At 42.7% G+C, this 288,358-nt stretch overlaps 1 protein-coding gene across 4 annotated transcripts; it reads right to left on the reverse strand.

The window, feature by feature from the left end:
• Positions 1 to 47,813: 47,813 nt before the first annotated feature.
• Positions 47,814 to 174,412, reverse strand: CPLX1 (complexin 1). Of its 4 annotated transcripts, XM_075021657.1 has the most exons (5): positions 174,233 to 174,412; positions 173,210 to 173,312; positions 97,029 to 97,204; positions 60,859 to 61,028; positions 52,459 to 52,641 (listed from the first exon to the last, which is right to left on the reverse strand). In XM_075021657.1, the coding sequence occupies exons 2-5, from the start codon at positions 173,238 to 173,240 to the stop codon at positions 52,632 to 52,634; spliced, it is 387 nt and encodes a 128-aa protein (XP_074877758.1). In that variant the 5' UTR covers positions 173,241 to 173,312; positions 174,233 to 174,412; the 3' UTR covers positions 52,459 to 52,631. The 4 variants fall into 4 exon arrangements, with proteins under 4 accessions (XP_074877756.1, XP_074877757.1, XP_074877759.1 ...); XM_075021655.1 differs by lacking the exon at positions 60,859 to 61,028 and having other exon boundaries at positions 47,814 to 52,641; XM_075021656.1 differs by lacking the exon at positions 60,859 to 61,028 and having other exon boundaries at positions 47,814 to 52,641; positions 174,168 to 174,412.
• Positions 174,413 to 288,358: the final 113,946 nt, after the last annotated feature.

A 288,358-nucleotide genomic window follows, 5' to 3' on the forward strand; every position in this document is an offset into this window, starting at 1 on the left:
AATAATCTCTGTCCCGGTTACAGAACTCAGGAGAGGGTGGGAGGCAATGAGTGTTTCCCCAGCTCGCTTTGGAACCAGTTTTCAACAAAACCAGTGTGCTTTGCCACCTATTCCCACTACATCTGCCTCGACTGCTTTTACTTTTTGGTCTTGTGAGAGGGAGATACAAAGATTATAATGCTGTGGAGGCATGAATTTGGTCTCTACTGTTGTAACACAGTGACCAGTGGTAACATCTGGCTTCTCCAAATCTCATCTTCTCTCCCCTTTGCAATGCCTGCAGCTCCCCTCCCTTCTTGTCTGCCTGCTCCTCACCTCTCCTTCAGTGTCCTTTCCACACATCACCTCGGTATCTCCCTGTAGCTCACTCATGTCCTCTCTTTATTGAGAAATGAGGCTGAGAAAGGAGCAGAGTGGAAGTGGAGAACACCACAGGGCAGATGCTGGACTTAAAATGATTTGGTGATCTCTTCAAAATAGCAAACAGGAGGTGAATTGCTGAATGTTTATTAACAAAAGGAAAGATATTCCTTTTCCATCCAAGTGTTGTTGTGTTTAGGCCTCAGTGTCGTGAATTTCTTTACCAGTGTTGCTGTAAATGCACAACTGCAAATTCACAATTTAATTAACTTTAATCACAATTGTAAATGTACAGTTGTGATCTTCAGTGCTGCTGTAAATGTTTCTGGTGAAGCATGTCCTGTGGCATTTCTTTCCTTACAGGATTTTGGTTCTGTTTGGAGGATTACAATGACACTTGTGCTTTAGGAGATACTGTCCAATTTATTACTCCAGTGACCACATGCTTTTTCCAGTTCTCATAGGAACAGCTGGATGTTTGTATTAGCTGCCAGGGTAAAACTAGTGGGCTGTGTGATCATCTCCTTCTTTTGCATATGCTTTTAACTACTTAACTTCCAGTCCTAATTTATTTGCACAACACTGAATCACATTTGTTCTGATTCACTGTAAAGAGTAGAGCTATTTGACTTTTCTCTCATACCTTATGGGAGCTGGACTGTACTGCCATCAGATCTCACCTCCTCTCTGTCCTTGAATTTGAGCCTCTACAGTATTGTATTTTTTGGCACATCTAAAACAAAAGATCAATGTGTTGATGCACTGACTTCTAATCAGAATGTTGACAGCAGCCAACTCTGATCTATTCATACCTGATATGTTTTTGTCCACCTGCAGGTACTGGATGAAGAGAGATCCTAAGGTTGTGAGATGGGCAGTATAGATGGTAATGTTCCTGCCTTCCTGGTTTTTGATGGACTTGAGAAACTGTTGTGTATACAGTGCTGTTTTGATACACCTATAATCTGTTCTAGTCATTCCTTTTCAGTCAAGACATGCCTGTAACGTGCAAGAGAAGTTCTTGTTTTTCTATATGCACTCACAGACACTTGGAGTTTGCAATGTCCAGAGAGGCATCACCTATCTCAAAATATGTAACAAAAGTCACTCCTTAATTTATCCTAGTGGGTAATGACCACCTCTGGCTTCTGGTGTCATTAATTGTTTATTCCTTCTCATTATGTTAATTCCATCTAAAAATGCTCTGTCCTCTGTCACTGGTCCTGACCAGTCTGGAAATCTAGATTTTGCCATTTTTATGGAACCTATCTCTAACTGTGGACTCTTCTATTTTCTGTTGCTCTTTTGTGGGTAGATACCAGTTGTTGCATTGTATAGGCTTGATTGTTCCCTGCATTCTCCCTCAGTCATTAGTTATCTCAGGATATTTACAATTTCTCCCTGAAAAATATTTTATTTCCATGCTAATATTTGTCTGGGGAAAGAAAATAGTTCAGGCAGCCTGCCTGGATCTTTTTTTAGCCTGCTTCAGTGAAATCTGTTATGCCCTGTGGATTCGCTGGGTTTTTTTGTGCAAACACATGGTAGAAAACAAGCAGGACCTGGTTTGATGGTTAGGCCATTACTTTTCTCAGGCTTCTCTCTCAAGCTTGGCTCCTGAGCTTTCTACAGTATTTCTGTTTTCATATTCCGAGAGCAGAAGAATTTTTGTGGCAATCTTTATTTTGCTGAATGACTAAAGTGACTCCACACCAACACTTTATCCAGCAGCTCATCAGAGAAACAAGACCTAGTATCTTTTAGTGACTTTCTGTGAGATCCTCAGCACTGATCCAACTGTACATGGCTCAGATACCCTGGGTGTGCAAGGCCAGAGTGGGGAAGTTGCAGAAGAGCTACGCAAGTCTAACATACATGTGTTGTGCAGTCAGCAGAAAGCAGAGTTTAAAATTCTACTTTGCTTCTTTCTTATTTTTGATCTGTGGGTTTGTTTGTTTTTTTAATTTATTATGGTCAGTATGATTCCCAGTGCAACAATAACCCTTTTGAGAGTAAGAGCCTCCCTCCACGGCAAGAAATAAGCTTCTGCTGAAAATTATGATAAAACCAAAACTGCTAATGATGTTTTATTTAAACACCCTGAAGGCATATTTACAAGATGCTTCATAAAGCAATGACTTGGTTTTTACCAAACAAAATCCAAGCAGTTTGTTTATGTGCTAGAGGTAATTTCTAGAGAACAAAGTAAACATGAGTGAAACTAGGGTACCAGCTTGTACAGCCAAACTTACTACAGTGATTGCATAAAACACCTTCAGAACAATGGCATGCCCCTCCCAGGGCAGGAAGCACTTACAGGGGGCTCTTTTTACATGCACCAGCTCTTGCTTTGCTAGCTACCTCAAGTGCAGTTCCCACTAGTCAAAAGCATTTAAAATGCACACAACAAAACCAGGTCTGCTCTAGTGGCTAGTTAAGATTCAGGACTGAACTAATGGCATCAAATTAGTGATAGGTAGTTGTGAAATTAGGTTTTCACACTGCTGGTGCCTAGTAGAAATCTTATAGCAGAGGTAAAGGACCCCATGTCAAAGGCAATGATTCTATTCTGGCACATAATCAGCTTGCAAAGAAGATATTGCTTGCTGCAGAAGCTTGTGAACCAAATATAAGATACAAAGCATAAGGTGGGAAAAGATGGAAGGAGAAGGGTAAGTACTGATAGTACTTATAAGCACAGTGGTGAGAAAGTCTGCTTCTAGAGGGGCCCTGCCATGATTGTGATCAGGAGACCATTGTACATTGAGGAGTTAGTGATCCACAATACAGTTAACCTCAGCACACCCAAGCCTATGCTGTGCTCTGCTGCACTATGCTGCATATACAGCTTGGCCTTCATGCTTATGTTGTGCTGCACAATCCCTTGGCTGCAGGATAAACTCAACCAGCTCATTGTAACTGCAGGCAGCTTCCACTTGGCACCAGTAATTACTATACCTGCATAGCCTTGCCTTATCTAATAGAGCAGCAAGAAGTTCTCATGAGAACCTCCATTCTGGTTGACATAAATGGTGAATAGAGCTGTTTTCCTGTGACCAAAATGGAGGAATCTTTCTCTACAGATGAAATCAGCACAGCATGCCATGTGAAAATCCATCCAGGGTCTGCTCCATGCTGCACAACCATGACATTCCCATCATCTGAAGTGACATAAGATTTACTTGTTATTTATATTCCTCTTTTTATTCTCTCCTATTAAAACAGCTACTTTACTAAGCCATTTTTTGTCAGACCTTTCCTACTGAGACCCAGAAAGAGCCCTGCACCATCTCACTCTCTCACCTCACCCCTTTGCTGCTTGCCCTCAGCCTCTCACTGGTGCAAAACAGGCCAAAACCCAGCCTACAGTGGAGAAGGCCCCTTGGGTTTGGCTCACAGTGCCTAAATACTTGGATGGGAGTGAAGGGATGATAAAGATTTGCCTCTCTATAGGGGGTGGTATGAATGGAGAAAGGAGAATCTGTCAAGTGGTGAGGGGGCTATGTGAACATGAACCAGGAGGCCATGCACAGGCAGATAGAAAAGCTATGGAAGAAAAGCAGCTGTCAAAGGTTGCATTATATAGATTGGGGATGTGAGTGATAGTGAAAGCTCTGGTTACTGATCCAATGTTAGATATGGAGCTGAAATGTCAGCCCAGTCTGTTCTGTGCTATTATTTTTGCCAGCCTCTGTCAGAGGGAGTGGGGGGAAATCCCAGCATTAAATCTTTTAACCTTTTGTCAAAGACAGAAAAAGAAGTGAACCAAGATGAAGTGCTTGCACATTATAGCACGTGGCTTTCATTCAACATTATCCCTTGTTCCTTTCTATGTAGCTGCTGAAAGCCTTTTATATGGAAAAGCCATATCTGGCAATCCTATAGACAGTATTAAAGAGAGAGGGTGGAAGGCAAGAAGAAAAGATTTGTTTAGATGTCTGGAGCTGCTGTTGTCAGTCAGTCATCTGTTTTCCTTCAGGCATGCACACAAAAGTGTACAAAGACAGCAAAGATAACTGGGGATCTGCCAGTGGTACTGACTAATTTGCAGCCTCACTGCTGGAGGTGCAGAGCCATTCCATGTGACCAGCCACTCCACTAAGCAAGAGATCAGACTGCATTGCCTTCTCCTGAAACATTGCTTTTGACTTGCCTTTAGATCACAGCCTTAAAGCAGGGATGGATAAGGTAAGATTACCATGGCTAAACCAAACCTTTATGGATCAGAAGCAACAGGAGAAAATGTGCCATAAACAGCAGGTGGCAGCACTGGAAATCTAAGGATCCCTCACATAACCATGCTTAGGAATGGGAAACATCATCTGATTTCTTTTTGCTGGTGGCCTGGAGGTGCAGAGAAGATTTGTGTAGGAAGGGAGAAATGGAAGTGGGGACAAGCTGCTTGCAGAAGCATTTCCTATTTATGCATGCGTGAAGGTTCTGTTTTGTCAGCTGGTCGTGACTTTGAAAGTGTGTGTAAGACCACTTTCTCTGTGTCTGCTGAAATCTCTGAGCGCTGCTGAGCTGGAGCTAGGGCTTGTGGACATCATATTAGATTCTGGGCTCACAAAGATCAGGGGGAGACTCCTTCACAGCCTCCTTTAGGTTGTCTATTTCTTTCACAGGCTGGGCTAAGTAACCTCTGAGTGAACAGTGTTCAGGTGGCCTGGTGGTCTCTTCATGCATTTGTCAGCCCCAAACCCACCATATTCTCCCATCAGCTTCTCCTCCCAGCTGTTCTGCTCAGTTAACATTCCAATTCATGCCTTTATAGCAGCATCCACAAGAACCCCTTTAGTGCCATTCCTTTAAATCTAAGCAGCTCCAGCTTTGGCCCAGCCATCCTGCCTCTAGCTTTTGTTAATCCTCATAAAGAATTTTATAGAACAGGCTGAGCTGGCTTTTTGTTGCTATGGAAAATGTAATCAGGCAGGTCTTTTCACAGTAGGGGTCAAATGAAGCTTTTGAGAACAACTTCAATTTCTGCACCACTCATCTTTGCAATCCTTAATATTTGTTTGTTTCACAGAGGAGGTAGGAGTGGGTTTCCTCTGTGTAAACTTATATTATGATTTAGGAAGGAAATGAAGTATGCTTATGAATATGCAGCAGCCTGCCTAATGGTGGGCCATACAATGTGTCAAGAATGCAAAATGGCTTGCTGTATGCAACCTTATTTTGTGTTTGAATGCAAGCAACCTTCCTCTGATTGCAACTGAGAAACAAATGCATTTGTCACCCTGTTAGAGGTTACCAGCCTGTCTAGCACAGCGGTGTTGTGGCAGATGGAAATTGCTGCCATATCTGGGATTCTGGAAGTGGTCACTGAGAGGTTTGGTCTCTGGCAGTCCCAGGGAAGTAGCAGGACCTAAACCAGTAAAAGTTGAAGTGCTGCATAGCATGTTCAGGGACAAAAGACCCTCAAAGAACAACTTTCTTCTGCAGGTGGGTATATCCATGAAAAAGCTTTCTCTGTGACTGTTCTAGGAGTCAGGCAGCTCAAAACAGCATTCTCTGCTGCATGCAAGAGTGCTGGAAGAAATTATTTTTTAAGTCAGACAGCAGTAATCATATAGGTGTTCCTCAGCCTGCTACTGATCTCAAGTCACTTTCTCCCCAGGGCCCCAGTTTCCTGCTTTATAAACAGAATAAACTCTCAGGTTCCTCTGTGAGGTGCTTTCAGCTCTACTGGTATATATCTTATAAAATAGCAATCCCTAGTTGTCCTTCCTTAACAAATGGATTAGTGGGCTGTTTCACTCATGCCAGACCTGTTACTGAGGCAGAGGATTTATTACAGGTGATAATAAAATGCCTGTCAGGAGGGAGCTCTCCTCGTGGACAGTGAGCCTGGGGCAGAACCAGGAAGAGCTCTGTAACAACTCTTTCTTAAAGGAGCCACCTCGTTGTGTGATGGCCTGTGAGAGGAGAGACTCTGGCTGTGTATCCATTCACTCTTCCCTTTCCATTTCCAGTTTACTCAGGAAAGGGTTTGGTTAGATCACTGTTATGCTGCCCAAGGCTTATTCAGGTAGTCAGGGAATGGCTCTCAAAAGCTATAGACTTAAATGCATTCTCGGAGCAAAACTCACGCTTTGAATGTGGTGGGCTTTTTAGCAAGTCTTGCATATTTTTCTTTTTTCTTTAAGCACACCGTTCTCAGTGTCCTGGTTTCAGCTGGGATAGAGTTAACGGTCATCCCAGTAGCTGGTACAGTGCTATGTTTTGAGTTCAGTATGTGAAGAATGTTGATAACACTGATTTTCAGTTGTTGCTCAGTAGTGTTTAGACTATAGTCAAGGATTTTTCAGCTTCTCATGCCCAGCCAGGGCACAAGAAGTTGGCACAGGACACAGCCAGGGCACCTGACCCAAACTGGCCAAAGGTGTATTCCATACCATGGGACGTCCCATCTAGTATTGGAACTGGGAAGTGGGGGCAGGGAATCGTGGCTCAGGGACTGGCTGGGTGTCGTTCGGCAGGTGGTGAGCAATTGCCCTGCGCATCATTTGTACATTCCAATCCTTTTATTACTACTGTTGGCATTTTATTAGTGTTATCATTATCATTATTAGTTTCTTCTTTTCTGTTCTATTAAACTGTTCTTATCTCAACCCATGAGTTTTACTTCTTTTTCCCGATTTTCTCCCCCATCCCACTGGATGGGGGGGAGTGAGTGAGTGGCTGCGTGGTGCTTAGTTGCTGGCTGGGGTTAAACCACGACACTCTGTAACAATCTTTTATTTTTGTCATCAACCTTAAGCCTATTTTTAGCTCTTTCTATATGCATGCAGGCTCATGAATATCTTATATGTCACATATGAATGGAGGACTCTTACCCATCATACTGATCACACACAATCATTGCAGCTTCAAGCTAGCGAAGGTCAGCATAGTTAAAAATTCTACCAAGGATGAGTTTATCAAAGAAAGATTCATGGCAACAAAGTTTTGCAGAGACTAGAGATCATGGGACCTCCTGTGAATTTTTGTTTATTGGAGTGGAGTCTTCATGTCTATTAATTCTGATTTTGATATCCATTTCCTGTCTGTGCTACTTTCTTATAGTCTATCCCCAAATTTTTCAACTATCCTGATGTTTCTTTGCAGAATTAGCGTGCTAACTCCCCTAAATTAAAGTCAAATAGTCTGTGGCAAACAGAATGAGCATAGTTAGGAGATGTTTACTAGCAGTATTCAATATTTGCTTTCATATGTGATCTTTGCTGTGTTTGTCTCTCCTTGTGGAATACGATTTTCCATAGCTCCTGAAGCACTCTTCAGCATGATACAGCACAATATAACAGGACTTGCTGTAATTAAAAACCCACAAGTCTGAAGTCAAACCTGTTGCAGAAAGATTGCCTCCCACTTCTAGAGGCTTATTAAACACCCACAACAGCGAGCAGTCTGTTGGCTAGTACAGCTTGCTAGGAGAGGGCTTTAATCCTAAACCCATGACTGCCTCAGACTAAGGGTCTTTAACATGTCAATGACTTAGCTGGCTTTGCTGAGATGCTGAGAGAGGAACCACATCTGTGGGAAGGGCATGTAGATTACTAGATGAGGATCTGATTCAAAGTAACTTCATAGCTGGAAATGAAACATGGTAGTATATGGATGCTGGGGTCAAAAGACAGACAGGGGAGAGAAGCAAGAGCACTCAATGCTTTTTCTTCTGCTACAATGTGAGCAGATGTGTTGATATTCTTAATAGCCTTTCTGGGAAAACACTGTCTGCTCCCTAAGCACAAAGAGACCACAGAGGCCACAATCTCAAGATTGCTGTTCTTTTCCCTTGAAAATCTGAGCTTGATGAGAAGAGCCTCTGAAGCTGTTTTCCCACCACAAAACGCCTCACAGGTTAAAAATATGAGTAAGCGAGAGGTAAGAGAACTAATACTTCACTGCATCTCTTCTCCTCATGCTGTACAGCTGGGGTCTTCTGGGCGGCACACAGAAACCTCCTCTTCTCCCAAAGCTTTTGGGATAAGACACTGTTGCCCAGTGTCCTGGGTTATGGACAGACATATTAAACTAGCCCAATCAGTGGGCTCTTCCTCTTTGGAGAGTGTCCTGACTTGCCATTCAGGGCAGCATAAGTTACAGATGCTAAGGAAAGCACCCTTTCATGAGAGGAAATAACCTGATGGGAAAGGATCCACAGGCTGGAAACTACTTAATATGGTCTGTGGTCTACTGTAAGATGAGACAAGAGGTAAGTTGATGACTGTTCACTGTTTTGACTTAGTTCTCCCTAGTGTCTTGTTTGATCTGCTAGTAAATTGGCTTCCTCAAGAAGATGGCTGTAGAAATGAGAAGATCTAGGTCTCCCTTGCATGCTGCCTAAGGGTTGGAACAGAGATTACTTCTAGCAATAACAGTTCTGCTTTTCTCTCTGACCATTTGGCCAAAGATCCCTTTGCCCACACAGGTAGCTGAAGCCTGGTGTAATCAAGCTAAGTACACACAAACACAATTTGGGGGAGAGAGGCAGAAACAGCTCCTGCAATGTCAACTGAATGGATTAGGTAACAGCAAGATTCCCATACTATCTGAGGATTTCTGATTCAGAGTGGGCTGGAAGGAGGTAAGAATTTTCATGGTTTCCAGAGGAGATTTGGTCACCCAGATTAAATCACTGAGAAAACTGGTAAAATACATGTGTGTCAGGATCAGTGGGTGGTAGTGCTGGGGGTCATATTGTGATCTGGGGTAGAGGGGTCTTGGTATACATCCTGGCGTGTTGGAAGAGGACAGCCTTTGGTGAGAAGCCACTTTGCCTCATGCACAGCGACATCAAACTCTGATGCCAGGTGCCAGTGTCATGGTTTAACCCCAGCCAGCAACTAAGCACCACGCAGCCGCTCACTCACTGCCCCCCATCCAGTGGGATGGGGGAGAAAATTGGGAAAAAGAAGTAAAACTCGTGGGTTGAGATAAGAACAGTTTAATAGAACAGAAAAGAAGAAACTAATAATGATAATGATAACACTAATAAAATGCCAACAGTAGTAATAAAAGGATTGGAATGTACAAATGATGCGCAGGGCAATTGCTCACCACCCACTGACCTACACCCAGCTAGTCCCTGAGCCGCAATTCCCTGCCCCCACTTCCCAGTTCCGATACTAGATGGGACGTCCCATAGTGTGGAATACACCGTTGGCCAGTTTGGGTCAGGTGCCCTGGCTGTGTCCTGTGCCAACTTCTTGTGCCCCTCCAGCTTTCTCGCTGGCTGGGCATGAGAAGCTGAAAAATCCTTGACTATAGTCTAAACACTACTGAGCAACAACTGAAAATCAGTGTTATCAACATTCTTCACATACTGAACTCAAAACATAGCACTGTACCAGCTACTAGGAAGACAGTTAACTCTATGGCAGCTGAAACCAGGACAGCCAGCAATGCAAGTCACATCTGTGGTCAAGCAAGGACTCAAACCCAGTGTACAAAGACTACCAGAGCAGGTTTCTTCTCTGCAAGCTTTACCATGTAGTCAGGGGACTGAGTTTGGTAAGTGACGTTAGGAGTATGACCATCTCCTCTAGCAGCCCAAGAGTCCTTACTGCCTGGCTGCTGGAGTCCAGCCCGGTGCCCAGGGACCCAGAGTCTCTGCCCAGGATGAGGCATGTGGCTGCTGCTTTGGTGTTTTAACTGTAGTGTATACGTATGGACTGAAAACCTCAGTAGATGTGCTCAATTTGTAGAAATCTTCCACCTTGCACCTTGCACAGAATAAAGCAATATTTCCTCTCTAAACATAATTTTTGTGTTTTGGGAGTTACCTTCTGATCAGGTAACAGTAGTTAGGAACAGACAGGACAGACCCTGCTGATCAGGCGCAGGGCTCAGCCAGACAAGTGTACTGACCAGCTACAGTTTAGAGATGACTGGCCCCTTTTGTACCCTTGTCTCTCTACCCCCCTCCCCCCGCTTTGTTCCTCCCTGCTCCCTCTTCCCCTGCATATTGCCTCCTCAGCTGGCATAGTCCCACTGACCCCTCCATCCTGGACCCTCAGGTTTGCATTCTTAACCCTTGTAAAGTTCCAAGTTTGTCTGCGGTTTCTTGATAGCCCATCACCTGGTGTGACTGACCAGGTTTGTTTCTGGTTATTGTCTTTAGTAATGCTAATTGCTGAGATTTTATGACTCTGATTGTCTCCCTCCCTTTCCTTACTGTCACAGCTGAGAAAATAAACATTCTCACATTCCACATATCCACACATGACTGTCTTGTTTATAAGCTTTTCTGTCTAACCTCCTCTTCTGCCCCTTGCCCCTGCATGTCCCTTATGTGTCTGTACAACTCTATTGATTCCCACACTCCACCAGTTTGGTGTCTGCCAGCTGATTCACAAGCTTATCAGTTGCAAAGGCCAAGATTCTAGTGCTATGCATTGTGCCAGTAACTGCTAGATAGCCCATCAATTAGTGAAACTGACAAGGTTTGTTTCTTAACTTATTGTTTCGGTTCTTTTTCAGATCTATGCCACAGCATGTTTGCTAATTGTCTCTCTTTTCTTTATCATCCCAGTTAGAAGTCCTCAGTCAGATGCCTTGCTGATATAAACATTCTGAGCTCCACTTCTTTCCTCATCAATTAATTAGTGCAACCGAGCAGGTTTCTTTCAGGTCATTGTCTTTGGTAACACCAATTGATCAGGATTTCTGTCTGTAACTGTTTGTTCTCTTCCCTGTCCTGGCATCTCAATTTTGCAAAGCCTCTTGTCAGACAGTCGTACTTCAAGCAATAAACATTTTCACACTTCATATGTTCTTTCAGTGTTGTGTAGCAGTTGTCTCTAACAGAGTTGTCAGGTGAATGGAAAAATTCAAAAGTAGATATTCCAGCCTGCCAGGTAGGTTAAGTTGCTGCTTAGCTTGCCCAGCTCCCAGATTTCCAGTCTTCCCAGCTACCTGACTTCCCATGTAGCATCTAGCTTGAGCTGTATTGACAGAAATAGTAACAGAAAGTTTTTTTTTTCTTTTCAAAAATACTTATATAGTTTTGGGGTTTTTTTCCTGCAGATGAAATTATTAAACAAATTCAATCCCACTGCAAATGTTGCTTATCTATATTTTCATTCTAATTCAGCATGGAATAAATTTATATTTGAAAACTTGCTATTTTTCCAGTGGGTGAAATGTCCATTTGCTAGCCTTGTCTTTATGTTGATCTCCTTCATAGACACTTGGAAAAGCAATAACTGCACTATCTGGAGCCACATACTAAGGAATTAATTACTTTTTTTGAATTCATTTTGAAAGCTCTGACTCTTTTGGGGTGCACCACAGAGCTTTATAAAGCTTCTAAGTGGCTGATTTAAGTTAATAAGTAATACAGTTGTAGAATATAATACATTTGTATAGAATGAGGAGAGGGTTTTGCTGAGTAACCCAGTAAAAACATTTGCACAAAATTGGGCAGGTGAGCCCTGATTCGTTATGTCTTTCTGTCATTTCATTTTATGAAGAAATATCCAGTAGTTTCTCCTTAGAATTGTTTAAAACAATGTATCAAGAAAACAGAATAGATCAGACAGGAACTTGTAAAAATCCTTTGAGTATAACATATGATGTGACCTGGAAAAGATTAGATCGAACCACACCTTGGAATGAGCAAGGACTTAAATTTTTCATTTTCCATAAAGTCATTCCTCAATTTGAGGAGGTATTTTACTGAAAATAAGAAGTGGCTGACAGCAAAATATCAATAGAAGCTGCGCAAAGGAGGGCTGTTTGGGGATTTGTCTTTGAACTGCATGCCAAAACACAATAGTTCTTACAAAAATTGTATGCATTTTTGTCACAGATAAATCTCACAACTATCAGAAAACTCAAGACTTTTCTGTGTAACCTCACTGAAAATATGCAGATGAAAATTACGCAGGAAAATAGCAATCAAGGAGAGGAAAACTAGCTGTGTATTGTCACACATGACAGACCGATGGCTGGAGGAATTAGTATTCAAAGTAAGCACCTTAATAAATTGAGCTGAATTAGATGAAAAATGCTTAATTGTTAAATATCATGACACTTCTAATGCAGTAAAATATTAAACACAGGAAAAATAATTCTATATTCTTCTGTTATCTGTCACAGTAATGATCAGAAACTCATTGAGAGAAGTGGGAATGATCGTTTTAGCAGAAGTTGTCAAGGGGCTTCTAGTACACATATTAGTCTTTCTGGTAGTAGAAATCTCTGAATGATTTAAGTAATACTTTAACAGCTCTGGGATGAAGACTACTTCTTTCTGTGGGCGTCCAATAACTTGTATGGAATTTGGTTAATTAGTGGCCACTCAATTCATATTTTTCCCTCCCCCACTTCAACATCCTTCTCTTTACTGCATAACTGCAGTCTTCCTGCAGCTTTTATAGGAACACCCATTGGACAGTCTCTGGCAGGAACACCATTTCTAATTTGTGTATGATTAATCCTTGTTAAAGGAACTCTGATGGCAATGCCAGGCCTTCATAAAAGACACATGAAGATGCTTTCTAAACTCCTGGTGCTCTTCTGCCCAGCCTTGGCTCTCATAACCACAGTAACAGGGTCCGCTCAGTCTCCTTGGAAAATGATGATTTTTCTGTTAAAAATCACAGAATCATAGACTGGCTGAGGTTGGACAGGACCTCTGGAGGTCATCTTGTCCAAACCTCCTGCTCAAGCAGGGCCACCTACAGTCAGTTGCCCAGGACCATGACCAGGCAGCTGCTGAAGATCTCCAAGGAGGGAGACTCCACCATGTCTCTGGGTAACCTGTGTCAGTGCTCAGTCACCCTCACAGTGAAAAAGTGCTTCCTGATGGTTGGAGGGAACCTCCTGTGTTTCATTTTGTGCCTGTTGCCTCTTGTCCTGTTGCTGGGCATCACTGAAAAGAGCCTGGCTCTGATGTCTTTGCAGCCTCCCTTCAGGTTTCTGTGTGCATTGATGAGATCCCTCCTGAGCCTTCTCTTCTCCAGGCTGAACAGTCCCAGCTCTCTCAGACTTTCCTCATATGCAAGATTCTTTAGTACTTTAATCATCTTCATGGCTCTTTGTTGGACTTTTGCCAGTATGTCCATATCTCCCTTGTACTAGTGTTTTGGGGTCGTGTGGTGGGGTTTTGGTAGTGGAGAAGGGGTTACAGGGGTGGCTCCTGTGAGAAGCTGCCAGAAGCTTCCCTCGCTCCAAGTCAGACCTGCATCTGGCCAAGGCCAACCCAATCAGCAACGATGGTAGTGCCTCTGGGGTAACATATTTAAGAAGGGGAACCTGCAACAGAGAGGGGAGTGGTATGTGAGAGAAACCCCTCTGCAGACAGCAAGGTCAGTGAAGAAGGAGGGGGAGGAGGTGTTCTGGAAGAGGGGATGCCCCTGCAGCCTGTGGTGAGATGACAGGCTGTCGCCCTGCATCCCATGGAGGTGAGCGGTGGAGCAGATGCCCACCTGCAGCCTGTGGAGGACCCCACGCTGGAGCAGGGGACTGCCCCCAAAGATGGCCGTGACTCCATGGGAAAGCCTGCACTGGAGCAGCCTGTGCCTGAAGGACTGCAGCCCATGGGAAGCACCCATGCTGGAACAGTTTGTGGAGAACTGTCTCCTATGGAAGGGACCCCATGCTGGAGCAGGGGACGAGTGAGGAGTCCTCCCCCTGAGGAGGAAGGACCAGCAGAGACAATGTGTGATGAGCTGATCCCAACCCCCATTCCCAGTCCCCTTACACCACTGTAGGGGGAGGAGGTAGAGAAAATCAGGAGCGGAGTTGAGCCAGGAAGGAGGCAGGGGTGGGGAGAAGGTGTTTTAAGGTTTGGGTTTACTTCTCATTATCCTAATTTTGATTTGATTGGTAGAAAATTAAATTGATTTTGGTTTTTCCCCAAGTTGACCATAATTGGTGAGTGATCCCTCCCTGTCCTTTTCTCGACCCATGAGCTTTTCTCTATATTTTCTCCTCCTCATCCCACCAGCAGGGGGAAGGATTGAGCAAGCAGCTTCGTGGTGCTTTGTTACTGGCTGGGCTTAAACCAACTGTGGAGCCCAGAACTGGATCTAGCATTCCAATGTGACCTCACCAGCACTAAGGAGAGGGGAAGGATCCCCTCCCTCGACCTGCAGGCAACAGTCCCCCTATTGAAGCCCAGGACACCATTAGCCTTCTTTGTGGCAAGGGCACATTGCTGGCTGATGTTCAACTTGGTGTCCACCAGGACCACCAGTTCCTTTTCTGCCAAGCTGCTTTCCAGCTGGGCAGCCCCCAGCATATACTGGTATATAGGATTGTTTCTCTCCTTGCTGCAGGACTTTGCACTTCTTTTTGAACTGCATGAGGTTCCTGTCAGCCCATTTCTCCATCCTGTTGATGTCCCTCTGGATGCCAGCACAACCCACTGATGTATCAGTCACTCATCACAGTTTTGTGTCATCAGCAAGCTTGCTGAAGGTATACCTTCATCCCAATCATCAATGAAGAGTTCAAATAGGATTGGAACCCATATTGACAACCGGGGTATACTGCTAGTGGCTAGCCTCCCACTCAGCCTTGTTCCACTGATCACCACCTTCCAGGCCTGGCCATTCAGTCAGTTTTCAGTCCACCTCATTGTTTGCTCCTCCAGCCTATGCTTCATCAGCTTCTCTATGAAGATCTCGTAGGAGACAGTGTCAAACGCCTTAAGGTCAAAAGTCAAGGTAGACAATATCCACAGCTCTCCCCTCATCTACCAAGCCAGTCATTTCATCATAGAAGCTTATCAAGTTGGTCAAGCATGACTTCTCCTTGGTGAATCCATGCTGACTTCCATGGATACCCAGGTGGAATGAAGATTTGAGCATAGGACCTGGCTCCCTACACTGCGTTTCTTCAAGGTGTCTTGGAACAATATATAGAGTGCCTCATGTGACCTCTCTGCCAATCCCATCTCTGCATACAGAAGTGCAAGTATAAAACCTGGCTTCCCCTGCGAGCGAGTGTGAGGATGTGGTCATTCATTGCGCACAGTTGCAATGTGGACCCACAGAGTGTAATGAGGACTCAGATGGCAAAGCTTTAGTTTGGGAAATCACAGGAGCTCTGTATCCAAACACTTTGAATCAACCCAAGCCGTAGAGCCAAAGTCAGCTTCTAAACATTCACAGACTAGCTGTTCCCTTCCCTAGTAGAGTCACACTGCTTCTTTCCAGCCCTCACAGTTTAATAGGTAGCTTGTGGAAAACACAGACTTTAAAAATACCTGTCAGCAGAGACTTTTCTTCAGCACAAGGCATCTGTATTTTGAATGATCCTTTTATCCTGATTTGTCTTCTTCAGGCATATCTACAATGACCAGTGTAATAAAGATGTCTCTTGGTCTCTGCATTGTAATTTGTCTCTCTCTGTTTATCCCCAAACAGCGCAGACCTTCAGAACAGATCTGGACAGCATTTCACGGATCAAAAAATGGCTTCTACCTTCCCCAAATATTTTTTTTTTCTCTGAGTTTTTCCTTCATTTCTTTCATTTTTCTTCTCTTCTGAGTGGCAGAATGAAAACTGAAGAAAGCAGTGACAGAATTCCTGACAAAGAAAAATGCCACTAATGCTCAAAGCCCCTAATCAAAATATTAATGAAATTTCTGAAATACTTCACTTAAGAAATTGTTTGCATTTTCCAAGGGGCTTTCAGTACAGAAGGAGCACTGACAGGTAGCTGGGAATCTTTGTACGGCACACCACATAACAGGTCCTCTGCGCACCTGACACATTTCAGGTGATGCCCATTCTTGTTCTCTCTCTGTCTCTCCTATTTACATGTAGCAGTGTTTTTCCTCCTGTGTTTTCTGTCCAAATCATGTTTTAGACCTTCCAAATCCATCTGCTTTTTTGCCTCCAGGCACTGACCTATGGAGTGCTATCATTGTGCCATGTGATATGGACAACATTATGATCTCCAGTAGCTGACTGGCACTAGACCAATTCAATCAGCTTTTGAACTGATTTTATTAAAATGAACTGATACAGAGAATTGTATTTAGATTTCCAAATCATGCCTAGATGAAGCCTTCTGTGGAATCTCTCTGGTGCTAGTGTTTTCACAACAGCTTCTGTCAGCTTGCCAGAACAACCCTTCCTGTTAAATTTCTGCCTTTTTAATGACATTTAGTTTTGTTTTCAAGACTTATTCTTTTTTTTTCAGACATTCCAATTGTACTGCCTTTCATTTTAATGGACTAATGAAAATAACAGCACCTGGTGTCATTGTGCCCTATATTTATGAGCACTTAGAGTGTCCTTCGGGATTTTCTTGTTGTAAATGACAATCTTTTCTTTAGTTGGCTTTTATTGCTCAGTTTCTTCCTGATGAAATGAACCTTTTTTTTACTGCTTTGGGATACTCTTTAGCATTTTTCTCTAAAGGTTAGCCAGCTGACCTGAGGAAAAATAATAATTTATGATTCTGTGGCTGATTCAGAAAAATGGAGGAAAAATCCAGAGTGAGCCTAATTGAACAGGTGTTTTCTCTTCTAAATGAGAACCCAGATCCATTTAACGTCAGCCTGTTTTGTACAGATTTTTGATGTTACATAAAAAAATTGAGTTATGTAAACCTTTCTCTAAAGCACTATTTCTCCTATTAATTGAAGATAGGTCAAAAATGCCATTTGTAAATGAAGGGTGCCTTTAACTTGCACAAAAACCACCCAGAAGAACATTTTTATTGACTGAAAGCAAAGAATAACTTAGAAAACAGCAACAGAGATAGTTTGATATATTAAAAAAAAATAAATCTTTATTTTTGACCAAAGCATTTTTTAAAATATGACTTGCTTTTTGTCCTTTTTTTCTAATCACATTCTCTGTTCATCCCATATGCTTTGCCTAGTTCTAGTTACACTCTGTCCTATATCCATTTCTCATATACAGTGGTATCTTTCTGCTGGCATGTGCAGATTCACAAAGTATTCATTACTCACATGAAGGTGCTTTCCCATGTCTACCCTATGCAGTGTGCTTTTCCCCTCAGTTTTTCATATATTTGCAGTAGCCAGTGAGTTAGAAAGCCATTCCTGGGGCATTCTGGCACAGTGAAATTGATGGAGGGCACAGAGCTTGTTTCATGCACTTATCCTGAGTCTAGAGAGGCTGAGGGACAAAGTGTCTCTTCACTACACTACTTGTAGTGAAGTAGTTGTCGAGCCAGAGCTTGGAGCCCTCCATAGAGGGAAGAAAGTATTGTGAGATTAGCTGGGTAAAGCACAAACCTCCCAAGGTCTGAGAAAAGGGAGTAAACCTGTTGCAGACACTCCAGTCAGTGATCACTTCTGAAGGGAGGAGAAAGCTAGAGAATTGCACTGAGCAAAGGATGTGAGGTGTCAGTTCCTGGTGAGCAGTGCTAGGGACCTGCTTGGCTGTGTGGGATGGTGTGGGTCTTTAGGTGGGCTTAGACTGGATTTCAGGAAGAGTTGGGTCAGAAAATGAATACTCTGAAACAGTATGGGGAGCCAGTCTATGTGGGAGAATCAGTCTTCCATGCCTGGATTAGAGATCAATGGGTGGTTCTTACATGGCAATCTGGGACAAGGGCTTCATGTCATGCAACATGGAAAATGGGTGAAATCATTGCAACCTTAAGCACACTGCCCATGTAATTTCCACTGCCATGTGCTTATGCATGTTTTGGCTTCCTGTACTTCTTACCACAAAGAGGTATTTCACTGACACCCAGTCTTTCCTGTTGAGAAGAACCAAAAGTGTCCTTTAATCTGTGACCTGGCTTAGTACTGACTCTATCAGTGGTTGCCCTTCCTAATATTGCAGCAGTGATGTCTTCCTCTTCCCCATATAGGTGTTTGGTGGATGCAGCATGGTGAGTGCCACATGGACAACATTCAGCCATGTGTGTTGCTCGAGAAAATCAGCAATATTTAATTCCTACACAGACAGGTTCAATTAGTTGTGTCCTGAGACAGAAATATACTTTTTCTTTTGTTTGCCCTGGGATTTGGTTTATAATTATCCTTTTAATACAACTCATACTGCAGGAATTTTTCTTTTCTCTATTATTTTGAAATATTACGTATAAGCAATCAGCAATTAAACATTTTTCCTTTCCTTTAACAGATGGCATCAAGATCTTCTTTTTATCTGTTAGAACCACATCACTACCTGTCAACAAAAGTCTATAACTCCTTTTTTTTTTTTTCCTTTAAGAAAGGAAAGGCTTTTTTTGCTTCCTTAACACACTATGGATTACAGATATTCAAACAGTCCTATTGTTTTAGAAATCTTACTGTTGACATTTACATTTGGAAATGAAGATCTTTTCTGGTCACTGTGAAGGCAGCCCAGAGAGCTAATATGATACGGTAAAACAAAGGAGATGATAGAAAGAATGGCTTTTCAATATCAGAAAGAATGTCTGGGGAGGAGGAGGCATGAAAAGAGAACTATAAAAATTCACATCTAGGCAGAGAAGACTGAAAATGACAAAAGACCCTACTGTGTCTAAGGCTGAGCAGTTCTAAATGGAAGTAACAGCAAAGAATTGTGTCCACTTTTTTACAAATTATGCCAATGCCATTTTATTCCCTTTAGTGCTAGGTGTATCTCAGGAAGTTAACTGTTAACAAACACTTGCAAATGTAATGTGCCACTGAAAGCTGATCTGAATGAAAATGCTCACTTCCTGTCCATCCCTCCAGCATGGTTCTCATCAGGCATGGGTGTTCCTAGAAAACTGGGTGCTAGGATGACTGTGTAGGGAGGGATGATTTACAAGCAGCAGTCATCTCGCTTCCTCTCCCTCCCATGGTTCTCAAGAGAGCTGCTTGCCTGAATCCTTTGTAAACCACATCAGTCACGATAGCATGGTTCTGCAGGAGAGGCAAAACTGAGTTCCTGGACATGGTACCTCCTTCACTGGCAGACCTGTGTCTAGAAGGTGATATCTGGGTTACAGCCTTGTAGGTGACAACACAGCCTTCTAGCAGTCCTCATAGAAGTGGCCTGTTTGATATGGAAAGAGGCTGCTACAGTCCAAGGTCTACCTGCGGTGACTTGGCTTGCAATTATTAATATGAATCCCTCAAGTCACAGGGCAGCGAAGAGCCTGGAAAGATTCTTAGCAGGCAGACCATTTCCATCCTCCCATTAAAGGTATTCACCACTCTCTGATGACTGGGCGATTCTTTTCCTATCACTGGAGAGCAGGTCCCTCTGTTATTTGCAGAAGATGATTAGCACTGTGGTCCAACAGGCCCTTCAGTGTGACATTTAAAGCCTTCCTTGCAACCTCAGTGTCCCTGAAAGAGCTTCGTTCCAACTCACTACCAGTGATGCGAATCTCCTAGGTATATTTGCTTGCCCACTGGTATCCAGAGGTCATTTGATTGCACCTCCCTCAGACTGCTATTTTGAGATTCTGTCTCTCTACAAAAGGAGTTTAAGTGGGTAATTTTGAGCAGATACCTGACTTTCAGATGGCTGTATTTGAACCAATAGAATCTTCACCTTAGATCTATAGCCAGCTACTGTGCAAAGAGCATCAGTATCTCTCTCTTATTCATGGAATAGGTTGAACACTGACTTTCTTCTGAAATGACTGCCTCTACACTTTGCCATGGTGTTGTCACAGAATAAAACAGCTTATATCTCCATTCCCTATGGGTAATTGCTGTGTCAATGGAATAATTGCTTATGGATGTTCTCTGCATCTGCAAAGAGAAAAAAACAACCCATCACCCAGGATCTTCAGATCCATGTTTGAGACACATTTGACCCACTTCAGGTAAATAAGACAGGAATAACCAATGGTTCCAAGTTGTTTGAAAGAGAAGTCTGGCTTCTATAATTATCTTCACAAGGAACACACAGTTTCTGAAGATCTCCCATAGTTATGAAGGATTATTAAGAAGAGACATACCAGAATGTATCACAATTCCATGGCAGCTGGAAATACAAATGAATTAAAAGAACTTGGGAACATCATTCTAATGCACTATAGTGTTTGCAATGGTGACTGTTGCCAATGGGATGATAAAGATCATTGACTAAAACAGTTAATTCTAGTTGTGGACCTTGTCCTGGGAGTTGAGAGGCACATCTCTCTTCCATGTTGATGGGTATGAATGAGGCTGTATCTAGCACTTGCCACCGTTCTTGTGCTAGCATGGCTCCACTGTGCAGAACTACCCCAAACAAGTTGGAGCACGAATCAGTAAGCACAATTGGCTCAGTGCAGCACCATGGATCAGGTTAAGTTTCATGATAAGCGCTCATGCCAGTACGATTTTTCTCCTATCCCTTAGCAGCCCAAGGATGGGTGGCTGATCAAGCTTCTTGAAAAAGAGACAATATTACTGATGGCAAGCCCCGAAACTCCTGTGAAGCAGCAAGTAGGTAAAATTTGCCATTGACAATTTTTCTTTTCTTTGCACCAAATGGTCTATTTTACTGCCTTTATCCAAATGCTATACTTCAGTTAGAGATGTAGCTGGTGTACAGGATGCTATACCAGTACTTAGCCAAGGTTTTCTGCAGCATACATCATATAAGAACAAAATTAAGCCTCATATATAAAGTGTTTTATTACAAGTCTTGTTAAGACCTAGCTAGAAATAACGATAGCAAGAAATTATAATACACATGCGTCTGAATTCCAGCCATTACTGGACTTTTTGCTAAGTCATCAATATGCAGGTAGAATGTATGGTTATGAATAGATGGGACAAAGTTTGTCTCAGAAAAATCCCTAGGACTAAATCTTCTGTGGTAACGAAAGACAAGGACGGAAGGGACGTGTGAAAATTTGCAAATTTCACCAATTTGCATTTGTGAAAACTGCTGAGTAAGAAGGTGCTCCATTACCAGCAGTTCCTACAGTTCTGAAAAACTGAACAGAGGCTTGGCTTCTTGGAGCCTGTTTCCATGTTTTTTCTCAGCATGGGAGAAGACTATATTTCAGTGGTTACATTTGGTACTTGAGTGTGTCTCTAGCATTAACTGTAGCTGTATATCTTCCACATGATGTTGTTTCAGATTAATTAGATTTCTGAAAATAAAGCACAGTAGGAAACAGGTGTGCAAATATTGAACTCTATCCAAAGTGCAGCTGGTCTGGGTAACAAAAGCTGTCTTATGCTGGACTCTCTGGTAAAACCTCCAAAGTTGTTCAAAGACCTCACATTTCTTGGTGGGAATGTAAGATTTTTGCTTTCTGTGATTGGGCATGGGGTGGGGGAAGAATTAAAAAGAACACCACCACCACCACCACCACCACCCCAAAAAGTAGACACTTTCTGAGAATCCAGTTCTTCTGCCCCAAGGAAAATTTGTCTGTGAGCATGCTCAACTCCTGGGAAACAATAACAAAACAAAATTATGATGTGCTATTAAGAGGAAAAAAATAATCCTAGAAAGAAATGACAACTTTCTCTGTCTAGCAAGGACAAAGAAAGGCAGTGTCCCTGACCAACAGGTGGAGTGGCTTTGGGCTGCCATTGAATTTCTTGCTTCTACAAAGAAGGCAACCGTACACTGGAAATGAAATGAAAGAAAGTGGAGCAGTGGAATTGTTTTTTAAAAAGAAGTCACAAAAAGCACAGCAGTAGCCTTTGTTCAAGAGCTATTTGTGCATCCATGTGTAGGGAAGAAGGGCTTAGCCTCTTGAACATGTTTGAAGCACAGGACATATTTGTCTTAGGCAGACAGAAAATGCATGTTGCCTGTCATGTGGCAAGCAAGGAGTAGAGTTTTGCAGTGACCTTCCTAGGACAAGGCAATACTGTGAGGGAGGGAGGGAGGCAGGGTTGCAGGGTTTGGAAAAATTTCTTGTTTTCTGAAGCTTGGAACCTAATGTCATCCTTATCCTAGCTGCAAGACTAAAATGATCAATGATATTAAAAACATGTCCAAAGAAGTACAATCTAGGGAAACTGAAGTCTTGTATCTTGCTATGTCTTCTGCCACTGGATTGCTATATGGCTTGAGCTGGAGGCAAGTGGGGGCCACAAGGTCTTCTAACTTCTCTTAAATCCTATTTGCAGACAGGAAATAATCCAGAAAATAATTCATTGGTCCTACAGTATAGAGCTCCATGCTGGACACAGTATTGCAGCTGAAACCTTTTCCTGTCCCCTAGAATGTATATTCAATATTCCTATTAACAACAAGAGAGGTGCAGTAGCGTCCTGCTGCTATTTGTGAGCTAGTTTCACCCTCAAACCCCCTAACACTGTACTAGCCATCTGGCTACCTTTTTTGTGATGACACATTTGTTTTTCCCCCTCAAAATGTATCACTTGTCTCTGTGGCATTTCATTTTGTTGACCGCAGGGCATCTTTCCAATTTGTAAAAATAATTTTGACTTTTGATCCAGCCCTCCTCAGTGCCCCTCTCCATTCTGTGTCATCTGCAAATACTGTAAGAACACTTACTCTTCATCTTCCTGGTCATTAATGAAACAATTGAATAACACAAGGCACAGGATGGACACCCATGGGAACCAATTTGCATCTCTGTCCACAAATGACAGTGAATCATCAATAACTATTCTGACTGTATTCTAAAAAACAGACCACCCCCCAGCCATCTGTCTGTTCCCTGAATAGCTCATCAGAGCCATAGGTTCATTGTTTGCTAACAAGGAAATTATGTGCAGGTTTACTGAACCTGATATGTATTGCACCCACTCAGTACTCTTATAAGCGAGGCGAGTTACTCGATCCTTGACAAATGCCTGCTACCTGTTCTTGTCTGCTTTTCCTCTACAGTGAGCTTCATTTAGTCCCAAATACTGTGGTTCCTGGAGCTGAAGTTAGAGTGATCACTTCAGAGCTCTCTAGGATCTCTTTTTCCCTTTTACAAAAGTAGGTGTTTATTTGCCCTGCACTTTTATGGGCCTTCACCTTTCCTCTACTAGTTCTCAGAAACAGTAGTCTTTAAGATTAATTTGGCTGTTTCCTTCAGCACTCAACTATGAATTTCTCCAGACTTGGCCAACTTGCCCAGTATTTTTATCCTGTTTTTTTCCTTACTCTAGCCAGTGTTTTTCTTGCCCTGTAACATTGTCTGGTCACAGTTTTGTGAAGATTAAAGAGAGGGGAAAAAAAGTAGAATATTTCTTTGTATCACCCATTGTTTTCTCTCTTTTCCCAAGAAGTCACAAACCTATACGTTGCTTTGAACTGTTCTGTTGTACTTGAAGAATGTTTTCTCATTGCTTTTTCCAGTGTCTCATACCTATTCCTCCCTTTTTATATCCTGGTATTGCAGCCTTTGAGCCTCTGGAGTAACATTTGGAGTATGCATTTGCACTTTTTGCCACAGCTGTGAGGATTTCCATCTGTGGAAAGGAAATTTGATGAAAACTACACTACTCCTGGAGATGGGATACTAATAAAAATGCAGATGTGATGCCATGTAATGCCAAACTGTGAGGAACTAATGGGGTAAATGCTAAGTATGGTTGGTAAGGTCATAATTGAGTGTCTGGTAGACTAATAGGACAGATCTCTGAGAGGTAAGACTAGAACATGCCCTCACCATTTAGCATTCACTTCGTGTTGCTGTATTACTTACTTCCCCCTGATTAGGATGTGGCCTGGTCTAATCAGGGAGTAGGTGGGAAAATAAGAGAACTTGGGGAATTTGGACAGGACACTTATTTTTCTCATGTTGTTCCTCTTCCAGCATCTTGTTTGTAGGCTACAAACTCAAGCTCAACCAGTTCACTAGGAATAATCATATATTGATTCTCTCTAAAGACAGCTGAATATCTTAAATGGCTTGATGATATAAGCATTTTATATGTCTGTCTGAATGACAATGTTTGAGGCTAATATTGCAGACTGGAGCATAAATTTTTAAGCAGAGTAACTGGAAGCAGTTTGGGACTGTGACATTAATGGAGAAGTAATATCTGCAGTTTGTGGGATGAATTTAATCAGATCAAAGACCAATCTTGTTGGTGGCCCAATGTTAAAAAGTAAACACCCACACAGTGAAAGTGCAGATGGCTCACAAGTCTTGTCTGAGAGGACTGGCATTAATTGCAAGGCTGAGCTGGAGAAACAGTCTAAGACGCCTACTATTTAGCAGGGATTTCTCACTGCATGATTACTCATTACACATCTTACTGGATGTGGAATAAATTTCCATTGCCTTGGTACCCACGGGGCAGAGGTGTAAGTGATACTACCTGACCACTACAGTGCTAATTTCACAGCTGTCATCAGGTCTGCAGATGCTACAGATCCATCAAACACTAGAAAACTGGTTTTTTTCTTAGTGCAGGTGACTGGCACAGCTTCCTGTGCCATGTGCTTCCGTATTTGGGAATGCTGACCTAATGGCCTTGCTCAGCACATACTCTGCGGTGTTGAGCGGGAATGATTGCATTTGAGAAGGCTTCTTCAATCAGGTCAATTTCTGTTCGTGCGAATAAGAATATAGAGATAATTGTTGTCATGTTCAGCAGGGTCATGTCTGCTTGTTTACAGAGCTGGTAAACTGACCTTTTCGTTTCTTGGGGATAAGTATGGGGTTTAGCCCAGATACCTCCCTTGTGGTTTTTTTATTGAAATTACGGGCTTCAGATATCTGTGTTGAGTAAGCAATAGGCAGCAGATGTGTGTATGTATTTAGCTGCCTGTTGTGGTGTGGTTTAGTTGATTTAAGAATTACTATTTGTTTTTCTTGTAAGAAAATACTTCTCTGAAGAATGAAATTCTTTGTAGACAAGATGAGAAACTAGTCATAACTGACATTCCAGTAACAGTCAGGCATTAGTTCAGAAGTAAGTGTAACTAACTGATCTACGTTACTACAGATATCATTAAATTTTACGTTCTGCTACAATGCTCCTTGCTGTGAAGTGATGTTATGCATGGGATATCTTTTGCTGTCATTGCAATTTGTTAGGCATATACAGCACGTTTGCTTGTTAAAAATACTCTTAAGTATGAATTAGAAGAGTCCTTCCCCATTTGACAGCATTGTTTTGAACACTGTTTATATCCCTGTATTGTAGCTTTTGAACCTCTAGGGTAACATTTGGAGTATACATTTGCACTTTTCGCCACAGCTGTGAGGATTTCCATCTGTGGAAAGGAAATTTGACGAAAACTACGCTACTCCTGAAGATGGGATACCAATAAAAATGCAGATGTGATGCTATATAATGCCAAACTGTGAGGAACTAATGGGGTAAATGCTAAGTATGGTTGGTAAAGTCATAACGCAGTTTTGAAGCCAAATCCCACTTGTTTAATGGCATCTGGATTGTGCGCACAGGAATTTGAGCTAGAGGCAAGACGTGAACCCATTCAGCTTTGCCTCAAGTTTCTGTGTAAAGCTTCACATCTCCTCTATTAGAAGTTCCTCTCCATTGGAATAGGCAGTCTGCAGTCAGGAGGAATCCCTCTATTTCCTCCAGCATGCCTCACCCCTGACAGCTGGTGCATCAACTTTTAACAAGTTCCAGAACATCTGGTTGTAGTCTGGAGGGTACTATGAAGAATTATAGCCTGTAACTTCTGGTTTTTCCTGCTTAGTGAATAGGCACCTTCTTTTGTCCCTTCTGTCAAAGAAATAGGCAACCTGAGTGTCTGGTCCTGACTTTGTCTTTAGGCAGTCATGATTTTTCTGCAGTTGTTCGGGGCAAGACCAAGGACAGAGTGAAGCAAGACTGAGGAAAACATTGTTTTTTCATGCTTGCTGTCAATAGGACTATCCTCTTCCTCCAGTCTACAGCACTGAAGGGTTCATGCTCTTCCTTTTTTTTCTCTTTTCTTTTTTTTCTGTTTCTCCTCCTTTTCTTCCATCAAGCCCTTAGTTATTACCAAGGCTTTATACAGAGGAACTGCAGTCCCATTCACTCCAAAGCAATTGGATGGGAAAGTGCCAAGAAGGAAAAATAGTTCTTGATGACAATATCATAACAGAAGAAAAAGAAGTTATTCTGGAAATGTTCCCTTTTCATTGTGTTTCTTCATAATATCCATGAAGACAATCTTCATTCCTGATTCCCCAAGGACAAATTTACCAAATATGCTTCAACAGCAAGAGAAGAAATTGAGAAGTGAATTTTGGAATTACAGAGTCCTGCCTTGCGGATTAGGTCCATGTGGGACTATGAGAATGTCTTTAGCGTCAAACTAGAAGTGAGATGTTGTTATTACTGGTGAAAAATAAGTCCTATTTGAAGAAAAGTGCAGTTTCCAAGGAAGAAAAACATCTTCATTAATTTGCATTTAATTAACAGATATCATTGTTTAGAACAAAAAAAAAAAAAAAAAAAAAAAGAGAAAGGGTATAAGACAGGAAACATTATATTTAAGCTTTGGGGTTTTTTTGAAGTTTGACTTTAATGTCAAAAGGTTGCAAAATAGAACAAAACATTAAACCCATTTATTTCTTTGTCAGGCTCCCCACATATCAAAAACCCAGCCATCTTTTGCCATAAAGGGTAGAAAAATTAAGGGGAGTGGAATAGTCCTGAAGTTCTCCCCCATTTGCTTCTGCAACTGAACTAATACAATGAGAAGGAAGGCTTGCACATCTCTGCCCAAGTGCATTACACCAACATATGCAGAAGTCCAGCACTTCCTGCTTGTGTATGCTTTACCTTTCACAACAGCTTGCCTCTTTGTACACAGTTTGGCAGAGTTCAGATTATATTGGGCTATTTATGTTTAGTATTACGAAGGCACTTCAGAGCACTGATGTGGCTAGGGAGTGATTCTAATGTATGATGAGTAGAGAACACGATGCTGCAGATGCTTTCTAGGAAAGAAGGTGAAATGGCAGGACTCTGGGGACAGCTTTGGACAGTGATGAAGGAAGTCACAGGGAAAAAGAGCTGATGAAAGGCTTAAAATACCATGTTCTGTGGAGGACAGGGCTAGAAGAATAAGCATTTCCTATGGAATGTGTTGACCTAGTCATGAAAACTTCATTAATTTTACAGCTGTTCACTTATTAGTGCTAATGAAATGCATCCATAAATAAGTAAAATTAAAAGGGAGTTTGGGGATATCCTTAGGAAGATATTAACAAGAAGGTAGTTAAACCACGTCTAACTCAAGGCTGTGCTTCAGCTAACACACAGAAAAAAATAACAGCTTCACAGCTTTGCCATGAGATGGGATGAAGTATCAGCATTTTTGAGATGGAAGAATTTGGAAACTTCAGACATTTTAGGAATTCAGTTTTGCAGCAGCAGTGGTTATATTTCCTAAGGAAAATTGGTTTTGAATGAAAAACAGGTTTTCTTTTATGGCAAACATTTCTTTTGACAACTTCAGAAATTTTTCTCCCTTTATTTGAGGAAGAAATATGTCATCGAAAAATTCCTGACCAGGCATAGTTAAAAAATAGTGAGATTGATTTCTTCTTCTCTTGCATAATATTAAGTTAAAATGGTATTCATGTAACTGTCTCTTTTGAATATTGTGCTCCTCCTGCTGACACTATAAATCCCATGTCTGCCAAAGGTACAGAAACAGTGAAAAGGAGAAGTCAACCAGGCAGCATGTTAGTAAAATCACATCAAGACATAGCAAAGAAACCTGTTTTCCAGCCAAAATATTTGGTCCAAGAGAGTGAAGAGTTGACATATCTTTAATCAGGGAACAATGCAAAGTCCAGGTTATATAAAGAGGTTGGGGTATATTAGATATACAGTTGAGTCTTCCTATCTTGTTGCGATAATAATGGATAAAAATTGTGTCAATTAAACAGCCATAATCACCAATTTTAAGGTAGCTGCTGGTATCAAGAGTAAGAAATAACTGATCACAGCTCTGCAACCAGTATCTTATTTTCTGGAAGTGAGTGAAACAAAAGGTATGAAAATGAACTTGGAGCAGGTTGACGCCTCTGTAAGGTGTGCTGTGAAACACTATACCAGTTGATGTATTGTGTATCAGAACAGCTGGATAGCTTTCAAAAAATGACAAATTGTCTTCCTTTTTCTCCCTCATGGGAGATGGTAGGCTCTGGCCTTTGGATCATTTGCCTTATGAGACATTGTAAGGGTCATTTCTGTTTTGGTGTTTGCTGTTAACTTTCCCTGTTAACGGAGCTCCCTGGAAGAAAAGTATTTTCTTCTCAACAGTAAAGAATTAAATAGTGGGTTGTTTTGTAATAATGTCTTGATGAAATTAGTTGGGGTTTTCCCCCCTGTCAGTTTCCAGAGAGGAATTTCATTTTGCTCCAGCTTATGGAAAAAAGAAACTTCTGACTGGCAAGTTTCCTCATTAAAGAGGACACAAAACACCCTCAAATGGCATGAAATATTTACCAAAATAAAGCTGAAATATTTACCAAAAGAACAAACCCACTTTTGATGCTGTTACTGAAATAGTGCAACAAGCACGTTCCTTTTTCATATTTTTTCATCTTGTCAGAAAACTGAGAAGGGAATGAGAAGTATTTTTAAAGAATTCTTACTGTCTCTGATAAGTTTCCTTCTACTTGAAAATTGAGAAGATTCTTTCACTCTGAAGTCAGCATTTTTAACAAGTTCAGAGCATTGCAAAGATATTGTTATTTCTGGGATAAATCTGCCAAAGTGAAAGAACCTCCACTGGGGTTTACTTTGTTGAGCTAAACCAAACTACCTGTGGTGTTAAACCAATAATGCATGTACTCAACAGTCTTGCATCTGATTTTTTGAAAGAGTGCAGGCCCCAGTGTATGAAGAATGAAGTCTGAGGAGAATATCCATCATTTGAAAAGATGACTCTACCTGTAGATGCCACAGGAGAGTTCAGGAAATAATCTCTGGGCACCTGCAGCTCATCATGTAGTTCTCTGACTTGTCCCAACTTCATAGAGGCTGGTTGAAGGAGACCTGGAAGTATTTAGATCAACATGCCTTTGCCACGAGGAGACTTCTCTTGTCCCCAGGGTCAAGCTTCACTTAGGAAAATGTATGTGGTTGTAGAGTGCTTCCATATCTGGAGAGAACCCTCCAAGGTCTTGCTTCTTGTGCTTGGTATTGCACATAGCACATGCCTTTATACTGGAATCTGGGAGATGGCCTATTCAGATGCCTTTGATGTTTCAGGTTTATAAGGTCCAGAAGTATGCTGTGGAGGATAATTACCTACTGCTTCTTCTTGCCTGCATGAAAATTAATGCCTAGAGTGTTATCATTCAACATGGGCTCACCAAATCCATCTTCTTCCACTTTGGAATTGGAAAATGAAAACAGGCTACCCAGGATTGAAGGAGTTTTTTTCCAAGCCACGTCTCCTTGCTCACAGATCTGCTTTAAGCAGAAGCCTCTGCAAGAAGGAAGCCTGAACTGAAGCAGTGGGAGTAACTTCGAACTGGGGAGCAGACATCCCACTTGGCCTGCAGTACCCTGTTGAGCATTGCAGCATCCCTGAGATGGCTTATTATCCATTGCAGCTGGGATTTACAAGAATAAATATCTGATGGAGTCTTTTTGTGTGAGCTAATTTGATTAATTCATTTGGTTCCATATTAAGCCTGCCACAGGCACTCTGAGAGGAATGTCTTAGAGACCTCTTTCCTGGGAAATTATGTGATGGTGAGTCACTTGGGAACCTAGCAGGAATAGGTGGGGACAGCAGTTTCTTACCTTCAGCTGTGCTTCCAGAATATTTTTGTTTAACATTACTTTGATGTAGCGGGGGCGGGGGGAGGGGGAGGGGAAGTCTATTAATTTTAAGAAATATTAGGCAAGCTTAACCTGCTGAGTGCTTTCAGAAGCCTCATACATGAGCAGTTCCAGCTCAGAAATTGAAATTGCAGGAAATACTTGGGTTTGAAGGAAAAAGTACCCATTTAGATTACAGTCACAACCTTGGTGGATTGTGACAGACTGACACTTGTACATACCCTTGGAAACAACAGTATTGCAAACAGGAAGGTGTCAGACTTCCCAAGCTGACATGGAAATGATTAAAGCCCTAAAGCATGTCAGAGCTCTGACTCCAGAACCTGAAATGTCTGGCACTGTGCTCACATTCTGCTGTCAGCTCAGTGCTGGGGGCAAGCCAGCATGGGTATCAGTGGCAACATGACCAGATGTGTTCCCTGCTCCTGAGAGACTGATGTGAAGTTGACTAGGAGCTGTTCACACTGAGTGTCCTTCCTATACAGCTCCAGGAGGTCTGTGCTTCAGCAGGCATTGTGGAAAGGAGCTAGGGGACTGTCTGTACTCAAAACATTTTCCTACTACTTCTGCTGTGGGACTGTGCTCCTAAAAAAAATCATAGTTGCAGTCCCCTGCTCAATTCATATGGGCCTAAACCAATTCCAGAATAAGGTCAATAATTTTTTTGTGTCGGCAAGAACTTCCAGTTAGCTTGACAGGCTGAGCTAACTGGCCGCCACAAACAAACAATATCTGGACAAGCTCCCCCTTTGAGCAGATAAACTCAATGATGCCTTATGCCAACTGTTTTGTTTTGTTTGCAATTTCGTCAAAATAGTCTGTTTTCCTTAATTTATCACTGACTCCACCTTAATGTTTCCAGAGAACAAAGCAGGTAACGTTTGCTCAAGGAAGGAATCTGCCTTCAGCTACAACTCTGCTATCCTGTACTGAAAGATGAGGACAAGCCACAATGATATTGATGTGAAAAAAATGCTGTCAGCAAGTGTTCTCACTCACTACTGAGTATAGACTTATAGTTCGGTGCCTCTGCCAGGTCTGTGTCTGGTACGTGTAATGCTGTGAGGGTCAAAGGATTAATTATATACTGTACAAGATGAACTAAGCAATGGATTTCCTATGAGTGTTTTCTAAGTACCAATTATTATAAAAGCTAGTATTTTAAAATTATTTTTGCAATTCTATTTCCTGTGCAGTGATTAATCTGCCTGCTCTGTACCACCACTAAAATCATGTGCAAAAACTGCACTCTTGCATCAGGCTTTGGTTGTGATGTTGTTCATCCTTATTAATCAAAAAGAGACCAATTTAATGAAAGGGGATAAAGAATGGCAGCAGGAGGACCAGAGACCTCTGCATGAAAAGGAAGAGACTTCAGCTGCCTGAAGAAGCTGGCCTGGTTAGTAGCCAGTGTTAAACTAAGACTAAGGAAACTGTTTGCCCTAGCTGTCAGCTGTGAAGTTCCATGTTCTGTAATCCTACCAACAGCATTATTAAGTGTGGGCTGAATCCTTATACTGGGGAAAACATATGACTTGAAGCAAAAGAGGGATTTGTGGCAACCCCTGTGTTGAAAACACAGAGCTGGCCCAACTCTAGTGTCTCACCAATTCCTTACAGCCCTGGTAGTGGTTACAGCAACAGAATCACCCTGCCCTGAGGAGTAAAACGCAGACTGAGGAGGTGTGGATAAGCTGAGGTGTCCCTCTCCATGCTCTGTGACCCCCCGGGCTCCAGCATGTAATCTGTGCACGTCGTTATTTTCCCTGTCTGGTTTTTATTCCTGAAATTTTGCTTTCATCTACGATTTCTTCTCCCCTGTGCTGTGCACCGTCAAACTCTCTGCACGCTCTGACCACACCACAGAGTTCTCAATGACATCTGTAGCATGCACCCTTGTCTTCCTGTCTCCCAAGAAAATTCCTTATGATTTTCTTCTACCTTTACCAGTTGCTCTTGCTCACTCATCCACTGCTAATCTTGCATGCTCTTTCCTTTTCTCCTCTTTTCTTCCCAACATTCTGGTGCATCATTCACAACCTTTTTTCCAACAGCAATAATTTGTTACATTTCTCTTCCCTTCCTCCCTCCCTCCCTTTCTCCTTCTCTTCCTTCCTTTCTTCCTTCCATTCAGTAGGTTTACTCAAAATAAAGTATCTTTTTCTGTCCTTATGGTGCAACAATGATTTATCATTCCAGTGACTTGATATGAAAGTTTTCTGAATCTCCTAAACTTCCCCAAACACAGGTTATATAAACAGGTCATGGTATATTGGATATGCATTTTCCTGTTCAGGTTTTCCAAGAGTGCTGGTTGAAATTATCTTATGTTTCTCACCAGGCGATGTCTGACCCCAATATTTTTATCTTATAGAAGAATACAAACCCTTTGTTCTCATTCTAGTTTTCCTTCTGAGTATGGCATAGTGACTCAGGAGAGCCCTACACACATCTAGAACAATCAATATCGACATCCCTCAGTAGAGTTCATCAGGGAAATTGTTTGTGAAAGCTCCTGTTTTGCATGAAAATGGCAAAATCAACTGATTCAGTTGACAGCTGCAATTTCAAAATATCCAACAGGCTTTGCCCTGGTATCAAAGAAGATACTGAGTGCTTCATCTCAGACAGCAGCAATCTTGCAATGAGCTGTGCTCTGCCTATGTGCAGACCAGGGTCCTCACTCCGAGTTTGTGGATATGGGATCTGTCACCAGTCACGATTTCTTCTGATTTCCTGCTCAAATCTGGAATTACCTCTTCACTGTGGACAGTATGGCATTACTATCTCTTCCATAGCTAGGTGTATTGTTCGTATTACAAAGAATACAGAGGACTGGGGGGAGGGAGTTGATGGGTGGGCATATGGAAGATCCAAGACATCCCTTGATTAGCAGCTGTACTATGAGAATATGTGCTTTCAAAATGGTGTCAGGAGGAATTTGGCAAAGCTCAGATAAATCAGAAGGAATGCCTTGATTTTCAGGCCATGTCACAAGGACCTTTGTCTTTGTCTAGATCTGCATCACATGAACAAGAGTTTTGATTTTACTATCCCCATAAATAATATTCCTCCCAGCATGCTGGCCTAGGAATTATGTGGGTGTCTTTTTTAACTCTAGTCTCTGTGGCTGTGCTTACCTGCGAAAAGAGTTCACCTTCAGTCTCTGGGCAATACAGTCAGCTTTTCGTCACAACCTTCTTGCAGCCTGCCTGTTTGTGGTTTTACTTGTTAAGCTGCTGATGGGTCAAAGCATCTGTCTCTCCTAAGAAGCTCCCAGTCTCACAGGAATACAAGCATCCATATTAACAGGAAGAAAGACAATTCATAGCCAACATAGAAATGCACTGTGGTCATCACTTTCGATGTCCCAAAAAGAGGGCCTGCCACATCCAGCACTCACAAAGGGTTTGTCCCTCATCTGAAGCTTGTCAGAGCTTCTCCCCATCTTGGGAAGATCACACTGTCTGTGGCTCAACATCTGCCACTACAGAATGGTTTCCTTCAGCAGAATTTTCTCCTCAGAAGCTTTTCATGGTGTGCTTGAAAAGAGATTTCAGTGCTAAAAAAGTTTGTCAGTGTCTGTGCTTGAGGGGACATGGGTTCAGGCCAGACCTTACTATTTGATTTTTTATTTGACCATGTAACTTTGACAAATTACAAAGCTTAAAAGTTCAAGACTACTGAAGACCCTGTTGTGACTCAAATGTGACCATATAATTTTGGGCTCCCTGGTGACTAGAGATGCTGCAGTTCTTGGACAGCATCAAGACCCATTCTCCATGTTCCACGTCCAAACTATTTGCATGCAGGGTTGTCTAGCCTTGCTCATGAACTTCTTTTTCTGAATTCTCTCCCCCATCCCACTGGGCAAGGAGTGAGCAGTTGTGTGGTGCTTATCTGCCCACCAGTAATACCGAAAAAGCCGGTCGAAGAAAATCTCTAAGACTCGTTTTGGAGTTTTAGAAAGCAGGCATTCTTTATTGCAGTGCTGGATGCATGGGGGATAGTTCCACCTAGCGTGCATACCACAGCTTTAGCACTAACAGGTTATATGGAATAACTAATTGCATATTAAACAGATTAGTATACATATACATAAAAATAATTGCAACTGATTATCATAGTACTGCCTACATCCGATCATGCACAATAAAGGATCCATTTGAGTCAAAGGGCTGCTTTTGTGACCACCAAGCCATTTGAAGTTCTTGTTGGCTGTCCTTGAAGTCTTTATTCCTGTCCTTGTTCTTTGATCTTGAAGCTTAACGCAGCTTCAATCACATGTGGTCAGTTTCAACATTGTTCTCATCTAGCGTACAGGAACATCTAGTCATAAGAGCAAAGAACTGCAAAACTTATGAGTAACTACCTCTACTAGTTAATTGCTTGGCTATACTTTTGTCTATTGTTTCAATCATAATATTAGTATAAGACTTCTAATAATTATTTACCAAATCTTACTTTTACAGTCACCTACCAGCAAACCAGTTTCCACAGCTGGTACAAAATATTAAAACCATCAAAATATTTAGACATATCATACAGAATGTATGGAAATATGCTATCACCAGGGCTAAACCACCTTCGTTGATCTTGTGCAGTAGGTAAGAGTTCCTGACTTGATTCACTGTTATGCTGCTCAGCCACGCCAGGAGTTGAGTTAAGAACCAACTGAATCTGTTCACTACAACCTTTCTGAAAGATGACTGGAGACTTCCTTGGGGAAGAAAAAGAAAGATGCTCAAAAAATTAGGCAGCATGCAATGAGACAAACTGTACCTTTATTCCACAAGGAACAAGTATCTTTTATGCCTAAGCCTTGTGAGGGGCAGCAGAGATCAGGAAAAAGCCAAAGACTTGTAAACAGTCCAAAGAAATGGGAAACAGCACACAGCAGTCCTGAATACTTAAAGCTAATAGTTGTTTACAACCTCCTGTTGAATGCACTTGTCCTTTGAGTGCCAACTGTTCCTTGTGTTGAAGGAATGCAGTTCCCACTAATACAACTGGTGCTCCAAGGTACTGGAAAGAGTGCCAGCTCTTCATGTTACTATCTATAAAAATACCTGGAGGCAGTAAAGTCCATTCAGAATGGCATTTCAAGGCTGTAATTTTCAAAGCTGTCTAAGAATTTCTGAAGCTTTTTTCCTGATTACTTGGCCTGAAAAATCCGTTAAGCTTCGATCAAAATCTCAGTGCTGTCATTCAGATAAAAGATATGAAACAAGGTGAAAATGAAACTGAACACCACTGTAAGACAAAGGTGGATTGTCACTCTCCACATATGTAAATAGGAAGCAGAGTGTCATATGAAAGTGTGAGAGAAGGAATAAAAGTTTCTTCTTGTAATGGAAAGAAAGAATGTAGAACAAGGAAATCCAAAGCAAGAAAAATCTTTTTCACAATGTGTTGAGGATTTCTTGGCTGGGCAAAGGCATTTGAGCAATCCAGCTGTTATGTGGGAACGAAGCATAAGTTTACAAAATACTGGAGCAGACAAGGACGCTGTGTCCTTGTACGCTGGGAAAAAGGAAGATAAGAAGAGCCTGACAAACAACACCTGGATGCTGAAGAATGAGATAAGTAACTGCTGGACGCCTCATGAAGAAGCTTGCACAGCCAATAGAGAATAAGATAGTGTCACATGAAATGGGGTATTGTACCAATTAGAGTATTGTATAAGGCGCGTGGACAAGTCAGTCTTGTATAAATGTCAAGACGTCTGAACAGTAAACGAGCAAGATGTTAACTCATATTGAGTGTGATTCTTGACTACGGCCGTTCTTCCCGACAACAATGGAGTAGCTAGACCAGTGGTTTTTTACATGCAGTCCATGGAGGGCAAGTTAACAGTTATACAATATGCAGTAGACCCCACTTTTCAGAAGACAAGTGACTAACCATGGGGAACAGTTTTTCAGAGTTCTTGGGCAAGCCATTCCATAATGGCTACTGAACTCCTTCCAAAACTCATCCTGGATTGCTTTTCTCTTTCTGGCTGCAGGAGTCTGAGACCAAGACCCTGGAAAGCAAAGTGGTCCATCCATTGTTCTGACAATTATGTAGATTCAGTGGATTTTGGAGCACAACTATGAAGCCAGCTCTTCTTAAGCACTGTTTTGGCTTCTGTAAAACTATCAGGAGAGGAGTGGGAGAGGCAGGATAGATAAGCCAAGAATGGGGACTTTGTCAAGCAGTGAACAAAGTAAGGATCTTCTAAGCTCAATCCTGTTTGTCTCAGTTCCAAAGCACAGAACATGGTTTCAGCTCTGATTTTACCAAGCATAGGGTTTGTCAATAGCTGGGTGCACGTTATAAACTTAAGCTAGAACAGATCATGCTCAAGTCTTCTGGGCATAGGCTCTTTGTCAGCGCTAATCAAAGCCTTCACTAGGCTTTTCTAAAATAAAAAAAGAATTACCTTTATCAGACAATGAAAATATCCTTCCCTTTGATGGTGTTAAGACACTTTAAATTGCTTTTTACCTTTAAATTTTGCCCTTACTATAGCTCAGGTGGAGGATTAATGCAGTGTATACTGCAGAAAAACATTTAGGCCTGCATACCCCTCCTGGGAGAATGCTGTCCCTGCTGTGCCTTCTGCAGCCTGCTTTCTCCTGGCAGGCCCATTCAGATGATTGATTGAAAATGAGTCATTCTAAAAATATATTGGTTTTAATATTTTCTTGCAAATTCAAGATGATTTAATAATGCAAATACACCAATGTGACAAATTTAATTAAAAAAGAAAAAAAGACAGATTAAACCAATGTCTTTCCTAAATGATAGGAAGTTACTATACAGTCATTATACAATTAAATGAGGTCAGCTTTTGCTAACCATTATCTTCAGAAGAAGTACAATTAGAAAAAAGGCCCCTCCAAAGATAGCTCAGAACCTGCAGAAAATGTTCTCATCTGTGCTGAAACAAAACCCTTTAAACTCCAATTTAAAGCTTTTGTTTTTAGAGTACCAGATGACTGATGCTGCCTCTTTGTGGGACTGCCACTGCAAAAATACATTCAGCTTTCTAAGACCTAAATGGCGCAGCCTGAATTTTCACATGCTTAGAGTGTAGTGATTCATTGTATCCTCAGAAAGTTGTCTCAGGTATAGGTGAGATTAACTTGGGCAGGATGCTTGTCTGACCTTGGCAGCATGCTGTATTGGTTTGCTTTACAAGAGCTTGCTCTTCACCCTTCTATTGTAGGATGAGAACTGAGCACAGGTACTGTCTGAGACAGAATTGGCTTAGTCTCCACTACTTAGCCCAGCATGATCCCAAAGCAACAACAAATCGCCAGCAAACTAGGGCTGGAGGAGGGGAAGACCAGCAAATGACAAAAACTGGACTTTCAGTAAACCGTCAGGCTTTATCCCATGAGGAAGCAGGGCTGAAAAGGGTTTCAGAAAGAGCACATAGCGGACCTGAAGGCAGCAGGGTGAGAGTTGTTGAGGCAGGAGATGTGGTGCCCAGTTATCTGCTGGAAGTGCTGGGATTAACAGTTCAGACCAGTGAAGCCAAGATAAGGCATGCAAGATTGGTATCACATGAACCTCCAATAAATTTTCTTGCAGAAAGGAAGCTCTGAAAAGTGATGAACAATTATAATTATTTAATTGATTAGAAGTTTACAGCAAGCACTTACCAGCAGCAGACAGTAATAGTATTCTTAACCCCTATAAACTTGTTCATATTTTTAATTCAGTTAATGCTTGGAGAGACATGGAAAAATACTCTTCTACTAAACTCCTCCATGGAATATGTTAATACCATAAGTCAAGTTTAGAAATACTATAGAAGTGAATTTATTCAAGGATTACAAAGTTTGGAGATGGTTTCAGTTTTATATAATTTTGCCTTGGTGCCATATGCATAATTTTGTAAATTATTTCACATCCTTGAAATTAGTATTTAACACAAAAATTAAATAGAAATTGATTAGTAAGAGGAAAACTTCAGTAAGCTACTGTCTATCTGCACCATTAGATATGCAAAAGCTTTTCTATTTCTGTTTTCTCACCCCATACTCTACAGGCTGTTAGCTCACGATCCTGTCTTTGCTTTGCTGCACTTCAGCTATGTAACTCTTTCTTTATTCTGGTATTGTCACCAATTTAAAATAGCACTGTCATTTCTCAATATGCATCACTTTATAATGCACAGTAAGCATGTGGTTAAAAATCAGTATTGCCTAAGTTTTAGCAGTGAAGTTTTTTACTGTCTGTGAATCTCTCTTTTTAAAATAGTGCTGTTGACTAAAGACCTAAATTTCATGCTTATTCTTTTGTACAAATCCTGTCTTCCAGCATGTAACATAAAGATGAGAGAACATTTCTCTAGAATTGGAAGCATACCCTTGAACATTTTGCTAGCGCTAAAAGTTTGAAACCCTCATTTATTTTGCATTTATAATTAATGCAAATTTCATATTTAAGTCTGAAATCTATAAACAGCCTCTTCCTGATAGCTCCTGCAGAAGGAAAACTCGTTGGAGTCTCAGATGGTTGGGTTTTCTTGCAAGAAGAATCTAATAATTAATCCATGCCATAGGATTTAAACACCCAATTTCTATGGTTTTAAGTTGTTATATTTTTAAATCAAGTTCAGCTCTGTCTTGGCAGTTTGCTTCTTCAATGTAAATATACATCTATATCATGTTTTATATTCTGGGAGCATCTCATGGTCTCAGGCATCTGAAGCCATAGTGGCACTCAGCACTTGAACAAAACATCAGTGTGAAATTTCTTGCTTCCAGGTGGAAGGTAACAAAAAGAAGAGGCAGAGAAAAGCCACCTTAAATCCTAATCTGGTGACCTAGCTCCTGGTCCAGCTGTTTCTCTCCAAGCCAGTGACACTCCAGCATCCTTCCTCCAGGATCCGGTTCATCACCACTGGAACAAGCCAGTTCTTCCCCAGGGCATGAAAAAGAGAGCATTGTTCTTCTTTCACTCTTGTGTTCACTCAGTTTGGTTTAGTCTCAGCCATGTAGTATTCTGAGAGCTGGATGACAGAGCGAATGCTGAATCTTTGCCTTATTCTAATCATACTTTTTGTCAGCCAGATCTCAAAGCCAAGAAAATATTAGTGGAAAAATAAGCACTCATCTCAAGTTTGCTACTGTGAAAGGAGACTTTTGTAAGCCAAGAACACAGTGTTTGTGACATAACTTTATGGGGTTTTTTTGTGCTGGGATGTTGTGTCTGGGGTGTGTGTGTGTGCGTGTGTGTGTGTGTGTGTGTGTTTAACTGATTGCACATCCTATAGCAGCCTTTTTTCCCATATGCATTGTGGATGTGCTGGGCAATTTTAATAGGTCAAACTCACTCATAGCTCTGACAATTGCTTTCATCTGCAGCTTCCTATTAACTCTCCAGCATTCAGGTTTTCTTGTCCTTGTAATGGAGGGAGGTTTTGAAGGCTGTGTTTATTGCTGTGGGATTAGTTCCTCCACTGCTCCCATCAGCTGTAACTGTTAGTTTCATGCAGTCATTTGACAGTGACAAAACCACGCTTGCCTACAGGTTTTCATCTACAAAGCTGTGATTATGATTAAAACTAGACCTTGTTTGTTGATCTGTGCTGCTTTTTTTTTTTCCCTGAACAGCTTAACTTTTGCCCAGCCTCTGAAGTAACTGTTGAGGTTTTTTTAAAGCCCTGATGAGCTGTAAGGCTGCACTTCAAAGTAATGCCTACTTTGAATGGAGTGGCCCTATCGGACTCTTTTCTGTGGTGATTGGTATTAAAATACAAGTGCTTGGTAGTGGCTATTGCATTTGTGAGTTATTTTAAAGTAGGGTGGACAAGGTTTGATTATCGTGTATTACCAAACACTCTCACTGTGAGCAAACGTTGTTTTTGTACTGTGGGTTTGTATGTGGGTGAAATCTAAGGCAGAAGTTAAACAAACTGACTATTAGTTCAATTTTTACAGTTTTGCATGTAATGTTATTAGAAAGCAGCCTGTGCTTTTAGTTAAGTCTGAATTTAAGAGAAAGCTGGTAATTGTGAAGTAGACTGATAGATCTAGTCTTTGGGGAGATGGCAGGGGAAGCATTGCTAACTGGGGCTTGAGTTTGTCACTTCTTAGCTTTAGAGGATGTGTTCACAGAAAATGTGCAGGACTTTAATGATAGAAGTAATCTTGTTCTCTTGAATGTCCTTGTCCTCTGCTCTATCCCATCTCATATTCCCTTGGAAGACATTTGCTACTCCAAATGAGGAGGTTTGGTTTCTCTGCTTCCTCAGGCTTTTTGTGTCAAAAAAGACCCAGGATGCACCTGGTGCATTCTTTTCCTAAAAAGACATTTCCACAGCAAGCCTAACCACAAGGGGAGATTAAGAGCAGGGAGCTATGGAGGGACACGTACTGTGTGGAGTCAAGTCTCAGTGGTGTACCATAGCCATTCATCTTCTGCCTTAACCTTTCACACAAGCTCATCCTGCTGCATGTTGACATGACATAGCTTGAGTACGTTCACTGGCAACATGTCCTTGGAAGTCAATTTGTCCTTACCAGTCAGCCTGCAAAAGCTAGTAGTCTCCCAGCGCTGTCTGGTCCTCCCTTTTCTTGCCTAGTCACACTGTCATTTGTACCACATTCTTCCCCATGCACCTGCTGCCATAGGATGGGAGGAGTTCAGCCACAGATCTTGGTTGGATTACAGCTTCTATTTGGCACAAGAGTATGCTACAGTCACATGGCACCCATGGTCCAGTAGGAATGGGTTTCTCCATAAACACAGGGAGACAGTGAAGATAGGAAGCTTTTGAGAATCAGGCTGATCCTCACACAAGTACTTCTGTTCTGCTCATGTAAACATCTGGCGTGATGGCTACCACTCACGGGGAAACTGTTGTGCATGCAGTTTGGAGTTATGTTAAGCACCCAGCAGAGACTTTCAGTCCCAGAGAAGATAAAGGGAGATTTTCCAGAACTGTCTTACACCAAACTATTTGTCAGCCAAAGGTATGACATCTTATATTACATTAACATTTAACAGTACTGCTAGGTCTTAGTAGTGCCCCTGAGATGGCATGCCAGTTGCTCCAACAGTAACAAAAGGTGCTCCTGCATAATTGGGCAGGGCAGTCCTAGAGCTGCTGTTGCAAGACATGATGAGAGCGAGAGTTTTCTTCCATGATCAGCAGTAAGGACATCACTCTGGCCTCCACCGAGACCATAGCAGGGAGGTGTGACACATTTTAATTAAATCCTGCTGAAGGAGGGCTTATGTGAGAGGGTGAGAGAGTAACATAGTCATGTTGAGATGATTCCTGCTCACATGACCCCAGTGCTGCTCAGAGGTGCTTTGAACCTAAAGACCTGGCTTTGGATGTAGTGCATTTTTGTTTAGACAAATCAAAGTTCTAGGCATTGGAGGGTTTTGTCAGATCAGTATCTCTTCCAACCCACTGAGAAATGGTCGGGAGAGACCAATCTTTGATGAATCAATTAAAATTAATTTTCCAGCAGCCAAGACAACTTCAGGCTCATTAATATGAGTAAATTTCTTGTTGGTCTGTCATGTTTCATCATATTTTTATAACACCATCCCAATAGCATGGACAGGGTAGGTATAATTAATTCTCTTGCAGAAGAGAGTTGTTGCTTTTTTTCCATCCCTTGATCATGGAGGTCCTCCTCGGAGAAGCATGAATAGAATTTCTTCACTGTCACCTGCCAATGTCTATTGGCAATAGCAAGACAGTCTGTGAAAGATGTAAGCTTAAGTGACCATCAATTAATGAACCAGAGTGGTGTTAAATGCCTGCAGAGACTTACAGTGGACCAGAGCCAGATGTTCTCTGCCAAACAGCAACACAGTGAGGAAAAGTTGTTGTGTATTATCTACAAATACAAGCTTACAGATGTTCCTTGTATTTTTCTTATTTGAATACTCTGTGGTGACTGCATGTTAAAATGCTCCATAAGCCTGGGTGAGGTACTAACTCTTGGGAAAGAATTGGAGCCAGCCTGGCTGGGAAATAAGTTTCTTAAGCCTACCACTCAGGAGAAGCAAGTGCTAGGCCCCTAGTCACATTTTTGCCCAACAACATGGAAGCTCAGTGAGAGCTCAGGTGTCATACCTATGAGCAAGGAATTCAAATCTCCCTTCCTGGCACTCTGATTGCCGGAAGTTGGAGAAGGCCCCAGGTTCTCACCAAACATGTTGGTAACCAGTCAGGGTGCTGCTAGGCAGACCATTGAAGGAGATGTGGAAGGGTAGTAGGGAAGGAGGTATGGAAGCAGGAAGAAAAGTATGAAGGTCCTGTATGCTGTCACTGACCTTCTGTGTTCCAGTAACATTTGGAGAACCTGCTGGTGCAGTGTGCAGTTTCTGGGGTGGTCTTTCAGAACAAATTTGGACATCAGCTTGCAAAGCTGCCAGTGAAGGCCAAGCAGAGCTGTCTGCTCCACTGCCTGAAACTCATTCTTCACCAGCTTCTCTGGGAAAAGCTTCTCTACAAGTCTGAGATGGCTGACAAAAGGGACAAGGGAACAAAGAAGCTACTAATCTTATAAACTGACCGCTGTGGGTGTAGGGGTCCCAGCTCTACATCAGCAGAGAAGCACAGAGAAGGAATGAACCCTGCAAACAATATGGCAATGGAGATATAAGAGCCATTTTAATGCAAGGATGGAGCTAGTCCAAAATGTTTTCACCTGGAAATGCCTCATCCTTTCACTTTCCATGTAAAAAGGAGAGAGGTTTGAAAAGGCAAATATGTGGGGTCTAGAGGCTAGGTATTAGAGAAGGCCATGTGTTGCTTTGCAGTCACTAGGTAGAGCTGGGAATGGGCCTTCTATGCTGGGCAAGGAAGGCAGATGGGTTTTCTGGCAGAATTTATTTGACACAAGAAAAGAACGCATAATGATTTAGCTCTGGTCAGCACTTCTGATATGACTACAGTCAAGCCCTGAGCTTTCCAGGCTTATGAAACACTTCCGTCCATGATGGCAAGTCCTTCACTGCTCAGCAAAATGGAGCACTGTCAAGAATGACTCTGCAGAGACTCACAAACTGTGGAAAGACAGATGAATATTTACCCCAGGCTTACGTCTCCAGAGCACCTCAAGGGTCCCTCAGGCTTGCTGAGCAGCCATTCCCTGTCCCATCATGTGCCATACCACTATGAATGTGTGTTTGTACCCTTTCTCAAATCTTTTGGTTTTATTTTAGTCATAAAATCTGGGTACTCTCTTTGCGTAGAACCAAACCAAGAATTTACAAGCCAGGACAGACAGGGTTTTAGAAGCCTTTTACAGTCATCAGTGGAAAAATGTGTTTTAGCACAGTAACTCACTTTCTCAGTGCAATGCTCTCTCTCCCCTTTCTGGTCTTTTGACCAGACAGTAGTGTTCTGGCACAGGAGATCTGCTGGGAAGTAGGCCCCTACCGACAAGCCTGTGTTTTTCCCTGACAGCAGCTTGTACCATATCTGAGACCTTGGGTGTAGCCCAGCCTGCTTCCATGGGGAATCCGGTCTTCATTGGAGACTTCCAGTCACCTGACAGACAGTGACTACTACCAGGCATGGAACTATGGGACATCACTCACAATGAACTCTGCATTTGTTCAGCCCTAAGCATTGCTTTCCATGTTGACTACAACCTCTCCTGAGCCCTCACTCAGAGCTACTCGTGGGAGAGAGGTAGGAAGAGGACTTGCAAAATTTTTTCTCTTCATTAATCTCTTACATTACTTATTAATATGTAAAATCTTGAGAAATTTAATGCTTTAACTGTTTTTTTAAACAAGCCAAGAATTTTGTCTTCATTGCTTTTCCTGGAGGATCCTTGGTCTGGGGTGGCTATGACAATCACAAGTGAGTAGAATACTAGAGTAAATACTTTTATTTCAGAAAACTTCCTGACTTGGAACAAAAGCTCATGTGAGATGCTTGCCATTCCACTTCTGCTGAGAGTTAATTTAACACCCATGCAACACCTACTGAATGCCTTGAGTGAGGCAGGACTGTCTTGTCTCAGCATTTGAGAAAGGAAGTGAGGGCAGAAAGGAATTTTTTGAGTGGAAAACACTTGCAGTCTCTGAGAAACAAAAAATAACATTAAGTGAATAATGGCCACTTTATGGTGAGCTTTAAAGAGGCTTAGAACAGTTAATGCAGGAAAAAAAGTCAACAGCAGGTAAGTTTTATCCTCAACAAGCATTTAATTGTAATGAACTGACTATGTCTCTCCTGTTTGCTAAACTGCTTATGAATCACAGTCAGCTCTTCAAGGGGACACTCCATGTGCTCCACTTATAGTGGACTTTACAGCAGGTAAATAAATTTTCATCTGAAAAATACATACATTTAAATATCTGACTATCACTTAGGCTGCTCTAACTTAGTTGGTGTCATAGCCTACAGTAACATTTGGTAACTCATGTCTTTTTCATTTGTTTCATGTCATCAATTCCCGAGAGTCTTTCTGACATACATTCCTTGGATATTGTTGACATCTGAGTTGCAGGAGTCCTCGGAGAAGGCTGCTTATATAAAGGGCAGTGCATCTCACTGGGACATCTCGAAGAGGGGTCATTATCATTATCCTCACTTCACCAGTGGGGGAAAACAAGGGGCTCTGTAGCTCTAGCTTTTTCTCAGGAAAGTGAACTAGACTTTAATAACTGCGCAGTGTTCTCCCTTGTGCTTTGCATGGGGATGGCTGTCCACTGCGTGCTCTTGTGCATGACTGTAGTGTTTCTGCTGAGCTATCCCTCACAACCTCAGTGAATAAGAGAACTTGTGTAGACTGACTAGGAAAATTGCACTAAAAAGCTCTATTCAAATTTTTCTCCCCCTGAATGTAGTGCAGACCTGTGTTAAGCTGACCTAAAAGCCCCATGAGCAATTGCCATCTGCCAGCCCATGATTCTAACTGTGTAGTGGACGTTTTATTTTTCCTCTCTTTGTCATAGCATATTAAACTAATCAGGCTCATCTGCACACTAAAAGTGGCTGCAATCCCACAGAGGATGAAGGATCTATTTTTTTTTAGGTAAACCAGAGATCATTAGGAGCTTCCTAATGCTATACTGTAACACAATGTGAAAAACCTCCAAATGCCTTGCATCTTGTCCCCATTTAGTACTATGAAACCCAATTCTTTATTTAATCATCTAAATAAGAAGGGCTTTCAATCTGTAACCTGATTGCTAACAGTTGGCAATAGATGTGTTGGAATTTCTTCAAAATATTACTTAGAAAGAAATAATAGTTGTGGGTTTTGTCCCCAAGTTTCCCAGATGAGTTTCAGTACCAAGTTATTTTTTCAGAGTCAATTTCTATTGATCTATTTATTTGTAAATGCATTCACCTTAAAATGTTCACATTTAAACTGAGATTCACCATGCTCAGTCTTCACAAAAAAGAGGATTCTTTGTGGCTGAGGGGTGAATATCTGATGAGCATCTGTTCAGCTGTTGATAAGATAGGGAAACCTGGAAAGGTGTCTCATTTTCAACAGTTTAAAAGCCAGCTGCTATGTATTGGGTTCATGTATGCAGCAAATTCACAGCTGATCAGGCTGGAATGGTGGAGTCCTATCTCAACCATGCGTGGGCTTCAGGATGATGGCTTGCTTAACCAAATTTGAAGAGATTGTACACATACTTTGGCTATTTTCAGCACCAATAGGTGAAAATTGAAACAAAATATGAAGTCTTAATATCTTAATTCCATTTCAGTACACATTTTCCAGTCTCATGCAGACTGGCTTTTGCTGGGGTTTGACTTCTTCTTTGACCAGTAGCTGACAAATTGGAAAGATCATGTTCCATTTTGTGTAAATTTTAAATGTTTTTTTATTAAAAATGAAAAGGAACTGAATTACATTTTAGTGAGGCTGTTGTTGCTTGCCATGGTCTAAACCTCTCTCAGCCCAGCTGCAATGTTCACCACACAAGTTTTAAAGATGTCCTTCTCTGACTCAAAACACCCTCAGCTGCTGCAGCTTGAGCTTGCCAAATACACTATTATATCTGACCCTCTAGTATAAAAATAGGGTTTAGGAGAAAAGCAAATCTCAGATGAAAAAACTGTTTCCATCCCACAGCCCTAGCAGAATTCTGCTTCCCTCTAAATACTGAAGGCTCAAGAAAGCACAGGTGTTTGACATCACATGCTCCAGCCACTTGTCTTTCTCAGTTGTGCTTTCAGCACCTACATAAAACCACCTGTAAAATCACCAGAGACAGGGTGTAGTAGAGGTATCTTCAACAAGGAATATCCCAATGCAATTGTAACCTTGTTTTTCCCGAAGAGAGAAGGGACAGTTGGAGAGGGAAAATAAAAAAACTTGGTTGAGATTTTTTAACTGGGGCTATTGATGCTTGCCACAAACCTCCTGGGATGCCAATACACAGGACGGCATTGTGCCAGCATTGTCCAGTAGAATTCATTCAAGTCCCATTTTCAAAGTATGCTTTACGAGGCCTAGATCGTCCATAGTACTTCAGGAAGAAATGAAATGAAGCCATTAAAATGGACTTACTCAGGACAAACTATGGTGAGTATCATTGCACCCAGCTTTTCATTTAGATGTTTAATATCTGCCCCAAGCACGTAGTCTGTGCCTCCATTGCTGTAAGTGAAGGTTGAAAGCTTGCAGTAGGGCTAATCATTGCATTCCAGGACCAGTGTCTAAGAAGTAGATCACTAATGCACATCCATAACTGGAGTGATTTTTCACCAGAACCACTCATGATGAGCCTGCTGATTTCTTTTTCCCTTGTTCTCCTCTGGAGAATGTTTTACCTGACAAAGTGTACTTTTAAAGTGGGAAAATGTAGATTGCACCAGCCTAGCCACTGGAATTACCCTTCTGTATCTTTTTGATAAGAAGGCAGAAGCTGGTTCCAAAGAATAATTTACCTCCATTGTAAAATGAAACCTGTCAAAGTCAACTGCTTTCCTTCTTTGATATCTGAACCCTCTCCCCTGACCACACTGGTCTGACACGATTATTCTGGTTCCCTTGAGCTGGCTGTTTCTTACAGGAACCAGTGAAAAATACTTTCTTGTCCTGTTACCTTCCTCAAACACAGATCTTGCCTGGAACTCGGAGTAAATGAAGAGCCTGCCCTTGAACTCATAGGCTGCAGTAGCATTAGTGTATGTTAGCCTTAGCAGTGCTGGGTTCATAGTCTGAGTAGGTATTATGGGATGTAAATAATATGGGTTGACTTCCTGTGACAGTCTTGTGGCTGCTTCTGTTAATAAAAAACCTCAACACATCACCATGCAATGGTCCTAAGGAAGAGCTTTCCTAGAGGAAAGGGTATCAGCATTTCCTATGAGATGTATCATTATTTCTCTTTCTTTTTCTAACATGATGCAATGCTTTTATGCTGAACATAACAACTACTGATTTGTACCTGAGCGAGTAAAATGATGCTTAGCTGTGTGCAACTTGCCACCCAAAGAGTTTTGTATATAACCCAAATTCTGGATCCAGAGATACATTTGATGTCATTGTAAAACAGATTTTTACCTTTTTTCTTTTAAGGGCCAAACATATTGTCACTAAACCATAGTTAGATGCCTGTGTTTCTTTCAAAGGAATGTTGTTTCGCTCTTCCTAAGGAAAACTAATTCCTAATAGCAAAACTTATTTAAAATTTGATAATCACCCATAGATGTCAAACCTCATCAGTGTTTTTGACAAATGAAAAAATAAACATATCCATTCAAATAATATCCATGTTTCTCCTTGATTCTGTTACCATTCTATTTGAATATCAGCATCCATACTTCCATTCCAAGTATAGCCTGGTAAGAATTTCACAGGAAAGCATTGCAAAAAATGTATGAAATCACTGGGTTTTTTTATTGGCTGTGATTCCATTTTAAAGGAGCATCATACCATTTACCCACATCATGCAGAAAAATTAGCAGGCAAATAACAAATGAAATTCACATTCACAAAGTCTCTAAATCATCTTCTAGTTGCTTGGAGACTACTGCATGCATCTGAAAGAAAGCTGGGGAGCATTTCTACTAAAAAATGCATGGCTAAGTTCAATTTTGCTCTGTGTGTGTGAGAGAGAAAGACAGAAAACAAGCAATTTTTTAATGACAGTACTGAAACATTTTACTAACTCAGTGCATGAAGAAACAGTTAATTTGATATTCAGAACAGATACAGACAACTTTCAGATACATAAGACATTACGTTGAGGTCACAACAGCTAATTTCTAACAATGCTTATTCTAGCATAGTAAACTTGCCAAAACGATGTATTCAGCAGCATTGGCATGATCTTTCTTGACGAAGGAGAGGGGCTGGGAGGGACCTAAGCCAATGTACAGTACTAGAAACATAGACAGAGGAACTCCAAAGTGATTTAGCACATTATCTTATATTTTGTTTTATTTATTTTAAACACAAGAGTAGCATTCATAATTAATATTGCAGTCTGATTTCATATGGCTTTCTCTAAATATAAATATGAGTTTACAAGGTCAATGGCAAACTAAATCATTTACCCTCCAAATGTGGAGGCCCTTTGACTTTTTTTTTACTAACAAGTAAGGTCTTGGAGCTGTGAAGGAAAATGGCTGCAGTGTCTAGCCACCAACCTTTCTGTGTAAATAAAAACTAGTTAAAAAACCAAAAGACCTCATTTACCTGAGATTGAACAGACCGGTGATGCAAATAAAACAATGGCATGGAAAGACAAAGAGATATTCAGAATCCAAACAATGAACCATGCTTCTCTTTGGTCTTGTGTAAGTGCTTCAACACCTGCTTGGCTGCTGAGGGGGAAAGTATCTGGGACAATGCTTCTCACATTCATACATGAGCCAAAGATGTCTGTGTCCCATGTTGCCAGTTCAGAGTGGGAAGGGAAAAGGATGGGCAGAAGGGAGGGGACAGTGCCTGCTCTCAAGTCTGTTCAGCATGGCTTAGGCACTTTGGGGACAGTGGAATGACTTGAGGAGAGGTCCAGAACTCATGCAAGGTGCCAAAAGTTATGTGAGGCAAAAACCTGTCTAGTATCTGTGGTAGATCTTCTGTCATGTTTCTTTATTGAAAGAAAAGGAAAATTAAAATGGGAACTACCAGCTCACACTTGGCTGAACTCTTTGCTGTACATGGAAGAAGAGCTGCTGTGGGTGTGGAGAGCTGAGGTACAGAACTGATAACATGACTGGGCTGGGAAGCTCCCACAATAAAAAAGACTCAGTAAAGAGTATTTAATAAACCACCTTCCCTTTTTCTTCTGCTCTGTGAGCCTGGCATGAAGCCTAACAAACTCAGCACAGAGTTCTTATGGACCTCTTCAGGGCTTGGATCCAGATGTTCACACATCTCAGGAGCTCAGCTCACAAAACAAGTTTTTTTAATGCTCTGAGCCCAGCAATAGTACTACCTGCTTAAGAAATTTGAGCACAGACCACACAAGATCCTGACTTAGACCAGTCATTCAATGGTACAGCTGCTGAGGCACAGTTAGAAAAAATAATATCAAACAATCTTCCCTTCTGTCTCTTCTCCCATTCTTCTTCTTTTTCGTCATCTTCCACACATATGTGCACACACATACACATCAAGCTGCCAGTGAGACTGTGAAAACAAACAATTGGCAGTACCATTCTGCAAGTAGGACACCAGGCTTAAAATTCTGATTCTATGTCAGGAGTAGTATTTGGCTGGATGAGGAATTGAGTCCATGGTAGGGGCTAGGGAAAGGTCAACAAGCAAGTGGTAGAGAAAGGCCAATGCAAAGCGGAATGAGCTCATCCTCTTTGTTTGCAGAGTTCTCTAGCACAAAGCCAAGGGAAAATATGAATGGATGTGTTCCTTTTAGCAGGGGGACATTTCTGCTGGTTATGCTTATGCATTAGAGTATGCAGGCCACAGAGATTGTGTTGATGTCTGTGTCAGTGTGATCTGAGCTAGAAGATTTCACTACCAATGAGTGGCTGAAGCAAAGAGCCAGCCTCTGCCTTTTAGCTTTCAGGGGTGTTGGATTTAGTTCCCTCTGTGGCAGAGCATCAAAACCAGCTGCTGCCTTTGTGACAGGAGTTTTCGGTTCTTTGAGGTTCACTTAAACAGGCTCAAATTACTAGTTGCTGAATTTGCATGGGGTGAGTAGGACACTCTCACTAAAAAATGGTAAATTGTTCGACACTGCTATGCTATACCCAAGCATTGATTCAGAGAAAAGGAATGCTCTGGGTTCATTAAAGTTTAGTGGGGAGACACTCATCTTGCTTTAAATGAAAGTTAGGGCAAAAAATCACTGACATTATCTGAAAGAGTAAAACCTGCCTTGTCTTTCCTCTGGGAAGCCCCTGGCAGCTTGTACTTGAATGAAATTGTCTTGTTTGTAGATCCAGCCTGAAATAAGTTGCATCTTTATCAGCTGGTTCTGACTTGTAGATCAGTAAAACTTGCTCAGCCTCCACCTTGGATTCAGTAGAAACTTACTGTTGAAGTTATTTGTGAAGAAGCAAGGACTATCATACCTGAATAAGAATTGGGTGAGGAGGGCAAAATAAATATATTTCTTCTCTTTCATAGTATTTTTTTCCTATTATGAGAGATGCTGCTAAGAGGCATAGAGTTCACAAGCTCACTGCCTTAACCATGATGCAGATTTCTTCTGCTTACCTGAAAAGATTCTAAATATCTTTTCAAATTTATTATTCAGGAAAGTACTGAGATGTTTGCCTAAACTCAGTCCCACTGAAGAAGTGCATCAAAGTTCCACTGAAGTAAAATGCTTAATTCAGCTACATAATGAAGTGTTTGAGATTACTTCCTTTTTGTTGTCAGTAGAAAGCACATATTTGCTTCCAAATGTCTTCTATGTACTTAGGAGACTTTTGTTGTTCCCATGACATGGACAAGCAATGCTAGTTCTGCCAGACAAACCCTGATTCTCTTACAAGATTGTGAGACTGAGATGGCATGATGGTCTCACAACAGCAACTACAGAGACCTAGCCAACTGCAAAAACTCCAGGATTGGTTCTTCAGATGACAAGCCACATACCTGGTCATGAGAGTCTGTGTTCAAAATAAGTCTGTCTAGGTATGTAAGTGTGTGTATGTGCTAGCCAGTCAACAGCTCCTGCAGAATTTGGCTTATCCTATGCAGTTACTCAATACCTACAGCTGTATTGAGAAGCCCTCTGTATGTGTGTCTGGGAAAGGCAAAAAGATAATGGTGAGAGAGAGATTTACTCCCACCCCACTAGAATCAAGGGATGCCACACTCTGTTATAATATTAATTAGCTCCTGCACAGTACTACAGAAGCATCCTCACTTTATGCCTTTATAGTAGGTAGAGACTGAAACCTACATTTTACAGCTGGAGAAGCTGGATGGCGCAGAAAAAGAAGTGACCTCACCAAGGCAACACAGTAATTTGCACGATACATAGTAGGCATACTCAGGATCTCTGGATCTCCAGCTAATATTCAGGCCACCACACTCTCCCACACACTGTAGGAAGGGGTGGGCAGGACACAGCTGCAACAATATACTGGAAACCAAATGTCCATCCTGCAAGCACTGCTGGGCATGGGACAGCTGAATATGGCACTGGGCAGAAAGAGGAAGGTTAGTTAATCAGAGAGGCCTATGTACTTGTTCAGTGGCTTCAAAGTGGTTGGGTAGGTCCTCTACCAGAGTACCATGCACTCTCCTGTGGTTTCAGCTCTCTGTAGGGCAATTGTCTGACCAAATCTTCTCTTTCAAGTTAAGTGTATGGCTAATTCCCAAAGTAACATGACTCTTGCTTAGATTCTGAGGCATTTAGCTTCTACCAGCATGTGAGGGAAGATGACTCACATCTTCCACAGTTCTGAGTGATGTCAGCTGTGTAAGTCAGGCATGATTTACCTTCCAAATGATCTCTTATTTATGCCAATGATGGAATTAAAACGGAAAAGCTCTGCTTCCACGGGAGAACTGATACCCCTTCCAAGGGCAGATGTGCTCAACAACAAATGGCTAGCATGAGCCAATCAACAAGAATATTAATAGTAATGACTAATAATTATTATAAATAATAATAAAAAGATAATTAAAGAAAATTAAAGAGGTCACTGTTCACACTTAGTGAACACTCCTTCCTGCTTTGGATGGAAATACACATGAGGTTGTTCCTTTTCTATGCTTAATGTACAGTTGCCTTATTGAACATACATAGTACTATGGCTTATAATAAAAGTTGTGTAGTCTGCAGCTTTTTAATCTTTACATCCATTCAGAGGCATCTACTGGATGTGACTATGTACAAAAAAGGAATGGATGAGTCTTGGGGTGGAAGGAGGGGAAAGAGGCAGTCAGAAGGGAATGGGACGCGAAAGGACTCCTAGTGAGCAGTAGAGGGCAGAGGTGGGGAAGGCTGCATGATGGATGGCAAGATTGTAAATCCCCATTGGGCAAAAGAGAAATCCTTTGCAGTACTGTTTATGCCCATCTAACAGTCTGCAGCTATTACTTCTTGAACATGTCCTGCAGGGGCCCTGGTAGGTATTTGATGACTGTGTCTAGAATGCTCTCTTCTTCCTCCTCCTCCTCATCCCCACAACCAGGAGGGATCGCCTTCTTTGGGCGCGTCAGGCTCCCTTCAACATTAGCTTCCAGTGCAGCCTGGGCCTCTGCTTCCTTTTCTTCCTTCTTCTTTATCCCATACTGCAGGGGAGAGATAACACATTGTCAGTGACCCACTGAATAGGATGACTGATGAAGCCAGCCATCATACATGGTACCTCATATTCTGCAGCATGAACATCAGTGTTAATATTCTGCTTTTGCTCTTTTACACAGACACCCAAATTACCCATCCTAACAACTCCCCCCAAAGTACAGCCCAGGGGATAGACAGCTCTCACAGGACAAGATGATCAGATGCTCAGATCACTGAGAAACAAGCACAGGAGAGAATTTGGGACTATACAGCCGTGAGCCTAGCAAAGACAGTACAAGCTCTGTGTTAGCAAAGTTCTGGGTTAGTATTCTACTGGTGTTGATCCTCTTCTTTACTGTTAACAAATCTGATGCTCAAGTCCATCATCCACAATAATTTTTAAATTCCATCTGCAGCATTTTATAGTAAAAGTTTATAGATGTGGCAAAAATTCAGGAAAAATTTAATTATCAACAAAAGAAAGCAAACAGGACAGGACAGACAGGCAGACGGCACTGAAAATGCCAGTTTTAGATATTCTCATGTGGGAGATATCCTACACAACCTCATCCCTGTTCTTTTTGTATAAATGGGACAGAAAGACCTCTTAGTGAAAATAAACCTTCATGAGAAACTCTCTCTGTATTTGCACACTCAACTCTGCACTTCTGGGGGTAAAGCTGACTCATACTGTCTGAAGAGAAACATCCTTATACCTGAGAGTAGAATGGTTACCTGCAATTTGCTACTCCCATTAAGAATTAAAGGCACACCACTATGACCTTACATGAGTAACCAAACTCTCATTTTATGATTTTATATTCAAAATGTTAGATTTAATAGAGAAGTAAAGATATGCATGAGTGAATCAGACTAGAAGTGCTGTAGTATCTCAGCTTCCATAGTGACTAGGACTTTCTTTCCAACTGCTAGTTTGAAGGCATGTCCAAGGAAAACAATTTTTGCACCACCAACCCCCATCACCCCTCAGCCTTCATACATTTCAGTAATTCTCAGGTTCTCCTGCTATTTCCTTAAGTATTTGCACAGAAATTTTTGTCATTATGGTGACGTGACCAAAAAAAATCAGCTCAAACTGTCACATGCAAATCTACAGCAACAGGGATACCTGCAAGCTACCCTCTTCATTATAGAATAATACAACAAGGATACCTGTAAGCTACCCTCTTTATTATAGAATCATAGAATTATTTGGGTTGGAATGGACCTTTAAAGGTCATCTAGTCCAACTGCCCTGCAATAAGCAGGGACATCTTCAACTAGATCAGGTTGCTCGGAGATCTGCTCTGTTTATTCAGATGAATTTAAATTTCCCAGACTGTTTCCACTTTTTCTGATGATACATGGAGGTTAAACTTGGTTTTATGATCATCAGTGCAATCTCAGGAGGTGTCCCATTTCTTGGTGCCCAGCTGTGCTTCAAAGAGGCTAGCTGCACATTTCAAGGATGCTTCTGGTCCCCAGGCTCACAGCTCCCAGGCTGGCAGGAACATTCTCTTGCTCAGTCATTTCCCCTTCTAACCAGCCACCTTTATGGCTGCTCACGCTTGTCTGCTCCTGCCCCATCAGCTCCTCAGCCATCAGTGACCTCACAAGCACCTCTACAATTACTTACAATCATTTCACTCCAGCTACATTAGGGAGGCATTTGACCTTTGTGAGGAAGAGGAAAGGCATTCAGGTTTGCTGTAGCAGCTATCAGCTTCAAAATTATTGCTCTGTAAAAGCCATTCCTTTACTTATGCCTAGATTTTAATTAAAGTACCAAATGGAATTAAGGTTGCTCTTAGTACATCAGAACCACAAAGTAACTTAAATCCATCCAAAGGCCAGTAAAATATTTTGCATGTATAAGCTGGAAAAGAACTTTGAAAAGAAAATTAGATATGATTTCAAAAACATCAAAGAACTATGTTGGTACAAAGAACTCAGTATTTTCTAGTATCAATAGTATGGTACTGCTGAACAGACATTAAGTAGATGATCTTTTCATTATTTTCTCTTTTCATTTTTCCATTAAGACTAGACCAAATTGTTTACCAGTAAAGCAAAAAATGCATTGCTGCTGTCATAACTTTCTGATTTCAAAGGGCTCTTGGGTTTGACAAGAAATTCCTAAACATTTCTGAGCAAAGGCAATATTTTTGCTTCCTTTCTTCATCATCCTTAAGATTTAGGATGACAGACTGCAAGGTGAAAACCAGTAACTTCAAAACCCCCTAGTTCATTAAGGACATTTGTCTTACGATTTTCATATCTAGTGGATGCAGGTTACACCAGATTTCATGGGAGAGATGTTTAAGACAAATGATGTCTCCATTCACATCTGAGGTAAACAAAGCATTTGATCAACTTGTAGTTACAGGGCTGAACACCACAAACAAGATCCAACTCAGGACCAGCAACCACTGCAGGGGGAAAGTCGTACACTCCTAGACTGTGGACAATCTGTATGGCTGGCTGATACTCACTCTCCCTTTCAAGTCACAGGTAGATGTCTCTAGGTGATTTTCAGCATAATTTATCTACTGACTTTACCTTCCTTTGCCAGCTAAAGGGGAAGAGCAGTAGCAGAGACAACACAAATCATAGTAGCACACAGGTCACCTCGTGCTCTCAAGTCCTCCATCTCAAAACAAGTATCAGCTCGTGGCAGGTTGATCCTCTAGCTCATGAACTTGTTGAACAAACATCCAGGCCACAGGAAAATTGGAACAAAAACAACAACTCAAGTGCTGCTGTGTGCTAGGACAGAGGGAAGCTCAAAGATTATATGAAGGAATTAGCACTGTACTTGGCAGACTGTGCTGACACATTTCCTTAGGAAGCCTCTACTGGTTGACCTCAGAGAACTGCACAGTGATAGACAGACCTTAGCTCTTACAAGTTATGGCCAGTCTTATGGGGCAGCTGCAGAATGGGGTAATATATGGCCTGGAAAGAGATTTTTCACCATAGAAGGGCATTAAGGAAAACCAGATTATATTATTCCACCTCACTGACACAAATGCCAAGTACAGAAATTAATTTTTCTTGGTTCCTACCCATACTGATACTACAACATGTAGAAACAAGCCATTTCCTCATAGTACCTACGTAACACTCAAATACAAATTTATTTTGGACAAAAGTATACTTCTCTTGGAGAAAGATGACATTGCATCAAAAACAATTATTATAGGAAAGAATCAGTTTTGAGAATTCAGTGTTATCATTTGAACTCGCTGCTATTTTGTAATGCTTTACATTAATCAAAACGTAATGCTGTGATGATTCATAGGTGAATAAAATGGCATTTTTCAGGTCTGAAATCGTTTCAGAGGAAATCAAATTATAGAAAGTATTAATATGAGCAAAATTTTTAAAAAGCATCTCATCTTCACATGAAATCTTCTAGGTGGAGTCAACAAATAATTTTTAAAAATATAACTAAAAATAATGAATCTTTTTGGTGCTCTGGCTTTCCTGAGGATGGGAAATATTGCATTATCTCAAAAAAATTTGAAGGATGAGAATAATTTCATTTTTTTTCAAGGTCCAACCCCACACAATTTAATATCAGAGGCTGTATGTGTATCATTATCTGCTTGGCTTTCACTCATGCCACCATCTAGTTAATAGTGTAGAATTATGGACCTAACCCAGCAAGACACAGAAACATTTTAAGTATGTGAACCACCTTACTGCTTCTAAAGTCATTACTATGCTGTCACATAAGGATTGTTTTCATTGGGTCACATGTTGGTGAAATATTGGCAGGCTGGAGTCCACAGTCATCAGGTGGAAAGAGTAGGGAAAAAACACCATGGCTCTTTCACTTACTAACTGCATGTCGGGAAACGACCAGACTAACAATGCTGCCATCAACTTCCTCTCCATCTCTTTCCTTCTGTACTCCTTCTGCTTTCCACAGGAAGCCAAAGTAAGTGCATGCACTAGAAACATGTTGAATATTTGATCTAATTCTAATGGCAGAAAGGGTGTCAATGAACAGGGGGCCTGCTGAACCAAGGTCGACCTGAAGCTAAAACGTCAACCCACCACAAATATAGTTACTATCTCTTATGACAAGCTAACCATTGCTTACTAAAAAGGAACATATCTATCTAGAAAATACCTAGGCCACAGAATGAATAAAGCAGTAACATCACAGTCAAGACACTTGCAGAAGTAACTGCTTATCTCTGTGTCAGTTATGGAACTGACCCTCCAGTAAGACAATCAAGGTGCAAGTGAGTGGTTATCTTTGGATTAGATTTGGAACTGACTCTTTAGGAACAACAAGTGATTTATCTGGAGAAGCTAAGGAAATAGAGAAGGACTTTTGTGGGGGATACAAAGACAACTCAAAGACTGCATGGTGGGACCAGCAGAAGATTATCAGTGCAGAGGATCCTGGAGTCTGAGAATAAACTGCTGCCAAGATGAATGTCTTTCCCATTGGCATGCCAGGCAGGATGCCCTGGATGGGGATCCAAGAGACCAACAGAGTGGTCTTGCTGATGTTAGCAAGTTGGGTTAACCATAATACAATAACCATAACATTATGCTACTAATATTTACCATGATTGTATGTTGCTAAGATTATTACAGTTACTCACTAATATTATTATAGTTACTCACATAACTGTATCTACTATTGACATGGTTGAACTATCATGTTTTACAGTCTCTATAAACTATTAAATATCACTATGTATATACTTCGTATAGTCACAGCTTCTTTCACCCCTGTGTATTTTCACTGCATGTGGTTCTTCCCTCCTTATACCTGGATAAACAGGGAATGGGGACTGGTGCTCTTGGCACTACACACCTGTCCTGCAGCCCAGACTTGTAGCATCAGCTGCTGCGCATGTAAAGAAGATAAACAAAGGCATGTTTCAGTCCTTGGAGCACAGAAAGGAACCATGTTCCCTTGGCTAGCTTGCCATGTTCACAAGTCCAACTAACACAAGGTTCAGCTGACTCAGGGTGTGCGTGTGAAGCCTACAGCAGGCAGTGGGATGCAAGTAAATGTTGTAATGCCTTGATAAGATAAACACATGCAGGTCTGGATAGCAGGAATTTTGTAATGGAACAGCATGTCCTAGGTGGACCTGTCTGGCCAGCACTTTTTTTGGCTGGTAGCAGTTGTCATCCAAGATTCCTCCACTGTGGCTGCATCTGGGTGATTGAAATCTGGAGGTATGCATACGGGAACCCTGCAACACAGCTGTGCACAATGTGTGAGGAATTGTTCATGGCTGGTTGTTTTCACTATGGACAACTGACAACATTGCTCTTCTTTTACTCAGGAAACACCTCTTCCTTGCAAGGTGCTCTGAGAGCCTGAAATTTGTCTTCAGTCTACATCCCAAGAAATAATACTGCATATCAGCTAACACTGAGTTTTAGTTTCTGGGAAAAGGTTGGCATATGAATGATACTGGTTACATTTCTCTTCAGGGAGTTTTTCTCTTCAGTGGTTTTGTGTAGCTGCAGATGGTGCTGAATCTATGTCTGAACAGATGTGGCAGATACACCCATCTCTGGAATTACTATTTTATTTACCAGATGAGCTTTTAAAAGCTACCAAGATATTTCAATGCTTGTTCCTTTTCTTGCTTCATATACAAATTAGGGGAGACCTTGTCTCTTCTTACACAGCCCTCTTAAATTTCATTCACATTCCAACCCACAACACAAGAAAAAAGAACAAAATTATCAGTCAGACTTGAAAGCATATGGTTAGAGAAGATACTGAGAGGGCAACTTGCCCACCCTTCCGCCTCAAGGGTTAACTTGAGCTGAACTCATCTTTTTCTTAGAGACCTCAGCTGGTGAAGAACTCTCACATGCTCTGGAACTTAACTACCCTTTACAATGAAAATATTTCTCCTCATGTCTAACCTGATTCTTTCTGAAATGCCTTCTTAAAAGAAAAAAAATCTGGAAAACTGAAAAGACACAGCTACTGCAAAAGGATTTATCTTTCATCTGTCCTTTTGGGCTTCATTTATTGTGTGCCAAGTTATTTTTTTCACTTCCATTACTAAAGAGAACACCAGCCCAATTAAGACCTTCCCATCATTACCTCATGGAACATTCTGCCAGGACTATATGTAGGACTGAAATAAATTGAGAGCAATAGGGAGGGTTTAGCACTGACCTTTAACTCCACAACTGTGAGAGTCAGGGGTACAGAAAAAGACTCCATGTGTATTTCATTTATATAAGCCTGAATTCTTTCTACACTATTTCTTTGATCTCTCTGTGAGTGAACAGGCTGATAAGCATATATTTGGCTTTAAGTTTCAGGTGAAGATGAGGCAGTTTTCAGTCAGAGGCTTAGGAAAATATCTGCCATTGTGATGGGCTATGGTCTGGTTTGTGTTTTTATTAATGCTACAGTATTGCTTACAGATCTTCCTACAGTAAGAGTTCCAGCTGTGGTAAAGAATGAAAGGTACGAGCAAGAGTATTGGGTGTCTCAGTCCCTGCCACTCTCTGCGGGGCTCTGTGTGTGTGTGTGTCTTGAGTCTTCTTGTCACTGCATGCTGCTGCATAGCTCTGCTGACCATGACCCTGTGTTAGTGGAAGAGGACTGATTAATAATGGAAAAGAACAAGGCAAAGTCTGGAAACTGCAGTCCTACATTACATTGTTCAATTGTGTGTGAGCCAAACAGGAGCACAACTCAGGAGAGAGGTGGCACATAGAGAGAAAGGAGGACAATAAAACTTCGGGAAGAGGGCTCTTAAGATGCAAAGGCAGAGCTGTGGGTATATGAGCAGTTTCTGCTTCATGCCTCATCTCTCCTGGAACAGACCTTCCCCAAGCCATTTTCCTGGGGGCCATCAGAGTTCTTCAGCCAGCTTTCTAGCAGAGGTTATTTGTACACATGGCTTCTGTCCTTTGAGTTCTTTACCTCATCCAAGGCTCCATCTCCCCACAAGTTCCTTGTGGCTGCATGTGCCTCGCTCCTCTCTGCTAGCTCAGGTTTTCAGCTCTGTCAAAATCACAGCAGCTTTTCATTCATCACCTATCTTGGTTCAGGTCTTCCAGTATGCGTTTCAGTCTTATCACCTGTTTCCCTCAGGGGGCTCCCATGGCAGGTACACAGTGGCCTGTAGTTTTCCACTTGCACCACAAGTACAGATCAGATGCAGATGTGGATTACAAAGGTCTCATCTGATTTTCTTCTGCCTCCCATCAATATCTTCTGATAGCACTGGGGGAATCTGACATTCACTTCCTTCTCCCCCATGGCAACATTGCTGCCTGAGAACCCCACACCTGTTTTCTTCTCTAATTAGCTACGGGATTACAACACATTCCTATGAGAATACCCATTGCCCCCAGCATCCAAGAGTAGTGCTGCCCAAATCAATAGATATAAAAGTTGTTTTTCTGCTGCCCCATAGTGGAGACAGTGGAAGATAAAGCACTGCTCTCCTGAGCAGGTCTGATCTGTACTCAACAAGCCTTGCTACTTTACCTTAATTGGAAGCAACATCACATCTGTCTAATGCTTGCTGTTTGCATAACTGTAAGTGAAAAACAGAGATGTATCTGGATCCTGGTTGCAGAGGACACAGTGAATATGCTGCAAACTCGGATCAAAGGGAATGTTTCCATTGGCCTCAGTGGAGGTGAGACCAGGTGTACATTAGAGACATAAGACAGACATGGGAAACATGTCTTGGCTTGATCCACTATGCTGACTCTATGCTGAAGCAAACTGGGCCTTCTGCTTACTGCTCAACTGCCTGGATTATGTTACGTTGTCCCAGTCAAAATGCTTCTTTCCCGTTACCACATTCAGGTGGTGTGAACTACAATTTGTGAACAAATTTACTCCTCTCTGAGAAGCAAGAATCTATGAAAAAGAACAGGCAGAGATATTACATATCATGAATTTTTCGGAATACTCAGCAGAAAACATGTTTTCCTTTCCTCTGTGTTTGTAAGTATGTTAATTTACTTCCTCTTGTGTACGCAGCATCCATATTAAAACAATGCCTTACTGCATAATGGTCAGCCTCAGTGAGAGGGAATGAGGTTTAGAAAGTTTCAGGAGTGGAGGTGATTAAATTACTGCTGAATAGCAAAGACTTCCATCTTGTAATCAGAGAAGAAATCTCCAGAGTAAGCAGAGAATATCTGACTCATGAAGAAAAGCATAGGATCAAAGGCTCTGAAATACTGATTTTAGGTACCTGGAGGATTGAGTGAAATCATCACAGTGATTCATGACCACAGGGCCCAAGATAAGTACTGTACATATGGTAGTCCTAAGTCTGGTAGGTCCTTTGGTAAGTCTCTCCCCCAGAATCCAACTTGCAGCTTCAATTAGGAAAATCTGGGTCAATTCTATTCTTCGAAGCAGCTGAGACAGGATAATAAGAAACAAAAGTTACATATTCCACATGAACAATTACAGTTTAATTGCTTATATGTTACAGTGAAAATTTGGTTCTGCTCCATGATCACCAGGATGGGGTCAAGCTGCAGAAGGTTCCCATGAGAACAGAGGCATTTTCCAGTGATGCAGAGAGCAGGTGTGCTCCTAGCCAAAGTGGGATATGATTTCTTGTGTTTCCAATGACTACATTTAGTTTTTTACAAGAAAAACTTCCCAGAAGCCAACAGCAGGGACCCTGGAAAAGCACAAATGCAGTCACTTGTGTAAGTTTAGAATAATTTATGTTATGGCTATGTATCTGACAGCGTAAATAAATGCATAGGATATATCTGTGTTTATGTGTGCACTTTGCAAGGTCAGAACATGGAGTATAAGCTGCTTGTCCTACTTCCTGCCTCCTGCAATTTTTTGCTTTGCCTAATGACTTCCTTTTAGTACAAGTCTGGTAAAAATTAATTCCCCAAGTTGCTGCAGTAATTTAGATTAGATAGAGCTATTTATTTTCCACAGCCTCTGTTTACCATACATGAAAATATCTTTTTTTCTTTTTTTTTCTTTTTTTTTAATTTTTATTTTTGCATTATTTAATCCTATTTTGAAAGCTCTGGTTCAGTCAGTGTACATCTGGGCTTGTGTTTCTACAAGAACCTAATACAAATGCTCCAGTGGATAAGGAGTTGTTCACTGCAGGATGAGGAGTCAACTTTGTCTTATGGTACAAAGCATCGTAAATATTGTTTGTCCTCTCCAGGGGGATAGGGAACTCATTGACTGCTCACGAGGCTTAGAAATTATTATCATCCTGCATTGCTAGGTTTGTGCTTGCTAGGGTTCATCATTTCATTGCCTTATTGATCACAAGCACTTTAGCAGACTGGAGGTTGAATCGAGCTGAAATTCAGAGGCTGAACCTTAAATGACTGATTCATTTCAAGTTCAGCTCTTAGTAGATGAACTACATGAGCTCTCTGCATCTGATCTCTTTGCAAATCTCTAGGATTCTGAGTACCAGTTTTGTTTCTAGATGTTGCATGCATTTCTTTGTGCATATGTCAGCTCTTGCTATTAGTAACTTTAGGTTGTCCTTGGCATTTTGTAGTACATATAGGAGTGCGTTACCAGCAAAGAAAAGGGGCAGGTAACAGAGGTCATCACGGCAGAAGGAAGGAACTTAGAAAGCATTCTGGAAGTGATATCATTGTACATGATTGAAAGTACACTACAACTAAATTTCTGTCCCCTACTGTAGGTCAGCACTGTGGGGATCAGTTGCATTCAGTTGTACTCTTCTCTTAGCAGATTTGAGGGAAATGAGGAAGACAAAAATCTATCTAAACAAAGACAACAGATCATAAACAGCTTAATAGTTACAGAAGCAAAATAGAAATATATTCCAAAATACTAGAAGATATAACAGTCCCAGATATAAATAGAGCACGCATCACCACTGCTGAGAATCCTGGGGACTAACCTGGAAGGAAAATAGTCTCCTGGACTGACATTTAGGTATGCATTTGCATTTTTTCCCAGCTTTCTGTGTGACCTGTATGGGATAGAATTCATTTCTTCTTGGTGGACAGAGAGCTTAAGTAAGATCTACCCTGCCAAAGGTGCTGCAGTGAGTCTGCTCTGAAACACAGTCATTGCTTATGACTCCACACTGAAATACAAGTTGCTTCCACACCATTCTCATAAGGTTATTTTGTCCTGAGTAACTTCCCTGGATTGACAGGATGAGTTTGACAGGACATTAAGCTCCATCAAACTTTTTGCTTAGAATTTTTTTTTCCTTCAGTAACCTCCACCAATGTTTTCAATGATGACTTTGCTGACAGCACAAGACAATGTAATTTTGCAATAGTAAGAGCTCAGGAAAGATTAGTTAGGTGATTATCTTTAGTCCTTGCTGTGAGACTATTTAATTTTTGTCATTAACTCCTTGGGGATTCTTCTGTGTGGAATAAATCCTGCCATACCCCATTGTGGCTAGGATCTAATTAGCACCCCCACCCTGACAGTACATCTGTGAAGACCAAGGCATTGCCATAAGCTCAGAGACAAAACTAAGTAAAATCAAAGGTAGTTAACCAATTAGTTTCAAACCTTTGACATACATTTCCCTCTGAAGTACAACAAGTACTTCTCAATCCCGTCAGCTGGCAACAAAGAGGAGAATTCTGACATCAAAATGCTTTAAAAATGGGAAGAACAATTTTGACACCCAAAAAGATCAAGTAAGAAAGTATGAGTGTTTATTCACATACTGCAGCCCTCCACAGGGACATGAAAAAGTGAAGGGCAAGACACTTACCTTTCTCTAGCCCCTTCTGATCTGGCACACCAGCCTCTCCTTTTTGTAATTCAAGGCAGTTTTGTTACTCCCCAAGAGGCTGTGGAAGTCATGGTTGTAGCAAATGAAAGTTGGTAAGGGAGACTATCCGGTGCATCTTAACAATACCACTGAATAGTATTAATAGTGTTACAGTGCTAGAGGGACACACTCAGGGTCTGTAGTGCTGTAAGGTTGGGTTGCTGTTATAAATTTGGAGAACTTCTGTCACCTGTGAACAGCCCCTGCATAATAAAGCTCCCACCATTGCAACAGCCTGTAACCAGCTTGGGCTGATAGCTAAAAGCCCATAGTAGAGATGAGGTGCATGTTTTGCATTTCTTCCAGGTGGAATCAGCTGTTGAACTTTTCTCATCCTTTTTGTTGACTGGCTGTGGTCAGAGAACAGGTGTTTGGCATTTTCAGTGATATGTGAGCCGGGGCAGATCCCGTGAAGCTCACAACCTACATCAAGCTAAGAGCTCTACAGCTAAAGGGAGAGACAAACCTTGTATAGAAGAGCTTGCTGACTCTACTGTACATTTCCCATAGGCATGCCTTTGCTTTATGGCAACAAGACAAAGGAGTTTCATATCACTCCTACCAGCTTCTATTTACTAAAGTAAGGAAAAGAGCCTTTTCAAGGGATAGCAGTTACTATAACCATTTCAAAGGTTCTTGAGCTCTTGGTTGTTACCTGCAGTTTTTCTTGCCCTCTCCATGTATGCAGGAGCTCATAGCAATTCATATCAGAGGGAATGGAACAGGTGAAATGGTAACCTCTTGTGGGGTGGAGGCATTCATCCTACAGACAGTGAGTCAGGACAAAGTCACAAGCCCATTTTCTTTCTCTTTCTCAATCTGATTGGGTCCTTTTTTCTGACACAGCAATAAATGGGATCTTTTGCAGTTGCATGTTGGCTTTTTGTTGTGTCCACTTCAAAAAGCAGCAGCTCTAAGTACTCACTTATGGGTTAAGTGTTACCCAGCCATGCTCATGTTATCCTCCTCAAGCTAGGCAAATGAAGGCTGGCTCTCTTTTTTATACTGTCTGAACACTTTGTCATCATTAATGAGACTTCCAGTTCTCTTGGGGTGGGGGAGCAGGGGTGAGTGAGAGACCTTACAATCACACTGAAATTGAGCCTTGGGTGACATGAAATGGTAGGGAGTTTTGGAAGGAAACACATCAGTAACTGAGCCTGCACACGCCTGTGACCATGCACACCAAAAACATGCTCAGCTGATCATGCTGTTCCATGCCCCTGACCACACTGACCTTGCCTTAATTTTCCCTTCATAAAATATCTGTGCATGCCTAACAGAGCCATGAACCAGGAGAATGCTATGACTTCAGAAATTTCCATCTCTTCAGGCTACTAATGAACAGTTATACTTCAAATGTAAAAAGAGTAATTAAAAAGAACAGCTAAGAAAACACTTCACTGAAACACACATGGGCTTTTTTGGATCAGGTGGGGTGGTTTTTTTGGCCAACACCTCAGCACATTTCGGTAAAGGCCCTAGCTATCCAAACTGCTGCTAAAACCTGGAATCTTTTCATGTAATAGCTTTTGCTGAGAAGCAGGGAGAAAACTTTCAAATCTCAGTGTCTGCTGCCACAAAAGAAGTCCTGTGTTAGTGAGTCTCTTTTACTAATAGTATTTAAAAATGACTACCATGCAAGTGCCCACAGAAGAAGCTAGCAGAAATGCGGTGAGGAAAACAGAAACTCTGATACTGGCAGAAGGAATATTATTGCCTCTGAGAAGTGCTAGAAAGAAAGGTCTGTCTGTGTGCAAAACAGAGAAGCCAGTAACCACCTCAGTCAAACTGAGAGCCAGGGCAGGACAAGCAAAAAGAACAAGTAGAAATGATGCTCTGTGTCTGAGCTGGCTGGGTTGCAGGACTTAAAGGAGATGTTGTGTTATGCCTAGCGATGGGCAGCTCCTTGCACCATGTCAACAGGTCAGGCAGGTGTATTACCCTGTGACTACCTTTCAGATCTTGCCTAGCAGATGATGAGGTTTGTGTTTGAGTTCTGGCACTTGTTGCGCTTGACCTGATGTGCTCTGAGGGTAGAAATCCCCCATCTGCAGGATTTCTGCCAAAGGGGCTTGTAGAATGTGGGAGGATAGGAAGTTTCCATATTGGCAAAAAACTTTTGTGCAGATTTTTAAGATGGGCACAAGCTTCTAATTCTGGAGCTCCTTCAAGGAGAGTGGGAAACATGGTGTGTATTTTCTTGCTGATAGAAAATTTCCCTCTTATTTACGTATTCATACATTCTGGGCAACCTTACTGGTAACAGCTTGCCTGTCACTTTCCCAATGTGGCAGGTTCCTCAGCCCCAGTTCCAGCTCTTTTTTGAGTTGGTTCTCTCCCCAGAAAGAAACCAGCCCCTCGCACAGTTGTGTCAGGAGAAAAAAAATGGGAGCCTTAGAGACACACAGTCTCTGATTGTCTGAAGACAGAACAACTCACTGACAGCATGATTGTAGCTGGCTCTAAAAGCATCCACTTGCTCTCTAGATTACCCATCAATATTCCATCACACACCTGCTTCCCAGCACAGCACAGCAAGCCTGAGGACACTGTTCTTATTCAGTAATGCTGTGTGGAAATGTTATTTGCCTGGCTGTTCAGGTTTGTGTTTGGAAAGTGACTTTTCTGGGTTGCTAACTTCATCAGCCTTTATCAGAGCAGGTGTGAGGCTCCCAAGACAAGAAGGTGCCAGCTTATGCTGGAGGAGGGACAGCTACGCTACAGACAATGAAGAACATAGGAAGCAGGAAGCTGCTTTGTTTCAATGAATTTAATCAGAATACATTAACAATATTTTCCCCACTTTGCCCTGTGGCTTTTCGTGCTGGTATATCACCTGGAAAGTACATTAAAAACAAAAAGCAAAAACGCCAGACACTAGAGCAATTCCCCTCTGCACTATGCTTTAACAATGCAGGGCACTTCTACAGCACGAAGGACAAAGCCTGGGAAGCCACACTGCATTGGGTTTATGTGTCCAGGTGCTGGCAGCAGGGATCTACAGGGGTGGCCTCTGGGAGAAGAGGCTAGGGGCTGCCCTGTGCCAGACACAGCCAGTTCCAGCTCCAGAGAGAGAAACATGGACCGCAAGCTGGTAGTTGGTTTAAGGCCATGATCAAGATGAACTAAGCCAATTATTTAGCAAAATGTTCTCCCATTTCGGGCACACCTCCCCACAAAGGCTTTGCAATAAATCTGGTAATAGAAGAATAGGCTGCCCATGAGCACGTTGCTCAGTTTGACACCTAGAAGTTAAGCATCTGTTCTGTGCTTTCCTAGACAGTGGGGAGAGACATACACTGTGGACAGCAATACATCGTGTCCTAAGGCAGGCACCAAGGACATCATCCTTTGAGGTACGCATTTCTCCCTGTTGAGTACTCAGGAAGAATTGATCAGCAGCTCAGGTGGAGACAATGAACAGTTTGATCGTTAAAGCTTAATAAGGCAAACCCACTTCATGAACTTGGTTATCCCTAAAATGATAGCAAATATTCCCAGGGCTCCCTCCTCAGCTGAATTCATCACCCTCTCACTCTGAACTCTGTCCATTGTGAAGTTCTTTATTTTTTTAAAAATAGATAATTACCTGTTCTCATTCTGACCGATTCACTAAAATTAGAGAGCAGCAAAGTTCCTCCTCCTTTTCCTCCTCTCTCTCAACCTCCCTTCCCTCATGTGTAATCATTCCTTCTGCAGAAATGGAAACAGCCTGGCTTCTGCTAATGAAAGCTGGCAATAGCTGTGAGATTCACCATAGTATGTCCCAACTAGTTCCAACGTATACTGTGTCACACACACTATCATTTCACAGCTAACAGCTAGCACAAAGAAAGAGTCTTTTCAAATGAAGGCCAAACTACCTTCATGTGGTGCTGACTGAATATACTTCTTGACTTATTTGAATATACTTCTTGGCTTATTCATACATGGATTCAATTTAGATGTCTTCCTGCCATTCTCATTTCCTTACAACAAGACTTTTTGTTGCATGCCAGATCTTTCACTTTTTAAATGCAGGACCTATCCCTTTGAGGAATCAAAGGTCAGCTTCACTAGGTCCTGTTCTTGCCCTCTTTGGGAAAAGGAAGATATGTCTCCCCTGACTAATATGAAAGACCTTCCACAGAGTTAATGGCTTCCCAGTCAGGATGATAATACTCGTTACATGCCCCTCAACTGAGAGATCATGCACAAAATTATCACTTCAGCTGGGGATTGTGCAGCAGGAATAGATGAGCTCTTGAGATGTCAAGGCTGATGCCCCACCTCACTAACTATCCGTGTTTCCCTCAGTGACCTGTGGACCTTTTTCAGTGATGATGTTAAGCTGGAGAGTTCCTGCAGGAAAAATTTCAGGGAACAAGTTTTGGCTGTTTTTCTCTGCACATTCTGAGCCACAGTGTAGTAGGTTCATCTCCCAGCAGCCTTTTCTTTGGGTACTGGTCTGCCACCACTACTGTCCTGCAATCTGAGGCCCTTCCAGACTGACTCCTTGAAGGAAGCTAGGGGGCTGCAGTTCGAATGGCTGCAGGGTACTTAAATGTCATTGGCCAGAGTTCTGGAGAACATTTTCAGTTTCTGGGGAGAATTAAGATTTTGCTACAAGAATGACATTTCATCAGGTATCACTTGATGACAGTCCAGAGAAATGATGCCAGTAGTTGTGTGTTGGGACAATCTGTGAAACTGAACACCGCATGTTTCTTGCAGCAGAGATGGGGAAATAGCAGGTAGGGGGACAAGACTGGAAAAGAAAGGAGCCTTGGGCAGAGTGTGGAGGTCCATAGTTGGTGGAATCAGGTGCAAAAGGATAGAGCACAATGCTGTGTAAATATTTCATCCCCATAGTATTTTTCTGGTATGTAGTATCTAGAAAACTACAGTGACTTTGTCCTCCAGCTAATACCTTCAAGTTTCCAGAGCCCTATCCCAGTGTCCCAGGTTCTTCCCAGCCCTGTCACTCCTCTAGCAAAAGCTTCCTTCACTGCAGAAGATTAAAATAGTCTTCTGCTGAGCTTTAGGCAGAATAATTGTGCTATGGTTTGAATAATGGACCCTGTTCAGGCTCTTTTCTTTCTGCCTCCCAGTATGACACAAGACCCAGACATATCACTTAGAGACAGGATGAATCAGGATGAATTTTGAAGCAGAAAATGTGGATTTTGGTAGAGTAATTTCTGTGCCCACCAAAAGCTGAACTGCTTTTGTCTTTGAGTTTTATCCTAAACAAACTCAAACATATTTTGGGGAAAACTTCTGATAAGGATGATGAAAAATGTTAGGAGTCCATATCCCAGACTAAGATGTCCCATGCTTAATACAATCCAGGACAGAGAGGAAAGCAGAGGAGAGGAGAGGAGAAAGACACAGTCATCAGTACTAACAGCCCGGACATGCTCTCGTCTTTATATGTAGTAGAGATGAGTCACAGTCTGGGCTTATAAGAAAGAAAAGGAAAAGAAAGGAAAAAAAAGAACCCACAGCGCAAAATGAGTAGCAGGAATGCAATGGTACGGGGTCCAGTTAGCTGGCCAGAAGTTGCTGCTTTGAGGAGGATTGTAAGAATTAGGGTAATATTAAGTGATCCTGTCTCTGGCATCAACTACTTGTTATAAATTGAGACCACAACGGACTATAATCCAATTAAAATTTATTAATTGTAGCAAGTAGGATAGGAGCAAAGAACAGCGCTGGACGGCAGGGGAGTCTGCGCTCCGCCGACTGCCGTCCAGCGCTGTTCTTTGCTCCTATCCTACTTGCTACAATTAATAAATTTTAATTGGATTATAGTCCGTTGTGGTCTCAATTTATAACAATTCTGGTGCCGTGACTCGGATAAGGAACGGTGGGCTTTGGTCCTCCGGGGAGGCGCCCCGCAATACTCCGCGGCCCCGCGACCAACAGCTTACTTCAACCTTACCGACGAACCTAAATTCTAGGATAGTGAGCAAAGGGAGAACCGGTAAAATCCCATAAAAATTCTGTGCACGGGAGTCCGGACGAAGACGCAGGGACGCGTGAGTATATTGCGAATTTGTTCGCGGGTTAGCCGTTCGGGCAGGATTGGGTTTCCTGGAATATAACGAGCGAGAGGTTCGACATACTGAACCAAGCGAGTGTGGACCCTTAAGTACTGCGTTTCCCAACTCCCGCGAGGGACTGGGCCAGGAACAAGGGGAGCGACTGAGTGTGTGTTTGTGGATATTCCAGAAGATGGGGGCGAAGGGCAGCAAGCCTTTGACTCCCATGGGAAGGGTACCCACAGTACCTAAGAATACCCCTCTGGCATATCTCTTAGACAATTGGAGATATCTCCCTGGAACTCTAGGAAAAGATAAGCAGAAAATGATAAAATATTGTACTAAGATATGGGGAGGGAAGAAGATTTCTAAAGAAATCTTTTGGCCGGTCTACGGGTCAAAAGAAGATTGGGTAAGACAGCAGCTAAACCTCTGGGTCAATAATAAAAGACCCAGGTCATAGAACTCATATGCAAGACTTGCGAACTATAGTAATCCAAGGGATTAGAAAAGCAGTACCCCGTGGTCAAAACATCAATAAGGCATTTAATGAAATGCAAAAGAAGGATGAAAGTCCAACCGAGTGGTTGGAACGCTTAAGGAAAGCACTTCAATTATATTCTGGGGTAAATCCAGATGATCCTGTTGGACAGGCACTTCTTAAAACTCAGTTTGTGGCAAAATCATGGGAGGATATTAGACAGAAACTTAAAAAGTTAAAAGACTGGCAAAATAAGGGATTGGATGAATTATTAAGGGAGGCTCAGAAAGTTTATGTAAGGCGGGAAGAAGAAAGTAGTAAACGGCAAGTAAGAATGATGGTAGCGACAGTAAGAGAAGGTCGCAGGGATCGAGGCGGGGGATATAGGTTTTCTGGAGCAAGACAGGAAAATGGGACAACGAAGAGGGAACAAAGACGGTGTTTTTATTGTAACAAGATGGGACATTTGAAAAAGAATTGTAGAGAAAGGATTAGGGATGAGGGAATATCAAAAATGGAATAGGAAAGTCAGGGGCTCTACATTTTGGGGGACCGGAGTCATCGTGAGCCCTTGATAAAATTAAAAATAAGTCCCCATAAACAAGAGTTCACCTTTTTTAGTAGACACTGGAGCTGAAAAATCAACTATTAGACAAATACCTGAGGGATGTAAGGTTTCCCCTGAAAAAGTACAAGTAATTGGGGTAAAAAGGGGAACCCTTTAAAGTAAATAAAATCAAAAATGTGATATTTAAAACAGAAAATAAATTTGGAATGGGTGAACTCTTGCTCGTCCCTGAAGCAGAATTTAATCTGCTAGGACGAGATTTAATTGTTGAATTGCAATTGGAAATTAAAGTAAAAAATCAAGAGCTAATGGTGTCTACTTATCCTTTAACCGTAAATGATCAAGAACAAATTGATCCAGATGTGTGGTATTCTCCGGACACAATAAGTAAACTGGAAATACCACCAATTAAAATTCAAATTTCCGAACCCCACATACCCGTGAGGGTGAGACAATATCCTATATCTCTAGAAGGACGGAAAGGATTAAAACCAGAGATCGATCGATTACTAGCACAAGGGATTTTGGAACCCTGTATGTCACCTTTTAATACTACCATCTTGCCTATAAAAAAAAAGCAAATGGAAAATATCAGCTTGTGCATGATTTAAGAGAAATAAATAAAAGAACAATTACACGGTTTCCAGTGGTAGCTAATCCTTATACGTTGCTAAGTAAATTGGGCCCCCATAACTCATGGTATAGTGTAATTGATTTAAAAGATGCGTTTTGGGCCTGTCCCTTAGCTGAAGAGAGTCGTGATTATTTTGCATTTGAATGGGAGGACATAGAAACAGGTCGCAAGATAATATAGCTAAGACAGTCACGGTAGCTTGTGAGACCTGTCAAAAGGTTAACCGAAACAACATGAGACAAAAACCTCTTGGAGGACGTTCCCCAGCATATAGACCCTTTTCACACATACAAGTGGATTTTACTGAACTACCCAGGATAGGGCGTTATAAATATTTATTAGTAATGGTGGATCATTTAACACATTATGTTGAGGCTTTTCCTACTTCCAAAGCAACTGCTAACCAAGTCACTAAAGTATTACTTGAACATATTATACCTCGATATGGGGTACCTGATGTAATCGACTCAGACAGAGGAACACACTTTGTGTCAAAAATTGTTAAAGATCTAACAGAAAGCTTGGGTATTAAGTGGGAATACCATACACCATGGCATCCACAAAGTTCGGGAAAAGTTGAAAGGATGAATGGAGAAATCAAAACTATTTTGACCAAATTAATGATAGAAACCAAATTATCATGGATTAAATGCCTACCCATGGCACTATTAATCCTCAGGACTAGACCCCAGGCAGATGTAGGAATATCAGCATTTGAAATGGTGTATGGTATGTCCTATAGAATTGAAAGTCCGCAGACGAATGTTTTAATTCGAGATCGTGTAATTAATGAATATGTTTTGCAATTAGCAGAACATCGGAACAAGCTTTGGGAACAAGGACTGATTGTGCAACGACCCCCGTTGGACTTAAAAATTCATAATTTTAAACCTGGGGACTGGATACTGGTTAAAACGTGAAAAAAGAAAACCCTAAAACCTAATTGGGAAGGACCTTATCTTGTTTTACTTACTACAGAAACTGCCGTTCGGACTGCTGAACGTGGATAGACTCATGCTAGTCGCATTAAAGGTCCAGTAACCCGACCCCACTGGAAAATAATCAGTACTCCAGGTGACACCAAGATAATCATGAAAAAATAAACCATGATAGAAACTCTGTTTGATCATTATGAAGCATTACCTTTTAGTGTAAAAAGTGTTATAGTTTTTGTTGTTGCTTTTTAATTTGTCTCTTATTGTGTATTATATTTAGAAGTTTACAAAGTGTACCAAGGGAGTTTGTTAAGCCTATGCAGCCCCATAACATAGAATATAAAAGACATACGGATGAAAGTAAGGTGCGTATCTTTGATGTTCGAATTAAGGGTAATGATCCAAACTGTAATTGCTTTCCATTTGCTTGTTTCAGGTACAAAGTTTGTCGAGAAAATTGATGGAAGCACTGTGAGTATGGTTATCCTCCGATAGGAGTTTGTATACAGTGCTGGAAAACTCAAAGAAATTTTACCAATCAGAAACTAAGACAATTGGTAGCAGAACAAAAAAGATTCTTTACGAATCCCGGGAATGGTGGGAGATTTTTTACTAAAGGCATAAATCCCCAATATTATTGTTACCATTCCAACAAACCAGTCCCCTTTATGGCTGAAATTTCAGCTATAAAGTGTAGAAGGTAAATACTAACCGTGTCTTGCTTTGCCCCATTTGTTAAAGCCGCAAAGTGGGAGGCCTATATAAATAGGTAGGAGACCCGAAGCGGCTATTCTCCTGAAGAATTCCCTTGCTGCCGAGAAGATGGTACACCCCGTGACTCGAAGCAACCGGGTCGACGGGCGAGGCAGAGGAGGAACAAACAGTGGAGAAAAGAACCAGAACAATGGGACCCAAGAACAATCGTGACTGAACTTCCCCAGGACTGGTAGGAGTATTCCAAAAACAATACAACCAAACTATTCTCTGCTCCTCGGTATACTTCTGTTAATGAAATCAGCAAATGGAAATCCCCCTGAGCCCGGCAACTGGCCATAGGAAAAAGCCCAAAAGAAACACACTGAAATAATGGGGGGAATTTATTGTGATTGTGGGACAAAGTGTGATAACTGTAAAAAAAGGATTGCGTATAAATATGAAGATGAAGATACGCTTTAATAAACAATTGGATTATAAAAAAAAAAAAAAGGGGGGATTGTGATAAATGTGGGGCAAAGATTGTTTATCAAAGCTAAGAATGAGTAATTGGAAAATACGTTTTGTTACTGAAACCAGTTAATTTTAATTCATCTTTATATTGTAACAATTAACCGTTAATTAAACCCTCAGGTTAAGCAATAAGGATGTACTAACGATTTTACTGATATGTGTGGGGATGTACTGATTATTGTGAAGAATGTGAAGAAAATGTTCCTAACACTTGAAACAAAGATAGGTCAAACAGGAATTGTGCCTGCAAGAAGAACAAGATAAAGATTGGGAAAGGAGATATGAGCAATTTCCCGACACTTGAAACAAAGATAGGTCAAACAAGAACTGTGCCTGCGAAAAGAACAAGATAAAGATTGAAAAAGAAGATATGAGAAACTGAAGAATGCGCACGTTGCAGGAAGATTGCAAGCACCAACCAGGAGCTCAAGTTTTGTAATATATATGAGATAATTAAAAACCTAAGGACTAAAACTATAAAAACAAGAGGTGTGAATGTGCTAGTTACGGCAGTCGGCAGAGCGCAGACTCCCCTGCCGTCCAGCGCTGTTCTTTGCTCCTATCCTACTTGCTACAATTAATAAATTTTAATTGGATTATAGTCCGTTGTGGTCTCAATTTATAACATACTTTTGACTATCAGCAGTTTAGGGACATTATGAAACCAAGCTTGCATTTGGGCTGTCCTATTTAGCTCTTCTCCATGAATGGTTGTACTGTTTCTTCTTTTTTAATCCTGTCATATTTTTGCATTTCCAATTCTGGTGAAAGACTTCAGACATGATGCTTGAAAGTGGATGCAGCCTGCTGGGACAAGGATTTCATAATGCCTGCAAAATCCTACATCCCTCCTCTTTCTTTGATGAGTTGCTAGGGTGACTTGCCAAATCCCACCCTCCCTGGACATGTCTGTGAGAATTTGCTGAGATGGGTGCAAGTGTTGTACATTCTTCTGAGCACCCGTGTTGCAGCATCACACCTCAGGTGCTCTTTCAATCACAGCTAGAGACTGAACTATTGCATTAAGATTGAATTCCAGAGACCATGTGTTTTGGTTTTGTGTGGCAAGGTTTTTGGTAGTGGGGCAGGGGCTGCATGGGTGGCTCCTGTGAGAAGCTGCCAGAACCTTCCCCAGCTCCAAGTCAGACCCACCTCTGGCCAAGGCCAACCCAATCAGCAACAGTGGCAGCACCTCTGGGATAACAGATTTAAGAAGGGGAAACCCGCAGTGGAGAGGGGAGTGGTATGTGAGAGAAAACCCTCTGCAGACAGCAAGGTCAGTGAAGAAGGAGAGGGAAGATGTGCACTGGAGGAGGTGATGCCCCTGCAGCCCGTGGTGAGATGGCAGGCTGTCACCCCTGCAGCCCATGGAGGTCCACGGTGGAGCAGATGCCCACCTGCAGCCCACGGAGGACCCCATGCTGGAGCAGGGGGATGCCCCTGAAGATGGCCATGACTCCATGGGAAAGCCCACGCTGGAGCAGCCTGTGCCTGAAGGACTGCAGCCCATGGAAAGGACCCATGCTGGAACAGTTCATGGAGGACTGTCTCCTGTGGGAGGGACCCCATGCTGAAGCAGGGGATGAGTGAGGAATCCTCCCCCTGAGGAGGAAGGAGCAGCAGAGACAATGTGTGACCAACTGACCACAAGCCCCATTCCCCGTCCCCCTGCACTGCTGTGGGGAGGAGGTAGAGAAGAACGGGAGTGGAGTTGAGCCAGGAACAAGGGAGAGGTGGAAGGAAGGTGTTTTAAGGTTTGGTTTTAATTCTCATTATCCTTATTGTTATTTGATTGGTAGTAAATTAAATTGATTTTTTTTTTCCCCAAGTTGAGCCTGTTTTTTGCCTGTGGCCATAAGTGGTGAGTGATCACCCCCTGCCCTTGTCTCAACCCATGATCTTTTCTTTATATTTTCTCCTCATCCCACCGGGGCCAGGGCAGGGGAGTGAGCAAGCAGCTTCATGGTGCTTTGTTACTGGCTGGGCTCAAACCACAACAGCATGGAAGACTGAGTGTTGTGGGTGGATGTGACTATTCTTCAGTATGAAGGAGCACTTTTTCACTAAAAAAGTTATTATTCAACCAAATGTAGCACAGTTAGATACTCTGCTAATTGTTCATTATTTATATCTAAAGACTTATGCATACAGCTAACTCTACAGCCACATGGAAATGAGAGGTGTAACTTTATTTGGACTCAGAAAAAAAGTTTGAGTCCTGGAGGACATGCCTGCTAACTGGCTTCTCTTGTTCAAAGCTGTAGTGCAGAGTTGGGACAGCATACACTTAGAGGAAGACTTTTGTGCATGATCTTCCCATTCTGTGTGTTTTCAATTCTCAAGGCTTTTTAAAAAATCAAGTGACTCTTCAATGTTCAGTGAAATCAGTTCTTTACAATCCCTTGTTTGGCTTCTGTGTCTCTTTTCTAGGCAAAACTGAAATGTGCTATGAATGATTTTACTCTTGTAATTTACAACTGGTAAACAAAAAGCTCAGAAATCTGTCAGCTCTTTGTTATGTCTTGGAAGGGTATAATTAGAGAATAAAAAAAAAGATCTTGACACTTCATGAATACATACCAGATAAACATAAAATACATCCTATATTTTACCATGCTGGTCTTTATGATTGAGTTAAATGTTGTTGTCATAATGAGACTTCACTGAGCTTACTTAGCTGGTACTTACACTGGTCTGAAGATACAGGTCAGAGATGACTTTCTAATTTTCCATTCTGTGAAGGTACCAGATGTACGTATTTCTAATTGCTATGCTTACTTCTTTCTGAGTTAACCACATCCATGCCCTTTACCAATTTATATTTTATAAATCTTAAAGGCACTGGGGCCATATTTATTACTTTGTGTCCTCTGATCATAATACAAACTTACATTTCTTAATGTAAGATTGCATTTTCAACTGTGATTTCAAGCTAACTTAATGCTTATAAGAAGATCAATCCATTCCAATTAACAGTAGTGGAAGTCTCTCGATTCTCTGAGCAGGGTATCAGGCTTGGGACTGTCTTATTTCTCCTCATCATCCCTATTAAACTGAATAAATTTTACAAATATTACTCTGCAAATCACTTCAGAGCATTTGCACAAGGGAGTCTGTTTTGCCTAGTCTGCCAGGGTCTAAAGTACGAGTGCTTTGCATTTCTCCACACCACATGAATAGTGTCTCAATCAGATTTCTTTTCTTCTTACAATATTGGAAATCAGTGGGATTACCTTCTCATGCTGAAAAGCCATAGAGTTAAGCAGATACAGGAATTCAAGGAACATGCATTTTTTTCAGTTTTGCCACTAAAGTGCTGTGTCATCCTACTGATGTCACTTAACCCATTTTGCCTCCTTCTTCTTTGTCTTTGCTGTCCTGAGCTCTTTATGACCAGCTATTTAGACCTGAACTTGCACCACAGAAGTCAATGGTAGTTTTGCTAGTGTCTTTAACAAAAACTCATAGGCACACTACTTTTGCTGTTTTGGAAGAAACTTGCTATGTTTGATTTTTTTCTCCCTCACTGAAATTGTTCTTTCTTTAAAAAAAAAAAAAAAATAAAGCTATACTACATGAAAATTAGTTCCAAACAGAGGCTGAATTCTGAATTGATCTGTTTTCCTAAAATTAAGACATTCCACTTACACTGTTCTTTTCACTCGCTCTCAACAATGAATCCTCATTTGAAGAGCTATTTCAACATTAAAGAAAAATATTTCTTGAGATAGTGCTGTTCCATCAGGCCAGAAACATTTAGTTCTTCTGTTACTAGATGAAATCTCTTTCAAATTGATGTATTTTCATCAAAGGTTTTCAACATCAGTGTCTTCAGGAACATTTTCTTCTCCGACAATTGGTTGACAGGACTTTCAGTGCTACCTACAGCACAGATTCTGCTCGCTTAACAGTGTGCTTCATGTCCATAATGCTCCATTGACCAAAACAGAGATATGCTTTAGGCAGTCAGCATAAATTTGTCTAAAATTCATCCTGCAGCTGTCAGTTCTTCTGGGAGAGGGAATAGTTTGGTCCAGGGGGTTGCAAACTTTTATTCCCCTCCCTCTCCTCCTGCCAGGAAAGGGGAAAGAAAGCAACCTGAAATCCATTCAGATTTCAGGTGACTCGGTGATTCAATTCTGGCAACTTCAATGGCTTAGGTTGAGTCATTAGCCAGCAGAGCTGTGCTCCCACCCTAAGATCATCCAAAGCACAATTAAGTGTTTCATTCTTGCCTTTAATTGACTGAGATAATGCAAAGCAATTTCCAACTGTAGGAGACATTTTTATCATCAAATGCCTTTTTCCACCTTTTCTTTCTTTTTAAAATAATTTATTAATTTAATAAGTTTCAAAAATGCTTCTGAGTAAAGCTGCAATTTTTCAAAGAATTGGATCTGCCTTTATTTCCATCACCAAACCACAGGCTTGGTGACTGAAATGAACTCTTTACACAGCATTGTTATTGTCACATGATGATTCACATGAGTTTTTCATGGGATGTTATTTCTTGCTCTTAATCTGGCTTGCAGAAAAGGAAATAGATTTTCTGTTCTTTCTGTACACAACTGTCTTTATCTCCTTAATAAAAACATTCACTAGGTCTAAGGCCAAGGAGTAATCATTCACGAGACTTAGAAGCTACCTATTTGACAAGGATTCTGTTTGCAAAACCTTTACCCATTTAATATGTATTTAAGGCTAACAATTCAGAAGAGATATCGTGGTAAGCCTAAGAATGTCCTGTTATATTATGAACTGAACTTCTAACTGCACGCAAGAATCAATTCTGTCTTCCTACCTCAGATTGTCAAATGCAGGCTCACTGGTATTATCTTATCTCTATTTCTTTTTCTGATGTATCCACCTAACTGGCCCAGTCTGTAGTATCTACAGCAGAAGTCATCTAAGTTTGGTCTTTTCACTTCAGAGCTGTTATCTAGCATCACCTTTGGCTGTGAACGACTTTTAAAAATTTTCATCTCATATGCATTGTTTGTATCTCCTATACCAGGAAAAAAATTTTCAGCATTATTAACAGTTGTGCAGAATTCATTTAATAGCAGATCAATATTATTGGAAGTATTCTTTCTTGGTGCATTTTTTTTTAAATCATTTTATTGCCTTTAATTCTGCCAGTTCTAAAGTTTTACTTCTGCTCTTTTTTTTTCCTTTATAAGTTTTGGTTCTTTTTACCATCTTGATAGTGTTATTGTTCCACAATGTCTTCATTCCAGTGTGTTTTCTATTTTTAATGCTGACTTTGTTAGACTATCAGGACTTTTTCTATAATGTGGGCGTGCATCTGATAAAATTTCTTCAACTGTTTCAAATTATTAATTATGTTTTCCTGATTAAATATGATCTTCTAGCTTGTTTAGGGCATTATTGATTTGAACGTTCCTAACCCACCCATCAGAAGTACCAAATAGTTGTTATCTGCTCATTTAAATTTAGCTTTGCAAATATGTTCAGACCATGATCAGTTGCATCTAAGAATCATCCACCCTTAAATATTGAGATTGAGTCCTACTTAACTGTCAAGATGAGGTCTAATATAGCACTCCCCTGTGGAAACAAAACCTCTTGAGCTAGGAAAAATATTTCCAAGGATGCTTTTAGTACTGGCAGTAGCAGCTATGCAGCATACTTCATTTCAGTTGAAGTCTCCCATGATAAAGACTTTTTCTATACTTTCTAGGTAAGTATTTAGGACCCTTGGAAGAGCTGGCTGTGCAGTTCTGTGTTGCAACACAGTTAGCCATAGCAGACACCAATTTACAGCCCATCTTGTACATGAAGCATGAGTGTATCAGTTCAGAAATATTTGGGATCTTCTGCCTCAGAGCTGCCTCAGAAAGCACAAGCATGTCAGAGGAAGGGTGGGGAATTCAGCACAGGGCTGACTAAGTTTTAACTTTACAGACTTTCCACCCACTAGTAGAGAACATTTCTGTTCCTAGATGGTCTAGATCACAGGCACAGCAAGTTGGTGGCATATTGTCCAAGCTGCTTCCTTGCACGAGAGCAGTGTGGACACTGGTATGTACAGAGCTCTGGGCAGGGGGCAAGCAAGGTGGAAATACTGTGACTAGTCAGGGACAAAGCTGTTTGGCAGAGCACTGTTTTTACATTAGTTTATAAGCACTGTTACTGGTTCTGTACAGAGCACAAAGGAGAGCCAGGAACTGCTCACTAGCAGCCAGGAGACTGCAGAGACATGGAATTAGCTCATGGTCCTAACTTTACATGGAGTACAGGAGACCATGGTATCATGCCCATGGTCTAAAGTACAACTACAGGATACTTTACATCACAAGATTGTAAGGCTGAGCCACATCACCGGAGCCTCTGTTGTGTTTAAACTCTGCCAAAAGCACTCCACTCCTGCACCTGACAGAATCCAGCAGCTCATGTCAGTCACAAGCCTGCTGTCCAGAAAGGTGCTGAGGACTAGGAGTGACCAGCAGCTGCACAACTGGTCTTGGGGACAGGTGGCTGAGATCTACTACCATTTGCACACACATTTAAGTACCTTATTTATGGAGAGAATGTCTTTAAATCTTGGATTGACTTTTGCATTTTGATCCTTTAGTTTGCATAAATTAATGACCTAAGTTAAGCAAAATTTAAGTTATGACTTAAAGAGTCAAAGGACAGAGAAAATACTGTCAACTCCATTTCATACATAGTGAACATTTCTAATCATGTAAGAAGATATTACATACAATATCAGGTTCTGACATTTTCTTATCATTGAACAGAAGAAAGGCTGATATCTTGGGTCAGATAAACCATAAACAACCATCCCATGCACACATACCCAAACAAAACAAATTTAACTGTCCACACAAAAAGCATTGAAAAGTTTCCTCCTTTAAAGTATGTGCCATATCCATGGCGAAACAACCCACATTTTTCCTGAAAAAATGCTTTCATAGGTTCAGAACACAGAATCAGAGCACACCAGCTCTCAGAGAAGCAAAAGAAAGTGAAAATCAGCCTTTAGTGGAAAAGATGAAAAATGTTGTGATTAGCATAACGATATCATTGTTCCTGTATTAATCTGTAAATTTGCATATAAACAAGTTAAATAATGTAGGACATTTCTCTGCAGTTTAAGAGTTCTAAATAAAACTGTCAGTTACTTTAATTTGTCTGTAATATTTTGGGTGGTTTTTTAAGTGGAAAAAAAAATCCATTCATATGTTATCTTGTTTAAGCTTATGATCAGCAGCCTACTGTGACTTTGCATTAATTTTGTTTCTTTTTTTTCTTCTCTGGGGGTGGGAGGCCAAGAGTGGTGTGGAATCCAAATTTGATAAGGGATATCGACTCAAAAAAAACTTGTACCTCTTCTTGCTATGCTCTGTGATGGTCTTCACAGTGGGATGGCTCCTTAAATGAACAGTGTAGCAGAAGTGATAGGAAGCATGACAAATTTAAATTCTACTGTCATCATTAGGATAGCAGAATCATTAACAACACTTCTCTACCACAGGGTATTTTTCTCTAAGCTGTGGTATCATCTTCCTAAAATATTCTGCTTCCCAGGTAAAGGCAACTGGTTGAGCGAAGTAGCCAGACAAGGCCCTGTAGTATCATAAACCAATTTTTCAAGCAGGATGGAGGAAACCACCCACCAAGCTGTGACCCAGGCCCTGTCATATACCTAGCCCACACCACACACCCCCTCTGCATCTGCTTTTTTCTTTCACTTTGGCACATCTATCTAGCAGTGTCCTCAGGTCAGGGATAACCCTGACACCAAGTGCATGCTGCCCTTCCTATGCAGGACTGTGGCAACCAAAGGAACCATCTTATAGCCCTAATTCAGACGATTGCTGGAAACAGAAGCCAGGGTGCTTCTTGAGACTGAGATCCTCTTCTCCAGGCTGCACTGGAAGTGAATTTATCCCTGTCCTTATGTGTTGCTTCACCTTTCATCCTGTCACAAAAGCACCACTATAATTTCTGTTTTAGAAAGCATGAGGCTGCTTATTGGGGTGGTACTTACTGTATTTTGTGGATTATAAAGCCACTGCAACTCTTGAATTTTCCCAAGCGCTACCCATAACTACAAATGAGGTTCTTGCCTTTGAGTTCTACTTTTCTAAACCAGGAACCATGAGAATTTTTAGCCACTGTGATCAGGACTATATTGAATACAAGACTGGAGGTTTTTACACAAGGGGAGCTGCATTTAAGAGCATGATCACTGGAAAGTGCATAGATTACCTGATTTAATCAGACTTGTAAAGAAAATATTGTGTTTTATTAACCAAAATCATGATAAATTGATCCAATGTAGCCTATTGTTAGCTCTGTACCAACTTAAAAATGAGTCTGTTTCCACAGGCATCCCATTGTGCAGCTTCCAGTTTGATTTTTCATTCATATTGTCAAGTTGTTCAGCGTGCCCTTGAGTACAGTAAAGCCAGAGAGACCTGGCATCTCCCAGCAAGAGCCACGTGCTTTAATAACTGTCACTCCACTAGCCAACACTTTAGAGCTTTCAGGTTTGATTTTAATTTGAGGAGCTGTGACATTTTTAGTATCTTTTAAGCAACCGCCTTACTTCACAGTCACGATGCTCTGATTACAAAAGACTAGGGGAACAGGAACTGTGCAATGCTGTTGCAAGACAGTTGCAGTAGGAAGAGCCATAGTTTTGTCCTGTGGGGTTGTTAACAAATTCCTTCAAAGCTGTGCTTACCTAGCGTTGAAGCTTTGAACTTTTTATTTCAGGCTTCTTTGTCAGAATTTTGTACAAACTTATATGTGCACAACAGTGCAGGGCTTCTTACCACATTGCTTCCGAGTAACCGCAGAGCAAATGGCAAGAAATTCTCCTAAAAAAGCAGAGTTACATTTTGTGTTAAAAGCTTGCAGGGTGTATGTGTGAGATATGAGAATGGATTTCATGCTGTTTGGTGCTATCAGGACAGACAAAGCACTTTGCGTCGTCTTTCTGCACCTGAATTACTCCCACCCTTCAGTAAATCCATAGCTGGTTTCTCAACTCTATTTCATATCAGACTTGGGAGAAATTGATGAATTTTTACATTTAGTTTTTGAACCAAAAATTCAAATTTCTTTCTAAACTATTTCAGGCCACTAGAGGAAAAGAATCCATGTCAGTCAAATAATTCACTTCACTAAGCCTGAAATATACTTTTTTCATTTCTGGGCATCCTTACTAAAAGCAGACAACAAATCACAATCTTTCATACCGCTACTGTGTTATGCTGGTGCTCTTATTCACACTGCTCTGTGGTTAAGACACCAAGATATATGTTATAGAAATAGCCAGGGAGGAGGTTTAAATTACCACCTCCTGCCAGGATTTCAAATATTGTCTCTGCCTGCCTTAATAATATATACAAACAATACAGGAAAAACACAAGGGGTGCCCCAATCACTGGGACTGGAAACAAAGGTGTCTCAAAACTGCCCAAGTGGTGAGACTTCTTAAAAATTGTAATGTCACTGAGCCTAAAACCTGTCACCAAAGGAGTTTTATCAAGAGTACAGTTTCATAATTGTGTTAAGCAGATTTAAATTATTTTAATGGGTTCAAACTCTATGTTACTGTTGGATATTTGCTCATTACCTGTCATGTGGTACCTCTAATATTCATGTGTTCATTTGGATCATTAAATTGAAGAGACAGAAAGATTTTAGGCAGGTCAGTTCCCAGTTCTGCCACAGTGTGGGAGAGCTGAATCTAAGGCAAAGGACCCTGCCTTCTCTCCTTTGCCTGATGCCTCTGTGAGTGCTCTCAGTATTCAAAAATCCCAGGCTTGCTCTTGAGAAGTAGCTGTATTTTTCAGGGAGAAGCTGCCTTTTGGAAACTTGGGACCAGTCAGTGGAAGGAAAAGAACACAGCCTTGTTTCTTTGTTTGTTTTAAAATCTGATTTTGCATTTGCGAGGCAAGCACAGACAAAAAGCAGTGCTGGGAACATGAATTGACCATTTTATGTGAACAGCCAGAAGGCAGAAGAGAATAATCAATACAAATGTTAGTGTGTTGAGTTCTCCCATAATCTGTGATTGCATTTGCCCCATCACTATGATTGCTTTGCCAACCAAATTCACTCAGAGATTCTTGCCAAAAATGTCGGTGAACAGATCTGTGACTCCAGCTTCTGGAAGGGCCTGGAGGGTGCAGAGTGCCTTTCACACAGGCTCTAATATGACATATCAGCATGAAAGGCAGATTATGACTAGTGTAAGTGACAGGCCTTTCTCCTTGACACTCACTGAGCCTGTCAAACAAGGCTGAGTGATAAATCTCTGAGAAAATGGAAGCTTAAACAAGGGACCACTCACACCTGTCAAGGGAAAGAGCCTCCAGAGCAGTTCTGATACAGTTAGATTCCTGCTCCTTCCCTCACAGTGTTAGATGCCCTGCAGGAGCAAGGATATCCCTATCTCTGGGCACCGTTGGCAGTTTCTCATTTGAGATTCACCCACTACCTGTCAAAAGTGAAGCCCTGAAACATCCCCTACCTCCCTCCACCTCCAAATCCGTACCTAAAGCATGCAGCAGCACAGAATCAAGTTAAACCACTTGCTAAACATCCAGTCTGAATGACAGAAGAGTAGCCATTCACCCAAAAGCACAGCCAGACCAGTGCTTTTCCATGTGTTTCTGTTTGCGGATTACCCTTCCTTAGCAAATCTCTTGGAAGAGGAAGGTACTCTTTCACCATGCATTGGAATTTAACAACAGTATATTACTTTCCTTTGCAACAACCTGTAAGAAATAGAACACATACCCTCACCCTATCCCTATACTGAAAACTGTTGATTTGGGGATGGGACAACCACTTTTCAAATGCCTGTAGAGATATCAGTCCACAGCCCTGTCACTGTCCAAGTCAGACTTTCCCAGCAAGAATTCAACATAAAGCCACCCTTGCAGCTCTCAGCTTGATCTGTGGTCCTCAGTTCCTCCTCTGGGAATCTGCCTCCTTTCTCAATATATGGGAGAAAGACATATGAAGAGCAAAAGCACACATCAAGACTGAGAGACTATTTCGAGAGCACATACAAGCTATTGCCTCTTTTATTGAAGGAGACAGCATAGTTAGGAGTGAAAGCTGGCTCTCTAAATTAGAAGGGACAGATTTGTAAAGGCTGGAAGGCTAGCTGGCACATGGATAGAAGGCATTGGTGTTGTACTTCCTGACTTATAAAGCACTGTCAAACTTTTAGGAGTTAACCAAAGTAGGCCTACTTCTGTTAAATAGCATCAAACTGACAGGGCCCTGTGTGAAGTCAGGGAACTGTTCTCTCAGATTTCCAGAAGGCTCTGCATCATGTCCAAGGCTTTGTGGAGATCTGAGCATGCCTCAGAAACATCTTCTTCTGTTTCTGCTTTAAATTTTCTCATTCATGTCTACTATCAGAGCTGGCCAGTAGCAAAAACACTGTAGAGTTGTAGTAGTAGCAATGAGGTATGAATAGAGAATATCCCAGAAGCCTTGCTCTTCTAAAACTCCCAGCCTCAACTCCAGATAAAAATTCAGTTAAAATCAAGCTACAGATTTGAATTCCCACCTCGAGCTAAAAAGACACGTTATATGAAACTAACTTGAAGTGGGCAGGGGCAGAAAAGTCTTCCGTGTCATTCAACTAGAGACTGACTGCAGAAAGTGGAGATGCTGTCTTGCACCTCACTGAAGGCAGTTTACTAGCTTCTTCTCTTCTAACCAAACCTAATACCCTCTGCAAATTACAGTGCATGGAAATCTGTGAGCACAGGAAATCACCAGAGCACAGGAAATGTGAAGATAACAAGCAAGAAGTTTCTAGCCAGATATGCAGCTGGCCCAAGCACACAGACATGATGAAGCTGATCCTCTGCTTCTCTGCAATACTGTTTTGCCACTTCTGCCTTTGCTGCCCAGGTTTATAGTTTAAATTGGTAGGTTCTGCTTATAGCATCTTGAGTGGTAGAAGCTACTCATTACAGACAGGAACGACCCACTAGTCAACAACCAGGGATTCATCAGAAACATCAGAATGTGACAAAACATTCTAGGGATTTTCAAGAATGGTACACTGGGATGTCTCTATCCTCAAAACTCATCGGTAGCAGCTGAAATAAACTTCCAAAAAAGGAAATCAGTCATACAAGTCCTGAATAAAAACCACCTACAAGCACCATTGTGCTTTCTGCATTTGAGTGGACGAAGAGTTCTGTTCAAGGGGCAATTTGTCAGCTGCCTTTCCCACATCAGGCCTTTGCTTGGACTATATCTGTGTCAATCTCTGGCTGAAGAATCCTTCCTCTAATTTAGGGACAGCATGTTTAATAAGGAGACAGAATTTACATTCCTATTACTGAGCATGACAGAAATAATCCAGCAGCTGTAAAATGACTAGTGAGATCCTACAGACCTATATGGTGCCCGTTTTAAAAGTTGTCTCAGCCCTATTATGATCCTAAATTTCTAATGGGCTGCTTGGAAGTCTGGCTGGGACCAAGAGCATAAAAGCACTGTACCTGCTCCATAGTACTTGTTTTAGGCTGATGGTCTTGTGAAGACCATGCCAACAGTTCCAGGAAATGTGGGGGAATTTGAATGTGGTGGCATTGAGCTGACAGGCTGCATTCTTTCTCCCTTCTTCCTAACTGAGGAAAAACAGTTCCTCCATGAAGTCTCCCTCTCAGCAGATATTGAATAACCTGAGCCTGTGCTTCGAGGCAGGAGTAGGCAGACTTATGTGCTGTTTTGGCAAAGGAGGAGGCCTACAGCAGGGACAGGACTCAAGGTTGCATTGAAGAAGGGTATCCCAGAAAACCACATCCACTGGAAATGATGAAAGGGCAAACGTTTCCCCAGATACCCTACTTCTCCCCCAGCAGCAGCCAGTCTGCCTTCCTTAAACTCCAACATGGTCAAAAAAGGCGGCCACAGCCCTCCTCCTGCATCAGCAAGAGGGCTTCCCAGGCCTGGATCCCCAGACAGGGTGTCTTGCACTGGAGTCTGGTGAGATTAAATCAGCTCTACTCATGGCTGCCTCAAAGCTGGCCAGTGAGGAAGGGAAGAAAACTCCTGAGGCCTGTCTCAGACCCTCAGGAAGGCCATATAAATTGGCACTCACTAGGCATGGGGCATGCAAACCCTCCCTTCTTTTCCCAGCTTAACCAAAAGCAACAAGCATACATGGGGAATGAAGACACACAGCAGGCAAAGGCTACACAACTACCACAAGTAAAGCACACCCTAAACTTTATCAGCCTGACCCATGCATGAACTCAGATCTGGCCTTGTGTCAGCCCTTCTTCTTTCAGGCATGTGGGGTGACTAATTCTCCCTGACAGTCTTAAATCCCAGCCTGATGAAACCGAAAGCAATGTCAGAACAGATGCAGAGCTTTGTGGTGAGGCCAGCACAAAGTCACATCTTGCTCTAAGGAACCAGCAGCGTTTCAGAGGCTGAGTCCAGCTCTGATGACTTTTAACAGAAAAGAATGATGCATCAGTTAGCTGAGCCATGAAGGCATGAGGCTACACTCTCAAGCAGGCATAATTCCACTGGTCTCATAAAGTCCTGGTGAGTTATCTGATAGTTCAAGGCTCAGATAACAAACTGGCAGTATGAGACATACTGTGGTTAATGCCTGGTTTAAAGCAGTAACAGGAGCTCTTTGGCTGCAGCAAAAAGGGAACAGACCTTTAAATCCTGTTTGGTAATCTTCACAGTCCTTCAGTTAGCTGACACAAAAAAGAACCAACAACTGTACAAGCCCTTCCCCTTGCATCTAATTTGTAAGCTAGGGATAAAAAAAAGAAGTTACATGAAAAAAAAATGGTGTAGCTGTACTTACTACAGGCAATGGTACTGATCAAATCACTCTCATGCCATTGTCTGCATTTTCAGGCTGACACAAGCAGCATGATCCAGAACAGAACTGTCTACATTTAGAGATGAGATGAATCTAAAGAGTTGGAGAGGGTGTGTTGGAAAAAACTCAGAGCTCCTCCAGCCACTTAGCTAAATTTTATATGATCCTGACTAAGGGGTTTTTCCATTGAGGAAAGAATATCTTATTCCCCAAAGCAGCAGAGCAGCAAATAAGCTGTTCTGCCTCTTGATGCAAAGGGATGCATTCATGCCCTTGTTGGAATTTGGCCAATAAATTGTTCCATGTGGTCTTGGTTCTACTGGCTAAAGAAATTCCAAGTGGAAGGGTGTGGGTGTGGCAGTCACTTCTACAGACCAGTAGCAATGGGAACGCGGGTCATACAGGCTCTGGGATGGTCTTCACTTCCAAGTCCTAAACTTCTGTCATGGACTGCTGCCTGTGGAGGTGCCCAGGTTTTTGGAAGGAGAAAAAATCTCATTTACACAAGGGTCAGGCTATCCCTAGGCCTCCAGCTCAGGAAATCAATTCTCTACTCAACTACTGCATGATTTTGGGCAAGTAGCTCAATTTCTCCACCTGTAAATCACAAGCAGTAATGCTAAGTAAAAATTAATTATAATAAAATTATTAATTAAACTATATAATTGATATAGAATATATTATATAATATATATAATATGTTATTTAAGTTATATAATTAATATATGAATTAGATTTTGGAGATGTCCTGGGAAAAAGCCCTTCCTCTGTGCAGCTTGGTCTTGCTGGCTGATGTGAACAAGACACATCATTTGGCCACACTTACAATCACAAAGAAGCATCAAAAAGGCAGAAACAGAGCTAACTGGTATTTCAGAGGTGAATGCATACTGTTACCTTTATGTTTCTCATAGGGAGTCCAGGCAGAAATCCACTGAAAAGACCTGCTGTTGTTTTCTTCATACAGGTTCATAGTTCCTTTTGTACAGACTTGGGCAGTTCCTGTTCTGGAGAGCCAGCGTGAATGACTCCAGCCAAAATTCAGGTAGACAGTGAGCTGTGCCTGCTCTTCTGGGGATGTAGGCTAAGACAAGTCTGCAGCCTTTGCAAAAAGAGAACTCTGGATGCAGCATGCATGTAGGTAGCTTTCCTTCCTTCTTTCTTCGTGTAGTGGATTTGACCTATTGGTGTAGGGATGACTGTGAATGCTACTACTTAATAAGCTATAACTCAATAGCCTCTTTATGCAGGTGTTAATCATTGCTACTCCCCCTGAAGAAGGGCAGGTCCCTCACAGAATTCCTCAAGCTGTGGACTAGACATTGTGAAGAGTGACTGCAGACTGCCACTGAAACTGGAATGAAGTAAGGCTTTGTCCATGATGCAGCCATTCCCTTTGCATTCATCTTCTGCTATATGCAAAGAAAAAAATCTTTCTGATTACAGAAGATCTGTTCAGACTCTCTCTATATACATTTCTCTGTGTGTACATATGTACAAACTTGGCAATATACAGTCGCTGTGTATATTGTTTCCCTATAGTAATCATGTTCTGTAGAAGTAAAGCAGTGCTTCATAGATAACACATTCTTGCTCTGCAATGTAGTCAGTCTGCCCTGGCTCTGAAAAAAAGGAAAGCTCCTAAAACAGCAGTTCAACCAGGATAAAAAGGCAGAAGGGAAAGAGAGGAAGGAGGGTTTACTGTGAGATCAGACAATAAATTACAGATAGTTACTGCCTTCCCACCTTTCTTGTCCTCTGGGTGGTAACATAAACAAATAACTGATGGGGTGAGGGAGGGCTGTACTGAAGGGTTCCTTATTATGAATGCAGAATAATTTGTCAGTTAAAATTGTTGGATGTTAGTTTCCAAACAGATCTTCTGCTAATGGGGCACCCTGGTATGAGGGCCAGAATTGTAGATTGGGACTGTGAGGTGGTAGAACAGCACCTCTGGCTGAGAAGTAATGTGTGGCTGTTCAAACACAAATGCTTAGTTGCAATGGTACTAGAGAAGAACTTGGAAAAGGCCATTTGTTTGGGTCCAGATTTCTTGTCTTTCCAAGTAGGTGAGCCAAATGCTTAGAGTTTCAATAAGTCACAGCCAAGAAGGCTTAAGACACCATTCAGATGTCCTTCCTAGTTACATTCCAGCACTAATCACTGTATGTCATCTGCTTGGGCTTATTTTGCACCCAGTCCTGAGTGGGTGAATCTGCTCTGCCCCATGCCAGCAATGTGCACAGGTTTTGCCAGCCAGCTCAGTGAGACAAAAGTTGTTTAAGTGAGGATTTCAGCTGAATGACTCTACAAGACACTCTAGTCAATGCATAACAGTAAAAAAGGCTGCATTTCAAGAGTCATTTCAGTAACTCCAGAAGCCTTACCCAGTGGGTTCTAGTATTGCTAGCAAGTATCCAAAGTGACATTTACTGGTGTAGATTTGAATTAGTGTGAGACATAGAAACAAAGTTAGAGCAAGGCAGAGCTGCACAAAGCAGCTGACTAATGAGCCCCAAAAGGTATTAGTGGGGGAATCAGCAGCTGGAAGCTGAACCTGCTGAGTTCTGTTAAGTAACCAAACCTCTATTACCGAAGCAGATGAAAAAGATGTCAGTATGCTTCCAAGCTCCAATGGTTTGCTAATGGTGCCTCTCTTTTCTGAATTTTAAAAATGGCCTAAAGCTACAGTGCAGGAAGGAATCCATGTAGCTTTTCCCATCAGGGAAGCTCTGTTAGTTTTAATGCCAAGAGATAAGACCTGGCTCACAGACCTTCATTCAGACCACCTAGAGAATTCTATACATGTAGGTAGCTGGATTCCCAAAGGCCAAGACATGTTGTATATCCTGGTACTTCCAAGTGAATATAAAGATGAAACCACCTAGGGGTTAGGTAGGAACAGATTCCCTAAAATCACTGTGAAGATGAATATGTTTAATAATGGCCTTAGAGGTCCTTATCAGGTACATCAGTCCCTGTACCGTTCTGAAAAGCACATCTGGGAAGGCACTGTTCTCTCTCTCAACTTTCAAGAGAGACTGCTTAACTTAGGTATACCAAGATAACCTTGTTAACTTTTGGCTTTCTAATTGTGCTTCCTATTACTGGAGGAGACCAGTTTGTTCACCTTTTCACAAAAGGCACTTACTGCCTCGCAGACAAGGGGACTTTTTTGGATATACAAAGCAGAAAATTAAATCTGGCTGGAATTTCCAAAGGTTAAAAGTGTTAGAAAAGAGAAGTGGGTGATTCAGTAAAATTGCAAAGGGTCGTAGTCCAGAAATAAGTTTGATGCTAAAGATTTGTACTCTAAGCTATGGAGAAAACTGATAGAGAAACTAAAGAATCTGGCTGAGGCAACACAGGCCAGTCAGTGCATCATGCATACAACTGGTTAGGGGACAAATCCTGGCAGGAGGTCAGAAGTCTAGTCCAGGTCAAATCACTTTATCCCTTTGGATGCCTCCAAATGCCAATATGAAAACTATCTGAGGGGTTATGGTGCTCTTCAATCACCCTGCAAATGTCCTTTCCTTCTTCCGACTCTGCTTGGGCTTACTCCAGCTTCCACTGTCCTCAAAAACCAATGAATCCAATGTGTCCAGAACACAGTAAACACCACAGGACATTGCCCTTGCAGCCTTCTTCACCCAGAACAGCCCATGATTTAAGTGCTGCAGAAAGTGCAATTCTTCTCAGTTGTCATTGTTACTGGCATTACAACTGTTCCCACCCAACCCAGAGCACACTTCTTGGAAGGCACAATATAATCCCTGTCTTGCAAAGTATCACACTGGGAGTGTCATAGCCAGGCCTATTGCTTTCTCACAGCCACAGGGCCTGTGACCCAGGTGTAAACACCTGGTCTACAGCACAAAGAGTATCTGCACTGAGCTAAACTAAACAAAGAAATTTTTTCTGTTTGTTTTTTTTGTCCTGAATTATCAAAAGCCACTGTGGAAGCAGGAGAAGAGTCAAGTTAATGATACCTCTCCATCTGCGCCATACATATTTATCTCTGAAAATACATTTTAAGGCCCACACACTGAACAGTAGCTACAGCTTCATTAGATCACAAGTGCTAGATAAAAAAATCGCATCACTAGTTTAATATCAATGATTTAAAAGGGAAGAGATCAGGCAAAATGTTTCTGTTCATTGAGATATGAATTTTATCATTTGAATTACAGAACATGATTCATTGCTGAGGAAAATCTCTTCTTTGTTTAAGACCCTTCACCTTTTGACGTGCAAAGAATACAATTTCTGCACTTTTTTCAGTTGTCGATAGTCTCCAGTGAAAAATGTCCTATATATTTCTTCCTCAAAAGGAAGATTGCACATTCAAAATTGCATTTTCAGGCAGTAAAATTTCATTCCTTTGTACAGGAATTTTTAAAGCCCTTGGCAATATCTACATCTGAAGTTAGACAAGAATGAAACATCCCATAGATGTACTGACACCAAAGTGTTTAGCTAATATTGTGAAGTTGTTTTATAGCAACAAAGTTTTACCAAAGTTAACTTTGAGCTTGTAGCTTAGTTTCAAAGGTCTGATACTGCTGGAGAACAGAGTCAATTTACATTCTAGTACTTTTCCTGCCCTGAGACAGAATTTTCACAGCTATGCACCAATTACATATGGAAATATACACATTAAATATTAAAAGTAAGTAATTATATGATGTTGCATGTTGATTATCTCACACAAGAATCTTGGACTGCAGCTATAAATCCTGATTGCCTTTTTGTCTGAGTGATTTAGTGCCAAAAGTGACTTCAGCAATCAGATTTTAAAAAAAAAAAAAAAAAGGAAAAAAAGCAGCATTATGAGAACACTTTCCTACTGGAGAGACCAAAGGCCCTAACTTAGGACTTGTCACATTGCCAGCAATCCAAATGTTCTCACTTTTCTAGAAGTAAACTCCAATACCACCTACCTTAAACCATGGAAGATCTGGAAATTACAACTTAAATACCTACAAAGAACTGAGTAGTTTTCATGGTTTTCCTGGAACATGGACAATACCAAATACTGTAGAGAATCTTACTGCCTAACCTAACTAACTGAGAGCATTTAAAGGCCCAGTAAGAAAAACGGGAAGAATTAATGGCACATATCTAGAGACAGAAGGACTCACACTTAAACAGAACAAGGACTGCACATTCTCTTGCTGTGTGATATGCTGCCTGCAGGAACAAATATCAAATGCCAGACTTCACCATTTCCCTATTGCCAGCAAAGGGATAAGGAAGTCCTGAGCATTTCTGCCTGTGCCATAGAGGCTCACTGATGCAACAAGATGATAACATTCTTTTGCCACCAAGGCTTTCATGACATAATGACCCTTCTGCTTTTGTACTTTGCAAACAGAAAAACCTCAACAAAACTCTTTGTCCCCCACCCAAATAAATCTCAGAAGAAACCATGCTTGCATTGAACTCACCAACTATGTCAGTGAAAGCATAATAATAATAGCAACAAAGAATTAAACCCTCAAATGAGGAAATGCATTATGTTGCCATCAGAATTTGGATACTGCATAGTAAATGAGCTTGAGAATACACATTGTAAGGCATGGCAGAGATGGAATACTGAATATGTGCTTAATAAGAAAACAGTTGACCTTGTCTTGTGCAACAGGAGAGCTGAGATTCCTAGAAGCATAAACGTATGGCCATGCAATTAAGCACTGTGCCACAATCTTTACACGGCACCCAGAAGGGTCAATTATAATTTCCTAACTTCCTTTTATAAACTTCCTAATTCTTCCAGCATTTGAATTTCCCATTTGCTACCTTTCCATACTTCTCATGCAGATTTCATGCTCAATTTGGAGGGCAAGAATCCTTATCAATATAACTGAACTTCTGTTTTATTCCCCACAGCACATAAGGCTGGTCAAAGTCAAGCTGGGCCAGAGACACTTCACCCTTTCACACTGAGAACTGAGCATAGAATAGCTAGTGAAGCAGTTCATGCTCCATCTCAAGCATGGTCTAAATTCAAAGCTAAATTCTGTCTTGATGCCAAGCCATTTGGACAGAGGACTATGCTCACATACATCTTGGTTGGAACCCACCAAGGTCTTACTACTTTTCAGTATGGGCTCAGCAATACTGACTCTCTAAAGCATGTGTAAGATTTTCAGGAAGCCAAACTACAGGCATTGTCTCACTAGCAGCCAAGACAGGTAGAGTGTTAATTACAGAGCATGGACTAGGGCACTCTCAGGCCTGGGTTCTACCAGAGTGGTGGAAATAATTAATTATGTAAATTAGTAATTATGGATCATTACATGAAGAAAGTAATTAGCTTTCACTGCTGAGGTGTGCAGGTATATAATACAAACAAGGTCATCTGTTTACAGAATGCAGTATTCCACCCAAGAGCACTGGAAACAAGATGGCTTCTCTACCACAGCAAGATGATAGTACTTGGTGTTACCAAGGTAACAGGGATATTAGCTATCCACAGTCTTACCACCAGGGCACTGGCAACAGCCTTGACCTACCAGGCACAAGGGCACTACTGAAGGCCTCTTGGAAGTCTTGCCTGTCTTGGACAGGTGTGGCACCTCTCCCCAGAGACTGCTGTGGTAGGGCCCAGAAGATCTGTGAGGCATTAGTGTTGAGATCAAGCCCAGATCAGATCAGAAAGCAAGCTGCATACACACACCTTGGGGTAGAAGGAAGCTGGAGTATACCTGTTATGTTCTTTACATTCTTTCCATCCATTTTCAGTATCAGATGCTGGACTTTAATGTTGGGTAGGAGCTGGCAGTTACTTCAAAATGTCATGTCCAAATGTCATCTTTAAAAATTCATTTCCAAATGAAAATGCTACATATTTTTTATGAAAAAAATATTTAATCGCTGCATAATTCATTCTACCCTTTCCCTAAGTAATTTCTGCGCCCAGCTGCCATGCTGGGCTGAGGACATATGTATCTCAGTTTAACAGATTGGATTTAAAATCTGAAGTTAGCACATGCTGGAACATATCTGTGGTATCTGTCATCATTCCTTTCAAGCTCTGCTATAGCTCCCACATTTCCTGAAGCCTGAAACAAAAAAATGCATTCATCATACTCGTTGAAGAGCCAAGGCAAAAAGCCAAAACAACAAACATAAGTCTGTCCTTTCTGTAGGCCTTATCAACTAACTGATGAAGTCATGATTGCCTGGCTTGTTTCCCTGACATCCTGCAGCTGCACTAAGGGAGGAACTTTGTGACTGTGAGTTCATGACCTAGGACACACACTTTCAAACTTGTATTCTGCATAAATAACCTGTTCCTACCCACTCATTCAACTCACATGCTCATTCTTTACTCTTTTATGTGAGAAATGAGCAAATATCATGGGGGAGACCTCTAATACTTAAATACTTCCTAGATTTAATTCATACCTGCTAACAACAACTTCTGTATGTATACATACCAGACAGAATCTCTGTTTCAGTTCTCTCTTTCTCTATATTTCTGCTTTTACTGGAGCTGGAGAAGAAATTAAGGTAATTTCTAAATACGTAATAGAGGAAATAATCCAGTCCCTTCTTCTGTTCTTTCAACATTTGTTTCACATTTCCAGCGACCAATTCACAACAGTTGGAGACAGTCTTGTATATCATCAAATCCATCTCTGTGTCAGGACAAAGTAATCTCTCTCTTTCACGGAACTCTCAAACTTCCAAAAAAAACCCCAAACCAACAGCTTCTTTCTACAGCTTTATCCATCTTTTCAGATTCTGCAGAAAACAGCTTCATCTTTCAAATGCATGCTACCTGGGATTATCCCCAGGAGAAAGAAAACCACAGGGAACTGAGCTCCTGTGTTTTCACAAGCCAGGTGCACTCCCCAAAGCACAACTTCCTGTTCCTAATCTCAAAGGTAACCCACCACATCACTAGAAAAGCTGCAATCCAGAGTTTTGACTCAGGTCAAATAACATTCCTGCAAGTATCCCCATTTACTCTCCCTGCAGAGCCAACTGTTTGCCATATCACTCAGGAGCCAATGCATTTCCAAGAGACTTCATCACACAGTACTCAGCAAAGTCTGGATAGCTGACAGTACCCCAGGGAAATCCCTGTTGGCTGCATGTCTTATCCAAGCTCAGGCTGTACACATCCTACTCGTGGATGTGTGAATTCTAGTCTAGATCACCTTGGATTTGTAACAGAAGGTATCTCAGATTTATTAAATGCTTTACAGCAGTTTGCCCAACAGCAAGAAAAATGCAATTTCCATCTAATTCTGGGAACACTTCAATGGTCTATCAAAAGAGGCAGAGACCAGTGAAAAAAAGGGCATTAGTCCATCTGCCTGCAACTCAGAAATTCATTACTCTTTCTTTTCCCTCATGCCTAATGCAGATCTGTGTCATTGCTTAGAAATAGTTCCACCTATAAACATACATTAAACATATACTGCACACATTGATATGTTTATATTAATATATTACACTATCTAGATATATATTTATTAAATGCATTATAAAACCAATAAATTTTGACCAGGTAGGTGTCCTGAATCTGTCTGGTAACTAATGCCCTCTTTTAAATGATCATATAAATACCTTTCTCTGGCAGTGTCACAGGTAGACAATTCCCTGTAAGTACTTTCTTTTCTTTGAAGCATAATCCCAATTTCTTTATTTGCAGAACAATTCTTGATACCTCTTTACAAGATGCACTATGCCACCAGAGCAATTCATCCTTACCTGTGCTTCCCTCCTGAATCATAAGGATTGAGTCAGACATTTGGCCCAGTGCAGACATACTTTTGTTTATGGACAGCACTCTCAGCTCTGTCATGAGACTTTGAAGATTTCTCCCAGACTTGTTCTTAGGGCACTGTAACCTGCACAGAGCTAGGCACTGCACAGGGAACATCTCTTATACTGAGCAGCACCTCCTCATTCTGTCTACAGGTATTTTATATTGGTTTTTGGCATGTGATATAAGTCAACACACAGGCCTTCATCATCAGAAATGCCTCCTCCAAACTTTACCCACATTTCTTTCCAAGTTATCTAAGCTCCGGGACCTCTTCCTGTAAAGCTAAGTTATTCTAAAGAGACAATTTTGACCCAGTCTTGAGGGTGAGGCAGCAAAACTGCCTTCTCCCTCCACACATCAATCTCTAAAAGTTCATGTATGGTAACAATGGGTTCAGCTACCTTAAATTAAGTTTATTTCTCTAGTAAATGTTTGTTTTGTACATTTCTTTTCAATCTCATTCTGAATCCTCACAATTATTTGTTTCCTTCTCACACCAAATTGTATCATTACAAGAACCAACTTAAGTAGAAGAGAGTGCTTCCCAATGGTTAAGTCCCTCAGATAAATGAAAATCTCTTTCTTTCAGATTAATCCCCTGTGAGTAGTGGAAGCCTAAATATGAAAAGTAGAGTACATTTGTCCCATTTCACCTGTCAACACAAAGAAAGCCTTGGAAGCAATACAGAAGATACTTGGACTGTATCTCTCAGAAACACACTGAAGTATGATACTTTTCACAAACAACGAATGCAAGCTTGGAAAGCACCCCCATAGGGACAGAGAAGCCTCTAACATTTAAAATAATGTGAGCATTTAACAGGTGATGAGAAAAATACACATTTTTCTTGCCTCATTTTCACTCTCTATTTCAACTTTGCAGGGCTTTTCTGTGTGGGAGGTGTATTTAAACAGGGACAGAGCTCAAAGGACAGTGCACAAGTTTAGAAAGTTCAGTGTGGCAAAGTGTGGCTCTACCCAGGTGCTCAGGGAACTGGTCACAAATCAGCTGAAAACAGTAGTTCTCCACTGAGCATTATGAGTTACCCATTGTGCGCTGAAAGCTAGATTCCTACCTTGTCTCGAATCCCTTGTCTCATAACTTCTCTTTCAGCCTCCATCTTGGCATATTTGGCTTTCCTCTCTTCTTCTTCTTGCCTGAGGGCTTCCTGTCGTTCCTCTTCTTTCTTGGCAGCATCTGGGTCTTTCTCCTCATCCCCGCCCAGCATCTTCCCCATGTCTTTGGTAGCCCCTAGAGAAAGCACAAGAGAAAGTCAGTCCTGTGAGAATGTGGGAAAACCACCATGACACCAGCTCCCTCCTTCCCCACACTCAGGACCTCCTTCTACTCCCTCTGCATCTGAAAAGGTTTCTCCTTCCACTGAAGAGGAGGCACACTCCCCACAGAGGCAGGACGTGGGCAAAGCACCCAGCCTCATTAGCTGCATTACCTGGTGGGAGAAGCATGGCAGTAAGAGGAAGAGACTACATCTGCAGACTTGCATGATGGCAACACAATTGGTTTGCAGTCCTGAAGGGGGCAAGCTGCCATCCACATGATTTTTTCATTCCATCAGCTCAGTCAAATGACTGAAGATTGATTTTGGAAGGTCTTTAATGTAACAGGCAGGTGATACCTCCAGAAAGAAATGACACCAGGTCTAGGAAAGGAATTTGAAATCTTGATTGCAGGGATGAGTAATCAGAGTCTTAACTGTTGCCAGAAATTACATATCCTGTGGCAGGTAGGAGCACACAGCATTAGTAAACATTTGGAGTTATTGATGATTTCTAGGCTCCTACCATGGATCAGAAAGAAGCAGCGTCTTTGCATGTGTCTTAGCTACCCTTGGACAACACTGCCTCTAATGCTTAGTATGTAGGTGGGATCCTGGCTCTGCCTGGCCCTCTTTCTACCCCTGCATGCACATTGGTCCCAAATTCAGCTCCTGTGTGCTTCTGAGCCAGCTCTTTGTTATTGTGCAAAGCTCTTGCACAACCATCCCAATGGGGAGGCTTCTTGTATACCCCTCTGCCCCCACAGGGCTGCATAAAGGCATTTAGCCTGTATTTCAGAGGCATTTTTATTATCAAATAACTGGCAATCATCCACCTGGGGAGGAAGGCGGGTGCTGGGGAAAGGGGGAGGGCATTTACAGTGATACTTCATCATCAGAGCACTGGAGGGCTGCAGCAGGATCAAGCCTGGTTACATGGATGAAGTGAAGACACACATACTTTGGGAGTTGTGTTAGACTTTGCCTGGAGCAGGAAAACAGCTGGCATCATTTACTAAAAAAGGCACCTTCACCCTGGAAGAACACTGTAAGTGGCTGGTTACTGTCCTCTGTTCCTGGGTCAGGACAGGTCCAGATTGGCTTACTTGCTGGCTGAGACTTAACCGAGTTAATCTGAGACAGCCTTGTTGTAACACACAGTCACTTGCATGTATGTGTATACACACTTAACATCTCTTGCTGTGCATAAGACAAAGTTATCTGGCCTTTTCAGAGGCTTAGGCTGGAAGGAGACACTGTCAAAGTCCTTCCAAATAATTGTTTGTTGGCATTATTAGAGACTAAGTGAAGGGAAGAGGTTTTTACAACCCCTTATTCCTCCCTTATAAATTACCTCTTCAGTGTGTCAACAGTGCTGAGGACCGTGTTTGCTCTTGTTTTCCATGTCAGTTTTTGGAATGGTGATGGTGGAACCTTGGTTCTTACAGGGAGAAACATCTGCAACCTGTCAAGATGATTCCTCCTGAATTGTCCCAGAGATGACAGTTATCAGATTAACTACTGCCTCTAACAACTACCAAGGAATTTGTTGAGACATGAGAAGATCCTGTGGCTTTTCCCCTCTACATTTCTTTTCCAGGTCGTGTTTTCCCAGAGCCCTAAGTTGAAAGCAGCCCTGAAACAAAAGCAACCCTCCTATCCCCCAAAGTGTGACAGAGAAATGGCCCCTTTACATCTCCAATAGAGAAGCATGGGGAAACTGATAATTTTAAGCCTGACAAGATCTGGTTGTTACAGACTTTTTTTTCCAGGTGAGTAATAATAACTGTAAACATGGCTGTCTCCATTTAGCTAGGTAACCACAAGTCTCCTAGCAACACTTCCATCCTGTTGGGAAACCTATGGATAAAAAGAGGAAGACACCCAGGGACTGCAAACAAACCCCAGCTGGATTATTCATGGACCCTAGCTACTGTCAGCCTTCCTCTACTCTCATTTTGCATCCTCCTCTGCAGGGTCAGAGTAATAGAAGAACTCTTGCATTTTGAGGGCAAATTGACTCAGACCATCTGATGATTTCTTTCCTGGGCTGCAAGGAAGGCTAACTGAAATTGCAAGCAAGCTACAATTTCATAGCAAGTAGAAAGGTGATGCAGATTAGTTGGGTCACAAATCCCTATTGCAGAGACCTCCCCAAGCAGCCTTACTGTGCATAAAAATCACTGATGACCAATGCCAGTAAAACCTTTAATTTCTGGATTCCCCTCAACAAATAATTCTGCTGATGATCAAACTGATTTTGGTTCAATAATCTATCAAGTTTATCTCTTTTTAGCTTCTCTCCACTTAGAGCTACCCAGACAGTGTATTCCACTAGTTACTTATGAAACAGAATTCAGCAGCAGTAAGAGATTATTTTTTTCCCTCTAAGCACTGCTTCTAGGCTATCATTAAGTTATAAAGTCAGCTCAGCTCATCATGTAAAGAATAAAACTGCACAGACTTTCTTTTGCCTCTTAGACAAGACCAATATTTTGAATACTTTAGGCATTTGATTTTGCAGTTATTCAGAACACAGGACATCTACAAGAAAAAGAATGTAGTTTCACGATCCTCACAAACTCTCTTAATTCACCTCTGATTTCAAAGTCACCTTCTAAATGTGCAGAATGTTGGACTGTGCTATCACTGTTAACTAATTGGAAGGAAATGTACTAGGAGAAGAAAAATTTTACACTACATTTTAACTCCAATCTTTTGCGTTACTTTTGGTATAGAAAAGCTTTTTTTCTGTCTCATTTTTTCTTCATCCTAAACTTTAGTCTTTGTTGTTAACATTCCCTGGATAACAGCTTCTGTTTTGAGCAGTTCAGCAGTGGAGGCTCCAAAGAATTCATTTGCATGCAACTGGGATGCTGCAGTTACAGGCACAAGCAAAAGGAAAGAGCAGAAGTTCCGTACTCAAGCCTACTTTTGAAGCTTTCAAGAAAACAGAGGGGAAGGACACACTTACTGAATCTGTTCACATGATAAGCCTGGGTCTTTTTGACTTCTTTCACATGCCAACCATAACATCTACCTTGCCATAAGGAGAAGACAAAGAATGCCAAAATAATCACTAATCAGTAAGGAGCTTCAATCAACATTATTTCCAACATCTCTAGACAAGTCCACAGGAAGAACACAGATATGGCTAAAGCTCCAGGACATGCGCAAACTGTCACTTTTCTGGCTATAATAAACAGCCCTGCCCCAGAAGGATGAAAAACTTCCATGAGGGAAAGCATCTCAGAGGTCATTTGTTTAGAAGACAAGTGGCATGGCAGGCATTCCAAACTAATAGTCATTCCCTTGATCTATATAGGCTAAAGAACTAGGCAATCAGATATTAAGCCAAATACTATGAGTGCACTCAGATACACTTTCATGTGAGATTTGCTGGTTTAAGTTATCATCAGTCATCTGAAAAACAGTAATTCAGTTGTTAGGGCACATGTGGGAAACATTCCCCAGTGAAACAGCTGGAAAGCACATCAGCTGTCTGGAAAACAGTTTTGCATTAAAGGCCTTGGGGTCATTGTGGACAGCAAGCTGACCGTGAGCCGGCAATGTGTCCTTGCAGCAAAGAAAGTCAACAGCCTCCTAGGCTGCATTAGGAGGAGTGTTGCCAGCAGGTTGAGGGATCCTTCCCTTCTACTCAGCCCTGGCAAGACCAAATTTGGAGTGATGTGCCCAGTTCTGGGCTCCCACATACAAAAGACATATGGAGCTACTGTAGTGAGCCAGCAAAGGGCCATGAAGATGATTAGGGGAGTCGAAGATTCTTATACACTGAGAGGCTAAGAGAGCTGGGACAGTTTAGCCTGGAGAAGAGAAGGTTCAGGGCGGGTCTCAGTAGTGTGTGTAAATACCTGATGAAAGGGAATGAATAAGAGGGAGCCAGACTCTTCTCACTGGTGCCCAGTGACAGGAGAAGAAATAATGTATACAAACCAAAATACAGAGAATCCCATTTAAACATAAGAAAAAAAAATTGTGTTGCAGAAAGAGGCTATGGAGTCTCCGTCTGTGGAGCAATTCAAAACTTCAGAGGTCACAGCCCTGAGCAACCTGCTGTAGGTCACCCTGTTTGAGAATGGGATTGGACTAGACAACCCCTGTGGATCCCTGCCAACTTCAGATATTCTGTGACTCTGTGAGACCGCACAAGTAAGTGGTTTAAATGGCAACTGAAAGTGACTGAAATTAATATTGCAAGGAAAGGGGTGAAGAGCACGTACCCAAACAGATCCTGCACCTGAACTGAGGGAAAGTAAATTCTTAAACTGCCTGACCTCTGCCACAGGAGCACCATCTTCTATGAGCTAACCTTTCAATAGCTGACTGACACCAATCCAGCTTTTACACAGAAAACACAAACTCACAGAACCAACTTGCAGGAGCAGTGCTCAATTTGTTACTTGTTAAAAAAAAAAAAGAAAAGAAAAAAATTCTCCTAAATATTGACATGCAAAGTTAGTTGCTTCAAAAGCTATATGGAACAGGATTAGGATAAGGATGATTTACAGAGAAAGAGATTAATAGGAACATCTTGGGCATTCTTAATTAAGCAAAGGGTGATGGGAATTTGCACACAACATTGCTTCAGGTAAGGTAATTAAGTGAAATCAGAAGAATTTCTTTTGCACAAATCTCATTTCATATTGCAGACTGTCGTGGTTTAACCCCAGCCAGCAACTAAGCACCACGCAGCCGCTCACTCACTCCCCACCATCCAGTGGGATGGGGGAGAATATCAGGAAAAAGAAGTAAAACTCCTGGGTTGAGATAAGAATGGTTTAATAGAACAGAAAAGAAGAAACTAATAATGATAATGATAACACTAATAAAATGACAGCAGTAGTAATAAAAGGATTGAAATGTACAAATGATGCGCAGGGCAATTGCTCACCACCCGCCGACTGACACCCCGCCAGTCCCCGAGCGGTGATTCCCTGCCCCCCCCTTCCCAGTTCCTAAACTAGATGGGACGTCACATGGTATGGAATACACCGTTGGCCAGTTTGGGTCAGGTGCCCTGGCTGGGCATGAGAAGCTGAAAAATCCTTGACTATAGTCTAAACACTACTGAGCAACAACTGAAAACATCAGTGTTATCAACATTCTTCACATACTGAACTCAAAACATAGCACTGCACCAGCTACTAGGAAGACAGTTAACTCTATCCCAGCTGAAAGCAGGACACAGACAAATAGCACACCATACCTGTCTTTCAAGAGGGCTGCATATGTGTGTGCTTAGATCTCAGAGGATTTTGCAGAAGTTCCCCCTCTCAGTGTGTCTGAGGAAGCAGTGAGAGGTTCATCTGAAATAGACATGCCCTGAGGCAATTTTGCAGGTGTTTTTTTGGTAGTACTATTTGTGGCTGAGTTATATTTAGATCAAACAGACAGGACAACTGATGCCTCCAAGTTTCTAAATCACAGCATGATTTTTATCACATCATCCAAACATCTGGAGCTATTCACAGAGTACTGTCCTGGAGCAGGAATGGGTCACTCATTTTTGCAGCACCACTTCAGAACCAGAACTAAGAATGTTCTGTTGATATCAGCTGGAAAGAGACCTTTTTTATCAAGGCCATAATACAAAGCTTGTATCTGGTATACAAGAAGACCTTTTCCAATTTTAAGGCTCATGAAAAAGATTAATTTGCTGTGGGATAATTAGAAAAATAGACACATAGTGAATAAGAGACACGATGGGGCTGTTCAATCTGAGCCAGAGGCACCTGCAAGCAGCAGGCCTCAAGGACGCAGCGAAGGCTAACTGTTGCTACAAAGTTTGATGAAATAAGCACAAAAAGCTAAACAAGATGGGCCTACGTGACCGAAAGCAGGACACCAGGCAAGACAAAGACAGGAGGAATCATTCGCGTGATCAGAAGACCTTATCCAATCGAACTATTGCTTTAGGCGCGTGGACAGCACATGTTAACCAATCGGTAGATGGCTTGCGCATGGCTATCGTATATAACCAAGTGTTACGCAGCAAATAAATGGAGAAATCGCTTGATCCACAGTATCTGTGCTGGTCCGTTTCTCCCCAGGGCAAGACCCTGGCGATGCGTCATTTCTCCTAGATTGTCGCGACAGGAAAGCGTGGCAATTTGCCATTAAGAAAAAAGCCTTATAGCAATCATTATGGGACTCCTTACTCTGTTCAGAAGTCAAGATACTTAATCATTAATTTGTCAGGAAAAGCTAGGCTGGCATTTATATGAAGACATCACTGAACAAAGACATTTCATATGCAAATTTTTCCCCAATATCAAACATATCTAAAAGAATCAGATCTTGTCCAAGTATTTTTCTCCAAATCCCTTAGATTTTACAGAGATGCTTTCAAATTATTCCCCTTGGATGCTGTGACATAAGCTTCGTTGTCTCTTGCAGCCAAAATACACACCAGTAGGTAAGATTCTTTTAGACAAAATACAAACTGCTCCTCTGTTCCCCCGCCCTCAAAATATGGTGCTATATTTCCAACCTGTTTACCTTCCTCCAGCAAAGTCATTACATCTGCTGATTACACCTGGATGAAGTAGACTGGCTGAGAGAGCAGTTCTCACCACCAGGGTGAAATCCAGTTCCCGACAGGGGTGGCTAGATTCAAGTTTCTGCTCAGAGATGCGTCCATGTGTGCTGGATATCTGGCTTCCTGTTAGAGTAAATGGAAGCCCACTGTGACCTTTAGTTGCCTCTGTCTACCACTTAAAATTGAGGTTTCCTACAGACCCTGAATCACAGCCCAGGAAATGGAGTCGAAAGCTGCATCAAGCTTCAAGTAAAGCACAATCCCACCTTTGGTGAGTTTAGGTACCTATTTGTCATGTCAATACCTCAGGTAGACTCCTTGGCCTATGTGTCTTACACAGCAGGATGCATCTCCACCTATTCTGATCTAGTAAACAGACAGCTAAGCATCATGCTGAGATCCAGATTTCTCTACATATCTTAGTCAGAGATAGAGTTAAAACCCCAAAACTACAGCCTACAGGAGCAGAAGGCGAGGGGAGGTGTGTGAGTGTAACTTCTTTCTAGCGTAAAATGTAGAAAAGAAACAGCAGGCTCCCAAGCATGTTATGTTTGGACAGCATTTCCATTTTAAGGCACTTCCTTTCACCCTCAAAGAAGAAAGAGGTGTTTCCAGCATATCACCAAGCTCCCCTGCATCTAAGACAAAGTGATAGGTGAATGATCACTAAACAGCATTTTATGAAGAAGCTAGTTCAGTCTCAAAATAAAATGGAAAGTAAGGAATATGCATTCTACAGCCAGACCTAACCCACTGATCTCTAGAGGTTGTCTGGATTTTTTCATTGCTACTGCAACACACTTTCATTCTACAATGCCTTGCAAAATCAAATGAATCATCCATGAGCTTTTCTGACTCCCCAAAATGAAACAGCCCTAAACTTACTACTCATAGTTCATTATCTTGTACACAAATAACTCCTGCAATTTTGTTTAAACCCAACAGAAATGTATATTTTCCCTCTTAGGACTGGGTGAAAACAAAACAATGGCCTTGGGACTCCTGGAAACCAGATGGGCCAAGCAGGAAGGAATAAAAAGCAGTCAATGATGGATGGGCTGCACAACCTCATTTTTGTCTTTTACTCTGAGAGTTCTTGACACTACAAGATGGTTTTGCTGACTTGCACTTTCCTGTAGTTTTTTGTCTCACTCTTCTTTGAAAATGAGACTGGGAAAGAATGTACGAATTGAGCTCTTCAGGATCTCTGCCTAGTAAGATTTCCTGTGCTCCCTTCTGGGTTCTCTTCCATGACTTATGGTCTGTATATTGTGAGCTTTTTGGACATGTGTTGCTGCATCTCCTTCCTTCAGTCTTCCCATCAGTAAAGCAGAAATGAACCTAGATGCCAGTATCACTCCAAGACTTTGTGTTCTGCAAAGATGCACAGTGTAAGGCAGTTCCTGATTTCTTACTTTTTTTGAGTCAGCTTCCACCAGGTGATGCCTGTTTCCACGCAGAAGCAACCCAAAAGAGAGTTATTGGAGTTCACATGAGCAAAAAAGGTTACAAACTATGTAATCCAGAATCACTGTATTCAGACTAGGGCCAGTTCAAGAACCCTTAATTGCATGGACAGGTTTTTTCTTGTCAAGGATGACATCTAAAGAACTCATCCACAAAGAACCAGTACATACTGTCAGCTGGTCAGAATAGTGTCTTTGACTTTTCCACACCACTGGGGCAACCAGGTTGTTTGCCTGGTCTTTCTGTCCCATTGATTAAAAGCAGAAGGGCAGAGAGGGGCCTGGCACACAGGGATCCAGGTCCAGGCCATCACACCTGTTTTGGAAACAAAAATCTTCCTCATATCAATACAATAAGACAATAGCCAGGAAAGATTTTGTTGCCTGTGTCCACATTAACCTGTTGCTCTTTGCAAGTACAAAAAGTAGTCCTGCCTCTGCTCTTCATCCATTTAGGAGCAGAGCAAAACAATGCTTTCAGAAATGTTTTGGCAACAAAAGAGTACAGCTCCATGCTTGCTGCAGAAAGTCATTTTCCTGCATGTTTGCACATTTCTTCAGTGATAAGAACAAAGATGCCTCTACTATCTGCCTCCTACTCCTTCAAATGGGAGATAAAGGAGAAGGGTCTGTTCCTTCTGCAGTTTTATTAGCCACCAGGTTACTGTTTTCCATCAGAAAAGTAAATGCCACACCAATCCTTTCAGCAAAAAAAAACCCCTGACTTCCTTCTGTTGAAGTTTCAGTAAAAATGTAACAGCTTTTCAGGAGGGCATCGCATGATATTCCAAAGTGGTACCTGCATGAACAAAATACTGTGTTTATACATCAGTACTGAAGAGTTCCAAAGGAACCATCACAATTTATTAAGTAACTATAATACACCTACTGAAAAGCATTAGTGATTCTTCTTTCATAAACAAAGAACTGATGCCAAGTTTACCTGAGGAGCTCACTTTAAGAATCATAGTATCTCTGAAAATGCCATTTTCTGGTCTTTTTGGTACAGTGGGGATCTCTGATAAGGATCATTAACATTGTATTAAATGAAGAAATTCTGATGAAATTGAAAGCTCAGAGCGGACATGGAATTCTTTCTCTGTTTACTTTTCCAGGTCCACTCGGCACAAGAGTCTTACACAACTGAGAAGGGGCATGTTTATATGCATTACTGCTCCCTGGGCCAATCTATGGTTTTAGGCTTATTTCCAGGTCAGTGAGATGCCTATCCATTTCAGCATTAAGTTTTCTGAGATATCACAGAAAAATAATATTGGAAGGATCCTAGTGAGGTCCAACTGAACATATCAAGTGGGGGGCCATGGATCATGGGCACTGTGCAAGTTATATAGTGGCAGAACACAAATGGGCATGAGGAAGGAGTAGAAAAGGAACACTAAGCTTCAGTTTACTTTTTTATAAATGAACACTATTGAGAAAAAGCTGCACAGGAAGGTATGGATTTGTTTTGTTTTGTTCTGTTCTGTTCTCCCCCCCCCCAAAGTGGTGAGATTACCTTCCAAATAAATGAGAATGCAAGACACCAGTCCAGACTATCCCTTGCCCCAGGCATCAGCCTTATGTTATTCCTGCCAGCCCTTTGTCTGACCTGCTATCAAAGGACTGTAGACTTGAAGGCAAAACAGTGAATAAGGCTGTGGCCAACAGCTAGCTGGCCACTGAAGTGCTCATCACACTGCAATACAGACTTGGTCTGCTTTTAGTCCTTCCATTTTTCCTCCATTTCTATTTTCCAGGTTGCTGGTTGGCTTGTTATGTTCTCAGCATTTGTAGCAATTCTCATTTCTCAATGGAATGTGGAAGTCACTGACTTGTTCAACAGTCCTTTCTGTTCTCTGAGTGCTCATGCTGGGATCTAAAATATTCCCTACCATCAGCTAACTGGAAAAAATATGGTCTGAGGATATCCAACACCTAGAAGAAAAGCTTCACTGAGACCCGTCCCATGTAATGGGTACCAAGACAAACAGATAGAGGTAATAGTAAGAAGTTATTCACAGAATCAGCACTGTGACAAGACACTAGGTGATCAAGACATTAGGATGATCATCAGCACAATATCTATTGTCCAGCTTTCCTTCTTGGATTTTGGGAGTCCTGGGATTTTTTTACCACACCTTTGTCTGTGTTCATGGTATAACACCAAAAACTCTCAAACCTTCCCATTCCCTGTGCCTTCTTCAGAAAAAGGTCCTGAACAAGTAGGCATTTTCTCTGACTGTCCATGCTTAGACAGAGAAGCCTTTATTTTACTGTCCCTGGGAACCTTTGCTTCAGCCATTTACCCCCCTCCAGACTCAGCTTTCTCTGTGCGTGGTATTTTAATTCAGTCTTTCTCTCTCTCCCTCTGTATCCAGCCAGACAAACTGCACTGCTCAGAGGTCTTCCTCTTGTGAAACAAGCTGGTAAGTTGAGCAAACTCTGTGTAAAGGTGCTTGAAATATTTAAGGATACTTGGAGGTATTTGGAATTCCAGCTATTTGGAGACAAATGCCTCTTCTCACCACTATGGTAATGTTTCATTTCCCTTACACACCCCAAGGCAGACTTTAAAGACTCATATTGAACAGCCTTTTTTAACTTGGTACAAATCCATGTGGAGGCACATAGAACTTTCCAGGAATGATTTTTCCTACATTTTTCTGAGATAGCAGTAGGTTATAACATGTGCAAGAGCAATGTTTCACTCTGCAGATGGGTACTGAAATCCAAAACTGAATGAGGTAGATAGCCATGTTAACAGAACATAATGATTTTCCTACTTTACAATCTGCTGGAGAGTCTCCTTTGGCAGACAACAGAAAGTATTCTTTTTAGAGCAAGACCCTGCCAGCCCCATCAGCATAGTTTTTTTGGCTAAATTCTTAGTCTATGTTTTTTCTTCTGCGAAGTCTCCATCTTTGCACAGTGACAGTTTCTCTCTAGCTGTGGAAAGCAGTAAGGTACTTGCACACACACCAACATCTAACCTCAATGGTATTTGTGCAACAAATGGATGTTATAAGTCCCTATTCTATCTTCTCTTTCTATCTTACAACTATCAATTCATATATTTAAGTGAATTCTTCAGTTACTTTATGATTTATTCCTCTGCACTGGTAATAAGTCCTTTTCATTCTGATTTAAATAAAATAATAAAGTTGCTTGCACAACGTATGTGGAGAAATCATTTTCAGGTGACTTTCATCTGATCTGACCTCAGACCCACAGTGATACTATGTGGACATATGGGGCTCTCTCTTCTTTTTCATAGAATCATAGAATCGTTTAGGTAGGTTGGTGTCCTGGGTTCAGTTGGGATAGAGTTAATTTTTTACAGGAACCTGGGCGGGGAGGGGGGGGGGCATAGCCGGGGCAGCTGACCTGAACTAGCCAAGGAGCTATTCCATACCATGTGACATCATGCTCAGTATATAAATGGGGAGCGGGCCGGGGGGTGGGCTCGACTGTCGGTGAGGGAAGTGATGGAGCGTCAGGTCCCGGGTGGTGAGCAGTTGCACTGTGCATCACTCGTTTTGTATACTCGTTCATTAGTACCATCGTTGTTGTTGTAATTTTTTTGTGTTGTTCTAGTAAACTGCCTTTATCTCAACCCTCTAGGTTCCAGGTTTTGTTTTGTTTTTTTTTTTCTTTTCTCTCCTCCGTCTTCCCCCCATCCCACAGGAGGGGAGCGGCAGGAGTGAGCGAGTGGCTGCGTGGTCCTTTGTTACCGGCTGGGCTGAAACCACGACAGTCCTTTTTGGCGCCCAACGTGGGGCACGAAGGGTTGAGATAACGACAGATCTGGCCGGAGCGTGTTTGAAACAAATTTGTCATACGCATTTCTTATACTAGATAAATAGATGTTAGTCACAATGTTGATTCATTTGTTTACATGGTGGCGTTTTGTAAGTTCTTATATGCTCTATGTATTGCCTGTAGTTAAGTTTCTCACCTCTGGGAGAGTGATTGGGATTATCATTTTGCTGTACTGGGCAATGTCGATTTGTGAAATGATTACATCACTGGTCATGAGGTTAAGCTGGTATCTGTATGAGGCAGTGATATCATTTCCATACTTCGGGCACCTTCTATCGGATTTTATTGGTAATTACACCCGATCCATGAGGAAGTTGTGGGGGGATACTTCCCCCCGTCCGTTCGCCTCCCTTTTCTCCTTCCGACTAATTGCAACAGCTTTTGAGAATTTTTAATATCCTTGGGATGCGCAAGCCAGTGTGCTGTTAGTGCTATGCCTCCTGAATATGTTTCAGGTCTCGTTTAGGGCTACAAAAGGCTCTTTAAGAGTACCACCCAGAGATCTGCCCCAAAGCTGGATATTCATGGGTGGCACGGCGTGTGGGAGGATATGGGCAGGTAACTAGAGAACTTCTCACCTCCAGTGGCTTGGAAGTTCACTCCCGAACAACTACAGAACCCTCATGAAGTAGGTAGAATATTTGAAAGAAAAAATGCTGTGGCTATTCCAAAGACGTACAACTCACTGCACTGTGCTGGGCCCTGGCCAGTATCTACCAAACACTGCTTGACATTATGCAGCACCCTCAGGGGGAAAAAGGTTAAAAGATGGAAAACAAGGCAACAGGCACCATGGCTACCCCAGCCCCGACAACAGACAGCATGGCTACCCCAACCCCGGTGACAGATACTGCAGCTAAACCAGAGAACCAACCTGTGCCAGTATCAGTCGCCCCTGTACAGAAAAAGAAACACACAAAGAAATCAGTTCGCTTAGTGAGAGATGAAAGTGAACCAGGGTCATCGCGAGAACAGGAGGAAGAGGCAGAACCTGAAATAATTACCCGATCTCTATCCCTGAGTGAGTTGCGTGACATGCGAAAAGATTTTAGCTGCCACCCAGGTGAGCACATTGTTACCTGGCTGCTCCGCTGCTGGGATAGTGGGGCTAGTAGTGTGGAATTAGAGGGTAAGGAAGCCAAGCAGTTGGGATCTCTGTCTAGGGAAGGGGGCATCGACAAGGCAATTGGGAGAAAAACACAAGTCCTCAGCCTCTGGAGGCGACTTCTGTTAGGTGTAAAGGAAAGATACCCCTTCAGGGATGAAGTTACATGTCACCAAGGTAAGCGGACCTCCATGGAGAGACGTATCCAGTACCTGCGGGAATTAGCCGTGCTGGAGGTGATTTATAATGATCCAGAAAATGTGCAGTCACCCACAGATCCAGATGAAGTCCAATGCACACAACCGATGTGGCGGAAGTTTCTACAAAGTGCACCACCAACCTATGCCAACTCATTGGCAGTAATGTCCTGGAAAGAAGGCTATGGACAAACGGTGGATGAATTGGCTGTCCAACTCCGGCAATATGAAGGAATTCTCTTTTCCTCCCTACGGGCCTGTGTCTCGGCTGTAGAGGAATTGTCCCGAGAGTTCCAGCAATTCAAAGTGGATATGTCCTCCTCCTCACCTGTACAGGCCCGCATCGAAGCTATTGGGAGTAAGTATTCCTCTGCCCAAGAGAGAGGAGAGAGAAAGTACACATGATGACCTAACCTGTGGTTTTATCTGCATGACCATGGAGAGGACATGAGGAAGTGGGATGCAGAACCTACCTCAGTCCTGCATGCACGGGTACGGGAGTTGCAAGAAAAAGCAATCAGAAAAGAGGATTCTTCTTGGAAAACTGCTGCTCCAGTTTTCCGTGAGCAGTCCCCTGGACACAGTAGATGGGCTGATCTCATTTCTGATCCTCTTGAAGGGAAAAGTGAGTAATTGATATTCTAACCAGGATAAGAGGAGCCCTGCCTCCAGCCAGGTGGAGGAGAGGGACAACCGAGTCTACTGGACAGTGTGGATTCGATGGCCTGGCACATCAGACCCACAGGAATATAAGGCTCTAGTAGACACTGGTGCACAATGCACCCTAATGCCATCAAGTTATAAAGGGGCAGAACCCATCTGTATCTCTGGTGTGACAGGGGGATCCCAAGAGCTAACTATATTGGAAGCTGAAATGAGTCTAACCGGGAATGAGTGGCATAAACACCCCATTGTGACTGGCCCAGAGGCCCCGTGCATCCTTGGTAGACATTATCTCAGGAGGGGATATTTCAAGGACCCAAAAGGGTACTGTTGGGCCTTTGGTATAGCTGCATTGGAGATGGAGGAGATTGAACAGCTGTCTACCCTGCCTGGTCTCTCCCAAGACCCCTCAGTTGTGGGGTTGCTGAAGGTTGAAGAACAACAGGTGCCAATTGCTACCACGACGGTGCACCGGCGGCAATATTGCACCAACCAAGACTCCCTGATCCCCATCCATAAGCTGATTTGCCAATTGGAGAGCCAAGGAGTGATCAGCAAGACTCGTTCACCCTTTAATAGTCCCATATGGCCCGTGAGGAAATCTAATGGGGAATGGAGACTAACAGTAGATTATCGTGGGCTGAATGAAGTCATGCCACCACTGAGTGCTGCTGTGCCAGATATGTTAGAGCTTCAATATGAACTGGAATCAAAGGCAGCTAAGTGGTATGCCACAATTGACATTGCTAATGCATTTTTCTCCATTCCTTTGGCAGTGGAGTGCAGGCCACAGTTTGCTTTCACTTGGAGGGGCATCCAGTACACCTGGAATCGACTGCCCCAGGGGTGGAAACACAGCCCCACCATTTGCCATGGACTGATCCAGGCTGCACTGGAAAAAGGTGAAGCTCCAGAGCACCTGCAATACATTGATGACATCATCGTATAGGGCAACACGGCAGAAGAAGTTTTTGAGAAAGGGAAGAAAATAATCCAAATCCTTTTGAAGGCTGGTTTTGCCATAAAAGAAAGTAAGGTCAAAGAACCTGCACAGGACATCCAGTTCTTAGGAGTAAAATGGCAAGACGGGTGTTGTCAGATCCCTATGGATGTGATCAACAAAATAGCACCTATGTCTCCACCGACTAATAAAAAGGAAACACAGGCTTTCTTAAGTTTTGTGGGTTTTTGGAGAATGCATATTCCAAATTACAGTCTGATTGTAAGTCCTCTCTACCAAGTTACCTGGAAGAAGAATGATTTTAAATGGGGGCCTGAGCAACGACAAGCCTTTGAACAAATTAAGCGGGAGATTGTTCATGCAGTAGCTCTTGGGCCAGTCTGGGCAGGAGAAGATGTTAAAAATGTGCTCTACACTGCAGCTGGAGAGAATGGCCCTACCTGGAGCCTCTGGCAGAAAGCACCTGGGGAGACCCGAGGCCGACCCCTGGGGTTTTGGAGTCGGGGATACAGAGGATCCGAGGCTTGCTATACTCCAACTGAAAAAGAGATATTGGCAGCATATGAAGGAGTTCGAGCTGCTTCAGAAGTGGTTGGTACTGAAACACAGCTCTTCTTAGCACCCCGACTGCCAGTGCTGGGCTGGATGTTCAAAGGGAAAGTTTCCTCTACACATCACGCGACTGATGCCACATGGAGTAAGTGGATTGCACTGATCACACAACGAGCTCACATAGGAAACCCCAGTCGCCCAGGAATTTTTGGAAGTGATCACAGACTGGCCAGAAGGCAAAGATTTTGGAATGTCGCCAGAGGAGGAGGTGACACGGGCTGAAGAGGCCCCGCTGTATAATAAACTGCCAGAAAATGAGAGGCAATATGCCCTGTTCACTGACGGATCCTGTCGCATTGTGGGAAAACATTGGAGGTGGAAGGCTGCTATATGGAGTCCTACACGACTAGTCGCAGAAACTGCTGAAGGAGAAAGTGAATCGAGTCAGTTTGCAGAGGTGAAAGCCATCCAGCTAGCGTTAGACACTGCTGAAAGAGAGAAATGTCCAGTGCTCTATCTCTATACTGACTCATGGATGGTGGCAAATGCCCTATGGGGGTGGTTACAGCAATGGAAGAAGAGCAACTGGCAGCGCAGAGGTAAACCCATCTGGGCTGCCGCACTGTGGCAAGATATTGCTGTTTGGATAGAGAAGCTAGTGGTAAAAGTATGTCAAGTAGATGCTCACGTACTCAAGGGTCGGGCCACTGAAGAACATCGAAACAACCAACAGGTGGATCAGGCCGCCAAGATTGAAGTGGCTCAGGTGGACCAGGACTGGCAACCTAGGGGTGAACTATTTATGGCTCAATGGGCCCACGATACCTCAGGCCATCAGGGAAGAGATGCAACATATAGATGGGCTCATGATCGAGGGGTGGACTTGACCATGGACACTATCGCACAGGTTATCCATGAATGTGAAACATGTGCTGCAATTAAGCAAGCCAAGCGGTTAAAGCCCCTGTCGTATGGAGGGCAATGGCTGAAATAAACAGTGGGAGGCCTGGCAGATTGACTATATCACACTCCCACGAACACGCCAAGGCAAGTGCCATGTGCTTACAATGGTGGAAGCAACCACTGGATGGCTGGAAACATATCCTGTATCCCTTGCCACTGCCCAGAACACTATCCTGGGCCTTGAGAAGCAGGTCTTGTGGCGACATGGCACCCCAGAAAGAATTGAGTCGGACAACAAGACTCATTTCCGAAACAACCTCATAGACACCTGGGCCAAAGAGCATGGCATTGAGTGGGTATATCACATCCCTTATCACACACCGGCCTCCAGAAAAATCGAACGATACAATGGACTGCTGAAAACTACATTGAGAGCAATGGGCGGTGGAACTTTCAAACACTGGGATACACATTTAACAAAAGCCGCCTGGTTAGTTAATACTAGAGGATCCACTAATAGGGCTGGCCCACCCAACCAAGACTTCCACATACTATAGAAGGGGATAAAGTCCCTGTAGTGCGCATGAGGAGTATGTTAGGAAAGACAGTCTGGGTTAGTCCTCCCTCAAGCAGAGACAAACCCATCCAAGGGGTTGTTTTTGCTCAGGGACCTGGGTACACTTAGTGGGTGATGCAGAAGGATGGGGAAGTTCCATGTGTACCTCAGGGAGATTTGATTTTGGGAGAGAATAGCCAGTGAATTAGGCTGTATGATATTTAAATGCTAAATAACCTGCCAATGTATGTCATTGTATCTATAGTGTTTATATGCCATATGAAGGGTATTGGTGTAAGAATTACCCAAATGACTGAAGGATGGACTTTGAAACAGAGCCAAGTACAATAGTGATAGAACTTGAACTGGTGCCTAGCAATTTGCTCAAGATCAACATCTTCGACCTGCAGGCCAAGGGTGTGGGTTGCACCAAATGTACCAGCCACAAGTTCCAGAGGCACCATACAACAACCTAACACCTCACACCATCTCTATTATCCTGAAGAACTGTTACAACAGATGGATCCCCAAAGTCATTGACTAAATAAAATTGATGGACACATTGGAGGGATAGCCCATTGACTAAGGGAACACTGTTTCGGGGGGGGGGTGTCCATATACGAGTATATATATATATATATATATATAAGACAAGGAAAGTGGTAGTGGTTGATTGGAAGATGTAAGATCTGGGCATGATGTAGATGGTATAGAATAAGGGGTGGATAATGTCCTGGGTTCAGCAGGGATAGAGTTAATTTTTTATAGGAACCTGGGAGGTGGGGGGGAGCATAGCTGGGGCAGCTGACCTGAACTAGCCAAGGAGCTATTCCATACCATGTGACATCATGCTCAGTATATAAATGGGGAGCAGGCCGGGGGGAGCTCTCTCAACTTTCAGTGGGGGAAGTGGCGGAGCGTCGGGTTCCAGGTGGTGAGCAGTTGCACTGTGCATCAGTCTTTTTGTATACTCTTTCATTAGTACTGTTGTTGTTGTTGTAACCTTTTTTTTTTGTGTTGTCCCAGTAAACTGCCTTTATCTCAACCCTCGAGGTTCCAGGTTTTTTTCTTTTCTCTCCTCTGTCTCCTCCCCATCCCACCGGAAGGGGGCAGGAGGAGTGAGCGAGTGGCTGCGTGGTCCTTTGTTACTGGCTGGGCTGAAACCACGACAGTTGGAAAAGACCTTTAAGATCATCAAGTCTAAATGTAAACCTAACATTGCCAAGTCCACCACAAAACCATGTCCCTAAGTAAGTGCCACATTTACACATTTTTTTTTTTAATACCTCCAGGGATGGTGACTCAACCACCTCCCTGGGCACCCTGTTCCAACGCTTGATAACCCTTCTGGTGAAGAAATTTTTCCTAATATCCAATCTCAACCTCCACTGGTGCAACTTGAGGCCACTTCCTCTTGACCTATTGCTTGTTACTTGGGAGAAGAGACTGACACCCACCTCGCTACAACCTCCTTTCAGGTAGCTGTAGAGAGCGGTAAGGTCTCCCCTCAGCCTGGGGACAGGCTAAACAACCCCAGTTCCGTCAGCTGTTCCTCATAAGATTTGTTCTCTAGACCCTTCCCCAGCTTTGTTGCCCTTCTTTGGATGCACTCTAGCACCTCCATGTCTTTCTTGTAGTGAGGGGCCCAAAACTGAACACAGTATTTGAGATGCAGCCTCACGAGTGCTGAGTACAAAGCGACAATTCCCTAGTCCTGCTGGCCACACTATTTCTGATACAAGGATGCTATTGGCCTTCTTGACCACCTGGGCACACTGCTGGCTCATATTCAGTTGGCTGTGGACCAACACCCCCAGGTCCTTTTCCACCACTCTTCCCTAAGCCTGTAGCATTACCTGGGGCTGTTGTGATCGAAGTGCAAGACCCCGCATTTAGCGTTGTTTGGTTTTAGTTTTGTTCGGGTTTTTTAATAGCCAATCACAATTTCCATTTCATGACAAACTAGAAACAGCCACTAGGCTACCACGTACCTGTTATTCAGAATGACCCAATAGGGCTTTTTCCACGTTGAAGAAGGAACTACATTTTATAATCAATTTGTGAAAGATGTCAAACACTATTGATGGCCTGTCAGTGGCATCTCATTTGTATGCATCAGACTCAGTGTTCTTCTTACCTCTTATTGTGCCATGCACATTTGATTTAGTATACTTAATATCTCTGAGCAGTGAAATGTTCACTTCAGTTGATTCATTGGCTTGTAAACCTCCTCTGCTGTAAAAAATAAGTGCAATTCCTAGTTGAAATAGTTTATATTCCTTGATGGACTTTCATTCATTCTCTTTCTGCTCTGTGACGTCTCATGAAGCCTACAAGGCAGTATGAACAATTATTTTCTGATATATATGTGTATTGTATGCCAAACAGCTATTAATATCATAAGATGACACCATTTCATGTTGGGAACTACAAGATGATGGTACATGATGAGATGATTGAGATGAATGCACAACACAAATGTGGGAAGACAGAAGCTGTGGGAAGGTAACCATCTACCTCTGACCTGGGGGTAAGGTTTTGCAGCAGAAAGAAATCTCAGTTCCACACATATACACCTCACATTCTGCAGGAGATGATTGGTAACCTTTTCATCTGAGTGCATCATTCTACAATACTCAAACCACAATGAAGGACTTCTACCATTGTCTTTGTAGACAGAGAGTCCTTTAGGAAAGGCTGATTACTTCAGTCACTGGTAAAAGTAATACTCCTGTTGATTGCAAATTGACTGTCTGGAAAAGTGGTGAGCTCACCTAAGCAGGTCCTATTGAAGATGAGACCAGAAAACTGGCTCAAAGAGTAGTTTTTGTGCAATAATTTATATTCTAGTGTTGTTACAAAAGGCTTTACTTCGGTGTGCATATGTCTTGAAGTAGCACACCTGTAACTCCAACCTTGTCATACAAGGGAACATGTGATGATGCACATGCAAAGCCCAGGGTGAGCAGAGCCAATGATGTGTCTGGGTCAGCCTACCGCAAAAAGATGCCTTGGGTTGGGGACACACCATCAGATAAACTGAATTTATCACCTTACTGGCCCAGATCCCTCCACAGGTAAAAGTTAGGCTTTCAGTCCCACATACTTTACGCAGTCACTTTTACAAACAGGTATCTTGAAGGAAGATTCTCCCTTCCCCATCCCACACTGATGCCTGTATCCACTGCTGAAGGGCACCAGATCATGAGCCTTCAAGGTCCTGCAGCTGTACAATGAGGGGCCAGCAGGAGGTATCTTTATCCCTGAGATCAACACACACAGCAGGCAGGTTCCTGAGCCGCCTTTTACCTAACTCCTGCCAGTTACATCCTGCTACAGGGCAGCAGGAGGAAAAATCAAAAAAACTGGAAACGAAAGCAATCATCAGCTTTCAGCACCCAGCACTAAGAGGATATTCAACAACTGCACCCCTGCTGGGTACAGGCAGCTTCCACAGGAACAGAAATGAAAACGATGCAGACATGATGGGAAGTGATCCTGATATACCAGACTGAGCTGCCAGCTGAAGACTGCAAACCTGAGTGCTCTTTTCGAGATACATTACGGCGTTGTCCTGGTTTCAGCTGGGATAGAGTTAACTGTCTTCCTAGTAGCTGGTACAGTGCTATGTTTTGAGTTCAGTATGCGAAGAACGTTGATAACACTGATGTTTTCAGTTGTTGCTCAGTAGTGTTTAGACTATAGTCAAGGATTTTTCAGCTTCTCATGCCCAGCCAGCGAGAAAGCTGGAGGGGCACAAGAAGTTGGCACAGGACACAGCCAGGGCACCTGACCCAAACTGGCCAACGGTGTATTCCATACCATGTGACGTCACATCTAGTATAGGAACTGGGAAGCGGGGGCAGGGAATCACAGCTCGGGGTCTAGCTGGGTGTTGGTCGGCGGGTGGTGAGCAATTGCCCTGCGCATCATTTGTACATTCCAATCCTTTTATTACTACTGTTGGCATTTTATTAGTGTCATCATTACCATTATTAGTTTCTTCTTTTCTGTTCTATTAAACCGTTCTTATCTCAACCCACCAGTTTTACTTCTTTTTCCTGATTTTCTCCCCCATCCCACTGGATGGGGGGGAGTGAGTGAGCGGCTGCGTGGCGCTTAGTTGCTGGCTGGGATTAAACCACGACAGCCGTGATACCTGGAAGGCCACAGACCTTTACTTATGCTGCAAAGTGTGTGCAATCCTAGTTAAAAAACACTCTGCTTGCCTTCAGATGCATTGTATTAGTAATGGTTTCAGCTGCATTACACCAAAATAACAAGTCATTTACTGTGTGAACTGTTCTTTTAAACTATTGTACAACTCTTTCCCCTAAAAGAAATGATGGTGCCTTTTATGACTGGGTAAGGGATTAAGAGACAGTTTAAGATTAACGGAATTAACAGAGATTACGATAACAGGATGTTCTGTTGCCTCCTCTGTTCCAGAGCTGCTGTATGCAACTTGGGAGGTACCCCCATGTCTCCTTCTCAGGAATTTTGTTCATCTTCACTGTCTGCATTGTAAACTCTCTGGAGGCAGGCATTTTTGAGCCACATCTCTGTAACTACACCTGGAAGGGTGCAGTCCCATTCTCAGGGGGACACTCCATGCAACCCCACAAACAAAAAGCAGGGACAACTTCCTCTATACCATAAACGTAGTGGCTTCCGTTCCTGTCCTGATCCATAAACCCTGGCAAAGGCTCGTCTTGTCCTCCTGAACCCTATGACCCAGCTAGGGTGCAGCTATAAATAACCTCTGCTAACCAGATGCCACAAGCCAGCTGCCCAGGTTCCCTTCCTAGTCCATGGAGATCTACTCCAGATAGTCACAGAGCTTGGGATGAGATTCTTCTGGCCAAGTGGAAGCATCTACTTTAGGAGGGGAATTCTCCTCTAGACTTGTTGGCTGGATATCTACTGATGGAGAATTGACCTAGACATCTTGTTTACATGAGCCCACCTGCACTGCAGCATCCTGGCATTAGTCATATGCAGCTTGTAGTTCCAACAGAAAGAAGAACTTGAAAGCAGGTCTGCTTGCCACAGTATTTATTTGCCTGGGATTTATGACTGTGTCAGTCCCCTTTCCCTGCTTCACAGAAATTATTCACTTTGGCACAGAAAGAACAGCTGAATCAAAAAAACCTTGCTAAGTGTGCAAATCTCTGGTGCTCTAATAGATTTCCTAAATTCATGCTGGTGACAGACTCCATACCTTCTCTGTTGTCTTGGAAAATGACAGTCTACCCTATGGTTTCTGACTGATGACTATGATGAGCCTATCCAGGAAGCCCAGACAAGATCAGCCTGTCAGACAATCCTGCTGACTGGAATCTCCCTGTTGTTTTAAAGAAAAGCTAACAGAGACTGGAGCAACACCATACAACAGTAACTTTGGTGGCATGTTTAATACACACACATACAGTGTTTCACAATTGGCAGCAGGCTCAAACCCATCTAAAGAGAGCAGTGAGATTGAAGAAGTCAGAACAACATGAATTCTCCCTCTGGTGGGAGGGAAGTCACCTATCTCTGCTGCCAAGGAGGGGCACTAAATACTGCTCCCTATGTGGACTTCTGTGTTCCAAGGTACTCAGATTATACCAGTTAGCTTCAAAATATCATGCTAGCACCGAAGACAGATGATTTTGTTTAATTGTATTGAACAAGAAAACAAAACAAAATGAATTTATTTAAAAACCAAAAGAAAACAAAACAAAACCAGAAGACCAGACATTTTAGGAAGATGTTATGGCTGCCTCAGTTGCTTCCTCAGTGGCTGGGTGGGAGATTGCAGACTGTTCCCCCTACCCCAGCAGACTTCCCAGGAAGGCACATCTCCTTGAAGGAAACCCCTGTAGGAGCCTATTGGCAGGAAGAAATTATACTGCATAAGGGCACTGTGACTGGCCATGTGCTAAACCATCACTGAAACACAGCATCCTCCCACAGCAAAGTTTTAAAGGGACTGCAATCAAATCTTCAACAATCATTATGAGCCTTTCCCACGCAGTTGAGTTCTTCTGATGAGATATCATCATGAACCTCTTCAGAGCAGCAAGATAGCTGTAATATACACTAGCTGGTGAAATTACCTCCCTATCAGAAAAGGTAGAAACTCTAAAAATAATTAATGCACCTTCACTTATTTTCTTAATACACTTCAAGAAATGTGGATGCTTGGTAACAGCGGCATAGCAATACACTAGTGCTGTGATGCTTCTTGGCAGCTACAGTGATATCAGTGGGGTGGTACTATACCAGACAGAGAAAAATGTTCTTTGGTATGGGCTGTTACTCAAATTATGTGCTTGTAAACCTCAGCTTATTGCATACAATCAAGTTTTGCTTGAAGAAATGTTAACATATTTTCTGTCAGTGATTTATCATGTTTTCTCTAGCCTGAAAGTCAGTAGATAGGCTGTGAATAGAGGAGACAGAGCTTTCATGAGAAGCTGTGGAACTTCCTTAGTCAAGAAACAACAGTGATTGCAGACACACCACGCCCAGAAAGAAGCTCCTTAAATTTGGTTTGCTCTCAGCAGTTTCTTCATACACCCACAGACAGAATCATAATATATTACACTAACACACACACAAACACGGTATCTGCTAGCCAGACTAGTTCTCTCTTCACTCTGCAGCTTGGGCTATTTCACTTATATGTGGGAGGTTCATCTAGGATGAAGCACTGATGGTACATAAATAAAACCCCAAGCAGACAAATATATCTGGAAGGAAAAATTCAGACAGAAAAAGGCAAAGTGTGCCTCCAGGACTTTCAGAAGAGAAGCTATGAAAAGCTGTTACCTTCCCTCAATTTAAAAAAAAAAAAAATTACTTTAGAAATGTGACTTCTTCTGAAATCATCCATGTCATAATCCCAACAGGCTTATTAAGAGATTTGATATCATTTGAGGTGACAGGATTCTTTGTCAATGCCTGGAAAGTTTCCTTGATGAAACGTGTCAATGCCTGAAAAGTTTCCTTGTCAATGCCTGAAAAGTTTCCTTGACAAAGGGCACATTTCACAATCCCTATCCTTGCAGAACACTGCCAAAGCTGGCCCAGAGTCAGTGAAGGGGTACACACAGATATCTCTGTAGAACAAGAACAGTGTAATTTGCAATGTCTTTTGCATGGAGATGCCAATTAGGAGTCCCAGGCTGCAAGGGCTTCCTTGGTGAAATGGAGCCAGAGGAGTGTGGTTTTGGCTTCACATGAGAGGTGCTACAAAGCACTGCACCTGCACTGAGTGACTTCTCACCCAGGATTCTATGTGACCTGCTGCAGACCACTAGGCCATTCCTTCCTCTGGGTCACTTCAGAGGCAGTCCTGCCTGCATCCCTCCAGCAGCCATGCCCAGTCTGACCCTTCCCAGCCACTCATCCATGGGCTTGCCGATCACTCTGGCTTGAGAGACTGTATTGGGTTTGTGTAGTGGGGTTCTGGTAGTGGGGCAGGGGCTGCATGGGTGGCTCCTGTGAGAAGCTGCCAGAACCTTCCCCAGCTCCAGGTCAGACCCACCTCTGGCCAAGGCCAACCCAATCAGCAACAGTGGCAGCACCTCTGGGATAACAGATTTAAGAAGGGGAAACCTGCAGCAGAGAGGGGAGTGGTATGTGAGAGAAACCCCTCTGCAGACAGCAAGGTCATTGAAGAAGGAGGGGGAGGATGTGCTCTGGAGGAGGTGATGCCCCTGCAGCCTGTGGTGAGATGGCAGGCTGTCCTCCTGCAGCCCATGGAGGTCCCCACGCTGGAGTAGGTGGATGGCCCCAAAGATGGCCATAAGTCCATGGGAAAGCCCACGCTGGAGCAGCCTGTGCCTGAAGGACTGCAGCTTGTGGAAAGGACCCATGCTAGAGTGGTTCATGAAGGACCACAGCCCATGGGAAGGACTCATGCTGGAGAAGTTCATGGACAACTGACTCCCGTGGGAGGGACCCCACACTGGAGCAGGGAAAGAATGAGGAGTCCTCCCCCTGAGGAGAAAGAAGTGGCAGAGAGATTGTGTGATGAACTGACCACAACCCCCATTCCCCATCCCCTGCGCCACTGCTGGGAGAAGGTAGAGAAAATTGGGAGTGGAGTTGAGCCAAGGAAGAAGGGAGAGGTGGGGGGGTGTTTTAAGGTTTGGTTTTACTTTCCATTATCCTTGTTTTGATTTGATTGGTAACAAATTAAATTGATTTTTTTTTCCCCAAGTCAAGTCTGTTTGCCTGTGACTATAACTGGTGAGTGATCCCTCCCTGTCCTTGTCTCGACTCACAAGCTTTTCATTATATTTTCTCCTCCCAAACCCACCATGAGGGGAGAAGTGAGCAAGCGGCCTCACGGTGCTTTGTTGCCAGCTGGGCTTAAACCGTGACAGGGAGCCACCTCCATACTACAATTAGGCTATGCTGTCCTGGCAAAGAAGTCCTGCAGATGCTCCCAGCCCATTCTCACCTCCTGCTTTGCACTGTCTTTGATTCACACAAAAGTTACAGAGCATGAACAGTCTCCTGTCTCCCCCCACATACACACACACCTTGCAGCATTTTCACTGAGGCAACAGTGAAACTTTAGGACAAGGATTTCCTGAAACGAGTTGACCATGTGCTGTTACCTGAAGGCAAGCTTAGAATGCAGCAGAGCATCCCAATCTGCTGAAACAGCAATTCTGGCTACCTGTCTCCATAATTTAGAGCTATTAGCAACTGTAGACAGAATCAGTTCATGAAAGAACTAGCATATTCTGCCCAGTGTTTTCTAAACACTGTTGCCTGTCCAGTGGCCTCGGGTCTGGTTGCTGTTATGGAACTTAGCAAGATGGTTGCCTGGCCTTTTAAAGGATTCCATGCAAGTCACTAAATGGACTATTTTCAGAAAGCTGAAAAAATGACAAATATCCCCAAAAGGTGGAGATGAAGCAGTGCTGGAGCAGTTGGACCTTGCGGAGTTCAAAGCTTTCAAAGAGATCTGAGATGCCAAAACTCTGTCTTGAGAAACAAAGGACTGAAGTCTCTTTCAGCCTGAGACATACAGCTTTATCTGTAAAAAAGTAATAAAAAAATCACAATGACAAGGCACTCATTACCATATTACATTGTTTCATATTCTAAGAGACTGGAAGTGCAAATGGAAGGCTGAAAATGCATTTCAGAAAGCTAAAGAATAAAAAAAAACCAAACAAGAGAAATAATCGTCTTACTGTCTAACTTAAAGGAAAAGTTTCCTGAACAATTGTTCATGCTTCAAGTCTGATAATTAGGTAAGATGTGTGATGTTATTTTCAAAACTGTTATTGTTGGGTTATTCTGTGATGATTATATCTCTCCTAGAAACCTTAAAATCTTTGTCCCGGCAAGAAGCAGATTCAGTATGAAATGTTTGATGTGCAAATCCTTTGAAGCCTGTATCCATAGAAGAGAGACCTGAAGAAGTTGCCTTCACAAGCATCTATCCAGAGGGTATCAGAATCTGGATCCCTATGCCGCCTTATTCAGTAAACACAGCTCCTGCATTTGGCCTGGCTATTGTTTCTTTTCTGATGCACCACACTATGGTTTAGCCTTTCATGTTGATTAACACAACTCTGAACTCCAGATCACTATCTTCCCTTCTACCAAGGTGACTTTACACTTTTGTCACTCTCTGCAAATGCTTTTCAAGAACCTTATCACACAGTCTGCAACTCAGGCCTTTGAACACCTCAACAAAAAAACTTTGCCATTTTTTCCTCATTGACTTTGAGCAGTAAATCTACTCTGACATCCAGAACACCATCTCTCAGGACTAAGAACATCCCAAGGTAGGCCCATTTTCTTCAAATATCTGGAAAGAACAAGAAATATCTTCTACTCCAAACCAACAAATGTAGCATTTCTGTTGCACACGTTCCAACCCTGGAGGTAGGCCTTCTCTTTCACCCCAACATTTGTGATTCTGGGTCCTGCAGATCCAAATGGGCAACACCCTCAAAACAAAGGCTGCTCTTTCTTTTTATATTGACAGAAACAGATTTGTGAGACAGCTTCTAAGGTAGGTTCTATCATTTGCTGACAAATCTAAGGTCATTCCAGCAATCTGACACTACTGAAGTTTATATTGTAGGCTGTTCTGAGGATGTCAAGGTGACATATATTCAAAAGAACCTTCATTTATAATTTAATCTAAACAGTTATCTCATCTGAAAGCAAGAACAAGGCAGGATTTCTTTCCTGTGAGGCAGAACATCAAAGGACTCACTGAACTATCCCAAGGAAAGGCTATCAGGACGAGAGGCCACAATGGCTGCCCAGCCTGCCATCAACTTCTGTGGGCCTTCCCTCAAGACCAGGCCACATAACCCTGTCACATATAATGTAGCCAGGCTGCATAACCCTGAATCATATAAAATCCTGATTCAGCAGCACTCTTCAGGCATCACTCAGAAGAGAACCCCCACACAAAGAGAACAGATGACAAGAGTCTAAATAGCTTTGTTCTTGATGCCTCTTTCATACCCTGGTATTTTTTTCAGTCTCCATCGTAGTGAGACGTGCACAACCCTTCTCAAACATGCAGATCTCAGCACAAATGTTCTTAAAAGAAGGAAGGTAAAGTTTCTTGCAGAATTACAGTAATTTACTTCAGGAGACAAAAGCCCCACAGTACTGTTAAACACCAAGCAAGCAAAGACGTCTTGCAAGTCACCTTACAGCCTTGATTGTACAAGATGTTCTATTTTCAGTCTTCCATCAGTAGCTCTTTCTCTTACCCTTTTTAATATATAGGCCATACCTGCTATTGATCCCTGCATTTTTTCAGCATGCTATGGAGTTACCTCAGTCTATAGAATTACTCAGAAAAGCTCAAGGGATCAGGAGATAATTGGGCAAGAAAAATAATTGATGTAATTTCTGTACTTTCTTTTTACTGCAGAAGAGTCAAAAGAAAATTGAAGTGCACTTTTGAAACTGAAAAAAAATGGGGTTTGGAATCTTTTCTATAGACAATTTTTAAACGTTGCCCAATTTGAGATTTCACATACTCATGTAAGGATGAAATATGAGGAAAGCAAGATTTAATGGCTCACAGCTCTAGATAAACCTCAACTCACAGAAATATTACATAAATGAAAGAGCCAACAATGCAATCCTAAAACAAAACGTATATTTATAAATGCCTATCTAGTGAAAAAGATAAGGAAACAGTTGTGTCAGATTGTCGCTCTGACTCCTTTAATTCATTCTTGAATTCATCTGGGTTTACATGGGAACAGCTTTCTATCCAAGCAACACAGCTTCATTCACCCTGCATTCATTACTTGCATGAATGTTACCTTCTCTTGCACTCTAGACCAAGTATTGTAAATGGTGGTCAGGATTGCTCAGATACCAACTATAACTCATGGAAATGTATTTTTTCCTTTGGGAACTACTGTCTATTGATGTAAGTCTACTAAGCCTGTTCTCCAGAGACACTCTGTCCCTCCAGCTGTCCGGCAGAATGGAGGGTACAGCAGAAGGCTACAAAGCAGCCCTCCACAAGTATTTCTTTAAGAGCCACAGCCGCATCTGTTGCCTCATCTGAGCAACAGAAAGGTCAGGGTTTGAAAGAGACTCTGAGTGGACAGCCATGCCCAAAAACTTGATTACTACACTATGGTACAGGTTTGCCCTAGGCAAGTTGTATAGCTTACGGTTCTAAATACCCTAGCAGCAAATCCAGCACAACCAATTGGGATTGCATTCTGCTCTTCTTTGAGCATTTTAAGGTGGGGTGAGCAGTATCACTTATAGCTGTGAAGAAAGGACCACCATATTCACTTGGTGTATAAAATGGCTACTTCATAATCTGAGATTCCAATATCATGCTAAAAAGCTGCATTTTTTTTCTTATGGTAAATAGATATTCTATGCAGGCACAGTCTTTTCATTGGACACTTGAATTCACAGATCTGCATCTGAATTATTACCAAACTGATTGTTTCACATTAGAAGTGTGCAATATTCAACTGCTTGTCAAGTAGCTTAATCCTGTCACGGAAGCATCACAATGAGGCCTCTTACCTAGAGGAAAGATGACTATTAAATTCTCTCATTCCATTTTTTTCCCCAGTCCATCCCCTATGGACTGTGCTGAATGCAAATATGACTCGGTATGTCATTACTGCCGAAATGGAACCAGAAATAGTATGATGCAGACTTAAGAACGGAGTAATTGGAAGATAACATGAGACTTTGGCAATAGCTGCCTTTGAATGGAAAATTCTGCAGCTCTGAGTTTGGTCCTGGTGTTCCTGTCTCCTCTCCTCTAGATTTAGGGAGAATCCACACACAGCTCATTAGCTACACTGACTTCTCTGCTGTGAACCTGAGCACTGCAGTATTTGCAGTAGGTAAGAGGAGAGAATATTGTTGTCAGATGTCAGACCAGTATTTTTGTTGGCAGCAGAGCCCCTGTACCTGCCTAGATGTGTGCTTGTAATAGTTGCTGATGCACCTGGATGAACCCAACTGGGAGGTATCCAAGGCAGGTCCTCCACCACACTCCTTTCCAAGCTCTGGGTGATGTTAGCAGTACTGCTGAATCCAGGTAGTTCCCAGCCAGTTGGGAGCCCTCTCGCCACCCAAGCTATCCAAAAGAGAGCAGGAGAATTCCTAAGAGCATCTCAACACACCTGTGGCTATCTACAAAAGGTCATCAGGATTCAGAACCAGAGTGTTTACCGTACGCTGAGAGTGCTATCTTTCCCTACCCCAGGCCAAGAGAGAAAATAACTGTTTTTTTACTACCTAGTTTCTATGGTAGAATGTGGAATTAGCATCTCATACAAAACCCTTATCCCTGGAGGGAGTACTGCTATTACACCACTTTGCCATTCCACATGCCCACAAGCCCTGAGACCCAAGGGAGCTTAAGGACCAAATATAAAGCTTTCAGTATGAAACAAGAAAATCTGATACATAGAGACCCCAAGCCCTCAAGCTTCAACTGGGATAAGCTAGCACTGGAGAAAGACACCGGTTTTAACTCCACTGTCACCAATGCAGTAAAGACTTACTTCTCCAGTGCAACCCAGTGCTGACAAGCATGTACATCATTTGCTAGGGACAAACTAGTTCAGGCTAAGTCTTTTCTACCCTTAGTACTTGCTCTGGAATTAACAGTCACTGAAGCAAGGCTGACATGACAGCACAAACAGCATCCTTTCAAGGCTATAGCTTGCTTGCTGTTAAAGACATAATCCAATGTGTGGCCTGCTCTACTTGGCCCTGTTCTTCCTGACCTGTAATGCTGTAGTCATACACAGAGACTACAGGGAAAGAAGGGAAAGGCACAATTAGAAGCTTTATATAGAGAAACAAACACTGTTGACTTCAACAGCCAATTAAATACATTTAGGATCCTCATTTACAACCCAGAATTGCAGGCATAAGGAAAGACATCAAAAGGACAGTTTCAGCATTGAGATGTTTAGCAAATGAACTCCAGAAGAATTAGTAGGAGGGACTGTTATTTTCAATCCAACTGCAACCTCAACTGCAACTGGATTCAGTCTCATTTTTGCAGACAGATGGGCTGCAATACTTAGAAGCTGCCCATATTTTCCTGTGAAAAGCATGGAGCTAACCATTCACTCTATGCATGGGAAAACAAAAGATAAAAAAAAGATTTAAAGAGACCATATTCTCAGCTATAGGAAGTGAACATCTTTTAAATTAAACTTGCTAATCAAAGGTTAGAAAGATCTTCTAGCAGTGAAACAAAGTTTATCAATGTCCACTAACAGAAGTAGTCGGAAATAGTAACCTGAAAGAAGCACAGTGCATTTTGTGGTGTGTGCATGGAGTCAGCATCTGTCATGAATAGGTGTTGGTTCACATAAATGTTTAATTTAGACTCTGTCTGCACTGCAGGAAAGGTCTGTGCATCTTGTCAAGGTAAGTGAGATGACATGAAAGTAGCTTACCAAGGATGGTAGGTATGGGGCAGCTTTGATGCAAGAAACTATTAATAGAGTGGAACCTTCCAGTCAGGGAAAAAGACACGTTGCTGGAGCTCTACAGAACTGGGAATGACTGGGACAAGGAATGACTCTTCACTGCCTCTTAAATATAAGAGCTAAGCAGGAACTAAGGAGGAAGCAAGTTTCAAAGTAAGTTAGTCTGAGGAAAACTCCAAAGAAACAGAAGAATGTGGTTATTCATGAAGCAAATAACTGACCTGTGAAACTCCTCGCCACAGGATATTGCAAATCCTATGAATTCCCATGGCATGGAGAGGAGAACAGAGAAGATCAAGAAGAAAAACAGGGCTGCTAAATATAAAGAAACTGTTCTGTTCAAGAAGTTCCTGAACCAGCATTGCTGGAAGCTGGAAAATATTCAGGGAAACATGATTCTAAACTTCCTTTATTCTTATAGCCTTCACTATGAGCAGCAACAGGATGAGGGGGCTCAAGTGACCTGTGCTCTTATCCTGTTGGACTGCTGTTCCAGCAGTGTGTGATATTGAGCCTAGATTAGGACTAAGGTAAAATCAGAGTTTATACCCATAGATTATTAGGTTTCAGCACTAGGCTGGGGGCAGGGGAATGAATGGAAACTGAGGACTTTGTGCAAGAGTCCTTTAAAAAAAGAAAACAAAATGTGACATTACAAATTCTATTACAGCTTCTGGAAGCTGAGGCACATCATCTTCCCTGATGACCCATCAAGACATGATTTCCTTTGTTGCCTTTTATTCACTGCAGTGAAAGCAGTGTGTGAGTATTTGTGTGTGTCTTTTACAACATTACTACATGGTATGGATAATTTCTTTCATGTTTGGAAGTTTAAAAAAAGCTGTTACCATTAAAAGATTTACACACACCAAGTCTGTTCTACCAGCAAGACCCTTTAGTAACTAAAATGAGATATCACTAAATATACATTCTAAATTATTGCACTTGCTTCCATTTCTTTACTAGCTGGGGAAGAATTCCTTCAGGCCACAGGAACGGACTCTGTCAAGGGAAGGGTGCCTGAGCTCATGCTGACATCACTTTCACAGATGAACCAAGTGCTCTGACAAAAGTCTCTTGCTAAAAGTTGAACTAACCCTCCTTGCCCCTCAAATACACCCACTACTAATGGAACGATTTTGTGCTTCCTGTCCAGGAAGCAACTGTAAACCAACACTAAGGATGGAATGTGAGGAAGATGTATCGACAGCCTGACTTTACATAGCTAAGATGGACCTTGTCTTTTCAGCATGATGAGAATAACCTTCCAGCTTTCTTTTTTCTCTTTCACACAAATGAATAGCATGAGTGGATGACTAAGTAGAAAAACAGGCTGTAAACTATGTAATAGTCACATAACCATTAGTGAAGGAGAAAACAGAGCTAGACCGAAAAGAATATCATCCTTTAACATGTGGAGCATGTCTAAGTATTGGTTTATGAGTTTAATAAGATACAGCAATCTGCTCAAGGTCAACAGCTCTTTGGTTACAGACATTCAAATTAAGCATTCAGATATTTATTTCTGCTAGTAATTTAAGGGTACAAGCAACATATTCACTCAGGGAAGGTGTTTGGGAAATAATATCCCCAAAGCCAAATAGAGCCATTTTACAAGTTCACATAATTTTGTTTTGCTTTGGGAATTAACACATTGTCTCTCTCTGCTACACGATGAATGTGCTTCTATCAGACTAGGAGCTTTGAAATAACTAGATCAACTAGATATCCAAGTATGCTTCAGGCTTTTAGAGATCAGTACACAGACTAACACTGCACTTCAGTGCAAAATTGGAGGTCACAACAGAAATTAAAAATGCCATCAGACTTTGCAGCAGGACAAGGAGATCCTTCCAAGCCCCATCATCAAACACTTTCTTTATCCATAAATAGAGACTTTATACTTGAACAGAGAAAAGATAAGTTGCTTATTCAGTACAACTTCATTCTTTTGCAAGAACATAATTGTATCCTGTTTAATCCCAAGAAGTCCAGAATTTTGAAACCAGTTCCATTTTTAAAAAAAAGTAAGCCTACTGTTTTGATAGGCTACATTTTACTTCATCAGTACTTTACCATTAGCAGTTGTCAAACTTCAGCTGTGAGGGTTCATCTGTGATGTGTAATGTGCTGTCTATATGAAATACAGCAAGCAATAATCCTTCACCTCCCCATCTGCTCAGTGACAGAATTACAGGGCACCCCACTGGTCATGCTTTGTCAAAAACTGACACAAGTACTTTTCACTTGAATTGCAAATTTGGTGGAGCTATTTATCTAATACAAATTCTCTTCAAAGAGGCATTTACAGGTAGTGGACTCTTCCTTGGAAAGGGAAGAAGGGAAATATGTGTACTCGAGAATTTCATATTTTATTTAAGCATCCACTTAAGTCACAGGTTCTATCCATGTGCATGTGTGTGACATGACTGCAGATCATGCTGTTGTACTGAATGCTGCACTGCAGTGTAGCTGAGATATATGGATGCAGAAGCACTTGCCGTGACAGGGCCTGGTGCCCAGAACCTTCATTCTGTTCTGGGAGTAGGTAAAGAGTCCCCTGCCAGACTAAAAATTTCTGTTGTTACTCCTCAAATTATACACAAAGACTGAGATTTTGCTTTCAATCACAGAGTCGGATTAAGCGTTTTCGTCCTCGCACTTCATTCCTCTTACTCTTGTCCTCACACTGTAACCCCAAATGTCCCTGTGCAAATCTTTGCAGGGCTTCTCTGAAAATGGATGGGAACCTATGACAGAAGGAATTGCTGTGTTGAGGACTGCCACCATCTACTATTCCTGGAATGACAGCTTGCACTATTTGCTTCACAACACATGAGGCTGAACATAAAACCAGATCATTTTTCAAAAGCCTCAAGAATCCTACAGCCAGTTAGCCCTTGGTGTCTTTTCAAAAAGCAGGCCTCTTCACTGGATACAGACAACATAATATTGCTAGGACTTACTATGTTCAGCCATTCATTCCCCTCCCTTCTTTTTCCTACCAGAAATTATCTTCCTAAGCTCTTCAATTCCAGCCATGTGGCTGTGATCCAAGGTGAATCTGTGAAACCAAACTGGCCAATTTGATTGGTCTGGGAGGCCTCAAGTGTCAATGAAGCAGCCCCAGCAACACCTTTCTGAGCCTTCAATATATTCAGCTGTCCAAGGAATCTCACCATGAAAACAGACACTACTACAAAGATGTTTCCAATCCACTGTTGCTCAATCCCAGGCCAGGAAAAGAGCAAGTTAAAAGAGTATAAGGCACCTCTATACAAAGGCTGACTGTGTCTTTGAGTGTAGTTGTAATACCAGCATAACTGTACAAACATATAATTAGGTAATTAGACTGGTGTCCTCCCATACTCCTAAATCAATTTTTATTTGACACCACAACCGCCAAGAGTGTTAAGACTATACAAAATACAGTTCACTAATAACAGACTTTGAGTTACCTTTATTGTACAGTCCAGGCTACAAGAACAAGAGACTCTAGCCTAGTATTAAGTGACTATTCTCAAGAATGGTTACTGTTGCTAGATACAGTGACTTACTGCTGCCCCAGGCACCACAAACAGCATTAACAGCCACAAAAGGATGCCAAATTATTCCAGAAGACTGCTCCTGTAATACACAGTGGAGCATCCAGTCCTGTTGCCAGTACCACCACAGACCATTCCTGGCAGTATATTCCTCCCAGTTCCACCTAGATCATTAAGGACTATCAAGCAAAGATTTTTCACAACTAGCTGTGTCCTTATCACTGCCAGGCCAACCAAGGGGAAAACATGTAATCCGCTCCAACATGGAAATATTAATAGCACAACATTTAAACCTGTCTGTACAATGGTAGGGTTTGTACAGATAGTCTCTCCCAGAGGACCTTTGTTTACAGAAACTGGGGGAACAGACATCAGAAGGAAAAGGATTTTTTGTGATGTACTGGGACAATCTTCAGAAATGCAGCTTGGTAACCGATGCTGGCCAGAGTGTGGATTCAGGCTAGTGAAACTCTGAATCATGCTGAAGCAAAAGTTGTACTGAAAACAGTAAAGAGACACTCACTGACTTCAGTGCGTGGCGGAGCAGGTTGCATAGGTGAGCACTATTAAAAGTGCAGACTTCCTAATCACAGGAAGCCTGGTGCTTATGATGTCTTAAGAGCTGAATGGTTTTCTGGGGGGAAACAAAAGTGAAGCCACGACCCTGGTGGCTCTGCAGTCTGAAGTGCCACCTATTTAGACCTCTGCTCCATTTAGATCACTGCACTTTCATTTGTTGTCTTCTCCTGCCACCATTTTTGGGTTTGACTACATAATTTTTCCAGTCCAGAAGCTGCCACTATTGCACTTCTCCTCTAACCCTTTGGACACATCAGTGTTTCTTGCCTTGGAAACACTGTACCTTGACAGGTCCCCCAGACCTCTAATAATGCACCAGAGGGTGAGACAATCTTCAAACAGATGTGTAACATAGAGCTTTACTTGGAGAAAGAGTTTCTTCGGACTGGCTTCTAGGTTACCATGGCATGCATGCCTTGTACTGTTCTGGCTTTTGCTTGTCGTAGAATCACAGAATACCAGCTTGGAAGGGACCTCAGGGATACCTCTGGTCCAACTTTTCTTGGCAAAAGCACTGTCTAGACAACATGGCCCAGCACACTGTCCAGCTGAATGCTAGAAGTGTCCAATGTTGGGGAATCCACTGCTTCCCTGGGGAGATTATTCCAATGGCTGATTGTTCTCACTGTGAAAAACTTTCCTCTTGTGTCCAACTGGAATCTCCCCAGGAGTAACTTGTACCCATCACCCTATGTGACTCCTTGTAAAAAGGAAATCTCCATCTTCTTTGTAGCCAGCCTTTAAATACTGGAACATGGTAATAAGGTCTCCCCTAAGCCTTCTTTTCTCAAGGCTGAACAAACCCAGTTCTCTCAGCCTTTCCTCATATGGCAGGCTTCCCAGTCCTTTCATCATCTGTGTGGCCCTTCTCTGGACCCTCCCCAGCCTGTCTACATCTTTTTTTGCATAGAAACATAGAATCAATTAGGTTGGAAAAGATCTTTAAGATCATCAAGTCTAAATGTAAACCTAACATTGCCAAGTCCACCACAAAACCATGTCCCTAAGTAAGTGCCACATTTACACATTTTTTTTTTTAATACCTCCAGGGATGGTGACTCAACCACCTCCCTGGGCACCCTGTTCCAACGCTTGATAACCCTTCTGGTGAAGAAATTTTTCCTAATATCCAATCTCAACCTCCACTGGTGCAACTTGAGGCCACTTCCTCTTGACCTATTGCTTGTTACTTGGGAGAAGAGACTGACACCCACCTCGCTACAACCTCCTTTCAGGTAGCTGTAGAGAGCGGTAAGGTCTCCCCTCAGCCTGGGGACAGGCTAAACAACCCCAGTTCCGTCAGCCGTTCCTCATAAGATTTGTTCTCTAGACGCTTCCCCAGCTTTGTTGCCCTTCTTTGGATGCACTCTAGCACCTCCATGTCTTTCTTGTAGTGAGGGGCCCAAAACTGAACACAGTATTTGAGATGCAGCCTCACGAGTGCTGAGTACAAAGCAACAATTCCCTAGTCCTGCTGGCCACACTATTTCTGATACAAGGATGCTATTGGCCTTCTTGACCACCTGGGCACACTGCTGGCTCATATTCAGTTGGCTGTGGACCAACACCCCCAGGTCCTTTTCCACCACCCCAAGGTCCTTTTCCACCACTCTTCCCTAAGCCTGTAGTATTACCTGGGGTTGTTGTGATCAAAATGCAGGACCCCGCACTTAGCCTTATGTGAGAGACTGTAAGAGTTAATGTGTCAAACATTGTGGTGGGGCAAGTTCCACTTAAAGACAAACTCTGTATAACAACAAAACCCGCACAGCAAGGAACCACAGGTGAAAAGCCCATCAGCACAGACATCAGCAACAGGGTGGGGAGGTCATGCTGGAGGGTACTCAGCTCCCGGTTCTGATAAGCTGTTCTGATACAAAATGCAAACAATGGCCAAGTCTGCAGGGAAGGAGAAGTTACTCCACAAACCGCACCCAAGTCCAAAGGCTCACAAACTGCTCATTAGCCTAATGAGTTTGAGTGCCCACCTAAAGGAGGGGCAAGTATGATAAAAGGACGCAAACTGAAGCCCCAGGTGCACAAGCCTGCTGGAACTGGACTCCTCCGCTGACTGGACCCCTCGGCTGACTGAACCAACACTGGACCCAGGACCAGTGAAATCTTTTTCTTCCTTTTTCTTTCTCTGTCCTGTTCTCTCTTTCCTTTTCCACAATCCCTACACCTCATCCCCTTAAGACATAAAACCATTGACCAAGTCTGGGACTAGAAGTGGATCCAGCCACCCCTAGGCTCCTTTCTGAGGAGGAGTCTAGAAAGCAAGGGGGTCTGCTCTGAACCTCGTGACCCAATGGGAGGGCTCTCCTTCTGCCTTAAATTGATGTATATGGTTACCATGGGTTACATGGGTTACTGAGGTAGTTCCATGCCAACTCCTGTTGTGAGAAACTCTGCCACCTACTATTTTGCCTCCCAAGTTCAGTTTGCTTCTGTCATGAATAAAATGTTTAACTGATAGTTTGGCGTCTTTTCACCTTAGTTTAGCCCAAGGGAATTCCAAATTCAACAGGACTCCCTGGTCTGTCCAGTCCAAGTCATGACACCGTGTTGAAGCTCATACAATTGGCCTCAGCCCATCGACCCAGCCTCTCCAGATTCCTCTGTAGAGCCTTTCTGCCCTCAAGCATATCAACACTTTCCTTCTGTTTCATCATGTTTCCTGCTGCCAAAATACACATAGCCTTGAACATCTTCTGGGCTTGACATACAGGCTCTTTTTGTTATTCCCTCACACATCTCAAAACATATTCTTACTAAAATCAGCAAAAATCACAAACTTCCTTCTTGCCCAATCTATGTAATGAAGGGATTGCCACTGATATGCCCCAGCAGTTTTTTTTACTAAATAAACATGATTTCGGGATCATTTCATTTAGGTGACAAGCTCCATCAAGCTTTCTGCTGATGTCCCTGCATTGTCAGCTTTCTTTTTCTCCTTCCGTCATAAGAGTTTGAATTTTTCTTGTGCATAACATAAAACATGATTAAGGTCTCAGAGTGTCTTGACAGCAGCTTTATTTACAGTGTAGGTAATATGGTATGTAGCCATCAGATAAATCTACTCTGAATATTAATCTTATGTTGCTACAACAACTTATATATTACTCTCAAAACTTGTCAACTTTTATTACTGTAAATTAACTGTCAGAATAGTTCTAAACATAATCCTCTTGTTGGGTTTTAGCTGCATTCAAGGCATCAATCAACAAACTACAGTGGCCTGGCGCAGCCTGGTCTATCACTAGCCAGGCTGTAGCTCACAATGTGCAAAGGCCCAGCTTCTTTTCACAGATTCCCTAGCTTCCACCAGTATTTATAGCCTTTCTTGTATACTCCTTCAGGTGCCTTGAAAAATATCAGCCAACAATGCTGGTCTGAGTTTTATGTTGATTGTGATGTAGTATCAGGCAAAAGCAAGGAACGGAGATCCCTTCTTACACACTTGCATGGACTCTCCCATCTTACTGCTAGCTCAAAGCATAGGAAGCTGCCAATATTTACTGTGATACTGGTCAAGAACACATTTTCATCCTAATATTGCACAGAAGTGAGCAAGGAGGTAGAGAGGATGGGCAAAGCTTAACTACTGTCCTATCCTGAACTTGCTTATCCTGAACACGCTGAAAGTACATTCTGAGTCTAAATGAGGTTCATGAAATTCTTGGCTTAAATCTGAGTACAGAATTAGTTGTTTCCACCACAAAGCACAGACAGGCCCTTGGCTACAGTTCTACCCTTGGGAAGAATGCTAGGCCTGTTTAAGCTGTCATTATCAAGTACATAGTCCATACTGAACCATCTCCAGAGAGTGATCATTTTGGTGCCTCTCTGAAATCTCAAAGCAGCCATTGGGAGGTACCTTCTTTTCTAGGCTGGGCAAACACTCCACTCCGACAACAGCAAGATGAACCTGTGAATATGGACACAGAATCTGAGCCTTCTGTTATGGACTCCACTATGCACACTCCCAAGTCTTGTCCCTTTGCACGTCCAACACCCTAGCAAAGCTGCACAAATTTTCCTGGCTAAATGACTCACTGAAAAGACTGGTTAAAAAGCAATTTGGTACCATGCATGTGGAAAGGATATTGCCTTTAACATGGGCAGAGTCTTGGCAAATCCACATACAAGCAGCCTTAATTGTCTCTGAAAGCCATTACTTAGTACCTGGCATTAGTGTGCCACCAGAATAATGCAGACATCCTTGTGGTCTCTGTGGCACTTTGCTGGGTCATGGGGCCAGCTGGACACCAGCAGCATGGTGATCTGGACCACAGCATCTACTTCCCATCAGTTCAGCATAGGCTTACCAGCCCTTGCCTTGCCAGCCACGTAACAGCACACATCGTAAGCCCATGGTTTTTGTTTAAAAGGACACTCTGAGCCTGACTTAAGACTCAGCTTTAATCCATTCAGTATGTTGTTTGTCGATAACGTAATGTATTCAATGCCAGCAGGCAATGCCTACCTTCACACTTTCCAGAACTCAGCAATACTGCAACTCTGTCTGGCATGTCATCTCATTTCCAGAAGGAACTGGCTTAGTGTAACATGATATACTTTTAAGAAAATGTAAATTAAGTGGCATCAATTGAGTCAGGCACACTGAAGTATGCATTTACCTTCCCTGTGTCAGACATTTTCTTGATTTTTTCAACATACAGATGAAGCTGGGTCATCCCCCTTTCAACATTTAACTGTTGAAGCAACATCAATTTTCTTCTGGACTTCCCACAGTATTCAAACAACTTACTGGGAAAAAACAATCTTACTTTTTCAGAGAGTTCCCTGGGCAGCAATTTTGAAATTTTGCAAAAGCTCTCATCCTCTTGGGGTGGAAAGATTTCACCAGTTTTATACAACCTGGCTGTACCATTTGTCCCAGTAGAAATACTTACTGAATGCATCCCTTCTTGTGCAGAACACTGCACACTCAGCTGTCATTAAAAAAACTAAATCTAAGCCTTTGGCCACTTGCTAATTCTTCATGCCTCCCTTGACATTGGAGTAGAGTTTCCCATTCAACGCGAGCTTGCTCCATTTTGCTTATACACCCACATAATTCAGCTAATTTATTGCCAAATACGGCTTCATTGGAAGTTTTTGCTCAATGATACTTAAAGCACAGACATACCATTTGTTAAAATGAGGATGAATAGTGATCAGGCTAGAAATGTGAAGCTGACATGAAGAGAAGGGTTTTTTCCAAGGGAAAATATTTGCTGAACTGCTTTGCGTGACTGTTTTTACAGTTTTATCAATATTTAGATAGTTGTTTGCACAGGGGCTACTTTAAAAATATTTTAATTATAATTTAAAATTTAATTTAATTTAATTTAAAATTAAAATTATTACACTTCCATCACTAACAAGGACTGGTTCTATTAAAACAAAAATCATAAACCCACAGTAGCAAAATCTATTACCTTCATATTCAATAGCTAATTCTGATGACAGCCAAGAACAGTTCTTTCTTTAACAGGCAAGAATTGTGTGCTAGCATAACAGTCCTACAAAATGCAACTCACTGTGTGGGATATTTCTCCCACAATTTCCTTCAGGTTAAGGGAAATGGAAAGTTTCAAGTGCAACACCTTTAAAAGGGAATTAAGCTACTCTGGACTGCAAATGATTCTGCAACAGGCATGTCCAGACATGCAGCTATTCCCAGATGAGCTGTTCTTGAAAAGGGAACATGCAGATAAATCTTAAGATAAATGCATTTGATTGTATTTCTTTTTGATAATTTGTAGAGTTTGCTTTAAGACAGAGTGGCCTGAATGCTAACACCTACTGAAAATATCAGTGGAGCTGCAAAACCCAGGTCTAAATGTCCAGCAGTGAAACGACAACAATTCTAAACAATGTCAGGAGCTGGAAGCAAAAGGAACTTGTATGTCTCTGGTCTTAATGCAAGCCTACGATCACCCGGAAATACAAGGCTGTCTCAAATCTATTCTACAGAAATGCTTCATCACAGATTGAAAACATATGTCCACCTGGACATTTGAATCAAGAATTAAAAGCTTGCCCCCAAAAGAGGAAAGACTGGAGCCTTTACAATCCCTGCTCCTATTGTGACATCCTTGACAATAAATCAACAGAAAGTCTCCTGAGTGATATTTCAGAAGTAGACAAGGGCTATCACTATACTCTGACCAATAGAAGAACAAGACTTGGGACTGAGCGAGGAGGGTTGGCAAAGACAGATGGAAATGAAGCCTGCAGGACTGATGTAAAATGTGTATTGAAGCAGTGCCAGACCTTGCTGTCTGAAGATGATTTTGACTATCACCTTTCATCTTCCTTCTTTACTCGCCTTCCTCTTCCCCCATAGATAGAGGAGGAAAAGGGCAGCAGGCTACTGGAAAACATCTAGCACTAAAGTAGGATTTTGGTGACAAGGGCTTTGGTAGTAATTCCACGACCAGCTTTCCCATGGACACTGCCTGCTCAGGATTCATTTCTGATCTGTCCTACCTTCGTGTTATACTCACAATGCACAGGGTGGGCTTGTAAAGCTCAGGTCTGGATCACTAGCTCAGGGAATTAGGTCTGAAGCACTTAAAGCATTAGTCTAGCATCTTTTGGGTGTGGGTGCAGAGTGTTGTGCTGAACATTTGGGAGCTCTAGAGGGGATTATGCTGCATGCATGGACAGAATCACACAGGCTTTAAAAAGGTCTTGTTGGCCTCCCAGAACTGCTTTTAACTGCACTATTTCTCATCTATATCCCAGCTCAACCATTTTTCTTCACACATCTCAAAAACAGACAGAGGCTGAGATTTCAGAGTCAGTACTCAGCAGGAGATAATACAGAAGACAGCAGTAGAAAATCTCATCATGTCCCAGAACTTTTTAATGGTATTGGGGCTTTTGGAAAGCCCAGCTAAAGACTGATACCTCCAGTTTGTAAGTTCAAGCATCCAGCCTCTGACAGATCAGACCATCAAGGTTTTTCAGTTTGGTACTGATAAACATCTGTGTTCCCTTGACTTTCTGCTGCCTTTTGAGAAGTGAATCTTTCTCAAAACATAAATCCAAATCCATGTTCTATGTCTCTGCCTTCCTTACGTGGTAACATGTTGATGACAACTCACTAAATGTAGACCTTTCTTCTCAAACAATCCCGGTTTACTTCTTTGGTCTGAGGTACTCTAGGCATTCTTGGCAGTCCATGAATTTCTGGGGAGCAAGGAGGAAAGTGTCTGCACACCTTATCCTGGCTCTGTGTACTGGATCCACAAGACCACATCCCTCAGTTTCTCCCCAGGATCATCTAACAAAAGAGGGTAGTGTCTAGTTTGTAGCATGATATAGGCAGTAGGAGATGCAACCACATGCAACCAAGCTCTGCAGTGATAGAAAGAGATTTTCACAAGTAGGAGGGGAAAGTGTAAAATGTTTTCAGCAATATAACAGAGAATTGATTTAGACTGAAACCCAGGCTTGAGAGACAACACATCTCATAAGGACAGAGGCAGGGGAAAGGTATTTAAAATGGTTTTTATTACCTATTCATTTTAAGAAGTGGTTTTTAAAATTTGTTCATTCAAGAGTTGGTAGCCATCTATTTTTAAGTCTTGTGGTCCACATTTGAAATTAAAAAAACCTACGTGCTCTCTGTCCTACATTCGAAGTCATCATGTCAACCCTGCGTGGCTGACAAACATTCTCCAAAGGAGAATTTAAGCTTCAGTCTCCTGCTTTTGTGGCTGTTAAACCACCTGAGGGTGATCTCAGCTCCTGATGAATTCAGGGCTGTGCTTCCATCAGAATAAAGTAGCATCTACCCAGTGTTTACAGTCAGAAGAGTAAATGACTGACAAAATTAGGGCTCCAGAAAAATAAGTGTTCCTGATTCATGTTTTCAACTAGAGAGCAATATTCACACTTTACAATATACATAGCTTTTGTCATCTCCAAAATGCTTTACATTTTAGAAGCCTCCTATGCCCAGTTCATTAAGCATAAGATAACACTGTAATTTAAAAACATTAGAAGCAAAAATTCAACACAATCTAAGTTTCTCTGACAACCCTGTTTTAGCACAAGTGAATCACTGCTGTGCTTAACATTAGTCTTCTGCATTAGCCTTGTAATTACCTCTGAACATGGACCTTGCTACCCCATACCCTGAGAGTATCAGTTTTCCACCATAGATAAAGGTACAGTTTGTACAATGAACCCCAGTGCTCTGCAACCTGTCTCTTTTCTCTGTGTTGAATATTTCAGCTCAGTTGTGTTTTGAGAGGAACTGCTCTTCAGTATTCCTCTATTACACTTTGGTAGCCTCACAACCCATTCCTTTGCAGTCCCAGTGATTCATTCTGTTTTAAAATTTGAGAAGGATATCCATGAGACAGCCAGGGACTTCCAAGCATGGCATCTAGGAGTAAGAGACACAGGAAAAAGTCCAGAATACCTTCCAATGGCTCTGACCAACACCCCTCTTAACTAGCTAAATCACAGAACACTTTAAGCTGGAAGGGATCTCTGGAAGTCTTTAGCAGAGCCTTCTTCTCTAAGCAAGGCTAACTACAAAGTTAAATCAGGCTGCTCAGAGCCTTGTCCACTCACATTTTGGAAATCTCCAAGCAGAGGGATATCACTGCCTCTACATTTAAAGTGATTTTCTAACTGAAGAAGAGCAAGAATCATAAAAGCTTTCAGAGTGTGCTTGCCCACCCAAAATAACTGGAGGGCAAGGCCTCTTCCTCATCCAGATGTCTGGTATTCTTCAGCATCAAGGCCCCTAACTTCCATGACCAAAACACATAATCACATCAAGATCCTCAATAATGATTTGAGAGGCTCAGATCTGCCAGCTTTGTATCATGTCCCCCAGAACCTTGCTCATCTTTGACTCCCTTCGGGGAAGTAGTATGAAGCTCTGTTTTGAAATTACAACAGACTGGCTGACTCTTAATCTTGGTTTATCTCCAGGTCTTCAGCCTTCTGTGGAGCACTGTGCTGGTGCTGTCTCTCATAACTTAATGACATTACTTGCCTCCAGTTTGCTTTTATGCTATACAGCTGCCTATCATACTTAAGAAACTACTATCATCCAACATGCCCCCCAACTCTGCCTCTGATGCTGTTGTTTTTTTCTCTTTATGCTTTGCACATAAATTATGGACTTCAAAGGAAGAGCTAGGAAAGGGATGGGGCTCTTTCTTTTCAGCTTTTCCTCCTATTGCTGTCAGACCTGGTTTGATGCTGGCATATGCAGTCTGCCATCCCAGAAACATAATAAACAACAGCACATCACTAGCAGCACTGTGTTGCTCACAGATTCACTTAACTGCTTAATGCCTCAGAAGCAATACTTGTTCGGAAACTGACAAAAAGCCTCAGCCCTGCAAGAGGGCTTCCCACTCCTTCTCCAGGATCCTGGCTTCTTTACAGGCTTTTCCTTTCATCCTTGCATAAATACTGCTAATCCACTAACATACAGTCTACCTGAACTCCAGTTTCATGTTTAAGTATTAACAGAACTGCCAGATTTGCTTCCCATTTTAAGATTCAGTGTACCCTTGAAGGATAAAGTAAGATTATTTGACTTGATTCTGTTTAAATAAATAGGAGAAATTCTTAGCTACTAACAAGGTGGTTTGGGTTTTTTTTCTGTCATAGCATAAAGGCATGAGCTCTAGAAACAAAAATCATACCTGGCATTGAAGAACTAACCCTTAAAAACCCAGAAATCTGTTAGTCTCTTGTCTCTTTGTCTGAAATTTGCTTAAGTTTTACTAGGTTAAAATGTGTACTGTGCTCTCATTATTTCATGGTCCACACAAGAGTGATTCTGTCCACTATCTAAGTCTCCTTCCCTGGGAGTTGGTGGGTGGAAATACATTTTCTTGTGTGGTTTCCAAGAAAGAATGTTAATGAACAAGGAGTTAACGTCACATTGTATCATACTGGTCATGAAGAGGTAAGCTCTCACTGCAGGTCTTCCATCATACTCATGCTATTTCTAAAGTATTCCTCCATTCAGGTGATGGGAGATGGAACTTTTTTTTGTGTGTGTGTACTGGGAAAAAGATATTTCAAGTAGCTCTTTAATGGCTCGGTAACTACTAAGCACAGTGAATCAAAAATGACCTAGCATGACTTCTACACTCCCCTCACAAAATACACTGAGCCATACGGACTCAGCTCTCTGCAATCGTAAACTGCCTGCTGGAGTGACTTGGCTCTGGAGATCAGAAGTCACCCGCCCTGCTGCTGCACAGCTTATTCCACAGCTTTGGCGGGATTCTAGGAGAGGACTAAGCTTTTAAAGTCCTGGGGAGGCAGCAGCAGGCAAAACTGCTACCTTCCACCCCTCACACATACCTCCTTCCTGCTGCAGACCAGGCCCAGCTAACATAGAGGACAGCAAACCACTTCTGACACAGCTAGAGTCAAGCGTAATATAAGGACTTCTGCTATGTATGAGGAGCCATCCAGAAATCTTTGGGGCGGGGGGGGGTGTATCAGGCCAACCACATCTCATATCCTTACAGCATTCAGTCTTCTGCACAGATTGCTTTGCAGCCAGGTATAACCCATGCAAAGGTGCATCTAAGATCTGGCAGTACAGAAAATCTACTGATGAGGCCAGTGCAACACTCTCTGGCCTCTTGAATTTGGTCACAAGCAATAAAGCACCAAAACCAAGTCTTGAAGCCCCCAGGGTTCATCCAGTGAAGAGAGCCCTGCCTAAGCAGAAGAGCTTTTATCTCAAGTCATTCATGTCCACCTATTTCCCTTCTGTTACTTTTATTTATTCTTTATCTTGCACCTTCCTGGGGCATGACTTGAGGCTATGCAGGCTTTGCTACATAAATAATAACAGAACGGCCTTCAGCAGGGAGAAAATGCAAAGGTGAGGATATCTGAGGTCCAAGCTTTGGCATCCAGTCTGCAAGCTGGGCCTGTGTCAATGTCTCACATACCTATACACTAAGTAAGCTGAGTGGATCACTCAGGCCTGCACATGGCTTAAGGTATAAGTCAGCACAGTCAACTTACCCATACTTGCACCATTTAGTCTTCTAAACACATGGAATTTACATCCTAGCTGTGAAATCCTAGATAGATGCAGGGTCAGAATGAAGAACAAGTTGCTTTTTTATCAATAGCAGATCTCATGGGAGGTTTGGTTTGGAGAAAAAGGCTTTCCAGAAAAAGGCTGCCTCTAAGTTGATCAAAAAGATGGCAAGAGAAGCTGAGCATTTGCACTAGCATTTTGCAGCAAGAACCTAGGTGTTCCCTTAGCTGCCAAGCAAGCAGGCTTATAACAGCTCGGTTCTCACTCAGCACACCTCCCTTCAAAATCAGAAGAAAGATTCCCTGTATTTTGCAAAAGGGTAGGAAATGTTGGGAAGGTATGACTCATTTGAGTCCTCAGCTTTGGCAGAGGTCACCTGGGCGCTAGAGGGCAGCACAAGGGGGTGAGCAGAGCAGTGCACATACTAGGGCTGAATACAAATGAAGGGAGACACACTTCTACCCCACAGAAAAGTCCAGACTACTAATTCCTTCTAGTTCAAAACACAATAAAGTGACCTGGCCCTGACACTATTAGGTCTGTTTGACTTTAGGTCTTATGGCTCATTGCAGAAACCAGCCTTAAGGGTTTGAGCCAGTGCTGTCTCTGGAGGTTGCAACAAGAACCTTCTGCAAGTTTCCCAGCACAGGAGGCTAATAAGGACTTGCAAAGTAAATTGCCATTCTATATATGAAGAGACACACACACAAAACAAACATGAAAGTGGAAGGCAGGCTACTATTTTTGTAGAATCTTGTTTGTTCATTAGGGCAGAACATAGGACAGAACAGACTTTGATGTTGTTTTGACATGTAAGTGGATGACCAGGGAGCCTACAGCTCATCTGTTTCCACCCCGCCTGGCTTCATATCTGCCAGTCCTGCTCTCTGGCTTATTAGCTGGGCAACACAACTGGCACTTTTTGGTTTTCTGCCTCCACTTGACAGAAGTCACACATGCCTCTCAAATGAGGCATCCATCCTCCCCACCTTCTACACCTTGAGCACAAAAGTGTGCTCAAGTGGCTGTTTTTCTAATGGCATGTGTTGATCTTCAACCACAAGCAAGTACGTGTTAGGCAGAAGATCTTCTCTTTCCCACCAACAGACAAATGACCTTCAACCCAGGTCTTCAGAGGATTTGGGAGTAAAACCTAGCAGTGGAAGAATTTATCAACCAAAGTGCCAATTTTGTGCCCCTGGAAGGGACCAGGAAGATAGGAGCACAGCATCATGCACAATAACGAATCCAGTCCTGTCTTGGGAGCTCATTTTTCCACAGTCAGCTGTCTCTTAACTTCTGTGACAGAAAAACCCAAACCATTGAGAAATGAAACTCTGCAAGCATTATGGCTGGCAAAAATAATTCTTTATTTCCCTGATCATGCAGGCTAGGAACCTGGACTTTGCATGAAACTTAGTCTCTCTTTGAACTTTGGAAAAAAAGAAATGATACATGATAGTCTGGCAGCGTCCTTAAATTTCTCCATGGCAGGAAGGGTAGGATTCAGTGAACCTACTGCCTAAGCTTGAAGTTTTGAGCAAGCTCAGTTGATTTCCTGGTTAGGCCCTGAGCCTCTGAAGCACTTTTCTCATTATCTTCCCACTTTGATTTCAGTGTCTCCCACCATGGAAATCAGATCTGAGCAGGCCAGGAAGAAAACTAACTTCATTCAAACCATCAGAGACAATTTCTCTTTTCCTGCTTAAAATGAGAAGAAGTTGGAAAGAGAGCAGCAAGACTAATAAAGAAAACTTTGCAATCTAATCATAAAATATTTCTGTATATCCAGATGTTCAAAGAACTGCGGCAAGGGCCCTGGCTACTAAAATACAGCAAACCCCGCAAAAAATAATAATATTTCCATCAAGTGTTTCTTAACAAGACATTCACAAACCAGCTGGTCGATTCATCTAAAGGCTTTTTCCTACATCTTCAAGTGATTACTTGCTACAACAACATTACTTTCTGGGGGAATCCTGAAAAAACAGCCAAAACCCAGTACATATTCAATAAAAATCTCTGGAATAGTTGGAGCATTGTCAAACTTCTTTGAAAGACCTCCCTTGGCAGGACTGGATAGGACGTCTTCATCTCCTCAGAAAAATACCAACTATATTACCTACTGCATCTTTTAGTTTGGGGTTTTTTTCCTGATTTTTAAGCTTTCTTCCTTGGAAGATTATTTATATGCCATCACACTGTGGTATGTAAATATGCCACACTGACCCTCTCTGTGCTATCCCACTGACATGGGGACATGCACAGTATCAGCCCTGTTTTCCAGTTGCCCAAAGGTTAGATGGAGCAGGCCAGTTTGAAAGCTCTTGACATGTTATATAAAAAGCAAAAGATAGGGGAAGATTGATGAACTGAAATTAGCACCCACAGGGACAGAGATGATAACCCTCCCTTTCCCAAGGGGCAGTGATCAGAAGATCAGCCAGCATTTCTTTAGCCACCAATGCTGGCCATACAGATGGGCAGTATAGGAAAAAGAAAAGAGAACTGTGGAGCAGGAGCAAAGAGGATACGAGAGGTAGCTGGGTACTCTTAGAAAACTAGTGCCCAAGGTGGTGAACTGAGGGGACCGCAAGAAAGCAGAGATAGGTTAGCTATAAACATGAGTTCACAGGAGGTGAGGCTTTATTCTGCTGATTCCCAAGCCATTTTGGTGACCACATACACTCAAAAGGCACTGGACTTTGCATATTATTTGATTAGCTTTGCATCCCTTCAGAATGACCAACAGATCTTGGGAGTGCCACTGGTTTTCCTGAAGTGGGCAGAAGCCCCTCCAAACCTGCAAGGAGGTTCTAGCATTGCAGAATTTGTTGGGGTAGGAGTGACTCAGTCTGTGGAGTAAAGTCTTTTCATTATCCAGTCTTCAGCATTTTGTAAGTGCAATAAAAGAAAAGAAAATCACTGAAGATGAATTGAAGTCTATTATTCCCCCCAATCACCTTTATGTCACACTTAAGTGGGGATATTTTTTTACTCCAGCAAGCAAATGGCTTGATTATTGAAATAAATTACATGCTCCCCCCTTTTTTTTTTTCAAAGAGATAATACAGGTGACCAAGATCCCCTTGTCTCTACAGGCTCCAGTGTGGTTATGTTTTAGCCTCTGTTATAGTAAGGAGCTGGGGCATAACATAAACCTGAAAAGAAACCAAAGCAGACAGGAAATTTGTTCCAGGTAAGTCAGACTCTGCCCAAGGCCAGGATGCAGTCTTGCTCAGGCAGTCTTTGTGGGCTGGCTATAGCTTTACCTTCCTACAGAAAGCCACAGATCTGCTACCCACAGTTGTTAAGTGCAAGAGAAAGATTTACACTGAAAGAGAAGTTCAGAGTGAGCATCCCTATCAATATTTTCAAAAGAAGGAACGATCCCTGAATCATCTATGAATCAACACCTCTCCATAATCTGCTTCCAGTAGAAAGTGTTTGCAGTCCAACTCACTCCCTCGCAAATCTCTGCAGGGACCTTAAATATTCTTGAAGATGCAAGCAGTTACATACCCATTGTTCTCCCCAGTGCTCACTGTTGGCTCATGCTCCCTTGCAATTGGTTCAGACAGGAAAGACCTGAGGGGTAACTCATGTTACATCTTCTAAACTTAAAAATGACATAATTGAGCTATATAACTATAACACATGGAGGCCTTGTTTTGAACAATTTTACTTTCATCAGCAAGTCCTTCCTAAGAATGACAAGGAATTATGTGCTAGGTATTACCCTCCCATCTAGAAATAAGGCAATATGAAATCTATCCAGCAGTGGAGCCAGGAAGTATTTCCACTCCCCTCATAATCAGCAGAGCTATGCACCTGGTGCAGACTTCACTCACTTCTACAGAAACAACTATGGTAGGAGCCAAGCTGGAGTCCTAATTTCACATCATGACAACTTCACTGAATAACCCTGGCCATGCATCTACATAGTGGGCACTCAAAAGCCTTGGAGATACCATGCCAAATCAATTTACAGAACACCGCAACCATTCCAGCAGAATAGCAGTCTACCGGAGAAAAAAAAAAATAACACCACCAGCTCCACTCTCCCCAAATCCTAAACCACTCCTTAAATATGTGTAAAGATAACAAAAAACCATGCAACAGCAGGTGCATTGTAAGGCAGGACTCAGGCTAGCTCTATAGTCAGGGTGAGACATCTCCCATTCGTAAGGCTCTTAAAGCAATGTTTGGAAGCCATTCCTCATTTTTACAGTCAGTCCATCATAGATCCGTACTCCTTCTTGCCCCCATGACCTGTCTTATCACAAACAAAAGGGCTGGGGGAAGGAACTGAGAGTAACTTGAACATAACAGGTGAAAATGCATCATCCAAACTGCACAGTGAGAATAAGAAACACATCTGAAGGAACAAAATCAATAGCAAACAAACAACTGGAAAAAAAGAAGTTCTATAATTCCCAAAGAACATGTTAATTGTTACTAATAAAGTAATTAATATTTTTTAAAACCTCTGAAAAATTCAACTGGCTATGCAAGTTCTAATTAGTACTATAATAATTTATCATAACCTAAAATGAGAAATCTTTGCTCTTCATTAAAGCAATAATTCAGTAAAATTTTATCAGGGAACAACCACATTGGGAAATAGGGCTGGAAAGATCCCAAAGAAATCACACACTCCATCCTACGACTATGACTAGGAAGCTGGTTTTGTATCACTTTATCTGATGGATTGTTTTCTCACCTATTACTAACTCTTCAGAGGAAGAAACTCAACCCCAGCCCACCCCCAAGAAGGAATTTAATTTTTTCTCTGCCAGATATCTGGACCCTGGCCACTTTCCATTCCCCCCTCCTTAAGTCAGTATAAACCAGTACTTTGTCATCATGACATGCATGGAGAACTGTTTCTCTCTTCCTCCAAGAGTATATACGGACATATTCCAAACCTAACTGTAAACAGTCCTGGGGGCAGTTCAGGCTGACCCTGCTTGAGCAGGGGAGATGGAGCAGAAAATCTCAAGAGGTCCCCTTCAATTTCAGCTATTCTGTGCCTCTGAGAGAACTCCTGCTAAGTGCAGGAATTAAGATCCAAACCAGCAGGCACTATCCTTCAGGTAAAGGTTTGGTCCAAGACATAGCATTGTGCTTTTCTGGGGTGGAAAGAAGCTACTGAAGGCTTCATTACTACTCATTCTCTGATATTCATGATAAATTCCGTCAGACAGATCTGTCTCTATGTATTCATAGACACCTCATCCAGGAATCTGCCAAGATAATGTGTTGGCATGTGAGCAAAAACCGAGCTGTAAAAGGCAACCATCATCTCCATGTCCACTTTGCTCAGCAAGGGACTGTGCTGTCATTGCTATGACACCCCACCTCACAAAATGAACATAGCACATGACCCAGATGACAACTATGCTCAGAGCTGAAAAGGTAAGAGCCACAGAAGGACAAAGAAAGATTCACAAAGCCTTTTCCTGAGTGCTAAGGAAATTCTAGACTGTTGGTTGTCTCAAAAATGCCAGTTTGCTGTGTGCCTGCAGTAACAACTAAAGCTTCCAAGCCATCCATTCTCCCAGTTGTTTTCCTGATTTCAGGAGCACTTTAAGACAGATTAGTTACCATGAAAAAGTAAAAAGCAAAAGAAAAGCACTATTTCTCTTTTCTATTACTATCTTATTCCTTGCCTTCCTTGCCTCATCACAGTGAATTATGAGCAAGTTCATTGTCTAAATGTGAGAAAGGGATGTAGGGGTCGGCGTTCGGAAGATCTCGCGATGTCACGGAAAGTTAGAGGGTTAGTCGCAGCCTTGTGATGTACCTGTAACCCCACCTCCCCTTGTTAGTATAAAAGGAACTAACTGCGCAATAAAAGGGGGAAGTTGGCACTCACACTGCGTGTGTTATCTGTCTCTTTCCCTGGTCCGGGCCGACCAGTGATCTAAGCGTGGCACCTTGATATGTAGCGAACGCTACAAAGGGATTCCAATTTTCTGCATGTGCAAAATTTTGTCAGGGATGACACATGAAAAGCTGCAGGTTAGGATAACTTGTATTGTACAAGGCAGCCATGAAAAGTTGGATACCTAAGTTTCCTCAAATCTCTTACCCTCTTCATGACCCCACTCAGTCCTGCTGAACATCAAATCTAACTGGTGTTTTCTTTCCCTTGCACCCTGGTAATTGAACTGTAAACTGACACTTTTGCATCCAATCAAGTCATCCTACCAAATGTGCTATAGCACCATGTCAGGAGAGAGAAACTCAGGGTTCTCCACCAAAACTACTCAGATGAGGGAAATAGGTAGAAGAGTGCTGCCAACAGTATCATCTGCCAGAACTCATATGCACAGGCAAAATATTAAGGCAAAAGCTGGAACTTCTCTGCTTCAAAAGAACCAGAAGCCACATTAGTAGTATTCCCCACAGAAATTACTTTTTGGCTGTGACATGCATACTCACAAAAATAAGCCTTTAGTAAGGACACTGTGGCCTGCAGAACAATGTGTCAGTAATGGGATTTTCTCCAGGGGAGAATACCAATTCGAAAGGCACGGCCAACACAGTCCCCCTGAGACTTTCCAACAGTTTGACAAGGACAAGTGTGGGCTACAGACTGTGGCTGTTTTATAGGCAAACACCATCTGTGCTTACCCCACAGAAGCATGCTAGCACCTCTAATGAACTAAATTTGACCTCGCAACATCTTCTCCATGGAACACATCTCACATCTGGTGAATTTAAATCCATGAAATTCATTTACACTGAAATATTTCTGTTCCCAATAGCACAATGTACTACCAACCTGGAAAACCCTTTCTAACATACCTTGGCTAGAGGAAGACAAGAGAAGCCAGTTCAATAACCTGCACAGAATACAGATTTTGGCAGGGGCGGAAGGGGGAAGTACATGTGCATTACACTTACAGACAAATTTTCCATTTCTAATGTCAGAAGTATTCTTACAGGTAGCTTAGGCAAAAAGCCAACACTTGGCATGTCCCAAACCCCATTCTTATACCCACTGCTTTACAAAGATCCTGCACTAAAATTGTTATACTGAGTTGGAGAAGAGAGGAAGTCTGAATTCCCAGCCCATTAAAGTGTTTAGTGGCTTAAGGTATGATTTCACCAACTGGAGAGTCTCTTGGAACTTCTTTAGGTCTCATGGCCACCCACATTCCGTATTGATATTTGTGCATACTCATGAGTCTGGTTTTACCAGCTGAGGCAGGGGGTTATGAATAAATCTGTGCTGGCAAAGGTGGGGGGTTACTAATTCTGGGTGGTGAGCAGTTGCACTGTGCATCATTCGTTTTCAGTCACAATCCCAATGTTAATATACAAAGCGAGTGATGCAACTGCTCACCACCCGGAACCCGACACTCCCCCACTTGCCCCACAGAGAGAGAGAACATCCCCCAGCCTGCTCCCCAGTTATATACTGAGCATGACGTCACATGGCATGGAATAGTCCCTTGGCTACTTCAGGTCAGTTGTCCCGGCTGTGCCCCCTCTCAGCTTTCTGTGAAAATTAACTTTATCCCAGCTGAACCCAGGACATGGAGTACAATAGGAATTGAATCTTGAGGGAATTTCAGTGATAGTAGGCACAAAGTAGCTGCTAGGAACTAACAGGAGCTAGGGCACAAAAACAGACTTTGCAGTATTAAGATTTGCCTGCCTGGTGCTTATTCCAGTTGGATTTGCAGTGAAGATTTTCAGCTTACATGATTGCAGCTGTGTTGGTTTCAATGATGCAGGCCAATCCCACTGCATACTGAGCAGCATTGAGTGCCACAAGGCAGTATCTTGCTCAGCACTTTTTCAGTTCCTATCAGGATCTCTTCTGTGTTCATCCTGGGTTTATTTATAACAAATGCTTTCCTATAGGCCTGCTATGCCAAATACCAAAAATTGTTCCAACTCACTGCAAGGCAGAAATTCGGTCCCTGTGTCATTTATTCTGTCTTTACATTTCTAACCTAAAGTACAGGGCAGATTCAAACCATTTGCAACCTTTCATCATTTTCAGATACAATGTGTGTACCACACTAATCTTCTCCAACATACATCAGTCAGCTTGCATCACCCGTAAGACTGTAAGGGGGACACAGAAGCTGCTGCTTCTGAGAGCTACAGGTAAAAGCTGAGTTCTTACATTCTCTGAACTAGGCTGCAATTCTGTGAAGTCAACATCAATGGAGAATATGCCCTGGTGATTAGAGACCTGCTATCTATTTTGGTACACGTCAGAAGAAGTACAGGACAGGTAACCTACATGCACAGTGAAAGTCAAAATTGTAGCTCATCCTCAGCAGTTTTTTCGATGACCAAGTGGCTATAGCTAATTCGTCTTACTCTTCCTTATCTTTCTACAGTAAAATATTTTTTTAAAAAGACAGTAGAAGCAGGCAGTTATTCTATGTAGTTGTATCTATGACTCTAGCCTAATTTGGCATAGTTTACTATAAAACATATAGCAGGGGCCTTGAGAAGTGGAGACACAGGATGCTGTAAAAAAGAGCTGATGTGAGCAGCCATAAAGGTGACCAAGTAAACCTACTGACAAAGATGATATCTACTTAGCTAGGGCCCCCCCACTCCACCCTGAGGCCTCCCTGATGAGCTCAGCACTCTGGTGAACTCAGCAGGAGTCCCAGATATTCCCAATGACCTCAGCAAGAGCCCAGAATATCTCTAAGTTCTCCAGGAGCCAAGACACACTTGATAAGGTACCACTGGCAGAACAAAGAAACCGTAATGATGACAAAAGCTGGGAACTACATCCTATGCCCCATTATGTGTCTACACCAAAACTGTATAAAAATTAACTGGCTATCTACCCAAGATGAGCTTCTCTGTAGGAGCTTCTCTGCATGAACTTCTCTGAGAAAACTTCTCTGCATACATCTCCCAGACTGGACCCTCACTGGGGATGCCTGGCTGACTCCAAACTCTGTGACATGGATCATCTATGTAGAGACACTTTTCCAGCACGGATTACCCACACTCCTGGGAACGGTTTGGTCAGTGTTGTACTGGTAAGACCTCTCATAATATACACAGGTAAGCATAAAGGTAAATGATCATAAGGAAATATATACTTCCCTGTGGTAATTCTGTAATAACAACAGGTTGCCCAGAGAAGTTGTGGGTTCATTAGAAGTGTTGCATGGGGCTTTGATCAGCCCTACCTAGTAGAAGGCAGACAGGTTGGAAATAGATGACCCTTGAAGCTTCCTTCAAACACAAACCTTTCTATGACTCTAAGAACTTGTTTTATATATATATATATATACACATATATATATGTGTGTGTGTGTATGTGTATATATATATATTTACTAGTGGTCATTTTGTAGTAACCTGTAATATATACTTGCTTTACTAGTGGTAATTTGTAGTGATCTATAAATCTAGAAATCCAAACCCCTGCGTCCTTGTGTGTTACAGAATCCTGAGCACCCCATAGTCACAATCTTACATACCCGCAGGGCGAGTAAACCCTTGTAGGTCATGTCTTTGACTGCTACAGGACCATGGGATAGAAGATGGATTGGATTGGGATAGGACTGGAGATCCTGCAACTCACCAACAGTCAGTTAAAGAAATGCAGACCTGAAGATGGACAAAAACAGTTGCAGAGATAACAGAAGAAAGAATATACATGTATGACATCATACGTAGTTTATCTGAATATAGACTAAAAGAATGAGCAACGTGTAAAAGCATGCTAAGAAACATAAATCCAACTGGATCCTTGAGTGAGGAAGAAAAAATCATTAACATCATCATGTTTCTCCTGATGAAGGAATCCCCAAACTGATGACTCAAACCCACCCTCAACCAGATTGAAGCTACCCTCCTTAGGACCTCAGGAAGCAGTGGAACAACAAGCATACCATCACAATACGGGGTAGGAAGATAGATACTAGAACGTGTGTATGACAATTTTAACTGTATTGTTATTACAACTGAGAATTTTTTTGTATAGCAGTACTCATTTCTGGTTTTCTTTTTCTGTAAGAGCTAAATCAGAACTAATAATACATCTTTGATTAGACAGTTAAGTTTTTAATTCTACTAATAATACATTCTTGGCTTTAGATATGTAACATATGTTGCCCTTTTGCCCGTAACAGGATTTTGAGATTAACAGAATGGCATGCTGGTTTTCTACTCAGGCTGTAAAATAGCACATCCAACAAGAGACAAGTTTTTATCTCTAGTTTGTCTTCACTGAGTGCTCTCTCCAGGAGGACTAACATGAACCAGCACAGAGAAGACTTCACACATCACAGGAGCATAGAACCACTTGAGTGGGAAGGGACTTTGAGACCTCTCTAATCCAACCTTTGCCAAAAGCAGGTCTGAATTCAGACCTGCATCCTCTTTAAAGCATATTTGCTTAATTTGAGTTTCTAGCCAGGGAAACTGCAGAATATCTCCATTCTTGTCTCCTTCCCTCACACGATGTTCCCATTTCCTTCCCCACTCCTTTTTGCTTGCTGCAGACTCTCCTCTCATATCACAGGGACACTACCCCATGTACCTTAATGACTGAGTTCTTTTCAAAGCCAGTCAGTCTGCCAACTGCTGTTTCAAAGGCTAATACCTGGGGCTGAAGATAGGAGAAGAAGAAAACCATCTTCCACACATGTGTCAGCCCTCTATCACTCCACACATACAACTGGACAGATGAGCACTGGGGACACAGCTAGTTCTTAGTCAGGATGGCAAGTTCACCCTACTCCCATCCAAGTGAGTGGGCTTTACCTCTGAGCCTTAGCTCTCTCTTCTGTGAAAAGCAGCAAAGACCTTCCCATCCTTTGGAAAATACCTTTCAGTCGAGTGAGTTCTAAAGAAGTAGGGTCCATCGTTATTACTGAAGAGGTGTCCAGGTGCACACACCAATGCCAAACCTAGCGAAGGAGCTACACATATGCTTAAATTTTAGCCCATGCTTTTTACCTAACTGATGATAAGGGTGAACTTTTGAAATGCTTCTTTCAGCTAGGGTCCTGGATAGAGTCTGATGGACCATAATTTAAAGCATCTCCAGATTAAAGCCACAAATCATCAGCCAGGATCACAGGAATCCCATTGATCTTCATCCTCTTATACTAAACATCCCAATTATTCAGCTTGCAAACTCATGCCTTAACATTGAGTTAAAACTTACACTGTTAAGGCAAGAATCAACACAACTGCTAAAAGCTGATGCTTTTTTTCCCCCGTTTAAGTCTGTGGCAAGGCTGACAGACAGTGACTTAGAGACAGACGGAGAGATGGGGGGAGCTGGGGAACAGATAGCAGCACCAAAATAGCTCTTTTGAAGTGTTGTTTCAGCTTAGAGCCAAAAACAAAGCCCCAGCCTCAAACAGGAAAAAAGAGAGAAGACCACTAATAGAGAACAATTTGAATGCTCTTGAGGTAAACCTTTGTTGAGTACCATGCCACAACTATGACCACCACTGCAGATAGGACAATCTGATTAATCCTTGACTCACTTCCACTCTGTTTCTTCCTTTTGTGAACAACACCAACAAATTTCCAGTTATCCAATTTTAAAAGAGCAGAACAGCTTCACTTGTTTTGTGAACTCAGCGCACTGTTCTCCAGTACAGAAAGAACTCTTCTCTCACCACCATGTAGGCAGCCTACACACACGGAGACACTATGTTGGTCACAACTGCTGGGAAATCACACCTCCTCCTAACAGCTGGCCTGAAAAAAAAGAGACTAAATGCCAAACGTGCTAGAAGAAAACTCAAATGTGGTCCCAAATCAGCACACACCTGAAGACTCCCATGGGTTTAGATGCTTTTGCAGAATGGAAGACAGAATTAAGAAGAGCTGCCTGCCTCTTTAGGCTGGAAACTTGAAGTACTGTTAGACTGGTGGGCATATTCACAATGAATGTGTCACTTAGAAGTTTATGCCAGTTATTCCTCTTCAAGGAAAGTGCAACTGTGATGGATAGTCAGAAAGATGGGCAGCATCTTATTCACAGCAGCTTCAGGCAACTGTTCAAGGAACCTACTCCCACTGTACTCTTTTTTTCAGCTGCTGTAAACCATATTTCTCTTCTTGTGAACATGGCATCTCAGATACTTCTCCCCATATCCTCAACTCTCATCTTCATTATGTTATCCCTGTATAAGATCAGCCCCTTCTTGGTTGTGACAGGAGTTCTGAATTTGTCTCAGAAGCACAACTGATGATCAAGTTGGGAAGGACAAAGCAAAAACAGGACTGTCACCATTGTTGCTCCCACAGACCAGCTACAGGTACATCCATCCTCTGCTTGTCTTGTCAGATAACTTGCCTTTGCAGTCACACAGCTGAGAGAACCAAAAGAATTCCACCATATGACATATTATTTTCATTCCTGCCCTGGGGGGGAGTTTCTAGTTGTGTTGCACTGTCTCCTTGTGTGGCCACACTCTATGGGAAGGTGTAAGTACACAGAAAGGGCAGTGGGGATAACGAAAACATAAACAGACTCATAGGAAACATATCCTTGAACTGCTTTCAGTTTAACAGCTCCAGTTCTAACTCCAGTGTGGGCCTCTTGGACACATTATGGAGCAGAAAGTCTGCTGCATCTCTGTGCTTTCAGCTTATCACTGATTTGCCAAAATAGTATGGCTGTGGAAGACAATTCCCACAAGAGAGTCTAGAGGGAATTTGTCTGGTATCTGGCTGACATTCTGAAGACTTCCTTCTAGCTGTGGAAGTGACAGCTATGTGAGTGGTCTTTTCCTCCCACTTCACCTACCTCAACTTAAGATGTCTCCAGTGCAGAAACACTCCCTGCACTGCTTCAGAAAAAAACTCTCCTGCTTGTTGCTATAATTTCTCCAGGTGACTGGTATACATATGCAACACTGAAAAAGTTAAAGGGAGCCACAGCACATAGAAATGGCTCATGATGGTTATGTCTTCCTTTCTATCAAAATACAAAGCAATGTCCCTGAAATATGTGAGACCACATCCATGTTGCCTCTTGCATACTGAATCAAGGCTCAGATGCCTCCTGCTTTAAATGCTACACTTTATGAACACAGTTCTCCTTTGAGAGGACTTCCATACTGATAGAAGTCTTTAGTTTGCTCAAGAAAAGAAGACCAACATCCATCAAACCAGACTGAAGACCACACCGAGGGAGGTAACATGCAATAACCTGTTCCTTGCACCTATAAAGGGTGCAACACATTAGAAGACTTAACACAGATATTAACTTGGTTTATTGACTTGAGCATAACACCAATCACAAACTTTATGGATGCTTTGCCAGCTTTATTGTCTAAATTCTAGAAATTAGGGACGTGTCTCGGTTCCAGGAAACCCACAGCTCCAAGGCAGCTAACAATACAAAACCAGTCAGATTCCAAATTCTGCTGGCAGGATACCTCCTTGTTCCTCTCAAAACCTTCTCCAGTCTCACAGCACCTCTCCTTGTTCCATTTGTCTACCAAGTTTTAACAGGGGCAAACAAAGGAATAAGAGAGTAAACTGTTGCAATGAAGCTATAAAGTGGACTGCTGGGTAGCAGACATGAAAGCAAGAACAGACCTTCTTTTTGCAAACATTCCAAGCCAACCTAAATCAGGTCTGTAGCTGTGACCATTTAGGGCCTTCTCCCAGGAAGACAAACCTAATGGGATCCATCTCAGCTAATATGGACATCTAGCAGATGTGGTAAAGGAACATTGCCTGTGCTCTCTCCATTCTCCTGAAGGGAAGCCAGTGCCTCTGGGAGGTTCCTTAGAAGCTCAGCTAATATTGCTTCTTTGAGGGGACCTCAGAATCTGTTAGTTAGGTGTGTTAGTTGTATCCATCAGTGTGTTTGCAGAAGCAAGAATAAAAAGCCTCCTGGATTCTACTTGTATTGCTTTGTTAAGTCTGGAATCTGATGCACAATTGATTTGCTGTCAGGCTGGAGGGATGTGCTGCAGGAGGGTGTTCTGCAAGGTGTAGTCCCCATTTTAATTAATCACTTGAATGACAACATGGACACTTAACCCATTGTTGCAGTAGTGTAAGTGTAAACTGGGTAATGTAAGGAAGTAAGAGATGCACGTCTTGTTAGGAGACAGAATAATACTTTGCATTACCAGGCAAAAAAACAGAGCAGCTTTCAAGCACACCAGCCTTTCTGGAGTTCTTTATCTGGATGATGACAAGCTAAAATGGGCTGCCACACAGGCCAAAATTAGCATCACAAATGCTCTCAAATAATGGCATGAAACAGACAGGGTGCAAAACCAAAGTTGTTTACCAAAAGAGGAATATTCAAGTGCACAAGTACAAGTACACTCCCTGCAAGGGAGTGGGGACTCACTGGCAGTTCTGCTGAAAAGGAAACGATAGCGATCGAAACTACTGTCACAGCTAAAGCATGGAAGACACTAGAAAAATGAGACTAGATTAGGTTTTGTCCTGCCTCTACCATTATTACAAGATCATGATGAGATAGAAATCAATGCAATGTGCCAGGAAATAGCTCAAATTGCAGATAAAGAGAAAAGCTACTAAATACAGCTCTCCCTCATCCTGACATAGTATGAGTGTATCAGGCAGCAAATCATCCCGAAGTTCTGAGTGATTGTGTTCTGCTAAAAATGTTTAAATGACCTTTACCCTGTTCCTTTTACTGGTGGCCAGAATATATGCCAATGCTGTATCTCATCCTTAACTAGCAAAGAACTACCACATATCCTTTTAAAGACCTCATTATCAACTTTTGAGCCAGAGAAGGAACACAAGCTTACTCAGAGGACAAAGTTGTAAATGTCCCCCAGAGGTGCTGAGATCTGCTTGACAAAAGCACATTTTTAAAATGTTACATAATGAAACAATCTGTAGTTAAAATGATTTGTGTTACTTTCCATTGTCAAGCTGGTCTATCTAGTAGAGCACTGTAATGAGCTTGTTCAGGAACTTCAATGCTTCAGCTGGAAAGTTACACAGATGAGTCTGTCACAAGTTAATTAAGCTGAAGTTTACATAATGATGAACAGCTTTTCATGACAAATATATTCTTCCACCAAAACCAGTTCAACTCTCTGCCTCCTTCGCTGTTGTGGTGGCTTACTGGTTTGCAACACACAGCCATATGTCTGTGGTTGTCCTTATCTGTCTGACAGAGATCGCACAGCAGTGAAACCATAGCACCATTGTTTTTCAGATAGGTCGTCACAGCTGAAGTCCAGCCTACTTCTGCCTTGACACTGCACTGGAAAACTAAAGGCCATGCCCCAAAAAGCAGTAACAGCACCACTGGCTGTCCAATCGGTTTCCTCTCACACTTTGTGGCTACAGGCACAATCTTGGAAGAAAGGCATGTTGGGTTCAGGCATAAACTCTGCACTCATCAAATGACTAAATATAATCATACTGATACACATAAATGTCAGTGTAGGTATAAGCCAGATTGAGCTTGTTAAAACCCAGAGGCCTGCTGACAGTACATGGACAGTGTTGAGAAAATGTCTAACAATTCACTGCCATTTGAGACCAGAAGTCAATGACATGTCAGGAATGAGAGCTAAAGAAAAAGTAGCTCTTCTTCTGATAGCAGGCTAAGATGATGGTGGACAGTAAGAAGAAAGCTCTTTGCTCACAGCTTCTGTTCCGCAATATCCCCTCTGGTTCCCAGAATATGCTGTGAAACAGATAGGACTTCCCATATTGCCTGTGAAAAATTATGTAAACCAACAGGCCAGAAAGGGAGAAAAATCCCTGCATAGGCAATTCTCCCTCATTTACCAAATTGGCATATGCTCATGACCACAGAGTCAGCCAAAAGTCAGCCAGGTCTGTGAGTGACTGATTACATGTGTTGTGCTCTCTATTCTTGAGCAGCAAAGGTTGCAAGGGTAGGCCACTTTCTCGAAGGAGAAGACAAATTATGCCAGTACTCCCCTCTCCTCTCACTGTCCCAGTATGTGCTCCTTGGTTTGTTTTCAAGGGCATGGGAGTGGATTTGAATGAGAGAGAAAGAAAAAAAAAACAAACAAAAAACACAACAAACCCTGCTCTGCTCAACACAACTAATTCCTTATTTTTTAAAGAGCAGTTACTGCCAGTTTTAATACATGTATTAAAGACTGACTCATGAGTTGGCCCCCTTACAAATGCTTTGTAGTTAAAGAGAATGGGAATAGGGACCTTGCTAAAGTGAAAGCTCTGTTGACCATTTTGCATTTTAAGCCAGCCACCTCTTATCACTTTCTCTATTTGGTTCTCTAACTAAAAGGTTAGCAAACATGAACAGTGAGCATTTGCCAGAACACGAGGAATCTCAGGTCTCTCTGCTTGAACCTTGAACTGAATTTAACTACTCAGAGACTGTCAGTGATATAATCATGGCAAGTCTTTTCGATTTCCTGGTACAAACTTGCACATGCAATGAAAATTATGGGAAATGGTGCATGACAGGGATTGTTCTCCTACCTCTCAGCCTACTGTTCTCATATAATGAATATAGTCAAGGAAGGGTTCCTTCTTACTCATATTCAATGCCCTGTACAGCAATGGTACTCTGCAGTTACTGTGGACACACACTAGTAGGAGGCACAGAGAGGTCACCTTCTCAGCAAGGCTAGCAGTTTATCAAAGCCAGCCTGGTGGTTTTTCAGTGTGGCAATGAACATATCTAACAGATGGAGAGGGAGAGAAAACGCCCTCTCAGCACAGAATGGCTCTTCAAAGGGTGCCATGGGCTTTCTGGGAGGAGAAATCTGCTGGAATTGAGGTTGTGAGCAGGCTTCATCCACTGTGGTCTGTGGTGCAGTACACCCAGCAGCAGTACAGAGTACCCTACTTGCACCATATGAACAAGGTCCTGCGCTTACTGCTGGAAGCTCCAAAGCATGCCCCATGCATAAAGGAGCTCATTGTCTCCCCATCCTAGGTCACATTTCTGCCAAAGGTCACCATGGTTTCTCATTGAAGCCAAGGCCAGGTCTTTCTCAGGGAGAGCTGAACATACATTGCCCCAATATAAATAGCTACAATTCTGCTGTGAGTCCAGTTCATCACAAAATTACCACGTCAACCATGTCATCATGAGCAGAGATAGAACCAAAGCTGACTGGATGAAAGTCTCTGATAGCATTAACCCCTATATGTATGCTCCACTGACAGTTCACCCCAGGTCCTTCAGCAGCACCATGTGAATATTAGCCCTGTAATCCAGACTGCTGAGCTGTGTAAATTAACAGGGTATCATTTATTTGTCCTCATCCTCACTGCTGGGCCCAAGAAGCACCTGGCTTAATGGCAAGTACCAGAACTAAGGCACACAGCTGCAGGGAAGTAGTCGCAGCAGTCTAAAGAAGGGTAACAGGTTTATTGGTGGATAACTGGAGTGCTGAGCCCCCAAACAAGATTTGTTGTTTCATTTCCACACTTCCATCATTGTCCTGATAAGAGGTCACCAGGAAGAATAGACCTTAGCATTTCTATGAAACACAGACAGCAGCTCTGGCCTTACCAAATAGCATTAGCAAAATATCAGTAGATTCATGTTGTTACCCCCTACCAGCTGCACCATTAAAAATGTCTGCTCCTAAGGAATACATGAGAAAGGGATCCCCAACAGTGTCACGTAGGCAGACAAGGGTGATTTACTGCTCTGTGCAGGGTGATAACATGGGCATGAATCACCAGGTGCCTTCAGAGAGCAGCTAGACAGGAGCTTGCATGACAAGGAGGACAGGCAAGAAAGCATTATAAGGGCCAAGCCTACCTGCCCTTCTCACATGGACTAAGTAAAGCATTCCTGATCCTATGGAAGTGACTAAACAAAACAGATCCTCTCTGTGCCTCCTCATGGCACTGCAGCAGTCCTGAAGTAACTGAGACAAGTGATGCCAATGAGATTCTTCTGCTAAGCACTGTGTATTAGACTAGGAATACCACACAGATAGTCTGATCCTGGTGGATACATCTCAAGAAACAGTGCCTAAGCTCTCCTGCTAAGTGGTTTTAGTGCTATCTTAGCACCAAAGTGAAACAAAGAGAGCTAACACCCTGATGGGGCGTTCATGAAATGAGGAAAATAAGACGACTGTAAGAAAGCCCAACGTCCATGATAGCTATTGAGAGAGGATGGAAAATTAACCATGAAAGTCAATATAAAAGCACAACATCGAGGAGATGCTGAAAAACATCTGAAATCATGTGTAAGTGTGTCTCAGACGCTTTCAAATTTCAAATGGCACTCAGATCATTTGAAATCAAGTGTGGCCTTCCCTTTGATGTCAGTCATCTTTAAGTCAAGGCCTTCTAGAGCCTTCAAGGCCCTCAAATCACATGACTGGCTTTTAGCTTCTGTGGTATCTTTGATGAATCATTCCCAATGGAGGAAAACTTCCCTACAAAGATGAACAGCACTTCATTCTTACAAACTGTTTGAAGAGAGAAGAGTGTGATCTTTCTCTTTTGCTCAAAGTGAGCTGCACTTGGAACAGACCTGGTCCTTGCCATAACCAGTGAACTCAGCCATCAGCCTGGTATAGTGTCTCCCAGAATATTTGCACAGTGCTTTCTTACCAGCCCACTCCTCCCCAACACAGGGAAGTTCAGCACAAATACAAGAAAGAGGATTTTCCCAGGCCCTTCTCCCTGAGCTCTTTTCTGATCCCTGAGGAACTTCTTTAAGCCCCAAAGCATCAAAGGCAGATTTTGGCACACATGGATACTTCTTTCATGTGTTGCTGAAGACAAATGGAAATCCAGGCAGGTAAGGAGAGCATTCATCTCACACTTTATAGAACAGACTTTGCAGGTCTGAGACCACTTTCAGAGACTAAAGTAGTAAGTGAGCAGCAAGACAGCACACTACAGCTGAACTTCGGTAATGGGACTTTCCAGAGGAGGAATGGGTAGGCTTCCTCTGTCCTGCCATCAGGAAATGTATTTACAGCATCAGGTTTCCACACCATCAGAGACAGAAATAAGAGCAGAATGCCAGCTGCCTTTTCACCTGGCAAAGTTGTCATGCTTGAATGTGAAGATGGAAACAGCGTGAAGGCACACTGCTCAGCTGCAGGTGATGCGATAATACAGCAAGAAGTCATGCTAGGCATCCAGCCCAGAGACAGAAGGTACTCCTCGCACCACTTGGAGTCCATGCATAAATCTGGTACTGGGTTCCATCCACAGCTTCATCCCTGCTGCGGAAATCTACCTAGAGATATCTACCTAGGAGTGCAATTTGACTGTCAATGTCTTCAGGGATTAAGAGCTCTCATTGGATCCTTTCCCTCCTTGAACTTCATGGGAAGAGGAATTTTAATTTCCAGGTTGTCCTGCACTGAACAGATTTGCTTTTGTTCTGTTCCCTGAGCTTTAAGTGAGAGAAGAAAATAGATGAGGAAATGAACACAACACTGAGACAATGACAGTTTCCATTAAATACAGTATTCTTTAGCACGGACCACGTGTTAGCTGGCTGTCATGTCCTTAACCTAAAGGATAATTCTGTTACCAAAGACCATGTAGGATGGGTTGTTTTCAGCTGGAGTTTGGTCACCTCCTGTGCAAACTCTACCTGGATGACTTATTTAGCCTCCTGATGCCTATGATGATTTGTTAGAGAATTTGCAGGTGCATTAAAATTATAAATAATGTACAAGTGTCAACATGTTTTATATATTCACTTCAAACAAAATGTGAACTGTGCTGTGACTGCATTTGCTGACTTTGGGCTTAATTTGGATTTAAAGCTTATTTCAAATCTTTTATAAATTAGACCATTACCCTTTTTTCTTGCCACAAAATGCACAACTTTTCATTGAATCATTTTTGCATTCCTTACTGCCAGCCAAGGCTATTCTGTGATGCCTGTCACCCAAAAGCTACTAAAACTAATGCTTGTCAACTAATCCCAACCATAATTTCCAGGTAACCAACAAGGCAAAAAATAAATTTCTTTATCAACTCCAGTCTCTTTACATCTGCTTTATTCCCAACTGTACCACAACCAGTTATAACTGAGCTGCAGTTTAATCAACTAAGTGGGCCACCCCGTGAGGAAATAGGAAAAAAAAAAAGAAAAAAGGAAAAGAGAAAGAAGAGAGAATCTAGGTCACTCTGTTCTTAAGACAACAAAATAGATAATTGCTTCACTCCAAAGCATCCATGCTGCACTTGGAGTATGTTTGACACCTTATGTAACTAATACCATCTCTAGGTTAGCCAGCCACTTCCTAATAATGTGTCACAAATGCCTCTTCCATGCACATCCAGTAATGGAGATGGTATATCTGACCCATCCTTTTCAGACTGTGTGGAAGCAAGAAATACTGCAACCCATGAGATTTTGAGGGGATTTTTGTGAGCTTTTGAGGAGAAGGGGAAGAAAAACTCTGTGATTATTTTACTTGCATCTGGAAGAAATTAGCAGAAATGCTGGTCTTCAGCTGCTGTAGACTGACAGATCTCTGTCAAAAAAGACATGTTTAGAACAGCTGAAAACTGTAAATTACATTATGCTGTACCAGAGCAGTGCCTGTGAAGGCTCAGGATCCTATTGTGCAGAATCAGGCCCTGGGTTTCACTGGTCATCCAGAGCTTGTCTCTGTTGGGCTAGATTAGCTCAATTGATTTCTTTTAATTTGGACTAATTTTTTAAGCACATAAAAAGGACCTAATCTTCTACAATACCAAGCAAAATACACACTAAAGTGAGCCCTGAATAAATATCAGACAAATAACCACATAAGAACCAGTAATAAGACAGCATGTCTACAACTGAGAGAAAAAATAACGGGTGTTCTTAACTCAGGGTGGCTAATTCACAATAGTTGGCTGGAGTTAAAACAGCATGGAGGCTGACATACCCTGCCTTTAACCCGGGGAGAGGATTCAAGATGGAAAGCAGAGTTAAAACTGTAGCAGCTTTGTCTTCACTTTAGCTGATGTGGAAGCAGAACACTCTTGTCTGTGGTGATGATCAAGAGGATGTGTTTTACCCACCTATTTTAAGCAACTGTTAGCGCAGCTGCCAGCATAGCAGGAACACGTATACCGTCTTGGAGGAGAGAAACTGAGGTCAAAGCAGAAGCAGTACCACCTGAAAAGTTTTACCAGATGACAGTTAAAAAGCAAAACCAGAAATCCCAATCAAGTGTCTTAGCCAGGAGGCAAGTCATTGTCTGCCTGACAGGAGAACTCAGGCCACATGACCAGAAAAGGGAGCACGTTGACATGGTGTTCAGAGAGATATGAATTGCACTGGGATCTCTGCCTGGCAGAGTGCTCACTGGCAATACAACAAGATGCACAGTCAGCAGAAAGGGATGGCACATTCCTCTTCTCTTCCAGAAGCCAACAGCTTGTTAAGGCAGTGATCTGGTGTCCTACCATCTGTGTGTGTGCCCCTGTTGAAGGTTTCCTTTGGGTAGGCACTCCTGAAGTTATCAGGCAGTTTTAAGGAGACTTGGGTGGAAAGTTATCAGCTGTGGGGACAGAGCCTCACAATACTACAGGAGACATTTGAGCCCGAGGGATTCAGTCCTGCATGTAAAACATGCCTCTTTTCCGGGTGCTACGCCAGCATAAGGCACTCTCCTGAAGTGCCTAGCTCGGTACAGATCTAAGTCATATTAGAATGTGAGCCTGAGTCCAGGATATTTCCAGGGTAGAGAGCAGGAGCATAAAGTGAGGAGCACAAACTGAGTCTAAAAATCTGCCATCACAAGTAAAATAGTAAATATTGGTGCTGAGAAAGAATAGCTTGTTCTCAGACAACTGTTCAAAACTGGGAGGAGATTCCAGGGAACTATATAGTTCTGAAATTATTTATTTCTGAACTGTAGCGTAAAACAAATGAACAAATGTATTGAAAACAGCTGCTTCCATGTGAACTGCAAGCAGAAGTTCCCATGGAGGGAATTTCAAGCTATGCTTGTCATGTGAAACTCAAAACCTCTGCCTGGCAGAAACACCACAGTTGGAAAAATATCCAGTGTAGCTGTGAGCTTGCTTTACTCAGAAGCAACCTGACCAGCTATTCTAGAAATTACTTTGTAAATCCACCAAGTCCTTTGAAAAAAAATCACTTTCAATCTGAATCTGGTAGTTGATTTCAAATCATCCTTGGAGCAGTGAGATGATATAGCTGGCAGACCTCTCCTCCTCTCATACAGACACAACAGGGCTAAAAAGTTTTCAGAAAAGGGAAAATTAATCACAGCTCTGTGACAACCTTCTCCAGAGCGGCACACTGCTCATTCCCACTGAGCTGGGCCAGACCCCTGGACCCCATCAGAGACTATCACATATTGTAACAACATAAAAATTGAGTGTAAATACTAAACCTCCTTTAAAGACAATTTTGTTATTATGGACAGTCTTACAGTGAAGAGTCAAAGGTGTTGTGTGCTTTCTATAGAGGTACTCAGGACAGAAAATTATTCCTGCCTCACTGGCCCTATCTCTCTGGGCATGTACAACCACACTGATAAATTATTTGAAACCCATCTGAGACCCAGCTTCCACTTCTTCCTGCTTCCCCCAGCAGCAAGCTCCCCCAGGACCTCTGTGCTTTTCCACTATTCAGAAACACTCTTCTGATTCCTGATTCAAGTATGTTCATGGCCAATTTATTCACATGTCCTTTACTTTAAGTAGCTCTTCCTTCACTACAGTGTTTACCTCTCTCATGTATTTAGAGAGAGCAGTTGTGTCCCTTCTTAACCTTTTTCCTCAGCATTTTAATGCATCTCCATGTAATTATAAATTTACTCTTTCATGCTCCTTTTAATCTGTCCCTGTGCAGCTTGGCTGACATGGAACAGGATCTGCTGATATTTAAACTGTGTAGTAAGAAAAATGCAGAGGAGAAAGCTGCAATTGTCACAAGTATTTTAAATATACAAAATGAAACAGAAAAAAAATCAAAAAAGACTTGTCTATTTCTAATGGGGACTGGTGTTTTTCTAAACACTCTCCCAAGTAGTTTCACTCCCAGCTAGAACTGTGCCAAGGAGTTGCTACATTGATATGCTGGCAGTTACCAAAACCTCTGAATATTTTCTCTTTCTCCTCAATTTTTTGTTTGTATTTTGTTTGTTTGGGTTTTTAAAATAAAACTTCTTTTATTTAATGAAAAATTAAATCTCAAGGAAATTGCAAAGAGAAATTGGTTCATTCATAAAGAACAAAGCATTTCACTCAGTAAGAGCCACACATTGATTCAGGGAAGAGTGGCATGCATACGCTTTACTCCAGCATAAAGGAAATGGCTGTCACAGGTTAAAAATATATCTGTTTGGATATAATGTCTTAGTCCCATGCAGTCTTTCAGGTTTGTGATGAGTCTTTCTCTTCTTGGTTGCTGAGAAAATACAAACTGTGTTTAAAAGCTTTTCATGAAAAAAACATGTTTTAGTAAAACCCTTCCAAAGTCCTCTTGCAAATTAAAATTTTAATTAATACATGCATTTTCAAGGAATTTAATGGACACGTACACTTGGGACAGGCACTGGAACAGAGACCAGGCAGTCCCACACAGTTTCTGCCCCTTCAGGGGACATGCAGAAAGTCTCACACTACATGCAATAACATGGTGGGAGGGAGGCAGAATGAACAAATCATGCTGCAAAACCTTAAGTAGCTGCTAAGAAGCTTCATTCTTGTAGGTACTGACAGATTCAAATTGTAAAAAGATACACGCCAAAGTCCGCAGATTAAATTTATTGTTTGTATTAATACATTTCTGCAGTGACAGCACCCACCCAATTTGAATCAGCTCATTTAAAACTGCAGAGCAGGGGGAGGAATCAATTCTCAAATTGCACAGTGTGATCGATTTCTCCCTAGTAGAGAGACACAATTTGTTTATGGTATTTTGTTTCTAATGCACTGTGATTTGTACCAGTGATAGAAAGGTCACTAGTAACCTTTGCCATGTCTGTAATTGCAGCTGTTAGCCTTTAGCAAACCACATGATCATCTGCTCAGCAACCTGTGGAACTTTTCAGCCAAGGTTTACATCATTTGAGACCCATAGTCCATCCACTAAAGACAACCTGCAAGAAACAGAACTGACTATATGTGACACTCTCACAGTCAAGCTGTAGGTGAGAAAATAAGACAGCAACCAACATAGTTCTCAAAGCCATAACTTAGCAAATGTTTAAGGTTCTGTGTAGCGTTGAGCAAGCACTTCTTTTCAGCACATGGAATGACTATACAAAGACAGTGCAGAGTTGCGGCCTCCCAAAGAGGAGCGTCCAAGGCTAAGGAAGAGAGCCCTCTGCCCCACCACTGAAAGAGGAGAGTCAAAGAACTTGGAAGAGCCTCAGCATGCTGCATCTGCAGCTGTTGGAAGTGAGAGTTGAAATTCTGCAGCTTTGAGGGACTAATGTCCCAGAGTCCTTAGCCGTTCCTGACAGGACTTTCCTTCCAGCCCTTTCACGAGCTCTGTTGCCCTCCTCTGGATGCATTCAAGTACCTTAACATCCTTTTTAAATTGCAGGGCCCAGAATTGCACACAATATAGGCAGAAGTTATCTGAGAACAAAGGTGGATGGTCCCCCAACATCTACCACTTGCTACAGTGGGCTGGAGATGTCCTGTGTCATCTCAGATTCTCCAGTCTGTGATTTGGAAGCACCTGCCTGCAAAATTAAAGACCTTGTGTGTCACAGGTTTCAAGATTACAGGCAAAATAGATCCCAGAAGTAAATACCAGCACTACCTGCTGGCACTACAACTTGCAGTTCTGCATTACAGTTTCTCTCCTGCTCCAGGACTTCATAAATTAACATAAGCAGTGGAGAACAGTCTAGCTGATGCATGAGGTCCCAGAGCAGGAGGGAGGCTCAGCAGAGAACTGCAAATGTGAGAAACAAGTGGCTGAGCTGGGGGAGGAGAAGGCAGGAACCACTGTGTTTATTTCAATGTCTCTTCCATCCTGGACAGGTCTGCATTGCCTCTAACTGCACTCAGTCTCACTGACTTCTCCAGGGAAAATCAAGGACTTAACCCCCACATCACAAGCAAATAAAGTGAGCAAATGCAGCAGCAAACTACACACTTCATAAGCCACACAGAAGGCCACTGCTAAGATGTTGCTAAACACTAGTACAGTTCCTATTCAGACTCATCTGGTATTCACACACCGTCACATTTTCACTAATGTAAGCTTAGCACAGGGGCTGCTTTTTCAGAGCTTATGTACAGTGACTTAAATCCCATTATCTTCAGGAGGGTTTAAATCTCTGCCTACCTTCGAGAACAAGGGGACTCCCTCTGGACTGTTTTGTGGTGTACCTAGCTGAACCAAAACTGACAGTAATGGACGTGAAGTAGGCAATCCCCCCCGCTGGCATATACCAGGTGGCAATCTGGTCACATTTGTCTTCTGCCTACAGTATTTTAAGAATCTGTATGAACCAAAACAAGTCTCCACTGAATCTTGACAGATAGAATGAATGCCAAGCAGCAGTCCTCACTCTAAGCTGCTGCCAATAAAACAGAAAATCATGTCTGTAACATAGCTCAGTGAATACATATCCAGAAACTCAAATGTACCCTTCCTCCTGATGAGGCTTGCATTGCACAATGAATTCAAGGGGTACTGGTAGCATGAAGAAGAAATTTAGACAGTACCATTCATATGCATCATTATTTATGAAATGAGTTACATGACCTATCCACAGGCTGACACTAGAAAAAGTCACTATTTAAGGCAGGCATCCCAGCTAGACATTTCTCCTATCCATGGCAATAAAAGGAGCACATCAAAAAGGGCCCTGCACAACACCATATAACAGAGTTAGAGCTGTTGTATGTTCCATATATCCATACCTTCACAGCATTCTGGTCTGCACAATGCTAGTTTCTGCTGTAAGAAATCTCTCTCCTCAACCACACCATGATCCCACCTCAAACAAATCCTCCTCACCTTCCCATGAGCTTTTCCCTTCTCTTTTTCTATATGAAAATGTCTAAGACCCTTGGCCCTTGAGGCCCTCCCAGTAATAGGATGACAGCCAATAGCGCTTCATGAAGTTTATTGTCTTCTACTTCAGCCCAGTTTCCCTATTTGTCCAAGCCACCAGTGACAGTGGAAGTGAGACAGTGTAGTATGAGAGGTGTTAATGCACCCTTTGCTTTCACAGAAACCTATGGAGAAATAAACATTCCTCTAGCGAATTCCTCAATTCCTCTAGGGACCATTTCGGGTCCTCCACTTCCAGCTTTTTCCTGGGAAGTCATACACCTCAGTCATGATGACAGTGCTCCAGAGCTCTGTCCTGGCTTGGTAAAGAGCACTCCTAATGTAAAATGCAATCATGAAATCACTCTGGTTGTCTTCATTTAGCAAACTGTCACAGGAACAGCAGAGTGACCAATCACCCTAGCTACACACACACCTATGTCAATGTCTGCTGGTGTGGCAAGGTCAGAGGTACAAATTATCCCTTTGCTGTCTCTTACTTCTACGGAAGAAGCAGCAATTTTAAGCCTCTAGGCTTCCTCTTGCAATTTTCTTCTTGTTGTCCTACACAGCTAATCAACATTATGACTGCATTTCATCTCTATGGCTTCTGTCACTGTCAGACAATAAACAGAGTGGCTTTCACACAGGGTGCTGAAAGGTGTCAGGAGCACAAAAAAAGCCACAGAAGCAAATTGGCCAAATAAGCTAATATTTTGTACGGCTTTTCCTGGACCACAGTCCCCACTGCTAAAGAAAGGGTCAAGGATTTTACCTTGAAGATGCCAGGGATTTGCAAAGACACATTTCGAACTTGTCAAACACCAGGCAAAGACTCTGCTGTCAACACCAGCAGCAAAATCCCAGTGCTGGCAGCACAGCAGAGGACGGCCTTCTACTGCACAGAAATAGCAGGCTTCTGCAGGCTGCCTTTAACAAGTAAGGGAAAGAACACATTCTACTTCAGCAATACAATAACCTGCTAAACTGATTTCACAAAACCTAAATCCCCTAGTCACACAGACTTCCAAACAAAGCAACTCTACACAACATAACCGCCTTTCCTTGCTTGCTAACTTAGCTCACCTACCTTTCAAAACACCTCATTGCTTTCTTCCCATCTGACTGGCAAAACTCCAAGGAAAAACAAATCTGATTGTCCTATGCCACTAGGGACAAAGGAAATGTCTTCAAGGATTGCTTCAAAGGCAACGGGAAAACTCCCACAGGAACATTCTGCTAAGGCTACTGTTTATTGTTAATTACGCAGAGTGTGAGACATCCTCTTCCTCAATAAGGTGAGTGAGGAGGTGGGAGAACAATGCTGTTTTCTGTCCAGTACCTCCTCTGATCACCCCAGTATGAAGAAACCTGGTCCCAAAGTTCTTGTATGCTTCACAGCCCTGCAAAGCCCTGTCCAGCAGGAAAAGGGTAAAAGCACCCCACCTGCAAACTGTTTTCAAATCCAGGCTCTTAGCTACCACAAGCTCTGGCCTAAGCCCCACTTTGGTGCTGGATGCTGGAAAGAGGAAATACCATGCCTATAATGCTCAGGCAAGGAAACCAAATTGGCCCTCGGCCTTTGTGAGGTATCCCCAGCTGAGATAGTGAAAGGGTTAAGCTATCATAGCTGTAGGTGGTCTGCAAGCAATATCTATAGCAAGTCTGATTCTCTGTAAATTGGAGGCGACCTTACTGACAAAATTGCAATTTTTTTTTTTCTTTCTTCCAGGAGTGCCAGAAGAGATTTTGAGGATGGGATAAGAAATTTTGCACCATTCAAAAAATCCCAAGCAGATAGCAAAATGAATTCAGACGTGTTCTGGGAAAAGCCACATTAAACTAAAATCACAGAGCCATGAAATCCACAGGAAGATCTCCCTGAAAGTGGGGATAATGTATCCTAGCCAAAGCAAGCTTGTCATCCAACAGAGGTTTGGTGCTTTGCTCAGTTCAGGCATCTCCCTCTGGATGTTGGAACTGGAAGACAAAAAGGGTTCTGGCCCCATATTAAGGAAACAAAATGTAACCTTTGGTCCTTGGCTTGCTGTGCCAGTGCGGCCAGATTGCATGCTCACATCAGCTTGGTCTTTAACTCCAGTGGGAAACAAGTGTCTAAAACCACTTTTACTATCCATGCTACATTTGCCCTGAGAGATCTTGTTTTTCCTCTTTGAAACTATTTCTAATTTAAAAATAGATCTCTGCTTAATAAATGAACATTTCCTGGATTTTACCATTCTGGAGAGACTTCTCCTTTATTGAATAAGTGGGCAAGTTCCAGACACATTTTGCTAACACATTAAGTCATCTGGCAGAAGAGCTGGTGCCCTGGGCAGCATCTTGACAGACATCAGAAACTCAGGCTTCACCAAAAGATGCTTTTTTGAATTTGCCTTCTTTTGACCAAGCACCTCCTATTATAATGCAAATTCTGATCCTGGCATGCAACATTATGTTAGAATGAATGTCTGCCCAGAATAAATGCTGTTAAACACAGGCAGACACTGCTTCCAACTCAGGTTAGTCTCTAAGCTGCAAGAAAAGGCATGCATCTCAGCTATTACTCCTTTGCTGCAACCCTCCTCCCCCTGCCTTTAACTGCAGTCTCTAAGCAGTTATTTCCCTTTAGTAGATTCACAGATCTCCAGCTGCAGTAGCTACATCTCCAGCTTGCAGGTACACTTGTTCATTTCTGTGCAAGCAACCTTATTTACACCATAGTGAACAGTGCAAAATTTGCTCTTCTCAAAACTATTTCTCCTTCAAAACAGGCACTGAAGAATAATGAAATGTAACACTGCTTCCATATGAACTGCTATCTTCTCAGATAGGTATCTTCATATCTTGCTATTTTGTGCCATCAAATTAGACACTTTCTTCTCCAGTTTGATCTTCCCATTCAAAACACTCCAAATAAAACTTGGGTTGCTTGCTCTATTCTTGACTGTGAGAATTTTGCTTTCTTGGTGAATAAAAAAAAATACAGTTCCTTTGCTTTCAAAGATGAAAATCATGTTTCCATGCCATGGAGAGTGTCCTGCAGTAAATGTTGAAGCTGCATATGACATCAATAACACCATGCATGAAACATTCCCACAGTCCCATGACTCTATAGTTTCTCCAAAGGAAAATGAATGGAAAATGCACACATGAGATGAGATACAGTACAAAAGAGAATGATCAGAACCACCTCATCGACTTCCTCTGAGGACAACTATTCCAGTTCTCAGGAGCAGCCAGCAGAGCAGCCAGCATTCACCATTGTCTCAGTGACAGCCTTGTTTTGACTGAATGTTCAGGCCAAGCAGCCCAGAAAGGCAGCATAACTGTGGCAGAACAAAGGAATCTTATTCCCAAATACTTCCGTGTTGTTTGCAATTTCTCCCCCACACACCACTGCCTTTTCTATTTCCCACCATTAGGTTAAAACAATTCATCACACATGGAAGGAAATATACTGAAACCATAAAAGAGGTTGGCTTCAAATCCAGGTGGCATGTGTGGGGGATACTTTATTACTGTTTCCCTGCTTATTGTGGCAATATTCTTATCAAGAATAACTCTCCAAATACCAGGTACAAAAATTTCTGCACTGGCCCTTTTTTTGGACAAGGTCTGGCCAACATTTGCAGGGAGGATGAAAAGGGTGCTCACACAGATACACAAAATGCTACTCTTTCTTTGGGTTTACTCTGGCTAAACCTGTCTGCAGCCTCTGTAATACCTGCCTCAGTGGCATGGCATGAAGCACAGCAAGACCTGCACACTGTACAGCAGGATATGCAGCCAGCTGGTCCGGTGCCAGATTAGGCAAGACCCAGGGCCTGCACACCTTGTGTGGGAGGTCTCTCCCCTGCCGTGGAGCTTTGGTCGCTGCTTGTTGCTGCCCTCTCCTGCTCAGATTCCTCAAACACTTGGCTCTGGGATCATGAATCGGTGAAAGGCATGCTCTTCCGGGTCCCCAAACAGCTCTTCCAGCTGCAGACCCCAGCAGAGGCTCATAGCAGTCCATCCCCTCTCTTTCCAGGTGCAAAGGGGACGGGGTAGGGGGGAATGCAAGGCCCCTTATATGCCAACCACACTTACCTCCTAGAGCTTGTTTCATAACAAAGTCCATGGTAATGGCTTAGGGGTGCTGCCCACCTTCACAGCTCACATGCACAGAGACCAGGAATCCTTGGAGGGCAGCCTGTGAAGAGGCACAATCAAAAGAGGAATGGTGTCTCTAGGAGGAGAAAAGGCTCACCTCTCTCCCCACAGCTTTCCTTCCCTTGCCTAAGTGCAGGCAAGTTTCCAACCCCCCCATCCCTGCAGACCTGGCTATGCAGGACAAGGCACCTGGGGAGCTGAGCTGCATGCTGGCGGGTGGGGAACGGGCAGCAGGAGGAGGAGGTAAGGGGACACGGCTGTTCCCCCAGGCAGGGCAGGTTGCCGGGAGTGAGCCCGAAGGAGCAGTGCGGCTCCTCGCGGCTTGTCTGCTGCAGACGGGCAGGAAGGAGTTAAACCTTTGAACTTTCTCGTTTCCCCGCCTGCTTCTCGCCCCCTCGGTTTTCGGAGGGCTCGGTCTGGAGTGACAGCTCCGCCGGGGACCGCCAAGGGGGCATTTGAAGGTGAAGCGCTCCGCAAGTGCCCGGCAGGGCAAGCGGGGGAAGCTGGGGCGACTTGGGTGCGGATGCAGCCCAGGCGGCGGTATGGAGAGCACGGATGCGGGGCAGGCTCCCCCGCCCTAGCCCTTCGGAAACCTCACCCAGATTGCCCCCAGCGCAGTGCCAGCGAGAGCTGCACCTCCCCAGGAAGAGCCGGGACGGCTCAAGGTTGAGACCGGCCGGCCCCAGGTGCAGCACAGCAGCCCCGCCGCGCAGGCTGCTGCCTCCCTCTGCTGGCCCCGGCCGCAGGGAGCGGCGGGCTCGGCTCAGGCGCAGCCTGCCCCCCCTCGCCCGGCACCGGCTCCGGTGCCGCGTCACAGCCGTGCCGTGGGGCTGCGCAGCCCGCCAGCACCTGGGAGGATGAAGGCTTCCCCCTTCCCTGCGCGCCCACACCCCACCTCTCCTCGCTGCCCTGCCTCACGCCGGCCGGCACGGCACGGCCCGCCCGCCCCGGCGCCGATACCTCGCTCGGCGGCGGGCGCTGTGCTGAGTTGAGCCGGGCCGGCGGCAGGTGGCTGCGGCGGCTCCTCTCCGCTCCCCTCCGCTCCTAGAGGCTCCGGCCGGCGCCCATGTGCCTAACGGCTGCCGGGGAAGTTGCGGGTGCTGGGTGAAGGAGAGAGAATGAGTCCAGAGCTACTCCCTACTTTTCCCCCGCGCCCCTCTTTTTATCACAGGATTTCCGGACCATCCCACCGACACGGTCCCTCCTTCCTCCTCCCCTCGTTGCGGGAGCTGGGCTTTCTCCCTCCCCCTGCCTCCGGCTCCCCCGCCCCTTCCCTGCACCGCCCTCGCCCCTCGATGCTCGCCGCGGAGGAGGTCGTCAGCGCTCCCCAACCTCTCAGAGGGTTGCGTGTGTTTGCACGCATGTCCCCCACCCCATCCCCGGCTGTCTGCAGCAGCCAGGTGTCCTTGCGCTTTGCTGTAGGGGAAGGAGGGGAGGTTGTCAGCCCGCTGTTGCATTTAGCAATTGCTTCCTTGCACCTTCTCGGGAGTCAGTGTGTGCGCGCCAGGGGAAATCTCTGCAAATACTGCTTCCTGCAAAAGGGGGAGGGTGGGGGCGGCGATCCGCGTCCTCTGTTCTGGGTCCTTCCCGGAGATCCCCTCTCATCCCCTAGGTCCTGGAGGGAGTTGGAGAGGCAAGGAAGAAGACAGGGAGGGAGCAGAGGCTTTTTCTCCCTCCTCCTTCGCCTCGGATTTTATTGTGGCCGGAGAAGCATCGCCAGTTGCTCGGCTCAGTTCTCTCGCTATCCAGTGGTGTTTGCAGCCCAAGAGGAGGCTGGGGGGGGGGGGGCTGGGGGGCGGGGGGGGGGGGGGCGAAGTCCCCTCCCTGCCGTTGCCGCTTGAAGTGAGCGACTGCCGCGATCCGTTGTCGAGCACGGATTCGGGACGGCATCTGAAGCTGAGGAGGAAAGAGCTGCGTGCGCTGCGAGCGCTACGTAGCAAAGCAGAGCTACAGCCCCTCACGGCACCGGCACGCACCTTCTGGGTTGCCGAGAGCTGGCTTGGGGCTGGGTAGGGAGGGGACGAGCTCTGCTGCTGATGCGCCCTTCTGTCGCCAGCAGGAGAGGTGGGACAGCAGCTCCCAAAGCAACAGACACGGGGCTAAAAGGGGGGTGGGGGTGAGAGATGCGGGATGGTGCTGGCAGAAGTGGGAGCCTGGGGGTGGGGGAGCAGCGGCGCCGGCATCCTGGGGAGGCGCTGGCATAGCCCGTTGGGCGGCCTCATCTGAAGGTCAGGGAGGGCGCCGGGGCCGCACCTGGCACCGCGGGGAAAGGCATGCAGGTGCAGCAGGCACGGCAGGCAGACCAGTCCCTCTCGGGGCAGCGATGCCAGCCACCAGGGCTTCGCAGGCTGCAAAGCTCTCGGGTGCCAGCTGCAGATGCGGTAGGGCATGCTTCTACGCCCAAGGCAGTGCCTACCCATCTGGGCCTGCCTTGGTGTCCCATGTCTGTCAGCGTTTAAGAGGCATTTGGACAATGCCCTTAATAACATGCTTTAACTTTTGATCAGCCTGAAGTAGTCACGCAGTTGGACTAGATGATTGTTGTAGGTCCCTTCCACTGAATTATTCTATCCTAGTCTAGTCTAGTCTAGTCTAGTTGCTCCCAGAAAGCCACTTCTCCAACAGACACTAGCATCAGCCTAGGAAGCTAGGCTGGTGTCCTGGTTTCAGCTGGGATAGAGTTAACTGTCTTCCTAGTAGCTGGTACAGTGCTATGTTTTGAGTTCAGTATGTGAAGAATGTTGATAACACTGATGTTTTCAGTTGTTGCTCAGTAGTGTTTAGACTATAGTCAAGGATTTTTCAGCTTCTCACGCCCAGCCAGAGAGAAAGCTGGAGGGCCACAAGAAGTTGGCACAGGACACAGCCAGGGCAGCTGACCCAAACTGGCCAACGGTGTATTCCATACCATCTGACGTCCCATCTAGTATAGGAACTGGGAAGTGGGGGCAGGGAATCGCTGCTCAGGGACTACCTGGGTGTTGGTCGGCGGGTGGTGAGCAATTGCCCTGCGCATCATTTGTACATTCCAATCCTTTATTACTACTGTTGGCATTTTATTAGTGTTATCATTATCATTATTAGTTTCTTCTTTTCTGTTCTATTAAACCGTTCTTATCTCAACCCACGAGTTTTACTTCTTTGTCCCGATTTTCTCCTCCATCCCACTGGATGGGGGGGAGTGAGTGAGCGGCTGCGTGGTGCTTAGTTGCTGGCTGGGGTTAAACCACGACAGCTGGGTAGGCATGTGCTGCACATTTACTAACAAATTTCAGAAAGGAAGAATTAATACCAAAAGGGGGTGGGCAACCCTCTTGTTTTAGCCTTAACTCACCCCCAGCATTTCCAATCCAAAGGCCATACTGATATCTTTCTGATGCTTTCTGTTCCATTCATGCCGTAGCAGTAGCTCAGCATAGATGGCTGTGGCCAAGAAATGAACCTGGGAGCCTGCTGGAGTTGTGTGGTCAGGTTCCTGTGCAATTAACACAGTATTGCCAGGTCTGCGTTGCTTCCTCAAGTGCCTGTATAATTTTGAGCAAGGCTTATAGTTTGGGTCTGTCACACAACACTTCACATTCTTCCTTCATCATGTTATTGCTCTTGGAGAGGATGACAGTGTGCCCACCCCACACTACTGAACATCCAGGTTCACACTTTTCTCTTATATGCTGGAGCATGGGAAGGAACAATTCAAATGCCCTTAAACACAAGGATCAGAGAAGTATGGGCTACAAGTTAAAACAACTAATTGCCTAAAACCAGGTTTCTCCTACGTGCTTTGGGGATCCTGGAGCATGCTATGTGAAGGAACTCCTGTAGCAGCCAAGGGTCAGCACAGCCAAGTGGGGTTGCTGAGAAATATTATCCTTCCTGTGCATAAGCTCCTTACGAGCTTTGCAATAGCAAATGTCCTCCCTTGGCTTGTGTGCAGAGAAGAAAGTGATGTCATCCACAGGGGCTTTCACAAGCTAGGCAAAACAATAGGCACCTCAAGGAGAAGACCCTGAGAGGTACTTAAGCTTCTCACTGACCTGTTTAGAGCTGCTGGTCTGTCCCCAGAACCAGCTGACTCTCCAGAGGTCATCTACCCATGGTTCTGTCCCCAAGCTACTCCCACTCTTTCCAGATTATACAGCTGCCACAGAAAATCAAGACATATGAGGCAGTGAAACATGACCCCAGCACCAACTACTTCACAGCTCCCTCTTCTTCAGGAGAACAAGGGGAGGATCACCAAACCACAAACCCCACTGTGATACTCCAAGTCCCAGCTTCAGCATCTCTTCTCTACCCCAAGTGCCAGCTTCCAAGCAACTCCCACAGGATGTACCTTCAAGATGAAAACCCAAATGCTTGTCAGCCTGATTTGGGTACCTCCTATCCAGGTGGTACCCTGACTTATCAGTCAGGGAAGATCCCACCACTACCATCCTCACCACAGGCAAGGGTTCAGGCACAGAGGCAAGAAAGGACATGGTCAAAAGCAAGTGATGTAGTCTATAGATCTGTGTCTAATAGTAGTCTCAGAAAGGCTTCTGGAGAAGGCTTTTACATTGGAAATTGAATGGAGGGGTTCTGACACAACCCTTCCTCAATTTGCTGAGAAACCCAACTGGACAGATGGACTCATGGAGATCTGTTATGTGATTTACCTGAGATACATGACTTCTGCCTCAAGAGAAATAACAGCTTGCCCAGCCATGCCAATGATATGAGCAATGCCCCATGGATCTTCTTTCTGATAACATATAACAATACATTGTGTCCAGAATACTTTATGAATATGAAGCTGACAATAATGCAATTTAATAGCGTATTTACTGGACAGCATCAAATCTCAGAAATATAAAAGTTTTCTCATCAGGGCAAGGGATAGCAATTGTTATCTGTACATGGGTTCTAGAGGAGAGCATGGACAGAGGAGAACTGCTGCACACACCGAGGCTACCACTGACACCTCCAAAACTTCCCAAAACACCAAAGTCAGTTCTTAGTCTGGTTAGCACTGTGTGACTGAGATATACCTGCTCCTGCTTGTGGGAACAGGCTTATTCTTTCTTTACAGAACCAGAACAATACGAATCCACTCTGTGACCTTGCTTGATGCAGATCAAGAGTACAGAAAACTCAGAGCAAAGATATCCTCCATGGAGCTTTGACCATGGAACTCATACTCCTTGGCCATCAGCTGGGAATCTGTGCATTTACTGATGTCCATGTAAGAAGGTGGAATAAGCCAATAATTGGTTTTGGTCACATTTTCCATAGAAAAAGGAATACTCAGGTCTCCAAAAAGAAGTAAAAGAGTCTGTTTCCAGAAAAAAAAATATTAAATGACTCAAGATGCTTCATTTCAACATCTTTAAATGCAATGTTTGATTATTCAATTCCATATGGTGTTTGACTGCTAAACTGAAATCAATGCTGTGTAAAAATGATACTAATAAGAAAGCTCACAAATCAAGTATGAAGGTTACAGAAAATACTTAAGCAGCTGCCCAAAATGAATGTACTTTTTTTTTTTTTTCTTTTTTTTGCCACCCTATTATCAACTCACACTGATGTAACTGCAGCATTGTTCAGTGCACTGCAGGCAGGACCTGGACAGCAGCAAGATGATTAGCTTTTAATCAATACAGCTACTGAGACAGAGGAGTCAGACACTTTCTAAGGGTAGTTTGTGGACAGCAGTTGCAGCCTCTCCAGCAGTTTAGTTTGTTGAACAAAATCTACTGCATGTTTCTGCTTGCTCTTTAGTTGTCAATTCTGGCTGTCAAAACATTTCAAAATTCAAGCATTTTTGTCTCTTCAAAAGTATTGCTTTGCTTCTTGTTGTTCCACTCAACTTATAGCAGACTTCAAGTAAGCTCTTTATTTTCTAACCAAATAGAAAAAATATATATGCATTCTTTTAAAGAAGGGGGTGTTTCCCTTAAGTCAAGTCTGTGAAAGAACTTTTCAACCATTCATTCCTGCTAGCCCTGAAGAAAAAGTCACTTCAGATTTCTTGAAGATAGCTGTGCAGCTATCACAAGACCAAATTTTATCTGCCTGCACTTATAAAACCTGGAGCAAACCATGTATTGATTGCCCTGTCTCCATGACATGCAGGCACAGGCATGCATATTATAATTTTGTGGGTGTGAGCACAGGTGTCCAAGCCTGGTTTATGAACAAGCCCCTTGGTAGGCTGCCATTTACACCTTCTAGCTCCTATGCTGGTGGTTTCTTGTTTGTACTCTCCCTTCTGTACTCCCCCTTTTGTACCCCCCTTGTCCCTGTAGCTCCTTCTCTTTCTCTGTTGCCTGTTCTCTGAACAAGCTTTTGCCTTGCCAGACAGATTGAGAGTCCCATCTCAGCAGCAGTCTGATTTCTGCAGATAGGTGTGATGGGGTAAAGATCCTGTATGTCTTATCTCCAGCATTTACCACTTTACATTATAAGGCTTCTGTGACAGGCAGAAGTTGTCCACAAAGCTGAGAATCCTTTATCACTCAGATGATCAAATTATGATGCCTTTATCCAAAGCATACCAAGTTTTTGTTGTGAGATTATTATTTCAAGTATTTTTGACAGGAATTTTTCCATGAGTAAATAAGACTCACCCAAATCAGCGCACTTTATGGAAATGTGTCAGTTTATGCAGAAGTTTAAAGGCAAACAATCTAAAGAAAATATTTTAATTTCTTGTATTTGATGCTGTTGAGACATTCTGCTTTGATATGGCAAAAACACTGCACTTTGGCAATGACTGAATCATTTTGCCTTCAATTTTCTCTTCTAGCAGTACATGTCTGCATCAAAACTAAACACATAATCATATCAGAGTATCTCTTTTTTCAGATTTTCCATATCATGGAGGGGGGAAAGAAGGTCATACTTTTCCTCTTTGTTGCAATTTAGAGTGGAAGGAAGAATCAAAATGTCAAAGATACTTTAGAACAGAATTTCCATTTTCCCAGCTAGTTCTGTGCCTCGCCTTCCTTTATTACTCTCCTTCTTGGCAAAGAAAAGGAACAGAGGGAAACACCATACACAGCTGAGATGCTAGCTTGGTATCAGATGGTGTGACCTGTAGTTCTTTCCCTGCCTAAAAAGAGTAGTCCCAAGTTCTGAACTCAGCTTGGAAGGGAGCTATTCCCCTCAGTAGGCATAATTTCCCAGCCATAACAATCACCTTATTTAATTGTTTATTATTTTTAACTTTTCATTAGGCATGAAGTGAATGTGTGCATATCTCTTTAGATACTTCAGATACTTGTAAAGCAATTACTCTTAGGTGTGATGTGTGACACTGGCAAATTAAGCTGTTAGAATACTATGCTGTTTACACTTAGATGTCTCTGAAGAGAACATAATAGTTAGACGAAATCCAACAGATGTGGAATCCTCATATCTTCCTATTTCAGTCTTGAACTTACTCTCCACCATCTCACTTTGATAAGTAGCCTAAGCATGTGATGAAGTAATTTTCTAGGAGGAGAGTATTTGCCAAATGAGGATGAAGGAAATAGCAGTACCTGGAAATAACAAGTCTATGTAATCCACAAAAAATAGACATACATTTCACCTCAGAATGTGTATTTTTTTCCCTCAGTGGAACTGTAAAAAGTAACTGGTAATGTGATATAAATAAATAAATGTGTCTAACCAACTCGTTCCCTACTTTTACTGGCATTTTTCTTGCACTGGTCCATACAGTGTCAGTTAACTAAGAACTCCACAGGTGGTGTGGGAACATGGTTACATGCAAGTAGCGATGTTGGAAATTCTGTCCCTGGTTGCATAAACAAACACAAGGTCCACCATGCAATGAGGAAACCCACCTACAAGGGTGGCCACAGCCATATAAAACAGGCTGTTCTTTCATCAGCTTCTCTCCAAAAGGCTCCAAGGACAACAACTACTATCCCTCTTCCTGCTTCATCCTTGTCTTGGCAGCTGATCATGTATGTCATAAACACTGTAATGTGGGTTTTTTCCTTCTGATAGTTTTTAAGACTGTCTCTCTTCAGTAAGTGCCACACACTCCTGACAATACTGTAAGTTTGGATTTCATCTCTTGGTCTGAAAAGTATCCACATGTGTGCAAATCAATGCAAGTGAAGCTAAAATGTTGCATCTGTTTTGATTCTTCTCTTACTAGCATGGTTTTTATACATCTATTAGGCCTATGTTATCCCATTGTCTTCCTGGGTTATGGCAACTAGTAAGTGAGACCCCAGGGATTTATTCTGATCCTGTAATAACTTTTACAAGTAAAATTGATCAAAAAAAAGAGCTAAACTTTTTATTCTCTCCATTTCCATATCCTCCCCCCATGCCCAGTACATGCAAGTGAATTCCTTAACAAAAAGGAAAAAAGTTAGCTATGCTATACAATGTAAGTGTCTGTGGAACATCAGCTGTGACCCTATTAAACAGTCAAGAAATGGATGGCTGACTACTGGCCAGGAGAAATGAGACTTCAGCAGCCATAAAAAGTTCTTAAATCTAAATGCGATGAGTATTAGACAAGAATGGCCAAAACACAGATTCCAACTTAAGCTAAAGCACTAGAGAAGGAGTTTGGCTTAAAGCCCCTCCTTAAGCTACACTGAAATAACTGGACTTAAGGATATTCTTCCATTAGTACACTTGTGTAGGTGCTTTACTGAATCTACATTAGCTCCTGTAGGCTGGAACATCTCAAATGATGGGTTTCCCTGAATACAAATGATGTGATTTGGAAACATGATCTGTCAATTTAACTCTTACACAGGGCTTTCCTATATGATCAATCTTTGCTAAAATTAGTTACAAAGTAAGTGAGAAAATTCACTGTGTTTAGTGAATCTTCAGGACATGCAAATATAAAGAGCAAAATGTCCTGTGTTGAGAGTCAAAGCATTTCAGAATTCAATAACTCAAATACTTAATCATTAATGTGCCTGAATCTCTGTGAAATACAAGCATTGTTCCATACGCTTGTCTGCCTTTTAATTTCATGTTGCTTGCCACTAATTAGTTATGTGCCGTTTCTCATCTAATCCCCTTTTGTAAAATTTAATCTTCAAATGATAGCATTTATGAAACACACAAAGCCTGCTGATGCACATCAAGCAAAGCAGATAATTATTCTTGCAGATGAAAATGAATATTTCTCTGCAAGCTCCCCCTTGCTGTGCCAGTTACAGCTTAGCAGAGTGAGGTCATTCACCCACTGTCTGAAACTAACTAGCGTGCAGAGGCAGGGCAAGGGGAGCAGAGTTGAAGAGGCCTGGCTGATGTTGCATTCATGCTTGGCGCATACAGGACTAAGAAACGTGTGTTCAAAGCAAGCTTAAGCAACCATGCAGAAAATTTTGGGTTCTTATTCCATTTGTGTTATTTCTCATACGGATTTTCAAGCTGCCTGGGAATGGTGGCAAATTCCCTGCTGAGGCCTCCTCTACAAATTGTTTTTTGTTTCACACCCACTCAGTCTGTGCCACAACTATACTTTGGACTAAACCACTCACTTTGGAGAGTGTCCTGCTTCAGTATCATTGTGGAATAGGGAAAAAAATCCAAATAATGGGTTAGGACTCGGTGGCTGCTTAAGCAACCTGCTTGAAAAACATCTGTGGCTTTATTCATACCCCAAAGGAGCAAGAAAGAATCTAAGTTTTTTAAGGTGGAAATAGAACTTATACAACCCAACTGTGTATTCATTTGTTATTGTCTATCTGCTCCATAATTTTTGAGTCCATCAGCAAGTTTCAACATCACATAACACAGGAGTAAAAATCTCAAATTATGAGTTTTGATTAATTTCATGGAAATTGTTGGCATGGTAGAGAAGAGAGAGTTAAATTTAATAAGTTTTGATGAGGAAAAAAAGTGTAGTAAGAATCCCTACTATGCAATAGAGTCTACTCAGGAGTGTTTTTAAGGAATTCGCATTATATTAGCTTGGTGGCGTGTTGCTTTTGTTTCCCCCTTCAGTTTGAAATGATGGGGGACTCAACTGAATCCACTTTTCTGCACTCCATTTTTTACTTGGAGCTACCTCTGGCACAAAATGACTTTATAAGCTAACTTTAAATGTATGTCTGCACACTTGTGTGATCTGAGATTTGCCTTCTGCTCCATGCAATATGACACTGCACTGATGCTAGAAAATTAAATAAATGGTAAGCAAAAACCAGAAAGGCATCAGCTTTCTGCAGGAGCACGATTTGAACACAAGTTTCCAGAAATGAATGTAGAGTGAACTCTTACTCCTAATATGAACCAACAGCTCTAGTATTAACATTGCATGATAACACAAATATGGACACCTGAAGTTTATCAGCAAAGTCAAATGGAAGAAGTATTGTGATGGTTACTAGAGGAGGCCATGAAAAGAAGTTTGACCCATGAGAACCACAGTGGTGTATCCAGAGGAAAACCTATCCCGACTCACCTTAGTGATGGAGGCAGGAACAATAGCAAAGGTGGGCCTCCAAGCACAAGACCAAGTTTCTCTTGAAGTGCCATTTCAATTCCAAATGATAAGTGTGATTTTCACTGTCCTAGCTTTAGACAAGTTAGCAGTCCCATAGGATCCCCTTAGGAGTTTGTTTAAATAGTGCTGATACCAAAATACTGATCATGCATGGATGGAGTCTTCTTCATGAATAGAGACCTCAAGGAACAAGTGGGATTCTACTGCCTGTATAAAGCCAGGCCAGAGCCAGCCACTGGACTTCGGCTTGCACCCCAGGGGACCTCTTGTCTAGATTAATCATGTTTACTCATTGGCTGGCAGAACTGATGTGGCTAGATGTGTGTTGCTGTCAACTCAGAAGTGTGTAGGTACCCAGAGAAGACCACTGGTCCCTAAGGAGCCAATCACACTTCCTGGGACCATGCAGAGCAGGATGCTGAGAGAGTCAATATTTGCTAAGGTGAATAGTGGTGGGGTGGGGTTAATTTGCAGATCAGAACTAGTTCCTTCTCAGGTAGTTTCATCTTTACAGAAGCTTAGAATTTTTCTTGTCAAAAGAATAAAAAGAATTATTTTCTGTGCTATCAATGTCTTATAAATTGAAGATGTTGGAAAATTCACAGGTAGGTAGGTATGTTCTGTTTACCCTGCTGGGTATTTACTTTCTTCCCTTGGCCACAGATCAAGCTATAAATGTACAGACACTCCACGGACAGTAAGACAGTCTTCAGGGGAAGAAATTTTTTGAGAGTTTTCATGGAGAAGGACTTTTCCATGATGATGAGTAACTGTATATAGGGTATACAGGGTAAATCTTGCTACATTCTTGTAAGATCCTGCCACATTGTTTTGATCCTTGTCTGTCAGATTATACCACATCAGGCAACCTAGCTCCTGACATCTGACCTCATAGCACATACTGAAGAGTGCAGGCCCTCTGCCCCTGAGATCCTGCCAGCATCCTGTATTTGAGGAGGTGAAAAAGGTTGAGGGTCTGAAAAAATTACTGGCTTCAGTGGTGTAGTACTGGAAATCACTGGGCAAAGTCAGTCAATGCCAGTGCACCCAAATGAGATCTCAGAGACATGATAATGGAGTGGAGTGGGAGATCAGTTAACTGTACTGAAAAGTTCAGTGCTCTTTGTGCTTGGCATTGTGCCAACTGAGACCAAGTATTCTGTGCTTTCCAATGCCTGATTTTACTGTCACTTGCCCACTTAAATTTTAGTAGCTCTCTTCAGGCCTACTAAGGGAGGAAAAGGAACAAACAGGTGCAAAGCTTACATTTACAGGGACCACTCTTCCACCAGGGAGTACTATCCTGCAGAACTATTTCCACAGTTTTGCTAGGTCTGATTTTATGACCAGTTTGCATGCCCTACTATGCACTCACTCCAGAGGGAGTCCATATCTCCTCAGAAACTGACCCCCTTCGCTGTAGAAGATCTTCCCACTGGAGAAGCTGAAGCCATACTGAAAAAACATAGCTAGTTTCTTTATGCTTGTCTTCTGGTTTAATTTTCTTTGCATGCTGATTTGGGAGAATGTTATCCACATAAGGTCTGAAGGAGAGAGTCTCTGAGTCTGATGGGCCTGGTGAAAATGCCTTGGCCCAAGTGCTAGAAAAGAAGCAACAGCTCTCACTCTCAGAAAATTCCTTGACTAGGAAATGTTGCTTTCTGCTAATTCTGGGAATCATTTTGTGAGTCTGTATTCAGCAGGGACTTGTGCAGCAGAGTGGCTCTATGCATCCCTGCATGTGCACATTCAGTGTCCTGTGAAACACAAGCTGAGGTGTTACAGATGCAGGCTCTTTTGTGCCAGAGGGAAAAACACTTTCTGGTAGGAACAATGCCAGGATGGAGGGGATACAAAACTCAGCTACAGCCAGGAATCCCAGCTGCAGATCCTTGCTCTGTGATAAGCAGGCAGTGCATTCATTATGACTGATAGCTGTTCCCTTTGAACATGGATGGCCTATTCCCCCACACCCCCAACAAGAACAAAAAAAGCAGAGTTGGGGATAAAAACTAATTAGCATGAGCATGGGGAAAAAAACCAAAAAAACAAAAAAAACCAAAAAAAACCCCAAAACAAAACCTTTAAATTTGCAAGCTGATGAAGAGTTTCCTGAAGTGTTGCATGTTGCAGTCCACAGAAAGTTTTGACTCCTTCCAGTGCTTGAATGGCCATATCTTCCAGCCTCTCTGAAGTTGTTGCTCTCATCAGAGAATCACAGAAGCATTTAGGTTGGAAGGGACCTCTTGACATCATTTAGTCCAAGCCACCTGCTCAAGCTGGATGACCTAGACTAGGTTACCCAGGATTATATGCAGTCAGATTTTGAATACCTCCAGAGGTGGAGACTCCACAACCTCTCTGGGCAACTGGTTCCAGTGTTCAACCATCCCCTTGGTAAAAAAGTGTTTTCTTGTGTTGAGATGGAAATCCACGCTTTGATTTGTGACTACTGCCTCTTGTCCTGTCACTAGGTACCACTGAGAACCATCTGGCTCCCTCTTCATTCCATCTCATCAGGTATTTATAGAAATTGGCAAGACCCCCCTGACCCTTCTCTGAAGAGGCTTAACAGTCCCCACTCTCTCAGCCATGCTTCATATGCTCCAATCCTTTAGTCATCTTTATGGGCCTTTGCTGAGTTTGCTCTAGTAAGACCATGTACTGGGGATCCCAGCACTGGACCCAGCTCTCCAGATGTGGTCTTACAAGTGCTGAGCAGAGAGGAAGGATCACCTCTCTCAACAGGCTGGCAGCACTTTTTCTAATAGAGCTGACCTTCTTTGCTGCAAAGGCAGATTGCTGGCTTATGGTTGGCTTGTGGTCCACCAGGACCTCAGGATCCTTCTCTGATGAGCTGTCTTCCAGCTGGTTGGCACCCAGTGCTTACTGGTGCCTGTGGTTATTGACTCTTCAGATACAGGGCTTCACACCTCCCTCTGTGAACTTCATGGGATTTCTCTCTGCCCACTTCTGCAGAATGTTGAGGTCATCAAACAGCTGTCATGGGCCCCTCTTCCCTCTAGGGCCATATCCTTTGGGATTCCTCCAAGCAGATCTTTGAAGATGTTAAAGTGTGATCTCCTGAAGTCCAGGTTTTTGGTCCTGCTTTTTACCCTGTTCCCTCCTTGCAGAGTATTTCACCATCTCATGGTCACTGCAGCTAAGGTCAGGAACCTTCACATCCTTGACAAGACCCTATTCATAGGCACATCTGCAAATGGCAGAGTCTACCTTTAAGACTATATTTTCTGCAGGATCCCTGGGGCCAACATGTGTTGACTGATGTCACTTTGCACTTAAGCCCTGCTCAGAGAGCTGCCAGAGGATTTTCTGAAGGGAATGTAAGTCCAGTGAAGGCATTTTCAGAGTAACTTATGCACCAGAGGAAGAAAAGTCCAATGGTGTAATCAATGGAAAAAGAAGAATGTGAGGTGCCCACTGCACCCACTGTTGCATGTGAAAATATGCGTTTGGCTAAACTGCCGCTGGACTGAACCACAGTTTGGGTACTAGAGAAATATGTGATTTGACCTAAAGGACTAAGGAGCCTGGGAAAACAGAATAACCTTTTTTCCATTTGAGCCCTTTGCACATCTTGCCAATGGGGACTGAGTCAGGCTGTTGTGAAGCACCTAATACCAATGACTGCAGTGGAGCACCCATACTTAGTGTTCATCCACAATCCCCAATCTTTGTCTTTAGGTGCATCACCATGTCCTCTCTAGTCCATGCAATTAAATGTGTTGCTTTGTTTGACTATTCTTTAAAAGCTCAGTGTCTCTAGGAAGCTATACTTTTTCTAGAGCATCAATGTCAGACATTTCATATGTGTCAATCAGAAGTTCAACTGGCTCTGCTATAGTCTGTGGGGCATTTCAAGATTCACTGCAACACTAATGACCATGCTCCATCATTGTAGATTCAAAAAGAGGAATAAGGGGGATTTATTTCCCTTCTTTTTCCCCAACAACCACCTTCCCATCAACTCAAACAATTATGGCCTTCCAGCACGCTCAGAACTCAAGACACCATCATTTCTTAATCTCTAAAGGACTTTTGCTTTCAGTCTTGCTTTGTAGACACCAATGTATCTGGTTTCCAGGCTGCATGAAGAGCAGATGACATTGACTAGTGGAGACTACCTGGGTTCCTTGCTTGGCTCTGCCAAACTAATCCTGAAAGTCCCCAAGTGAACCACTTCTCTCCATATGGACATTATTGCATCCTTTAGTGTCCCTTGGATTTGAAACGGATTGTTCCCAGACGCATCGTTTTTAGCATGACTCCTCAACCCCATTGCTGATCAGCAGCTCTTCCTCAGGGGGGGGAAATACTGCACAGCCACTTTTGTTGTTACAGTGTTCACAATCACAATCCACCCTGACAGATCTGCATCTGAGCTGAATGTGATCCAGTCAAAGCTCTTACACAGGGGTGCTGGAACAATTTTTGAGACAATGTCAGCTGAGTTGCTTTTCAACCACGGTGCTGTTTTTCTGCAACTGACTCTTCTGAGTATCTTAGGACATTATACAGTCATCACTCTGAGATGATAGTGATAGTCTATGGGTGAGGAAGATTTCAGAGTTAGCAGCTACTTCATACCACAGATTTTCCCCTAAAAGCTGACACATTGTAGTGATTCAGATTTTTTTTTTGTTAGAAATGTGATTAAATTTCTGGCATGGCCTCAGCATCGTGAAGTTCATCAGCAGGTTCATGTAAGATGTCTTCTAATTACTCTTGATTTTCTTTATTTTAATACTGGCCTTTGAAAATTGGCAAAGAAGGCCATGACCTCTGAGAGCAGCTCTGGAGAACTGACACTACTCAGTGGCTCAGAGAAGCAGAAAACACTTATTCAAAAGTCCTGATGTAAGATAATATTTTCCAAAGCATTAGAAGAGATTAGTCTAATCAGAACATTTTTCGAGGGACCTGTTCTCAAAGGGCTCAGTAAGAAGGCATGAAGACACCTCTTCCCTCACTTCATGGGACACAGAGAGTTTAAGCCTTTTTTCTTCCTTTTTTGGGCCACATCTTCCCCAGAGTGTGTGACCACCTGGTGTGGTGGCCATCACCAGAGTGTGGCCCCCAGCAACTCCAATTCTTGCTGTAGTATGAAGCGCTTTTATCTTCTGATTACCATGACACAACCAGGGTGGTCCTGGCAACATGAGTGATGATAGAAGAGGAAGAAGTGAATGTCAGAGCAGGAAGTATAGCTACTTTAGCCAGCCTCTTCACATTTGGTAAACTCTTCCCTGTAATAAGACACAGCCTCTTAAGCTGAACACACAACGATCATAAGACCCCTTTGGAAACATAGCTTGAAAAGAAAGTGTCATGTCCTGGGTTCAGCTGGGATAGAGTTAACTTTTACAGGAACCTGGGAGGTGGGGGGCATAGCCGGGGCAGCTGACCTGAACTAGCCAAGGAGCTATTCCATATCATGTGACATCATGCTCAGTATATATATAGGGAGCGGGCGGGGGGGGGGGGGGGGGGGTGGATCCTTCTTTCAGTGGGGGAAGTGGCGGAGTGTCGGGTCCCGGGTGGTGAGCAGTTGCACTGTGCATCACTATTTTTGTATACTCGTTCATTAGTACCGTTGTTGTTGTTGTAACTCCTTTGTGTTGTCCCAGTAAACTGCCTTTATCTCAACCCTCGAGGTTCCAGGTTTTTTTTTTCTTTTCTCTCCTCCGTCTTCCCCCCATCCCACCGGAGGGGGCGGGAGGAGTGAGCGAGCGGCTGCCTGGTTCTTTGTTACCGGCTGGGCTAAAACCACGACAGAAAGCTTGCTTTTTCAGCCTCCTGCAGCAATAGCAAAAACATAGTATGAACTTATAAACAGTTCACTCCATTAGGTAACATCAGTGTGAACTATCAGGGAACCATTACTCTCCATTCCTCAGAGGCGCTCATAGTGAGGGTCCAGGAGCAATGTAGTCAGAAGTAACAAATAAGAGTGTGACGTGCCACAGCCTTCAATGGTACAACTGTTGCTGGATGATTGGGGTTTAGAATTGTTCTATAGAGATTTTTAACAGAAAGAGAACAATTGGTCTGAAACACAAATTAATGAAAAGGTGCCTATTTGTGCGTGTCCACATGCATGCACCTAAGAACACCAGAAGAAACAATAAAGTAAGTTTTACGAGAACAGACTGTATTGCTAACCAACGACACTGCTAAACACTGGCAAACTGGGGTTTTTAGCATTGACCCCAGAAAGTGAGTGCCCTTGTAAGGTCACAGCCCATGACTTGTCACTGACACCTTTCTTAACAGGAAGATGGCAACATGGTTATAGCACATCCTATGCTGGTCCTCTTCCTCCTAACTCAACAAGAAGACAGACTGTACTCTTAAAATGATCTAAAAGTCAGGAAACAAGGACAATGGGCTTAATTTATATAGTATTCATGGAGGATGGAGTAAGCAAGACTCAATGCAAAATAGCTGATGGTTCCTGAAGTGTGTGAAAGGCCTGTCTAAAAACAAATTTGTCCAAGAACCTACAAAGACAAACGCAAGAGATGTAATGAAGACTCAGCAGCGAGTGTCCATTGTCCTCTGTGTCATACATAACTGATCTTAGTCAGAGCAGCTGGGCACACTCATCTTGGTGCTGGATGTGAAAGTGTAAGTGCATAGCTTTTACCTACTTAGATATTATTTAAATAAAAGTCCCTCCCCCTTCTATAAGGTCTTGCACTGAGTTTTGTTACATGGATCTCCTACACTACATATTAGTGGAAAAGTACAGAATAGTATGGTGTACACTTCCTGAAGACCCAAGGAGATTAGTGGGACATGTTAAGTCACTTTGGGACAGGAAAGCACCAGAAATGTCATGGTTAATTGGTAATGAGTTCCCTCCTTGGTTCCCTGTACAGGATAGAACTTTGTAATTAGCACACAAGCAAGTCTGGGAAACCTCATTACAGTTCTGGGATTGAATTATTCTAAGGATAGAATGAAATGGGTATTCAGCAGGTAAAGGTCAAACTTTCACAATGGTACATCAATCCAGAGGGGATGGAGAAACCCATCCATTCAATTCACAAATCCCAGATGTAAATTCAAGTCATAGTGATATATTTAGCTGGCTAAAAAGGGCACTCCCTGTGATGCAGCTGAGATAAGAGCTCTTCTGACTTCATGGAGGCTGCAGTTTAAAATATCACAGGAGGCAGTAAAAGAAAACAATGAAGCAGAATTTACCAAGGACACAATAATGAGAGCTTAACTCCAAACAAAATAATTACAACTTGTGAGAACAATGTTACCCCCAGCACTAGAAAACAGGGCTGAAATAAAACCCACAGGACGATACTATTTTTCACGAGAGTTTCTTGCTTTAGTTTGGTGGTGCTTTTTTCCTTTGTTTTTGTCAAGTTTTCATTCAAATTATTTTTGCTAAAGCTGTCAAAGAGTTCAAAATTGTTAAACTAAAAAAAAAAACACTACAAAAAAACCAAATACAACTTCCATTTTTCAAAATAAGGTTTTGATTAAAAATAGTGGTAATTTAATTTCTGAAAACTGTTTTTGGTATTTAAAAAAAAATTAAACTTCATGCATTTCTATCAAAACCACCTGAAAACCAAATACTTCAGTAGAAAATGTTACAGAAGAAAAAAAGATGTTTGAAAAAGTTATTGCTCTTTTCTGCTTCCAGTTTCTAGAAGAAAAAATATTTTCAACCACAAAAGAAAGTTTTCCTCACAAAATGTTTCTCTTAATCTTACAAAGGGTTACTTTGATCACAAAGAAGTCTAAAACCCCTTTGTTTTTGTAAAGCGATTCCATGGAGCAAAAGGTAAGAGTTCGATATCTTTTTTCCTAGGAAAGTTTGCTAAAATACAATGGTAGAACCCTTTTGTAAATTTCTGAGACTAGACTAGCCTTTAGAGAGGAAAAAAGGATAGGAACACAGTGTTCTTCCTTTTAAAATAAAGTCTTCCAAAGCAAAGACACGGACACTGTCAGAAACCCAATTCTCATTAGACTTCAGGGGAGATAAAAATAAGTAAAAGGGGGGCTGAGACTTACCTGGAAAGTAGTTTTGTCTTCTGACAGGGTATTTATACATTGCTTGGCTCTTACTAGAAATTCCAAAATTGAGGGGCTTAATAACTAAACAACCTTTTCCACATGATTACCGAACTGTGTGCAGAGCTATGATTGAGTTATTTCTTGATGGCACTACAATTTCATGTGGGCCCCATTTTAGGCTGATTACTTGCATTGCTTAATTATAAGGTACATCACTGCTTGAACTGATTTACTGTTTTGATTATTACATCATGGGATTGCCTGGTTCACAAAAGCAATTATGCTCAAACAAAATCTCTACCAGAAGCTTGGAGGATTGAACTCCTGCAGTGAGCAAACTGTGTCTTCCCATGTGGGTTTTGGTTGTTGTGGATTTTTTCCTTTACCCTTTTCATTTTTAAGCCTTGTGCTTATAAAGGCATACTATGAAATAATACAAGTATGTGTTAGCACACAGTATGAAATAGCACATTGATTATTTGCTCTGGATTGATTGTGTAAGCTCAACTTTTATGGCGCATAAAGCAGCATAGGTGAAAGATAATGTCTCTCAGCTGTCAGCTGAAATCAGACAGGTCTGACATTCTTTCAGTGTGTCAGGAAGGGGTGGTGGATGACAGCACTTACAGGTTGTCATGTTACCACCCCTCCTCACAGGAATTTGCAGTTATATTTTCACCTGTGCATTCCTGCACCCAGATGAGAAGAGATAATGTATGAAAGAGGAATTATCACAAAACCTCCAAATACAAGTTTCCCTCGTTCCCAATCTCCACTTAATATGTGCTATTTTTTTAATTTAGAATGAGGAAATTGCAGTGACTTTTTAGGTGAAAATTGTCATCCCCATATGCACACTCAAATTCCTGTAGGAACCATTCTCCTTTTCTTCTTCCCTTGAAAAAGTTTTTCAATATCTCAGGAAAGGAGTTACTGTGATGCATCTCCCCCCCCCCCGCCTTTTTTTTTTTGAGAAGAAAGAAACCAAGAAAGCTGAATGTTTCAGGTGGGGGAAGGCAGGTAGAGGTAAGCCAGTTCTTCAGCCCCAAACACTTACCATTGCCTCCTTCCCTTCCCCTCCCCCCCCCAAGAAAAAATACCCAATTTGTCAAAGGTAGAGAGGAATCTGCCTTTGGGGGGCTTTAAAGGGAGGCTGGAACATAGGAAAGAATTTGCCCTAAGAAAACTGAAGATGAAGTTATGACTAAGGCCAAATGTGATGTTGCACACTTTGCCTGTGGTGGACAGATTTCTGCATTGTCACATCAAAGGTTAAATCCAATCTTAGGATCAGATCCTGACCCTTATCAGGAAAGGAAACCACAGGAGTGGAAGAAGGAAATGAATCACTGAATCCTTTGATGTTACTGAAATGGAAATACATTAAACTACCTATAGTAGTAATCCTCAGGAAACTGCCTGTTTCCCACATCCAGAACAGCTCCATCTGCCTTGCCAGCAGCATTTCAACCAGGATTCACAACTGCAGCAGCCAGGGAGGAACAACACCAGAAAAATAATACCAGTGGACAGGGGAATAGGGATTCAAACAATACATGCTACCAGCAGAGCCTTGTTTAACAAATCCCCCTTTCAATCTGCCATCCATCCAAAAAGTGGTGGGTGTCATATTGTCAGGATGGATTATAGCATATAACAATTATAGTAATGATAACATACAGTCGCAGGGTTATATAGCAACTAATATCATACAGTTTAATTCTGGCTATTCTCACCTAAAATCAAATCCGCTTGAGGCACACATCGGACTTCTCCATCTTTTCGCATCACCCACCAAGTGCACCCAGGCCCTTGAGCATAAACAATCCCACGAATGGGTTTACCTTTGCCTGAGGCAGGAGTAACCCAGACTGTTTTCCCTAACATATTTTTCATGTGCACTACAGGGACTTTATCCCCTTCTACAGTATGTAAAAATTCTGACTGGGCAGGGCCACTCCGATTGGCAGATCCTCTGGTGTTGACTAACCAAGTAGCTTTTGCTAAATGTGTATCCCAATGTTTGAAGGTTCCACCCCCCATTGCTTTCAATGTAGTCTTTAACAGTCCATTGTATAGCTCAATTTTCCCAGAGGCTGGTGCATGATAGGGGATATGATACACCCACTCAATGCCATGCTCTTTGGCCCAGGTGTCTACGAGGTTGTTTCGGAAATGAGTCCCATTGTCTGACTCAATTCTTTCTGGGGTGTCATGTCGCCACAAGACCTGCTTCTCAAGGCCCAGGATAGTGTTCTGGGCAGTGGCAAGGGATACAGGATATGTTTCCATACATCTGGTCGTTGCTTCCACCATTGTAAGCACATAGCGCTTGCCTTGGCAAGTTCGTGGGAGTGTAAGATAGTCAATCTGCCAGGCTTCCCCATATTTATATTTCAGCCATCGCCCTCCATACCACAGGGGCTTTAACCGCTTGGCTTGCTTAATTGCAGCACATGTTTCACATTCATGGATAACCTGTGCGATAGTGTCCATGGTCAGGTCCACCCCTTGATCTCCAGCCCATCTATATGTTGCATCTCTTTCCTGATGGCCTGAAGTATCATGGGCCCACCAAGCCATAAATAGCTCACCCTTATGTTGCCAGTCCTGGTCCACCTGAGCCACTTCAATCTTGGCAGCCTGATCCACCTGTTGGTTGTTTCGATGTTCTTCAGTGGCCCGACCCTTGGGTACATGAGCATCTACATGACGTACTTTTACAACCAGATTCTCTAGCCAGGACGCAATATCTTGCCACAGTGTGGCAGCCCAAATGGGTTTACCTCTGCGCTGCCAGTTGCTCTGCTTCCATTGCTGTAACCACCCCCACAGGGCATTTGCCACCATCCATGAGTCAGTATAGAGATAGAGCACTGGCCACTTTTCTCTTTCAGCAGTGTCTAACGCTAGCTGGATGGCTTTCACCTCTGCAAACTGACTCGATTCACCTTCTCCTTCAGCAGTTTCTGCAACTTGTCGTGTAGGACTCCATACAGCAGCTTTCCACCTTCGATGCTTTCCCACAATGCGAGAGGATCCGTCAGTGAACAGACCATATTGCCTCTCATTTTCTGGCAGTTTATTATGCAGCGGAGCCTCTTCAGCCCGTGTCACCTCCTCCTCTGGCGACATTCCAAAATCTTTGCCTTCTGGCCAGTCTGTGATCACTTCTAAAATTCCTGGGCGACTGGGGTTTCCTATGAAAGCCCGTTGTGTGATCAGCGCAATCCACTTACTCCATGTGGCATCAGTCGCGTGATGTGTAGAGGAGACCCTCCCTTTGAACATCCAGCCCAGCACTGGCAGTCGGGGTGCTAAGAGGAGCTGTGTCTCAGTACCAGCCACTTCTGAGGCAGCTTGAACTCCTTCATATGATACCAATATCTCTTTTTCAGTTGGAGTATAGTGAGCCTCGGATCCTTGATATCCTTGACCCCAGAACCCCAGGGGTCGGCCTCGGGTCTCCCCAGGTGCTTTCTGCCAGAGGCTCCAGGTAGGGCCATTCTCCCCAGCTGCAGTGTAGAGCACATTTTTAACAGCTTGTCCTGTCCGGACTGGTCCAAGGGCTACGGCATGAACAATCTCCCGTTTAATTTGTTCAAAGGCTTGTTGTTGTTCAGGGCCCCATTTAAAATCATTCTTCTTCCGGGTCACTTGATAGAGAGGGCTTACAATCAAACTGTAATTTGGAATATGCATTCTCCAAAAGCCCACGACACCTAAGAAGGCCTGTGTGTCCTTTTTATTAGTCGGGGGAGACATAGCTGCTATTTTATTAATCACATCCATTGGGATCTGACGACGTCCATCTTGCCATTTTATTCCCAAAAACTGGATGTCCTGTGCAGGTCCCTTGACCTTACTTTCTTTTATGGCAAAACCGGCATTCAGAAGGATTTGGATTATTTTCTTCCCTTTCTCAAAGACTTCTTCTGCCGTGTTGCCCCATATGATGATGTCATCAATGTATTGCAGGTGTTCTGGAGCTTCACCTTTTTCCAGTGCAGTCTGGATCAGTCCATGGCAAATGGTGGGGCTGTGTTTCCACCCCTGGGGCAATCGATTCCAAGTGTACTGGACACCCCTCCAAGTAAAGGCAAATTGTGAATGACACTCTGCTGCCAGAGGGATTGAGAAAAACACATTAGCAATGTCAATTGTGGCATACCATGCCGTGTCCCAAACTTGGAGCAACTCAGGTTCGTGGATTTCCTTTGTCAGAATTAAGGTGAAATGACACCAGGGGAGTTCAAACAACAATCAACATTTATTCAACGTAGCTAACTTTGTCCAGGTACACATGAACTTGTTAATATGAACCTTGCAACATGTTATTAAGCCGCTGTTTGAGAAGAGGAGGGAAGTATAGAAAAATGAAATGGAAAAAGGAACATGAAATGTATCAGAAGGAGAGCCCTCCCGTTGAGTCACGAGGTTCAGAGCAGACCCCCTTGCTTTCTGGACTCTTTCTCAAAGAGGAGCTCAGGGGTGGCTAGATCCACTCCTAGTCTCAGACTTGGTCAACGGTTTATGTTTCAAAGGATGAGGTGTAGAGACTGTGGAAAAGACAGAAAGAAAAGAGAGAGAGAGAATGAGAGAAAGGAGAAAGAAAGAAGAGAAGGGTTTCACCAGTCCTGGGTCCAGCGTTGGTCCAGCCAGCGTAGAGATCCAGTTCCGGAGGGCGCGCACTGAGGATTCGTTCTCTCCTCTTTTATAGTGTGTTAGTTGATGATCTCAACATGCGCAGTTCCCACACCTGGGGTTCACTGGAATCGATCAGTGAGCTTTGGTGGGGGGGGTGTTCATTGTGGAGTTGCCTCTCTTTTCCTGCTGGCATGAGCACTTAAGATAGAAGCACAGTCCCAGCTTCCATGGGGCCTTCTTCCTCCAGGAAGGCATAAATAGTGCTCCTTCTCCTGGTCACTTAAGATAAGGAATTGGGGCCTTGGAGAAGTGCGTTCCCACCCTCTGTGGGGCCCTCTCCTCTGTCCACATTGTCCTGTTCACAACACTCCAGCATTTTTACAGAGGTCGTTTTGTCCACCAAAGGTCTTTTAGCGGATGTTTGAGACATTTGAATTTGTCAGACCGTCATATACCACTTGGCTGCCTTTGACTCTAGTTCGTATTGAAGTTCTAGCATATCTGGAACGGCAGCACTCAGTGGTGGTGTAACTTCATTCAGGCCACGATAGTCAACTGTTAGTCTCCACTCCCCATTAGACTTTCACACTGGCCATATGGGACTATTAAAGGATGAGTGAGTTTTGCTGATCAATCCTTGGCTCTCCAGTTCACAAATCAACTTGTGGATGGGAATCAGAGTCTCGGTTGGTGCGATATTGCCTCCGGTGCACTGTCGTGGTAGCAATTGGCACTTGTTGTTCTTCGACCTTGAGCAACCCCACAATCGAAGGGTCTTGAGAGAGACCAGGCAGGGTAGACAGCTGTTCAGTGCCCTCTGTCTCCAAGGCAGCTATACTGAAAGCCCATCGATACCCCTTTGGGTCCTTAAAATACCCCCTCCTGAGATAGTCTATGCCAAAGATACACGGAGCCTCTGGACCAGTCACAATGGGGTGTTTCTGCCATTCATTTCCAGTTAGGCTTACTTCAGCTTCCAATACGGTTAGGTCTTGGGATCCCCCTGTCACACCAGAAATACAAATGGGTTCTGCCCCTTTATAACTTGATGGCATTAGAGTGCACTGTGCGCCGGTGTCTACTAGAGCCTTATACTCCTGTGGATCTGACGTGCCAGGCCATCGAATCCACACAGTCCGATAGACCTGGTTATCCCTTTCCTCCACCTGGCTGGAGGCAGGGCCCCTCTAATTCTGGTCAGAGTATTCAGTATTCGCGTCTCGTAAAATTGGCTCAGAATTCCCTTCAAGAAGATCAGAAATAAAATCAGCCCTTCTACTCTCTTTGGATGGTGGTTTTTCCTCGCAGGTCACGTACCCGTGCATTTAGGACTGAGGTAGGTTTTCCGTCCCATTTCCTCATGTCCTCTCCATGATCACATAGGTACAACCACATGGCACCTCGCGGTGTGTACCTGCTATATTCTCTCTCTTGGGCAGAGGAATGCTCACTCCTAATAGCTGAGACATTGGTCCTTACAAGTGTGGAGTAGGACATATTGTCTTTGATTTGTTGGACATCCCGGGACAGCTTCTCCACAGCCGAAATGCAGGCTTTTAGGGAGGAGGAGACATTTTCTTTGTATTGACGGAGTTGGCGAGCCACTTCATCCACTGTTGGTGCCTCTTTGTCTTTCCAAGTCATTATTGCCAATGTGTTGGCATAGGACGATGGTGCGCTCCTTACAACTTCCACTACATGGGTCGTGTGCATTGGACTTCGTCTGGATCTTTGGGTAATTGTGGGTTGTTCGGGTCATAATGAATCATCTCTAGCGCCACTAATTCCCTCAGATATTGGATACCTCTCTCCATGGTGGTCCACTTGCTTGATTGACATATAACATCTTCCTTAAAGGGGTACCTTTCCTTCACATTTGACAGGAGTCGCCTCCAGAGGCTGATGGCTTGTGTCCCTCTTCCAATTGCTTTGTCAATGCCACCTTCCCTGGCAAGTGATCCCAGCTGCTTGGCTTCCCTACCTTCTAATTCCAAGCTATTAACCCCATTGTCCCATCACCGGAGGAGCCAGGTGATAATATGCTCACTTATATGGCGGCTGAAATCTTTTCGCATATCCCACAGCTCACTCAAGGATGGGGATTGGGTTATTATCCCTGGTTCTGCCTCTTCCTCCTGTTCCCATGATGACCCTGGTTCACTTTCATCCTTCGCTAAGCAAACTGATTTCTTTGTATATTTCTTTTTCTGTACAGGGGCAACTGATACTGGTGCAGGTTGGTCTGCTGGTTCAGTTGCAGTATCACTCATCAGGTTTTGGATAACCGCAGTGTCTGTTGCTGAGGTTTGGGTAGCAGCAGTGCTTGTCACTGGGGCTGGAGGGACCGCAGTGCCCATTGCCAAGGTTTGGGTAGCTGCTGTGCTCGTTGCCACGGCTGGAGGGGCTGCAGTGCCTGTTGCTGAGGTTTGAGTGACCACGGTACTCGTTGTTTTGTTGTTAGGTCCAGAGACTTTCTCTTCCCCTTGAGGGTACTAAGTGGTGTCGAACAGGGCTTGACAGGCACAGACCAGGCCCCAGCACATTGCAGTGATTTGTATCTCTCTGGAGCTGCCGGGGTGACAGCATACCTTTTCCAAATATTTTACTAGTTCTTCTGGATCCTGCACTTGTTCAGGGGTGAATTTCCAAAACACTGAAGGTGCCCACTTTTCTAGGTGCTTGCCCATACTACCCCACACACCCTGCCACTCATAATTATCCAGCCTTGGGGCAGATCTCTGGGTGATCTTCTTAAATAGCTGTTTAACCTTAAACAAGAGCTGAACCACATTCAGAAGCATGCTAATTCCTAGCAGTAGGGCTAGGACTGTGCTGGTCCCAACATCCCAAGAGTATTCAAATTTTTCAACATTCTCAAACACCATTGTAACTGGACTGAAGGAGAAAGGAAAGGGGAAGAAAGGTACCCCACCCATAGACTGGTTTTCCATGGAGGAAAGGTAAATGGTATAATTATTAATAGTTTCCTACAGATGGCTCCCACAGTATAAAGGTGACAAAGCTGAGTGCAAATACCGGATTAATCCCACAGCCAATGACTTTATCATACCATAAACCAGTGTTATACAATACATCAAAGCAGAAACCTTAATCCACCTCCCACCGATGATAAGCAGCAGAAGAAGAACTACATACAGCAAGCGAGGTGATACATAACAGAACTTTAAAAACCAGAGCAACAACTCTAAGAACACATAAATCAACATAATGACCAGCGACTATTAGACCAATATAATGAATGTTTATAACAAATTTGTATTAACAAGCTCTGGTCAGGTTTGTCATTATCTCAACCCTTCGTGCCCCACGTTGGGCTCCAAAATGGACTGTCGTGGTTTAACCCCAGCCAGCAACTAAGCACCACGCAGCCGCTCACTCACTCCCTCCCATCCAGTGGGATGGGGGAGAAAATCGGGACAAAGAAGTAAAACTCGTGGGTTGAGATAAGAACGGTTTAATAGAACAGAAAAGAAGAAACTAATAATGATAATGATAACACTAATAAAATGCCAACAGTAGTAATAAAAGGATTGGAATGTACAAATGATGCACAGTGCAATTGCTCACCACCTGCCGACCGACACCCCACCAGTCCCCGAGCGGCAATTCCCTGCCCCCCCTTCCCAGTTCCTATACTAGATGGGACATCACATGGTATGGAATACACCGTTGGCCAGTTTGGGTCAGGTGCCCTGGCTGGGCATGAGAAGCTGAAAAATCCTTGACTATAGTCTAAACACTACTGAGCAACAACTGAAAACATCAGTGTTATCAACATTCTTCGCATACTGAACTCAAAACATAGCACTGTACCAGCTACTAGGAAGACAGTTAACTCTATCCCAGCTGAAACTAGGACACTGGCAAAAACACAACTCTGATTATTTGTCAGAGAAAGCTACCTACTAGTGGGTTTTCCAGCTAGACTGTTAGTCCTGGCTCTGTGGTGAGAGCACACCAGGCAACCAGAGGGAAGAAATAGCAGTGAATTTACATGTCACAGGGGAAACTGTCCCTGTTGAACTCGGGATACCTTGCTGCAAGGCATACATTAAAGCATGTGCAAAAACCTGCTAAAATTTTCCGTTAAAGTAAAAAAAGGAAACACATGTTAAAGGGGAGAAGACCTGTCCATACTTTCAAGAAAACTCTGCTCTTGGACTCGATACCTGGACTAAGTTCCAGGCTGCCAGTAGTGGTGTACTAGTTTGGGGTAGAATGGAATTAATTTTCCTCATAGCAGCTCATAGGGTGCAATGTTTTGGATCTGTGACCAAAAAAGTGTTCATAACATTGGGCTGGTTTATTTATTTCTGAACAGTGCTTACACAGCGTCAAGACCACCTCTGTTTCTTCACGCTACACTGCAGCAAGCAAGCTGGGGGTGCACAAGAAGTTGGGAGGGGATACAGCTGGAACAGCTGACCCCAACTGACCAAAGGGATATCCCATACTGTATGACATCACACTCAGTAATAAAAACTGGGGGAAAGAAGGAGGAAGGTGGGGATGTTTGCAGTTTTGATGTTTGTCTTCCCAAGTAACTGTTAGATGTGATGGAGCCCTGCTTTCCTGGAGATGGCTGAACACCTGCCTGCTGATGGGGAGTAGTGAATGAATTCCTTATTTTGCTTTGCTTGCGTGTGCAGCTTTTGCTTTACCTATTAAAATGTCTTTAACTCAACCCATGAATTTTCTCATGTTTACCCTTCTGATTCTCTACCACATCCCACTTAGCCAGGAGTGAGCAAGTGGCTGTGTGAGGCTCAGCTGCTTGCTAGGACTAGCCCACTACAACTGGTCATGTAAATGTGGACAAATCACCTAACCCTGGTATTAGGAGTTTCATGACTAGCCCCGTTCCTTTTGCCCCACACGCTGCCATTTGTCTAGGCTATGTATCGCCTGTGTGCATGGAGTTAATCTTAATGTTAGAATTTCATTGCAGATTCAGGGCCAATGCATCTCCACATCTGCAAAATAAAGTGCTGTTGTGTTCCGCCCCTTTTTCTGTCTTCTCTGTCTCTGTAGAAAACTATCTTGTGTAGCCAAAGGAAAGCTCTCATATGCCACATGACACAAGATCACACAGCTCCTAACACAGTTGGCCAAGAGAAGCAAACTATGGTGTCTTTTGCCCTGTATTAAGAGCTGCAGTCATGAGAGAAGAATCTTCTCTTATCTCTCTTGCTGAATTGATCTCCATTCGCTCCTGCATTTTTCAATGCTGATGAAAACAAGCAATGGCAACATGAGCCTCTGCCCCTCTGCCCTGATGTAAAACCAGCCAGCTTGTAACTTAGCTGAGTTGGTGTTGCTCACACAGGACCTGCACAAGCCACCCTTATGCTGGTACACATGGAAGTCAAGGTCCCTCTGAATAGCAGCACAACCATCTGGTCTTATCAGCCACTCCTCCCAGTTTTGTGTCAACTGAAAACTTACTGAGGATTCACTTAGCCGCTTAGTCCCAGTCAGTATTGAAGCTGTCATAGTATCAGCCTCAGTAACACATTCACGAATACTTAAAGTGAGACCTTTTCACAGTCACCAGGACAAATGAGTTGTCCTAGGCAAGCCATTCTCATCCTTGGGCCCATCCTCCTAGGACCTTGATCAGATGCAGAGGTACAGACATGCAGGCTGATGACGTTTGCTAGGCACACAGCTCTCAGGGATGTCACTAAACTTTGCTGGTACCTCTTGTCTTTCCTGCTGAATCCTGTGTTCAGGACAATGGGCTGGTTTTGCAGAGGTGCTCAGGTGAGTCCTGATTAATGACCACATTGAAAAAATCTTCTCCCCATGTACCATGATAACACAGATCTGCTGCTGCTATTTAATTACTCCTGTACTTACCCGTGCAACAGTCAGGTCAAACATTGACAGCTACTCTGACACACCAAGAGAAGACAGAGTAACCAGAAACAATACCTCATTTAAGAACATTGCTAGTAGCCCCTACGCCAGACATATAAAACTTTTGAAGCACTTGTGTTCAGACAAAAGTTCCTGAAAAGATTTTTTGGAGGAAGAGGCAGTGTTGCCAACTTATTGTTTCTTCCACAAAGGCTCCCTTCCTGGCATAATGCAACTGAGAAGACTGAGAGGTGGGATGTCTCTGTACACTTCTACTCTTAACATGGCAGTGGGAAGCATAAGACCCATGCTTGATTCACCAAGGCTGAAGAGAAATCAGACTGTATGCTTACAAAATGTTCCTGAATGGAGCAAGGACTTGTGATGGAGCACAGCAGAAATTCCCTTTGTTTCTAACCCTTTCAAAACTTCAGTAGATCCTGTTTGATTTGCAGTTTCTGGCAACCCTGTCTCCTCTGCATTCATAGATCCCACTCCCATCAACTGCCTTCCGATAAACAATTTGAGGCAGACAGATTACTGAGATTAAAGATTTTCCCCTTCAAGGATTGTACAAGGGAGGTGACATTTTCTTCCAGCTTCATGCAGATTAAAAAATATCAAAGATCATCACCCAGCTGTCCAGACGGTGTCAACTAAGACCATGTCCAGGAAAGCATATTCTGGTCAGTTAATTTTGTATTTATTGGATCTGGAGGACGGGCAAAGCAAAAGGCTAATTCTTGTTAATTTTTTGATACTGCACTTTCAAGGAACTTCTATATGAATTATTCCACTAGAAAGCTTTGGTATCCAATTAATTACAGTTAAAGAGGATTTTTTAAATACAAATTTCACCTTTTACAGAACAAACAAAAAATACTTGATAATTTTTCCACACTTTAAAAGCTTGTTAAATCTAAAAAGAAACATTTATTATAAAAATGGAGCAAGAAGAGAATAAATATATGAAGCTTTGATCACTGCCAAATTACTCAGTGTTTTGTAAAGCTGACCTTTCCCCTCAATTTGACTTTCCCAAAGTCTATACTAAAGCATGTTTTAGTAGCTGTGAACTTAAAAGCTAATTAAAATGAAATTACTTGTAGAAGTGAAGACTTCTGGCTTTGCCAAACAAAATAAGTAAGGTTTTAACACAGCAGAAAAGAGCTGTCCCATAACTCATCTCCAATTGCTTTACAATGTTTTTACCTTTTTTTTTTTTTTTTTTTTTTTTAAGGCCAGTAGTTAGCAGTGTTCTCTGTAAGTTTATCTCAGTAAAACTTCTTGGGGTAATTCCCATGACATTCAACTACATACCGTAAGGGTATGCAGAAGCAGAGTGTCTGCTCCTTTAAGGGTATTTGGTCAAAGGAGCCATAAATAAGAACATACAGAGACAGAAACCTGACTGACAAATATTAAGGGAGGTCATGACAAGACCAAAACTGGTCAGTCACACTAATTGGTAAGGATATGTAGTGTGAGAATGTTTATTTTCTCAGCTGTGACAATAAGGAAAGGGAAGGAGACAATCAGAGTCATAAAATCTGAGCAGTTACCATTACTGAAGACAATAACCAGGAACAAACCTGGTCAGTCACACCAGGTGATGGGCTATCAAGAAACCGCAGGCAAATTTGGAACTTTACAATGGATAAGGATGCAAACCTGAGGGTCCAGGATGTTGGAGGGGTCAGTGGGACTATGCCAGCTGAGGAGGCAATATGCAGGGGAGGAGGGAGCAGGGAGGAACAAAGGGGGGGGTAGAGAGACAAGGGTACAAAAGGGGCCAGTCACCTGTAAACTGTGGCTGGTCAGTACGCTTGTCTGGCTGAGCCCTGCGCCTGATCACCAGGGTCTGTCCTGTCTGTTCTTAACTACCTCTCTGCATCATCTCACTTTCTACCCCGAGCATGTGAGTACTGCGAGGACTCATTGCCAGCTGCTGGAGTCAGACCGGGGGTGTGGGTGCCTCTGGCCTGTGGTGTTGGCTACTGGAAGGAGTGGGGGGTCTCAGTGCCAGTGACTGGAGTGAGGGGGGGCTTTAACCTCCAACCACTGGGGTGGGAACAGTTTGTATCCTGAAAACCAGCTGCTGGGGGAACTGTTGTGAGTGAGGAGCTCAGCACTGGCAGCTGGAGCAGGACCACAGGCCACAGCCCAGGTGCCTGGTGCCAGCTGCTGGAAGGGCAAGTGTCTGTATCTTCCCCAAACCTGCTGTGCAGGGGCGGGGGGACGGGATGGTAGCTGTATTCACTGGCAATCTTCAAGCTCGACCAGCTGGTGAGCAGGGGAGCCTCAGGTCTGGGCTGGAGTATCCCGTGGGAGGAGGGTCCATGCTGGTTTTGAGGGGACCTGTGAGTCTGGGGTGCCTGTGAGACAAGTGTGTGAGTGCTGTGTGTCTGCAGTGAGCACCAAGCTGGACCAGCCAGCGAGTCAGGAACCCATGGGGCAGGTAAGGGGGCCCAGGATTGGGGAAGCGGTGCCAGGTAGGCAGAGGGGCCATGATGATACTTGTGATATCCATGAACACACATGTGCTTGTGAAGATGAAGAGTGTCATCTGTGTGTGCCTGCCCTAGTGACCTTCTGTCTCTGCCAGCCCACAAGGAGGAGGGGACTTGGCTACCTGTTCTTGTGTTTGTGTGCATCCTGTATGTGGGTGCTCTTGAAGGCAATGCCTCGTCTGTGATACTGCATGTGACCAGCCACGTCAGTGTCCTCTGTGTCTGTATGAGCATCTGTGTGTGTGTGTATGTCTCTGGTTTATGTGCTCAGCTTCATTACTGGTTGAACCTGCAAACAGGCAAGCAACAGCCGTGTTCCTCAACCTGGGCAGAGACCCCAGTTCCACTGGCACAGGGCTGGGCTCCAGCAAAACCTTGGGCAGGAGGGTCCTGGGCCAAAGCAGCTGGAAAGGGCAGCCACTCATAACATCCCTTAATATCTGGACTAGTCAGAAGGATTATCCTTAACATCCCTTAACACATACTAGAAAAGAAAACATATGATCTATTTTATCTTTATACTTAATTGACTACTTTGTGTCAGGAAGCAACAAGAAGGCTGTTCTTGAAAGGAAAGTGTGCTGAGAGCAGAGCACAATAACAAGGCAGGCATGAGCAGGTACCTCACCAACAAGGAGCCAGGATGCAGAGCAGCAAGTCCAGGTCAGGATCAGGGCTAGAGACATTGGTGAAGGCCAGATACAGTCCACTGACCAACCAGCATTTCTGTACTGATGACGCAGGTCTGAGCTCAAACCAGGAAGCCAAGCTGTTGGGTCTGTGTCGGGGTCAGGACTGAGGAAGTATGAGACCACGCACAAATATGGCTGCTGCACAGTTGTGATGTAGATGGCAGGCAGGAGCCTGCAGCAAAGCTTCAGCTTAAAAGTAGTTCCCAAGGAAAAAGAGGGGCAGGCCCTTGTTTCTAGCTTTCCTCACAAGAGCTCTTATCAGTGAAGGAGCTAACCTTGAACTCAGACAGCTACACTCTTTAACTTATCCGGCTAAACTAGAATGAGGGTGTGCTCACATCGTGTTGGGTCACTCAGGCTTAGCCAGGCTTTGCAGACTTAAAATGTGCTGATGTATTGAACATCATCAGACAAAGCTTAGCGTCAAAAGGAGAGGAGACTCTTCACACCTTGGAGACAAGGCTTGCAAGGGCTCTAAATGCTTTCTTCCTTACATTTTCAAAGCTGCCTGCATCACAATTGTTTGGGAACTTAAAGATCAGACCTAATTTTGATCCAACCAAAAAATGAACAGCTGGGTTCGCTATACACTAAAAATTGGGCATTGTGATGCATTTACCTTTGCATTTACCTGTTGGTCAGAACAATCATCTCTGGACAGTGTCTGTCCTTGCTCACCAGCACTTTTCTGACTGACCAGCATGTTGCTAACCCTGCTTCTTCCAGAAGTTCTTCCAAGGAGTTAGGAAAGCACTCAATAAGTGCTTGAGGATGATAGTATTTGACTGGGTCCATAGCACAAGACACAGGGAGAAACCATGTCTCTAATACCTGCACCAAAAGCTACAGGTGTGTTTTTTCTCAGCATGGTAGAAAGACAGAATAGTAGGGGCACAGAGTTGGACAATGGCTGGCATAGGTTTCCTGGGCCCAACAATTCAAGGACGCAAGGCACAGAAGTAGCCTTTCAAGGCCACTCACATTGCTAGTAGCAGAAACAGGAGTTAACCTACTTGTTTTAAGAGTTGACCACCAGCACTAGCTGATTTTTGAAACATTTAAGGGTGCTCTTTCAACTACAGGACAACCTGGCTACCTCCACAGAGTACTTGTCTTTGTCTTTGCCCCCTTTGCCTACAAAGGACAAAATTCTTAGGCTAGAAGATGAACATGACAATAGATGCCCCATAGACAGTCCACAGCTCTCCAGATCAGCCCTTCAGTCCCAGTAGGACCTTTCCCATATCCCTCCCAGCCCAAAAAATCTTGCAGACAAGAGGAAGAGGAAAGATACTAGGTGTATTAAAACACACTCTTGTCCCCACCTCCACTGTCTCCAACTATGGATTGTATACAAGTCCAGACCCTCCAAGGAATACAGCTTTGAAAACTGTACCAGCTTCTTCCCCTTCACTCAGTCTAAGCAACAGCCTTAGTGTGAGAGAGAAACTCCACTTCATTCTACAGTCAGGCTGGACTCAAAGAAGCTCTTAGGCTAATCAGTAAACTCTATATTCACCAGAGAAAAGATCTGAAAATCCCAAAGCAGTCCAAAAGGGGGAAAGGAAGTCCTAGTTGCTTTTCAGACTCAGGTCCCACTGACTGACCCTGTGGCAAGGGCTGAAATTTCCTGCTGATCTCTAGTTTCAGCACCTGGATAGTGCTGAGACAGCAAGATGCAGAGCAGCTCAATTAATTGTTGTTTAGTTACCAGCTCAGAAGTCTCCTTATTAAGAAGCTTTCTGAGCAGTGCTAAATAAAGTTGCAGGAGACAGACTAGGCACAGCAACGCTGCTGCAGAACTTACTGACATTCATCTCTTCCTCCAGCTGATGATGAAAACAGATGTGGCCAGATATAGGCTGTACATCAGAGGGGCTGCAATTAGTCTTTTCTTATTTGCATGGTGAATTCACATTAATGTGGAATAATGGTATTGTTCCTCTTCTGTAACTGACAGGAGGAAGACAAAAGGTTGGAAATTTTCTAACTCTAGATGTCAGCAAAATGGATAAGTTCTTGGGGTAGAAATCTTTTAAAAATTAAACTACATGGAAACGCCTTTAGATGACTATATGAATATCCCCAATACATATGTACTAATATTTGTATTTATATTTGTATTCATAATTCATGATATATATTTATAAACTTACAGATCTATTTATATATTTTCCACTTCCTGAAAAGGAAATGACAAGCTCAGAAAACATCCTCAAAGGAGGCCAAAGATATCAACCAACCTTCAGGTGAACCCAGCTGAAAAAAAGAGAGTGATTTAATGTAAATTGCCACTGGCCACAAATGTATTTCTAACTCAGAGTAGTTGAAATGTCTAATTTCACCTCTCAAAGAACAATGTAAGAAGAGGCATTTCTGTCTTGCTGTATTAACTACTGCAAGTACTGCAGTGGCACAAATGATGTGTTGTACTAACATGGAATCCCATTCATGCAGGGTGTTCAATGTAAATCTGACCATAAGCACACTTGTTTTTAACTTATGAGTTTCAAGTTCCTCTTCATCTTGTCTGGTTGCAATGTATCAAACTCTTACTGAAGCCCTCTTCATCTACATTTTTATCTGAGATTCATAGAAATGTAAAGGATTCTTATACTGTGAATCACTGCAATTATTTGTTTAGATGTGATTTCTGGTTAACAGTGAGACTGAGATTTGCAAATAGAAGGCTAAAACATTTCAGTTGCCCTTGGGCAGCCAGGGAAATCCCAACTCACGCACCTTTCCTGTACAAGAGAGGATGAGGAACCAACATGCCTAGGTCAGAATGCTGACTTCTGCTAACAGAAAGAGTCAGTGTCACTGAAATCTTTTCCAGTGACTCCACTGGATGTTGGAGAAAACCATTAAAGTGATATTAGATTCAGTATGCCACCAGTGTCAATAAGAACCTGTCCCTTCACAGTATAGCAAAAATTCACTCATGGATTTCAGGAAAGCAAAATGCCAGCCAATCCACTCAGTCTCTCCTGCTTCATGTTCTAGTTTCCTAAATATGGTTGTTGTACCAAGTTGGGTGGAAAAAGTCTTCCGAGGATACTATGTCTTTTTCACACATCTGCAAACGTGGGCTTCATGCCCTGCTTTTCCTTAATTTGTGTGAGCTTGGGAAAAACACTTTGCTTATCCACTAACAAGATGGTGTTAAAGAATATCTCCATCTGTATAAGGAGGATAAAAATGAAGTACCGTAGTGCAGATTCACTTGCATGAAGTAACAGGAGTCATTTGGAAGAGGAGAGAGAGGATGTGTTCTATAGGAAGGACATTTTTTCTTGGTTCCCTGTTGTTTAACTCTGGCATTGATTGTAAAAGTACAGAAAGTTATTTTCCCCTCTAAGCCTTGCTACATTTCTTTTTGACCACTAATAGTGAGATACCAGTTCATTTTTTAGTGAAAACAGCTCTGAATCTCCCCAGGCTATGTGCATTTTAACTTGAGTGGTGCACATCAGAAATGCACTTACATTTCCATGATATTTTTAATTCACTTCTGCATAGGGAGTGTGAAGTAAACACCAGGCCTATGGATTCAATCAAGACCCAGGAAAAAAACCTGATAAAAATGCCATACACCGAGAAAGGAGACCAGAACACAAATTACACTTTTTTGCAAGTGATTTACAGTACAAAACAAAGCACTCAGTAATTCATTCATCTTGAAGGATATAGACAGGTCTGACTGGAAACCCTTTGTTACAATACCATGGTCTCACTTGTAACCTGAATTACAAAAAAATCTAAATAAAAATGACAGATATTTCAAAATGCTTAGAGAAAAATTAAACAATTATATCTGTTTAGGACAGCATGGGCTCAATCTTCAGCCAGTGCTTAAATGAATCCCATCTGGGTTTGAGAATTGCACATCAGAGCCCTCACTGGACAATCCCCACTCCCATGATGTCATTAATGGCAGATGTGCACTTGAATAGCTCACATGTGTTCTGCAGTCTCTGTTCTTGGATTGATTTATTGTATGTTTTCAGGTGAGCAGGTACTACCTCCAGTAATTTTGGTGTTGCTCCAGGGATTCATCTGGCCTTGCTAGATCAATCCAGACAGGTAAAGCACAGATATGTTTTGCAATTATTTCTTTCTGAAGAAGTGCCCAGCTGAGCCCTGCTTCCTATCTTTCATGTAAGACTACCCACAAACAGACGGACTTAGCTTTACAGATAAGTATATCACTAGGTGTGGAAAGTCCAACATAGTAGCAGCAACAAGAGAAGAAATACTTTTCATATGTATAAGAACAATTCCAGCTGCAGCTCAACACCTTGGTTAATAAGCCTTCCAAATGTCACCATGAAGATGTTAACTTCTTCATTTTATCATTAGAAAATAAAAACTTCCCACCTGTCTTATGCCCAGAAAAGGGAGCGCATATGTTGGCATGTGCAGTGTTCATTTCTTTGCAGCAATGGGACTCCTTTCAGCTACACAAAAACATCTGAGTGCTCAACTCTAAGTAAGTGAAAGAGCTGCAGGAGAAGGTCACCATACCATACAGCATCAGAAAGGATGAGAAACAGATGAACTGGATCATGTCTAAGACACTGCAGCTTCAAGAGCCTGAACCTTCAGCTGTAACAGAGGGGCAGGGAGAGCCTGTGCATATGAAGTAAAAGTGAAAACTTCAGACATCATGAAGCCTGGAAGATGGTGACAACTCACATTAAGAGGAACGTCCTGCCCACCTAAAGACTTGCAGCTACAGAATACATTCACTGTCCTCATTGCTGATGAGGAGCTGGGAGTGCTGCCAAATGGATCTTTCCTTGCAGATGAGTCTGAATCACTCAGGACCAGTAGAAGGAATCAGTGAGTGATAATGGTAGGAGACTCTACTGCAAGTGATGAAGGCCCCCAACCTTATTTGTCATCAAAGAAGATTTGCTGCTTGCTAGAGTCTCAAATTCAGCATGATGTGTAGAGGCTACTAAGGCTCATCCACCTATTATCTGGGACTGCTCTTCTACATAGGCACTGCTAGCGGTGACCTAGGTAGTGACTACAGGGCTCTGGGGACAGTGACCACGGGCATGGGGAAGTGAGCTGCTGCTCTCCTCAATTCTGCTGGTGAGGGACAAGGGCCTGAGGAGGACTGGATGGATCCTACAGATCAACAGCTTGAAGGTCAACAGCTGCTTGGAAGAGGCAGGATCCACCTGGCAAGGTGGGGCACAAGGATCTTTGCCAACAGGCTTGCCAACCTGATAAGGAGAAGTTTAAACCAAGAATGATGGTGTCATAGAAAGATTCCTCAAATAACAAGTGAAGGAGTTGTGGATGAGGTAGGAAAACCAAGATCTCAGGGTGACTGGAACAGAAGGGAGATAGCAGTCAACAAAATAGAGGTGAAATGCAATCACTTCAAGCATAGGCATGTAAAGAAGGAACTGCCTGCAGAACAGCCTTATGGGGAGAGCTCTCATGCCTGTTCTGGGGAATCAGCATGCTTAGGTGTCTCTCTGAAATGTCTCTACACTAATGCATGCAGCATGGGGAACAAACAGGAGGAATTAGAAATCTGCGTGCAGTTACAGGGCTATGACCTCATTGTGATAATGGGGATATAGTGCGATAATTCACATGACTGGAGTGCTCTGATGGATGGATACAGGCTTTTTAGCAAAGACAGGCCAGGAAGGCAAGGAGGGGAAGTTGCCCTCTATGTGAAAGAGCAGCCAGACTGCATGGACCCCTGCCAAGAGATGGGTCAGGATCAAGTCAAGAGCTGGTAAGTGTAGATTAGGGTGCAGAATAACATGGGTGAATTTGTAGCTGGTGTCTGCTATAGACCTAATCAAGAAGAATTAGATAAGGCTTTCTGCAAACAAAGAAGCCTTTCATTCACCGGCCTTGGTCCTCATAGGGAACTTTAACCACTCCAATATCTGCTGGAAAGAGACACAGCTGAGCACAAACCTAAGAGATTTCTAGAACACATTGATGACAACTTCCTGATACAGGTGTTTGAGGAACCAGCAAAGAAAGGTGCTCTGCTGAGCCTGATGCTTATAAAGAAGGAAGAATTGGTTGTGAATAGGAAAGTTGGGGGCAGTCATGGCTGGAGTCACCATGAGGTGGTGGAGTTCAGGATTCTAAGAGGAGGGAGCAAAGCAAAAAATAGGGCTGCATCCATGGACTTCAGGGCAGACTTTAACCTCTTCAGATATGTGCTTGGAAGAAGCTCAAAGGATATAGCCCTGGGGAGAAGAGGGACCCGTGACAGCTGGTTGATATTCAAAGGTCCAACCTGAAACTCTAGAAGGAGCCATCCTGAAAAGTAAGAAACCAAGCAAAGGCAGCAGGAGACCTGCATGGATAAGTAAGGAGCCCATGACGGAACTCAGACATAATGAAGAAGTATACAAGAAGTGGAAGTGGGTGCAGGTGACCTGAGAGGAGTATAGAGATGCTGTCTGATTGTGTAGGGATGGGGTTAGGAAAGCCAAAACCCACCTAGAATTTAATCTGGTGAGGGATGTGAAGGACAACAGGAAGGCCTTCTGCAAGCACATCAACAGAAAAAGAAAGACTAGGGAAAATGTGGCTCCTCTATTAAGTGGAGCAGGAACCATGGTGCAAAGTACATGGAAAAAGCTGAGGTATTCAATGCCTTCTTTGCCTCAGTAGTTACTTGTAAGACCAGCACTCAGGAACCCCAGGCCCTTGAGACAAGAATGGAAGTCTGGAGCAAGGAAGACTTACACTCAGTGGAGGAGAACCAGGTTAGGGAGCAGTTAAACTGGAAGTGCAAGTCCATGAGGCCTGACAGGATGCACCCACAAGTGCTGGGGAAGATGAACCGATGTCACTGCAAGGCCAGTCTTGATTATCTTGGAAAGGTCATGGTAAAAGGGAGAGGCTCCTGAGGACTGGAAGAAAGCAAATGCCACTCTCATCTTCAAGAAGGGAAAGAAGAAGGATCTAGACCATCTCAAGAGGTCCCTTCCAACCTAAACGCTTCTGTGATTCTCTGACGAGAGCAACGACTTCAGAGTGGCTGGAAGCAGAGAACATACAAGCACAGGAAGGACTCAAAACTTTCTGTGGACTGCAATGTACAACAGCTCAGGAAATCCTCCTTCATCAGCCCTCAAATTTAATGTGGGGGGGTTTTTTGTGTTTTTTTTTCATTTCCACCCTATGGCAATGTTGCATAAGAAACACTTGATGAGAATCATCTCTGAAATGTGCTACAGTTCTTAAAAAGTCTCACAGGGTGCCTGATGAAAATAAACATTTTCATCTGATGAAATAGTTTTCATCAGTTAAAACATTTTAAAATGTCAGAGAAAACATTTAAAAATAAACATTTTCATCTGGTGAAACATCACTAGAAACCTCAGAAAATGTTATTCTTCTTTAAACAGTGGACTTTTCCACAAGTCTGAAGAAACTCTTAAAGCTCAGCTGTTCATTAATGCTTTATCTGTTTTGCTGTCCAAGATCTCTAAATCTGGATTCATAAGGCTTTACAGATGGGAGTTTGGAAGTTTTTTTGCAAGGTTTTTTGAAAAACCCACATTTGCAATGTGATAATAGTTCCAGCTAGTCAAAGATACAATAATCCCAGCAGTCCTGCTAGAAGAACATCAGCAAAAATAAACACAGCCCTTCCTCATCTCCACAAATTTCATTTTTGATTGGATGAATGCAGTAACTGCTGATGGAAGAAAAAATGTTATTCTAATGTCCATAAATATAATTTACCAAACATTCTTTTAAAGAAAGATTGAAACCTTCAAAAACATACTTCATCTTGACTTTTGGTGGAAAACTGGGCTCCAGTATCCTCCCCAAACATGGGCTGGAGACTGTGCAGGTAACTGGAAACCTTGACGGTACTGTGCTCTTGGATGGCCTGATGGATTGGGGCAAAGTGCACATAACCTCAGATAAACAAGAGCTATTACACGTCTTGTGGTGTTTGCACAGCTAGCACTGACTGATTCATGACCCATATACTATATGTTATTTTATACTATCTATATTAAGTATTATATATTTTATGTGTATATTTTAATGAATATAATATAGAAAAAGCTATTCTATATATACAGAGTATAATATACTATACAAAATATATGTGTCATATCCTATCAGGAATAAATACTGCACCTCTTATACATGTACATGCTAACTATTTTTCACGCTTGAGCAAGGCTTGCTCAATACAATCATGGCATTCTAAAAGCCTTTATGATCAGTTCGTCTTTGAAACTTTCCATTTTCACATATAAACTAGCTGACAGCCTGCTGGGAAGAAAGTTGATTTGCATGTACTTGCCCACCTATTAAGGATACTGAAGAATGAAAATGCCTAAAATAATTAGAGGAAATATGTACCATCTACTTCCTTTAAATCTATATTGGTAACAGCCTAAATTAATTTAAATTGAACAAGAAATAAAAAGACAAACTTAAATATTGACTACAACACACTCAAGCACAAGTAGTTTCAAGTTCTACCCACAGCAAGCAATCTCATTTCTCTTTCCTCCATCATACATAAGCACAAATTAAAGGAAGGAAAAGCACACATAAATAATATCATATCTCTGAAGACATCTGTATGCCATAGAATGTTACACAGCCTCAGCCTTAGGCAATCCTAATGAAGTACAGTTTCTTTTTAACCATTTCTAAAATGGCTGGTTTTCATGCAAAACATTTTTTACACTCAAATTAGGGTCAAATAAAAAGTTCAGATAAAGAAGAAACAAAATCCTAACCTATTTTTCTTTTTAAAAATTCAGTCAAAATATTTTGATTATTTAATCACAAATTCCATACCAGAATCTCAGTTGCCCTGTAATCAGGCATTCAAGTGAACCAGAAGTGTTATTTGTGCCAAACCAACAAAGAGAGGAAAACACATAAAAGTATCAAGCATTGGTTACACCATACCTAAATGCCCACAGTTGTTGACTGTGCTAAAAGATTAGCTATTATACTTTCAAAGCAGTAACAGGATCATAAATTTTTTGTATATATTTTCAAAGATAACAGATCTTTTGGCAAAGCTGGCTTAGAAATAGTGTCTCCAGAATAGCTGTAAATGTGGAGATTCTAAGAAACCAAATGCTTTTTTTAATCTTAACTTTAAAAAAAAAAGGTTTAATTCCAGATAATGGGTTGTGTATGAAGGACAAATAGAGAGAAAGGAAACTTAAACAATTTCAAGCTAAGGTTCAGCAAGTGCAAAAAGCTTGTCTAGTCAATTTTGCTTGATGCAGGTAAGAACATCACTCCTAAAGTCAGCCTTGTCTACATACTTTTGTCTTGTGGCTCAAATGGCTCTCCAGCTAAATGGTGACCACACACACTTACTGGAAATTCGGTGCTTTCAACTGCAGATGAGGTCATCACTTCAAGCTTGGGAAGCATTAGTAGAGGTAACTAAACGCCAAGAGGGGTGTAATGATTCCAGATGTGCAGGCATCATAAAATCTCTGGCAGGGTTGCTAATGAGTCACGAGCATGTATGCACTAAAGGAAACTAGTTGTGCCTAGTATGTACATCCTGAGATTTGAGACAGAAGGCAAATTTGCTGGAGCAAGTATTTACTGGAGTTCATTCATTTAGCTGTTGCTAAATATCTGAAAAACAGGCTTTATAATAGGAAAGCTGACAAGGTCTTAATTAGAACAGCAGGTATAGGTACCACAGCAATAAATTACATCCCTGTTCCATTTCATAGACAGGAGGAGATACAGCTATATCTGTTGTAAAAATGTCTGCTTTTGCTGTTAGTACCTGGTGGTTCTTGATGGTAATCACCACAAAACAGCACACACATCACCTACAATAACAGCCAAGTGACTGTCTCTGCATTAGATGGAGTTCTGCAAATGCCCTACCCTAGTTTATTACACTGATTTTCCATGACCTTTACAGGCTGTATTTTACTTTTTTCTGCAAAGGTAGAGGAACACTGTTGTTGCTCTGATGTTGGAGGGAAAAAATTATTTAGTGTGGGCTGTTTCTGGAATATGGGGGCTGAAGGCTGTGCATAAAGTGTCACAGGGCGGTAAGCCCTCAAGAGCTTACTATTTAAACGGGGTAAAGTTGGCAACTAATGTTGAAGTCCTGGCTACAAATAGTTCCCCCAAATCCCTTCCTCCATCTGATTCTCATTTCAAGAAGGCTTCTTTGCATTGCTCTGATGGCACTGCTTATTTTACACAGTTTTTTTGATCCCAGGCATGTGTCATAGCTATGTTATGAGACTCCTAAAACTGAGCTGGGTACTTGCCCTGGCAGAACAACAGCAGAGAGGCTCCATCACCACACCACACAGACCAGCTGACATCAGAACAAGATCTACCAGTGTGCGGAAATCCACACCTGGCTTTTGACCTAGAGGAGTCAGTGCTTCTTTCAGTAAGGAAGGGAAAGTCATGGACCTGATCCAGTCCTGGTCCATTGCGTTGGATCTTCATGTAACTGCCTTAGTTCCTACAATGAAGCTGCCTCCTCCTCAGGGCTCTTTAATATCATATTTTGTTCTCTTCCTTTTTAGGCTACCTAGCACAGATCAATGCAGGTGTACAAGGTATAGTAACAAGGCTCATTAAAGCTCTACAGCATTTCTGGACTCCAACTCCACTCCCCTGCCTCCCCTCCCCCAATAGCAGTGGCTCAAAAGTCACTAGGTTCAGAATGACAAAATGTCCTTGCATTGCAGATGTTCTCTGGGTTTAATGCACACTGACTTCCTCTGCCCACCGTGGTGTGTGCTGGCTCAGTCACTACAAATAGGAAGTTATGGTTCTGGTACTAAACAAGACCCTCCAAACAATTCTGTGACCTGGGAACACTCTACAGTCTGTAGCTTGAGGTATTGCTCTTTCTGCCAAGATCAGGTAGTCTTTAACAGGCTTAATGACTCCAGGGGAGCAAGTGTGAACAGAATCAGACCCGTATGCCCAGACTTTTAATTTTATGACTATTGAGCTCCCAAAATTCTTCCACGAGGAAAAGCCAGATCAAAGATGGGCACAAAACTGGGATCCCACATATCCCTTCAGAGCTGTTCTGATCCCTTCTCAAAAACAGCGCACAGCTTCGATATGTCTAAAATCTGCCATGAATTCAAATAATTCACAAACTTCACAAAAGCTCACTCCTGCTCAGAGCCAATTCTTGTCAGAGATTATTAAAATATGAAGGAGAAATTGTGAGCTTGGAAGAGCCATAAGTATAACAGTGGTGACCATATGAGCTGAAATGGTAATGATAGGTTGTTTGTAGAGTTTCTGTCCTTAGATTGATAAGCCACTTGGAATATCCAAGTTTATTTTATCCAGAAATGTTTATTTATTAAAGTTTTGGTGATGCTCTCATCCCAAGTGAAATATGGAAACAAATAAGAACTTGTCTACATCTTGAATTTAATTTCAAATACTCACCAAAGAGTGTGGTATTTAGTCATTTTAACTTAGTAATATTATCTGCTTTTGCTTAAAACTTAAAGGTTATTTTGTCTGCAGATATAAAAGCAAAAATGAACAGCTGTCTATCTGTATTGTGTAAATGACTGAAAGCCCCAAAGTCCCATGTCCACTTCTAAACCAATTTGCTAGATAGCAAACAAATATTTCCCAAACCTCCTTCTAAGCCAAACTTACTATCTCTCACACACATTATGGAGGGCTCTTCACAAAGACACATTTACTACCCAAGTCTGAAACAGAGGTCTTTCCGTGTGAGAAAAATCTATCCCACCATGTCCATCTTCAGTCTTCCATTCACCCTTCCTTTTGTGCCACCTCACAGCAGTCAGCTGTGACTCTATGCAGATCACTTTCTAAGCTGCAAGCAGTTACTGCACAATCCCATGAGATTTCTTGGAGCTGTTTTCACTCACAAATCCTTTCATTAGCTAGTTTCTTCATAATTTTCCTACACCTTCCTGTTGGTCCTGCTGCAGTAGTCAACAGGAAGACCAAGCACATGTGTTTATGGCCTACTTTTCTTCCACAAGACAGAGAAATGCGAAACAGATGGGGAGTCCAAGCTGGCAGAAAGTTAAGATGTCTGGAAGTTAAACATTGACATGCATCAGAATGACAGAAGTATCACATAGTACCCAGCTAAGAACTGCAGTTCTTCAGAAAATCAAGCTATCTCTTCTGCTTTCCATCTGGCAGCTGCAGACTTTTCCAAATCTGACTGGAAGCACCAATACAGAATTTTATGAACACATGCTGGTAATAATTGGGAAGTACATGCACTCCAGAAACCTTTGGAAGAGGGTTTTATCAAGCAGATAAAATCCAAAACAATACTGGAAAACTTCTAAGCAAGAATTTATATTTCCTTTTGTGGTAGGTTAGCCTTGGCTGGCTGCCAGACCCCCACCCAGCTGCACTCTCACTCTGCCTCATTAACAGGACAGGGGAAGAAAATAAGATGGAAAAAGTTCCTGGACTGAAATAAAGACAGTGACATCACTTACCAGTTACCATCATGGGCAAAAAAGACTTAATTTGGAGAATTCAGTTTAATTTATTGCTGATTAAAAACAGAGCAGGATGTTGAGAAACAAAGAGAAAACTAAAACACCTTCCCCCATCGCACCCTTTCTTCTCATGTTCAACTTCTCTCCTTCACTCTCCACTCTTCAACCTCCTTACCTCGCAAATGAGACAATGGGGTAGGGTGACACAATGGTCAGTCCATAATGGGTCCTCTCTGCTGCTCCTTCCTACTCACCCTTTTTCCTTGCTTCAGTATGAGGTCCCTCCCTACAAGATACAGTCCTTCATAAACAGCTCCTGTATGGGTTCCCCACGGGCTGCAGCTTCTGTTAGAAAACCTGCTCCTGTATGGTCTCCTCTCCATAGGCTGCAGCTCCTCCCAGGAGTCTGTTCTGGTGTGGGCTCTTCACAGGCTGCAGCTGCTTTCAGTACATCTCCACCTGCTGCAGTGTGGGATTCTCCATGGGCTGCAGTACAGGTATCTGCTCCACCGTGGTCATCCACAGCTACAGAGGAATCTCTGCGCCAGTGCCTGGAGTACCTCCTCCCCCTCCTGATTCTCTCACTTTGGTGTCTACAGGACTGTTTTACTCATATTTTTCTCACTCTTCACTCTCACAGCTGCTGTGCAGCACTTTTTTCCATTTCTTAACTACATTCCCAGAGGTGACACTGGCTTGGCTGAGGGGCTCAGCTGTGCTCTGCAATGAGTCCTGCACAGGGCAGGCAGCCTGAGCCTCTCCTCACAGGTGTCACCCCTGCAGCCCCTCCCATTCCCTCACTACCAAAACCTGGAAATGTAAACCCAACATACATTTCTAACACTCTCTTCCCCTCACAAGCTAGCACAGGAAAACTCACTTCCTTTTCTTCAATCCCTTGCCATAAAAACACTGTGGAAAATAGCAGTGTTAGAATGGGAGGCGACTAAAGATGAAATTATTTCCTCTTAGGGAGAAAAATCTCTGAAGAAATTTCTTCTTTTCCTATCTCACTTCTTAACTATCCAAAGAAAAGTCTATAAAATAGGGGTTCCGGTCTGATTTGCTTTCCTGGAAGAAGGTATTTATTTCTCTCAGAAAGAGCAGAAGTCAGAAGGAAGCTCACCTCCTTTCAGAGGTCTTCAAAAAAGTGTGCTCTCCTAAAAAAGTTAGTAAAATATATCTCTGTAGATATGTTTCATAAAAAAAAGCTTTGGATATTATTGATTCTGTGGAAACCATTGTCTTTTTGTATACAGCAGAGAATGAGTCAGAACTGCATATTAAAGAAGGTTCTCAATATAGCACACAAGGCAATCAACTTATTCTGCTCCAGTTTGTGGGCTGGACAGAGTGGGGAGATGTAGAATAACTGTAAGTTATTCCAAAAAGATGGAATGGCAAGAGAAGACATACAAATAAGTCAGGTTTGTCTCTCAGGAATCCAAGTTAAAGTCCTTTGCTATTCCTAGAAGTACGATCATACTGTAAATAGCCTGGGAGTATCATCTGTGTGCTGCCAAATTAGCACCATGGGTCATTATCACTTCTACATTTCTGTAACACTGCCTTGAAATCCATTGGGGCAAACTGTCTTATGTTAAATTGCATGCTCACCTACTAATGAGCCAGCCTTTTCAAAGCAAAGGAGTGCACAAGTTAATAGAATAGATCAGGACAATGTCCATCCATGTCCACATCTATTTTATAAATAAACACAAATAACTATACCTTTTCTAGCTAACCCTATTTGTAGAAAGAAATGCTCTGTATGGTTTTTTTTTTTTTCTCCACCACATTTCAAAGACGGCAGCAAACTCAGGGTTCCTTTACTTCTTCGGGCTGAGTAGTGAAGAGTAGGGCTTTATACAGCTGATGGCTTGTTCAAGGATATTGACATCACCATGTACAGTTTCTGCTTCAGTCAAATGGTAAAGTGGATGGAGTGACCTTTGAGGCCATGGGAATATGGATCAGACAGAGAAGATAACATACTACAAAGAATTTATGCCATTCAGTATGAAACAGAACATGGGCAAGGCTTTTAATAGCTTCCATCTCTCTCCATGTAACTTCTAGTGGGAGAGACTTGCTCCTTTGGGTGGATGAGACCATGTTCTACCCTTTACATTCAAAAAGGGAGTTTGTTCTCTCTACAGCTTTTCAAGGCTGCAATATCTAAACAGCTCACTGCTAGGAAAGAGTTCTTCACTGAGAGGGTAGTCAGTCACTGGAACAGGGTCCCCAGGGACACAGCAATGACGACTGAAGCAAGACTTAGACCACAACAGGGAAAAACACTCAGGTCTGAAGAACAAGGGAGATGGGATGGATTGGAAGGCATTTGCAGCACAAAGGCTCTGGGCCAGCATCCCTCACAGAATGAACAGGGTGTTTTATGTAGCATCATTCACCAGCCAACAACCACAGTCTTTCCATAGACAGAGATTTTCAATGGCTTTCCAGAGCAGTTCATTTGTGTGGGAGATGGACTGTACGCAGACAGTCCCATGCTTCACGGCATGTTCCAGGTTGGAGAGTGACTTGCAGAAGACCAAGATAAGCATGTGAAACAAACACCAAAACCAAGTCCCATTTTACAAGGAGTCACTTGCCTGATTTGTGTATACTGTTCTGCCTGGACTTGGTTAAAATGTGAAATACAAAACTAGACTCAAAAGATTTCTTGCCTATTTACATGTTCTGACTTAGAAAGTGGGTTTATGAGTGGATTCAAGTAATTAGTCTGGTCCTTTAGAAAGTCAAACATGATGTCAGTGTATTCGTATTCTACAGGGGCATGAACAGGGGAAATGTTGAGAATTACAGCTCTTCCAGCCCACCCAGAAGCCACGCCAAAAACTGAACCCTGGTCTCACTATCTACTTTGTAGAGACACTCTGCTCAATGGGTCTTGGCAGAAACAGCTGGAACTGGTACAGTCACTTTGATTCCCATTAGTAGCACTCCTATTTCCTTTTAAACAGAAGGCCAGCAGCCTGTTCAAAAATAGTCCTGCACTGCACAGACGACTGCTTTGTTGCACTTTTGGAGCAGCAGTTTGCCATTCGGCAGCAATAGGTCTCAGCCTTTCTTGAACAGACCAGTTTTCCTATGTGGGTTGCAGATTCCCAGGTTCTCTGCAAGTCATTTCTCCCCAGAGCTAGTGTAAGAGGGACCTCACCCCAGCTAGCTGCGCCTCTGCCTCAGTGCACCATGAGTGTTCGTGTAAAGATTGTGCCAAGAGAAAGGTGTGCTTCTTCACCATCTCTCAGTGTCAAAGCTTTTACACCAGTGGACTACAGCTTTCAACAGCTGACCCTCCTCCAGACTGAGGCTCTGGCAAACCAGCATGGTAATTTAATCTAATAATTTTATATATTGGAGTTCTCTATGGTAGACAGAATGCAAGGCAGACAGTGGCTTTGCCAGACAAATGCAGAGGAAGGAGGGCCAGGCTTCTAACAACACCAGATCTATTGTAAAGTATGTATTTGAAAAGGGCTTTGAAGACCAGTTAGCACTGTGCATCAGATGGCAGAATGTGATTACAAAGGAGTCAAACTCCAATTACAGTGTCATTACACTAAATATTCTTTTTTTATAATGTACAACTAATTAACCCAAACTAGATTATTAATTATATTTGCAAGACTAAGGCCTCTTTGCTTTCTTACTCAACATGTGTGGCTAGGACTTTCACTGGAGCTTGAATGTTTTCATTTAAGAGCCTGGAGGGGCTATGCAAATCTTAGCCTACATTTTTGTGACTTAGGACCATTAACCATACTGTATTGACACAGAAACAGAACTCCATCATGTGGTTAATCTTCTGGTTATGGGAAACCACTAGTAACTGTGACTGTTGAAAACCAAGTTACAGCATAATTAGACACTGCCTGGTAGAGCAAAAGCAGAAGAAGTTCTGGTTTGGACAGGGTTATCTTCATTTTTCCCATCACTCACTTTTGCTCATGTTCTGTGCAAAGTTGAGAAGAGAAACCCATGGAGCATACTGGCTTGGGGACCTCTGGCAGTTCTTTCAGAGTGGCAGATGTGCATGACAGTTTGTAATGGAAAGCTATCTTTCCATAGATTTGGGCTGTGAGTATCTGCTGGGCAGCAAGATGGCTCAGACAGCCAGCCTCTCCTGGGGGCTTGGTCTGCTCTTCTGCAGAGGCAATGCTCCTTTCTTCTAAACAATGATTTTATCAATCCTGCCTATTAAAAGAAATCAAACAAGGAAAATTCCCTTGAAATTCAGGCTTTTAAAGCCCTTTAAAAAAACTTACCTAGTGCTGTTGGTTTTCTGTGGCTCATACTCGCTCCTCAGCGAAGCCATTCCTCCTTCTGCTTTTTTCTGACAACACTTTCATTCTTGGGATGGTAGGCTAGGCTTAGCTGGACTTGCAGATAGCAGCTTATTTCTGGTACCAGTTCAGCAAGGACCAGAAACTGGCTGGTGATCTTTTCTGTATCGTAGTAGGAAACATTTGTCCAGCTTTTGTGACAGCACAGATAGGAAAGGTAGTCACTCTTTAAAATGTTGGCTGTGTTTCCTTCTCAGAAGAGGCAAGGGAATAACAATCTGATTCTCCTTCAGGCTGAGTGATGAACACTGTCTCTTAAGGTCCCTTTCAGGTCCATTTTCCAACACCTGAAAGTCTTACAGAGATGAGGCTGAATAAGATTTTCAGTTGAAAGGGCTTTCCAGTGAAGATACAAATTGGTTGAAGCTCAAATTTTTTGGTAGTAAGCCGGCATGAACTCTCAGTGCTTAGATTTTGATCCACCATAGATAGTTCCGCTGATGGGAAGATACCCACAAGAATGAATGTTTTGTGCTCTTGTCTGACAAGATGGATGGGAAGAGTGCCAGGGAAAAGGGGTTTCTTATACAAGTTTCACATCTTTCCAGCTATCCCAGACCCTACGTTCCCTTTTACACCTCAACAGCAGCATTTCAGATGTCTCACAGGCTAATTCTAACTCAGCCTAAGTACCCACCTTCCCAAGAAGCTTAATTATGTTTATCATGGGATGCCATAAAATAAAATTCCCTGAAAGGGTAGAGTCTTTAATTACAATCATGATCAATTTGACAGCACATTTGTGAATCTTATGTAACCTTATTATTGTTTTGACTACCAGTAAGGAGTATTAAAGCATTTTTCTATGCAAGTGAATTAAAACTGCCCCAAGGCTATTAGGTTCTGGTTATTTATTTCTAACTAAGTAGATCACTTGGCAAGACTAAGCTTCTAACAGTAATGAAATTGTCCTCTTGCTCTATCATAATTAACATGAAATACATACTCTTAAATTCTCGTTATTAGCCCATGAAGCTGAGGCATAGCATGGAGTAAATAAATACAACATAGCTTTCTATCTTCTTTTACAGGTGATTGCTTCATAAACCCTACCACACTGTTTGGTTTATGCAATTGTCTGAGTACTCCTCTGGAAGATCAGGGTAGGCCTCTGATCAGGATGAAAGAAGCTGCTGCTGCATTCATTCAGGATTCAGAAAATGAGGATTTTGCTCAAGTTTGGTTTGGGGGATGGAGGACTGTCTGGAGAATTCTGAAAAAAAGTTGCATAATGGAACTTGGGCCAGCACTATATTTGCCATCAGAAAGTTTCTCTTAATGTCTTCTTGAATTATGTTTCTGGATTTTAAAATCTATTTCTAGTTCTCCATCCCCACTGAAGGTAGAGAACAGCTTATTCCTTTATTTGCTGTACCAATCTTCTTTATCTAACGAATAGATAATGGCCATACCTCTACACCATAACCTGGAGATGAGCAGTCTCTGGCTTAGGTGGAATCATGTTCCCAGCTTTGAAGAACTACCTGAGACACAGCTTATCCACACTTGCTGGATTCCTATGTAAATATTAATCTAAAGGAAAGTCAGGAGAGAGACTATAAGCATGAAAACTAGAGAACATGCACCACTACAAACATTCTTTCAGAGCAAGATGCCAGCAAAATGTTTTGAAAATGGTGGGAGAGTTATGCGTGTCAAACTGCCATTTGCCTGTTTTGGATGTCTACATTTTATCTGGGTTAACACCATTGAAAATGCAATGTTCTCTGACTGCTTATGCCTCAGGTAAGGAAAGCAAATTCCTCCTAGACATAGCAAGGTCTCTCAGTGAATCAGGGGAAAAATGTGAAAAGAGAAATACTAAGAGAAAGATAGACTCATAAGGTGAAATGACCCTGAAAGTTAAAAATCCACAGTATCTATCATTGGTTGATCATGTCACATTGGAAGCAAGTGAGAGAAACCTCAGGGAAAGTAGATTCTTTCACAGTGTAAACCCAGCCTTCCTGTCCCCAGACCACTCCTCCCTGCACAAGGTCTTACAGATACAGCACAAACCTCACACAGGCCCATACCACAGGCTTGATGAGACACATCTCTCCATAACCAGGACTCTCCCCCAGCTTTCAGGGTCCTGCCGCAACTTGTGCCAGCACTCTCTACATTGGGGTTTGTTGCAAGGCTCCAAAATCAGGATTGATTGTTTTCTCCTTCTACTTCAGTCAAACTCTGTACTAGAGAGGAGGACTGTGGGAAGAGTTATCATCACTGGGATTTGACTGAATGTTTGTTCAAAGGACAATTGGGTGGGGGAAGGGAAGGGAAGGGACTAAGTGCTTCTCCTGAGCCACCTACAAAAGGCATTAAGGTGAAGTTGGCTGAATAAAACATAGGACCAAGCACTGCAGCTCAAAGCCAAAAAGAGAAGCAGCACTCCTAGTCTGGAATGAAGGTAGACCTGTAATGCTCATAATTTACACAACAAGTGCGAAGCTCTGGAATTGGAAGAACAGGGACATGATGAAGTGGATAATGATCCATCCATGCTAGATGAGTCACCAAGGTTAGGTCAGCCTATTCCCTGCATCATGACCACTTCTATGATGAAAAAATGGTGAGTTCTTTTCTGAAGTGTCTCCCTTCTGGGAGGAACAGAGGGTCTGATCTGTCAACCAGAGCTACCTTTCAGGCAAATTTGCTGCCTCCCTGGGACTCGAGTTAAATATGTTACCAAGAAATTTCCTAGCCTGGTATGATCCACAGATTATTATCTGCTATTGCTTTGTCATGTGGGTACCAACAAAGTCACAGTGAAAAGTCCAATGGCGATCAAAAGAGACTTCAGGGCCTTGGTGGGATTGCTAAAAATATCAGGAGTGCACGTAGTATTGTCTTCTATCCTCCCAGTTGTAGGGAATGATATCAAAAGAAACAGGCAGACCCATCTTATCAATACCTGGCTCTGAGTGGGGTTTTTTGATCATGGGATCATCTATACAACACCTGGCCTTCTAGACCCAACAGGATTCACATTTCTCAGCAGGGGAAAAATACTTTTGCTCACAAGTTAGCAGGGTTGATTGAAAGACCTTTACATTAGGTTCAAAGGGGGAAAGGGATAAAATCAGGCTTACTAGTGATAAGCTAAGGGTTGCCATGTCAGTGTTTGAGGGATGGTGTGCTAGTGAGGGTTTTCACTCTGCACCATAATGTACTGAGTACACTGGAACACTTTTGAAATGTTTATGCATTAATGCATGCAGTCTTAGGAATAAACAAGAGGAACTAGAAACTTCGGTTTAGTCCCAGAGCTACAAAATCATTGGTATAAGTAAGACTTGGTGGGAAGAGTCCTGTGACTGGACTGCTCTGATGGGCTGTTATAGGCTCTTCAGGACATATAGGCAGGGCAAGTGAGGCAAAAGAGTAGCACTGTATGTAAAGGAGGAGTTGGACTGTACAGCACTTGCAGTTGGGGATGACATGGTCAAGACCCTCTCGGTAAAGAATAGGGGAAAAACTAATAAAATGGGTGTTATTGTGGGAATCTACTAGAGATCACTCAGCCAGAATGGTGACACTGATGTATGATTATTTTATAAAGAATTAAGGGAAATCTCTAGATCAGTTGCCTTTGTCCTTATGGGCAACCTCAACTTCCCAGATGTTAGCTGGAACTAACATATGGCAGACACAAACAGGTCCAAGAATTTCTTGAATATATCGAAGATGAACTTATGATACAGGTACTAAGGGAGCTGACTAGGAAAGGTCTGTCTAAGGCCCCTGTCTAAGACTGGGCCTGATTCTGTCTCAAACCACTCAAGCAGAAAGCATTGCAAGCGAGGAAGCTGTGCAAGGAAGACAGACCGAGCTCTGCTGAGGTGGGACAGCAGACTGTTTTTCAAACTTTTCTTCCCTCTGTGACCACAACCACACCTGCAACCACCAGAAGGTCCCCTGAGGAACAGGGGCCCAGTTGCACAAGTGTGAGGAAGCCCTTGATTGACAGCAACCCCTCGAATTTTCTGGAAACCCTGACTACGCAAGCATGAGGTGGTCACTGCCTTTAGGGTGGTCCCAAACTGACTGGACTCTATAAAAGGCAAGTACATATGGGCACCTTTGTCGACCCACCACCTGAGGACATGAACTGTTGAGCTCCGTGTCAAGACATCAACACAGGGTCCAAAGGGTGCTGAAATCCCCTCCTTTCTCTATTTCCACTTTCTTCTCTTTTCCCTTTCTCTTTTCTGTCTCCCCCTCATTCCAGGTTGTTTGAGATAAGGAACTGATGCTGATACCACCTATTGTTTAATAACATCTTCACACCTACACCTTAGCTATTGTTCTTGTTAAGATAAGGAATTGCTATCAAAAACAAAGTCTCCATACCTGCAGTGCCTGTTGATCGTTGATGAATGTTGGGTTAGGGAGATTTAATAAACACGTTTTGTTTTGAATTGTTCTTCTGAGTCACATGTGCAACTCCACTACTTTTTCTGCAGCTCTGCCGAGCAGGGACAGCCCTCTCAGGGGATTCAAAGATTCACCTCCTCTGCCATCCACTGATTGGGACGGGACACCCTCCTAAATCTGTTATTTGTAAATAGAGATGGTCTTGTGGGTGATGTGAGGATTGGTGGCTGTCTTGGCCATGATCATTAAATCATTAAGTTTAAAGTCTTCCATGGTATAAGAAAAACTGTCAGCAGAGCTACTACCCTGGATTTTGGACAAGCAGACTTCAGGCTGCTCAAGAAACTAGTTAGTAAGGTCCCCTGGGAATTTGCTTTTGGGAGTATTTGGGTCCATAAATTCTTATCACTTTTTAAAAGCCATCTTTTAAGAACACAGGAGCAGGCAATTCCCATGTGTAAAAAGTCAAGCAAGCAGTGCAGAAGACCAGCTTGGCTGAACAGGGATCTCCTTCTGGAACTTAGGAGGAAAAAGAAAGTGTACGGACTTTGGAAGCAAAGCCAGGCTACACAGGAGGACTACTGAGATGCTGTAGAGAGAAAATTCATATGGCTAAAGCTCAGCTGCAGTTGAAGACAGACAGTACTGTGGTGGATAACAAAAAAGGCTTTTTAAAATATTTTAACAGCAAAAAGAGGACTAAAGAAAACACTGGTCTAGTACATAATGGGGTTGGTCACCTCACAAATAGAGATGAAAATAAAGCAGAGACATTTAATGCCTTCTTCACCTCTGTCTCTAACAGCAATGATGGGCCTTGTAACTCCCGGAATCCTGGGTGGAGGACCACAGCTGTGGAAGTGATATGCTCCAAGTCAATTTTGAACTTGTACAGGATTTCCTGCTGCAGCAGAATGCATATAAAACTATGGGACCTGATGGGATTCATCCCAGGGGACTGAAAGAGTTGACCAATGTTATTGCAAGACCTCTCTCAGGTATTTATCAATGGTCTTGGGAATCTGAAGGGGTCCCAGTCAACTGGAAGCTGGCAAATGTTATTCCCATTTTCAAGAAGGGCAAGAAAGAACGCTCTGGTAATTCAAGCCTGTCAGTCTCACTTCAGTGCCTGGTAAAATTCTGGAGAAACTTATTCCGAGAATTATTGACAAGCACTTCAAAGAAAATTCAGTCATCGGTGAAAACCAACATGGATTTATTAAGGAAAAGTCATGCCTTACTAACTTAATATCCTTTTACATCAGGTTACCCAGCTAGTGGATGAAGGGAAGGCAGTGGATGTGTGTGGCTTTTTCTTTTAGCAAAGCTTTTGATACTGTTTCTCACAGTATACTTCTGAACAAAATGCCCAGCGTATAGCTGGACATGTACACAGTATGGTGCATGAATAATTCGCTGAAGTGTCTGGCTCAAAGCGTAGTAAAGGGGTAACATCTGGCTGGTGACCAGTCACTACTAGTGTTCCCCAGGGCTCAATTTTAGGGCCAGTTCTCTTCAATGTTTTTATCAATGACCTGGACACAGGATCTGAGTGCTCATTAAGCAAGTTTGTGAATGATACTAAGTCAGGTGGAGCTATTGATTCCTTCGAGCGTAGAGAGGCCTTACAAAGAGATCTTGATAGATTAGAGTGCTGGGAATTGCCAACCATATGAATTTTAACAAGGAAAAATGCCTGATTCTGCTCCTGTGATGGTGTAATCTTGGATATATGTGTGAATTTGGGGACTAGAGGTTGGAATGCAGCCCTGCAGAAAGGGATCTAGGGGTTTTGGTTGATGGTTAGCTCAACATGAGTCAACAATGTGCCCTGGAGGCCAAAAGGGCATTAAGGGGTACATTAAGCCAACTATAGCTCACCAGTCAAAAGTAGTGATTGTCCCATGATACTCAGATTGGTTCAGCTTCACCTAGAGTGCTGTGTGAAGTTTTCGGCTCCACGATGTAAGGAGGCTATAAAAATATTAAAATGTGTCCAAAAAGGGCAACAAACATGGTGAAAGGACTAGAGGACATGATTTTGAGGATGCCCCCACAATAATAGTTTTTTTCAGCTTAAAGGAGACTGAGGGGTGACCTCATTGCTGTCTACAACTTCTTCATGAGGGGGAGCAGAGAGGGAGGTGCTGATCTCTTCACTCTGATGTCCAGTGATAGGATGTGAGGGAATGGCTTAAAGCTGCATCAGGAGAAGCTCAGACTGGATATTAGGAAAAGATTCTTTACTGAGAGGTGGTCAAGCACTGGAACAAGCTCCCTAGGGAAGTAGTCATGGCCTCAAGCCTACCAGTGTTCAGGAAGTGTTTGAATAATGCTCTTAGATATATGATTTAACTTTTCAGTTGCCCTGTGTAGCGTCAGGAGTTGGAGTCAATGATCCTTTTGGGTCCCTTGCAACTCAGGATATTCTGTGATTCTATGATAACTTAGGTGAAAGAGCTTTTCCCCCATTGTCAGCTGGTTCTTTTCTGTAGGACCCAAATGAGAAATACATCACCAGACTTTCCCATCTTCCTGCCCCCATAGTCCCTCAGGTTTCACCAGGGCAGATGTCATGGGCCTGGTGTGTAGAGATCTAATTTGATACTCTATTACTGCTGCACTTTGCAACAGTACTGTTGCCCTGTGAATCTGGACCTTGGAGCTCACTGGGCCTGGGCAATCCCGTTTCTTGTGTGAGGGGAAACTTCAGGACCAGCATCCAAACTGCAGCACCAGATGGTCCCTTTGTCTTCCAGTCCCAGGGGAAGATGTCCTTTTCTATCCAAAGTGTTTATAAGTCTTCATGGAGAGCAGAGGAAAGCAGTTTCTGGAGCCTGGTCAACTACCTCCTCTTTGCTTGAGACAGTTGGCATGTGTCTGTGTTCACAGAGGTGTCCATGAAAACAGTTCTGGCATCTGTCTTCAAACCACCCTAACTGGCTGCTTTATCTGAGCTAACAAAGGCACATTTCCGCAGCAGGACAGTCTTTTCCTGGATCCTAGTCCTGTGCTTGCACAGGCTAGGAGACATCCTTTCATCTGACACAAGATACCATGCCAGATGCTTCTTGCTTTTACCCTGACTGTGTATGGTTAGGCTTATGCATGTATATCCAAGATAAGTGCCAGGAAAAACTTCTGATAATGGACAATTGAACACAGGCCTTGGTGAAACTCCCTTGCTGTTGAACTGGCATCAGGCACAGAAAGAATAAATGCCAGCTAAGCAAAGAAAGAAAGGGGCCCATCTGAACATGTTTGAGTTGTCACAAAAGATATTTGCTCCATGGCAGAGACCACAGAGTCATAGAATGGTTGGGTTGGAAGGGATCTTTAAAGATCATCTAGTCCAATCCCTCTGCCATGGGCAGGGACATCTTTTACTAGATCAGATTCCTCAAAGCCCCATTCAACCTGGCCTTGAACACTTCCAATGATGGGGCATCCAAATTTCTCTGCAAAACTTGTTGCAGTGTCTCACCAGCCTCACAATAAAAATTTCTTCTTTATATCTAATCTAAATCTATCCTCTTTTAATTTAAAACTACTGACACTTGTCATATCACTACAGGCCATGGTAAAAAAATCTCTCTCCATCTTTCTTGTAAGCCCCTTTTATATATTGAAAGGCCACAATAAGGTCTCCCCAGAGCCTTCTCTTCTCCAGGCTGAACAACCCCAACACTGTCAGCCTTTCTTCATAGGAGACGTTTTCCAGTGCTCTGTTCATTTCTGTGGCCACCCTCTGGACCCGCTCTAACAGATCCATGTCTTTCTTGTACTGGGGGACAAAGAGCTGGATGTAATACTACAGGTGAGTTCTCAGGAGAGCAGAGTAGAGGGGGAAATTCACCTCCCTTGACCTGCTGGCCACACTTCTTAGGCAACCCAGGATACGATTGGCTTTCTGGGCTTCAAGTGCACATTGTCAGCTCATATCTAATTTTTCATCTATGGATATCCCCAGGTCCTTGTCTGCAGGGCTGCTCTCAATCCATTCATCCCCCAGCTTGTATTGATATAGGGGTTGCAGGACCTTGCTCTTGGCCTTGTTGAACTTCATGAGGTTCACATGGGTCCACTCCTCAAGCTTGTCAAGGTCCCTCTGGATGGCATCCCCTCCCTCAAGTGTATCTGCTGCATTACTCAGCTTGGTGTCATCCACAGACTTGTTGAGGGTACACTCAGTCCCACTGTCTATGTCATTAATAAAGATGTTTAACCATAATAGCCCCAATACAGACCCCTGAGGGACACCACTTATTACTGATCTCCATTCAGACAATGGAGAGTTGTCCAAATGAGATGGTAGAGGTGTTTAAAACTCCTAAGTGCCACTTCTTTAGATTTTCCTAAAAGTAACAGTTTTCAAACCATGTAACACATGATGTAGTGGCTCTGTTCTGAGTAGAAGGCTGAGAGTGGGTAAAACAGATAAGTGGGATGGTAAATGTGTGTGCATCTGTCCATCTACAGGTGAGCAGATGAGCTCGTAGTGGGAACACAGGAGGTCAAATCCTTGGCAGCAGAAGAGCATGTCTTGGAATTTCAGAATCTGTCACCTCCAGACTGAGAAGGCAAGGCAGGAGGGGGTGTTTGTAGATTACTCTGCTGACTCTCTTCTGCATAGTCAGTCAAGGGAGGAATACCAGGGAAAGAGGCAAAGAACTAGACAGACACAAAGACAGCTACATTTTTTCTAAAGCATTTTGCCTAGAGCTGAGAATGAGTCCTTGGTCTCTAAATTATCTCAAGGGCCCAAGTTCCAAGGAAGCAGCAGCTGAGAACAGCTCAAAGAAGCTGAGAACAATGGAGCAAAGAGACATTCAAGGAAGTATTTCTGAGGATTGTATATGGTTCCTTTCTACTGGCTCCTTTGTCTGGGATTACTAAAATGTGAGGAAGATAGGGCATTCTCAAATCCTGAATCAGAATCCACTATGCAGCTAAAAGATTGCCCCCAGGAAGAAAGCTGTATTTTGTTTCTGGGAAGTGTCAAACAGCAAAGGTTAAAGCTCTTCCCCCTAGTGTGCAAATAATTTTAAAACACAAATTTTGTTTAGTATAAACAAGGAAAAAATCATCTATTTTACTTTGCTCATAGCCTTTTAAAATATATAAATATGTATGTTGCTATGTCCTTATGAGCAAAAGTCAAGCTTATTAAAAGCTCAGCCCAAGAGAGAGGGAATTCTCAAGTTAGGGCTATTAGTATAGAGGGTTTCATACAGGAACCTGCTGCTCACTGCTATCTCCAGCTGCCACTGCAGTATTAAATATTCTCTTGTCCTTGACATTTTCTTGTCAGAACATCCTAAGATTGTCTTCATTACTCGAAGCACTTGTTCCTCCATGCCATAGGTCAAATTGTACCCTGAGAAAAACCCTTGCAGATCATTTAGGTTGTGGGTGAGAGAACAGATGTTACTGAGATCAGAGCAGCCCACACTTAACATCGTACCAGGACAGTTTAAAAGCATCGCCAACTTATTCCACAACATTGGTAAGCTGACTGGAAGCAGCCTAATGGCTAGCACAGCTCTAAAAGAAGGCAGTTCAAGGGAAAGGGCTGTTCTAGAAATTAAGAGCAAATAAATTCCCCTTGCAGGCAAACTTAGAGGGAAGTCAGCTCTGGGAACAGTTGTTAGATAACTTAATTGCTCATTTATAAAGGAGCAAAAGTAAAAACTGCAACTTTAAGCTATCAGGTGGTTTGTGGTGTTAGAGTACATTATGGATTCCCACAAGAGTGCTCTAAGATGGAGTTAAAGGGCAGAGTACATATTGGTAAATTAAATCGCACAGATGGTGTAATTCCCCAGAAATAAGCATCAGAAACACAGGGAAGTTAGTGTTGCACTTAAAATGACATCTTAATATATGTAAATGCTGTTAAAGCCCTCGGAGAGCCTTAACTCTGCCTTATAGTGACACTATGAGGGAGAAAAGGGAAAGGGGAAAAAAGCACTAAATGAAATGTGCCTTCAATTTCACTTGCAAAATCTACAATATTAAATGTGTTTATCATAAACATATGGGCTTTCTCTTCCCCTACAGCAAGAAAGGGGATCAACAACTTCCAGCTTTTTATTGCTGCTGGATTACAGGCTTGATCCTTTCTCTACTTTGGGGGACAACTTATAAGATCTACGGGTCTTGCAGGGGAATAACTCTTCTTCCCAGTGCTAAGTCCTAATACTTGGCTTATTGGCATTCAGCACAAAGACATCTCCATTTCTAGACTCAGTGACAGTACTTTTAAGTTATGTGTTTTTCAACGGGAAATTACAGACAAGCAGCTACTGGTGTCCCTGAAGAGACTTAAAATATGGTACTGGAGGCAAGGAAGCAGCCTGGGAATGTGAGTATGCCATAATGAAGGCAGGATCACAATCAGCTCTCTGCAGCTTTGTAGGACAGGCTACTGTTTGAGATCTTCTGGAGTCACATAGCTGAAGGTCTGAAATGAAGGACCAGCATCAGCTCAACAGGCTGTTAATGGCCAAGTTGTTCTTTTGAAGGACAGTGATTTGTGATATCCATCTGAATCAGTGGAGAGGAGACACCCCAGATTTTTTTATTAAATTTATCAAAACTATGAAAAGTGGCCAGCGGAAGAAGCCAGATTGAAAAATAACCTTTTGTGCCAAGAAGAAGGGGAAGGATACGCATCTTGCTAAATGATGTTAGTGCTTGGATATCTAGGGTGATTAGAGGTTTGTGTTTTGATTCACATCTGCCATCTAACCAGGTTTCCTTACACCCCTGCTTATGAAGTAGCATCAATTTTCTAGTACAGAGAAGTTATGAAAATACAGATTATCTCATCTTGCAAGACATTTCACACACAAAGAGCAGATACAATGACAGAATGAAGTCCACAAGCGGTCTGTCCACCAGTCCTCCAGTAAGATTTTATGTGGGAAGTGGAGGTTTTTGTGGGGGATTAGAAAGTTGGCTTCCTTTTCAGCACACCACCTCCTACAACTCCACTTCCCCTTCATGAAAAAAAAAGTCTTAGCAGGTTAGCAGTGACCAATGTGCTCCAAAACTTTTCTTTCCTTTAAGTAATGATTCAAACAGTATCAACTCTTCCTGGACGCATCCAGCAGCCATCTACCTCCAATACTCTCAAACAAGGTGAGACCTGTCCTTGGGAGACCTCCTGCAAAAACAGAGATGTTGGTAAAAGCCAGAGAATGGCCAATCAGTCACTCAGCAGCTTGTACACCTCATGCCCAGCCGACTCAGCACTGCAGCATTTGGAAGGGATTATGAGAACAGAAGCACAAGCCATTGGACCTTTAGAGCCACAGAGGCATTTTTATTATCACCATGAAACCTAAGTGAATTTCCACCCAGGAAATTCAGTCTGTATCTGATTTTAATCACAGCTATCATGTTCAGTTTTCATTTGTCCCAAAGGTACTTCTTCCTTCCTAGCCAAAACAACTGGAGCATATAGGTTCACTTCCCTCCACAATCTGAGGTGTTTCAGACACTCATCACCTAGAAAAACACCCCTACGTGTCAGGATTTGTTAGTGAGGAGCAAGAAAAAGCACTGAGAGGTCACAGATTATCACCTGGGACTTGTGATCCAGCCCTTGTTCCAGTATCTCATCCAACACACACACACACACCCCTTTTGTACTTCCAAGATCCCTAGGGGCAGTTAGGTAGTCAATAAAATTCAAATACCAGAGGCATTGCTGGGCATCTTTTGTGTGGCAGTCTCAGAGCAGTGGTTTTTATTGCTTGCCATGAGGTCCTTGCTAAGGGTTGATGTGTTTAGTCAAAACCAAAACCAAGCATAATTATTTTAAAGATTTAAAACATTTATGGTGCCATATTTGCTCTGTCCCCTTCACATCCAAGCTTCCTCTTGAGACGAATGGGTTTTAGTGCATTAAAAAAAATGTTCTTAGGGGAGAGACAATGAGAGGAAATAGTCTTGAATCACAAACTAAAAAGCTTGCCAAAGGGGTATCTGTAGAAACTAAGTCCCAAATATAAAGGCCCAATGCAAGTGCTGCTGAAGTCAGTGGAAACATTACAGAGGCTGTTCAAGCATCCCACTAGTAGGAATCTATTCACTCAAGGTTAGTTTCATCGAGTTGGACATAAAGAACTTGGTTTAAGATACAGGAAGAAAGTGGAGTATGATTTTTATGGCATAAGTATCCTCCATAGAACCATTACTGTCTAAGATGCAAGGAAAAGATATACACACACATGCACACACCCTCAAAATACAGAGAGCTCAATTCAGAAACAAAGCTTTTATGGCTCATCTTTGTTGTGAGTAAGTAATGCAGATTCTGTTTTTCCAAGAGAAAGACCACTTTTGCTAAACTCCAAGACTCCTTTTCCCCTGATACAGAAAAAAAAAAATCAATTATTAAAAGAGTGAGAGCAGGCTCCTGGTAGCTACCTAGAGATGGAAGGCTACCTAGAAATGAAAAGAAAGTATATTGCTTGCCAATATATGAACTCACCAGAGAGTAAATTCCCATTACCTAGAGTAGTGCCGTCAAGATACTGCTTCACTGTGCCTGATGGACAGTTCTGATACTAACTATGGTTGCTGGTTGGCGTGGTCTGGAGGCACAGGGCATAACACAGAGAAAAATCATTGCTTCCCAGAGAAAAATAGAAGGGTGCATGGGCTGACTTCTGCCCTTGGAAACAAGACAGCTCTTGTTTATTTTTTCTTCTTCAGTGAGAATCACTTGTGAATATCTTAGGCAAAAAGATGCTTTTCAACAGACTGCAGCAGTCTGAAGAGCTGTCAAACTTGCAATGCTGGATTGGTCTGTTGCTCATCTTATTCAGATAAGTTGGAGATCTAGCTTATTTCTAGACCCCATTGCCTGAATTTACTCTGACTGTGTCTGGCAGATCAGATGATTGACTGTGGCCCACATCGCACTGTGAAATTGCACTTAGGCATTGCATAGGGTAACATCTGACTACTTGATGTGTAATGCTGGCAACAGGCTGATAATATGTGTCCAATTAGTCATACACATCAGCACAGGTTCTGACTACCTGTTGCCTCCTTAGAAATGGTTAGTTATGGTATGCCAACTCTAGGCAATAGAAAGAAATGCCTGTAGCTCTGACTGAAGGTGGGATGCCCATGTGGTGCAGTGCCTAAGCCCTGGAAGGAGCAATGCACTGCCTACTCTTCTGGAGCTGGACAGGCCTCAACATACTGCATCTCTGGAGAGAAAGGCACATGAGCTACTCTTTGTCACCATGTGCCCACCTGTTGTACTTGGGCTAGAAAAAGATTTGCTACCTTAAGGATGCTATTAACATTTCACTTATTTTTGTTTGACTTAAGTAAATGGCCCTGAGTAGTAACTGCCTGGGGAATGAAAGTGAATGTGTTTTTAACATGAATGCAAAAAAAATGGCCATTAATGTGTGTTGGAAAATGTATTGCAAACGTATTTTACCTGCTTTTCTGGGGAGCAAGCCTGCTCCAGACTTAATGGTAGAAGACTTGTGACTAAGGAGGACAGCATTGACACATAATTTGGGAAGGGACAGAATTTCTTAGTTACAGTGATGCAGCTTCATGTTCAGTATGGTCCAAACTAGATTGAACCACAGTAATACGGCATTATTGCCATATTACTATGCCAAGTGGCATTACTGCTGGATTATGGACCCAGTGCTCTGTCCCTCTCCAGCCCCCATTGATTTGTTTGATTGGCCTTATGCTGAGCTGTGATTCTGGTCACCAGAACACCAGTAAATCAGCACCACAGTTCTAGGTGTCCCCCCAAAAATCCCTTTATTTTCAAACCAGATCAGCACAGTTAATTCAGCAGTCCTACAGTGAGCAGTATCCTCTACATGTCTACATGAGCTCATACAGTGTGACAGAACTGAAGCACTATTAATCATTTAGACAGTCAGACACAGGCTGTAACTCATCAGTAGACCTGTGTAAGAATAACTTTATTTCCATTCCTGTTGCTCATCCTTCAGGATTCCTTCTGCCAAGAATTTGCCCAGTATAAATATTTATGGCTGAGTTAATTTCCTGAAAATAAGCCTTTGTAGTGGAAATGACAGAACCATAACTCTAATGATGTAGCAGGCATTACTGTAATATTCTTTCAAATCAAATGGAAATCTAAAAAGTGACTGAAAAAAATTAATAATCACTGTTTCTTATTGTCCCTAACCAAGTAGCTTGTACTCCTAGACAGATTTTTCAATGCAGTCATCACATAAGGATTACAGACACAGCTCTCATTAAGTACATATTTAAAAGAAAAGCTTTGAGAACTTGTCATGCAGTCAGGGGGAAAAAAAATATTTTCTAATTCCATGAGAGGTACAGCTTCTTTATCACTTTTAATTCTTTGACCTCCTGGGTTTTTGTCCACAACTTCCGGAGACTTTCTTAATTTATCAGCAATTGGTGTGGCATCCTCACCTTCTGTCAAAAGCCTGGACTGGCAGAGACAAGTGCAGCTACAGGAATCAACCCAACCTGACAAGAGCAGCTGATACTGCAATTTTTTTTTTCTGAGGCATGGTACCATGGATGGGTTTTATTTGAAACCTTCTTTACCAAATAAAGAGTGTTTCAATTTCAAAGATATATCAAAATTCAGTGGGGGAAGAAGTTCATGCCTTCATCCTAATAGAGGTGAGCTAAGTCACCTTTTGGAGCCTCACAAACACTCTGGAGGGCACTTGCCTTTTCTAGAGAGCTGAAGTCTGTCCTCAAAGTCTGAGGGCATCCAAACATGTATCAGGAGTTGCTGACTTAAGAGAATTGTCTGTGCCCAGGTGGTCTGCTCTTCTGGAATTAGTCACCTTCATTCACAAGCCACTCTGTTTCCACAAAAGGGATCACCTCCCTCCCTTCTTGTATCCTTCTCAGCATTATAGGTATCAATATGCTCACATGCAACAATTCACTTCACATAAGCCTCCTCCAAACAGCATACACAGCACACGCACACACACAAAACCCATTTCCTGCATGCTTCTTTATGTGGATGGGGAGCAAGGTCCCCTCAGGAAGTAGTGGATTGGTAGGTATGGTTGGCATTTGAGTTTTTACAGCATATATGCAGGACACGACTATTCTGAGAGACAGATCTTCCAATTACTTTTGCAAGAGAGTAATTTAACCTTCCCATTGAACCTCATTTAACTATGAACCTGTAATCAAGGTTCAACACTCATGAAATTTAAATATTTCTGCTATTCACAAATATACTGTGCTACAGGAATACTGAAAAGAGGGACAGGAATGTTGTGACTGGCTGTGTCCCACTCTGAAGTTATGGCAGAGTTGGCTTAACCTAAGACACTCCTCTGAAAGATAGGTATCTAGTATGCTCTCCAGCAAGACTTTCACCATCCTTTCACCACTCCATCCCAATACCCCACTATCTTTGCTGTAAATTGATTTTCTAAGGTCTAGGTTTCTCTTGTTGCAACTTAATCCAGTCTCCATAATTTCTAGGAAATCATGGTATTTGAAATGGTATTCCTACCTGTGATTTTGGGCTAAATCCACTGAGGAACAATAAAATACTTTGGGCTAAATCCACTGAGGAACAATAAAATACTTTGGCTCTAAGGCTGTTTAGTTATTCCATTGGGACTGGCTCAGGCATAATGGAGCAGAAGCTTTTGGATCAGGAAGCAGGACATGATGATGTAAGTAAGTGTCAGCCTTGTTTTACATTTGTAAGTTGTTAGCTTCTGAAATAGGGAGTTGGGTTGGAGTGTTTTTTCAATTTTAATTTAATTGTTGGTGATCAGAAAGCCATGGCAATTACATAATATATAGAGAGATGGTCTTAATTTTATTTAGTGCAAATGCATCATAAATAGTTTTCTTAACATGGATCAGGTTTTTAGTTATGCCATTACGTCAAGCTGTGTTTGAACAGAAATTGAAATTAATTAGAAGTCTGCAAAACAGCTTTTAAAAATCTGCTTTTATTTATATGGTCTGCCTTCAGTCTGTTGAATGTACAAAGAGACAAAGTTAATCAGAACAGGTTTTGCATCCTGAAATTGATTTTTTAAACAAAATAAACACAACTAATAAGCAAATGGGTTTAATTGCCCAGTTGCAATCACCATGGTTTTCAAGAACTCAAATTCAATTCCCACTTAAATTACACAGGAAAAAAAAACATTCTTCTGCTCTTTCTCCCAACTTCAACCACTTTCCTCAACTCCCAGTAAATCAGTCACTGAAATAAATTTGGTAAATAAAGGAAAACCACAAGGACATTCTTGCTGCAGTATGTACACGGGTGTCAGGTTGAGTTTACCTTCCTACACCAATATGGCCAGGTTTTTCAACAAAGCTTTTCACATGCCAGATTTAGCCAGTGTTTTGTCCCTGAAAATGCACAATAGAGCTAAATCAATATAGCAAATGCTAGCAAAGGTAGTTACCTGCAGAATTTATTATCATACAAAATTTATATTCAGTGAGTGAGTTTTCTGTATTCATATTCAATATTTTCATTTAAATTTCTAAGAAAAATTGGATTCACTTGGAGCTATAAAACAATATAGTAGCCTGAGGAAGACAACAGAGACATCTTCTTTTCAGGCAGGAATACCTGTCTTTCTCTGCAGGCGTGGAGATTACACAGAGCAGCAGACCTTTATAGGTCACAGCCATTTAAAAGTAGATAAGGTATCCAAAAAAGACTGTACAGTGATAGACCATTTTTCTGGTACCTTTGTTTTGCTCTGTAGTTGTTATATCATGAAGTCATGATGCCTTTTTGGAAACCTTCTAAGTATCCAAGAATCAGAAGTATCTAAGAATCAGAATCCACAGTCGCTACAAAATTCACATCATGGCTCATGTGTTTTCCTGTGGCCATTTTCCAGTGGTGTTTTTTCTCATTCCACCAACACCATCTACATGTCTCTTTCAGGATGTCAGGATGTTTAGCCAAGAGAAGAACAGTTGTTTTCAGTTTCCAAGTGACCTTGTAAGAACCATTAGCTAGTCACACAAAAGAGAAGGTAAAAAAGCATCTGAACAGCCTTAGGGCTTCTTGACACAGAGGGCCAAAAATAGATACAGTTCTTTTTCTAAATATCTGCACTTCCAAACTTGTTAACATGACTAGGTATTTCAGGAAAAAATCACCTTTAGCTACAGGATCTCTCTATATCCTCCCTCTATTTAACAACTCAGAGAAGGAGCTAGTTCCAGAAAGGTGCAAGATTTGGGTGCGTAAGACTTACTGAATGTTCTGTAAAGGATCCAGCTTCATGCCTACCACACAAAACCTAGGTATGAACCATGTGTTTCCCCACACAGAAATGGAACTGTTACACAGCTGTGCAAAGTTTGCCAGGTTTGCTGCTTTGCAAGATTGCCTGTCTCAGCAGTATCAAAGCAGGATGTATTGCAATGCCATAAACCTTTCAGGTTTGGTGATACCACTCAAGAGGCAAGCTCAAGTTCACCAGGTCCTCTAACACTGCGCCACACTTTTACATGTCTTCTTGCAAATGCCCTGAGAGATGATAGGCTACTGAGAAGATATTTTCTCCAATGTTCTCTAACCTCAAAATGCCCTGAAAACACGGGGCCTATACGTTGTAGAAAAGCCAGGCCTGTTACTGCTATCCACACTACATGCAGGTCATCTTAAGGCCCTTGCTGATGAGTAGTGTAGACCAAAGTCCTCTTCTTCCACAATGCAGCCAATGTGTAAGCTTCAGCTCACACTTCATCACTATCTTGGGTACATCCAGCATAAAAAACTGGCCAGTAAACAAGCCTAGCCTCAAATACAAAAGATTGTATGGCCGAGAATAATCCACATGGATGTTGCTACAAGAGTTAGTTTGTAATTTAGAGTCAGCTCTCCCTAATATTTAGCATACAATTATCTCTTCAAAGCCACAGACATCCAGTGCAGGGTAAGGTACAAACCTTCAGAACAAGAAAACACACAGTCAGCACCTAAGGAAACAGGAAACCAGAGCTTATGCTGGCAATAAAGACTGGTCTCCTAGCTCAGGTCCTTCTGTTCAAAGGCAAAGTGTACATATGAACACACACACACACATAGATACAGGTTCAAAAACACATACAGGCTTAGATGACAGGAAAGATAAAGACAAAAATATAGGTAGGTATGTAGATAGGTAGGTAGGCAGGTAGATAGGTAGATAGATAGGTAGATATATAGATAGAAGGACAGACACACATGAAATTACACAAAGGCAACACACCACACACAAATTGCTCTCTTGTGGGGGACCTCAGCTGGACTGAGGCCCCTGGATGGGACAGCTTCGACCTTGAGAAGATGCCAGTCTACCCATGAAAGAACAAACAGGAACAAGAAGAACTGCAAGATAAACAAGTTTTGAGGCAGTGTCGACCACAAGACAAGGCGTACGTGTTCTTTTGGCAGAGGAGCTGAGTTGTGATGGACTGTGCAAATGTTAACCAATGATAAGACAGCATAACAACTTTGAACCAATAGGAAAGAGACACATCTGGGGAAGCTAAGGGGAAAGAGAGTATAAAGCAACAGAGAAAGAGAGCAATAAAGGCTTTTTGCACTAGCTTGCTTTTACAAAGTTTTGTTGTTTTGTCATTTTGTCCATCTCGACCACAAAACTGTCTCTTTGTAGAAGACACCACCTGAAAACCTGTAGGGTCTCACAGTTTGAGAGAATTGCCTTGAGCCTTCCTTTGCAATTCTCTTGGACTCCAGGCGTGTACAGGGATTTGTCTTCTCAAGGAAGTGAGGAAGGGAGACAGAGTGCCACATCATCCTTAGAGAACCAATACACCTATCCCATAATGTGAATGAAGACAGATCAGCAGACATTTCAGAAAAATGCTTTTGTACATACTGTAATGCTGGAGGATTGATACCTTAAAATATATGGGAATCCTTTCTGGGCAACTCTGAATTTTCCCATAAGGCACTCTAAAAGAAAGAAAGAGGAAACATCAACATATTGAGCTAAAAATTCTGGTTTGTTTTGGTGTGAGTCAGAGGTTTTCTGCAACAGTGACTTCCCCATAAATAGAAAATTCTGGTTTGGCTCCATTACTGACAAGAATTGTAGGAGATTCAAATTATTACAGAGAGATGTGCATAGCAAATGTGTTGAATTTCTGTGAAACAAACACTAACTCCCTATGATATTGTTAGTACTCAGTGCACCAGAGATTGACTGTATAGTTAAAAAGGTAGAATGAAGAATCTCAAAGCTATTTTTTTAACTGCAAGCAAAATCTTCAATACAGAGATGACAAATAAATGAGTGCTTTTGAAAAAAAAGGCACTCAGCAGAAGGAATTGATTTTTGTGAGGTCTTTTTACAGATTTCAGAAAGGGGAAAGGGAAAGTGATGCTTTCTTCCTTGATTTTGGTCAAAGACTTGTCAGATTTTGACTTTCCGATCCTGAAAAACACTTTACAAGGGATTTAAGAAGAATAAACAACTTGCAGGTTGCATTTAACATATAGGTCAGCTCTGATAGGGGTTTTCTTTGCACTTTGTTCTCCCCGTTGGCTCACATTTATGTCAGGTATCAGTTTGCAAGGTCTTTCAGTACTGTGAGAAACTCAGTGCTAGTGAATGCTTTTTAAAAGTTTACTAGGTTTTTTACTTTTCATTTCAGCTTTAGAAACATGGTAAAGTTTTCTGTGTTGACAAGACTATCCTGACACCAGTTACAACACTTCTGGAGGCACTGATAATGATCAGTAGACTGGAAGCCTCCCACGTTTTATGTATTATGCACTCTGATGATGATCTTTTAAAATCTGTTGTTAGAGAGTTAGAAGGATTTGAGCTTTTAAAATTATGACATTTTAATAAAAACTATGAGAGGATGTTGTATACACTGCAGATACTCAGGACTTTTTCCATGACAGTGACAAAACCTCACCATAATTATTCAGAAAACAATGTATTTTCCTATCAACTGTCTATTAAAAGAAATAAACATGTTTTCTTTTTATGTAGGGTTCCAAGCAACATGCAAGTATTCAGCCTTGATTCAACAAGCCAAAATTTTCTTGTCTGAGCCAGTTCTGTTTGCTCTTTTTTATTCGTATTTGAGTATGGCAAGTCTTCAGACCTTTAGTTTGCTTGCAGCTTGTGACTCTGCCCTGTCTCTCTTACACTTTCTGGTTTGGGTTCCCTGCCTGGATTATGCATACCTTACTCTAAGAAAAAGTTGTTACTTATGTTGGGAATCTTTATTTGCAAAATTACAGAAAGTGGTGTTTAGGCAACATTGCTCAAAGAGGAGTCTGGCAGTATGAGTATTATATTTATTCTCTTCTCAAATCAAATCCAAATATTTCAGCAACTCTAAAACAAAATGCTGAGAATCTTCTTTTTAAACAGAATCAAAATATTTTGACCCATCACTCTCATTTGCTGTAGAACAATATTACACAACATTGACATTTCGCAGACGATTGACTTTTACAGAAAAAAGTAGGTTGGGAGAGACTTCTAGAAGTTTCCAGTCCTGCCCCTCTGCTCAAAGGAGGGTCAACTAGATCAGCTTCCCAAGAGTCTTTTCCAGTGAAAGGTTGGATATCTCCAAGGTTCTCCCCACCTCTCTTGTCCCTGTTCCAGGGCTGCACAGCTGTCAAGGCAAAGAAGATTTTCCATATGTCAGGTTGTCCTGGGTTCAGCTGGGATAGAGTTAATTTTTACAGGAACCTGGGAGGTGGGGGGCATAGCCGGGGCAGCTGACCTGAACTAGCCCAGGAGCTATTCCATACCATGTGACATCATGCTCAGTATATAAATGGGGAGCGGGCTGGGGGGAGCTCTCTCGACTTTCGGTGGGGGAAGTGGCGGAGCGTCGAGTCCCGGGTGGTGAGCAGTTGCACTGTGCATCACTCCTTTTGTATATTCTTTTATTAGTACTGTTGTTGTTGTGGTAACTTCCCTTTTTTTGTGTGTGTTGTCCCAGCAAACTGCCCTTATCTCAACCCTCGAGGTTCGAGGTTTTGTTTTTTTCCTTTTCTCTCCTCCGATTCTCCTCCCTATCCCACCGGAGGGGGGCGGGGAGTGAGCGAGCGGCTGTGTGGTCCTTTGTTACCGGTTGGGCTGAAACCACGACACAGGTGAGAATTTTCTTGTTCAATTTATGGCTATCATCTCTTGTTCTCTCACTGTGCTCTTCCAGTGCACAGTCTGTGACCATCTGCTCTATATTTCTTCTGTGAGAGTGACTACACACTCTGTCCCACCATACACCACCTTGGCAAAACTGGTAAAATTCAAATGTGAGTGTAAACAGTGTGTGCACATGACACGCTCAAAATTGCCTGAGATGGCTTTTGCACCAGCTGATAGCTTTGGAGAGGAGGATGACCATCAGCCAGATCAAACCATAACCAGGGGATTACCAAGAGACCTTTGAACACAGGGATAGCCAGACAGAAAAGCAGAAAAGAAGCATGAAAATGTGGTGGTGAAGAGTCACCTTAGAGGGGAGCAGTAAGGTCAAAGCAGCCAGTCAGGTCAGGTCTGGCAGTGCAAGAAATGGCCCTGCTGGTGTCACACCCACTGTCACAGATGGCGGGATCATCACAGCCTGGCAGACCAGCCTCTCCACAAGCACTGCCAGCAGCTGCACTCCAGCTTGTGGGGTGCTCAATGGTATGTGACACAGGGGGACCAGCCCTGCATATACAGAGGGACCACAAAGCAGCTTTCCCACTGGTGTGGGCATGCATGGACTGGGTACACCTAAAGCTCAAGCAACTGCATCTCCTATAGCATGAAGATGAACTGTGGTAGGAGAATCACACTGCCAGGAAAGGAAGGTGTATGTAACTTGTATGTCCTGAGTGCCAGAGGGGGCTGCACATAACCGTGTGAATGTGGAGGAGGTGAAGGCTTTGGGGGGTAAGTTATTATTTTGGAAATTATGAAGTGTTTATTAACATTTATTAGTTTATCTATTTTAATTCTTGTCATAGAATCACAGACTCACAGAATGGTTGAGGTTGGAAGGGACCTCTGAAGGTCATGTGGTCCCCCACACCTGCTCAAGCAGGGCCACCTACAGCCAGTTGTCCAGGACCATGTCCAGATGGCTTTTGAAGATCTCCAAGGAGGCAGAATCCACAACTTCTCTGGGCAACCTTTGTTAATGCTTTGTCACCCTCACAGTGAAAATTTATTTTCTGATGTTCAGGAGGAACCTCCTGTGTTTCAGTTAGTGGCCATTGCCTCTAGTCCTGTCACTGGGCACCACTGAAAAGAGCCTGGCTTCACCTCTTTGCAGCCTCCTTCAGGTCTCTACGTGCATTGATGAGATCGCCCCCTGCACCTTCTCTTCTCCAGGCTCAACAGTCCAAGCTCTCTCCAGCCTTTCCTCACATGAGAAATGCTCCAGTCCCTTAATCACCTTAGTGGCCCTTTGTTGGACTTTCCCCAGTATGTCCATATCTCTCTTGTACTGGGGAGCCCAGAACTCAACACAGCACTCTATATGTGGCTGTGTTGACACTCACCGGTGCTGAATAAAGGGGAAGAATCCCCTCCGTCGGCTTGCTGGCAGCACTTCTCCTGATGCAGCCCAGGATACTGTTAGCCTTCCTTGCTGCAAGGACACACTGCTGGCTCATGTTCAATCTGATTTCCACCAGGACCCCCAGGTCCTTTTCTGCAAAGCTGCTTTTTAGCTGGGTGGCCCCCAACATGAACTGGTACCTGGGGTTGTTACTCCCCCTGGCGCAGGACTTGACACTTCCCCTTGCTGAACTGCATGAGGTTTCTGCTAGCCCATTTCTCCAGCTTGAAGACAACCCTCTGGATGGCAGCACAATCTTCTCATGTATCAGCCACCCCTCCTGGTTCTGTGTCACTTGCAAACTTGCTGAGGGTACACTCTGAGCCATCATCCAGATCCTTAATGAAAATATTGAACAGGATTGGACACAGTGTTGACCCCTGGGGTACACCACTAGTTACTGGCCTCAAACTAGACTTCATGCCACCAGTCACCACCCTCTGGGCCTGGCTGTTCAGCCAGTTTTCAATCCACCTCACTGTCTGCCCATCAGCCCAAACTTCATCAGCTTCTCTATGAGGATCTTATGGGAGACAGTGTCAAAAGCTTTACTGAACTCTAGGTAGATATTGTCCACTGCTCTTCTCTCATCTACCAAGCCAGTCATTTCATCATAGAAGTTATCAAGTTTCTCAGGTATAACTACCCATTGGTGAATCCGTGCTGACTGCTCCTGATGACTTTCTTGTCCTTCATGTGCCAGCAAATGATTTCCAAGATTAGTTACTCCAACACCTTCCCAGGGATCAAGGTGAGACTGAAAAACCTGTAGTTCCCTGAGTCCTCCTTCTTGCCCTTCTTGAAGACAGCAGTGACATTTTCTTTCCTCCAGTCCTTGGGCACTTCTCCCAATCACCATGATCAATCAAAGATTATCAAAAGTGGCATTGCAGTGATGTCAGTCAGCTTCCTCTGTACCTGTGGGTGCATCCCATTGGGGCCCATGGACTTCTGTATTTCCATTTTTCCTAAGTAATCCCTGACCTGATCATCTTTCACCAAGGTATGTCTTCCTTGCTCCAGACTTTCCCCCTGGTCTGTGGGGCCTGGGATTCCTGAAGACCAGTCTTGCTCGTAAAGACTGAGGCAAAGAGGGCATTGACTACCTGAGGTACCACAGGGCAATGTTTCGTGTCAGTAGGGCTCCCACCTCATTCAGCAGTGGGCCCACATTTTCACTGGCCTTTCTTTTATCACTATGTACTTATAGAAGCCCCAGTCTGGACTCTGAATGTATCATTCCCTGCTTAATTATGTGTACTTAATAAATCAATAAACCACTTGGATCTTGATTTGATTAAAACTAAAAGAATTGATCAGTTTTCCCTTGAGATATCTGTTTAGGTAGATGTAGCAGGAGTAAGAGCTCCCCTTCACATCCTCACCCCTATGCTGAGCAAGGGCTCCTCTCCCCTTCTGTCTTCAGACATGTCTCCAAGCCTGTCCTCATCTAAATTCCCTCCACTGACTTGCCATGGGAATTATGAGACCTCTTCCTACATTTCTGCTGTTCTCAAGCTAGCATTTACTAATGGAGATCTCTGCCTCTATACCTGGAAATCTATGTTACCAAACCCCCATACTACATGAGTACATTTTTAAGTTCTGGGAATACACAACTGCTGGCAGAGCATATAGCACTCCTAAGTACTTCAGTATCTGCTCATTATTTTTGCCACTCTCTAGGAAGTGGAGCACTTAACATTTCTTGTCTCAGAGATCCAATTTTATTCTTAATAAGGCTGAAGGACTAAAGTGTATTTTACTCTGTCAAAATGAGGGTTATAACAGACATTTCCACCAAATAGGAACAAACACAAAAGAAAGCAGACAAAGAAGATACAGATTGTATAGAAGATATTTTAACTGTTTAAATGCCTTACCCTAAACTTATTCCTGTATCATCTTGCTACTGTTAGACAGCCTCCCATCCCTCCTCCAGTAGCAGGCGTGGTAGGAATCCCAAAGTTCTACCTGTTCACTCTTTGCCAGGCCATGATAACCCTCCTTATTTTCAATTCCTTGCAAAGCTTTAACTTTGTGGTGCTGGTGATGGGTATGGGATGTCTCATGGCAATCCATACAATTCTATTTTTTCCTTTTTTTTCCTTGTTAGTTTCTTCATTAGTGTGCTCACAGTATCCTCATTATCATTTTTCTTCCCCAGCTGTAGCTGTTTGCTGGATTATCTTTATGGAGCTAAATCCAGTTGGCGGCAGGTCACAAGTGGTATTCCCCAGGGCTCAGTATTGGGGCTGCTTCTGTTCTAAATATCTTTATCAATGATCTGAATGAGGGGATCAAGTGCACCCTCAGCAAGTTTGCAGACGGCACCAAGTTGGGAGACAGGGTTGATCTGCTTGAGGGTAGGGAGGCTCTACGGAGAGATCTGGACAGGCTGGATCGATGGGCTGAGGCCAATTGTATGAAGTTCAACAAGGCCAAGTGCTGGGTCCTGCACTTTGGTCATGGCAACCCCATGCAAGCACTACAGGCTTGGGGAAGGGTGGCTGGAAAGCTGCCCGGCAGAGAAAAACCTGGGTGTGCTGTTTGACAGCCGGCTGGATATGAGCCAGCAGTGTGCCCAGGTGGCCAAGAAGGCCAACAGCATCCTGACCTGCATTAGAAATAGTGTGGCCAGCAGGAGCAGGGAGTACAGTGCCCCTGTACTTGGCACTGGTGAGGCTGCACATCAAGTACTGTGTTCAGTTTTGGGTGCCTCACTACAGGAAAGACATTGAGGTGTTGGAGCATGTCCAGAGAAGGGCAACCAAGTTGATGAGGGGCCTGGAGCACAAGTCTTACGAGGAGCAGCTGAGGGAACTTGGGTTGTTTAGGCTGGAGAAAAGGAGGCTGAGGGGAGACCTTATAGCTCTCTACAACTACTTGAAGAGGGGGTGTAGTGAGGTGGGTGCTGGTCTCTTCTGTCAGGTGGCTGGAGATAGGACAAGAGGAAATGGCCTCAAGTTGCAGCAAGGGAGCTTTAGGTTGGATATTAGGAAAAATTTCTTTATTGAAATTGTTGTCAGGCATTGGAACAGGCTGCCCAGGGAAGTAGTTGAGTCACCATCCATGGAGGTATTCAACAAGCATGCAGACAAGGCACTTCAGGACCTGTTTTAGTGGGCATGGTTGATGATTGGACTTGATGATCTTGAAGGTCTTTTCCAACCTAAATGATTCTATGATTCTATCTTGTAAGGATCTCTGAAAACAGAGCATCAAAACACATTTTATGACAAAGAAACAAAACAATCCTTCTATAAATCACCTAATTTAATTCACAGACATTTTGTGAGCATTCTTTAAAGAGCTGTGTCATGGTTTAACCCCATCCAGCAACTAAGCACCATGCAGCCACTCGCTCAGTCCCCCCCATCCAGTGGGATGGGGGAGAAAATCGGGACAAAGAAGTAAAACTCGTGGGTTGAGATAAGAACAGTTTAATAGAACAGAAAAGAAGAAACTAATAATGATAATGATAACACTAATAAAATGGCAACAGCAATAATAGAAGGATTGGAATGTACAAATGATGCACAGTGCAATTGTTCACCACCCGCTGATCGACACCCAGTTAGTCCCCGAGTGGTGATTCCCCCGCCCCCACTCCCCCCAGTTTATATACTAGATGTGACATCACATGGTATGGAATACCCCGTTGGCCAGTTTGGGTCAGCTGCCCTGGCTGTGTCCTGTGCCAACTTCTTGTGCCCCTCCAGTTTTCTCGCTGGCTGGGCTTGAGAAGCTGAAAAATCCTTGACTTTAGTCTAAATACTACTGACTAACAACTGAAAACATCAGTGTTATCAACATTCTTCTCATACTGAACTCAAAACATAGCACTGTACCAGCTACTAGGAAAACAATTAACTCTATAGCAGCTGAAACCAGGACAAGCTGTCACAAAGGAAACTGTGGCAAACACAGGAAAGGAGTAGTTTCAAAGTGTCATACCTTCTCCTGCTTTGTATTTTCTATATGTCTTGGTAGTGTTCTTGTGGAGGCAGAGAGCTAGAAGCTGAACTATGGAAATGATCATAAAAACAGTGTTTGCAAGTGGTGTCTGTTCCTCCACAAGTACAAGTTAAACTGTCTAGGATGTAAAGAGCTGGCAACCAACTCTGATGAGGGTACTGAAGTAGTTATACAAGCAGTCCTGCAAACCATTGAGTATAGGTGTAAGCTCGAGGCTAAAGGGACCAGTTCTGATACAAAGAGCATGGTCAGATCTTTGAAATCAAGGCCTTCATTATAGACTTACTACATCTGATAAGTCAGCTTGTGCTGCTTTGCTCTTACTAAAAAAGTTATGTTTCTTAGAGCTGTCCAAAGAGTCAAAAACAGGCACAATTTTCCTGTCTTGCCTTTCATGTTTTTTCTCCAAAACATCAGTGGCACTTGGCATTTGGCAGGTATTTAATCTGCTAATGTGTGCATGCCAGAAGAAAGAAATTTTGAGTAGGAGGGGGAAATTAGGTTGGCAGCCATGCTTTGTGGAAAATTCTGCTTGAAGTCTTCAGCAAAAATCTGGGAAACTGCACAAAGAGATTACAAAGTAAAGGAGAACAGCAACTAGAAAAGCAGCGCTCACCATCATAATAAAACTAAAAATATTCATTGTCCTAAATCCAATGGCCAGGCCCTTTAATGAAGAACTCAAAGCAATAGGGACTTTCATGGGAGCAATCTGGGCTTGAGTGATGTCACTGGCATCAGAGCTATCAGGTGGAATCTGATCCAGTATAACAGGGACTGAAGTAAGCAGGAAATCAGGTTTTCCAAAAATGTAGTACAGTCTTTGCCCCTGGCACAAGGATGGGATAGCAATATAGCTGGAACAACTCTATGCAGCCCTTCTGTATTGACCACAAGCAATCTAAGTCAAAAAACATCTCCAAAACCAACTACAGGACAATGTCAAAGATCCTTCAGACCAGGCATCACTTAGAAACATGTTGACCCTTTTTCTGTGAATGCTAAGCTCTTATGAGTCACTCTCAGAAAGATGGTATGGGGAACTTCAGTGAAACAACCGAAGTTCAAAGGAGGAAACTGTCTGCCCCATTGCCTAAAGCTGCTGTTCAAAGTCTTGTGGCAAATATCCTTTAAATTATTTTTATTCCTATTCAAAATCTTGACTTATTAAAGTCACAAAGGAAAACAATCCTCAGTTTTAATTAAGTCAATTATTTCCTTGACCCTTCCTCATAAATGACTTAACACAGTTTAGCACCTAAGCAGACTGCTCTTATGCTTTCCCTCAGATCAGCTAAGCCACTAGCTTTGCCCCTGGACAAGGCAAAAAGGGCAATGGCGCTATGTGAGGGAGCGCTGCTGTGCTCTATTTGCTTTTGTAGCAGCTGCACCTATAAATACCATTAGAACAAACTTGCATAATGTGTATACTCTGTCTTCTAAGGACAAAACAGAGGGCAGAGGCAGGTGCAGCCACAAGACATGAAAAGTTTACAGCTGAACTCCTCAGAGTAAACAGCAGTCTGAGACCTTTGGTGTAGAACTAGAGATGCTTGCCCTCTTAAAGCCAAGGAGACCATATTGTCATCGTTCGGTTCATGCGGAGAACTGAGTCAGAAGAGAATAGGGTATGAAATCCTATGTAAAATCTAGAGTTTCCTCATTAAAAACAGCAACTACTGTTTCATTAAGAAGGCTAATAACAGGTGAGAGGAAAAATAGCACCCCTTCCCTAAGTCAGCAACAGTCCTGCCAGCAGCACAGCTATGAACATGATGAGAGTTAAAAAGGTGTCCCAAAAACATGCTGCTGTTTAGCAGAGTTTGTATGTTGTTTGTGCTTGTGAGAAGTAGTAATGCAGATCTTTCCCTAAGCAAGCAGCTTGGGATCCCATCTCTTGGCAGTCAGAGATAAAATAGGAAGGACTGCTGAGGAGGTTAGTGATGACAGATTTGATCAGTCATCCAGTTTGGCAAGTGGTAACACAGCTTCACTGTACACCAGCTATTTTCCTATGCACAGAGCTTTCTGTAGATGACTGGATTTCTACTGTTTCTTATGACTGGCTTCTGATTTCTAACCCAAAGAAACTTTTTCTTGTAATTCAGTTTAGACTTTCTTATTGTTCTCTGCTCATTCTACACTGGAATTATCACTGGCCAATTCTTTCCATTAACTCTTGTAAGCTAGCACTTCCAGTTTTGCAGCCCTTGGTGCATCCCCTGGTTAATGTAAGACTGAATCTAGCCCATAAAGAGAGATCTTTGCAGATGTAGCTGAAAAGTGAATAGGTTATGTTTGCAGCAGACTGCCTACTATCGCATTTCATTTAGGATTCTGATGGTCTGCTTTCTGTTCCCAGCTTTCTCTTTTGCATAACTGAGTATACTTTCTTCTCCTACCCCTATGCCTTTCTGCCTCATACTGGGATCCCCAGACAACTCTCCTGCTGTCTGTCCCCCCGTCCATCCCCCCCCGCCTTCACACTCAGCATACATGGTTTTTAAATACCTCCGATTCATGAAGATGTTTGTAAATGCTGGTACTAACACTGTCTGAAGGGACATGGACAAAGCCCATTAGAAAAGCCAAATAGAGGCCTCAACTCTGGATGTTCCTACACAGAATACACACTTTTCCCTAACCCAGTTCAGTCATATCTTGCTAGCAAATCACCTCTCCTGTAAAGCAGAAGGGTAGGAAAGCAATGACAGTCAGCACAATGTCCTCTCAGCAGCAGAGCTATACTTACAGCCTGTGAAGGACAAGTAAAGGGACACAGAGAAGAGAAGGGAGGCTTCAGTTTGGCAGGACATTTTCCAACCAAATGGTTTTGAACCCAGAAATGTCCAATGTATCAGAAGCAAAAACACGATGTGGAGACATGTAATTTTAGGGAGAAGAAAAAATAATCTTGAATGGAAATCTGGAAAAAGCCTTTGTATGAGTGCAATGTGTTCATTTTAACAATTTTGAAACTAAGAATCTGTCATTTCTAACTGAGACTTTTTTTTACTGCAGAATCTTCTGCAACATTTATGAAAGGTCAAAACTCAAGCTTAATTCACTTTTTTGCAGTGGTGTCCATATTCCTGGGTGGGAGAGGAAGAGTCTCTGTCATGAAAAGCATTAGTTGCTTATGGTGAGCTTAACACTAAGAACAATTCATAGAAACATAACAAAGCAGAGAGAGAGGGACCTCCCTGAAAGCACTAAATCTCAATTTTTAATATTTTTGATCCATTTTGCTACAGAAATCAAACACAAAAAGAAATAAATTATTCTTTCACACTCAAACAGGTCACAGATTCTGTTCCTTTCCAGCACCCATAGCAAAGACAAACAGTATCTAGGAAGAAGAATTAAAATGAATATGTGCTTTCCAAAGCATTGAAGACAGGGAAATGGGAGGAAGACTATGAAATGACTGGAGATTTCCTATGGGTCCACAGCATGGTCATCCCACCACACAGAGCAACCAACAAAAGAAAGTTCTTTTACAACATCCAGTCTTTGTGCCTGGCAGGACAGGTGTTACAGACACCACAGAGAGAAATTGTATCTAAATAAAAAACGGAAAAGATGTATGACCCCTCATTATTACCATCACCATCACAATCATTATCATTATCTTTAACCGAAATGAAAATCTTCCCAGGCAAGCGTACAAGAGGCTGGGCTTTTTTGGCCTGAACCTTTTAATTTCTTCTGTTCTTTCCTGGTACTGGAAAAACTATACATCAGACCAGAATTAGCAAGAGAATTCTGAGAAGCAGTTTCCACATACCTATACAGTTTTCAACCTCCCAGCAGTTCCACTTGATGTGAAGATCTGAGTGTCATGATTTAACCCCAGCTAGCAGCTAAGCACCATGCAGCCACTCACTCACTCCTCCCCCACCCAGTGGGATGGGGGAGAAAATCAGGAAAATAAGTAAAACTTGTGGGTTGAGATAAGAACAGTTTAATAGAACAGAAAAGAACAAACTAATAATTATAAAGATAACTCTAATAGAATGACAGCAGTAATAGTAAAAGGATTGGAATATACAAATGATGCACAATGCAATTACCACCCGCTGATAGACACCCAGTTAGTCCCCGAGCGGCAATTCCCACCCCTCCCCTCCCCGTTTCCTATACTAGCTGTGACGTCACATGGTATGGAATACCCTGTTGGCCACTTTGGGTCAGCTGCCCTGGCTGTGTCCTATGCCAACGTCTTGTGCCCCTCCAGTTTTCTCACTGGCTGGGCTTGAGAAGCTGAAAACTCCTTGACTTTAGACTAAACACTACTTAGCAACAACTGAAAACATCAGTGTGTTATCAACATTCTTCTCATACTGAACTCAAAACATAGCACTGTACCAGCTACTAGGAAGACAGTTAACTCTATCCCAGCTGAAACCAGGACACTGAGTAATGATGGAAATGCTGACAGATGTCATGGTTTCCACTGCATTCTTCCTTTGCGCTACAGCCAAATCAAACCTGGAAGAAAGTTACCCTTTTTCAGTGGATTCTTTCTAAGGAAAGAGAAGCAGATCCCTTTCTTATACTTTGAGGATGGTAATATCATAATACCAATCTTCCTGGCTGGATGAAGACTATTTGCTGCTTTATTGCAGTAGAAAATATCCATGCAGCTATGAAAGAAGCCATATCCACAGTATTGAGAAAACCTGATACAAAAATTTAAGTCTGCATCCTGAAGATCTCTGTAACATCCAAAACTGGCAGAAAACAGAGATAATCCTTTCTAATAACTGATCAAACTACATAGCCACAATATATCAAACACACAAAAGGAAGGTACTTCAGTAAAGATTAATGGGCTACCACCACCCAGCTGTGAACACAAAACCAGCTTTCTTGAATCAAATTAAAAGTCCCTTAATTGTGTATCCTGTCCCCAGTTGCAGCCTTCAACAGATTTCTAAGTCCAGCGCAAAATGACTTTTTCTTTTATTATACCTCATCAACTTCCACAAAAGCAACCTTAAAAACCTTCCTGCATTGAAATACCTGGACTATCATCATATCTTCATTTGTTAAAGTAACCAGGAATAAACATATGCTTCATTACAGCATTTAATCCCTTCCTGAGACCACTTACAATTCTGACAAAATCCTGTGGCAGTGAGTTCCACAACTGAAGTATGAATTACAATAGTTTATTAGATACACATGGCTTTCATTTACCAGAGAAAAAAGTAAGAAAATATAAGAAGAAGAAAGTAGAAAGAAAATTTTTCTTTCTCCAAAGAAAAAAGTAGCTGAATTACAAGGAAGAAAGCTTTTGATGATTTAGCCATGACCTTAATAAAGCTAAGAAAAGAAAAAATTTTAACTGTAGTTGGTAGAAACTAACTGCATATCTCCATGTTCAATTCAGTTAAATGTCCATTGTGTCTTTGTAACAGTTACCCAAACTGTGAAAAGTAATCAGCTTTGTATCAGTAACTCAGGTTTTGATGAGAACAACACTTTTAAAAAATTAGTTTAGTCAGTCTGAAATTAATTTTATGGGAGGCAAACCAAAAAAGTTCAATTTGAGACTAAATGTATTTTTATGTGTCCTAAAAAAAAAGGCTTTAATGCATTTTAAGCATTTATTTATTTTTTAACACAGCATGTTGCAAGGTAATTTTTTTTTTCAGTAACATCAGTACCAATAATGATGCAACATGGGGTTTTTGTAATCCTTTGTCAGTTTTCTTCCTGTTGAAAATGAAGCCAGAAACAAACTACATTTTTTAAGACCCTCAAAATTATTTCCCCTGCCCCCAGTTAAAAAAAGTAACTTAAAATTTAATCTAGTTCATATTTCTTCTCTGAGGAGTCATCCTTTCTTTTTTATTGCCTTACATACAACATTATAATGTTGTGTTAACAAAACATGGTTGGAAAAAGTTCTTTCCACAAGATCCTTTCTTTCTCTTTCTCCTGGTTTCTTGAAGTGTTTTGCTGATTTCTTTTATGGTTTGTGAATAACTGAGCCTGCTTCCATGTCCATTTTGCATTTCCTGCATACCTAAGGGCTTATGTCTTCCTTCCTTACCTTGGGGTCTAGTATTGCTTGAAAGGCCTCCAAGCTTTTGTGTTGGATTATGGAGAGAAACTAATCTTGCCATCATACAAGAGAATGTCCCTTTACAAAATTCCAGGATGTGTCATCTAAAAATCAGTGACCACCAGTCCCAGTCCAAAACAAATCACAAAGATAGGCCAATGAAAAGTGTTCCTTGTGTGCATCACTTCAAGGACTGAAACCACACTGTTTAGTAATCAGCCATTGAACTAGTACATTGCTTGCATGTAAACCTCACCCACAAGAAAGCTGGCAGTAAGAGCAAAATCCCATTATCTTTTGACACCAATTGGCAGTTCACTGAATCCACAAAGAGAATGGTTCGGTTGGTGTTCCTCCCCTTACTTCCATTACCTCAGTAAGCCCAGAGAACGCAGCAGCCAGGTAGGGTGTTCTCCGTCCCCTTCTCATCTTTTTTTTTTTTTTTGGAGATGTAGGAGGAGGAAAGTAACATTGTTAAGCAACTTTTCTCCTGGAGGAAGCCCAGTTAGGTCTCATCTGGTTATACTCTAAGCCTCGCACTTCTCAAAGACAAGCTGTCATCCTGGAAAAGATCACTATGTTCACCAACATTGCTGTGTGAACAAGCTCCAAGGAGAATCACAGTGCCTTACATGTCTTCCTTGACAGGAAGTTCTCCCTGTAGCTTCAAATACTCCCAAATATTTGCACCCCAAGGCAGAAGAGAGAGAGGCTTCAGCGCATCTACATGGTATTATTAGCTCTTCCTCAAAGCAGAACAATTAATAGTGTTGTGACACTAATGCTAGAGAACTTGCTCCCAGTGGTGCCTTATTCAGTGTCAGGAATAGATTTGCATGTCATTGTCCTTCCTGTTGTCTAGACAAAGCCAAAAATACTCAGGTAAATACAGTAACAATACAGAGAAGAGGAGGAGGGTTCTTCTGTAGAGCTGCTTAGAGCACTCATTCGCTGTCTTGAGAGCCTGCTGAGACATACCCTCTGTGTCTCCTCCATGAAAACAGGACCAGGAAGCAAATCTTGAATGGCAGTTCTGCTGGAAGTCTGCTCTGCAGACTGACAGTTCCATGACGGAGCTCCCAGCTCCAAGATGTAGAGCTCCATCCTGAAGACAGCAGACCCTAGAGCTCTCTGCATCCTCTGTGTGTGCCCAGGCCAGACTTGGCATGTTCCAGTTACCTCCATGGGGTTCAGCAGCATGGTAGGCAAAGCCCCTTCTCTGGGGCTGCCCAGCAGGACTAGCATCAGTAACCAGGCTCACAGACAGGTGTCAAAGGCCAGAAGCAGGAACATCACAACAAGCTGCCAGAAAAATGACAGGACAGGAGCTAAACAGTGTCTGGCAGCCTTTCTGCTCAGGGTACAGGATGTTCTGTGGCAGTCATTTCTCTGTGGTAGGGCAGATCTTATGTACATAACAGGATCTGAAGAACAGTGGGAAATGCACCATAACAAGGATTGAGTCCTCTCTGTTTTGGAGTGAGAGGGGACTGTGTGTATATGAACTAGGCTGCCAGGCCTTAAAGACAAGTATCTTTTCTTTAGAGACATAATCTAAAACTCCTTCAGAAAAGTGGAGCTGTCTTTTTGTGGAAAATATAGGCAAAACAGTTGGAAATGCCTGTACAAGGTTGTCTCTAAGACACTGAAAACTTCTTGGAATAAATTGTTTTCAATGATAGATGGGTGTCCTATTGAATGAGCTGTGGGGAGTAGCAATGGCTAGAGTAATTCATCTGATGTGTCAGGTTTTTGCCTGTATTAAATAAAAGGGAAGAGATAAGAAGCTATCAGAATAAAAATAAACATTTCACTTGTTCAAAAGTATTGATAAATCAGAGGAAACAGGCATCTGAAGTTTTAAAAAGTGCTAATGAATCCAAGTGTGAGTAATAACTTTGTCGCTGCAGTAATTCAAGTTACTCAAACTCGGGAACAGTGTTTTGGGGTTGGTTTGTTTGTTTTAACATTGTGCAGAACTCACCATCGGAAAAGGAAACTGCCAAATTCACTGTCTCACGCTTTCAGAACCAGCTGGCAACTTCAGATACCGAAGTGATAAATCAGTGAAAGGCACAGAAAGTTTTTTGGTTCAACACTGGACTCCTGAGTCTTTGTAGGGCTGAATGATCTATTTCTCACACAGCTGTAGTTTAGCTACATGATGGGACACCGGATGGAAATCAGCCTGTACAGTGGATAAATAACCTCTCTATGCTACATGGCGTATTTATTTCCAGTAGGGTATCCAAGCCAGTTTTGGAGCTCCTGCCCTGTCTCAGGGCTTGGCCAACAACTTACACCACCTGAAAATCAGGCAGCCCTAGAGGATCCCTGAAAACTGTTGGTGCAAGGGCACTTGGAGTCCCAAAGAAGATAGAAGACACTTCCCTGGGCCACGTGGTAAAGCAAATCAATCACATAATCATGTCTGTCCTGACCAGGACACACAGATAGGTACCACTGGGGCACTTAAGCCTGTGGAGAAGAGAATGCAATTCCCACCAAGGCCTAGACTTCTACATTGAGGACTCTGCTTTGTTTGGTTTACAAGAAGAACTAAAAACCAAGGTATACCCAGGGCCATGTGTTGACAGCAACACCTTGCATCAGATATCATTGCTCAGCTTCACATCATAATAGTCAGCTGCTACACAGTAAAAGGTATCATCCACATCTCTCTCCCTTGCTTCTCTTCATCCTCCCTTTCTTCCCTGCTTTCTTCTTTCTACTCCTCCTCATTGTCTTTGCACATCATTTTTATATTTTCCTCCAATTCTTGCCCAAACTCCACACCATTCCCCAACCACATGATTTTTAGCCTCAATCCTCCAGCACCAGCCAAGGAAGAGGCTGAAGAAGCTTAAATTTTTGCTTGATATTGGACTCAAATCACAACTCCTCAAAGCTGTTTTAAGATTTTTTCCCATCCAGAATTACAGTAAAAAAACCTGAGAGATGATTCTTTTCCTGGAGCGCTAAATATTCCCTCTGCCTTTTTCTCCAAAAGGTAAGATATCTCCAGTCTTCTTCTATTATTGTCTCTCTTTGTTGAAACTCCATCTTGCCAAAGATCTAATTAAACTATAAGCTATTTTGGGTTGACAGAACTGCAGTAAACTTATTACTCCTATTCAGTTCTGCTCAATCTAATTAGTGTCTCTACATACTTCTTTCCGGTATTTCCAATTGCACCTGGAAGTTTATGTTTTGAAAACCTTTCCATGGAACAAAGACGAAATTTTGATTTGTCTACCTTAAGGCTGTGAGTTTAATTAAACTTGTCAGGTATTGAAGTCACTATTTAAACAATGTTTTCCTCCTGCATTTACAGATGTATTACCAGTTACCAGTTTTTAAATGCCTGAACTTCTCAATAATTTTTACAACAAACAGGTCTGTCTGTGACAAGGAGTATCCATAATCTTAGAAAAGTTTCACAACTCAATGCTTTTGCTAGAGTTTACTAGGGGAAAAAAAGGGGGGTTGTTTTGACTTTCTTTACATTGCAAACTGCATGTGTCCAGGTTTTTGCAACAGGGTACTGCAGCATGGTCACTGTGAGAAGAGGCCATGGCTGCCCTGTGCCAGACTCACATGCTTCCAACTAGCTCCAGCAGACCCACTGCCAGACACAGGGTGAAGGGGTGAAGGTGTGAATGTGAGCCAGGGAAAGAGGGGAGGAAAAGTGTTTTCCCTAAGCTGGTAAATGCTTGTTTCTTTTTTGTTTTTGTTTCCCAGTGGTCAAATCAATAATTTCATAATTATATATATAGACATACAAGTACATAATAGTAATTTTATAATTATATGTAAATATATAATTATATCTAATATTTTATTGTATAATGTGTGGGGGGTTATATTTATAAATAATAATTTACATATTTTAATGAAGTATAAATAATTTCTATTTTATATATAGATATGTATTATAGCTACATGCATATAATATATAAATAAATTTTAAAATTACTTTTAAATTGGCAATAAATTAAGCTAATTTCCCAAGGTCAAGTTGGTTTTCTCCACAATGGTAGTTGGTAAAGAGTCTCCCTGTCTCTCAGCTCATGAGTTTTCTCACTCCTGTTCTTCCTATTCTCTCGCCTCTTCCCATTGAGATGGTGGCAGTGAGCAAGAGATTGGGTGGAAGTTTGGCTCCACCACCAACCGTCTACACAATGAAAGCTAAGGACAGTCATGCCTTGAGCTGCCTCAAGAAAAATGTGTGGCTTAAAGAACGGAAACTTAACTAGCTTCTGCTGTATTTTAAGTTTAAAAATGGACATTTTTTGTGGAATTTTGTACAGTATTGATTTTCTCTCATTTAGCTCCCTCCCTTCCGCTCCTATAACATCAGAGGGGCAATAATAAATCCACTTTCTGTAGACCCAGAGGATGCATTTTCTCTCATTAGTTAGATGCATCAGAGGAAAAAACTAATATTTTGCCTGCTTTACAGACAGTGTTAAGTCCAACAGGCTTTACCCACAAACGTTCTTGGGATGTCAACAGCAGAAGATCATTCTTTTTGTAAGTAGATCACTGAGAATACATTCTGCACAGAGGAGCATCAAGCACTCCCAGGAAGTTCCTTTCAGCTTAAACTTGCTCAGATACAGTCTTACTATTTCTCTAATAATTTTTGTAAACAGAGTTTGTTTCTGTGCCCACCTGTCTATCAAATCTTCCTCCTGCCTATTCATTTTGGAGACAATCAGTCCACTTCAACAGAATCTGTGAGTGATGTGACAGCTTGGAAGACATACACTACCCAAAGTTTTTATGAAAATATATGCTTTATAGAGAAGAACATATGCATTTAGTAGACAAATATTGATCCCTGTTTTGGGTTTGTGTGGTGGGATTTTGGTGGTGTGGGAGGGGCTGCAGGGGTGGCTCCTGTGAGAAGCTGCTAGAAGCTTCCCTGGCTCCAAGTCAGACCCATCTCTGGCCAAGGCCGACCCCATCAGTGACCATGGTAGTGCCTCCGGGACAACAGATTTTAAAAGGGAAACCTGCAGCAGAGAGAGGAGTGGGATGTGAGAGAAACACCTATGCAGGTACAGAGGGCAGTGAAGAAGGAGGGGGAGGAGGTGCGCCAGAGGAGGTGATGCCCCTGCAGCCTGTGGTGAGATGGCAGGCTGTACCCCTGCAGCCCATGGAGGACCCCACGCCAAATCAGGGGGCTGCCTCCAAAGATGGCTGTGACTCCATGGGAAAGCCCGTGCTGGAGCAGCCTGTGCCTAAAGATCAGCCCACAGAAAGGACCCATGCCGGAGAAGTTCATGGAGGACTGCAGCCTGCAGGAAGGACCCCACGATGGAGCAGGGGACTAGTGAGGAGTCCTCCCCCTGAGGAGGAAGGAGCAGCAGACACAATGTGTGACTAACTGACCCCAATCCCTATTCCCCATCCCCCTGCGCCGCTGGGGGGAGGAGGTAGACAAAATCAGGAGTGGAGTTGAGCCAGGAAGGAAGGAGGGGTGGGGGGAAGGTGTTTTAAGATTTGATTTTGCTTCTCATTATCCTTCTTTTGATTTTATTTGTAGTAAATTAAACTGATTTTGGTTTTCCCCAAGTTGAGTCTGTCTTTCACCCATGACCATAAGTATTGAGTGATCCCTCCCTGTCCTTGTCTCAACCCACAAGCTTTTCTTTATATTTTCTCTTCATCATCCCACCAGGGCTGGGGGGGGAGGATTGAGTGATCAGCTTCATGGTGTTTTGTTTCCAGCTGGGCTTGTCTTGCTCTTGAAGTAGCATAATTTCAGTGGGGGAAAAAACTGCTTTACTTTCTGCACCCTCCAAAGCCCCATAGCAAGCAAGGGAAGGATTGCTTTAGCAGCCTTTTCTGCCAATTTCCTCCCCTTCACGTGCATGATTAGAGGGCAACTGGCTTGAGAATTTGGCAATCTCATCTTAGTGCAATATGAACAGATTCTACTCTGTTTTAAATTAAGAGACACAAGAAACAAGACATTAGTACAATTTATGATTACCTCCTAGAGTACAAAAAGAAGATTAGAATATAACTTGCAAAAATGCAATTTCTTCTTCTTGGTCTTAATCCTGCAAGAACAAGGTGAGAAAAATTCTGCCTAATTATTAGTTGACAAAAAGGAAAGACAAATTTAGACACTGAGGAAAATTAGTTGTTTCCAGAGGACAGCCTTTGCCAAGGCATTCTAGCACTTGGTCCATGCTTCAGTACAAAACAAGGCTATCTTAACTCATAGCTAGTGTTTTTTGCCACCTCAGCAAGGCTTGCTGTGAAAAGCCATCCTTCCAGCTACACCCCAGACTGAAGAGGAAGAAAAGCAGGACCCAGAGATGAGGTCTTGTTACCTGCCAGTTAACAAGATCTGCATATTCAAGTGGATAGTGGAGGGAGACCACAAACCACAAACACCTTCCCACCTCACTTGAGGGCCCACAATGACAGGCAGTATTCAAGCAGACATACTTAAAAGGGAGAAGGAAATATCAGGATTGTTTTAATCCATTCTCCAAGCCCTGGACACAATCTCTGTTTCCCTGTTCTCACAGAGTAGGGTCACACTCTGCAAACACACAGACAGCTGGAAGTGTTGGAGCTGTTCTGCATTAGGAGGGCAACTGCACAATTAGTGCAGATAGATGCACCTGGTGTCAGATTTGCAGCATGGGCTGCAAAAAGGCCTTGATAAAAGAGATTTCAAACATCAAGAGAGCATCATGACGGGACTTGCTTAAGCTTGTCCTTGATTTCTTGGGTCACGGTTAGAATTACAGTGGGCTCAGACAGGTTGACCGTAGCGTGCTTGGCAGCCAGCCAGAGCGGGCCCATTTACCACCTAAGGAAGCTGTTCACTGTGCATGGTGTCCTTTGGCCTGCAGCAGCCTAAGAGCAGCAATGATCCATGGCAGGAGGTGTGACAAGAAATGGGCCCACCCCAGCATGGCGGGAGGTGCACCACTGAACAGTGTCCAAACAGATTTACTGCTTTTTATTTCTGCATTCAGTAAATGATAAGTTTCATTCAGCACCTCTTGCCCAGACACAAGGACCAAAAACGTTCCCAACATACAACAAAATGGAAGAACTTTTAGGAAAAGATTTGTGGGATTTTCAGCTTTTCAAGGTTTTGTGGTTGGTAGGTTTTTTGTGGAGGAGAGGTAATAGAAAAATATTAGCTGAAATATATATTTTAATTAATATTATTTAGCATCAGACTGATCTTTTTAATATACATTTTAACTAGAAAACAAACAGACAAACAAACAAAAAAGAATCTCTATTTTGGCTAATAAGAATAGGGGAGGAGGGAGAGAAGGTTGTAATTTTTATTGCTTATTTATGAAATCCAGAGATTTCTGAATAAGATGGTAAAAAGGGGGGCAGGGACATTATCTCCATTAAAAATGTTCACCAAAAAATGTTTATTGGCTGGTTCTCTTCCAGTCTTATGAAAACTAACCACATATTTTTAGTTTCAGATACTAATTTGGCCTTAAAATCATCACCAAGATGAAGGAGAAGCATGACTAGAATCCAACAGCCTGGATCATAGTCCACATGTCTTTACAGACTAGTAATGGGAACTGTGAGGTGGCGATTCCAGTCTAACTGCAGAGTGTTGGCTACCTTGCCATATAGTCAGGTATACACCATGTTTCAGTACTTGGGACCAGGATACATGCCTAGCCACATCAGTCCTCTTGCAGTCAGTAGTTAAACACTTTGATGGTAAGAATCTGGGGGTTTATCTCCAGTGGGTTTCCTCTGAGATTAATTTAAGCAGTTAGACTTACTGTCCCTCATCTGAGTTATTTATTCTACTTGTTACTGCCTGTATCAGCTAGGCACTTCAGTGTAGTAAAATCATGGGCTCTGTTACTGAGGTCACAGTCCAGAAAGCAATACTGTTCTGCCTGAGACAATCCCACATTCTACACTTGAATAAAAACTTTTCCAAACTGCTCCCGGGGATGTGTTGTGGCCAGCACTGGGCAGTGGAGAACATTATCCTTTCTCTTCTCAGTATAGTCTCTAATACCTGCTCAAATCCTTCTATCCACAACTGGCACTTTTTTAGCCTTCCAAATAATTCAAAAGTTTGACAGCAGAAGGTCAATTTACTACAGGAGACACAGGAAGACAAGATACCTCCTCTCCAACTCGTCCTGGAGATCTGCCTAGGAATTTCAGCATAGTTGGCCTCTGACAACAGTTGGCCGCTGTTGTGCTATGTACAGTCCAATAGATACACCTGAGCTACCCTATCATTCTTGGTATCTCCTGCCCTTGGATACTGTGACATGATCTTATTTCATGCTGAATTTTATAGGCAGTGGGCGTTCAGGACAACACAAACATTGTTATTTGCAATAGTATAGCTGCCTAAATATCTCCATAATACATACTTGATTTTATTATTCTAGCATTAACACATGTAGAAGATGTGCTTACAGACAACGACAACCTGAATTTCTGTGTAGGTGGAGCCCTCACCTTCATTCACAGTGAATATTGGAATAATTTTTACTATTACTGCTCCTGGTGAGATTTTTTTCTTGCATCAGGATATGTTTCAGGCTCCATCCCCTACAAGATGCATCATCATCCTTACAATACTTACTGTTCCTTTCTCTGATCCAGACCCTAGAGTCTTGAGGCCATATGAGGCTACCTATTTCCATTTGACAAAGTCTATTTCTAGCCCTGAGAGTCCTGGGGTGGGTAACAGAACAGCACAGGAATGTATGCTTCATAAAGAATTAACTATGCCAGTAATCTTTTTTTTCTCTCTCTCTTTTTTTTTTTTTTTTTTTTTTTTTAATTAATGCATCATTTTCTTGGTTTTGAACTATGACCTGCAATTTTCTGGTGACCTTGCTTATGATTTGGAAGCAACTGGGATCTGTCCTGTCATGTGGTCCATCATACCGGTGTTAGCCCCTGCTCAAACTGGCCTATGCCTGAAATCCTACCAGTCCACAGGTGGTTTATTAAAGAAGTCAGTGCAATACTTCTTCCTGACCACATGAAATCCCTTTCAATATATTAGTAACTGTTAAAAGCTCCATCCTCACCACTTCTTAGTCCCTGCACACTCATTTGCAAAATGTTTTCATATTTGATCTTTGTTTTGTTTTATTTCAAATCCTGCTGCAAGCAGAACAAGTCACAGATCTTTCTCCCCATCCTGCTTTCCATTACCCCCACAGACAGCAAATCCTTTCTTTCTTTTCCCATAAGACCTCTGCTGCAACATTTTTCTGTCACTACCAAAATTCATTAGAAAGCATCTGCTGACTTGCAGGAAGATGTGTTTTATTGGCCATGCTATAGTGAGTTCCACATAGAAACAGATATTCATTGCCAGTACCTCTGCTAAAAAAGTCCTGTCACTTAAAGATATGAAGCACACAGAAGCTTCTGAAAGCAGAACATAATCTCTGGTAAGGAATCCTGTGTCCTGAATTTCTCCCAGGTGATGCAGGAGAGCAGGTGTTTTAATATCAGCACATATCTGTGTAACAGATGGATTTTTGCAGAACTGTGACCATACAAATAAACGAGCATAATTAGCTACAAAGGGATATGCAAGTATGAAATAGGTCATAAGAAGACTATCCAGGACACAGCCAGGGAAACATGGACTGCAGCACGTTCCTCTTCCAACAGAAATTATGTTGACAGCTTCTGTCACAGAGCCCAGTCCTTTCAAGCTGGAGGCAAAAGCCCACCCCGGCCTTACTACTGCATCCAGCTGATGACTGGCATCAGAGGAGCAGGTTCTGCTAGGCCTATTCACCTCTCCCAGCCAAGACAGGAGAGCATATGTACTACATTTCAGTACCAGCATCAAGTAGAAGTCAGCCCAACCCTTTCCTCACCAGGTCTGAGCCACAGCAATGTGTTTAAACAGCAGTAGCTTCTCCAGTAATCCCTTGATCAGTCTGCATGCTCATTCTTCATTCCATAACTCCCACGGGCCTTTCTCTACTCTCTTTTCAGAGGTGCTTTGGTCAGGGAAGCAGGGAGTTGGAGACAGGAAGGAGAGGAGAAGGAACATTTTGTGCCTCCCCATGCCCAAGTCATAGGGATGCAAATCTACGACAGCTTCATCCTTGGCACTTGATGGTATAGATACTTATTTCCAACTTTGCTAGTGCCTTATTCAGTGTTACCCCGGATATCATTCTATCATGTCATTTCTACAGGTGAAAGACTTTTCTCTGCAACACCATTTCATGTCCTAACAACTTTTCTCCATGTTTTGATGAAGTCCAACAGAAAGTTTTTTGCTTCCACAGAAACAAAAGGATTTTGCTTCTCTCTTCCCTTTCCTGCTAGTTCTCCTCTCTTCCACCAGTCATCTAGCCAGAAGGAGCAATAATAATTCTTCCTTACCAAAATGATGTGATGTTCACAGGAAGGGCACACCAAGGAAGTCACAAGAAACAGCATAAAATAAGTCATATTCACTTCTCCCTCAACTTTGGTGGCAGCACCCACACTCACCAAACAGCAGGTCAAGCCTCAGACCACTGTACAGTCATTGCCAAAGAGTACCCTTATTGTGGGAAAACCAAAAGCTAAGATGAAACTAATACTACAGTTTCGATGAAGCAAGAGCATGAGAGCACAGAATCAGCCAGGACTGAGCTGCAGTTAAAAAGCCTCTGAAAGAGGAGAGCTTAAAAGCTCTGCAGACTACTGGTTACCTTTTTAAATTATCTTAGCCCACACCTAAATCAAAGATTGCATCAGGCCGTTCACACCTCCTTAGCAACTCCCACGGTGCCTGGTTAAAGATACAGATAAGACCCAGCCTAATGTGCCCAAGAAAAGGCAGTACAGCTAAGTTTCTTCACTGACTAAACCCCAATGCTGACTGCAGAGGCCTTCCATGCTCTCCCTAGAATTCTGACTGTGGAGGACACATGGAGGCAACGCTTGACTGATGAGAATACAGGTCCAGGTATTGGAAGATTCAGGGAGAGGACAAAGGCCTCTCATTGCACAGTCTCTCTTGTACACAGATGGCCCAACATTGTGTGGAAAAATTATTGATTTTGTCAAATATTTTTGCATTGGGGTGATCAGACTTGGTGACAGGCTTATGGGTCAGCAGTTTTTCCAGACCTGATTTCCAAATGAAAGTGAAAAACTCACAGATTAAAACTGTGAATACAATACAACTGGGAAACAAGCATTTGAACAGCAGTGACAGGAATTCAACACTTTGCAGGATCAAAGTACCACAGAAACATTCATTCCTGCCCACTGGCTCCAGTGACTTAATTAGTGTTACTAACGAGATCTGATTCTGCCAGTTAGTTGTTTTCAAAGAGTACTTGTCCCTCTTATGTTGGTGATAGTAGCAATTATTCCATAGTGCACTAATTGCTCTGAGCTGCAATATCTATCCTTTGCCCTCCAGTCCCTTTGTACATCTCCAGATGACTCAAGGTTACACAGCCTTGTAGCAACTCAGTGTGCAACTCAGCTCACACTACAGTGAGACCCTCATTTTCACTTCCTTACTCACTACTGCCTACTCCAGCTGACTTAATCCCTGTGTTCAAAGAGCAGCAACTGGCTTCTCTTTATTTCACGCCAATCCTCACCCTGCAGCAGGCTAAACTGCTTATTACCTCCTCATTTTCATTCTCTCAAGCCAAATGCACATGCTTTCTAAATGAAGGAACAGCTTGTACTTACTGCTACTCTTTCTTGTGGGCAAATCCTGCTCTCTGCTCTACCATTGCCTGCCAGCAGCGTGACAGGCATGGATTATCCAGGAACTACCATGGCTCACTACTGCAAACAGTGATCTTTCTTCTGATGCCCTTCTCTTCTCTGTTCCTAACTTCTCCTCTCCCACAGACCAAGCAGTGGAAACTCCCTATTGTGGAGCTGGATGACTCTCTCAATCTGAAGACTCCCTTCTAGAATGGCATTGCCTATCTGATAAGTGTCCCCTCTCTTCCCTCCAGGAATATCCCCAGATGCTGTGTGCCCTGACCTGCAGAAAGAGGATTCCCATTCTAAGACTACATAGTAGAGAAGGCAGTAAGAGCCCCAGAAATAAGTACAAACTTAAAAGACTAGGTAACATTTTAACTAAGGGATGGAAGTGGGGTCATTTCACAAAATCACAGAATCACAAAATGGTTGAGGCTGGAAGGGACCTCTGGCAGTTACCTTGTCCAACCCTCCTGTTCAAGCAGGGCCACATAGAGCTGGTTGCCCAGGACCATGTCCAGAAGATGTTTTAATATCTCCAAGGATGGAGACTCCATGGCCTTTCTGGGCAACCTATGCTAATGCTCTGTCACCTTCACAGTGAAAAAGTGGTTCCTTATGTTCAGGGGGAACCTCCTGTATTTCAGTTTGTGCCCATTGCCTTTTTTCCTGTCACTGGGCACCACCGAAAAGAGCCTGGTTTCACCTTCTTTACACCCTCCCTACATGTATGTGTACATGATGACAAGATTCCCTCTGAACATTCTTTTCTCCAGGCTAAACTGTCCCAGCTCTCTCAGCTTTTCCTAATAGGACAGATGCCCCAGTCCCTTAGTGAACTTAATGGCTCTTTGCTGGGGTAACTGTCCCATCATCCAGATCATAAATTAAGACATAGAAGAGGGTTGGACCTGGTATTGACCCCTGAGGTACAACATTAGAGAGTAGCTTCCAACTAGACTTTGTGCCACTGACCACCATCCTCTGGGGCTGATCATTCGGCCAGTTTTCAATCCACCTCACTGTCTACTCATCAGCTTTGCTTTGAGGAACTAATGGGAGACAGTGTCAGAGCCATACTGAAGTCCAGGTAGACAATATCCACTGTTCTCACCTCATCTACCAAGCCAGTCATTTCATTGTAGATTATCAAGTTGGTCAGGCACAATTTGTGCTTCATAAATCCATGCTAACTACTCCTAAAACCACTTTCTTGTCCTTCATGCATCTAGAAATGGTTTCCAGGGTTAGTAGCTCCATCATCTTCCCAGGGATCAAGGTAAGGCTGAATGGCATATAGTTCTCTGGGTCCTCCTTGCTGTTCTTGAAAGTAGCAGTGACATTTGCTTTCCTCTGGTCTGCAGGCACTACTCCCAGTTACCGTGATCTGTCAAAGATAATTGAGAATGGACACAAAATGACACTAGTCAAATTCCTCAGTACTCAGGGGTGCATCATATCAGGGCCCATGGACATGTGTACTTCCAATTTCCTTAAGTATTCCCTAATATGAATCTCTTCCAACAAGAAGAGAACCAAGTCCTCCTTGCTCCAGACTTGCCACCTGGTCTCTGGGGCCAGTGATTTCTAAAGATCTGTCTTACTGTTAAAGTCTGAGGTGAGTACTGCATTCCGTACTTCAGCCTTTTCCAAGTCATAAGTCACCAGGGCCCCTAACACCATTCAGCAGTGAGCCCACATTTTTCCTACTCTTCCTTTTGCTACATACATACTTATAGGAGGCCTTCTTGTTTCCTCTGACTTCCCTCGAGAAAGTTCCAGTTGGACTTGGGCTGTCCTGTGTCTCTGCATGCTCAGTCTCTCTGCATTCCTCCTAGGTTGCCTGTCTTGCTTCCTTTACCTGTATGCTTCCTTTTTGCATTTGGCTTTTGCCAGGAGTAACTTATTCATCCATGTAGATCTCCTGCTATCTTTGCTTGACTTCCTGCTCATTGGGATGACTGATCTTGTGATTGGAGGAGGTGATCCTTGAATATCAAGCAGCTTTCTTGGATCTCATTCCCTCTAGGGCCCTCTAGGACTCTTTGAAGAAGATCCCTCTAGATGCCAAAGACTGCTTTCCTGAAATCCAGGGCTGTGATCTTGGTTTTTGCTCTTCTGCCTCCTCTCAAGATCCTGGACTTCACTATCTCATGGTCACTGCAGGCAAGGCTGCCTTCAACCTTCACATCCCCACAGAGCCTTTCTTGTTTGTCAGTATGAAGTCCAGCAGCGCGCCTCTTCTCTTTGGTTCCTCTATCACTTGTGTCAGGAAGTTGTCATTGATGTTCTCCAGAAACGTCCTGGATTGTTTATGCCCTGCTGTGCAGGGCAGATATTGGGGTGGTTAAAGTCCCCTATGAGGACCAACACCTACAAACAAGAAGCTACTTTTAGCTGTCTGTAGAAGACTTCATCTACTTGTTCATCCTGGTCAGGCAGCCTATAAGAGACACTCACTACAAAGTCACCCATACTGGACCGCTCTGTAATCCTTACCCATAAGTTCTCATTTGGCTCATCATCCACCCCTAGGCAGAGCTCCACACATCCTCTAAAAAGGCAGACTCCACCTTTGATGTAAAACTGGTAAAGATCACAGGCCGAGTAGTCACTATGCTGTACCATGCATCTCTCAGTAGTACTGTGGCTCCACAATACTGTCCCAAACACGGATGCCTGTCCTTTATTTGTCCTAAAGAGACGATGCCTTCATTTTTGGAAAGCTGAATCAGCAACACTCACAGGTATTTGTAAAGCCACATGGTGCCAGATTTTAGTTGTCTTTTCTATTGCTCCCATGAAGTCCTTCTGATAACAACCACACAAGTCTTAAAAGTAAATAGTGACCAGGGACATGGTCTCTTCTGGGCCCTAGTACACTGTCTGTGGCTGCTCAGGATGGTACACAAACAAAAGCCTTTTATTATAATGTAATGTCACACCACGTAATTGAGGACAAGGTGTGTGCTATTGCACATGGTATGAATGCACAGGGTTCCCAGGAAGATACAAGGTCTGCTGAACTGCACAGAGATGCTGGTAGTGAACTGAAAGAACCGAATAGAGTTTGAGGTGCATCCATGTTGTGTGTCTGGACCCTGCTGGCTCAAACTATGCCAAGATTCCCAGCTACAGAACAAGTTGATTCACTCTGGATCAGAGGCAAGGATCAAAAATACACATAGTGTGGATAATGCAGGGTGTTGATTTCTAAGAGAAATAAAACCCCCATGTGAATCAGGATGCAGCCACTGCTGTTCATTGCCTACATCAGGATGCAAAACAATCATCCTGATTCCCAATTATTTCTGATTTTCTACTAGGTTTGACAACGGCTATTGAATTGAAGGGCATCCAGTCATTTTTAGGCTATAAACTGAAGCTAAAAATGTCCCTGTGTTTCCTGAGCCTGAGACTTGTGTGATACAGGTTGTCCTAGAAATTCAGCAGCTATAAAAAGTCACCCTAGTTAGTCTTTCCCATTGAGCCTCGCTACCTAATCACTAAGCATGACATTACAAAAACTGAAAACAAGAAAAAAACCAATCCCCGGACCCTAGGGACTCTTACAGGTAAGACTAAAAGTCAAAACAATTTGTAAGAACCCATGGCAGTATAAACAACCATAGCCGTGTTATACCAAATAGGATCTATCTGTGGGCATAAATGTCTGAGGGAAGTGGGGACCTGATTAGGTGACAACTTAGATTTCCAAGGATTGTATAATGAATGATTCAACAAGCCACAACGACTCTCCTCGAGTCCATGCTCAGCCACCTAAATGGGCAAGTTTAGAGACACCATACTGCACAATCTCACTTGGATTTCCACCAGGCAGCAGTGATTTGACCACTGGGATTCAGCAGTTGTTACTGCATGTCACCAACAGTATCATACCACAGAATTATCAGGAAAACTGCATCCTACTGCTACTGTGTTGTCTCCCTGCAGCTCTGTCATGTGCTAAGAACCATATTGCACCTTCATGCTTTGGAATTCCTCTTTTTCTCCACTTAGAAGGGAAGATAGATCTGAAGCAGTGAGGACAGCAGAAAAACGACAAACATGGTGTTTGTAACAGTAAACTGTAACCCTGCTACCAAGGTAACTTTGAGCTGATTCTGCAGCAGCTAGCCCTGCTCTTCACACTACAAGGGTTGAGGATGAAGCCACAGGATTTAATTTGTATTTAAATACATACATAATTTTAATAAAATATATAGTTCTAATTTATATTAGACTTGTTAAAGGAAGAAATTGGTTTGAAGTTTGTCTGGCAGCTTCATACTCAAGAATATGGGTTTATATCTTTGTTCAGCCATGTGCTTTGCTCATTGTTTTCTGGTCCAGATTTCTACAGTGAAGAAATCCCCTGGGCAAGATAAGAACCTGTCCTTTTCTTGCAAGGAGGTAGTTCAATGTTGGATGAATGTAGCAAGAGAAGTTGACAGTCAGTGTCTGTCCAGTCCTTTAGGGAAGTCATGGCAGATCCTTCACTGTAATCATAATGCTCTTAGATTCTTGATGGACCACCTTGTCTAATATTACAGTATTACCCATGGAGGAAAATCAGACAAGCATCCACTGAGTTCCTTTTCATAGCGTCTCAGAAACAACCTGAATCCAAGACTGTGGGGATCCTGGCACACATAATTATTTCTCTTGGAGCGTGTAAATTCATGCTTGTGAGGAACATAGATCTTACCTGCTCTAGCAATGGGCAACATCCAAGGCCTTCTAGGAATAACATAGTGCTTCTGTCAAGGAATAACATTGGTCATCTTTGATGTTGCATATCAGCAGCTGAAGGGGAAATAACAAAGCTGGAAGCTGACAGGAGCTAGGACTGACTGATATTGCTGTGAACAGGCTTTGTGGAGGCAGGATTTCCAAGCTCCAAGTGCCCTGATGTTTCCTCTGAATAATACCAGCAAACATAATACCAGAAACCCCCTTCTATAGCTGGCAAGTGAGTGACAAGGGGACAATTTTGCCTCAAGGGTGCCTGGAGGGAATGCAGATGCAGCCTCACATAGCCAGGAGACATGGTGGAATCAACTTAAAAGAGAGACAGACAACAGTAACTGCCCAGCTGAAGTGGCCTTAGTGGCCTTTATCCCAGTGTGATGCTCTTTGCCATATGCACCACACCTTGTCAGGCTGACGCATTGTGGTTAAGCACATATAAACTTGCCAGTACCACCAGGGATTATGAATTTCACCTATACCCTGGCCACAGAACCCTAAGTGATTCTTTCATTTAATAAATGACATGTTATTTACCATTGTTTCTGAGGTTTCTTTACCTTATATAAAACATTCAATGAGTTCATTAAAATGACATTATAAAATATATTTCACAATCTGTGGGGTTTCACAACAGCCATAATATACTCCTTGGATTTCCAAGGGACTATATTAAGTTAGCTTTCACTCTGTCTGACATAGCATGTTGTTTCTCTTTTAAAAAAAGAAAAAATATATAGAATAGACAAAGATTGTAACTTAAGCCATTCCCACATTTCTCATTTTCCATGATTTAATGCTTTTCCCTTAAATCAATTTGAAGAGAAGATTCTTCATGCAGATATACAGGAATCTTCCAGTTTGACAAATATGACTGCAATCACTCCACAGCCATTTTCCTTCTCTTGCTTTCTTTTTTCCTTCTTTGTCTCTGTCCTGGTTTCAGCCAGGATGGAGTTAACTGTCTTCCTAGTAGCTGGTACAGTGCTATGTTTTGAGTTCAGTATGTGAAGAATGTTGATAACACTGATGTTTTCAGTTGTTGCTCAGTAGTGTTTAGACTATAGTCAAGGATTTTCAGCTTCTCATGCCCAGCCAGGGCACTTGACCCAAACTGGCCAACGGTGTATTCCATACCATGTGACATCCCATCTAGTTTAGGAACTGGGAAGGGGGGGGGGGGGGCAAGTTTTTTTTTTTTGGCCGCTCGGGGACTGGCTGGGTGTCGGTCGGCGGGTGGTGAGCAATTGCCCTGTGCATCATTTGTACATTTCAATCCTTTTATTACTTACTGTTGTCATTTTATTAGTGTTATCATTATCATTATTAGTTTCTTCTTTTCTGTTCTATTAAACCGTTCTTATCTCAACCCAGGAGTTTTACTTCTTTTCCTGATTTTCTCCCCCATCCCACTGGATGGGGGGGAAGTGAGTGAGCGGCTGCGTGGTGCTTAGTTGCTGGCTGGGGTTAAACCACGACAGTCCTTTTGGCGCCCAACGTGGGGCACGAAGGGTTGAGATAACGACAGACCTGACCAGAGCTCGTTAAAACAGATTTGTTCTAAGCATTCATTATGTTGATTTATGTATTAGAGTTGTTGCTCTGGTTTTTAAGGCTCTGTTATGTATCTCCTCGCTTGCTGTATGTAGTTCCTCTTCTACTGTTTATCATCCGTGGGAGGTGGATTAAGGTTTTCGCTTTGATGTATGGTATAACTCTGGTTTATGGTATGCTAAAGTCATCAGCTGTGGGATTAATCCGGTATTTGCACTTAGCATTGTCACCTTTATACTGTGGGAGCCGTTTGTGGGAAACTATTAATAACTATACCATTTACCTTTCCTCCATGGAAAACCAGTCTATGGGTGGGGTACCTTTCTTCCCCTCTCCTTTCTCCTTCAGTCCAGTTACAATGGTGTTTGAGAATGTTGAAAAATTTGAATACTCCTGGAGTGTTGGGACTAGCACGGTCCTAGCCCTACTGCTAGGAATTAGCATACTTCTGAATGTGGTTCAGCTCTCGTTTAAGGTTAAACAGCTATTTAAGAAGATCACCCAGAGGTGTGCCCCAAGGCTGGATAATTATGAGTGGCAGGGTGTGTGGGGTAGTATGGGCAGGTACCTAGAAAAGTGGGCACCTCCAATGTTTTGGAAATTCACCCCTGAACAAGTGCAGGATCCAGAAGAACTAGTAAAATATTTGGAAAAGGTATGCTGTCACCCTGGCAGCTCCAGAGAGATACAAATCACTGCAACGTGCTGGGGCCTGGCCCATGCCTATCGAGCCCTGTTCGACACCATTCAGTACCCTCAAGGGGAAGAGAAAGTCTCTGGACCTAACAACAAAATTATGAGCACCGCGGCCACTCAAACCTTGGCAACAGGCGCTGCGGCCCCTCCAGCCCCGACAAGGAGCATTGCAGGCACCCAGACCGTGGCGACAGGCACCGTGACCCCTCCAGCCCCGGCGATGAGAACTCGGGCTACCCAAACCTCAACAACAGGCACTGCAGCCCCTCCAGCCCCGGCAAGGAGCACAGCAGCTACCCAAACCTCGGCGACGGGCACTGCGGTCCCTCCAGCCCCAGCGACGAGCACTGCTGCTACCCAAACCTCGTCGACAGACACTGCGGTTATCCAAAACCTGGCTAGCGATACTGCAACTGAACCAGCGGACCAACCTGCACCAGTATCAGTTGCCCCCGTACAGAAAAAGAAATATACAAAAAAATCAGTTCGCTTAGCAAAGGGTGAAGAGGAACCAGGGTCATCACGGGAACCGGAGGAGGAGGCAGAACCAGAGATAATAACCCGGTCCCTATCCTTGAGTGAGCTGCGGGATTTGCGAAAAGACTTTGGCCGCCGTATAGGTGAGCATATTATCACCTGGCTCCTCCGATGCTGGGACAATGGGGCTAATAGCTTGGAATTAGAAGGTAGGGAAGCCAAGCAACTGGGATCGCTTGCCAGGGAAGGTGGCATTGACAAGGCAATTGGAAGAGGGACACAAGCCATCAGCCTTTGGAGGCGACTCCTGTCAAGTGTGAAGGAAAGGTACCCCTTTAAGGAAGATGTTATATGTCAATCAAGCAAGTGGACCACCATGGAAAAAGGTATTCAATATCTGAGGGAATTAGCTGTGCTAGAGACGGTTCATCATGACCCGGACAACCCACAATTACCCAAAGATGCAGACGAAGTCCAATGCACACGACCCATGTGGCGGAAGTTTGTACGGAGCGCACAATGATCCTATGCCAACGCATTGGCAATAATGGCCTGGAAGGATGAAGAGGCACCGACAGTGGAGGAAGTGGCTCGCCAACTCCGTCAATACGAAGAAAATCTCGCCTCCTCCCTACAAGCTTGCATTGCGGCTGTGGAGAAGCTGTCTGAGGATTTCCAGCAATTCAAAGAGGATATGTCCTACTCCACACGTGTAAGGACCAATGTTTCAGCTATTAGGAGGGAGCGTTCCTCTGCCCAAGAGAGAGAATATAGAGGGTACACACCGCGAGGTGCCCTGTGGTTTTACCTATGTGATCAGGGAGAGGACATGAGGAAATGGGACGGAAAACCTACCTCGGTCCTAAATGCACGGGTACGTGAACTGCGAGGAAAAGCCACCACAAAAGGGGATTCTACCAGGAAAAATGCCGCTCCAGTTTCCAAACAGAGTAGAAGGGCTGATTTTATTTCCGATCCTCTTGAAGGGACTTCTGAGCCAATTTTACGAGAAGTGAATACTGAATACTCTGACCGGAATTAGAGGGGCCCTGCCTCCAGCCAGGTGGAGGAAAGGGATAACCGGGTCTATTGGACTGTGTGGATTCGATGGCCTGGCACGTCAGACCCACAGGAGTATAAGGCTCTAGTAGACACCGGCGCACAGTGCACTCTAATGCCATCAAGTTATAGAGGGACAGAATCCATTTGTATTTCTGGTGTGACAGGGGGATCCCAAGAGTTAACTGTATTGGAAGCTGAAGTAAGCCTAACTGGAAAGGAATGGCAGAAACACCCCATTGTGACTGGTCCAGAGGCTCCGTGTATCCTTGGCATAGACTACCTCAGGAGGGGGTATTTTAAGGACCCGAAGGGTTATCGATGGGCTTTTGGTATAGCTGCCTTGGAGACGGAGGGCATTGAACAGCTGTCTACCCTGCCTGGTCTCTCTCAAGACCCTTCGATTGTGGGGTTGCTCAAGGTTGAAGAACAACAAGTGCCAATTGCTACTACGACGGTGCACCGGCGGCAATATCGCACCAACCGAGACTCTCTGATTCCCATTCACAAGTTGATTCGCCAACTGGAGAGCCAAGGAGTGATCAGCAAAACTCGCTCACCCTTTAATAGTCCCATATGGCCAGTGCGGAAGTCTAATGGGGAGTGGAGACTAACAGTCGACTATCGCGGCCTGAATGAAGTTACACCACCACTGAGTGCTGCCGTTCCAGATATGCTAGAACTTCAATACGAACTAGAGTCAAAGGCAGCCAAGTGGTATGCCACAATTGACATTGCTAATGCGTTTTTCTCAATCCCTCTGGCAGCAGAGTGTCGTCCACAATTTGCCTTTACTTGGAGGGGTGTCCAGTACACTTGGAATCGATTGCCCCAGGGGTGGAAACACAGCCCCACCATTTGCCATGGACTAATCCAGACTGCACTGGAAAAGGGTGAAGCTCCGGAACACCTGCAATACATTGATGATATCATCATATGGGGCAACACAGCAGAAGAAGTTTTTGAGAAAGGGAAGAAAATAATCCAAATCCTTCTGGAAGCCGGTTTTGCCATAAAAGAAAGTAAGGTCAAGGGACCTGCACAGGAGATCCAGTTTTTGGGAATAAAATGGCAAGATGGACGTCGTCAGATCCCAATGGATGTGATTAATAAAATAGCAGCTATGTCTCCCCCGACTAATAAAAAGGACACACAGGCCTTCCTAGGTGTCGTGGGGTTTTGGAGAATGCATATTCCAAATTACAGTTTGATTGTAAGCCCTCTCTATCAAGTGACCCGGAAGAAGAATGATTTTAAATGGGGCCCTGAACAACAACAAGCCTTTGAACAAATTAAACGGGAGATTGTTCATGCCGTAGCCCTTGGACCAGTGCGGACAGGACAAGATGTTAAAAATGTGCTCTATACTGCAGCTGGGGAGAATGGCCCTACCTGGAGCCTCTGGCAGAAAGCACCTGGGGAGACCCGAGGCCGACCCCTGGGGTTCTGGAGTCGAGGATATCGAGGATCCGAGGCTCGCTATACCCCAACTGAAAAAGAGATATTGGCAGCGTATGAAGGAGTTCGAGCCGCCTCAGAAGTGGTTGGTACTGAGACACAGCTCCTCTTAGCACCCCGACTGCCAGTGCTGGGCTGGATGTTCAAAGGGAGGGTCTCCTCTACACATCACGCGACTGATGCCACGTGGAGTAAGTGGATCGCATTGATCACACAACGGGCTCGCATAGGAAACCCCAGTCGCCCAGGAATTTTAGAAGTGATCACGGACTGGCCAGAAGGCAAAGATTTTGGAATGTCGCCAGAGGAGGAGGTGGCACGGGCTGAAGAGGCCCCGCTGTATAATAAACTGCCAGAAAATGAGAGGCAATATGCCCTGTTCACTGATGGGTCCTGCCGCATCGTGGGAAAGCATCGTAGGTGGAAGGCTGCTGTATGGAGTCCCACGCGACAAGTTGCAGAAACCGCTGAAGGAGAGGGTGAATCGAGTCAGTTTGCAGAGGTGAAAGCCATCCAGCTAGCATTAGATATTGCTGAAAGAGAAAAGTGGCCAGTGCTCTATCTCTATACTGACTCATGGATGGTGGCAAATGCCCTGTGGGGGTGGTTACAGCAATGGAAGCAGAGCAACTGGCAGCGCAGAGGTAAACCCATTTGGGCTGCGGCACTGTGGCAAGATATTGCGTCCCAGTTAGAGAATCTGGTTGTAAAAGTACGTCATGTAGATGCTCACGTACCCAAGGGTCGGGCCACTGAAGAACATCGGAACAACGAACAGGTGGATCAGGCTGCCAAGATTGAAGTGGCTCAGGTGGACCTGGACTGGCAACATAAGGGTGAGCTATTTATGGCTCGGTGGGCCCATGATACTTCAGGCCATCAGGGAAGAGATGCAACATATAGATGGGCTCGAGACCGAGGGGTGGACCTGACCATGGACACTATCGCACAGGTTATCCATGAATGTCAAACATGTGCTGCAATTAAGCAAGCCAAGCGGTTAAAGCCCCTGTGGTATGGAGGGCGATGGCTGAAATATAAATATGGGGAAGCCTGGCAGATTGACTATATCACACTCCCACAAACTCGCCAAGGCAAGCGCTATGTGCTGACAATGGTGGAAGCAACCACCGGATGGCTGGAAACATACTCTGTACCCCATGCCACTGCCCGGAACACTATCCTGGGCCTTGAGAAGCAGGTCTTGTGGCGACACGGCACCCCAGAAAGAATTGAGTCAGACAATGGGACTCATTTCCGAAACAACCTCATAAACACCTGGGCCAAAGAGCATGGCATTGAGTGGGTGTATCATATCCCCTATCATGCACCAGCCTCTGGGAAAATTGAGCGATACAATGGACTGTTAAAGACTACATTGAGAGCAATGGGGGGTGGAACCTTCAAACATTGGGATACACATTTAGCAAAAGCCACCTGGTTAGTCAACACCAGAGGATCTGCCAATCGGAGTGGCCCTGCCCAATCAGAATTTTTACATACTGTAGAAGGGGATAAAGTCCCTGTAGTGCACATGAAAAACATGTTAGGGAAAACAGTCTGGGTTACTCCTGCCTCAGGCAAAGGTAAACCCATTCGTGGGATTGCTTTTGCTCAAGGGCCTGGGTGCACTTGGTGGGTGATGCAAAAAGATGGGGAAGTCCGATGTGTGCCTCAAGGGGATTTGATTTTAGGTGAAAATAGCCAGAATTAAACTGTATGATATTAGTTGCTATATAACCCTGCTACTGTATGTTATCATTACTATAATTGTTATATGCTATATCCATAGTACTATAGTAAGAATCACTTGGATCAAGCAAGAAAGAACTGTGATAAAACTGAGCAAAGCGCCGTAGAGGTGGAACCAGAACTGACTCCAGCATACAACAATCCAACGGTGCACACCATCCTCCTGCTGCATCAAATGTCATCTGCTCCTCACACCGCACTGAAGCCCAATTCTGCTCTACCGACTGAGAGGACTTTGCACCATCCCTCCTGCCCAGACAGACTGGTATGACAGATGGAGCCCAGAGTCGGAAACTAAATGAACTCAAACATTTTATGAACGTAACCCATGAACTAAAGAACTGATATCTCTGTGTGTATATACTTTTATATATATATATATATATATCATTGTTCATATGTCTCAAAGGGATGGAAAGGTGGTGATGATTGATCAGAATGTAACTAAAGGTATGGGAACTGAGCATGACGTCAATGGTATAGAATAAGGGGTGGATACTGTCCTGGTTTCAGCCGGGATGGAGTTAACTGTCTTCCTAGTAGCTGGTACAGTGCTATGTTTTGAGTTCAGTATGTGAAGAATGTTGATAACACTGATGTTTTCAGTTGTTGCTCAGTAGTGTTTAGACTATAGTCAAGGATTTTCAGCTTCTCATGCCCAGCCAGGGCACTTGACCCAAACTGGCCAACGGTGTATTCCATACCATGTGACATCCCATCTAGTTTAGGAACTGGGAAGGGGGGGGGGGGGGGCAAGTTTTTTTTTTTGGCCGCTCGGGGACTGGCTGGGTGTCGGTCGGCGGGTGGTGAGCAATTGCCCTGTGCATCATTTGTACATTTCAATCCTTTTATTACTTACTGTTGTCATTTTATTAGTGTTATCATTATCATTATTAGTTTCTTCTTTTCTGTTCTATTAAACCGTTCTTATCTCAACCCACGAGTTTTACTTCTTTTCCTGATTTTCTCCACCATCCCACTGGATGGGGGGGAAGTGAGTGAGCGGCTGCGTGGTGCTTAGTTGCTGGCTGGGGTTAAACCACGACAGTCTCTCTATAAAAGCTAAAAGTACAACATATCAAAACAAATGAGCCAGTTTTATTCAAGCCTTTCCTGAATAAGGACAATACACAGCACACAAATCACTTCTCATTTCAGATTTCCTGTTTAGAATGGAAAAATTCTATTCAAAAATTCTATTCATGCTCCGTCTGATGTCACATAGAAACCTTTGAGAATATATAAGCACTGGACAGGGGTAAGATTTTGGCAGAGTATTGCAGTTCTGCCTGGGGAAGGGCCCTAAGTGAATGCCTGGCACACCCCAAAATAGTTCTTACAGGCCACCATTTTGCCATTGCATTTGGGAATGACTTCATTCCTGTATAAAGCATTACTTTACTCCCAGGTCTGCTGATGAATTTACCTCCAAATTTGAACACCTAAATAGACAAATAACTAGATGTAATCACCTAGTGATTTTCACACTTGAGACCCTAGCTCTATGCAAATGACACATCAGTGTTTCTAAAGATATTAAGTCTTCTAGGGACTAGCTCATTCCTCTCAGGTTGTGTGTAAACATTTGATTTGTATTATCTTATGTAATACATCACCTCAGGGACACTACTCTGACATATTCTGTTTCTCAAACAGGAGTAGCCAAGGTGGGAAAAGAGAGTACGGAAAGAGGGCATGCTGCAGAGCTGATGTCAAGGTCAGCCGAGGTGAACAGGCCAACATAAATTCCTCCTGAGGAAACACTGTTATTTCCCACCTTCTCCAGCACTTCGGAGTACGTTTGCATACCTAGGCATCACAGAATAAAAGATTTGCCCTTAAGAACATACAGGGAACTGCCATTCATGCCTTTTACTGTCCTCATCATTGAGGTGATGGATTTTCCACAACAGCATTTTTAAGTTAGCAAGAAATGAAGTGCTGCTGCAGATTTAGAGGTCACTCATGGGGTTACAAACCCCCACCCTGCCTTATTAGCTGGATGTCCTTGCACTGCTCTGGCATGGACCTGTTCCTGCACTGTAAGCCTCAGCAAAATCACATAACTGAATAACAATTCTACTTCACAGCAGTGTTGATGACTCTACGCTCCCTTACTGAAGTCAGAGAGCACACAGTACAGCTGGGCAACATTTTGTAAAGAGAGAATTCACTGCAAAGTACACTCTTAGGGCTACATAACTTTTTGGAAAATTTTTGTGAAATGTAGTTTGAAATTACTTTATGATTTTGGCTGAAATTATCATTGTACTATTTTGCTCATTTTGTAAAGAAACGCATTCCAGATGTTGAGTTTGAGATAAAAATTTTGCTTTTAAAATAACTCTGAATGGAGGAAGAGGTACCAGGAAAATAGTGTTGAATACTCAGAAAAATGAAATAGTACAGTTTATGATGACAAAAATGCATGTCACCCAGAAAATAATTATTTTTTCAATATTTCTGTTTTTCCCACCAGAACAAAATAATCCATTACTCCCAGAGGTGTTAAACTCAGCAATTAAAAGAAGCTAAATGTCTGAGTATCACAATAAAAGTTTGGATTCTTATTTGCAAAAAAGAAATCTAATTAATTTTAACAACAGTGTGCATGTCTTTAGTGAAAATATTGCACTAAGAACTTCGACCTAGGCAATGAGTTTTATCTGTATACCAGTAAGCTGAACAATATCCCTATGTTTTGGGGTAGCTGTAGATGGGCTTTTAATTTCTCACCACTTTATTATGGGTCTCATATTTTTTATTGATTTTCTTTAAAGTCCCAGCTCCTAGATTCGTAGGATTAACTAAGAATCTAATTTCGCCATGTTTAAATGTAAATTTTTCTTTTTGCACTGTTGGAGGAACTTGGAAATATGGCCCAAGAAAATCAAGGAAATAATTTAAGGATACATGCATATCAGAATTTGGAAGTTTCACCTGTGATTTCAAAAATACAACCAGGTGATCATTTTGGATGCAGTTATGAGTAGAAGTTTTCATAGAAGAAGCTGCTTCTGGAGGCAAATGCCCAGCATCTACATTAGAAAGCAAAACCCAGTGAAAACAAGAGCTTCTAGTGGGTAACATGCACACACAGACCTTCAGCACCATACAAACAGCTGTTCCCCTGGTGCTGTCACTGTGTGTAGCAGCTGAGCTGCTGACCAGTGTCCAAGCATGTCAGAGGGTCATCACAACCAACAATTTCCCCTGGGTCTGTGGTGTCAGTGTAGCCTGAACTGGAGGGGCAGGGACCTAGAGAGTTGTATGTGTGTCTATGACAGAATAGCAAGCTTGGAAGAGAAATTGCTAACAAACAGTTTTATGCATCCCACTCAATAAAAATCTAAAGTTTGTGACACAGAGGTGTGGTTTTGTTCTTGTGGTTACCTCACACCTACATGTCCAGAGACAAAAAATCCATTGCCTTCTAGACAGAGGGATGGACATGGGACAGGCCCATGGTACTGTAATTCACTGTCCTGTCTCTGGTGGAAGGCAGAGACATTGAAAAGAAACAAAATTGTTCCCTCGTGAGGCCTGCACATAAGGACAATTTACATTTCCTGCAGCAAAAAAACTCATTCTGCTGTCCTCATTTAGCAAGTAGCTTTTTTGTTGGTGAAAGTTTTAACAGTAGGTAATTAAGAGGAATAGTCTTGCTGAAAAGGCTTTGCAACCTAAACCTTTCTTCCCTTAGGTTACAGACCTTATGTATCTTGTCAATGAGATGATAGTTAATTAACCATTTTAATTATCCAATAACAATTTATAGATTGTAGTGCTAATTAAGTGACAAACCAAAAGTAAGCCATTCGATGCTAGAGCAAAGGGTCTTAATAAGACATATTCCTAGGAAAGAGTTACTCAACAATTCACTAGGATCTGCTGAATTCCTCAGTGAATAGCTCATCACTTGTTGTCTTTTGTCCATTGTCCAGCTTTCTTCATTCACATTTTCAGCAAAGACTCAGAAAGCAAAGGCAAGGTTTTAACATGACTATAAGAGCAGAAATATATGACGCAGAAACATGGGCTGGGGGTGGTGGGGGTGGAATGCACTAAGACCTCCCTCATTAAATAAACCTAAAAGAAAAAAAAATCCCTCTTTTTTATGGGGCACTGAAGAACATCTATTGCCTTTTGGAAATTTAAAAATAAAACTTAAAATAGATTGAATCAAACATACATCTTCTTGAAATGAAACAAAGAGTTGAAATACTCTTTTAGTGCTTAGAAAAACTTGAAACTGCTTTTCTTAGAAACCTCATTTTATTATTGCTAACAAACAGTCAAACTGTTGCTCTAAACTACAGAAGATAGGGTCTGAAAAAATGATGAAGATTCTTTGAGGAAATATGGTGGTGTTATTCATGTAAAGGCCATATAGGAAGTATATAGGGGGTATTAGAATTTTGATTTTTCAAAAAACATTTTTTCTGGAAAAAGCATCTTTCAAAGGAAAGAAAATAATTTATGGATATGAAAAATATTCTTTACAAAGAGAGTATGACAACTCTTGTTCATTTTCTATACAAGACAGTAATGATATAAAAAGTTTTTTCTGGTTGTTGAATTTTGCAGAAGCACAGTAACACAGTTGAATGCTAGTAAAATACATATCAGTGCTTTATAAAATTTTGCATCCTAAAAGCATGTCCACTATAACTATTTCAGGCAAACATCCATAGTAGCAAAGGAGGCAAAGAAATGAATCTCCATTTATTACTCTGTTTTCAGTCCTTTTTCTTTGCTTGCCTCAGGGCATTTGTATGTGGGAGTGGTGTGTGTCCATGTGCTCCTCAGACCCAACAAGTCTTGCAGTTATTTGTCTACCACCTTCTGTTGACCCATGCTCCATAGGTCCCAGACATTCTGTTCCTGATTATTAGAAGCGCAGGCACATTCGCAAGCAGCAAGTTACTTACCAGACAAAGCTGAAACACCTAACAGACTGTTGCATCTTCCTACTCCAAGACTTAACAGAAGGCACCTGAGTTCAAATTGGAATAAATGCCTTGCCAAAGGCAAAGCAGAAAGATCAGGAATGGGGATAAAAACATATCTTGTTGTTCAATCAGAGCTTGCAGAGTGGCCATTTTGATTCTTCCTGATTTCTTTTTATTAGTTACTTTTGATATAGCATAAAGTTTAAGGAAATTGTTATGATTCACAGGATGCTGCCAGGTCCTGCCAATATCTGAAGAGAGATTGCTGAGGTGAGATTGCACTTACTCCAGCAGAGCTGGGATTCATCTCTTCCCTGCCCTGCAATGGGTCTCTTACAGTGAGCATTCAGTGATCCTGATTCACCCACTCCAGAAGCCCTGGGTGGCCCTTAGGAGGCTGTCACATTTCAAAGACAAGCTCCTGCTTGCTGTTAAATGACAGTATGGCACAGGAAACAGAAAACATGCTCATAGCAACAACCTCCTCTTTACCTTCATTGCCAGTGTGCTGTGTGCTAGGACATGAGTCAAAGGAGCTGTGGAATTGACTTACTACAGACCTGCTCATTATATTGCCTTCAGTCCCTATGACAATCATGTTTGTAATACATCGGCGGGATATGCACTAGGAAAAGACCCCACTGTCTCTCTCCTATCACTGCCAGCCCACAGCCATCACCTGCAATTAACACTAAAGGTGCTGTTTTACTTTCTGTCTGAATTTAGTTCTGCAGAAATGGCTTTCAGATATCCTTGACTTGTCAGACATCAGTCTGTTCCGACTCACTACTGCATTATATCTTTTCCAAACCTCTTCTTGACTCCTTTCTTAGCTCTGTGCACCCAACAGTAGTACTGAGAATGGAACAGACTTTCACACAGAGACCTTAACTTCATCTCCAAATGTTGTCAACCAGACTGCTTGCTAAAATCTAGCCATTGCTCCAGACTTAGCTGACTTTAAGCACTTTTTCCAAAGAGAGTATAGAAATCCTGGCCTTCCCTTGTTTAAGAGCCCTGCCTGACAGGCCCTGAATTCCAAAGCTGAACTTTCAATAAAATGAAAAGGACATTTTCAGGAAAGTGAACAACCAAAACCTCTGAGAATTTGTCCAGATTGGGGTTTCAGCAGGGAACTCTTTCTCTGCTGATAGGGATGTGTCTAATTATCTTCTGTCTCCCTCTTTCACCTCAGACTGACATGAGAATCAGTAGTGGGCAAATCCCTTCCCCACTCAGGAATTATAAGTAAGACCAGCCATAGCTGCTGGATGCTCTCAAAGAAGGGACAGTGCTTGACCTGCCTTCCACAAGGCAGCTGCTTCTACCAAGCAGGAGACTCAAAAGGAAGTTGCCTGTGGATGAAAGTGATCTCCCCATAGCATATCTCTCCCTTTGAGATGGGCAACAAGTTCCTCACATTTTTTTGAATTTCAACGGGTGGTGTTTCTGTCAACTGAGACAGACAGCTACTCTTTCAGGTCCTCCACATCTGGTCTATTCTCTCTCATGGGACCCAAATACCTGCTGGGGCCCACCATGCCATGGCAGGTGAGAGGCATTATCCTACCTACATGTCACTTAGCAGTTATAGGGCACTTTGCTTTCACTTCCTAAGCCAAACACAGCAAAATAACACACTTAGTATGCTGTCTCAGCAAATAACAGTGCCACCCTGAGCCAAAGCTGCTGTGACTTTCTGTTTAGCTATCAGACAGGTTAAGAAGCCCAAGCAAACACTAGACAGGAAGCCATGAGCAGGGAAGCCCGCAGGAATCATACTAATCAGAAGTACCAATTTCTTACCAGAAAGCTCTCCTCCTGTGGGAAGAGAGTTGCCTCTAACACAGACGAGAGCCAAGCAGAGCCTTGAGATGATGTCCTTCTACTAGAAAAATGATCAAGGATGGGTTTAAGCAGGGCTGGACATGCCTGGATCCATTAGAGGACGACAAGAACACTGTAGTCTGTCGATGTTCCCCTGGCAAACTGAAGGAGAGCCTAACCATGTGTGTAACTAAGCCAGGACAGGGCATGGCAGAAATTGCAGCCTTCACACATAGGGGACAGCTCTCGGTGGAGGCATAGCTGTCAGGAGGTCTGAGATGGGGAAATACCAGCTTCTTGACAGAAAGGGCACAAAAGAAGAGCAAAAACTCCCTACCTGGACAGATGCAGAGGGTTTAGAAAAGGAGTAATGTCTCCAAGATGACTAACGGGCTTCCATTGACTCTGTGGGTCATGCTTTTGTGTGTTGCATTAGCTAAGACCATTATACAAGCACAGAGCTAAGCACTTCCAGACTTCCTCTGGAAAAGAAGCATCTCCTCGGAAGATCCTGTGCACCCCCATTTGTGTGCACCAACAGCGCTCAACTAGCAGATGAAGTGTGTGGGCCTAAAGAAGCAGTCCCCATGACTTCTATACCTTCTGGTTACCTGTGAAAGGAGAAGATGGTTGTCTACAATCTGCACAGAAAAGTCTTGTAAGCCTTTGTTTACATAATGTAGAATCAATTCTTAAAGCTGGTAGTATGAATTATATTGGAAACATACATATCTCAGACTGTTTGCCAACTGGGGCTCCTCAGCTACAGTCCCAAAGGCTGAAAATACATATTTAATAAAAAGATATTGCTATTAAATATTAATTCCTCCCTGTAACTTTACCTCTGATCTCTCATATGTTTCATTTCCTAAAGTCAGCCTAAGATTATTTCATTCCAGACCCTTGTTTTCTCTGCTGTCACTTCTTTTCCAGAAAATCTTTCCCATTCCCAAAAAGCTGGATACATGTTGCAGGAGTTTCTTCTTCTGGGACTTTCCCACGTACGAATGTGCAGTGGATAGAACTGAGTTTCTTGACAAGGCAGTGATTCCCCTGCCTAATTCCCACACTGGTTCCCCAACTTGTAAAATGGGTGTTATACTGTTCCAAGTCTTGCAAGTGCCTTAAGGGCTGCTGTCAAGATGCTTTTCTTGGAAGGCATAAACAACAGTCGCTATTGAACTACTGCTATCTCCAGATCACTCCTTCACCAAGAAGGTAAAGATTGTCTTGTGGAGATGTGCCAGATAGATCCTGAGTTCACGTTCAGCTTTCAAGCACCCTAAACTCACCTTTACACCTTACATCATGAACCTATGGAAGCCCTTTCCTTGCAACTGCTGATGTCAGCTTGAGACCTGAGTGAGGAGATCCTCTTCTCCTTGAGTGCCTTGCACGGTGAGAAGACAAGAGAAGCATTCTGTCAGCTTTTGGGGAGGAGCTGAATGAAAAGGACTAAAGGACAAGCGTGAGCAGACCTAATCTCCAGTCTTCAGGTGTGACAAAAAACAGGTGTGTCACAGAGTCAGAGGAACTACCTAAGTCATGGTTGCATTGAAAGAAATACGGGCACCAGCTCTGTCCAGATGTCCCCAGAGAGAGAAGCCACCTTGGTCTTATGTTGTTGACAGCTATTTTGCAGGATATCTAGAAGAAAGAGGGAGAATGGTATTCATTGGAGAAGTCTCTTTTACTGCTAGAAGCACATGTAAGTTCTCTACATCACTGTAGTCTAGCTGAGGAGCTGCATTCTCTGAAGAGGATGTTATTGGGACCTCACAGAGAAAAGCAAGTGGAGGGATCAGCTGGCAGGTGTGGCTACTGGCTACCAGCAGCTAGTAAGAATGGTTAACAAGAGCAGTAGTTCTGCTCTTCAGGGTGAATCAAACCTCAGGTGATGTTCTCAGTCCAGCAGCCTAACTGGTGAGAGCTGGTAGAGTTCCACCACTTGGCACCTTGCCAGGCCAACAGTTTATGAGTGAGGTATTGATGAAGGAGTCTGCAGGGGAGTAGTGTCCTTGCCTTGACTTAAGCCAGCAAGCTGCTCAAGAACTTTGCCAGGGGCACTGCAATTCAGTCTGTTGAACTGGCTACAATCCCTGGCTCTAACACAAACTTCCAGGATGACCTTGACAAGTCACTTAATTTCTGCATGCCTCATGGTTCAAATATTGCTTGCTTGAGCTTGGATTGTAAAGTATTTGCTACACTGATTCTAGGTCTGGGACAGTCTTTGCTGGGACAGTAATAATACAATTCTTATCTCAGCCTGGCCAAGACCTCTGAACTTGAATGTTGCAACCTGTTAGTTGTAGAATATGTCTAATCTGCATGCACTTTGCAGCATGTCTCAGAGCCCTGATTTCCTAGTTGTCCAAAGCATAAGCACTGCTGCTTTCTTCCATGGTGTACAACTGCTTGGCCTTCCAATTTAAACATTACATAAATGAGTTCTGCCATCTTGTCTGGGTGAAACTGGTGAAGTTCCAAAATGCAACTGAAAGGCACATTTGCTGTACTGAACACAGGAAAACCCAGCTCCTATTTTCAGCAAAAATTGTCATATTTCACCATTTACTTAAGCATAAGCATGCACGTCAATATCAATTCTGGCAGTATGACCTGGAATTTATGAATGTACCAGTTAAAAAAAATAACAAAAGGAGA

The sequence above is a fragment of the Buteo buteo genome, chromosome Z (genome assembly GCF_964188355.1).
Source record: "Buteo buteo chromosome Z, bButBut1.hap1.1, whole genome shotgun sequence".
NCBI lineage: Eukaryota > Metazoa > Chordata > Aves > Accipitriformes > Accipitridae > Buteo > Buteo buteo.

Coding starts and splice junctions, on each gene's coding strand:
- CPLX1 (XM_075021655.1), bottom strand. CDS start 173,240: ATGGACTTTGTTATGAAACAAGCTCTAGGAG. Junction 97,205..173,209: donor TATGAAACAAGCTCTAGGAG/GTAAGTGTGGTT, acceptor TGCTTTCTCTAG/GGGCTACCAAAGACATGGGG. Junction 52,642..97,028: donor GACAAGGGATTCGAGACAAG/GTAGGAATCTAG, acceptor TCTCCCCTGCAG/TATGGGATAAAGAAGAAGGA.